Here is a 231,582-nt window from a genome sequence, read left to right on the forward strand (position 1 = left end):
TCACAGGGGCATGCAAAGAAAAAAAAGTGTGGGTAATGCGCAGGGGTTAAAATGATGAATGGTCTTGAGTTGTGCTTTAAAATTAACCAATTCTTAAAACGAGGTGAAATTTAATAAAACGAGAATCCCTGCGTCTGTGAAATGTTCGCCATCATGATGGAATCTTCAGAACGTTGATACTGATGTGAGAGAGCTGGCAGGGAGAGAATAAAAAGCATTAAGCATTTCGCTTGCCTGTAATATATATATTTATTGATTAGTATTCATGGTTCAAACCTAAGAATAGATAAGAAGTTCGTGGACATTTAGGTTACCACTTAAATTGGAAGAGGAGTGATTTTATCGAGTGGGTCCTACGGTCAGGACTAAGGCCGTTTTTAATTTTTATAAGTGACTTGGATTTAGAAACTGAGTACTAAAGTCAGATTTGCAGATGTACCAAATTAGGAAAGCATTAGAATCAAAATGTAAAGGATACAGACACGATGCACAGAAAATATAATTACAGGGGAAAAGATGCCACGTTGCCATAAAGCATTGACTTATAAATGAAACCAAAATAACTCGAAGACTTTCAGGATTAGCTGAGGGAAGAGGAGCTGAACCACAATGAATTACATTAGTAAATTCAGCTGTGGACTGGATTTCAAACTCTGATGATTTTTTTTGTGACAGCCCTATGTTATGCATATTAACAGTGCAAAAGAAATTTACTACTGTATAAGGAGTGTCATTTATTTATGGACTATTGTAACTTGAATTTAAGTAGAAGAGTCAAATAGAATAGATGGCCAAAATTTAAACTAAAATGGAAAATATCATAAATATTCAGAAATCAATCAGTAATTTGGACAAAGGTAGTTATTGGAAGGGTCTACCCTTTACTATTATGGAAATAGTAAAGGTGAAGAACAGAAGGTAAGATTAGAGATGAATTTTGTAGTGTTCTTAATATTGAAGAAGATCCCAAGGAAAGTCGCTCAAAAAGATGAGATACTACAAGAGTTGATCAAATACATATTTAAGCGTATAAGGAGTCTAAAGAAAGGCTTTGGGGGGTAATTCCAGGCAATGTACCTTGGCTATTCTCTCAGCTGAACAATCAATGAAGCAGGATTGCACAGAAAGCAGTTTTATACAACAACATACTGAGACATTTGTGAGGGTCCTCTGTTTAAATCCTCATCGAAATGCGATCACCTGTGAACATGGGTGTATTCTGCTGAATCTCTTTTAACAGAAGGATAGATCTGAAATATTGACTCAGTTTTTCAGTCTCTTTCTGCAGATGGTGTGAAACTTGTTGACTATTTTCAGCCCGTTCCGCTTTTAATTACATCAATTTGATACATCTACGTTTGTATTAATCAAGATGCAATGTCTAAATTCTTGATCGTTTATTCTGGGATCTAAGGATACTAACAGCTGAGCCTGAGATTTACCAGCCCAAACCGTCCACCAGGAAATAATTAAATTATAACTGGAAATACTGACTGCTTTGAAGTGCTGCTAATATTGAAACCGAGGGGAAAGAATGCGCCCGAATGTTTGTGGCGCTGCACTTGCCGTAGTTGTTGCTAACATCCGGCGGTTGCTGGGAGGCCAATGGCTGCAGTGTTTCTGGTGATGTTATACGAGTACTCGCCGCTTTTCTACATAACGCTCATCTTCGTCTGTTTTTTTGTAACGACAGCTGTGATATTTGGATGGTAAGTGTCGGAGTAAGAGACGTCGAATAAAAAAAAATACGTCGGTCCCAGAGCGCTCATTAATCATGGCAAATATGTGACATTATTCCTAAACCAGGTTTGTTTGGGATATTCCTGTGATAATCCGTAATTCAGAGGAGACAGAGTCCGGGCCTGGGGTGCAGAGGAAGCGCATGGTGCAAGTGAAAAACCCCTTCGCCTTGGAAATTATAAATTCCCTTACAGCGTCTGTTACAGGTAACATAACATTTCGAGATTATAAATGAAATGGTTCAAGTCGTAGTAACGCTACAATGAATGCAAGGTGCTCCTAATGTTAAAAAAATTAAAGTTAAAAAGGTAAGAAAACAGTCAACCATAAAGATGTGATAACAGAAAAGGTAATCCAAAACACTATCAAGCATTTAATAAAAAAGGGTCTGCATAGAAGAGCAGGGTTAGGGTTGTAGTCTAAACATTTAAGTATAAATCCGGATAAAGCTTGCAATTTTCTTCAACCAAGTGAACGTCGTTCATAATAGTTGGGTATTGAGGCAGTCAGTTGTAGTTTGTTCAAAACAAAATTGCGTTCGTGACTGCTTAATGTAGTTAGTTATTGAAAGGTTGCATTTGATTTTGTTATTACCTGATCTGTTTCTTAATTTTTCTTCCAAGATCAAATCTGTGGTGTGTGCTGTTTGTTTTCAGATCCCATGCCTTGGTCTACTTGGGGCATAATGTGTTTTAAATGAAATGTAATGCATATTACATAAGTGATCTGGTACATTAGGTTCAAAATAATGTTAAAGTTGAAATTATTGTCATATACACAAGTACGTGTATGCAATGTACAAGTACATGTAGTACAATGAAAAACTTATTTGCCACTGCATCACAGGGACATAGCTTCATTTAAGTTGTGTTCATAAGAAAAATATAAGTGTAAAATTTAAGTATAATTTATTTAAAAAATAACAATTGGAACATATAGATCAATTTTGGTGCCAAGAGTGCAAAGTCATCAATAATATACTTGTGCAATTACCAATCCTAAATCACACTGTAAACATGTAGATATTGCTTTTGCAAAAAGTCTTTTATTTGCCTTTTTTAAAAAGCTTTAAATTTTATTTTAAATAAGTGTGAAAGTTAAAACCAAACTTTAATCATCATTAATGATGTGTTACATCAATAAATTGATGTAACTTTTTTAAACAGACTTTTTAAAATCAGTTCCAAGGTAGGGCACAGACAGATCTGGTGATATTTATTGATGATTATAGCTGGATTATGTATTTTTATAATTGAATCCTATACTATGGTTGTGTTTTCAAGAAATTATTTACCATGATTGTTTTGGTATTTTCTGACTTCTGGTATGTTGGTTTTATGCTTGGAAAACTGTTTAATAGTTCCTGCCAATTCTGTAGCTCAGCTGGGAAACTTAATGTCAGACTTAAACTAAGTAGACTGGAGTGACAAAAAGGCAAGATTTTGCTTTCCTGCTTTTGATAAGTGTTGACTTCACGGAGTGAGTTTACCTACAAAACTGTCCTCTTGGCTAATTGTGGTGTGAGGTTGAAATGATGGACCCATTCATCCTGCAAGCTTAAATTCTGGAGAAGTATATAGTTTCGTTGTCACACGCCAGTTTCTCTGCAAGCCCTAATTTTTCTCAAACCATCATCATTCAAGTGGAAAAAGAGCGAAGGGTCTTAATTAACAACTGCGGGATATCACTTCTAGTTGAGTGTATGAACCAGCTCCCGTACTATGCCTTAGTGCAGTTGATGTTTTAGTGGTCATCATCCTTCTCTATTTGTGCATTTCTGTACTTGCATACATAGTATTCTCTCTTTTGTGTAAGCTTTGCCAGTGGCACTTCAGCATTCCTCAAGTGGTCCTAAAACATCTTCTGGAGTAATTATCCTCGAAACATATGGCGATTCTTGATCTAGCTAGTAGAACACACTTCTAGTGAGATGTTAGCTTTGATCAGTAACGTGTCGCCGACTATTTATTTAATCATTTTGAGTCGTCATAAATTTTGCTGGAAACCTCCTGTAGCTTATGTAGGTCCTCTCTCTAATCATTATTCAGCTTGTTGGTGTCCTAATTGCAGAGCAGTTATCTTCATACCTCTATCTTTCACCTTGTGCTTCACCTCTGATGACCAATAAAGGTGCGTCTGCTACTATCTTTCCTGGTTTGTATAGAGTGAAATCATTACACTGCGGATATGAGCAAGTTGCAGTCGTACTGTGCTCAGTATTTTGCTCAAGGTGACCTTGACCTCTTTCTGCTGGTGCTTTTGCTACTGTTGAAGTGGCTGTGATTTTATTTTCTGCATCTATAGGATTGTTAATGGCTCTAAGTTGGCAAATTTTGTTCTGCTGTGGTGATTTGCTTTGGGTATTGGCTTGCTGTCTAGTACTAGATGCATCTCTTTATCAAATTTGTTTCTTTTTCCTCCTTGTTTCAAGTTTAATTATCATTCAACCATACATGAATATAGCCAAACATAACAGTGTTATTCCAGAGCCAAGGTGCAAAACACATTACACACAGCTCATGTGGCTTGTTTTCAGGAAAAAAAGCATACAGTTACAAAGAGAAAATAATAATACAGCCCAAGTCTCTGTGTGGCATGACAAGATTGATAGCAAGTTGTCCTAGTCCAGCCTGTTCCACCGAGTGAATACCGGAGGGCAGCACCACCTTGGCATCTCTGTCCTTAGGCGACTGCCACAGGCGACCCTATGGCCCTGGCCTACACCACAACCATCACAACTGAGGCAACACAGCTCCCCCACCGTTGGTCTCTCCAATGAACCACTGAACCAGACCCGCAATGTCCAACAGGATGTTGCGATCACAATAAAAACGCTCAAGACAATCACTTGCACCATGCTGTTTCTTGGCACAACAACGGTATGCAACAAGTCCAAGCAACAACACAACAACAATACCCAATAAGTCCAGCTCCATCACTATCAAGCAACTTGCTGACGGGATAGCCCTGCGGTACCTGACGTTTTTAGTATTCAGTAGTGACATGCGATCGTAAAAAAAGACTTGCAAGATGAACAAAAGCACCTTTGATTGGTGCCAGAGTGGCCGCTGTGTCCAAGCATGCCGCCATCTTACCGTATCGGTTTCAGTGAGATTACGGCCACTGGTGTAACAATCTGCTTGAGGAACTCAGTGGGTTGAGCAGCATCTGTTGGTGGGAGTTCAGAGGGAAAAGGAAAGACCAATATTTGGGGTCAAAACCCTGCATTGTAGAAGAACTCTCATCAAGTTTCACGTACCAACATGTTGAAGCAGACTTGATGGACCTGATGGCCTAATTCTGCTCCTATGTCTAATGGTCTAACATCTAATTCTGGAATCAAAAATAAGCATATTTCTGATAATCCTGGCATGTTTTATTTTGTCCCTGTCACCTGGGAGGTTTGCTTTTAATAAAGGCGTAATCTTATTTGTTATTGAAGCTTTCCTGTCCCAACAATGGAGATCATTGAATTGCTATGGTTAATAAACAAAAGACAATCTGCAGATGCTGGAAATCCGAGCAACACACACAAGATGCTGGAGGAATTCAGCAGGCTGGGCAGCGTCTAGGAAAAGAGTACAGTCGATGTTTTGGGCCGAAAGGCGGGATCTCGCAGTGGCCACCCATTTTAATTCCACTTCCCATTCCCATTCCGATATGTCCATCCATGGTCGCCTTCACTGTTGTGACGAGGTCACACTTTCGTTGGAGGAACGACAGTTTGTATTCCGTTTGGGTAGTCTCTGACCTGATGGCATGAACATCAATTTCTGAAACTTCTGGTGATGCCACCCTGCCCCCCCCCCCCATTCCCTATCCCCTTTTTGCTTTCTTCCATGGCCTTCTGTGTCTTTCACCAATCAACTTCCCAGCTCTTTACTTCATTCTTTCCCCCTCCAGGTTTCTCCAATCACCTTGGGTTTCTCTCTCCCCTCCTCCACCTTTTAAAATCTACTCCTCAGCTTTTTTCTTCAGTCCTGCCGCACAGTTTCGGCCCAAAACTTTGACTGTACTCCTTTCATAAATGCTGCCTGGCCTGCTGAGTTCCTCCAACATTTTGTGTGTGTTGCTATGGTTAATATGTGGGTAGTACCCATTTCTGCTGTACCTCTTGGACTACTTTGCAAACTTTTTCTGCAACTGACTATGTATTTTAAAAGGAAGTGGATTGTTGGTTTTACTTAGGTGATTTAAGATATTCAAAATTACAATGCAAGATATGTGAAATGCATCGTTGTAGAATATGTCCAGCAGGTCATACTGTGCTAGTAGAGAGATTTTTGAAAAAACAGCCCGTATTGATGATGGATGACCTTCAGCTGATCTGCCCTGTTGCATTTTTTTAATGTTATGTGAAGTTGTTGAATTTGGTTATTGAAATCCGCCATCTGGGTGCATTTTAAGCCTTCCAGACACTTGAATTTCCTATTCTATGCCTGATTTATCTATGCATTTTGCCCTCTTCACGTGGTTTCATTGTTCAAACTCTGAGCATAATTGTAACAATTGCACTTTGTAACTTGAAATTTTTAGCTTTTAAATTGATCTTGTACGGTTGTCAAGCTTGGAAATTGGCTGCTAGTTAGTTTTTATTGTTGCCCAGATATCATCATTCTTGGTAGGGGAATCCCTGAATGTTTCAAATCCATCAGCAGGTGAACAGATCTAACAGGGCAATACAGTTATTTAATTCTGCAAATTTAATCCTGGTCTGACAGATAGATCAGTGAAGGACCATATTGGTGTCCCAGTCATATCAGTATCTGGGAGTACAATTTTCAGGAAGGAAGACTGTATTGCAGTTAGACAGTACTCCTACCTTGTAGCAGGGTTCTAAAATTTCTTCCACAGTGATAGTCAAATGAGTGATCAATTCCTTTGAAACTCAGACCCAATTATTACACTGGTAAAAACACAAATTATAGTTTCATTCACAAGGCTGAGCAGTTGTGAGCATCACCAACAAATTAGACCTGTATGTACCAGCATTATTTGTGGCAATACAATTATTTTGTCCTTAGTGTCCTACACAGCAGACACTGTATTGTCCAACAAGCACGTTCCTTCATATATAATGGTAGGAGAACCTATATCACAATATAAATTTGTTCAGAAGGGAGGGGAGATTTTTCTCTTGCTGACATGGGAAAAAAAAAGGCATATATTCTCTGCAGCCCATTCTCACCACCTGCTTTTATGTAATAGAAGCTATTGTACAAGTTTTTCAACTTCTCATTACAAACTTAGTTTGTAGCAAAATTGTTTGATCCTTTGCACACGAGGTGGCTTCTCTGTAGGGTGCTTAAACCACATGCAGAGAAGCTTACTGAAGTCTAATATTGGTTTAATTTTTTTCTCTTGCATGCACTTTTGCTTCTAGCACATCCTGACATGTTATTTGTACGATTTCACACTTTGCATAAACTTGTCCCAATTATCAGCTTATTCTTACAGCAACCATGGCCTGAAACAATTAGAGACATTCCCTCTGTCCTCTATACCCCTCCCCTATCTTTGCAACTTAATTTTTTTAATCTTTTATTTCTCCCTCCGCCTGACAAAGGGCTTCAACCTGGAAGATTATCCCTACTTCTCTGTCCATGTACCATTGCAAGAAAAAGTTTGTGAACCCTTTGCAGTTACCTACTTTTCTGCATTAATTACTCAAAATGTGGTCTGATCTTCATCTAAGTCACAATAATAGACAAACACAATCTGCCTAAACTAATAACACATAAACAATTGTACTTCTCGTCCATACTGAACCTACAGTTCAGAGGAATAAGGTGTGCTCTCATTGCAGCTAAATTATTTGGGGGATTTGATAAGGTAGATATTGTGTTGTTTTCTCTGCTAGTTGAGTGTTATAAGATTACACATAGTTTGTCTTTAGTTTTCAGTCACACTCTTTCTGCACTTATTGTTTTTTCTTGAAAAGAAACTTGTCAATGAGCTTACTTATCTTTAACCTAACTGTATACTTCTGGATTTAGATTTGTGTTTACTGGTAATTGTATTCTCTGAATCTTATTTTTTAACTTTTGTGTCTATGTTTGTTTGCTGTATGTATGTTTAACAAAACTATTTCATTTATTGATTTTCATCTTCCCTGGTATTTTTAGTTTAGGTATTTGCTAATATAAAATGTAAGTTTATTAAATCATATCTTTTCATTTTAAACTCATTCATATTTGAGCAGAAATGTACTTTAATGTAAGATCTTTTGAGATTGTTTTATTTGAACTTTTGGCTCAAAAGAGTTTGCTTGCTTTTTCACTGAATCTGGATTAAACCACTTTTGTTTTATCCCTTCTTCGGAGTTGTTTTTTTTGTGATCTCTGGATATTGGAATGGTTTCCCTACATCTATTTTGTACTTGTCTATTTGCTTAATTTTACTTGAAAACAACTTTTTTTTACATTGATGTTTTTGATTATTTTAAAACTTAGTGCATTTGATACCTGTCACAGGTGTTTCTTGTATTTCATGTTAATTTTGATCATTTCTTCCTCCCATTTCTGTCCTCTAACTTCAGTACTTGCCTTATTTAATCTTCTTGCTTCATTAAAACTATAGAAGCGTCATACTTGTGATTGTATTGTAACTTTGATATGTTGCATTTTCCTGTGATTTAACTTCTTTTAAAGAATCAGTATTTATGCAATGACTTTGTTTCCAGCTTTGAACTTTGGTTTTATTTTAAATACAGAAATATCTGCTTTGCCTTGCAGGTGGAATAACCTTCAAATCAAACTGCATAGAGAAATGTACTTTGACCATCTATTGGGGATGCAGTGTTCATAAACTCCATGAAGGATTACAAAAACACATTTACTGCTTTAGAATAAGGCTGCCACAGAAACTAGAGGAAGCAATAGACAAAGAATATCTCTATCGAGAGGAATTTCTGTATCTTTTTTCATTTCTGATGACCAGGTCAAATGTTTCATTGTATAGCTATTCGAAGTTTTGAATTATAGCAACTTATTTCAGATGACATAGAATAACCTGTTGAGTTAACAGTCTAATGATAGCAGAATAGATCAATTTGAAAAAGGTACATTGAATTAAGGTATTTTCTAACTTTGTTTGTTATTGGTTTGATTTGAGTAAAAATCAAAGCTGTTAAAAGGAATAATTTCTGGCACATTTATATATAGGGTTCATAGTCTCCTTCAGACTTTAACAGTAGCTTTCTGCTCTGGTACACTGAAAACTTGATATAATCCCAGATATTCATCATCAATGAAATCTAATAATTCCATGAACCATTAATGATAGTGACCAAAGGGCATTTTTTAAGAAGAAAAATAAGGATTTCATATATTGCATTAGAGATAATTTTCATGGGGGGGGCACGCGGGTGTGGAGAATGTATCTATCAGTCGTGCTTTGTTGCGTTTCTGTAGAAGAGTTAGTAAAATTAACAAATTACTATTAGTTTATGATAACTGAGCTGAGAATATTTTGTAACTTCCTTCAGGAAGTTCTAGGAACCAACAACTAATAACTTAGACTTTTAATTAGGGAGGTAGCATTTTCTTTGTAGATGCAAAACTATTATTTTAGGCTATTATTTTCTTTAACACATAGGCTTAGTATTGAGAAAGAAAGTGATGACGAAATATTCCCTCGGCTTCCTGAATATTTAGCAATTAAAGACTTCGGGGATCTTCCGCGAGCGCGATATCCAATAGTGGCATTGCTAACATTAACAGAAGAAGAAAATTGGGATATTTATGAAATTGTAAGTAGATCTCTTTAAAAGATTGTACATATAAAGCAGAAAAGTAACATTTTGAATTATGCTAGCTGAAAGGTAATTTTATTTTCCATTCATTTCCACTAACATGCCTAATCTGCTGATTAACAAAATATACAACGATTGGCAACAGCTGTGGAGGAAGGAATAGAGAGAATAATAACATTTTAGAACAATTTGAAACGTTAATTCTGTTTCTTTCTGTCTTTAAAGATCTCTTTCACCTACTTACTATTAATGCTTTCTGTTACTCCAAGAGATGGATGTGAAAAGCATGATCCCAGATATATTTCCAAACTATTCAGTTAAAGGAAAGAAAAGATCACAGTCTGAGGCAGCAGATTTCAAATTTGCATGTTTTTCAGTGAACAGTAGGTAACTTGTTTCGTGAGACGGAGACATGGATCCAGAAAAAAGCGAGAAGTGTCAGAAATGGACCAAGTGAACTTGAGAGTAGACTGGAATTGGCTATGTGGAACCGTCCTCGCTCCAAGCTTTTTCTGTTACTGCTCCTCAACTCTTTTACATCTGTGACACTTTTAGTGTTGCTACCTGCACCGATGCAGAGCTTGGAAATTGCTACTAATTTCCATCCTACTTTCAAATTCACTTTGACCATTTCTGAATCTCCCCTCTCTTAGTTAGGAACCATGTGATTGCCCATGACACCTTTCATTTGTCAGAAGTGAGGGGAAACAAAAGAAAACTTGTTCAGGGTGAGAATGAATTCAGCCTGGTGAATGAGATTGTTGGTGGAGGGGAACTAGTTAGATATTTGTTGCAGAAGGAAGAGGAGGGCTTTAAGACCTTCATGGGGAACGGAGGTATATAAAACTAGACATTGCAGTGGAGATGAGTAGTGGGGGCTTGGGAATCAGATGTTGTCAATATGGTGGTTCCACTAATTCACAATTCTAAAATATTTTGCTCTTCGGCTAAATTTTAAAGCATGGTCCCAAATATATTTTCAAGTGATTCAGCTAAAAGAAGCAAAATGTCACAGTCTGAGGTGGCAGTTTGCAGACTTGCATGATATTCAAAACGAGGTAGTAGGTAGCTTTTTATCCTCTATTCTCATCAGTCATAGACCAATCAGTTCTGCTCTCCTAAAATCAAGCTAAAAGAAGGAACATTAAGAATTTTTTTTTTTACTTTATTTACTTTTCAAAGTAAAGTTTAAAAAATGTTTCAAGTATTATGTACCAATATTACATTTTCCAGACTTGGGATCGATAAAATTTGGCGAGGGGAAAAATGTTATATTAATGCAAGACCATATTTAACAAGTAATTTTTTTTGCTATTTCTAAGCAGAATTATTGATTGTTTATGATTCATGTATCACTAGATTTCAATGGTAACCGTAATCCATGTTCCCGATGAGAAGTACAAACTTGCCTGTCGTATTTTGTACCAGTATCTACTGACTGCTCAGGGTCATGTATATGACCTTAAGGTAAGATTTACTTTCCATTGTTTTGACTATTGGAGAATGATGCCTGCTAATTCATCTGTTGTAATTAATGCAACTGTAAAGGCCTAATAAAAAAGAGTAAACATTTGGATTGCATTCTCTACACACCCTGATAGAAAGAGATAATTTTATGTACAGTAAGTCACAATCAGAAGTAGAATTCCTTTCTTCCAAGATGTTCCCACTGAAACATAAGTGGATAAATTTGGTGTTGAGCTACTTGAATGATAGTGCAAAACAGTGAAGGAACCTTTTGGTTTGTAAATAATCAAGCAGACATAGTTAGTAAAATGGTTTAAAAGAGCTGGGGTTCTAAAAAAACTATTTATTTTATTCTGTTGCCCCAGACAAAATAAAGTAAACGTGCACTGATTAGAAGGTATGCTGGAAATCTCACTCCTTGCATTTAGAGCTACATGTAAAGAATCCCAATGGATAGTTCTAAAGATATTTTGGAAAAATATAAAATGATCATTGTTTTAAATGTTACAGAAAGGATCTTTGTACGTTTCTGCAAGTTGCAGTGATTTTAAGTGGTGCTTATCATTGTTGTAAAAGTTTGAAACTTGTTTTTGATCAAATAAAAATATGCACGCTGCAAATTACTGGAGTGGTTTTTGCCAGGTTGGGCACCAAAAGGTGAGTGATTTGTCTAGTATCTGACAAATTTCAACAGCTAAATAAAGTGTTTTTTTATTGCTGATGGGAAAACATTTAGCCACTAGAGAATTTAACAAATGAGAATGAACTAATGTCTGTATTGTAAAGAAGTTGTAATGTAGTCCTATTTTTGCAAAATTCCACTTTCATTTATGCACTTTTAAGTTTCCCATCATATTTTCCCTTTCCCTTCCCCAAATGACATGTAGTTAATTTTCCAGTTTTGTCCTTTTTTTCCATCAGAAAAATACTTGGATTTTAGTGAAGGGCACGCAGATTGTTGTCTTTACTTTAGAATATCAGACGTGAATCAGATAGACACCACTTTATATGCCTTTCACTTTTTGTAGTGTAATGCAACTGCTAACTTCATACTCGTCTTCCATCTGGACTTTTTTTTCCAAAACTGCAGGAAGAACTCGGCAAGTCAGACAGCATCTATGGAGAGGAATAAGTCATTTTTATATGCTGTCCTACCAATTTTGGGGTCCACTCTTTTTCATTTCTGCTGCTGTTTTTACTTACTTATTTTAATACTGATCTGTAGGTTTCTTCAAGAAGCCTAACATTTATTATAAGTAATGAATCATCAGCAAAATTAAGAAATGGAGCATTAAGCACAATAAATATCAATGCACTAGCTTGCTAACTTGACTTTTTCCAGACTTAGAGGTCTGAACAAGCTGGACGTCTTAATTTGTGAAGCATTTGCGCACCAGTGTTGGCCTGAACAGTGATTTAGACATTATACTGTATATCCTTTGGCCTTTCCCCCAGAAAACCAAAGTAGCCACAGCGATTTTGGTATTTGTTAAAAGTTTTTGAACTGTTTTAATCTGCCTCTTAATAGTCGGACAGGAAAAGGTAGATTTGGAAAAGAATGTAGTTAAGTTTAAATGTTAAAATCAAATAACTTGAGCAGTTGGCTTTATCAAGGTGATTAATCGGACTCTAATCAACTGGATCACCACATTATGCATGTGTGGTGCAGCCTAACCATCCCCAGTCCCCATCCCACTGCAACACACTGATACTTTACTGCAGGGCCCAATGGGAAGTTCAGCATCAGTGCAGGTAATTAATAAAGAACTACAGATGCTACAAATATGGAAAAAAAGACAGAAGATGCTGCAAACACGCAGCAGGTAAGGCAACATCTGTAGAAAGAGAAATCGTTAACATTTCCAGTGTGGGAGACTTCGTGGCAACTGGAAAAGAGAGAAAATAAAGTTGGGTTTCAGTAGTCGAGAAGGTGTAGAAGGAATGAATATAACTTAGGGAACATCTCTGGGTGAGTCCAAATAGTTTGAAATAGAGTGACATTTAGAATTGGAGTATACTACTTTGTTAGGAGCAAAACTGGGACATTATCAGCAGGGTGGATTATATTAATAGGATAACAAAAGCTGAGCAAAATGATGATTAGCCGAAATGACCAGTTCAGATACAGTGAGAATTTGTTACCCAAAATGGGTGAGATTAGAATGGAGCATGATGGCTGCAATGTGCCCAGACAGAAGATAAGGTATTGTTCCTTGAGCTTACCATGGTCCTAGGAGGCAGCATAGTAGTGTAGCAGCTAGCACAACACTTTACAGCACTAACAATCAGTTCAATTCCTTCCGCTGCCTGTAAGGAGTTAGTATGTTCTCCCTGTGATTGCATTGGTTTCCTCTTGGTGCTCTGGTTTCTCGTCACATTCAAAAGGCATACAGGTTCGGGGCAGTAAGTTGTGAGACCACTGGTGCCAGAAACATGCCAATACTTGTGGGCTGCCCCTAGCACATCCTCAGACTGTGGTCGTTGACACAAATGACACGTTTCACTGTATGTTTCGATGTACATGTGAGAGATACAGCTAATCTTAAAATATTAACATTGCAGGAAGCCACAGACTCAAGTTGGAATGAAGTTGGGAATTAGTGTCAGGCAATTGGAAGCTCAGTTACTCCTGCAAACTGAATAGAGATGCTTCACTAAGCAATCACACAATCTGCATTTGGTTCCTCCGAAGTAGGGGAGACCAGATTAGGAGTACTGAAAGCAGTAAGCTAGACTGGAAGAAGTCCAAGTGAATTACTCAAGGGCTTTTTGGGTCTTTGAGTGATGGGAGGGGAACAGATAAAAGGCTAACTTGCTCTGGTTCTGTTTCGATTAAAATTAATTGCTGGTTTGATTAAATTATTGAAAAAAATATCATCTGAAGTTTTAATTTTGTGGTATTTATTACCCAGAGACTTTTTGTATCTGCTGGTGATAGCAGCATGCCTGAGGAGATGCCTTCAGAAGCTGATGGTGTGGACAAAAAACTTCTCGAAAAATTTGGCACTGCAGGAGAGGAATTTGACTTGTGGAAAGAAAACAGCAAAGATTGTGTTGTGTGCCAGAATGCTCCTGTGAACTGGGTTTTGCTCCCATGCAGACATGCTTGTTTGTGTGACTGTTGTGTGACCTACTTCAATCAATGCCCGATGTGTAGAGAATTTGTTTGTGAATCTTTTGCACTTAAAAGTTCTGGAGTACGAACTGAGGAGAATATTGATGTTGTTGAAAATGAAGCTGATGATCCAATACTGGGAAATCCATTTGAGTGAATCATTCATAATGGTATAAATGCAAGGTTTAATTTTTCAAGGAAAAAAAAACAGATTTTGCTTTTATTGTACTGAAAGTTTATGTGCAATCTACAGAAGAAGCGATGAATGATTTAAGGCACACTGTAATGAAGTAACACAAGGTACTAAAATATTGTCTACACTCTGATGAATTTACAACATGTCAGCTTGTTTTCTTGCTTGGAGTTGGAGAAGAAAACTAAATCGTCTGGTATCCCAACAGTTAAAACTAATGTTGTTCCAAAACATGCACATACTGATTAATTCAAATAAGCCTAGAACTCTTAAATGCTGTTTTGCTCCAACTATATCAAGCTTTAACTGTGTCTAGGGTGCTTGCAAATTTCAGGTTTAATAAGTTAACTGTATACTCTGGACAGTTTGGGGGAATCAAAAAAGGGTTAATTTATGTCAAGACTGATGTCCAAGGTGAAGATAAAGCATTACAAGAGTACTCCAGTTTCTGTATTTCCTGATTATTTTATTCAGAGGAAGGAATTTAGAAGGAAGCACTCAACCTAAACCTAATTATGTTGTACAGTGTACATATGACCTTTCTACAAAGAAAATTCCTGTATTTTATGAACAATTATTACCAGTTAGGTTAATATTGTTTCTAAGGATGAAGGTTATTTGAAAATTGTTTTACAGTGAACAGTATGCGAAATAAAATATTGTATATTTATTTCAAAATCATGGATTTCTTGAACTAACATTTTTTTTTAAAAAAGATTCAAAGTAAATGGAAAAACAAAGTTCAAAATTGAAACACAGCATCACCAATAAAACACTGGCTGGTGGTGTCGTGGCATCCACACCAGACTTTGAGGCGAGCGGTCCCGGGTTTGAGTCTGGCCGACTCCTCGCATGATTTCCATCCGTGCGGGGTTGAGCATTGAGCCAGCAACTTGGCCTCGTAAAAAAAAATAAGGACAAAAACTAAAGAAATGACAAGGTTGCCTCCCGATGTGCCAAGAGGTGAGGAAAGGAACACCAATCAAACAAACATCAACTATAAAATCTCAAAGACCATTAAATTTTCTTCTACTTGTTGGAGGCACATACTCACCTGATTTTAATTGAAAGTGGGGATCTGTTGCCTGATATGGCCACGGATATGAAATACGGTACTCTTTGTTGTTAGTGTAATGCTATTACTGCACCAGCAACCATTCCATCACTGTCTATGAGGAGTTTGAGTGTTCTTCCCATGACTCTGTGAGTTTCCTCCGGATGCTCCAGTTTCTTCTGCCATCCCAAAGAGGTATGGGTTAGTAGCTTAATTGATCACATGCATACAATTGGGCAGGTTAGACTCTTTGGACCAAATGGTCCTGTTACTCTGCTGTGTCACTAAATAAATACACTTTTAAAGTTTTGGAGAAAGTATTTTTATTTTCTTCAGAAGCTGTTCAGCAGTATCTCAACTCCTTCAACAAAGCTATAAAATTCTGGGCAAGCCTCGATACTGGTGTGAAATGAATCCTCGTATAGTTACCAAAGGTTCATTTATTATCAATGTACACAACTCTGAAATTCTTCAGATAGCCATGAAACCAAGAAAGAAAAGCAAAGCAGCACAATCATCAACCCCACCCCTCCATCACCCCTGGCAACACAAAGAACAAAAACGGAACGGGTATATCGACCCCCAATTCTCCTCCCACACAAAAAAAAATGAGAAAGATTAGGCAAAAAACACAGGAACATAATAAATAACTACAAGACTGGGGGGAGGGGGAAAGTCTATAGTCCAAGTTCATATCCAAAACGCAGGAAACCTGAGTAACCTTCTCCAGGCACAGTGGCAGGCTCTCCCCTCGCTGGTAGCAGAGAGAGAAAAAGATTGACAGCCAATCACCATAACACCATTTTCTAATTAAATTTTATTAAGAAAGAACTGATTTTCCATTATATGATAAATGTATGAGCTGAATGTTTGCTTTAATCTTTAAGATTTGACTTTACCAGTCTGATATAAACTTGATTGTATTTACAGTATATAAATCCTATAGGTTTTCATGCAGGTTGATTAGAGAAAATGAACCTTTTGCACATTAGTTGCTTGACCATCTTTGAAAATGAATCTCAGGGTAGCAGATGGTGACATATACTGTATATACTTTGATAATAAAATTACTTTGAACAAACAATTCTGACTTCACCAACTTAATTTCTATAATTACAAGATTCTGCAGATGCTGGAAATCCAGAGTAACATACACATTCCAACGTTGTGTTGGAGGAACTCAGCATATCAGGCAGAATCTACAGAGAGGAATAAAAGGTTGATGTTTCAGGCTAAGACCTTTCACCAGAACCTGATGAAGGGTATCATTCTGAAACGTTCGATCTTTATTCCTCTCCATAGATTCTGGCTAACCTGCTGAGTTCTTCCAGCATTTTGTGCGTTTCTCTGGATTTTTATAAATCTGTTTGCTGTGCTGGATATATTGTACCACTATTTGAAGAGTATTCTTTTTCTTTATTTAAGGACAATATTTGAACTTAATGAAATCTCTGTTTGGTAATTCTGAATTTGGTTGATCAATCAAACTGGATAATCTGTGTTGGTTGCACTGTTTCCGTGTGATTTTTGCCACTGATTCCAAAGCATAAATTTCTGTGAAATTTTATAAACATGCATGAATCTTCCTTATCAAAACCCTTCTTTTAGATTTGTGTACATAATCTAGGTTGCTCCAGTGCAGCACTGAGTCTATGGCATAATCAGATCAATCTGAAGCTCTTTCTGCGCTCTGCTAGGTATACAAAAACATTTTGTCACTAGTGTTATGGTACTCTGAGAAATACTTCTCCTCAACAAATTCTAGTTGTGGAACTTGCTGTGAACAAATTCCTTGGCAGGGTTTTTGTGAAAGATACTATTACATTTCAAATTTGTTACATTCTTTCCTATATTAGACATTTCATGTTTGATCTGTTCAAGGCAATTTGTGTCTTACTAATGTTTAAGTTTTCCAACGAGGTGGTAAAAGTAATTGATGAAGGCAGAGCTGTGCATGGATTTCAGCAAGGTGTTTGATAAGGTCCCTCATGGGAGTCTAACCCAGAAGATTAAATGATGGAACCCACAGTGATTCGGAATTGGCATGCCCAAAGGAGATAGTCTCATCATCACTACCTTTACTCTGGCTAGAGTCTGTGGCTACTGGTGTTCCACAGGGATCTGGACTAGAATCATATGGAAATGTCCTGGATGGGTTGGTTAATAAGTTTGTAACAATACAAGGATTGGTGGTGTGGATAGTAGTAGAAGATTACTGTAGGATTCAGATCATTTGCAGATATGGATGGGAAAATGGCAGATGGTGTTCAATCCAGTCAAATGTTAGGTTTTGCACTTTGTAGATCAAATAAAAAAGAACCATTTAGCAAGACCCTTAACAGTACTGATGTACAGAAGGATCTTGAGGCCCAAATCTATAGCTCCTGGAAAATGGTTGCATAGGTTGATTGGGTGGTAAAGAAGATGTGTGATATGCTTGTCTTTATTAGTCAGAGGATTGAGTTCAAGAATCAAAAAAATTTGTTGCAGCTTTTTAAAACTCTAGTTCAGCCACATTTGGAATATTTAATTCAATTCTCATTGCTCTACTTTCAGAAGGATATTGAGGCTTTGGAGAGAGTGCTGGAGAAGTTTACCAGGACATTACTTGGATTAGAAGCACGTGCTGTAAGAGTGGCTAGACAAACTTGGGTTGTTTTATCTGCAGAGGCTGAGGGAAGATTTGATTGAGAGGTATAAATAGAATAGACAGCTGGTATCTTTTTCTCGGTATTGTTATTGTCTGATACCAGTGTGCAAGCATTTCAATGGAGAAGTGGCAAGCTTAGAGATGTGTGGGGCAAGTTTTGGTGTGCACGAGAGTGGTGGGTGCCTGGAATGTCCTGCCAGGGGTGATGATGGAGTCAGATACAGAGAGGTGTTCGAGAGGCTCTTGGGCACATGATAGATTATATAGACATTGTAGGCAGCAGGGATTAGTCTAGTTAGACATTTAATTAATAGTTGAATCAGTTTGGCACAACTACTGCTCTGTGTTCTAATATATGGGAATTGTTGCCGATATAATTCTGCCTTTTACTCTGATACATAAACAAAGACACAGTTAGCTGCATACTTGAGTGTGAAGAAAGTACTCCATGATTCATACAATCAATAACAAATTTTGTTCTTCCAGATTTCTCTACATTTGTACCAAGATATGTCAAAGAAATGCATTCTATTTCTGTGTTGATCTACAATAAATTTCACGATATATGCCAGTGATATTAAACCTGATTCTGATTCAATTACAAATAATTATTGCTATTTTTGGCCTCTCTTAAGTCTACACAATTACATCTGTGGTAACAATGCAGGACCAGAACTCCTAATGTGGTTTGTTTTCTTTTTCTGATTTTTCTTTCTATCCAACCCCCGCACCCCACACACCACCTAATGATGGCAAAGTGATAAATGAAAGATTTCCACTATCTCTGATGGTGACTGATATTTATGCTCAATGAGCGATATCGTCTGTCTGCTTACCTTTATTTGAATGTTCATTTTGTGCTATTCAGAATGCTGTACTTGAGAGTTTCCATTCAGCATTGATGAACTGTTTTAAGAGGTTAGTTCCCTGCTGAAGTTGACGATTGTATTTCGCCGTGGAATAATCCAGCTTGTAAGCTTGAGACTTCATGCAGTTTCATAGAATACAAGCATATTTGTTTTTTTTGGTTCAGGTTTAGATATAAATCAAACTGTAATTGCATTCCTAATGTATTTACAGTTCTGATACAGCATTGCAACCTGAAGCGTTGATCATCCCATTGCTTCCACAGATGCTGCTTGACCTTTTGAGTTCCTCTAGCAGTTTGTTTCACTCCAGATTTCAGCATCTGCACTACTTTGTCATGAAGGTAAGATTTTTCTTTTAACCACTGATCAGAAACTCCTCATAGTTGTCTTCAATAAACTAGAACAGTGGACAATGGACTATTCATGGTTGGTGCAAGGTTTCCTTCCATCTCAATTAGACCATCAGACCAATAGATATTGGATCAGTATTAGGCCATTTGGCCGCCCTCGAGTCTGCTCTGCCATTTCATCATGGCTGATCCAATTTTCTACTCAGCCCCAATCTACTGCCTTCTCCCTGTATTCCTTCATATCCTGACCAATAAGTATCAACCTGTGCCTTAAATATAAAGATTTGCCAAAGAATTTCACTGATTCACCACTCCCTGGCTAAAGAAATTACTCCTCATTTCCATTCTAAAAGGATGTCCCTCTATTCTGAGTTTGTGTCCTCTGGCCTTAGACTCTCCTACCATAGGAAACAGCCTCTCCACATCCACTCTATCAAGGCCTTTCACCATTTTATATGTTTCAATGAGGACATCCCTCATTCTTCCAAATTCGAGTGAATACAGGCCCACTGCCATCAAACACTCTTCTTATGACAAGACATTCAATCCAGGAATCATTTCCATGAACCCTCTCCCGTTTCAGCACTTCCTTTCAAAGATAAGGGGTACAAACTGCTCACGATTTTCCAAGTGAGGCCTCACCAGTGCTTTATAAAGTTTCAACATTACATCCTTGATTTTATATTCTAATCCTCTGGAAATGAATGCTAACATCACATTTGCCTTCCTCACCACAGACTCAACCTGCCAATTTAGGGAATCCTGCAAAAGGAGTCTCAAGAGCCTTTGTGCCTCAGTTTTTGTATTTTCTCTCCATTTAGAAAATAGTCAACCCTTTCATTTATTCTACCAAAGTGTATGATCATACACTTGCTGACACTGTATTCCATCTGCCATTTCTTTGCCCATTCTCCTAATCTGTCCAAGGCCTACCTGCCCCTCCACCTATCTTCATATCATCCGCAAACTTTGCAACAAAGCCATCAATTCTGTCATCCAAGTCACTGACATATAATGTAAAAAGAAGTGGTCCCTATACGGAACCCTGTAGAACACCACCAGTCACCAGCAGGCAACCAGAAATGGCTCCCTTTATTCCCACTCTTTGCCTCCTGCCAATCAGCCACTGTTTTATCCATGCTAGTATCTTCCTGTAATACCATGAGCTCTTAAGCAGCCTCATGTGTGACACCTTGTCAAAGGCCTTCTGAAAATCCAAGTGCCCTTTGTCTAAGCTGTTTGTTACTTCAAATAATTCCAACAGATTTGTCAGGCAAGATTTTCTCCTCTGGAAACCATGCTGACCATAGCCTATTTTATCATGTGCCTCCAAGTACCCTGAGACCTCATCCTTAATCGATTCAAAGATTTTCCCAATCACTGAAGTCAGATTAACTGGCCTACAGTTTCCTTTCTTCTGCCTCTATCATTTCTTGAAGAGTGGAGTGACATTTGCAATTTTTCAGTCATCCAGAACCATTCCAGAATCTATTGATTATTGAAAGATCATTAATAATGCCTCCAAAATCTCTTCACTCACCTCTTTCAGAAACCTGGGGTGTACACCATCTGATCAAGGTGACTTATCTACCTTCAGACCTTTCAGTTTCTCAAGAGCCTTCTCCATAGTAATGGTAACTTCACACACTTCCTGACACCTGGAACTTCTACCATACTGCTAGTGTCCTCCACAGTGAAGACTGGTGCAAAATACCTATTCAGTTTGTCGGCCTTTTCCTTCCCCCCCCCCCCATTACTCCCTCCCCAGCATCATCTTCCAGTGGTCCTACATCCACTCTTGCCTCTCTTTCACACTTTATGTACTTAAAGAAACTTTTGCTATCCTCTTTAATATCTTGGCTAGCTTATTTTCATATTCCATCTTTACCTCCTTAATGACTTATTTTAGTTGCCTTCTGTTGGTTTTTAAAAGCTTCTCACTCCTCTAACCCCACTAATTTTTGGTCTGTGATATGCCTTCTCTTTTGGCTTTTATGCTGGCTTTGCCTTCTCTTGTTAGCCATGGTTGTGTCATTTTGCCTTTAGAATACTCCTTCCTCTTTGGGATATATATATCCCGTGCCTTCCGAATTGCTTCCAGAAATTCCAGCCATTGCTGCTCTGCCATCATTCCTGTCAGTGTTCTTTTCCAATCGATTCTGGCCAACTCCTCTCATACTTCTGTAATTTGCCTTACTAATGCATCTCAATTTAGCTTCTGCTGAAATTTCAGGGTGAATTTGATCATATTATGATCTCTTACCCCAAAGGGTACCTTCACCTTAAGCTCGTTCATCAATTCCGGTTCATTGCACTACACCCAATCCAAATAGCTGATCCCCTAGTGCGCTCACCCACGAGCTGCTGTAAAAATCCATCTGCTAATCCCCCTTCTTGGAATACAGCGCCATACTGATTTTCAGCCAATGGAGCTGAGTAAAATACCCTCCTCTCAAATTTCCAATGTTCGGATTGGTTGCTGGTCAAAGCTCAATTTACACTGCCGTGACCTGCTGCTTCCTTCTGCTACTCGGGCAGTGGATCTGAGTGAAATTCCTCCTCTCAGACTTCCGATGATTTTCTTTGGGGGTGGGGAAGATATGGGTGCTGTTGACAAGGCCACCTTTCATTGATTTGTCTTGAACTGCACTGAAAGTGCTTGGTTCTGTGTTAACTTGCTGTAGTTCTTTTGATGAAGGAGCTCCCACAATTCAGTTGGAGAAAGAGATCCAGGATTTGCTTCCAGCGACGATGTAGGAACAGGTTTATGTTTCTGAGTCTTATTGTGTGTGTGTGTGTTTAAAACAGATAATCAGGTGGTGGCAGTGTTCTTATGCACATGGAGTTTTTGTCTTTAATGAAAGTTTGAGTGATGCTTTCAGAGTTGTCTATGTGAGGAACAGTGGTGCATTTTGTAAATAGTATCCACTGTAGCTTAGGTGGTAGATCAAATGCATGTATAAGGCCCTGGTTAAGATTTCTACTGCTATGCTGTGAGGTATTTTCATTTTAGCAGTTTTCTGTAAAAACAGTGTGCCCTGTTTGTAAGAATGTTTTGGCTTCAGCTAAAGATAAGTTGCCATTTTGTCTAACTTAGAAAGTTGTGTCAGCCAGTTGGGGTTGTCTTGGTACGTGTTGTAAATTTCTTCCCAGTGGGATGTGAGGGAAGATTTGAGAGAGCTGGGCAGTATCTGATTTTTGAAGGATAGTAGTCTGGTTTGGGGACATTAGGCAGGAGGGAAGATCCTCTCAGAGTGCCACTCGAAGGAGAAATCCCGTTGTAAGAAGTTCTTTGTGCAGACGAGTGGTTCCAAGGAGGAAGTGCCAATGCCCCCAAGTTAATCAGTTTGTTCAAAATGATCTTCAAAGGAAATTCGAACTGTGGTTGGTGTCCTCCACACAGAATGTGGGGTCAGTGCGTGAGTAATCAAAGTGAAGCACCCGACTACTTCAGAAATGAGCTCCAACATTTATGTGCACGTTTAGACTGGTTTAACTGTACTGGGCTCTTTTCTTCCCCTATTAATTGTTGGTTAAAGTTAAAATATCTGTGAATATACTTCCACTTTAATTTTATTCCAGTGTAAGGAATGTTATTTTCTGGCGAATGATAACTTTGCATGGGGCAGCATTTACACAACATTCACCACAATATTCATTCCCTCATCAGAACATTCCAATTTCCCTGTTTGGTTGAACCTGAATCATATTAACCCCAGATATATGGAAAATAAGTTGCTTATTGAAGGTGGCCTTCTCACTGTTACCCATGGAATGCCGAGTCATGTGTCTGTTAGCCAGAGCTGGCTAACGAGCCAAGTTTGTTATGAGCCATGGTGAGAGGGTTACAGATGTTCGAGGTGATGGATACCAGTGTACTGTTATCTTATCCTTTGATGTCAAGCTTGAGTGTTTTTGGAATGCACTCAAAAATTAATAACTTTGTTCAGAGGTGGGTGGGGTGGGAGGGAATGAATCTGTTGTTTTTATCCATGATTTGAAAATTGTTTGTGTGTTATGTTTATTACTGTGGTTTACAGCTTAATTAAGTGGGCTGTCCACCTGTTTGAGAATCTATTTGATTTTTATATCATTAAAATCATCAGGTGGGTCAAGTTGAAAACTATTACATTGTTTCAATAAATTGTATTGAAAGTGGAATTAAGTTTTCTTCTTGCTGTTTAATTCCTTATGTTTCCTTGTGCTCTTCTTTGGACTTCTATTTGCAAAAATTAATTTTTGGTGAATGTTTTTATTTGTTTCCCTCTACTATTTCAGTTTTCTCACCAGACTATAATCAATGATTTCTCAAAGTAAGCTATCATTCCTTAAGTATTAATATTTTGAGTGCTATTCATACCTCCGCCGCACTGCTCAGGTGTGTGGTGATTGGCCTATCAGAGTTCCCTTTGGGAACTAGTTGACTTGATCAGCATTTCTGATCTGGCTATTGTTCACAATTGCGATTAATAAAAAAAATTCTAATTTCTTTAATTCATTTTTGAATATCTCAAAAAACTACGTCTTAATATCAGTTTTGTTCTTCAGACAGATAAATAAAGAGATGACCTTCAGAATACAATCTAGTACTAAATATGATGTTCAATGTTCCATCTTCTTTAAATCTGTGAATCAAAACTCTCCTTAAAAGGGTTTTATAATGATATGTTCAGGTTCTTTGCCCTAACACAGGATTATTCCTTGTCTGCCAATAAATACTTTCTAAAGTTCTGAGCTCTGTTTAATCTAGACATTTTTTTTGGATTGTAATTGCATTCTAAAGAATTTGGTTGGCTGTTCTCAAAGCAAGATATTAAAGGACTGAACAACCTTAAAGGAAAAATACATTGTTCCAATATTTAATTTCAGCCAGAGCAGGTTAATCTTATCGGTTGGACAATCTTCAAATAATTTAATGGGGCACTTATAGTTTGATATGTAAAAATATCAATCATGAAAAGGACCCTTTATATAAAATGTTTTTTCAACTACAGATTTAAAATCCTGCAGGGGGCACTAAAAGCTTGAAGTTCTTGGTGAAGGGGAGCGATGCAAATTCATAACCTACCGTTTCCTGCCCTGTGTGGTTTTGATTCTGGATTCTGGCGTCCACTCCCTATACATGTTCTATTCCGCTTGCCCAGCGTTTTTTAATGTTACCTATTCTTTTAGTGACATACTACTTGTTGTCTTTCACATTCCAATTATGCCTCTGCTTCACTTTTGGCTCAAACACACTAATAGCCTAACATATTTTCAAACATCAATGTATGACAACATGCATTTCAAAACAATTTTAAGTTACTAGTACTTAATATAAATAAAAAGGGACCTAAGCATTGAAACTTACTGTAAAATTCTCTATTCTGACTATAATTGTAAAGGTAAATGGTATACATTTGAATTTCATATATACAGTAATGGTCTAACTGTATTCAGGTGGATAGTGGTCAAAATTTATTTTTTTTTGTAAAAGATTCCATGCGGTTCACTTGACTATCTAATATAACCCATTAATCTTTAACAAGTAAAGTGCTACATTAACTGTAAAACCACAGGATTATTATGCTCATTCACTTTAGTCTATTCATGGCTGAGATAAGTAGAGGATTTAGGGACAGCAAAGTGAATGAAAAAAAACAATATTGGCCATGGTAATCTTCAGTGGCACAGCAGATGAGAGGGGCTGCAAAGATGCCTTGACCTTCTGTTTAAGCTTTGAAAATATGAAAGCACCGGTAAGAATTCAGGGGGAATTTGAAGATGTTGCCAGCAGGATCTAGAAATTTTGTCATGAGGAAGGGCAAGCTCAATGTCATTTGAACAGAGGAGGCAGAGTATTTAATTCAAGATAAATAATGAAGAACCGGTCTGTTTGCCTTAGCAGTGAAGTCAATAAGCAGGGCATAAATTTAAGCCAAAATGTACAAGGAATAAAGAGAAGTTGTAGAATTTCCTCTTCCCCTCTCTTTCACCCCAGCCCATCAATGAGGAGATAGGAATTCTAAGCTTGGTTAAGGCAGATACTCAGCCCATAACTGGATGAAGATTGGATGTGTCTTTGCTAGAAATTGGGGTAAGATTTGTAATTCTTGATGATATCATCATTGAAATAAGCTTGCTTTTGCATTAAAGATTTCTACAGTTCTAAGATTACCCTTACTTCACATCAAGTAATTCAATTGCTTAATTAAATACAAACATGTTAATTCTGATTCCCATTCCTGTTCAGAAATGTCAGTCTATGGCCTTCTCTTGTGCCGAGTTGAGGACACCCTCGGTGGAGGAGCAACATCTTGTATTCCATCTGGGTAGCTTCCTATCTGATGGCATGAATATTGATTTCTCCTTCTGGTTAAAAAGAAAAATACCCTCCCTCCTTCTTCTATTCCCTCTGATCTCTTACCTCTTCTCCTATCATCCCCCCCCCCCGCCGCCCCCTGGTCCCAGCCTCCTTCCCTTTCTCCTATGGTCCACTCTCTTCTCCTGACAGATTCCTTCCTCTCCAGCCCTTTATTTTTTCAACCCAGCTGGCTTCACCTATCACCCTCTAGCTGCCCTATTTCCCCTCCCCCACCTTTTTATTCTGGCATCTTCCCACTTGCCTTCCAGCCCCGAAGAAGGGTCTTGGCCTGAAACGTCAACTGTTTCTTCATTTCCACAGGTGCTGCCTGACTTGTTGAGTTTCTCCAGGATTTGTGTGTGTTGCACCTAATTAATACTTTTGTGCTTGTTGACAAAACAGGTTTATGCAGAAAATAATTGGTAAATAGGTTAATTCGAAAGGATGGGATGCTACACTGAAACCTATAACCAAATTCTGCCGTTATTATTTACAAAAATGGTATTGATTAATGAAAAATGATTGTAAAAATTTAAAACCATGAAAGAAGAATGGACGCGAGAAAATCTGCAGATGCTGGAGATTCAAAGCAACACCCACAAAACGTTGGAAGAACTCTGCAGGTCAGGCAGCATCTATGGAAAAGAGTAAACAGTAGATGTTTGGGGTGGAGACCCTTCATCAGGGCGGAATGAGAAACTCTTCCCAAGAAGAATGGACAATGTTGCAGCTTTAATGCACTACATTTGAAGACTGTAACAAAAAAAAAGGATGTGTTGGTGCTGTTTTCTCAGCCTAATAAGCATCTGCAAACAGAGATGCATAACACATCCAGGCTGAGTTGCTTAATTGCATTGTGCTTGCCTTATAGAATTGTTCACTTTATATTCACGTCAAAAATAATCTTCACTAATAGAGCAACACACATCAAAGTTGCTGGTGAACGCAGCAGGCCAGGCAGCATCTCTAGGAAGAGGTACAGTCGATGTTTCAGGCCGAGACCCTTCGTCAAGGCTAGTCGACTGCACCTCTTCCTAGGCCTGCTGCGTTCACCAGCAACTTTGATGTGTATTGCTTGAATTTCCAGCATCTGCAGAATTCCTGTTGTTTGCATCACTGATAGATAGATGTTTATGGAAGGTAACGCCATCTGGACTAATGATGGACCTAATCAGTACAGGCTGCATTAAGTATTTTAATTATTTGAATAAAACAAATGTATATGAAAAAAATTAGAACGTTAAAATGAAAATGAAGAGCTAGCCCATAGGGAAACCTGCACTATTTTTTAATTATCAGAGTGGGCCTTTAATTTCTATGTTTGATTTATGTTACTAGAGTGGACTGTAGAACTCCGGGAGAATTTTGCTGCCATGGAAAAGTGACGGTGGTCACGTGACGTGGCAGCTCGCCCCCTTGCCTGGGAATCGGCGCGGGCAACCGGCAGGCCGCGCTCTTGACCATTATGTCAACAGCACGGCTGCCGCTGACCAGAAGAAGCGGCAGAGGGTCACTGCCTCCCACTTTTTTATAAACATGGACGGGTCAGTACGCCGCTGGGAGAACTGGCTGGAGGTTTCTTAAAAAAATAAATACGTATCACTAAGACCTCCGCTTCCAGTGAGGGCCCGACATCTCACGCACGCGTGGTGTTTGGCGAGCGCTTAGCAACGGGCGAGGTGCGGGGATGGCGAGGATGGCGGCGCGCAACGCCGTGCGAATTACCCCGGGCCGCGGCCTCTCTGTGGCCGGCCCATGACGTAATGGTGTGTGCCAGGGCTGAGGAGCCAGCACCGGCGTCGGGGACGTGGCTAAAAATAAATTCAGCTGTGAAGTCGGCGACTGCCGTCATTGCTGCACGGAGCAGCGCCAATAGAATGAGGAGCCGGGCCTGAGCTCACTGTGCCGAGGTTCGTGGGCAGGCGACGGAGTGTGGCCGTTGCAGTTGTAGTCGGGAGGAGTTTTTGAGTCACATTGATTAATAATCTTAACACATGTTGCGTCTTTCATGTTGTTTTAGGAGGGGCTGGGAGGAGGGGAGTGGTGTTATCGTTTGGGATTAAAAGGCTTTTTTTAAAATGACCGAACCGTAGGTATTCTTTGAGTCCTAGTTTGGAATTAACTTTTCTAACGGTTTGAGGGCATCCATCGCCTTAAACTGAATTTTGAAACTCGCTTGTCTGTAAATTAAACTGTTACAGCTCTCTTGTGAAACCGCCTGTAGAGTTGCTGAGTTTCCGCAGTGTTAAATTAATATGTTTTAAGGACCAAGGCGACGGTTGCAGACGTTCGCGTATTTGAGCTTCGGGTGGATAGTTTATTTTGGTCTCAGTCAATCTGCATTGGGCCTAAACCTAGAGGAATTGCGTTGCTCTGCATTGGTTTGGGAGATATCTAAATAATGTACTGATTGGCAATTAGTTATTCCATTCTCAGAAAATAAGTCGCTTCAGACCTTTGATATCTTTTCGTTTCGAGTCCATTTTATGTCGTTTTAGTTCATTATAAACCGAAAGGAACTGCTTCATTATAATATTAATGATGTTGTTGCAGGAGCAGTGAAGTTTGAACAATTTATAATGTGATAATTAATTTAAATGGCTATCTTTAATTCCTTTCCAGTTTTGGCCATTCATGGAAATGTAGGCGTTGAGTAAAATTGACATTGCGAGGAAAGAAGATCTAGAGCCAAAGATTTGCTAATTCGGACAGGTGATGTACTTATAGTGTCTGGTAGATTTTTATCCCACAATTTCCTTGAAGGAAGAGGGAACGTGTCAACAGTGACGTATTCTACAGAAAAGGAAAAAAATCGTAACTGGATCCACACACAAAAATGTGACAACCCCTCCTCTACATGCTTCAGAGCTTGATTTTATTTTCGTGACGGGGTGACTCGTGTTGAAGAATCCCAACGAAATAAACCAGCAGAGTGCTGAGATTCTCAATTATGATGTTTCGAGATCAAGTCGGTGTTTTGGCAGGGTGGTTTAAAGGTTGGAATGAATGTGAACAAACTGTAGCTTTGTTGTCCTTATTGAAACGAGTGAGCCGGACCCAGGCTCGTTTCCTTCAGATTTGTCTAGAGCATTCTTTGTCCGATTGCACCGAGCTTCACGTTCTCGAGGGAGAGGCAAATGATGCTGGTAAGTTTAACGCAACCAATATTTTTTCTTATCTCGTATTGAGATATGTAAAATAGTAATCTAATATCCAAACGCAGTTTATGTCTGATAATTGGCAACTGGTAAAATTAATTGCGGTGTACAAGCAGCACCGTATTAACGTAAAAGAGTAAAACGCTTTGATGCGTCTTGTTCTGCAATTTCCTGTGCAATAATCCAGTCATGTCACGTAGAGTCTGGGTATCCTGTGCTTTCTGGACAACGTGGCTTGGTTTCTTTTCTGATTCTAGTGGTTAGATGCAGCTTTTTTTTTCTATATCGCAACAAATCCAGAAACTGATTACATAGATTAACAATTTTTCAATTTAAATGAATCACAATTTTATCTTAGCCGACATCTAAAAGGTTGGTGTTTAAATCACTATTGGGACTATGTCAAGGAAACGATACCTTTTCATGCAAGAATTGAAGCAATTTCTTAGTCGACTTCTGTTTAAAAATAAAATATCAAATGAAAGGCCCTTGTTATTCAGGAAACAAGTGAATATTTAATATGCAGACCATGTTTGGAGAGAGATGCATCATGATACTTGCAGAAGCTGCAAATGTAAATACTGTTTGGAGAATGAAAAATCCTTATTCTGTTTTACTCTGTGTGACAGGATTGAATTATATAACATTGCAACCTGGAAAAATTCCACCCCCATAATTGTTTAATTATGTGTATCTTACGGATTTTTTTTCTAGGAATACAAAGGGTGTATTGGGGAAAAGTTGTAGAAGTCCGTGTTCACCGATTGGTGGAAATCTTTAAGCTTGATTGCAGTCAAATACTGAACAGAGCCCTTAGTGTTTACTCAGAGAAAAGAATGCACAGTCCTCTTCCAGCTGTTCCATATTAGAACACGGAGCCTGCAAGACTTGGCAGCTGTCTGTACTGCCATTTGCTGACAGCCCCCAGTACTATGGTCTGCTGCTAGGATATTTATGTGTGCATTCAGCATGTACTCTAGTCTGTGGCTCTGAGATCATATTGGGGGATGGGAAAGTAGATTTTGAATATTTTAGTGGCTGTACTTTGATTTAGGATATACAAGGGTCAAGAACACAGCGAAAAACACTTGATATTCTGCTCTCAAAAATGCATCAGTAGTTGAATCAAGAAATTTAGGATACAGTAAGGATGGAACAATCTGAGGTACTCAGTTAAGTGCCTCAACTGGATTTTTATCCCATGACTAATGCATAGTTTCATGTAAAAGATAAAACATCATGAAAGTTTGTCGTTGAAACAGAGACTCAAATGGATGTTGTATTTGTTACCAGTGGTTCCTGTATTCATGAACTTTGATGTAAAGACTGCACTGAGTGGAACCCTGCAATGAAAGGTTACAAATTTTTTTTTAATACATTTTTCCTGTCCTATTCAGATTGGAATTGGATTATACCTAGTAAGCCAAAGTGGACACCTAATGCAGATATTTGTATTCAAATTTGCAAGAAAGTGAAATTCTGTATTCAGGTTTGAGTACAATATTCAGTTTTAAAAAGACTTAAAACCTTTACACGACTGAAAAAAATGTGGAAACTTGAAAAATAGGTATAACTCTGATTTTTGAGTAGTTAAGTATAACTATTATTTAAAAAATTCAATGCAGCTGGTGGAATAAGGGACTGCTGACAAATAACAAATAGATTTGGGGTATAATTAGGGCCTTAAACAGCTCTGAAAGGATGTAGGATAATGTAACTAATTTGGGGTGAAATGTTCACTTAGGGTTGAATTAATAGTTAAAGTTGTACAATGTCATCATTGGTCATTGGGATGCTGGGAGACCATTCAGCTTGTGCAGTTCATGCTGAGTCCTTTCAAAGTGATTTAGTAAGTCCTAGTATTTCTGTAAATCATTTTCTTGAAATGCCTTTTCAGTGTCCTGCAATTATTACACATTAAAACAGGCTCTTCGGCCCACCATATTCACGCCAACCATCAGGAACCAATCTCTGCAAATCTCATTTGAGCATTTTGTCAAGAGTTCAAGTGTTTGTGTAGGTACATAAACATTGTGGGAATACCTGCCTCCACCAGTCATTCAGTCAAATTCTTACAGATTCCAACAACCTTCTGTGGAGATGGCTCTTGCTCTGATTCGAACTAAACATCTTACCCCTTAGCCTAAACCTGACCTTTCTATTTCCATCACCATTGTAGGCAACCTGTTTCAGCTCATTGCATCAAGATGAGCAAAAAAGAATTCTTGACTCCTTTTATTTGGTATTGCTTTAAATACTTGAGCTTAATCTTTTGATACTCATTACTAGTGTAATTGTGTTGAGCTCCATTGTAAACATCAGTTAAATAAATGTCCATAGTCTTTGACAATGGAGTTCTGTGGATTTTAGATTTTTAATTTTTTGTGATGTTGGTATGACTCATTATGTAAGATTTATGCTTGTCCTGCACTAAAAAATACAGTATTATTCATTTCTGTATTTCCCTAAACCTCTCATGAGTTGAAACTTGCACAAATTAGCTTTCACCCTTCTATATTCAAGGCAACTCTATGCCACCTGTTGTCATGATAGTCTGATAATTGGAATAATAAAACTGACAATATTATCTGTTTGCCATTATACTGTATAATCAACAGCAACTTTAGGTTTCCCATGCTTTCTGCTTTTACAGCAATGTGAAGTTAAGCTATTTTGTTTGCAGACATTTTATTCCAAATGAAGGAAAATTGCTGACATTATTTTGAATTTAAGGTATTTGGAATATAATTTCCACATTAACACACTAAAAATTGTGAATTCTGTTGCCTGAGATTAAAATGGGTTTTTTCATTTGTATTAAATTTTAATTTAAACTCTTGGCAAATTTTATGTATGAGTATTGTTATTCCTATGCATAACTAAATTCAAAAGGTTTCTAAAAATATATTTCAGCATCTACATGTATGTGTAATAAATATTCCAATAATTACTGTGCTCTGTAAATTGTTTAGAAGTTGAATAAAATTGCCTTCCTGCTTTAGTGTCAGAGAATTTTTTCAATGGGATGGGCAATAATCCTATTAAATTGCCATTGTAAACTAAGGGTCTGCTGGAAATGGCCCCTTTTATATAAAAAAAAATTGCAGGTTTTTACTATGGCTAGATCTTTCTCAAAAGTTGTCCTTTGCAGGGTCAGTGATAATTTGCTATTGCTTCATAACTTTCCACAAACTTGAATTCAAATATTCTTTTTCTAAGACTACCCAAAGCTGAGGAAAGGTACATTCCAATCTTACTACAACTGGAGCATCATTTAATTACTTGTGAATTTCAGTCTCCTCAAGTTAAAGTCATTCTTTCAGTATTCCACTATTTCTTTATCCTATTTGACTTGTATTTGACTTCTGAGAATTAATTGCCTTTTAGATAACATAGCTCCTGTGTCTTCCATCAAACGTCTCAGATGTTCATTGAAAAAATATTGTTACAGAATTGGAGCGTTTTTTGTAGATGACAAACACTTTAGTTAAAGAGTTTAGTCTTCATATTTATCCGTTGTTGTTACAAGACTTGTCCTTATTAGCTGAAGCTATGACAGTTAAAATGGAGCAGTAAAATGGAAGAACACAGGGTTGAAAGCTGTGGAGCAAATGTTGGTAAATGGAGTGAGTACAGATGGGTACTTGATGGTCACATGGACTTCGGGCTGAAGAGTTTGCTTCTGTACTCTAATGACAAAGCTGTTATAGAACTGGAGAAGATTAGAGATGGAGTGCAAGGCCATGTACAGATTTTGAAAACAATGAAAATTTGAAAATTGATTTGTTTATTGGGAACTGGAATTATTTTGGTGAGCAAAAGTGCAATGGGTAATTTGGTAGAAGATGGGTTACAGATCTCCAAGACTTCATTTATGAAGCTTGCAGCGTGGGAAACTAGCTAGGAGTTCATTAATATTTTTAGGTATGGAGGAACCAAGGGATGGTTGAGTAACTGGTGGTCTTGGGTAAAGGCAATATCAAGATGTATTGGATATGGAAGTAAATAGTTATAGTGACCGCATGAGTTCTGAAGTTGGCCTCAGAATCAGGAATGACACCAAAGGGCAAGTATGCTAGTTTTGTTTCCGCTACATAAGGGGAAGGATGGGTATTATTGGCTAAGAATGGCATGATGGGGATCAAACATTCTCAAAAAGAGGAAAATTTGTGTTCCAGTATTGGGTGGCAGGCAAGAAATGTGTTGTTCAAGATAGTGAAGTAAGTTTAACTGGCACATGTGAAAATTAAAAGTGCACGATGTTGGTGAGAGCTTGTATTATGTGATAAGCTAATGAATTCCAGAGGTGCTGTAATTGTGCGAGAATTGATAGAAGAGCAATCACACTGTACAAGAATATACTGGTAAAATGTAGTTGCATTCACTGGTGGAAAGACATTCTTATCAAATAAGGCAGATGGGTCAAAAAGGATAAGGAGTGATTGTGACAAGCTATTAAATAAAGTTTTTTTAAAAAAAGGGCTGTGTACAGAAAATTACTTGGAGGGATTCAAGCATAGGTTAATGAGCAAAAAGCTGAAACATATTAAGACCCTGATGAAGGGTCTCGGCCTGAAACGTCGACTGTACCTCTTCCTTCAGATGCTGCCTGGCCTGCTACGTTCACCAGCAACTTTGTGTGTTGCTTAAAACATATTAAGTGTTCTTTTTTTTAAGAGCAAGGAGTTTGAATGGGATTGTTAGCTTTCGAGGATATAGTAATCAACTTTTTTTTTACAATGGGAGAGTTGATGCCAAATTTGAAAAGAGCAGTATCTTGGGAAAGAGAACCTTAACTTTGGCTAATTTGGAGATCAGGATGAAGATGATCAGTCAGCAATTCATGACTGAAAGTTATGTCAGCACTTTGGCCTTGTAGTTTGGTGCAATAAACATAGAAAAAGTTAAGAGTTTGCAGCTTAGACAGGGATTTGTCTAATAGGTGAGGATAGACAAAGGAACTAGTGGAGACAACTAACAACTTTTAAATGACTGAAATTAAGCTCTTTGGAGGAAGATTCATATTCTGGAATTTAAAGCTGTTTGAGAAATTCATTTAAAATAATTAAATTGTCTTCATTTAAACAAAGCTATTTTCATTTTTGTGTTTGGGCGATGAAGTTTTTTACATTAGAGGTGCTCTAATGTAGAGAAATACAGCAGTTTGTGTGCTCACCAAAACATGCTATAGACAATGAGACAAATGATCAGAAAATGGCTTGAATTTTAGACAGATAGATATACTTTATTAATCCCGAGGGAAATTTGATTTTGTTACAGCTGCACCAACCAAGAATAGAGCGTAAATATAGCAATACAAAAACCACAAACAATGAAACAACAAAATGCAAACTATGCCAGATGGAAAATAAGTCCAAGACCAGTCTATTGGCTCAGGGTGTCTGACCCTCCACAGGAGGAGCTGCAAAATTCGATGGCCACAGGCAGGAATGACCTCCCGTGCTGCCAAGTGTTGTATCACGGTGGAATGTGGCCGAAGTCCAACAGTAAAAAGTTCAATATCCGGTCTACAAACACGTTCCTCGATTGTAATATGACCCGGATTGCACCATCTGTTGTTAACCAGATCAGTAAGCACCCAACTCCTTTACGCTTACCACTCTCAGTGCACTTCCGGTCAGACGGAACGGTATTACCCACCGGAACTCCTCTTCTCCATAAGTCTCTGTTGTCTCGACCCGGTCCTCTTTCCTCGACTTTGTGATCCCCCTCTGCATCCTCTGTGTGTTTTCCTCTGGTTTTCAGCAGGGGTGTCCGCCGCTCTGCTCGCTAAACTGGCCGGCATTAGCTGGTCCCTGGAATACACAATGCGACCTTGCTTCTGTCCCACATGTCGAGATGTATCTATTTCCAGCGCTTAAAAAAAAACCCAAATAAAACAATCTCTACCGGCATGTTAGAGAGGGTGCAGCTTCAACATGTTACTGTGAGGAAAAAAAAAATACAAAAAATAAAGTAAGTTTAAAAAGTAGGAAGAAGAAAGTAAGAATAGATCGAACAGCTGTACCAGGCTGCATGCACGAGCGGCGTTTAATAAAATTAAGCATAAAATTTTGCATTGGCGGTGATGACAATCCAAAGCATTTGCAGGAGCTACATATTGAAAATGGCTTGTGTATAGGCATAGTTATACAAAGAACTGCATTTAATGATCTCCTGCTATACTGTTTGTCTCTTTCTCTATGTAATTAATGATGCTGCTATGTTAAATTTTAATAAAAAGTTACAAGCTATTTTCGTTAGAAAATGATACGGAAATTTTGCACATTGGGTGAGATACGACTTTAATGGCATAATTGTTTACAATTATAGTTCAGCGAACTTTCTGATCATAAATTAAGCAAAAAATTTTAATTCTTTAAAATTATTTTTTAATTCTAATATCGTATTAAAATGTTTGTAATATTTAATTTTTTTTCCTTTTTTGTTCAAGAAATCTTCAGTACATTTAGTTGATTAGCCAGCTTGATGTAAGTTGATACTTGGGAGCTTTGGAACATAGTGATTGCCTGTACCACAGAAGTCACTAGACCACTGGGGCTAGATTTGGATTTCTTCTAAACTCCATGGTGATCATTGTTGTTTTAGTACCAATGGTAAGATATATACCAACTTGCTTTGAAAAGTTGGTTGAGGGATACATGCTGCTAAATTGCCAGTAAAATGTGTCGAAAAATAGTTCCTTTTTAGTTTTGTGTTGTATTGCTCACAAATGCTGATAGTTCTGTCGGTATGAAAACTACAAATTCCAGGCTATTATCTAATCATTTTCCTCAGATCATCAAATGATTTGTTTTTTGTCTCTTTAGTGTACTTTGTACAGTAAAGTGCAAGCCTGAATTATTGGATCCACACTCTAACGGTTGTGGATCCCACAACCTAATGAAACTTGGGCAACTTGAGGCAGAAATTTCTTATTTCAGACAACTTTATTTTGTATTCAAAGATTGATATTTATACTTTATAATGAATATTGAGGAAATTGAGATTTCCTATTTCATTAATTATTATGATTTAAAGCACTTGTATTGAAATTCATTGGTTGCAATGAAAATACTTACACTGGTTAGTAGTTCAATTTACTTTTTTCCAATTTCTTTAGTTCATGCAAGCATTGCTCTGTTGAATTATGACTAATGTATTGGGAAGATTTTTTTTGTTACGTTGAAAATGCTACTTTGATTCACAGTAATTCAACTTTGGGTTTTATTGGTGCTGCATCAGTTTAGATGTACGTTTAAGATTTTGAGTTTTATGCACTTAACGATTTTTTGTGAAAAGCTCACTTCAGTGGGCAGAATATCAGCAGTGTCATTGCCTGGTCTCTACCTACATTATAGAAATACAATAACTGCTTAATGCAAGCTTATGATATGTTTAGCTTTTAATTTATTAAGTGTGATTGCGCTGGCGTAATTCCAGTCGACAAAGTCAAAGGCCAGTTTATTATCAAATGCATAAGTACATGTATGCAAAGGTGCAATGAAAAACTTGCTTGTAGCACCATTACTGGCACATAGCATCATATAGGCAGTATTCATAAGAATAACAAATTATGTACAAGTTTTGTAAGAGAAAAAGCTGAATTGGAACCAAAAAGTCAATTTTAGTGCAAAATAATTACTGTTTCTGAACTGCAGTGGCGACTTGGGTTTTGCCAGTTGTTTTAAGAATAACTTTTTTGAAGGGAAGTGGCTGTTATTGAACCTTGTGGTGCTAGACTTTAGGCTCCCTTACCTCCTGCCTGATTGTGTAAAGATGGCATGACCTGGATTGTGGGGATCTTTGGATGTGCTTTCTTGAGGGAATACATCCAGTGTTGTGCCCATGATGTAATGGGCAAAATCCACTACTCTCTGTAGCTCCTTATGCTCCTGAGCATTGGAATTGTCATACTAGACCATGATGCAACTGTGCAGGATGCTTTCAACAGTACACCTGTGCAAGTTTGTTGGAGTGTTTGAGAACAAGTCAAACCTCCCTCCTTTTTTATGCCATGGGCTAATGCCATTAAGCGAAGGGTCTGTGGACCCCAGATTGGGAGCCCCTGTTCTGTGGGAAGCACATCAATGTCTTTATTATGGTTGTATCTATGTCTAGGCTCAGAACAGATCACTTGACAGGAGATTAATGCCGTTGACTCTGTCCATCAGTGAACTTCCACTGTAAACTGTTAACCTTCCTTCCCCATTCTGGCATTGGTTTTGCTGACGTTGAGAGTGGTTGTTGCGGTACCACGCATCCAGCTGTCCTACCTCACTCTAGTTTGCAACTTATTGCTGTGGTGCTTTTGGCAAATATAAAAATAGGATTGGAGCTGTGGGTTCTTGTGGCTGTGTCACATAACTAATTAAGGACAGACATAATAGGCCAAAATTGCAGTTAGTGGGATGAGCTGAAATGTAACATGGGGGCAAAATCACAAAGGATGATGAATACAGGACTGAAGATGTTATAATTGAATGCTGCAGTATACAGAATAAGGCAGATGATCCTGTAGCACAGTTAAAGATTAGCAGTTATGACTTTGTGGGCATCACTGAGTCATGGCGGAATGAAGATCAGAGTTGGGAGCTTTACATCCAAGGATACACGTATTGAAAGGACAGGCAGGTAAACAGGCGTGGGTGACTGTTACTAAAAACTGAAATCAGATCTTTAGAAACTGCAAGGGTAAAAAGACCCTGATAGGAATTGTATACAGGCCTCCAAATAAAAGTCAGGATGTGGCTTACAAATTATAGCGGGAGATAGAAAGGGAATGTAAAAAGGGCAATGTTACGATAGTCATGGGGAATTTTAATATGCAGGTATATTGAGAAAATCAGGGTGGTGCTGGAGCCCAAGACAGGGAGTTAGAAGAATGCCTGTGAAGTGGCTTTTATGAGTAGCTTGTGGTTGAGCCCACTCAGGGAAAAGCAATTCTGGATTGGGTGTTGTGTAATGAGCCAGATTTGATTAGGGAGTTTAAGGTAAAGGAAGCCTTAAGGGGAAGTGATCATAATATGTTAGAATTTGCCCTGCAGCTAAAATCAGATGCATCAGTATTACAGTGGAGTAAAGGAAATTACAGTGGCATGAGAGAGGAGCTGAAAGTTGACTGAAAGCATAACAACAATGGCCAGAGTTTCTGGGAACAATTTGGAAGGTGCAAGATAGATAAATGCCAAAGATGAAGGAGTATTCTAAAGGGAGGAGGACACATGATGGCTGACTAGGGACATTGGCAGCATAAGAGCAACCGTACATGATACTCAGGCATATGTTAGAACAAAAGTTAGTGGGAAGCTAATTGGGAATCATTGGGATTGGGAATTTTTTCAAAAAAAAGGCAACAGACCGAGGGAAAAGATTAATATGAAGATAAGCAAGACAATAGTATAAGAAAGGATGCAAAAAGATTCTTTTCAGATACAGTATATAAAGAGTAAAAAGAGTTGAGTGTGGATATTGGACTGTTGGAAAATTATGCTGGACAAAGAAGTGGCAGACAAACATGATAAGTTTTTGTGTCAGTCTTCACTGTGGAAGACACCAGCAGTATGCCAGAAATTCAAGAAAGTTATGGGTCTGAAGTGAGTGTAGTTGCTATTATTAAGGACAAGGTGTTTGGGAAGCTGAAAGGTCTGAAGATAGATATGTCACCTGGGCCAGATGGACTACACCCCAGGGTCTGAAAGAGGAAGCTGAAAATATTGTGGAGTCTTTCAAGAATCACCAAATTCTGGAATGGCTGTGGAGGACTGGAAAATTGCAAATGTTGCTCCACATTTTAAGGGAGGGAGGCAGAAAAAAGGAAATTATAGGCCAGTTGTTCTGACTTCACTGGTGAAAGATGTTGGGATGTGTTGTTAAGGATGAGATTTCAGAGTACCTGGAGGCACATGAGCCAAAGTCAGCATGGTTTCCTTAAAGGGAAATCTGTTTGAATTCTTTGAGGAAATAAAAAGCAGGATAGGCAAGGGAGTTGTCTGTGGATGCTGTTTACTTGGATTTTTACAAGTCCTTTGACAAGGTGCCATATATGAGGCTGCTAAACAGGATTAGAGCCCACGGTATAACACAAAAGATACCAGCATGGATAGAAGATTGACTGACTGGCAGGAGGCCAGGAATGGGAATAAAGGGGGCCCTTTTTTTGGGTTAACTGCTGGTGACAAGTGGTGTTGTACAAAAGCAGCTTTTGATCAAGTTGTGTCACTGATTTGGATGATAGAATTGATGGCTTTGTGGCCAAGTTTGCAGATGATACAAAGATAGGTGATGGGGCAAGTAGAACTGTGGAAGCAGGGAATCTGCAGAAGGGCTTGTACAGATTGGGAGAGTGGGCAAATGTGACAAATGGAATATAGTGAAGGGAAGTTTATGTTCATGCACTCTGGTAGAAGGAATAAAGGTGTAGACTATTTTCTAAATGAGGAGAAAATTCCAAAATCTTGCATGCAAAGCCTCTTGGGAGTCCTCATGCAGGATTCCCTAAAGGTAACTTACATGTTTAGTCAGTGGTAAGGAAGGCAAATGCATTGTTAGCATTCATTTCAAGAGGACTAGAATATAAAAACAAGGATGTAATGCTGAGGCTTTATAAGGCACTGGTGAGACCACACTTGGAATATTGTGTAGCAGTTTTGGGCCCCTTATTTAAGAAAATATGTGCTTGCATTGAAGAGGGGCCAGAGGAGGTTCATGAGAAAGATTCTGGGAATGAAGGTGTTAACACGGAGCATTTGATGACCCTGGGTCTGTACTTGCTGGAGTTTAGAAAATGAAGAGGGACAGGAAGTTTCGCTGAAACATATCTATTATTGAAAGTGGATGTGGAGAGGATGTTTCCTACAGTGGATGAGTCTAGAACCAGAGGACACAGCCTCAGAAGAGAGGCTGTCCATTCTGAACAGAAATGAGGAATTTCTTTAACCAGAGGGTAGTGAATCTGTGGAATTCATTGCCAGAAACTGCTGTGAAGGCCAAGTTATTGGGTATATTTAAAACAGAGGTTGACAGGTTCTTGATTGGCGTGCCAGTAGTTATGGGGAGAAAGCAACAATGGGGTTGAAAGGGATCATCAATCACTCATGAGCCAATGGGCCAAATAGCCTAATTCTGCTCTTGTGTCTTAAGGTCTCGATGAGTAATAAAGGCAAGCATGCAATATATTGCCTTTATCACCCTGTTCAGCCTGTGCAGCCACCTGGATGAGGTTCAAAGTCCATGATATCCTGGCTGGACCTAAACTGAGCACAGTTGAGCAAGGTAGTGCTAAGTATTGCTTCATATCATTGTTGATGAAATCTTCTGTCAATGCGTAATGATAATATTGTTGTGATGTGGTGTACTGGCACATGAAGAGACTTGTGAATGTGGTCATGATTGGAACAAAGAGAAGATTTGGTAAGCTGGTGTTGTTTTAGTGGGAGCAGAGGCAGTAAAGAGCTTAAACTTAATTTTGTTACAGAAAATTCTATGGCCCCAGATAAATAGAAAGGATCACAACAAAAGGGTCAAAGTGGGGCATAGATTTAGAGTAAATAGTCAAAGGATTAAGGAATGTGAGGAAAAAATGTTTATATCTAGATGGTGATTAGGGACCTACAACCCTGTAAAAACCCAGATTACTTTTTACCATCAATTTGTGCACTTGAAAAGCTGTAACCTTAAAGGCAGTGGAGCAGGTACTGAAAAATGGAATTCGATTGGATTACTTTTTTTGTCTGGCACAGTCATGATGGGCCATGTGTCTTTCTGCTGTGCCATACATTTTCTAAGATTCTGTATGATTAGATTGTTATTAGCCACATTAGATGTGTCCTGCTTTTGGAAGAGTGACTAAACCGGCTCCCCCACCAGGCTTGCTTGGTGAGGAGGGTGGCTAGACACCCTGCAGGACGAGAAACAAGATCTGTCAAAGGGCGGATGAATCCTCTTGTAGGGTCAACGACCATCTAGCAAACACATGCCGTAAAGCACGGAAAGGGCTTGGTCTGGCCGTTCACTGCAACAGAACTTCCCCCAGCCATCTTGGACCCCACCTGATCCGGGAGGGGATGTCAAGAGGGTGGGTCTGGACCTGTGCAACCCCCTACTCACCTAAAATCCACTCATGCACGTGCCGTTCCTTTCTGAGGAGTGGGGTACCACCCCACTAAATGACTGAAAGGAACCATCATCATACTATGGGATGGATTGCCAGAGAGAGAGAGAGAGATTAACCAAGGTATATTCCACAGTTGGTGGATGCCACCATCAGGCTGCACTGGAGCAGCTTGGTTGGTGCTCCATCTTGTACTGCAGTTCCAGTTTTAAAAATCGGAGCCCAGATTTTCTTTCTGTTCTCATAATGTTTGCTGAATTCAGTGCTGTCAATAGTTTCTCCATGAGTTCAAGGGGCAAATTGAATTGTATGAAGATGAGGGATGGGTGAAATAATGATGTCCACATCCACCAAGATGAATGAATGAACCCATTAAGCACTGCTGACTGAAAGTTAGTGGGAAATACTCCCGACTTGTATTTGGTTCTCACATGCTGGTGATATATATCATTGAGTATAGATGTCTTCTTTGTGTTGCTTATATTTGCTTATTGTTTACTATCTTCATGGCATGATGTAACAGGACAGTATAGCTACATGTTTGTTAGCATGTCTGTAGAATTCCTTGTAGTTCTAATTCCTCGTAGTTCTAATTCCTCTGCAGTACGTGATTTTTCAGTTTAGCAGTCTTTGGGTGATGGAGATATTATCACATGAAATTTATGCTACTCCTGACATGTCCTTATGAGCTAGTGTAAATCCCCAAGCTCAGATTCAATCATAGAATACTGTGCAATGAAATAACCTCTGGTCTTCGAACCTGCAACAGATAGGTTGGTGAGGATGAGGTTGTGGGTTTACTTATACTAAGTGCAAAACTTGTATAGTCATTGATCTTCAGGGTTTGGGCAGCTTAGTCATTGATGGTGTTCACAAACCATACTCAGGTGACAAAAAGCCCAATAGTATTCTATACCCTTGCTACTTCATTTTTCTTGCATATATTGTTAGGTGTGGAGCAGTACTAATTTATCAACTGAAAGGGGTGGACAGTGGTAGTTTCTTTGGCTCTATTTGACCTGTTGTAGTAGAGGTTTCCAGGTCTGTGCTCAAGATTGTCTTCTTCCTTCCTCTCTGTCATTGCCTGTTAGTGGTTCTGCTTTGCTGATCGGCCATGATATGCCCACGGATAATGAAGTAATTTAGGATGTTGTGTTTAAAATATTCTGTGTAATACAGTCAGTGGTACCTCATTGATTTATAGGAAATTTCAGGTATTGATCCATAAATCATCTTCAGAAAATCTTGGCAAGGTCTCCTCTATGACTCAGTATTCGTTCTGAAACTATCGTAGTTCATTTCTGCGGTTTTATTTTCTTTTTAGTATGGCAGTTTTGAAACAACTGAATGGTTTTCCAGGCTACTTTAGAATGAAGTGGGAATCAACCACCTTGATATTCACGGAGGCAATTGCATTCTGGATGTTATTGAAGGATCTTATTGAACCAGATGAGTTATTATGACAAATTATTTAATTAGAGAGATTGTTACAAAAAAAATCAGGTTAGGTAATTAACTGCATTTAAATTCAATAGCAGCCCTGTTGCTTTGAATCAAAATCAGGTTTATTATCACCAGCATGTGTTGTGAAATTTAGCATCGGCAGCAGTTCAATGCAGTACATAATATAGAAGAAATAAATAAATTACAGTATATGTATATTGAATAGATTAAAAATTGTGCCAAAACAGAAATAAGATACAGGTCAACCTTCACTAATCCGGCACCATTGGGACCTGAGGAGTGCCGGATTAGTGAAAATGCTGAATTACAGGAAGATCACATTAAGCAACAGCTAACCACTGCATTATACCTTTAAAATATCATGTAAGTCAGTACAAGTTGGATAATAATGAAACAGAAATATTAAATGAGTAGCAAGTGAAATTTTAATAAAGTAATATACTGTACAGGTACAGATAAAATAAAAGGTACAGGTAAATGTACAGGAATTAACTTATACAGAAAAGTTGAACACTTCTGCTTCTAAAGTGAGACGTTTAATATACCTTCAGGCAAAGTTACATGTCTGCAGGCGTGGGGTTGTCAAGATCATCAACATCTTCATCTTGAAGAATGAGTGAAGCATTAGGAACTGGTGCTGAAACTGGCACAACAGTTTCTTCAAAAACTGTTGATGTTGGTGGCAGCACATCTGGGTGAGCAGAAGTTGATGGCACTGGATTTTGAGTGTTAGCTCCCCTGTTGCACTTTTTCTAGCAATTTTTTAAAACATATCTTCCAAGGTAAGCTGTTTCATATATTTTGGTCTCTCTCTGATTAGCTTATCCTGCAGCATATAAACACTCATTATTTCTTGCTCAGTTGTAAAACATCGTTGCTCTAATCCTTTCAGCATGGTAAATTACAGGAAATTGCGTCATACCTTTGAAGGCCCTGGGACGTAAACTTTTGCCAATGACCAGTAACTTACATCTGTGGGTTCCTGCAGCATTAGAGAAGCCTAGCAAAGTCACACTATCTCTCGATGCCTTATACCCTGTTGGCGATTCTGCATCTGCTGTTGTTAGTGTTCTTCTTGGTGTACATCTCCAATACAAAGCAGTCTCATCAGCATTGTAGACCTGCTCGGGGCTTAATTTTTCATCAGGGACTAACTTGGCGCACTCGTCAACAGACTCTGCTGCTGCTTCCTTGTCTGCTGAACGTTTTTCACCACACTCTGCATGAAACTGTAAACCATGACGCTGCTTGAACCGATGAAGCCAGCCTATAGTCACACTCATAATCTAGTCCTAGTTCTTCATGAAATACTTTTGCTTGTTCCTTCACCATATCTCCAGATAGTTCAACACCTTCACTAACACGAAGATTAAACCACGTTCTCAGCACTTTATCTAGTTCGGAACTAGATAAGTGAACTCTTTCATTGTTTTTCTTACGCACATCTGTTTCTTTGAGCCACTATCAGCAAAAAAAGTAGCAGTTTTTCTTTCTGTTTCTTTATATCGTACACTGTGGAAGAGCCAATGTTGTAATGCTCGCACAAGCTTTTCACTGATATGCCACTGTCCAGTTTTTTCAAGAGTTCAACCTTATCTTTAATGGATAATGTGCGGTGTTTTCGCTTCATAGCACGAGGTGCATTTCCTTTAATCACTGGGGCCATAATTTGGGCTAAAAAAGAGCCAATTATTTTAATAAATGCAGGAAAACAAGCAGGAATCGTGTGTCTGTGCTTACAAGGGCGCGCCAACACGTGAACAGATCTAGCGCAACCAAAACAATGCGCAGCAGATTGGTACGGTGGCCCAGGAAATTTGAAATCAGTGCTGGATTATCGAAGGAACCGATTACAGGTAGTCAGATTAGTGAAGGTCGACTGCATATTTAAATAAAAGTGAGGTGGTGTTCACAGGTTCAGTGTCCATTTAGGAAACGGATGGCAGAGGGGAAGAAGCTGTTCCTGAATCACTGAGTGTGTGCCTTCGGGCTCCTGTACCTCCTACCTGACGGTAACAGTGAGAAAAGGGCATGCACTGGATGCTGGAGGTCCTTGATAATGAATGCTGCCTTTCTGAGACACTGCTCCTTGAAGATGTCCTGGACACTTTGTAGGCCAGTAGGTTTCAACACAATGGCTCATATTTCCTGATCTGTTGCCTGTTGTCTGTGAACCAAATTAATGATGGCCGGGAGCGTGGTATTGCACAACAAGATCTTGGGATGCAAGTATATAGTTCCTTAAAAGTGGCGATATGGATAAACAGTAATGAAGAAAATATGCTATGCTTGCCTTTATTGGCTGAGGCATTGAGTCCTGGAGTTGGGATGTTGTGTTGCAGTTCCACAAGAGGTTATGCCACATTTGTTGAGTATTGTTTGCAATTATGGTTGCTACATCATAGGAAGAATGTGATTAAGTTGGAGATAGTGAAGAGAAGTTTCACAGGAACGTAGCCTGAACAGGAAGGCTTGAGTTACAAGGAGAGATTGGATAGGCTGCGACTGTTTTCTTTGGAGTGAAGGAAGCTAGGAGGTGCCATTATCAAAGTTTATAAAAATTGAGAGGCACAGACACAACAGGTCCTTCGCCCACAATGTTGTGCTAAACCAATTAAATTAGTAATCAAATGGCCAACTAAACCTAGCCCTTCTGCCTTCATAATGCCTATATCCTTCTATTTTCCTGACATTCATTTGTCCATCTAAATATCTCTGAAAAGTCCCTAATGTATCAGCCTCTACCACGATCCCAGGCAGCACATTCCAGGCACCTGCCATTCTGTGTTTAAACTTGCCCCTCACATCTCCTTTGAAATTATCCCTCTTACCTTAAATGCATACCCTCTGGTATTGGATATTTCAACCCTTGGAAAAAGATGTCTGTATACTCAACATCTATATGTCTCATAATCTTAACAACCTCTTATCAGATCACCCTTCAGCCTCCACTGTTCCAAAGAAAACAATCCAAGTTTGTCCAACCTCTGATTATAGCATTTGCCCTCAAATCCAGGCAGCATCCTGGCAAACTACTTCTGCAGCCTGTCTAAAGCCTCAGTATCCTTCCTGAAATGGGGTGACCAGAACTGTAATGCAATACACCAGATGTGACCTAAGAAGGGTTTTATAAAGCTGCAACACAACTTCCTGGCTTTTGATCTCAATGCCTTGCCTAATAAAGGCAAGCATGCGGTATGCCTTCTTAACCACCCTATCAATCTGTGCAGACATTTTCAGGGACCTATGAACTTGGACCCCACGATCCCTCTGCTCATCAAATGCTGTTAAGGGTCTTGCCCTTGACAATGTACTGTCTCTTTACAATTCACCTACCAAAGTGCAACACTTCACATTCAGCTGGGTTAAGCTGCACCTGCTCTTTTTCTGCCTGTATCTGCAACTGATCTATATCCGGCTGTACACTGCCAGTCTTCCACACTAACCACAACACCACCAATCTTTGTATCATCTACAAATTTACTAATCCACCCATCTACATTTTCATTCAGGTCATTTATATCCATCACAATCAGCATAGTTCCCAGTACAGATTCTTGCGGAACACCACTAAGGATAGCTAGTAACAATCTTTTTCTCAGATAGGGAAGTCTGAAAATGTAGGGCTTAAGTTTAAGATGGGAGGGGAAGGATTAAAAGCAGACCTGAGGGAAAATATTTTCATGCAGAGGATGATAGGTGCAGTGGTATCCAAAAGTTTGGGCACCCCTGGTCAAAATTTCTGTTACTGTGAATAGCTAAGCGAGTAAAAGATGAACTGATTTCCAAAAGGCATGAAGTTAAAGATGACACATTTCTTTAATATTTTAAGCAAGAAAACTTTTTTATTTCCAACTTTTACAGTTTAAAATAACAAAAAGAAAAGGGCCTGAAGCAAAAGTTTGGGCACCCTGCATGGCAGTACTTAGTAACGGCCCCTTTGGCAAGTATCACAACTTGTAAACACTTTTGGTAGCCAGCTAAGAGTCTTTCAGTTCTTGTTTGGGGGGATTTTCACCCATTCTTCCTTGCAAAAGGCTTCTAGTTCTGTGAGATTCTTGGGCCGTCTTGCATGCACTGCTTTTTTGAGGTCTATGCACAGATTCTCGATGATGTTTAGGTCAGAGTACTGTGAGGGCCATGGCAAAACTTTCAGCTTGCACCTCTTGAGGTAGTCTATTGTGGATTTTGAGATGTGTTTAGGGTCATTATCCTGTTGTCCAGCATCTGGCTGCGTGGTGTGCCGACAACAACCTGGCCCTTAACACCCAGAAGACCAAGGAGATCATTGTGGACTTCAGGCATGCTAGGAGCCACACTCACGTCCCCATCTACATCAACAGAGCTGTAGTGGAGCATGTATCAAGCTTCACATTTCTTGGTGTCCACATTTCTGAGGATCTCACCTGGTCCCTGAACTCCTCCATCCTGATCAAAAAGGTGCAGCAGTGTCTTTATTTCCTGTGGAGCAACGAGAAAGCTCACCTCTGTCCCAAGATACTGATGGACTTTTACCGCTGTACCATTGAGAGCATACTCACCAACTGCATCTCAGTGTGGTATGGCAATTGTCCCGTATCGGACCGCAAAGTACTCCAGTGTGTGGTGAAAACTGCCGAGCAGATTATCGGCAACCAATTGCCCACCATTGAGAATATCTACCGTAAACACTGCCTGGGCAGGGCGAAAAGCATTATCAAAGATGCATCTCACCCTAACCATGGACTTTTTACTCTCCTCCCATCCAGTAGGCGCTACAGGAGCCTCCGCTCCCACACCAGCAGGCGCAGGAAGAGCTTCTTCCCTGAGGCTGTGACCCTGCTGAACCTCACATCACAGCGCTAAGCAGTATTGCACCCATACTGTACTGTCTCAGTACTTTTATATTTGTGTGCTGTAGCACTTGCTTTTTATTCGCAGTGATTTTGTAAATAACACTGTTCTTTGCATTTCTGGTTAGATGCTAACTGCATTTCATTGGCTTTGTATCTGTACTCGGCACAATGACAATAAAGTTGAATCTAATCTAATCCTTTTTTCATCTTTGGCTTTTTTTTTTACTGACAGTGTGATGGTTGCTTCCAGAATTTGCTGGTATTTAATTGAATTCATTCTTCCCTCTACCAGTAAATGTTCCCCCAGCCACTGGCTGCAACACAAGCCCAAAGCATGATCGATTCACCCCCATGCTTAACAGTTGGAGAGGGGTTCTTTTCATGAAATTCTACACCCTTTTTTCTCCAAACATATCTTTGCTCATTGCAGCCAAAAAGTTCTATTCAAAGGGTTCAAAGGAACATCTAAGCAAGCCTGATGCATTTTGGAAATAAGTCCTGTGGGCTGATGAAGTTAAAATAGAACTTTTTGGCTGCAATGAACAAAGGTATCTTCGGAGAAAAAAGGGTGCAGAATTTCATGAAAAGAAAACCTCCAACTGTTAAGCACGGGGGCGGATCGATCATGCTTTGGGCTTGTGTTGCAACCAGTGGCACGGGGAACATTTACTGGTAGAGGGAAGAATGTATTCAATTAAATACCAACAAATTCTGGAAGCATACATCACACCGTCTTTAAAAAAAAAGCCTGAAGATGAAAAGAGGATGGCTTCTACAACAGGATAATGAACCTAAACACACCTCAAAATCCACAATGGACTACCTCAAGGGTGCAAGCTGAAGGTTTTGCCATGGCCCTCACAGTCCCCTGACCTAAACATCATCGAGAATCTGTGGATAGACCTCAAAAGAGCAGTGCATGCAAGATGGCCCAAGAATCTCACAGAACTAGAAGCCTTTTGCAAGGAAGAATGGGTGAAAATCCCCCAAACAAGAACTGAAAGATTCTTAGCTGGCTACAAAAAGTGTTTACAATCTGTGATAGTTGCCAAAGGAGGTGTTACTTAAGTACTGCCATGCAGAGTGCCCAAACATTTGCTTCGGGCTCTTTTCCTTTTTTGTTATTTTGAAACTGTAAAAGATGGAAATAAAAAAGTAATTTTAAAATATCAAGGAAATGTGTCACCTTTAAATTTATGCCTTTTGGAAATCAGTTCTTCTGTACTCGCTTAGCTATTCACAGTAACAGAAATTTTGACCGGGGTGCCCAAACTTTTGCATGCCACTGTATATGAATTAAGATACCAGGGAGCTGGTAAAAGCAGGTACAAATACATCATATAATGAACATTTGGGCACTATCTGGTTTAGAGGGATTTGGGCCAAACACAGGCAAATGACAATAGCATAGTTAGGTATTTTGGTCGGCATAGCTAAGGTGGGCTGAAAGAAGTCTTTCCATGCTACATGATTCTGTAAATGTGTGGAGTATTTTGCATTGCATCAATATTGAAGAAGAAATTGTTACTTGGGTAAAACACCACCAAATTGACTTGGTAATATGTAAATATATTTTAAAGAGCATGGTTCCCTGCACATCCCAACAAAAACAAGCATGCCAATTAACTCAAGATTCTATAGATGCTGGAAATGTCGATTAACATTTGCAAATTGTTACAACTAATATTTTTTCCAGCATTTTGTCTATTGTGTCTACAACTCAGCTATAGTTCTTTTAAAAATGTATCCTGCAAATTATACAAGCCCTCATAGTTGGTGGCCATTAAAGATTATGGATTTTAGTCAAAATAAACTTGAAGTTTTCTTCCATCCCTCCCTGATGTGAAATTTTGTAACCAAAATGAAAGAGGTTCTATTTTTAAAATAAGCCAGTAAATGAATAAACCAAGTGGAGGTGAGTTGTTATAATTTAAGACTTGTTCAATGCTTTGCCTTCCTTTGTAGCAATTACTATCATTGCAAAGCCTCCACACCATCCTTCTCCTTGTTTTCCTGTTTAGTCAATTTCTCAGTCTACTGAAGCTCTATGCCATTCTGTGCACCTATGCATGGATTATTAGGCCCTACCTCCTCACACTACATACAACATCTCCCTTTCTCTAAACTTATTAGTGTTGCTTGAAACACCACTGTGCAAAAGTCTGTTTAATGAAAGAAAAATATATATATATATTCCCACATTTTCACTGGGGCGTATCAGCGAATTCCTATCCGAAGTGATCTGAATGTGCATCAGACTAATAGTAATGTAATTTTTCAGTGCCCTTTTGAAATAGCTGAATGAGTTCTCAGTCCTGGTGTACAATGCCTATAAAAAGTATTCACCCCCCCCCCCCCGGAAGTTTTCATGTTTTATTGCTTTACAGCATTGAATCATAATGGATTTGATTTGGCCTTTTTTTACACTGATCAACAGAAAAAGGCTTTTGTGTTAAAGTGAAAACAGATCTCTACAAAGTGATCTAAGTTAACTACAAATATATAAAACAAAATTATTGGTTCAATGTTGTAAAACAAACCATGAAAACTTCCAAGGGAGATGAACACTTTTTATAGGCACTATATATATATGTGTGTGGTGTGTGTGTGTATGTATATATGTGTATTAATGACATACGTGAGTAATAATAAACCTAATTCTGATGAGGGTCCCGATTGTTGACTGAGTATATGAAGGGATGGGGGAAGGGTATGGAGGGGGAGTGGGAAGTATCAGAGAGACATTCTGTAATGATCAATAAATCAATTGTTTGGAGTCAAATGACCTTGCCTGGTATCTTTGGCTGGGTGTGTCTGCACCCATGGCAGCCCCTGCCCCGGCACTCCTTCTCTGCCACCTGTCCACCACTCCTCCTGTGGCACTCTACTCTCATCTTTCCCAACATCATTTGCTCCCGCCAGATTTATAAATTCACTCTTAGTTGCTTTGGAGTTTGCATATTGTACTAAATACCAACTGTACTTGTCTAATTGCATAAAGATTATGATGTTAGAAGGTACTATATTTTGTGATGTTAGCCCAAAGATGATGTATTTATGGATATTCATAATAATTTGGTTAATAGGCTTGATTTAAATAAAAAGGTCATGATAGTTTAAAATGAGAAATTATTGTGCGTTAGATTGGCCTTGGAGTAGGCTGCATGTTCGGCACAACTTTGTGGACTGAAGGGCCTGTATTGTGCTGTTATATTCTGTATTCTAATTATTTAAATCAGAAAAACCAATCTCTGCAATTTGTCAGAATTTAAGAAACAAAAGAATTTCAAATTATTAGGAATAATTTCATCTATGCTTGTATAAATATTTACTGTACAAAATATCACAATTACGACTTGAAAATTTTGCACATGAAAATTTCTCAGTTTTCTTTTATAAATTAATTGAACTCAGCGTTCTGTTGAAGTTGGATTTTTGAATCATTTTCTCTTAAATAACTTACCAGCAATACATGCAACCCACTCAGTGCAACTAGAGCGTGAGATAATTATCAAGACTGCAAAACTTGATCTCAATATTTTAGAACCCATACACTTGTAATTTGATCCCAACTACTCTAATGTCTAGTGAAACTGCAAGAACTACTGCTTCTCTTGCAGCTAATAAGTTTTTCAATCACATTGGTTTATTTGGCAATACCCATTTATCTTCTGGGGTGATGGCTGTAAATACAATTGCAGCACTTTGCATCTTCCACATTATCACTTAGTTATGATTCTGATATGTTATATTGTTGGATGTGTGGTCTCTGGAATGTTGTGGTATTGATACCGCATGTACCAGTTTGTGAGAGAAAGGGGGTGGGAAGAGATTCATGGGTTGGGGGGGGTGGGGATGGAAGGAATTGCAAGTCCTAATAGCATCAGTTATATTCCTTCCTTAACCAACACCATGTGCACAAATTAAGTTATCATTGTTCAGCTGGCAATTTTGCAGAATGTTTATGTGCATTCATTTATGATTGTCATAATGTGATACAGTGAAACACTTCTTTGCATGTCATTCATGCAGATCTCATTTCATTAAAACAGTGCATTGAGATAGCATAGAGGGGCCGACTGGTGCTGCAATGACATTGGCGCCAAACCCGGGAGAGGAGGTTCCCGGGTTCGAAACCAGTCGGGTCCGCTCCCAAGTACACTTTCCATCCGTGCTGTGTTGAGTATTGAGATTGCAACTCGACCTCATAAAATAAAAAGAGAAAAATACTGTGAAAATGTCTGTGTGAGGAGTGACGTGCCACACAGACTCCCTCTCGCTCAGCGCCTTGTAAAGGCCATGAAAAAGACATCATCACGGACGCACACGCACAGACGCACGCGCGCGCAGGCATGTGCAGATGCACACGCACGGATTCGCACACAAGCAGGCACATGCCAAAAAGAAAAGGAGATAGCATAGGGAAAAATAATAACAGAATTCAGAATGGTGTTACAGAGAAAATGCAGGTCGACAATAAGGTGCAAGGCAATAATGAGGTAGATTGTGAGGTCAAGTCTTATCTTGTTCTAGGGGACTGTTCAATAGTCTTGTAACATTGGGATTGAAGCTGTCCTTGAGCCTAGTAGTACGTGTTTTTAGGCTTTTGACTGTTTTACCCAAGTGAAAGGGTGGAGGGAGAAGGTGGGGTAGATGGGACCTTTGTTTATGTTGGCTGCTTTACTGGAGCAGCAAGAAGTATAGACAGTCCGTATTAGCTAGTAAATTCTTTATCCACACCATCCTATATCATGAGCATTATTTTCCACATGCCCTCTGGTAATGAAAGTACTGTGTATCCACTGGCTCTACTTTATCCACAGCCTATGTTCTTCATAGAGCTCTACTGCATTAGTCAAAAACAATTTCCTTTCACAAAGCCATGTTGACTCCAGTAAATTAATCTGAATCCCTCAATGCTATAGGGGTCAGAAGATGAGCTAGTTGCTGCAGGAGACCCAGCTTCTACCCTGCTTTCTTGTCATCATGGTGTTTCTGTACAGTAAGTTTCTGGTGACTTGCCCTTGAGAAGGTGGTGGTTGGCTGCTACTTTTAACTGCTGTCCTCCTCCAAGTAAAGGTTCTGATGGGTAGGGAATTCTGGGCTTCAAACCTAATTGACAAAGGACCAACGATGTGTTACCAAGTCTTGAACAGAAATATGCAGGTGGTGCTATTCCCTTGTCTCTGCTGATCTTTTGTTGGAGGTAGAGGTTGTGGGTTTGTAAGTAGCCTTGGTGAATATCTGCAATGCATTTTGCACTTCATTTTAATATGTTGTAGCTCCTTTTTGACTGTTTTGTGAAGCTAAGGTGTTTAATATTTTAGATTAGTTGGAAAATGTGAATAACTTGAAAAGTATTTCCCAGTAACCTGGAGCTAAATGAATTTTATTACATTTTTTTCCATTCTAAGCACGCTGCAAATAAAACTTAGAAGCTGAAACAAATAATAAAATCTACTAGAAAAAAGGACTTGATACTCTTGCCGAGCTCCTAATAGCAGAACAAGTAAAATAATAAATTATTAATCTTTCCTATTTCTAATATTAATGATAGATCATTTATTTTATTGGATTGTCCCAGCATTATTGACAAGCTTTAATTACTAATTGAGTGGTCACCATTGACCATGTTGCCAGCTATTGAGTTGGAAAAGTACATTTCACTCTCAGCAATCAGATGTACAACTTTGTGGGTAGTAGTAGGGAGTGGTAGGTAGTGGCATACAAGCTGTTTTTCAGTTTTGTCCCAAAATAAATATAGTCACTAGACTTGTTATTGCTCTGTTTCTCTGCCTTGGGATTGAATTATCACCATATTTATTTATTGGGATACAGTATGGAATAGGTGCTACTGGTCCTCTGAGCCATGTTGCCTAGCAAACCCCAGTTTAATCCTAGTCTAGTCATGGGACAGTTTACAATAACTAATTAACTTACACACTGATACGTTTTTGTACTGTGGTAAGCAGCCAGAGCACTCAGATGAAACCCTGTCACAGGGAGAACATGCAAACTCCTCACAGACAGAGGCAGGAATATGCAGCCAATGGGTCAGGAGGAACTTACAATTAATGTCATTCATGTTTCAATGTCAAATAGCTCAATTTTTAAAATTACTATTATCATTACTCCTCTGTAATCATCCTTGCCTGCTTACTGTATCTTGGTGGGTGTTAGAATTCCAATTTCTTATAACAAGTAAAACCTATGTTGCCCAAGCAGCAAAACATTTATCCCTCACTCTTCAGTACGAAAATAGATTACTGGTCATTATCTCATTGTTTTTAATGGAATTTCCATGCAATTAGCTGAATCATTGCTGTGCATTATAATGATGTGGTATAATGATGCAGATTGTCCAGAAAGTATCGCTAATTTTTAAGTGCCAAGAATTCCATGATTAATTTTCCCTTAAACTTTTGGGTTTTCAGCGATTTATAGAATTCCTAAAGGTACCCTAAAAATTCAGATGACACAACCTCACCACCAATTGAATCTGGTTAAATTACTGGACTAGTAATCCAGAGGCCTGGGTTTAAAAACTAGATATCTAACTTCAAATTCTACCTTGGCACCTGGGTAATTTAGTCAAAAGTTGAGTTTATTATATAATTAATTACAATATTTGCACTATTTATGTCATTTATAGATTTCATGTCATATGTTAGTGATAATGAATCTGCTTTCCATGTGCATAGATGTAATGAAAACCTGGCAGTAGCATCAGGGGCATATAGCATCATATAAACAGCATTCACAAGCAAAGAATAAGCATAAGTTTTTACTAGAAAGGGCAATTTTTTTTCAATAAAAACAGTGCAAAGTGGTCATAGGATCGCTCAAATCGATCCACTGATGATGCAATAGCTTCTGCCCTCCACTTTGTCATGTTCCACCTGGAAAATTGGGTCTCGTGCCAGACTGCTTTTATAGACTTCAGTTCAGCGTTCAAAACCATCATACCCCAGAAACTGGTGGGGAAACTGCCTTCACCTGTCCTCAACACCTCACTCTGCAATTGGATACTGGAGTTCTTAACTGTAAGGCCACAGACAGTCTATGTGGGTAGCAACGCCTGTAGTCCCATTACACTAAGCATTGGTGCTCCTCCCCCCCCCCCAGCTGTGTGCTCAGCATGCTGCCGTTCACACTGCTGACGTATAACTGTATCGCAAGATCCAGCTCCACCGTGTCATCAGGTTTGTGGATGACACAATAGTGGTTGAACTTATCAAAAAAGATGACAAGATGGGTATAGAGAGGAAGTGGAGCGGCTGGTAGATTGGTGTGAGAAGAATAGTCTAAGCCTGAACTTGGAGAAGACAAATGAAATCATTGTAATCTTCAGGAAGGTTCAGACAACCCATCCCCCTCAGCGAATATGTGGCTCCTCCATAGTGAGAGTTAAGTGCACCAAGTTCCCAGGGAGTTACATCATGGATGACCTCACCTGGTCCCTCAATATCACCTCCCTGATCAAGAAGGCATAGCAGTACCTCCACCTCTTTCTCCCCCCCACCCCTTCCATCTTAACTGCATTTTACAGGAGCACCATTAAGAGCATCCTGACAAGTTGCATCTCCATCTGGTATGGGAGCAGTGGAGTATTGGTCTAGAAGTCTTTACAAAGGACTGTGAGAACAGCTGAGAGGATCATAGAGGTCTCCCTACCATCCATACGGGACATTTATCAGGAGTGCTGTGTACGCAGGGCTATTAGTATTATAAAAGATCCCACCCATTCATCCAGCATCCTCTTTGACTTCCTACCATCAGGCAGGGAACTATGATGCATTAAACCAACAACTGTGTGATTCATCTGTAGATTTTATCCTTGCCTTCATAGGTTATCATGTGTTATGTGTACTACTGTGCTTTACACCCTGGTTCGAAGAAACACCTTCTTTCTATATACATTATATTGTTACGTACCCCGTAACTGGGTTGCCAAACCAGCAAAAATGGAACACTCGGAGTCTGGATTACTAGGAACTAATAAAGTTTTATTAAAGAAACAAATAATACAGTACTCTAATCGTAAGGATATAAATGTAACAGGTTAGCAATGATAATGCACACCTATACACAGAACTAGGGTAATAGGAATCAACCCAGCTCTATCGCAGTCTAGGGGTAAAACGATCAGTCTTACAGTGATGCAGAGTTCATTTCAGCTTAGTGCAGTTCGCAGTAATCGCTGTTGTACCGTTGGGGGGGGGGGATGCAATTTGGTTTAGGCAGACCTTTGATATCTTCGCAGTTGGTTTCAGGCAGACCCTTTTTGATGTCTTCTATCCCGCTGTGGTCACCGACTGTGACCCCTCCATTCCGGATACGATCATTCTTCCCGATGAACCCGGCACCCAGGCAAGGGCGGACACACACACCAAGTTCCCACCGATCGTACCTTTACACCCTGTGAGCCTATGGTCGGTTCCCGCGAACCGGACCTCCAAACTCTCACCACTTGTGGGGACACACTGCTCTTTCCAGGGTCTCATGGTCTCGTGGTGTCCCGTGCCTTAGCGAACCTGCTCTTTTTTATCCCCCTGCTGGGGTATCACCTGTCCATCAAACTTCAAACAGTTCAGGTTCAAAGCAGCCGGTCTGTCAATATTCTGAATTGTGTTTCTTTTCCGTTAATCCCTCTCTCCTCTCTTATTAGCATTTTGAATGTTTCTCCATTGTCTCTCTTATCTCTCTCATTAGCATCAATTGTCCGATAGCTTGGTTTGGCATCACAATATGATTATAGTTCAATGACAATAAACTTGACTTCAATTGATACTGAAGTAGTGATTAAGATTATACAGGTTTATTCAAGAACCCAATGGTTGAAGAGAGGCGGCTGTAATCGAACCAGGTGATATGTACCTTCTGCGTGATAATAGCTTTGAGAAGGTGGCATGGCCCTGAATAGTGGGAATCTTTGATTATAGATGCTGCCTTCTTGAGGCAGTGCCTCATGGAGAAACTACAATTGGTGGGGAAGGATGTCCTTGATGTATTGGGCTGAGTCCACTACTGTGCAGCTTCTGTATATTCTACTTCTGTACCACATGTGATGCAACTAATCAAGATGCTTTCAACAGTATATTAGTAGAAGTTTTATAGGGTGTTCAGTGATATGCTGAGCCTTAGCCTTTGAAGGAAGCAATGACACTAGTCCATCTTTCTTATGATTACATCTGTGGGCTGAGCCCAAGACATGCCATCCAGTAAATAAGTGTCAATGAATTCAAAGCTGCTGACCTCTTCCACTGCAAATTCCCCTATGTAAACGGGCAAATAATTACCCTCATTTCCCTTCCTGAAGTTAACAATCTGTTCTTTTGTTTTTACTGATGTTGAGTCAGAGGATGTTGTGTGATTCCACCAACATGTATCCTATCTTGCTTCTGTATTGGAACAGTGTGGAAGTTAGAAAAAAAAATGGCAGCTGATCTTCGTAATCAGGGCCACAAGAATTACCTATTGGAGTAATGTCCTGCAGAGTAGGAAATATGTAATCTTTACCTATACTCACCTTTATGTGACATGGGCCCCAGGCCAAATTCAAACACATCAGAACCGATCCCAGCATAATCACCTTTACAAAACCTTTCTCAAGAATTTGGGGCCTAGTGTTAAAATTGGGAGAGCTATCCCACAGACTTGTCATATCATGCTGTTGCTTGGCAAGTCCTATGTTGCAGGATAGAATCGCAAAAGGTGGAAGCGAATAGCCCTTGAAGTCTTCAGCATTGACTGCAAACCCTGTGAAGTATCAGGTGAAATGTAGGCAAGGTAACTACTTCTGCTCCTACCTCATCTGATCAATCAGTCATTTTGCAAAGCTGATTGCAAGGGCACAAAATGTATTTTGGGTGGAGAACTTCAGTTTTCATTATCATGAATGGTTTGATTGCATCCCTACTGACCACATTTGGCAGATTCCTAATGGATATTTGCTAAAATAGTAGGTGAACCAACAAGAAGGATGGAAGTATTTGATATTTTCATCATTCCACCTGATTCTGTTCATGATAGAATTTGTTTAAGTGATGACTACATTGTCATTTTGGTTCTTCACTTGAAGAACACCCTCAATTGTGTGTGGCATGACGCTTGGTTATTGGTGGGTTAACCTTTTTGGTATTTATCACTGGGTAGTATAGATGCACAGCAATAATTGCTATTGGTATATGGTTTCAGTTATTCAGATTATGACCGAAACCCCAATTTTGTAGAGAATTTGCATATTCTTCCCACTTCCTGCAGTGGGCTCCAACAATTGATTATTTATCTCCACATGTTCTTTGCTGAGCTCAAAGGTTACAGATGGGTGATGTGCATTTCTACTGCTGTTTACCAACTTCTCTGATATACCCATTTTTGCTTGTTCAATTGTCTTGCTTTTGTCATGAGGTCAGAAGTGAAGTTATTTGCTGCTTATTACACAATATTTAATTTTATTCGTAACTCTGGAAGTGAAGCAGTCTGCAAAAGACTGAGGCAACATTCATTGATCGGTAAGTAGAAGACAAGACTCTTGCCATGTGAATACCATCTCCAAAAAGAAAGGCTAACCACCTTATCATTCAATGACACTCCTATTGTTAAGTCTTCCTCCATTAACATTCAGAGTTTCCATTGAAAAGAGACTCATCTAGTCCAGCTAGTTAAATGCCTTGGTTTACAAGAGCAAGTGAGATCTGGGTACCTTGTAGCGAATGACTTGACTCCAATTACCAAAAACCCTTTTCACCATCTGTGTTACCCAAACAAGGAGTGGAATGAAATGTTTTGCATTTGCTTGTGCACAGCTGCAGAAACTTCAAGAACATACAGATGCAATTCAGGAAAAAGTATTCTACCTGATTCATACCACATCAACCACTCTGAACATTCATTCCTTCCTCCTCAGATGCCCATTGAATGCGAAGTGTACCATTTGCAAAATGCACTGCAGTGACTTATCCTTGCTACTCAGACAGCACCTCCTGTGTGGGTGCCATGGTACCGTAGCAGTTACTGCAAAGCTGTTACAGCTCTGGGAGTCCTGGAGTTCAATTCTGACACTATTCTGTAAGGAGTTTCTGTACGTCTGGGGTTGCTGTGAGAGTATGGCACAAAGGACCGGAAGGGCCTACTCTGTGCTGTATCATTAAGTAAGTTAAAAATACTGCAAATGGAAGTAGTTAACCAGAGGGAATAACTGCTCAACTTCACTTGCCCTATCATTGAAATGCTCCCACAATTCACTTTCACAGACTCTTCATCTCATGTTCTTGATATTTATTGCTTATTTATGTATTATTATTATTTCTTTTTGTATTTGCACAGTTTTTTGGCTTTTGCACACTGGATGGAAGCCTAAGATGCTGCGATCTTTCATTGATCCTACTATGGTTATTATATTATGGATTTCTTGAGTATGCCAGTAAGAAAATGAATCTCGGAGTTGTATATGGTAACATATATGTATTTTGATAATGAATTTACTTTGAACTTTAAGTTTGCATTCTCAACTGCCAAGAATGGCAAGGTCTCCACTCTAGCTGCACGTGGGAGAATACAAAGATTCATTGGGATGTCATCTGGATTGTAGGACTTTCATCATGAGGAAAGTTTGAATCAGCTAGGCGTATTTTCCCTGGAGTGAAGAAGACTGAGGGGTGATGGGTTGCATCTGAACCCGAGGGCACCAATATTCTCGAGGGCAGGTTTGTTAGAGCTTTGGGAGGGTTTAAACTAATTTGGCAGGGGGTTGGGAATTGGAGTGAAAGGACTCAGGATTGGACAGGTAGCAAAAAAGTAAAGATAGTGTCAGTCAGACTGTCAGGAAAGGCAGGCAGGTGATGGGACTTAGTTGTAGCCAACAGGCTGAGTATCAAAACATTAGGGATGCAGAATCAGAAAGGATAGCAAATATGGTACTCAAGGTGTTGTATCTAAATGCACGTGGTATAAAAGATAGGGTTGGATGATCTTGTTGCCCTATTGCAGATTGCCAGGTATGATATTGTGGCCATCACTAAATCGTGAATGAAGGATAGCTGTAGTTGGGAGCTGAATATCCAAGATCACACGTTATATCGGAGGGATAGGAACGTAGGCAGAGGGGGTGGTGTGGCCCTACTGGTAAAGAATGGCATCAAATCAGTAGAAAGATGTGACATAGGATCGGAAGATGTTGAACCTTTGTAGGTTGAGTGAAAAAATTGCAAGGGTAAAAGGACGTTGATGGCAGTTACATACAGTCCTACCAACAGTGGCTGGAAGGTGGACCTCAGATTACAACAGGAAATAGAAAAGACGAGTCAAAAGGACAATGTTATGATAGTCATGGGAGTTTTTAACATGCAAGTCGATTGGGGAAAATCAGGTTGGTAATCAAGAGAGTTAGTTTGTTGAATGCAGATGGCTTTTTAGAGCAGTTGTGTCGTTGAGCCTACTAGGGGATCAGAAATACTGGTTTGGATGTTGGGTAATGAACCAGAGGCGATAAGGGAGCTAAAGGTAAAAGAACCCTTAGGAACCAGTGATCACAATATGATTGAGTTCAATTTGAAATTTGATAGGGAGAAAGTAAAATTTGATGTAGCAGTATTTCAGTGGAGTAAGGGAAATTACAGTGGTATGAGAGAGGAGTTGGCCAAAGTAAATTGGAAGGAGCTGCTGGCAGGGATGGCAGCAGAGCAGCAAAGGTGTGCGTTTCTGGGAAAAATGAGGAAGGTGCAGGACATGTGTATTCCAAAGATTAAGAAATACTCAAATGGTAAAATAGTACAACATGACTGACAAGGGAAGTCAAAGTTATTGTAAAAGCAAAAGAAAAGGCATACAACAAAGCAAAAATTAGTGGGTAGATAGAGGATTGGGAAGTTTTTAAGTACCTACAGAGAGCAACTAAAAAAAATTAGAAGGGAAAAATGAAATATGAAAGCAAGCCAGCAAATAATATCAAAATGGATAGTAAAAGTTTTTTCAAGTATGTTAAAATTAAAGAGAAATGAGAATGGATATAGGACGCTAGAAAATGAGACAGCAGAAATAATAACAGAGACAAGGAGATGGCATTAGAAATTATCTTTCAAAAATCATTGGACTCTGGGATGGCGCCAGAGGATTGGAAAATTGCAAATGTCACTCCACTCTTTAAGAAAGAGGCATGCCCCTTTCTCGCTGTTACCATCAGGTAGGAGATGCAGAAGCCTGAAAGCACACACTCAGTGATTCAGGAACAGCTTCTTCCCCTCTGCCATCCGGTTCCTAAATGGATATTGAAGCTTTGGACACTACCTCACATTTTGAAAATATACAGTATTTCTGTTTTTGCACATTTTTAAAATCTATTCAATACATGTAATTTATCTATTATTATGTTTTATTATTATTTTCTCTCTGCTAGATTATGTGTTGCATTGAACTGCTGCTGCTAAGTTAACAAATTTCACGTCACGTGTCAATGATAATAAACCTGATTCTGATTCTGAAAAAAAAGAAAGGAGAAAAGCAGAAGAAAGGAAGTTATAGAACAGTTAGCCTGACCTCAGTGGCTGGGAAGATGTTAGTCAATTGTTAAGGATGAGGTGATGGAGTACTTGGTGACACAGGACAGGGTAGTACAAAGTCAGCATGGTTTCCTTCAGGGAGAATCCTGCCTGACAAACCTGTTGGAATTCTCTGAGGAGGTTACCAGTAGGATAGATAAAGGGAATGCAGTGGATGTTGTATATTTTGACAAGGTGCCACACATGAGTCCGCTTACCAAGTTAAGAGCCCATGGTATTACAGGAAAGTTACTAACACGGTTAGAGCATTGGCTGATTGGTAGGAGGCAGCAAGTGGAACGATCTTTTTCTTAATGGCTGTCAGTGACTAGTGGTGTTCTGCAGGGCTTGGTGTTGGGACCACTTCTTTTTATGCTGTATATAAATAATTTTTAGATGGAATAGGTGGTTTTGTTGCCAAGTTTGCAGATGATACGAAGATTGGTGGAGGGGCACGTAGTGTTGAGGAAACGGATAAGATGTAGAAGGACTTAGACAGATTAGAAGAATGGGTAAGAAAGTGGCAAATGAAATACAATGTTGGAAAATGCATGGTCATACAATTTGGTAGTAGAAATACATATGCAGACTATTTTCTAAACGGGAAGAAAATCCAGGAATCTGAGATGCAGAGGGACTTGGGAGTCCTTGTGCAGAACACCCTAAAGGTTAATTTGCAGGCTGAGTCAGTGGTGAGGAGAGCAAATGCCAGATTAGCTTTCATTTCAAGAGGTCTAGAATACAGGAGCAAGGGTATGATGCTGAGGCTTTATAAGGCACTCGTGAGGCCTCACCATTATTGTAAACAGTTTTGGGCCCCTCATCTTAGAAAAGATGTGCTGGCATTGGAGGGTCCAGAGGAGGTTCGCAAGGATGATTCCAGGAATGAAAGTGTTATCATGAGAAACATTTGATGGCTCTGAGTCTGTACTTGCTGGAATTCAGAAGGATGAGGGAGGATTTCATTGAAATCTTTGAATATTGAAAGGCCTAGACAGAATAGATGTGGAAAGGATGTTTGGCATGGTGGGAGAGTCTAGGATGAGGGCATTGCCTCAGGATAGAGGGGCGCCCTTTCAAAACAGATGCAGAGATTTTTTTTTAGCCAATGCGTGGTGAATTTTGTGGAATTTGTTGCCACATGCAGCTGTGGAGGCCAGGTTGTTGGGTGTATTTAAGGCAGAGATTGATAGTTTCTTGATTGGACATGGCATCAAAGGTTACAGAGAGAAGGCTGGGATCTGGGTTTGAGGAGGAGAAAAAAAAGAGCAGCCATGACTGAATGGCGGAGCAGACTCTATGGGCCGAATGGCCTAGTTCTGCCCCTCTGTCTTATGGTGACTTGATTGTGGTACATGAGGTGTACATTGTCAGAATTCCCCCCCCCCACCCCATGTTAGGTGTATCAAAAACAGGGCTTAAAGGAAAAGGAAGGGGAAATTGAGGGTAATTTTTAAAAAATATACAACGTGACTGATATCTCGAACCAGTGGACTGTCAGAATCAGATAAATTCACTACATTTAAGAGACATTCAGAGAGATAACAATAGGCAGGGTATATAGAACGATGCAGATCTAAACATAGGAAATCAGTTATGTGTCAGTGGACAAAAAGGTTGCTGTTAATATGGTGATCAATGGCAGTAGGTGCATAGGAACATCCATTCTGCTACTGCACCCCCTCCCACCTGTTGTCTAAGTTGCAGATCATCCTAAACTGGAAATGTATCACCATTGTTCCATTGTTGCTGGCTGTCATTTCTGGAATTTCCTCCCTAGCAATGGTTCAGGAATGCACCAAGGAATGGGCAATAAGTGCTGCATTTGTCTAGATCCAAATAGTAAATAAGAAAAAACAATATTTGAAATATTGTTTCATTTCCTGCAAAGTACTTTGAGATATCTTCAGGTCATAAGTTTATATGAATACATCGAATTAACTGAATTCAACAGTTAAACTAGTCTTCCTTTCTGATTTGTGTGAGAGCTGGTTGATTCTGATGTAAAAGCATGGCACACTGGGGATGCTCAGCAGGTTTTTGGGATTGGAACATCATTAGCATTTCATAATTGGTGTATTCATAGATCTGAAGGGACACACTCCCCACACGCCACACAGTTGGTTAATTGGGACACCTCGACCAGTTTATTTTGGCCCAGTTAAGCACCTATCCCAATTAGCTGCTGCTTCATGGGAATAGTTAAAAAGCTGAAAAAAAGATAAACTGCCTTTTAATTGTAACAATTTATGTATTTAAATTAAATGCAGAACAAATTAGAACACTGCTAATACTACTACATTACTATAAAAATGTTAGTTCCTAATAATTATCAACGGGAAAATTCATTCAGTGTACGCGAATACGAGGAAATCTGCAGATGCTGGAATTTCAAGCAACACACATAAAAATTGCTGGTGAACACAGCAGGCCAGGCAGCATCTCTAGGAAGAGGTACAGTCGACGTTTCGGACCCCTTTGTCCATTCGTCCCCCCCCATCCCTCCCCACTGATCTCCCTCCTGGCACTTATCCTTGTAAGTGGAACAAGTGCTACACATGCCCTTACACTTCCTCCCTCACTACCATTCAGGGCCCCAGACAGTCCTTCCAGGTGAGGTGACACTTCACCTGTGAGTCGGCTGGGGTGATATACTGTGTCCGGTGCTCCCGATGTGGCCTTCTATATATTGGCGAGACCCGACGCAGACTGGGAGATCGTTTCGCTGAACACCTACGCTCTGTCCGCCAGAGAAAGCAGGATCTTCCAGTGGCCACACATTTTAATTCCACGTCCCATTCCCATTCTGATATGCCTATCCACGGCCTCCTCCACTGTAAAGATGAAGCCACACTCAGGTTGGAGGAACAACACCTTATATTCCATCTGGGTAGCCTCCAACCTGATGGCATGAACATTGACTTCTCTAACTTCCGCTAATGCCCCACCTCCCCCTCATACCCCATCCGTTATTTATTTATATACACACATTCTTTTTCTCTCTCTCTCTCCTTTTTCTCCCTCTCTCCCCCTCACTATACCCCTTGCCCATCCTCTGGGCTTCCCCCCCACCCCCTTTTCTTTCTCCCTGGGCCTCCTGTCCTATGAGCCTCTCATATCCCTTTTGCCAATCAACTGTCCAGCTCTTGGCTCCATCCCTCCCCATCCTGTCTTCTCCTATCATTTTGGATCTCCCCCTCTCCCTCCCACTTCCAAATCTCTTACTAGCTCTTCTTTCAGTTAGTCCTGACGAAGGGTCTCGGCTCGAAACGCCGACTGTACCTCTTCCTAGAGATGCTGCCTGGCCTGCTGCGTTCACCAGCAACTTTTATGTGTGTTCCAGTGTACGCTGTTGTGTTCCTTTGTTTGTAAATGAACAAAGTCAGCGCAGACACAGAGCACAGAAAATGGACTGCCTTCATACAATGCTTTTGACTATTGTATCCTCCAAATCTTCACTTTCATTGTAACATTCAAGATGATTGTCGATCGTTGTTTGTATTTCATTACTTGTTGAAGTAGTGAGATCGTTTTGTTTTCACTCCTGGCTGTTTCTGGCATTTCCAAGCTTAAATGCTTGAAACTCCAGTGAGCAAAGCAGTTCCAGATTGTCTTGCTGCTTATTTCTCGCAAACTAACAGTTTAAAAAATCATTGCTTTTTGAGCACAAACATGGGCAACTGGTGCCATTTAAAAACTGTTCTCTCTAAGCACAGTGTAGTGTTTAATAGCCACACAAATGCATGTGACTGACACTAGTTGGAAACTGGCAACTGCCTCCATTCCCAATTCTGTGGCACAGTGTCCCAAATAATTTATTTTTTAAATTTATTCATCTTTCTTCTCTTCTAATATTATACATTTGTGAACTTGTCATGCTACTGTGACACTAATTTCCTTTGAGATCAATAAAGTATCTATCAATCTATAAATGAAGGAAACCTGGCTGTTTTCTTGATTAGTTTTTGTTCCTTAAGAGTTGTCCCAAATTAACAGCTGCTCCGATTAACCGATGGCTCAATTAACCGAAATTGACTCTGTGTGTGTGTGTGTGTGTGTGAGATGTTTGTTTGTATATAACACATAATATACTCAGTGGCCACTTTTTTAGGTAGACCTGTATACCTTCTTGTGAGTGCAAATATCTATTTATCCAATCAGGTAACAGCAACTCAATTGTTGTTCAAACCAAACTTTAGAAAGGAGAAGAAATGCAGAAATGTGATTTAAGTGACTTTGACCATGGAATGATTGGTGCCAAACAGGGTGGTTTGAGTATGTCAGAAACTGCTGATCTCATGGGATTTTCATGCACACCCGTCTCTATAGTTTGGTGCAGAAACCAAATATCATCCAGTGAGCAGTAGCTCTGTGGGCAAAAATATCTTATTAATTAGAAAGGTCAGAGGAGAATAGCCAGGCTGGTTCAAGCTGGCAACAATTCAGATAACCATGCATTACAATAGGATGCAGAAAAGCATCTCTAAATGTACAACACGTCAGACCTTGAAGTGGATGAGCTACTGCAGCAGAAGACCACAACGTGCACTCAGTGGCCTCCTTATGAGGTACAGGAGACTCCTGGTAAAGTGATCACTGAGTGTATATCCACCTCTTTTCCTCTCTTTCTCCCCCCCCCCCCCACTGTTCAGCAAGCTACATATTTTCAATGTTTTTTTATCTTTTTCAGCAATTCTGCAGATTTCCAGCATCATCAGTTTTTGTTTTGATTTTTCAATACTTGGTCTACTTGGATGTCACATAGTTTTTTTTTCTCTACAGATGCTCTCTGACTTTCAAACATACTACTTTACTGAAGCTTTCCAATAATTATGCTCATGGAATTTCACAGTTTCAGCCTTTGTATTTTTTCTCGCTTCTATCCTCATCCATTTCCTCCAGACAAGCTAGATGCCATTAATAAATCTTTGCACCTTGTCCAAGTTAAAACCAATATGTGATCTACCTTCTCTTGGTGCCCAACACATCACAGATGTTCTTTTTGTTCTACTTCTCCCCTTTCTCTACAATTTTATTTATTCCTTTTGCTAAGTCCTTCTTCACAAGGAGGATCATGGACTCAAAATGTTAATTATCTTTCATTCTCTATTTATTGATTGAGATGCAGTGTGGAATAGGCCTTTTGAGCCACACTGCCCAGCAATGCCTTGATTTAACCCTAGCCTAATCACGGGACAATTTACAATGACCAATTAACCTACTAACAGGTACATTTCTGGACTCTTGAGAAGAAGTCCACATGGTTACAGGGAGAACATACGAACTCCTTACAGACATTGGCAGGATTATGTCAATACTATATGATGTGCCAAGCATTTCCAGGCCTTTTCTGTTGGTTTTCAATTTCAGACTCTGGCATCTGCTTGCTGTTTAATTTGTGCGAACAGAATGATGAGGAAACATTCTTAGTCGTGAAAGGTAACTTCTTAATGTCTTTCCATAATTAATGCCTGGCATGGATATTTGCGTCTTCCTAGATATACGTTCGTACATTATTTCACTTTATTTTTTCTGGTTATTGTTTTTTCCACCAGTAAATGCTACTTGGTGGAAACATGTCATTATGTTTCAGAGAGAGTTGATAAGGTTGTTGGCAGTTGGAGAAGATGGCTGTCCTTCACTATCAGCTTGTTTGTCTATTTCTCTTGATTAAATTACTAAGCAATATTGAAAATATTAATGATTGCACTTAGCTATTCTTTTCATGCACTGATAATCAAGATTTTGGACACAAGCTGATACTATTTTGTCCTTGCTTCAATACAACTGCATTCAAGTTTGATTAAATATGCCTTCATGGTATGACAGAGCTGATAACTGTTACTTTTGAAAAGATGAATTAGTTGCATAGAAAGAAAAAAAAAGATTCAGCAGATGCTGAAATCTGGAGCAACAATCTACAGGAGGAACTCAATGGTTTGAACAGCATCAGTGGAAGGAAAGGAATTATTGACGTTTCGGGTCAATGTCCTGCAGAAGCAGGAAATGTGGGGTTCGGGAACTATCAGATTAGAGACTATGGAGGTGTGATCTCCTAATGCAGTGAGAATTGTGACAGTGAGGGTGGTGATGTGATGCCCCGTTTCAACCCAAAATATGGACAGTTTCTTTCCTCCTACAGGTACTTTTCGACCTGCTGAGTTCCTCCAGGATATAGTTGATTTTTTGACCATTGTATATTTTTTTCCCATTCTTATGCTAATATTTTTTGAAAAATGGTTCTGTTATAATCTGAAAATGCTGGGAAAGTATGAAAAAAGCATGAATATCCAGTGAGGTCATATCCAACCATTTGGTTAAATATAGAAGTACAGCAGTAAAAAATGCAGGGTGGCAACAAATCTAAGCTGAATAGTTAATATTGAAGTCCATCCAATATATTTACTTAATTTCCAAAACATAAGATATACATCTGTAAGGTTGAGTCATGTCTGTGATTTTATTGTTGAGTAATTCAGTTCAGAAGCCCAAAAACATTCACAATTTTATTTTTTCTGTTATGATCAGGAGAATTGGGGCTTTATTCATTGTGAATTAAAACTGGCTGGGTTTAGTACTTAAGTAACCTCTGCATTGAAGTGAATGATTGGGAAAGATCCAGTCTGGTAGCCAAAAAAGTGAATTGCAGATTTAAAAGCAAATGTACATTTGTAGCAGTATTGTATTTATCCGCTGGATGTAGCTGCTGCTGGCTTTTATTGTCCATCCTGAGCTACATTTTCTAGTTTGATACACTTGTGTAGCTTACTGCATCATTAGGTTCAATCCACATTATCTGTGCCCTTCGTGAGTAAATATACCTCTATAAGATTTATCCCTGGCTCCTCTGCTCCAGAGAAGGAGGGTCTCAGCCTCTCCTTATTTACTTTCTGTAACCTTCTGCTTTCCGACAAATCTTCATGTATTCTTGCCTCTGCCTCTCTCAGTAGTCCTGCTTTTTGCTTGAAAGTTATATCTCTTTTCTCCAGTTCAGATGAGTTGTCTGTTCAGAATGTTGAGCAAGTTCAAGCTAGCAGTGATTATCAGTTCTGAAGGAAATCTCTGACCTTCAATTGTAAGTACATCTTGAACTTGTGCAGTACTGCCTTAAGATGGTTTAAGATGGTGCTCCTGAAGGTGGGTGACAGCTGACTGGTGGGTTTTAAAACAAGAAATTTGACTAAACACTCTATTAATAACACTTTTTATATTGAAAATTGAAATGATCACCACAAACAATGAAGAGGCGAGCCATGTGGGTCAGAGTCGGAGCAAGGTCGAGGCAAGTACCAGGAGAAGTTGGAACTTCAGAGATGAAGGCGGAGTGGAGAAAAGTTGACGCAAAATTGTTTCAGATCCCATCCACCTAAACCGGGAGAGAAGTTTGATCCATCAAAGTTCTGCACCGATTTGGAAAGGTTGAGTATGGACTAGAAGCGGCCCAGAGCATATCGCTGTGGCAGGGCCCAGGTCCAAGTGTGGGGCACGACTTAGTGCTTGGACAATTTAAACACCAGGCCAGATGGACTGAAAAGTGGACCAGAGGCAACGGTCAAACTGGTTCTGCTCTACCAAGTTTTACTTTGCTCTCCTCAACACTGAGGCTGTAAGACTGCTCTGGTTACTACACACTTCTTGCCTGCGAGCTTTGTAGCGATTTGCCTAGCTATATGATGAACTGAGACCTAGGCTGTTGGCCTATTCTGGCTGCTCTGGGATTCGGGTCTATGGACTCAATTTCGTTCAGAATGCTGTTGCTTGCTTTGATTGTTTGCATGATCTGTGTCTTTTTTTCAGCCCTCCCCCCCCAACTTTCTTTGCATATTGACTGTTGGTCTTTTATTTGTGGATACCTGTAAGCAGACAAATCTCAAGGTTGTATAATTTATACATATATTAATCCACAAGAATAGATTTTATTTCAGTTTGTGACATCTCTGAGTTTTCCTTTTGTGTTTGAAATGAAATTATTAGTACTTAAGTTTTCTGTTTGGTTTAGCAACCTCCATGGCACTTTGCATTTAAACGTACATTTTTGAATATTTAGCTTGAACATCTCCAGAGAGGCCTTTGCATCTGATTAATTCAGTTGGAAAATCAAGTTTGTGAAAATTATCTAGTTTGTATTTTTCTGGAAGATAACCTTACAGAATTAATATTCTTTGAAAAATATGATTTCAATTTTCTTAAAATATTAGATATATACAAAATAGTTTGGTTGGATGGTACTTGTGCACTTAAAATTTTCTTCATCCTGGGTTGTCGGGATGATATAGCTTGTGCAGTATCACACACCAACATGAGCGATTATTGGTCTCGTATTTTCTCACAGAATTGAGTTCATTAGCCAACAGGAAAAGCATATGGCAAATTTAAGTAGGAAAGGCATCTCTTTTGCCTAGTCCCATTCTTGCTCAGTTTCATAATCCAACAGAAGTAGTTCCATTCCCTGATGTGTAGACTCTTAACATCTGTCCAAGTTATCAAGGCCATTTTTTATTTTTCCTGATAGACCTATCTGTAATTGTTAAAGGCATATTTTGAATTTAATAGTTCTAATATTAGATGCTCAGTAGTGGCACTCTGTTATAGCTCAATCTGTTTGATACTGAACTATTTGGGAAACTTATTCAGTTACTGCTTAACTGGAAAATGGTCTTTTGTAATTTTTAAATAGTAGTGACCCCAATTAGAATGCATGCCATCCTTTCAGAAGGTAGTTTTATTGAATTATTTCTATTATTAGAAAGGAATAGTCACAGATATCTTGGCATTAAAGTGGAGTGAACTGGAGTGTTCCAGGGGAAAATAATTTTGATTTGAGTTTTTAACAGTTTTTAGGGTTAGAAATGAAGACTATTCCACTAAATTCAATTGATTTGCACAGATGCATAAACTTTGGCAAGATCTGAGCAAGTGACTGGTGGTCATGGATACGTGTTATTTTCCAAGCGGAACTGGAACAGATTGCAGAAACTCCTCAAGGGGCTGAGTGTCCCATCTTCTGACTGGTGACTCACTGGAGGAGAGGGCCCTTTGCCAGAGCACTGGGAGTTGATCTCCTGCCGTGTGCTTTGGCTACTTGGGTTCCACGGAGATTTTTTTGAGTATGAGGATCCCATAATGGCAAGAGATCCAAGGAAGAGGAAAGATACCTGTCCCACTCTGACATGAGTGGGGGTTGTGGATTTCCAAATTGAGAGTTTAGAAATACCAGAATCTGGGAAGGTAGTTAGGAGTCAGCCAAATACTCTAATGCTGAGATTTGGACTTGTGGAGAGGAGAATATTGATGCATTTTTAAAGGATAAAGTAGGTTCCTTTTTCATGAAAAGATACCACAGGGAAATGTCTGAGGGTTTCCCTGTCGGTCATCTGGAAAGATTAAGCTTCGCATGTCATGAATGCTCATGTGGCCTCGCCATGCACTGAGAATCAATGAGTGATGTGGATTTTGCTAGAGGGTCTGCCTCCTGACTTAGTTTGGAATTCAGCAGGTCCTTTAGTAAATAGTGAACAGCACATGTTTTGCCACAAACTTGGGTAACTCGCGGGCATGTGCTCGCTTAGACACACTGACCTATCAGAGGGTGTTCTAATGGTAAATTTAAAATTGGCTGCTCTATGCACAACAGATGTTGCTATTAATAGTTAATCTGCATTTAGAAGGATGGGAATGTTGGGTGTCCAGTCTTTATCTTTTGCTCTGAAAGTGTTTATACAGCATATGGTTTTTGAATGAACTAAACTGAAAAGAATGTGGCTAACCAGTGTCATTTGGGATCTTCAGAAATACTACGGAAACTCCACATTCTTTAGGCAAACTTCAGGCATGCCAGTACATTCCAGAGTCATGAGGTGTAATGAATTTTGGTACTGGTTACACTGATCAGTGCCTCATGAGGTTTAGGAAATGTATTCATTACATTCAACTACACAACAGTTCATTGTGGTAATGTTTTCCACTTATAGATGAAACACTTAAGCCAAGTATTATATAAAAAAAAACACAATTCCAGTTTCATTGACTTTCAAAAATAGTTAAAAGTGAATCAGTTTATCTAGAAAAGTTTGAAACAACAGGGTACAATTTTCACAGTTTGTGAATTTAAATTCCAAAATTTGTATTTGAATACTTTTTAATACAATGGTGACTTTAGTTTATTAAGTAGGTTTTTGAAAAAATGTTACCAGTATACCTTTTTTCTGTGAAGACTTTATGGACATATAATTTTCACGTCTTAAGTAATGTGGAAAGTGGTAACTACTTGGCAAATTCATTTTGGTTTGTTAAGCCACTTAGGATTCCTGAGCAGTATTCTGAAAATAGCAGCAAAGTTAACATATCCAGATATAGCCTCAGTGTTACATACAGTATATATATGGTATGAAATCCACTTTAATACATAGTAATCTGTATGTCTTCAGAATTCAATGTGGCACAGGTAGGAAGTTGAACAATGCCTTTATTCACAAGTTATTTTCACATGTCAGTGTATAAACTATTCCATCCTGGTTTCTGCCTTCTCTGTGATGAGATGATTACATCCAAGTCAGAAGTATGTGAATTCAAGCTCCAGTCCAACATTTGAGCATGTAATTTAGTTTAATACTGTATATTTTAGTTTGAAACACTATTTTAGTTCCTGTCATATACGCTACCTTCAAGTAATATCATGAACTTCATCTACCTTCTCAGCAAACAATACAGATAGAAAAGGACCAGGTTTATCAAGCCTACTTCAGTGGATTAACTAAAGCATTCTGATCAGACTGTTCTTATCCTGAGTAATCATTCCAGTATTTGAATGAGTCGGAACATTATCGGTAGAGGAAAAACACCATCTTGTAGGTATTTTCAGTTGAAAAATCATTGACTCTGCACAAAACAATAATCAGTTTAGTCAGTGCTTAATAGGTATCTTGATTTTTAGAGTTGATAAGCACCATTATATTCAAACTAGACAATGTAAGTCAATTTGGAGATTACTCTCTCGAAGTTCAAAGTAAATTTATTATCAAAGTACATATGTCACATACACAACCCTGAAATTCATTTTCTTGCAGGCATACTCGATAAATCCAAGAAACATAATAGAATCAATGAAAGAGCACATATAACAGGACAACAAACTAATGCCAAAGACAACTGCAAATACAAAAGAAAAAAGAATAATAATTGATGATGGTTGCTGCTTTGCTGCGACAGTGCGCCGTGTAGATGTACACAGTGGTGGAGAGGATGTTACCTGTGATGGACCAAGCTGTATCCACTGCTCTTTACAGGATTTTCTGCTCAAGGACATTGGTGTTTCCATATCAATCCGTGATGCAACCAGTCAATATAGTCTCCACCATATATCTATATAGAAGTTTGTCAAAGCTTTAGATGTCATGCCAAATCTTCACAAACTTCTAAGAAAATTGAGGTGTTGCAGTACTTTCTTCATAATTGCACTTGCGTGCTCGGCCCTGGACAGATCTTCTGAACTGCTAACACAAAGGAATTTAAAGTTATGCCCCACCTCTGATATGCTTGATGACGACAGACCTTCAGTTTCTTCCTCCTGTAGTTGATAATCCTTGGTCTTACTGACATTGAGTGAGAAGTTGTTGTTGTGGCACCGCTCTGGCAGATTTTCAATCTCCCTCCTGTATGCTGATTGTCACCACCTTTGATTTGGCCAACAACAGTTAACTCACTTAAATACGGCATTGGAGCTATGCTTAGCCTCACAGTCATAAGTATAAAAGTGGGTAGAGCAGGGAGCTAATTACACAGTCTTGTGGTGCCCTTTTAGACTGGCTTGTAGATTGAAATTTGGGAGGTAAGCTACATGAGGTTCATTGTTACAGAAAATGAGAGGCAGTGGGTGGTTGTTCAAAAGTAATCTGGTTCTATTCTATACATTTGTATCTCAAATTAGTATTTTTACTTTTATTGAAGCATTGTGGCTGACATTTTAGTCTTCCATGAGTGAGGGATCAGCAGTGGAACATCTTAGAGGATTTATCCTGAGCCCAACATATAGATGCAATCACAAAGAAGGCACACCAGCAACTTTACTTCATTAGGAGTTTGAGAAGATTTGATACGTCACCAAAGGCTCTTGCTAATTTCTACAGATGTACTATGAAGAGCATTCTGACTGGTTGCATCATCATCTGTTATGGAGACTCCAATGCACTACAGAGGGTTACAGAGTCAGCTAGCTTCATCATGGACGCAACCCTTCTTACCACCGAGGACCTTTTGAAGCAGTGATGCCTCAAGATGACGGCATTCATCATAAATAACCCTCACCACTAGCACCATGCACTCTTCTCATTACCATCAGGGAGCAAAAACAGGAGCCTGAAGATGCCTATTCATTGTTTTAGGAACAACTTCTTCCCCTCTGCCATCAGATTTCTGAGCAGTCCACATACACTACCTCACTATTCCTCTTTTGCATGATTATTTTATTTTTGTTGTAGCAGTAATTTTTTATGCATTGTATTGTAGCCACAAAACAACAAATTTCGCAACATATACCTGTTGATAATAAACCTGATTCTGATTACTGGGGTGAAAAATTAGGCTAGATGCGAACATAAAATTTTTCCACCTCCAAAGGTAGAAATGAAGCAAAACTACATATAACTACACCCACAGAAACAATAACACAAAACAATGAAGAGGCCAAATGAGTGCCACAGCAACCTACATCAGTCATACTACCACATCAAATTGTTTCCTCATAAACTGTGTAAGGAAGATTCCAATGCATTTTTAAAAAAATTTTTAATGTTGTCCTGCTGACAACATAAAATCTTTGAAATGTAAGCAAGCTTTGGATGTTGAGAGAGATTCTATGCAATGACGATGAAGGTCTTTATACTTGTCCATTCTGAGGTACTCTGTACAGGGATTGGAGGCCTCTCTGTGTGTTTGTGGGGGGGGGGGTGATAAAAGGGTTTGTTTTGCTGTTGCTGCCTGTTGTATATTGCTTGTATGTTCTGCTGAATGTTGTGGGTATGCTATGATGGTGCCAAAATAAGTGGCAACGGTTGCCAGTTGACCTCAACACATCAGATTGTGTTAGTTGTTACACAAATGACACATTTCACTGTATGTTTTGATGTACATGTGATTAATAAATAAATCCTGATCAACATCCAAAAATCTAAAACAATCGAGTTTGTAATGAGTCCAGAATGGCAAGAAAATTCTAGTGCAACTTCTCCTAATCTCATATCCAAATTTAGAAAGTAATTGGAAACACTATCTATTATAGTTTGAAACTTCAAAATATTAAACTAATTCAAAGGAAGACGCAAGAGTCTGAAACTTGTGTCTAACTTTGTGTTTACATTGAGTGAGGTGTGCACATATCGTATGGTAGCCTCATAACGTATGCAATTCACTTATTTTTACATTTAGCTCGTAATTATTTAATCAAAGAATGCTTAATCAACAACATAGTTACAAGATTACTCAATATTACTGTAATGTTAAATGCACAACGCTCCTCCCTGCTTCACTATAGAGAATGCATCTCAACTATATAGACAATATATTGTACAGTACAACTGCTATACAGACATAGTAAATTTGAGTTTGAAATTGTCCCATTCAGACTGAAAGATTTAATCACTGTAGAGGCTTCTTTATTTTCCTGACAAGGGGAATCACTCTACAGGTGAGGCCTGTGGTTGTGAAAACCATCTCAGATCCTGGGGCCTTCTCTGTGGTAGTTCTAAGAGTTGATTCCTAGACTACAAGAAGAGCTTATGACACCTTTCTTCTCCTTCCTTTATCTTCTAGTTTGTGCATCTTGATTTTGGGTAGGTGCATTTTGTTGACTGGAGTATTCCTTTATTCATCTTTGTATTGCTGCCTTTACAATCTGATCTCTCCTCTTTGTTTTTAGAGCCACAACATCATCTGATGAATTCTCTTTTTTTTTGTATCTCAATTGACTTGTTTCTCTTAGGCCTTCCATTCATCCAGCTGGGCTTTGATCTCTGCATCTACTTTTACAAGCAACTTTTTATCTCTGACTTGAGGTTCATGCAATAACCTCAATGCATGCAGAGTAGATTCTGGTTCTTTATACTTATAAAAGCCAAATGCTTGCAACTTTCCTGAAGCTCTTTGAACTCTCTTCTGGCTTAAAACCAAGTCACATTTTGCAAGTAACTCTGATTAACTTATCAGAAGCTGTCTCAGATATGTTGCCTACAAAAACTCTTGTAGTTGTACCGTTCCTTTTGTCACTTTCACAATTGCCCTGAGCAACATGGTCCTTCCTTCTCCAATATGCTTTTGAATCAAAGGCAAAGATTGGCACCAGCACCTGTTTGCCCTCTGGGCAATGGTTCATGGTGTACAGCATTGGGACAGTTGTGGCATCATTCAGTATCTATCTTGGTTTACTTTCAGTTGAAGAGGATGTGGCATGCAAATAGTGGATTTGATCTGCAATCAAGTTGTAGTTGTCTCAGCCAATCACACCACCACAATGCTGGTTCTTGCTGTTTTTACCACCCACAGGCTCAAGGTGGCTTGTTGGATGTTTTATTTCACTGCCACAAATGTCATTCCCACAGGAGTTAACATTTTTCCAGTATAGGTTCTTAGTTGGATATCTGCAGGCTTCAGTTTAGGATCTTTGAAATGCCATTCAAATTAATTTTGATGAAATCAGCTAAACCAGTGTCCAATGCCATTTTAATTAATTTGTTGTTCACTTCTGGTGCAAGCCATGTTGTTGTCTAATGCAGACGTGCTGTTTTTGAAACAGCAACTTTATGACTTCATCTTTCCTGTGCAATCCATTTATTTTTGTCTGTTATGTCCTACTTTATTGCATTTTCTACAAGATTCACCTTTAAATCTGCATTGGTCTGGTGTATGTGAGCCCCTATCAGATAGTAAGAATTTTTGCTGAATTTCGAGCTCAAAGTTCAAAGAAAATTTATTGTCGAAGTATATCCATGTCATCATATACAGCCCTGAGATTCATTTTCTTGTTGGAATACTCAATAAATCTATAGAATAATAACCATAACAGAAACAACAAAAGGTTGCACCAACTTGGGTGTTCAAACAGTGTGCAAAAGACAACAAACTGTGCAAATACAAAAATAAATAATAATGAGTAAACAATAATTATCAATAATTATCAGGAACATGAGATGAAGACTCCTTGACCAATGAAATGAGTTCATTGGTTGTGGGAACGTTTCAATGATGGGGCAAATGAAGTTGAGTGAAGTTATCCCCTTTGGTTCAAGAGGGTAGTAACTGTTCCTGAACCTGGTGGTGAGAGTCCTGAGGCTGCTGTACCTTCTTCCTGATGGCAGCAGCAAAAAGGGAGCATGTCCAGGGTGGTGGGGTTCCATAATGATGGATACTGCTTTCCTGTGACAGCATTTCATGTAGATGTTCAAGGATTTGAGCCATTGATTACATTTCACACAAAATGCTGGAGGAACTCAGCAGGTCAGGCAATATCCATGGAAATGAACAAATAATCAGTATTGTGGACCAAGACCCCTCCTTTCTTCAGGACTAGGAAGTAAGTGGGAAAACGACAAAATAAAAAGGGGAAGGAGGATAGCTAGAAGGTGATGGGTGAAGCCAGTAGGATAGGAAAAGTAAAGGGCTAGAGAGGAAGGAATCTGATGGGAGAGGAGAATGGACCATAGGAGAAAGGAGAGGAGGAGACGACCCAGGGGAATGTGATAGGCGGATGAGAAGAGGTAGGATGCAAGACTGGGGGAAAGAAGAAGGGAGGGAAGAGGGAATTTTTTTTTGCCAAAAGAAATCTATGTTCATACCATCAGGTTGGCGGCTACCCAGACGGAGCATTTATTATGTATTTTAGAGTTCACAAATAACATTGGACAAGCTTGCCATTAAGTATTGCAGCAGTGTTTATACAGGAAGTGGGATTTGTGCTTTATTTTGCAGGTTAATGCTTGATGACAGGTATCTAACTTTGAAGATGCATGTGGTGTATCTGTTCTGCTAATTTCTCATTTTTTCCACAATAAAATTTCAGAGAAATTCTTAGTTTAGAAATGTTAGCTTTAGTTGTCAGTTGCTGTGAATTTTAATACGTTATTGTAACTGCCTTCAAATTATTTTTAGAATTAAATGTATTATTTTGTTCTGATAAAAGCTCAAGCTAGTGGCATGTTTTCACAAACAATATTGCATCATCATTTCAGGATGATCAACCAACCATGTATTGGAATAATTAAACCATGCAGTAAAAATGGGATGTAATAGTTTCAGCAATATGAATGGAGATGGGTGAGGTGTTCAGAATTAACCCAAGAGTAGACTTTAAGCTTTAGTGCAGCACCAGGTTATTTTATCAGTTTAACTTTGGATCCATTCTTTATTATTTAAGCACTGCCCCATCTGGATATCAGCAAATTAATTGCTAAATAATTAGATAAATACAGATGTAATAGTTTGAAAGTGAAATGAATGATTAGGTGTCATAGAGTAATTTTCCTGTAGCATGGAAGTAAGCCCTAAAGATCATTGAATGCATGCCAACATAATGTACCCATTTACACTAATCCTGCACTAATCCGAGTCTTTCAACTAATTGGGGGTTTATATGGGAGGCACGGTTTGAGGGTTGGCACAACATTGTGGGCTGAAGGGGCTGTACTGTGCTGTACTATTTTATATGTTCTATGTTTAATTCTTCTGACATTTCCATTTACTCACTTAACTCCAAAGGTAAACTGCAGTCTACCTCACAAAGTTTATTATGTGTTTTGAAATCCACAAGTAATAGATTAGATTAGATTATGAGGACACAGTCGTCTTTTATTGTCATTAGTAATGCATGCATTAAGAAATGATACAATGTTCCTCCAGTGTGATACCACAGAAACACAAGACAGACCAAGACTGAAAAACTGACAAAAACCACATAATTATAACATATAGTTACAACAGTGCAAGCAATACCGTAATTTGACAGAAGAATAGACCATGGGCGCAGTAAGAAAAAAGATTCAAAGTCTCTCGAAAGTCCCAACATCTCACGCAGACGGTAGAAGGAAGAAAACTCTCCCTGCCGTGAGCTTCCAGCGCTGCAAACTTGCCGATGCAGCATCCTGGAAGCACCCGACCACAGTCCGACTCTCAGTCCGTCCGAAAACTTCGAGCCTCCAACCAGCCTTCCGACACCAAGCACCATCTCTGCCGAGCACCCAGCCCCAGCTGCCAGCAACAGGCAAAGCCGAGGATTTGGGGCCTTCCCCTCTGGAGATTCTCGATCGCACAGTAGCAGCGGCAGTGAACTGGGCATTTCAGAAATTTCTTCGGATGTTCCTCTGTGCTTCTCACGTCCATCTCCATCAAATCAGGATTGTGCACGGCCCCTATTTAACTAAATCATTTTACAGGAGAAGCCGCGTGCTGCGTTGCGCCACCATCTTCTCCTCCCACTTTATTCAAGGTATATTTTCTTCCTTTTAAATTATCAAACCATTATCTTTGGTTCCTACAACAAACTATTCCCCATCACTGATTCCTTCCCAACTCTGGCTGCTGTCTCAGGCTAAACAATTTCAGAATTGGAATCAGGTTTATTATTACTGATCTATATCATGAAATTTGTTTTGAGGCAACAATACAGTGCAATACATAGAAATACCACAAGTTATAATAAGAAATATTTAAAGAAGTAGAAGAAGAGAAAATTTGAATCTCTTGGAAGCAGGGACAATATACTTTTCTGTCTTTGCCACAGTTTTGGTCTGTCTGCTACTACCACCCTCATCTGCATTTGCATTGTTCCCTTGGTCTTCGATCTTCCCTAAACGAGATCTCGCATTTTTTTGTTTAATTAGAGATACAGCATGCTAAACAGGCTGCTCAATAACACCCATGTAACCAATTAATCTATTTAGTGGGATGTAGGAGGAAATTGGAGCATCCGAAGGAAATCCGTGAGGTCACGGAAAGAACATACAAACTCCTGACAGACGACAATGGGGAATAAACCTGGGTCTCTGGTGCTGTGACAGTATTACGCTAACTGCTACACTACTGTGCTGTCTCTGCTTGTCTGTGCACTCACCAGCTACTGTCCATCCATTGTGTTTATATTCACAGATTTACATTTCCTCATTTCAGTTTTAAGTTTTTTAATGCCTGTCTCTCCCTATCACTGACCAGCTTGAAACTTCCAAAAAGAATACATCCTCCGGCACTTAAATGTAATTCTTTCCCCTTTTCCTTTAACCCATTCATCCGATCGTTGCTAAAATATCTTAGGATTTCTCTGCCCAAGGTCTGGAATTCCATCTCAGTACAATTTTGTTTCACTATCTCTTGATCACCAGGTTAAGGTTAAGACTTGCCTCTTTGACAAAGCTTTCAGTATCTAGTATTTTGGTGTAGATTTTATTTTTATGTTATTACACCTGTATAAGCAACCTTGATATTTTCCTGCATTAAACGCTATAAAACAATGTAATTACTACAGATAAATTTGAAGTTGCCTATAATGGATTGAAACCCCTTAGCTTTTGATTTTCAGCAGTGATATTTTGCTTTTAATATTAACAATAGGCTAATAAAGAATTAACTTGGCATTGTATGACTAATAACTACAGATGTGCCAGATGCTTTCTTGGACGATCATGCAGATCATGGCCTTTTAAGAAAAAAAGCTGGATGTCTGTCTTGGAAATGTACATGTTTTACCTTTTCTCTTGCTGAAATAGAATGGATAGAGATTGCCTTAGTCTTTTAGTGATAGAACTGGAATGGCCACATGGGGGTGGTCTTTTGCTTTGTTTAGCATTACACATTACGATAGTTTTTCAAGATTTTGCTGTCAAATTTGGTAGTCTTATAAACTAATCATATTACATAATGTTGCGGTTGGACCCATTATTGGCTGATACCATGTCAAATTGGCCACATTCTGGAGGAGGTGCCTGTATTGGGTGAAGGTTCAGTGAAAGGCAATTCAAAATAACATATTTAAAAGTAAATATAATGATATGAAGCTATTAACAGAGTGAAGTACTAAATAAGCAGAATTTCAGTGTTGATTTTTCTTGTAATCTGTGCCTCCCTCTCCATGATCCTAAAGACATATTTTAGCTATACATATTTAATCCTTCCAAGTTAAATTCTGGATATACAGAATTTTGCTTTTGCATGCAAAATTTAATTTTACTTTGAATTTGTTATGACTCAGCTTTCAGTTTTTTTTTGAACGACTGACTTCAAACATAAGCATAGCAATTTTACCAAGAAACAATTGAAAAATACCCAAGATTTTTTACTGATCTAGGCACCTTTGATTCTTGTAAGAACATGAAGAGCAGGTTACGCCATACCCATACGATTCCTTGACATTTCTTTTATTTATTAATTTACTGGTTGTGGTTGTTGCCAGCTAAGCCAGCATTTATTGCCCATCCCTAGTTGCCCTTGAGAAGGTGGTGATGAGGTACCTTCTTGAACCATTGCAGTCCCTGAGGTGTAGGTACACCCACAATGCTGTTAGGAAGGGAATTCCATGATTTTTGACCCAGTGACAATGATGGAACGGTATTACGTTTCCAAGTCAGGATGGTGAGCAACTTGGAGGGGGATTTCCAAGTGATGGTGTTCCCAGGTACCTGCTGTTCTCGTCCTTCTAGATGGTAGTGGTCGTAGGTCTGGAAGGTGCTGTCTTAGGAACTTTGTGTTATTGCAGTGCAACTTGTAGATAGTACACACTGCTGCAACTGTTCGTCGATGGTGAAGGGATTGGATGTTTGTGGAAGGGGTACCAGTCAAGTGGGCTGCCTTGTACTAGATGGTGTCAAGCTTCTTGAGTGTTGATGGAGCTGCACTAATCCAGGCGAGTGGCAAGTAATCTATCACACTCCTGACCTGAGCCTTGTAGATGTTGGACAGGCTTTGGAGAGTGAGAAGGTGAGTTACACGCTGCAGGATACCTAGCCTTTGATCTGCTCTGGTAGCTACAGTGTTTATATGGCTAGTCCAGTTCAGTTTCCTGTCAATAGTAACCTCCAAGATGTTGATAGTAGGGGATTCAATAGTGGTGATGCCATTGAATCTTAAGGGACAATGGTTAGAGCCTCTCTTGTTGGAGATGGTCATTGCCTGGCATTTGCGTGGCTTGAATGTTACTTGTCAGCCGAAGCCTGGATATTGTCCAGGTCCTACTGCATTTGGGTATTTACTGCTTCACTATCTGAGGAGTCACGAATGATGTAGAACATTGTGCAGTCATTTGTGAATATCCCCAGTTCTGACCTTATGACAGAAGGAAGGTAATTTTTGAAGCAGCTGAAGGTGGTTGGTCCAAGGACACTTCCCTGAGGAACTCCAGTGATTCACTGAGGATGAGATAATTGACCCTCAACCACCACAACCAACTTCCTTTGTGTTAGGTATGATTCCAACCAGAGGAGGATTTTTCCCTAATTCCTATTGACTCCATTTTACCTATAGCACCTTAATGCTGGGTTGATGCCAAGGGCTATCACTCTCACTTCACCTCTGGTATTTAGCTGCTTGGTCCATGTTTGGATGAAGGAGGAGATGAGGTCAGGAGCTGAGTGTCCTTGACAGAACCCAAACTAGGAACCCATAAGCAAGTTATTGCAGAGTAGGTGCTGCACAATAGCACTGTTGATGACCCCTTCCATTACTTTGATTGAGAGTAGGCTGAGGGGGTGGTAGTTGTTCTGCCATTCAAAGGGATTATGATTTTGTTGCCCAAATGTCACCTTCTCAGATCTCCTTTAGACCTGTAAGATGGTGCCAGTGTGCCATGGTGACGTTCTGCGGGCTGCATACAATACCTCTCAATACACCTCTTTTGACTTAATCTCAATGCAATCTGCAACATGTAACTCCCCTTTAAGCAATGTACTTTTAAATCAACTTAATGATCTACAGATTTCATTATCTTCTGAAGGACTCAGCTGTACAGCACCTTTAAGTGGGAAAAGGTCCTTTGGTATGACTGGAAGCAAAGTAGTGAGGCAGGGGGAAGAACGCCAAGCCAGGCTGAAATGCAGAAGGATAAGGCCCCCTCTATCCAGCATCTTTTTAGCAAATGTGGAGTTGCTGGAGAACAAAATAGAGAACCTGAGGGCAAGATTGCAGTGTTTTGTTGACAAATGAGAGAGATGACTTTCTCCCGGCATACCATATACAGTGAGCAGACCAGAAGGCTTCTCGATTTACAGAATGGACTGAACTGCTAGTTTGGAAAAGGCAAAAGGTGGAGGTGTGTGCTTCGTAAACTCTTGGTGGGTATCCGATATGGCAGTTTTGTTGAGCTCATGTTCCCCCAGTCTTGAACACCTAATGCTATCTGTTCCATTTACCTAGAGAATTCTCCTCCATAATTCTGACTGCAGTTTAAATACCGCCGACTATAATCAAGTGCTTGTGATATTGCATGATGCCATCTACGAACAAGAAACAGTCCATCCTGATGCGTTTCAAATCAATTGAAGAAAACCTTGCCCAATTACCATCAGCATATAATCTGTGGTACCAGAGGTCATAACACACTAGACTACTGTTACACTAAGGTGAGGAATGCCTAACTTTCCATGCCCAGACAATTTTTGGTAAATTAGATCACCTGCATACAGGCAGAGCCTAAAGACCAAAGCTCCGGGGAGCAGGACAACCATGAGGGTGGTCATCAAGGAGGTAGAGGACCAGCTACAGAATTGCTTCAAGTTGGTGGACTGGGCCGCATTCAAGGACTTACCTGTGGATCTGAATAAATACACCATGGTTGTCAAGGACTTTATAAAAACAGTTGTAGATGAGTGCGTCCCCACAAAATCATTCACTCCTCCCCAACCAGAAGCCCTGGATGAACCATGAGATCCACAATTTGCTGAGGGCCAGATCAGAGGCATTCAAGTCTTGTGAGCAAGAAAATTGGGAGACGTCCTGGTATGATCTCTGGAAAGCTATCTCTTGGACAAGGTGGCATTTCCAGATGAAACTTGAATCAACGAAGGATGCCCGACAGTTATAGCAAGGCTTGAATACTATTACCTCTTAGAAAGTTAAATCAAGTGGCATAGGCGATAACAGGGATTTGCTTTCAGATGAGCTCAATCCCTTCTATGCTCGCTTTCACTCTCAAAACATAGGGGAACCATCATAAACACCCACAGCCCCTGATGATCCTGTGATTTCGGTCTCTCAAGCCAATGTGTCAGCGGCCTTCAGGAGGGTGAACCCACAAAAAGCATCTAGCCCAGAAACGGGTACCTGGCTCAGTACCTGTGCTGAACAACTGGCTGGAGTGTTCACTGAGATCTTTAACCTCTTGCTTTGGCAGTCTGAGGTACCCACAAACGCAAAAAAATCTGCAGATACTAGAAATCCAAAGTAACACACACAAAAGGCTGGAGGAACTCAGCAGGCTAGGCAGCATCTGTAGAAAGGAGTAAACAGTCAACATTTTGGACCGAGACCCTTCATCAGGACTGAAGAAGTCTGAGGTACTCACCTGCTTCAACCAGGCTTCAATTATACCGATACATAAGAAGAACATGGTAACCTGTCTCCAGTAGCATTTCCATCCACAGTGATGTGTTTTGAGAGGTTGGTGATGAAACATCAACTCCTGCCTGAGAAGCGATTATGGATCTGTTCCAGTTTGCCTACCTGAACAATAGGTCCATAGCAGATGCCATCTCATTGGCTTTTCACTCAATCCTGGAACATCTGGACAGCAAAGGTGCATACATCATGATGCCCTTTATCGACTACAGCTCTGCATTAAATACCATCATCCCCTCAAAACTAACCAATGAGCTTCAAGACCTTACCTCCTTGTGCAATTACATCTTCTATTTCTTCACTTGAAGACCCCAGACATTCTTTTTTTTTTATTTCAAAATATACTTTATTCAAAAATAAATATATACAATAAACCATTCAATAACTTTTCATCCTTTACATACGTTTGCATTATATACAGTACATATCCGCATTTATACCACATCATTTCATTGTTGAGGGGTATACTCCCCGCCCTCCGACCCCTCCCACTCCCACGGGTGGAGAAACCTATACTGTGGTCCTTCCCCACCGGGCCCTTGCGGTGGCTGCACCAAGTTCCAGTGCGTCCCTCAGCACGTACTCCTGCAGTCGAGAATGTGCCAGTCGGCAGCATTCTCCCACGGACATCTCCATGTGCTGGTAGATCATCAAGTTACGGGCCGACCAAATAGCATCTTTCACCGAGTTGATGATCTGCCAGCAGCACCGGACGTTGGTCTCCGTGTGTGTCCCCGGGAACAGCCCGTAGATCAGAGAGTCCTCTGTTACGCAGCTGCTGGGGATAAACCGTGACACTAGCCCATCCATCCTCCTCCACACCCTCTTTGCGAACTGGCAGTGTGCAAAGAGGTGGGTCACAGACTCCTCCTCACTGCAGTCCTCCCGTGGGCAGTGGGGTGCGGAGACGACGTTCCGGGCGTACAGGAGGGCTCTGACTGGGAGGGCCCCTCTCACCGCCAGCCAGGCGAGGTCTTGGTGCCTGTTGGTTAGATCTGGCGATGAGGCATTTTGCCAGATGAACTGGACAGTCTGCTCCGGGAACCACCCCACTGTGTCCATCACGTCCTTCTCCTGCAGTGCCTGCAGGACACTACGTGCCGACCACTGCCTGATGACCCCAGACATTCTGATTGGCAACAGCATCTCCTCACAATCTTCATCAGCACAGGTGCACCACAAAGCTATGTGCTTAGTCCCCTGTTCTACTCACTTTACACTTGTGAGTATGTAGTTAAGCATAACACCAATGCTGTATTCAAATTTGCATGTAACACCACTGTCATAGGCCAAATCAAAGTTAGCGATGGATCAGCATGTAGGAGGAAGATTGAAAATCTGCTAAGTGGTGTCATGACAACAACCTCTTAATGTCTGCAGGACCAAGAAATTAATTATTAACTTTGGAAGAAAGAAACTGGAGGTCCTTGTGCCAGTCCTCATCAGAAGATCAAAGGTGGAGAGGGTCAGTAATTTTAAATTCCTTGGTGTTGTTATTTCGGAGGACATGTCCTGTGCCCAGCACTTAAGTGTAATTACAAAGAAAGCACGGCAGCGTTTCTACTTTCTTCAGAGTTGGTGAAGGTTCAACCAGACATCACAGGTAAAGCCCTTCCCACCATTTTGAACATCTATACTAAACATTGTCACAGGAAAGCAGCATCCATCATCAGGAACCCCACCATCCAGGACATGCTCTCTTCTTGCTACAAACATCAGGTAGAAGGTACAGGAGCCTCAGGACCCACTCTGCCACGTTCAGGAACAGTTATTACCTCTCAACTATCAGGCTCTTGAATCAAAGGGGATACCTTCACTCAACTTCGCTTGCCCATCATTGAAAAGTTCCCACAACCAATAGACTCACTTTCAAGGGCTCTTCATCTGATGTTCTCGATATTTATTGCCTATTTATTTATTATGGTTACTTTCTTTTTGTATTTGCACAATTTGTTGACTTTTGGACACTGGTTGAAGGTCCAAGTTGGTGTAGCCTTTCATTGATTCTATTATGGACTTATTGGGTATGCCCACAATAAAATGAATCTCAGGGTTGTATATGATGACATGTATGTACTTCGATAATAAGGTAATAATTGAGGATTTGCTTGCGAACAGAAAACAGTTGTGTCATATATGGATTGTGTCAAAATAAATGTGTCATGTACGGATTGGGAGGCATTGATTCATGGGATGCCATGCGTTGGTGCTGGAGCCCGAGGTATCTATATCCAGTATCAGTGATTTAGACCAAGAGATAATGTAATAAATACAGACCCGCTTAATGTACCTGTGTAGAAAATGGAGACAGTAACTAAACAGGTAGCTGATGGAATGTATTATTGAAAAATGGGAGGTCATCTACCTGAGCAGAAAAGAATATTTTTCAATATATTTTTAGTGGGAAGTTAAGAAACGATGGTAGTCAGAAGCATGCTCGTCCTTACATATAAAATGCTGAAAGTTGATGTGTAAGTATAATAAGCACAGAGGAAGAAAATTGATAAATAAGCCTTTATTTGAAGAGGGTTAGAGTGTGAGCACTTTGTAACTTCCTACTTGCTGTACTTGCATGTTAATTTGCAGCAAGAATAGGAATGTCTTTCTGAAAGCTCTTCTGAACTGCATATGAAATATTGTGGAGAGATCCATCTCCCTGTCTAATGTAAACAATGGATTGCAGACTTTTTATATCAGGGAAATTTAAGCACATTGGTCTTATAGCCGTTTTGAGTTTTGAAGATTAAGAAATATCTCATTGAAATGTGGAAAATACTCATTGAGCTTTATCGAATAGGTGAGATTATTTCTCCTGGCTGAGGTCTCTGAAATCGAAGTTCACAATATAAGGAAAAAGAGAAAAGTTACTTCACTCAGTAGGTAGCAAATATTTGAAATACTCAACCTAAGGAGCTATTTATGAGGTGTACAGTTAAGAACATTCTGACTGGTTGCATCACAGCCTGGTATGGAGCCATTAGTGCACAGGGTCGATGGTAAGAGACTGCAGAGTGTTTAGATTCGGCCAGCTTTATCACAGGCACAACCATCCTCTCTATTGAGTACATCTTCAAAAGGCAATGCCTCAAGAAGATGGCATCCATCATTATAATCCTAGCCACTTGTACATGCTCTTTTCATATTACCGCCATCAGGGCTGAGCAGAGGTACAAGAGCCTGAAGACCCACATTTCTTTTTATTTTGAGAACAGCTTCCCCTCCGCCATCAGATTTCTGAATGGCCCATGAACCTCATTATTCATCTTTTGCACTTTTCATTTATTTTGTTACTTACAGTAGTTATTACGTTTAGCATTAGGCTGCTGCTGCGAAGCAAGACACTTCATAAAATATCTCAATGCTGATAAACCTGATTCTGTTTCTGAAATCAATGTAAGTTAGATATTAAAGGAATCAGGGTTGGTACAAAAAATTGACAATAAGGTAAGCCATGATCTTGCTGACTCAGAAAGTAGGCGCAAGGTGCCAGATAGCCAGCTCCTACTTTAATTTCTTGGGTTAGTATTCCTCTTTGCAGAACAAACCATTCAGATTAAGAATCTATGATCCACTGAGTCCAGTCCCAGCATACTCTCTTCAAGATAGAGGTCAAAATTGAATAGAATACTTCAACTGAGGTCTCATCAATGTGTCATACCCATTATCCATATTTTTGCACTACAACTCTCTTGAATTAGGCCAATCAAACAGCTTTCTGAGTCTTATGAACAGCACACTAAAATTAATTTGTACATCATTTGATAGTTTCTTTGTATTTGGAAAGTACAATTTTTTACCAATCTTTCCACTATTTTGCATAACTTCGTATTTTCCCACATTTTATACTTGGTATACAGATCAGTGGCTACCAGCCTACAACAGAATCTGCACCAATAGATATAATTTGTAAATTGACGTGACCATAAGATATTCTCGTGTGTCAACCAAATGCAAGCTAATGGAACTGTATTAACTACCCTGCATCAAAACAGGCATCAGACATCTTCAGCTGTTAATTGGCATGATTCTGACAGCAGTCAAGGGAAGTTACAGAGTAGACATTTTAGCAGATTAAGCATGGTCATTGACATATTAACTCTGTCTGTCAATAATAGGGATATTTGTGTACTTAAATCATCAGTCCTCACAACAGGGGATTTATTAGTTAGGGGAACAGAAAGGAGGTTCTGTGGATAAGAACGAGATTCCTGGCTGGTATGTTGCCTCCTGGACGCCAGGTTCCACCACATCTTGGATTGAGTCCTCAGCATTTTTAAGTGGGAGGGTGAACAACCAGAGGTTGTGGTCTATGTAGGTGCCAATTACATAGGTAGGAAGAGTGTCAAGGTTCTGTACAGTGAGTTCAGGGTGGTAGGTGCTAAATTAAAGGGCAGGACCTCCATGATTGTTACCCATGTCAAGTGCTAGTGAGGCCAGAAATAGGAAGATTATACAGTCTAACATGTGGCTAAGGAATTAGTGTAGGAGAGAGGGCATCAGATCATTTGGCTCCCTTCCAGGGAAGGTGGGACCTATACGGAAGGGAAGGTTTGCACTGGAAGGGGATGAATATCCTTTCGGGAAGGTTTGTTAGTGATGCACAGTGGGTGGGGGGATTAAATTAGAGCTACGGGGGGGGGGGGCGGGGTTGGGTTGGTGAGAACCGGAGTGCCAGAACAGTTAGTGGAGAAGTTGTGGAGACAGATACTGTTAAGACATCAAAGTCAGGAATGAAATGGTTGAGCACGGTGTGACTAATGTCCTGATATGTTCATATTTCAATGCAAGAAGTATCGTAGAAAAGGCAGATGAGCTCAGGGCATGGATCGACACCTGGAGTTATGATATTGTACCTATTAGTGAGACTTGGTTGCAGGAGGGGTAGGACTGGCAGCTCAATATTTTGGGGTTTCGTTGTTTTAGACATAAGAAAGTGGGAGAGATTGAAGGATGAGGGGTGGCATTACTAGTCAGGGAAGATGTTCTGGCAGTGCTCAGTCAGGACAGACTGGAGAACTAATCTTGTGAGATGTTATGGATGGAACTGAGTAATAAGAAAGGTATCACCACATCAGTGAGGCTATATTACAGACCACCCAACAGTCTGAGGAATTTAGAGGAGCAAATTTGTAGAGAGATCAGACTGTTGCAAGAAACATAAGGTTGTTATAATTGGTGATTTTAACTTTATATTGACCAGGACTCCTTTACTGTAAAAAGACTAGATAGGATAGAGTCCATCAAATGTGTTCAGGAAAATTTCCTTAATCAATACATAGAAGTCCCAGTGAGAGAGTGTTCGATATTGGATCTGCTGTTAGGGAATCAGACAGCAGGTGACAGAAATTTATGGTGGGGGGAACACTGCATCTAGTGATTACAATGCCATTAGTTTCAAAGTATGTATGCCAAAAGATAGGTCTGGTTCACAGGTTGAAATTCTAAGTTGAAGAAAGGCCAATTTTGATGGTATCAGAAATGATCTGGCAAGTGTGGATTGGGACAGGCTTTTTTTCTGGCAAAGGTGTACTTGGTAAGTAGGAGGCCTTCAAAAGTGAAATTTTGAGAGTACAACGTTTGTATGTGCCTGTCAGAATCAAAGGTAAAGATACCAGATGTAGGGAACCTCGGTTTTCAAGAGATGTTGAGATTCTGGTTAAGAGGGGAAAAGAAGGAGATACATTGAAGATATAGGCAGGTTGGGAACAAGTGAGGTGCTAGTGGAGTGTAAGAAATGCAAGAGAACACTTACAAAAGAGATCGGGGGGCTAAAAGAAGGCATGAGGTTGCCTTAGCAGACAAGGTGAAGGAGAATCCCAAGGCATTCTACCGATATGTTAAGAGCAAAAGGATTGCAAGAGAGAAAACTAGTTTTCTGGAAGATCAAAATGATAATCCATGTGTGGAACTAAAAGAGATGGAGAGATCTTTAATGAATTTTTTGCATCTCTGTTTACTGAGGAGAAGGATACAGAATCTATTGAAGTGAGGCAAAACAGCATCAACTTCATAGACCCTGTATGGATTACAGAGGAGGTGGTGTTTGTTGTCTTGAGGTAAATTAGGGTGGATAAATGCCCAGCACTTGACAAGATGTTCCCTCAGACCCTGCGGGAGGCAAGTACAAAAATTGCTGGGGCTGTAGCAGAGATAATTAAATCATCCTTGGAGACCGATGAGCTATCAAGAGGATAGGAGGATGTTGTTTCACTGTTTAAGAAAGGCTCTAAAAATAAACTGGGAAATTATAGGCCAGTGAGCCTGACATCAGTTGTGGGAAAGTTATTGGAAGGTATTCTAAGGGACATGATATGAGTACTTGGATGGTCACGGATTGATTATGGATAGTCAGCATGGCTTCATGCATCATAGATTGTGTCTAACCAATATTATAGTGTTTTTTAGGAGTTTACTATGAAAGTTTATGAAGACAAGGCAGTGGGTGTTATCTACATGGACTTCAGCAAGGCGATTGACAAGGTCCCTCATGGGAGGTTGGTCAAGAAGGTTCAGTCACTCGGCATTCAAAATAAGGTAGTAAATTGGATTAGACATTGGTTTTGTGGGAGAAACTAGAGAGTAGTAGTAGATGGTTGACTCTCTGACTGGAGAGTTGTGAGTAGTGGAGTGCTGCTGGATATGTTGTTATTTGTAATTTATATCAATGATCTGGATAATAATACAGATAACTGGATCAGCAAATTTGCAGATAACCCCAAGTTTGGGGGTGTAGTGGACAGCGAGGAAGGCTGACTTGGCTTGCAGCTGGATCTGGACCAGCTGGAAAAGTGGGCTGAAAAATGGCAGGTGGAATTTTATGCGGACAAGTGTTAGCTCTTCAGTAGAACCGACCGGGGTAGGTCTTACACAGTGAACGGTAGGGCTGTGAGGCATGTGGTATAACAAAAGGATCTGGGAATGCAGCTCCATAATTCATTGAGAGTGGCATCACAGGTAGATAGGGTTGTAAAGAAATCTTTTGGCACATTGGCCTTCATAGATCAAAGAGATGGGATTTTATGTTGAAGTTGTATAAGATATTGGTGAGGCCTAATTTGGAATATTGTATACAGTTTTGGTCACCTACCTACAGGAAAGATGCAAATAAGATTCAAAGGGTACAAAGAAAATTTAAAGTATGTTGCAGGGTCTCGTGTACCTGAGTTATATGGAAGAATTGAATAGGTTAGGTCTTTGTTTCTTGGAATGTAGAAGGTTGAGGGGAGATTTGATAGAGATATCGTGTCAAGTCAAGTGAAATTTATTGTCATTTAACTACATACATGTACGTAATAGACCATAAGACTATAAGACAAAGGAGCAGAAGCAGGCCATTCGGCCCATCGAGTTTGCTCCGCCACCTTATAATGAGCTGATCCATTTTCTCCTATTTTGTCCCACTCCCCTGCTTTCTCACCATAACCTTTGATGCCCTGGCTACTCAGATACCTATCAGTCTCTGCCTTAAATACACCCAATGACTTGGCCTCCACTGCTGCCCGTGGCAACAAATTCCATAGATTCACCACCCTCTGACTAAAAAAATTTCTTCGCATTTCTGTTCTGAAAGGGCACCCTTCAATCCTTAAGTCATGCCCTCTCGTACTAGACTCCCCCATCATGGGAAACAACTTTGCCACATCCACGCTGTCCATGCCTTTTAACATTCGAAATGTTTCTATGAGGTCTCCCCTCATTCTTCTAAACTCCAAGGAATACAGTCCAAGAGCAGACAAACGTTTCTCATATGTCAACCCTCTCATTCCCTGAATCATTCTAGTGAATCTTCTCTGTACCCTCTCTAACGTCAGCACATCCTTTCTTAAATAAGGAGACCAAAACTGCCCACAGTACTCCAAGTGAGGTCTCACCAGCGCCTTATAGAGCCTCAACATCACATCCCTGCTGCTATACTCTATTCCTCTAGAAATGAATGCCAACATTGCATTCACCTTCTTCACTACTGACTCAACCTGGAGGTTAACTTTAAGGGTATCCTGTACGAGGACTCCCAAGTCCCGTTGCATCTCAGAACTTTGAATTCTTTCTCCATTTAAATAATAGTCTGCCTGTTTATTTTTTCTGCCAAAGTGCATAACCATACACTTTCCAACATTGTACTTCATTTGCCACTTCTCTACCCATTCTTCCAATCTATCCAAGTTTCTCTGCAGACTCTCTGTTTCCTCAGCACTACCGGCCCCTCCACCCATCTTCGTATCGTCGGCAAACTTAACCACAAAGCCATCTATTCCATAATCTAAATTGTTGATGTACAATGTAAAAAGAAGCAGCCCCAACACTGATCCCTGCGGAACACCACTGGTAACCGGCAGCCAACCAGAATAGGATCCCTTTATTCCCACTCTCTGTTTCCTGCCAATCAGCCAACGCTCTATCCACGTATGTAACTTTTCCGTAATTCCATGGGCTCTTATCTTGTTAAGTAGCCTCATGTGTGGCACCTTGTCAAAGGCCTTCTGAAAATCCAAATATACAACATCCACTACATCTCCCTTGTCTAGCCTACTGGTAATTTCCTCAAAAAATTGTAATAGGTTTGTCAGGCAGGATTTTCCTTTAAGGAATCCATTCTGAGTTCTGCCTATCTTGTCATATGCCTCCAGGTACTCTGTAACCTCATCCTTGACAATCGACTCCAACAACTTCCCAACCACGGATGTCAAGCTAACAGGTCTATAATTTCCTTTTTGCTTCCTTGCCCCCTTCTTAAATAGCGGAGTGACATTTGCAATCTTCCAGTCCTCCGGAACGATGCCAGAATCTATCGACTTTTGAAAGATCATCGCTAATGCCTCCCCAATCTCCACAGCTACTTCCTTCAGAACACGAGGGTGCATTCCATCTGGTCCAAGAGATTTATCTACCTTTAGCCTATTCAGCTTCCTGAGTACTTTCTCTGTCGTAATTGTGACTGTGCACACTTCTCTTCCCTGCCACCCTTTAGTGTCCGGTATACTGCTGTCTTCCTCAGTGAAGACTGATGCAAAGTACTTGTTCAGCTCCTCTGCCATCTCCTCATCTCCCATTACAATTTCTCCAGTATCATTTTCTATCGGTCCTATATCTACTCTCATCTGTCTTTTACTCTTTATATACTTGAAAAAGCTTTTAGTACCTCTTCGATATTATTTGCTAGCTTCCTTTCATAGTTAATCTTTTCTCTCTTAATGACCTTCTTGGTTTCCTTTTGTAAGGTTTTAAAAACTTCCCAATCCTCTCTCTTCCTACTAATTTTTGCTTCCTTTTATGCCCTCTCTTTTGCTTTAACTTTGGCTTTGACTTCTCTTGTCAACCACGGTTGCAGCCTTTTTCCACTCGAAAATTTCTTCTTTTTTGGAATATGCCTGTCTTGCACATTCCTCATTTCTCGCATAAACTCCAACCACTGCTGCTCTGCTGTCTTTCCTACCAGTGTCTCTTTCCAGTCAACTTTAACCAGTTCCTCTCTCATGCCACTGTAATTTCCTTTACTCCACTGAAATACCGACACATCAGATTTCGGCTTCTCTTTTTCTAATTTCACAGTGAACTCAATCATGTTATGATCACTGCCTCCTAAGGGTTCCTTCACCTCAATCTCTCCAATCACCTCCGGTTCATTACACAATACCCAATTCAGTTCAGCCGATCCCCTAGTGGGCTCAACAACAAGCTGTTCTAAAAAGCCATCTCGCAGACATTCTACAAATTCTCTCTCTTGAGATCCAGTGCTTTTCCCAATCTACCAATTTTCCCAATCAGTGATTTTCCCAATCTACTCGCATGGTAAAATCCCCCACAATTATCATAACACTGCCCTTCTGACAAGCCTTTTCTGTTTCCAGTTGTAATTTGTAGTCCACATCCCTGCAGCTGTTTGGAGGCCTATAAATAACTGCCATCAGGGTCCTTTTACCCCTGCTATTTCTTAGCTCAACCCATAAAGATTCTGCACCTTCCGATCCTATATCACCTCTTTCTAATGATTTAATATCATTTCTTACCAATAAAGCCACGCCTCCCCCTCTGCCTACCTTCCTATCCTTCTGATACACTGTGTATGCTTCGATGTTCAGCTCCCAGAGACATGCATCCTTTAGCCAGGTCTCAGTGATGGCCACAATATCATACCTGCCAATCTGTAGCTGTACAACAAGATCATCCACCTTATTCCATAATATATATAACCATATAATGTATATAGAAACAAAGCAATGTGGAGATAAAACATTGAGGGGTATAGATAGGGCAAATGCAAGCAGGCTTTTTCCACTGAGGTTGGGTAGGACTATAACTAGAGGTCATGGGCTAAGGATGAATGTTGAAAAGTTTTAACTGGAACACGTGGGGAGATTTCACTCAGAGGGTTGTGAGAGTGTGCAGCGAACTGCAAGCGTAAGTGGTGCGTGTGAGCTTGATTTTAATGTTTAAACAAAGTTGGGATAGGTACATGGATGGTAGGGGTATCGAGGGCTATGGTCCCGGTGCAGGTCTATGGGAGTAGGCAATTTAAATTTGTATGGAAGGGTACTAAAGGGTCAAAGAGCTTGTTTCTGTGCTGTAGTTTTCTATGACTCAATAACTTGTGTATCTGAGTTCTCTGTCGTCAGAAGCTTTAAGATCATCCATGTGAATTACTTTGTCCCAGCAAAAGCATTTAAACATTCCAAGGTGTCCTATTGCAAGTATATAATTCAATGGAAATATTAGTCAGATTCAATATATCAAAGCAAATGATGCCTTTTGTAGCTAGCAAAAATTGTTTTGAATCATCTGCTCTTTTTGTTCTTTTGAGTTCAGGGCGATTCTACTTAGTTTCTCACCGGAGACAGTCTTCTACCAGGTGGTCTCCAGAGTGTTTGATGTTGTGTTGAATAAAGATATTTTATACCTAGCAGCTTTATTCTGTGTGTGACTCATTCACTGTCACAGCAGCATTAACTTTAATAAAAAAGCAATTTGTTGTCATTTCCCTAATTGCATAATAATTTTCCAAATGTTGTCTTGCCAATTCCCCAATGATTGATTTCTGTTGGTTTATCCATAGGTAAGCCCAAATGGTCCAGTTCCTTTTATTTCATTCTTTTTCTTTCTTTTTAGTTGATGTGAAATATTTACTCTTTTAAGCTACTGGTGTGTTGCAGAATTTCAAGCATTTTGGAAAATCACTAATGCATCAAATACCTTTACAGCCACCTCTTTTACAACACTTGGATTCAGGCTGCAATATTTAGGAAATTTGTTTGATTTTTAGTTTCCTTTAATTTTGTCAGAATTTTGTCATTTGTGATGCATTTAACTTTGTGTTTTACCAACATTAGACTCTTCAGCTTAGAAATTCGATTGGAAGAAAAACCTTTGCACTTGTTTTTGATGCACGTTGCAGATGGCGGCATACAGGAGTGAGATAGATCAGCAGGTTGAATGGTGTTGCAATAACTGTCTTGCACGCAGTATCATTAAGACCAAGGAATTGATTGTGCATTTTAGGAAGGGGAAGTTGGTTAAACACATCCCAGTCTTCATTGAAGGGTTAGCAGTGGAAATGATGAGCAACTTCAAGTTACAAACTTCAATGATTGTCTTAGGAGATCTATTCTGGACCCAACACATTGATTCAATCATGAAGAAGGCACGCTAGAAACGATTTGGTATGTCACTAAAGATTCTTGAAAATTGCTGTAAATATGCAATGGAGAGCATTTTGACTGGTTTCATTACAGCCTGAAATGGAGTCTTCAATGTCCAGAATCACAAGAGACTACAGAGCATTGCAGACTTAGCTAGCTCCATCATGGGCACAATATTCTCCACTATTGAGGTCATCTGCAAGAGAGAAGATGGCATCCATCTGTAAGAAGCATCACTCTCTTGGATGTGCTCTATTGGTTACCATCATTAGTGAGGAAGTACAGTAGCTTGGAGACCCACTTGACAATTCAGAAATAACTTCTTCCCTTCTACCATCAGATTTCTGAATGGTCAATGAATGCTCTCTCATAATTCCTTTTTTTTTGCACATTTTGTTTTGTCATTCATTTGTCTTGCACTGTCCCAGTGCCATAGAACAATACATTTTCATATCATGTCAGTGATATTCTGATAGGAGTTCAGCATGTTGGAAAATATTTAAGGCTATTTAAACAAAAGAATTCCCACCTGTTGGGAAACTGGACCACATTGCTGATTGCATTACTTCTTAATATTTGCATGTGTAAAGTTACTAGCTACAGAAATTGGATCATTGGATTGTCATGTAGATCTTGTTTTTTTTGAATCACAGTAGAACAAAGTGTTAGGAATTGTATGTATCTGCACTTGTTCCTTTGTGACATTTTATTTTGATTGACTTCTCAATATTTCAGTGCTCCCCTTGAGAGACAGCACTGATACAGATGACAATATCTCTGCGCCAGTCATACACAGCTGCAAAAAAGCTATTTGCAGTAAATGATGGCTCTGCCTATAGTCCCCAAGTTAATCTACCATCTGATGACTTCTGTGAATGTGTCCAGATGTAGGGTCTTGGCCCAAAACATGGACTGTTTATTTGCATCTGTAGTTGCTGCCTGAGTAGCTAAGTTCCTCCTGCATTTTGGGTGTTGCTCAAGATATCCAACGTCTGCAGAATGACTTGTGTTTTTACTGTCTACTATCTTTGGGACCCCATATTGAGAAAAGAATTTTCTGGCATTGAAGAGGGTCCAGAGAAAAGGGGGACCCCACCTCCTTGCTCTGATTTCTCATCCTTTTTTTCCAGTCCTTATGAAGGGTCCCAGCCTGAAACAACGAATGTTTGCTGTTTTCCATGGACGCTGCCCGGCCCTTCGCCATTCCTCTCCATAGATGCTGCCTGACTGCAGCATTTTGTGTGTGTTCCTTTGGATCTCCAGCATCTGCATCATCTCTTGTGTTTGATTTCTCTGAAGTTGGGCAATTCCTGTGCTGGCAGCATTGTTGATTAAAAAGAATTTATAGTGAAAGTTACTATGTGAATATCAGAGCTTTGAATAATCTTAAATATATGGAGATAGGGCAAGAATGATGATCAAAAGTGTGTCAAATTTGGAGGGGACTAAGGTATGGATGACATTCTCAACAGCAGAAGAGCAAAGGCAAGGTCAGCTATTGGTCACATTAAGAGAATTTAACATTCGCTATTCGCATAGTTCAATAGCAAGTTGCGAGTTGTATAACCCACATTCTTGAAAACGTTACAGCTGAAATGGTCTTTGTGCACTCTAGGACCAATTGATCTACTTCAACACTGCGGAGTTAATCATTATACAATTGTCTGAGCTCATATTTGTGTGTATAATATTGGGACTAACTCACACCTTTGTGTTTGTTTCTTGATATTAGATTATTTTATAGTTTATACTCAGGATGTTGCCAGGACTTGAGGACCTGAGTTACAAGGAAAGACTGAATAAGTTAGAAATTTATTCCTTGAACCATAAGGGAATGAGGGGAGTTTTGATAGAAGTGTACAGAATTATGAAGGTGTTAGATAGGATAAATGCATTCAAGTTTGGTGAGACTAAAATAATTTCAGGGTGAAAGGTGAAATATTTAAAGGAGACGTGAGTGGAACTTCACTTAGGGTGGTGAATGTGCAGAAGCAGTGGATGCAAGTTAGATTTCAACATTTAAGAGAAATTTCAGGTTCAAAGTAATTTTATTATCAAGTTTGTATCTGTCACTGTAGACTACCCTGAGTTTAATATCTTGCAGACATTCACAGTAGAACAAAGAAATAAATAGAATCAGTATACAAAAGCTACATACAAAGACCAGTGTACTAAACAAGACAAACTGTGCAAATACAAAAAAATATTAGAATAATAAATAATACTGAGAACTTGAGTTGTAGAGTCTTTGGAAGTGAGTCTATTTGCAGTAAATGATGGTTCTGCCTATAGTCCCCAAGTTAATCTACCATCTGATGACTTCTGTGAATGTGTCCAGATTAGGTCTTGGCTATAACTATGGTTTGTGTTCATTGTTGAGGTGAAGTTTGGATAAGTACATGGAGAGGAGAGGAATGGAGGACTGTGGTTCAGGTGTGGGTTGATGAGTCCAGGCAGAATAACAAGCACAGTTTAGACAAGCCAATAAGCCTGCTTCTGTGCTGTGGTGCCTTAAAACCCTGCTTGGTACAGGGTGACATGTTGTTCAGTTTGATTTCTCTGATCTGTCTATATTGTATTTGCACTGGTAAATCATTTTTTCTGTATTATTTAAATATCCTTATAACAATGGATTTAAAGGAAATTTACTGTTTGAATTACAAAATTCCCTATATATAGCAGATACATATTTAAATGTTTAGCTCTGCTTGACTTTGAGCAGCATTCACTCAGATTTTTAAATTGTGGAACCATTTTACATCAAGATTTAGTTATGCACTTATTACCTTTCCCCCTTTTGAATTATTTTTCTTAGCTATTGTGAAATGTCAAGTTCAAATTAAATGTATTAAAGTACGTACATGTCACCATATACTATCCTGAGGTTCATTTCTTGCAGACATTCACAGTGGAACAAAGAAATATAATAGAAACAATTAAAATGCTCCACAATATCTGTTCGCTCTGTCTATCCTTCACTTACAAAGTTTGTTATCAAAGTGGAATAACTAATCTGGAGTGATTAATAGGAATGGAACATTTAATCCTAATGTCTACCAAGTTTTAGTTATCCTCATGTTTGACTCATTATCAGATGTACTAATTAAATCTTGGCAGTTAATGGTGGTCAATTTCAAGGTTTTAGCTTACTTAGAATGATTTTTTTAAAGCTCCAAATAAATTAAAATTGATGTTTTCATGCTTTTAACATTGTTTTTGCAGCATTCATTAATCAATGGCATCAAGAATCTAAGGACAAAGTAATGATGCTTTTGCTGACACATCTTCCATTACTGAAGCCAGGAAACATTGATGCAAAAAAAGAGTACATGAAGCTTTTGCCTAAAATTTTGGCTCATTCTATTGAGAACAATCAGCACATAGAAGAAAGTAGGCAGCTCTTATCTTATGCTTTGATCCATCCTGCGACCTCATTGGAGGACCGAAATGCACTAGCAATGTGGCTCAACCATTTAGAGGATCGCACCTCTGGTTATGGAAGCCAGAGTAGGGGACGCCATGATTCAGTGGATTTTGGGCAAACTCTTTATTATCACCAAAGACAGAACTCTGATGACAAGCTCAATGGTTGGCAGAGTTTACGTGATTCTGGAATTTGTGTGTCTACTTCTAACTGGCCAGACAAGAACCAGGCTTGTGAGAATGGGCATTTGCCTCTTTATTCTTCTACTTCTGTACCTGCAACTATCAACACTATTGGGACTAGCACAACCACAAGTAAGTACAATATACTTTGAAATGTAATGCTTTTTCACAGTTTAAAGAAACTGCAATACTGTCAGACAAGTCATAATTTTTGGGTTCATTTGTTTCTAACAGAAAAATGATACTAAGATCTGCAGAGTGATTATATCAAATGCTGACTTTCCTTTGTGACGAGAAAAGGGAATCACATTTTTGCAAGTGACAGGATGGGAAGAGGTATAGTCAAGATAGCTGTGAGAGTCAGATTTATAAACGATCAGACATAGGAACAGAATTAGGCAATTTGTCCCATCGAGTCTGCTCTGCCATTCAATCATGGCTGATCCTTTTTTTTTCTCCTCCTCAACCCCATTTCCCAGTCTTCTCCCCATAACCTTTGATGCCGTGTCCAATCAAGAACCTATAAATCTCTGCCTTGAATACACCCAACCAACTGGCCTCCACAGCTACACGTGGCAACAATTTCACCACCCTGTAGCTAAAGAAATTTCTCTGCATCTCTGTTTTGAATGGACACCTCTCTATCCTGAGGCTGTGCCCTCTCTTCCTAGACTCTCCCACCATGGGAAACATCCTTTCCATATATACTCTGCCTAGGCCTTTCAACAATTGAAAGGTTTCAATGAGATCCTCCCGTCATCCCTCTAAATTCCAGCAAGTACAGTCCCAGAGCCATCAAACATTCCTTGTATGATAACCATTTCATTCCTGGAATGATCCTTATGTGCCAGCACATCTCTTCTAAGACGAGCAGCTCAAAGCTGCACACAATACTGAGGGTGAGCCTCACCACTGCCTTATAAAGCCTCGGCATCACATCCCTGCACTTGTATTCTAGACCTCTTGAAATGAATTCTAACATTGCATTTGCCTTCCTCACCACCGACTCAACCTGCAAGTTGACCTTTAGTGTGTTCTGCACAAGGACTCTCAAGTCCCTTTTCATCTCAGATTTTTGGATTTTCTTTCCATTTAGAAAATAGTCCGTACATTTATTAGTACTACCAAAGTGCATGATCATGCATTTTCCAACATTGTATTTTATTTGCTACTTTCTGGCCCATTCTCCTAATCTGTCAAAGTCCTTCTGCATCCTACCTGCTTCCTCAACACTATCTGCCCCTCCACCAATCTTCATATCATCTGCGAACTTGGCAACAAAGCCATCTACTTCATCATCAAAATCATTTATATACAGCATAAAAAGAAGTGGTCCCAACATGGACCGCTGTAAAACACCACTAGTCACTGGTAGCCAACCAGACAAGGATCCTTTTATTCCCAGTTGCTGCCTGCTTCCAATCAGCCAATGCTCTAACCATGTTAGTAACCTTTCTGTAATACCATGGGCTCTTAACTTGGTAAGCAGCCTCAGGTGTGGCACCATGTCATAGGCCTTCTGAAAGTCCAAATATACAACATCCACTGCATCCCCTTTATCTATCCTACTTGTAATCTCCTCAAAGAATTCCAATCGGTTCGTCAGGCAGGATTTTCTCTGAAGGAAACCATGCTGACTTTGTACTATCTTGTCCTGTGTCACCAAGTACTTCATCACCTCATCCTTAAATATTGACTCCAACATCTTCCCAACCACTGAGGTCAGATTAACTGGTCTATAATTTCCTTTCTGCTTCCTTTCTCCTTTCTTAAAGAATAGAGTGACATTTATAATTTTCCAGTCCTCTGGCACAATGCCAGAATCCAATGATTTTTTTGAAAAATAATTTCTAATGCCGCCACAATCTCTAATGCTACCTCTTTCGGAACCCTAGGGTGCAATTCATCAGTAGATAGTCTGTCTCCGGTGATGGTGGAAGAGAGAGGGAGAAAAGCAGCAAGTAAATTTAGTTCCGGGTGGAAGGTGAGGGCAAAGTTGATGAAATTGACGAACTCAGTATGGGTGCAAGAAGCAGCACCAATGCAGTTGTCAGTGTAGTGTAGGAAGAGTTGGGGGTGTTACCAGTATAGGCTTGGAATGCAGACTGTTCTACATAGCCAACAAAAAGGTAGATGTAGCTGGGGCTCCTGCGGGTACCTATGGCTACACCTTTGATTTGGAGAAGGTGGAAGGAGTCAAAAGAGAAATGGTTGAGGTTGGGAACCAGTTCTGTCACAGAGAAGGGTGATAGTGGAAGGGAACTGATTCGGTTTGTCGTAGAGAAAGAAGCGGAGAGATTTAGGCCTTCCTGATGGGAGATAAAAGTATATAGGGATTGGACATTGACAGTGAAAATGAGGTGATTAGGAACAGTGAACTTAAAGTGATTAAAGTAATCAAGAGCATGTGAAGTGTCATGGATGTAGGTAAGAAGGGACTGAACCAAGAGGAACAACATGGAGTCATGTTGCTTGTTCTATCTGCATATTTACTATTTGTCATTCATTAACCGGCTGGTGGTAGAGTGGCATCAGCGCTGGACTTTGGGGCGAGAGGTGCTGAGTTCAAATCCAGCCGGCTCTCTTGCATGCTCTCCATCCGTGCCTGAGTTGAGTGTCAAGCTAACAACTCGACCTCGTTTAAAAAAAACCTGGAGAGGGATTGGCAAACTTCGATGACTTGCATTTTTAATCAAAATTATCAATATAAGTTGTAAATAGTTAAGGGGCCACGAAGCGGTTCTGTGGCATTCCATGAATATCAACCTGAAAAGACCTGCATGTTCCTAATTTTCTAACTTCCAACAAATTCTTTACCCATTTATTAAGGCCATATCTAAGTAGCATCCTTCTTGGAGAATACTAAGTGTCAAATGGCACAAGGATGCTACTTAGATATGGATAAGGAAGATTGTCAGTGTGGATAAACATTTGGCTAAAATACAGAAACCATTAATAATGTACAGGCACTTATCAATATTTAAATTATAAGAATTAGTCTATTTGTCCCTCATGAACTGATTTATTTTCCCTCTCAACCCCCATTCTCCTACCTCCTCCCTGAAACCTTTGACACCTATTCAAGAACCTATCAACCTCTGCTTTAAGTATACCCAAAGACTTTGCCTCCATGGTATCTGTTGCAATGTATTCCACAGATACGTCACACTCTGGCTAAAGAATTCCTCCTCATCTCTGTGATAAAGGGACATTCTTGTATTCTGTGGCTGTGCACACTGGTCCTCGATTCTCTCACTATTGGAAACATCCTCTTCACATCCACTCTATCTAGGCCTTTCAATATTTGATAGGTTTCAATGAGATCCTCCCTTTATCTTCTAAACTCCAGCAAGTAGTCCGAGAGTCATCAAACCCTTCTCATACGATAACCCTTTCATTTCCAGAATAATTCTTGTGGACCTCCTGTGGACACTCTCCAATGCTGGCACATACTTTCTTAGAAAAGAGGCCCAAAACTGCTCACAATATTCCAAGTGTGGTCTGACTCATGCCTTATAAAGCCTCAGCATTACATCCTTGCTTTTATATTCCTGTCCTCTAGAAATAAATGCGAACATTGCATTTGCCTTCCTTACGACTAACTCCACCTGCAAGTTAACCTGCAGGGAATCCTGTACTAGGACTCCCAAGTCCCATGCCTCATGGGTCTATCCTGAAGCTTCATTGTTTATCCTTGGGCAATTCAGATAAAATACATCCACGATCTCTTTTCTGTTGCAATAATTACAACCTCAAGACTAGTATATTTATCAAAGATTTTACATAACACACATTAAATGCTCACTCAGATGATTTTCAGAGCATCCTGTGAACATGTTAATGCATATCAAGATATTTCTATCAACTTAAGGGTTGATGTATGGTTTCCTGCTTTGTTTCCCCTCTTAATTTTTGATTATGATTTACACTGGTCTCCAAACTAATGCAATTCCTATTTTGCCAATTTAAATTAACAGCTTCTAAAATAACATTTAAAATTATGTATATTTTATAAAAGTTAGATTGTGGAAAATCAAAATTGGTGCCAAGTTCTAACATCAATACTTTGAAGTAGTTGAAAATGGTAATGTCTTTGCTGCCACTGTAAAAATAGAACAGATGAATAAATCTCTTTCTGAAGTGATTATTTAAAATACTATATGTAGTAGTTTGTTTGAAATAATGTCTGACACGTTTGGCGTTACTGAATCATGCAAGTGTGAAGTGAAAAAAAGTGTTCAAATAGAAATACCTGAAACAACACTTTATTTGACCAAAATTATTTTACCTTGGTAGATGGTTGCATCATTATGTTGACTTGTCAGAATTTCTCAGCAATTGCTCTAATATATTTTGGGTGAATTAATTTGGACATCTGGTAATTGTTGGAAGTTTTCACTTAAATGTTGCACTGTTTGGAAGAGATTTGTGCTCATAATATTAGTACTTAGAACATAACACGTACATTGGAAATTATCATACATGACATTAATACGCTAAGATGCTCTTGTAATGTCATGTAGAAGGACTTAAGATAATATTTGTGTTCCAAGAAGAGCATCGAAGAAATATAATGTATCTATCAAGGCAACTTCCCCCAGAACAAAGCAGACTGTGTGTTCAGGATGTTAAGGGTAATTATTAACAATATTTCTGGTAATAATAAAGCTGTTGTCTATCTAGTAACAAAATTGGGTAATCTCTAGGTATGTCACTTTCAAAATTTTGTTGGGTTTATTTTTGATCACTTTGATTTTTATATCTTTGGCATGATAATCTTGGTATTGTACAATTTTAATTATATTTTTTTGCTCTTAATTTAAGAAATTCTATATTCATATATAGTGAGGGATCACTAAACTTGCCACCAAACTGCCTGCAAATTACAGACAATCCTATAAATGTAAAACAATGGGATACCAATTGTTGGAAACAATCTGGGAAATGAGCAATTGTTCCAGCTGTTTTTGGAAATCATCTGTCCTGATAGTTTGCTCTATGATTATTGAGAAAATGGCTATTTGAAGAGGATTGCAACATAATGCTCAGAAATAATGTAGTATACACCAAAATATTTGGTTTGAATTAAGCTTATTTTATAAAATCATCTGCTGGCTTTTTCCATTTGACGTTTGAACTCTCTTCCTAATAAAGGCTCAGTCAGATCAAAGCTAACGGAACTTAGACCCTGAAAAACAGTCAGTAGGGAACGGTCACCCAGTTATGGCTTGAATTGCTAAGATTTTAACCCCACAAGCATCAGGAATTGGATATCCTTCCTGACCTGAGGTCCTTAAAATGATGGTCAGACTTTGCCAGAGATCTCCCAATTGTCCATTGGCAGTGGATTTCATATAAAATCAACAGGAGAGCACAATGTGGCTGCAAATCCTCAACAGCCCTGCTATGAACAGGAAGCCTATTAATTTGAATTGAGACAAATGGATGTGAGGGGGAAAAGAGTATATGTATATTTTTCATTACTTTTCATAAATGTTTAATTTTTGTTTATATATATATATATAGAGCTGCTTAAAACTTAAAGCTTTTAAATGTTTTTGAATACGATTCAAGTTGTCAACAGCTGGCAGAGGCAGTGGATATGACTCAGTGTGTCAATTTTTTTTCCAGTAGGTTTGTGAACAGCTCTTGTTCTGGTGTTGCCACTCAGCAACATTACATTAGGCTAAGCCCTGCAACTGTAAAGGGCCTTTCAATTTCGTGTCAGAATTATTCTGAGCAGCTAATTGGGTATTTGTAGATCTGGGAAAGGTGAGTCAGTAGTTAGTATGAATTAAGCAATGAACAGTAGCAGCTCTCCAGTTATGGCCCAGGTAGTTAATTGTAAATGTTAATTTGTTTTTTATCCTATTTTGAACCTGTTTAGCATGTATATTTTCCCAAACTCAAGTTAATTATGATGGGGGAAAATTGACATTGTTATTTCTAGCATATTGTTACTCTCCAATATTTTCATCTGCTGCACTCATGTAGACCTTTTAAACATTGAAATCAAGTTGAAAAGATGTTTATGGCAGAAATCATTTCTAGTGAGCAGAGGGAGGTTTATTTTTTTGATAGCAACACATTGCCTCAATTCCAAATCGTGTATTTTGTTTTTTTGGAAGGTTATTGCTTAATTGTATCCTAAGAGTGATTTGACTCGATTCTTATTTCTGAGAAGAAAATTGTAAATCGAGTCTTGGATTTTTTTAAAGATAAGCAGCCATAATATTGTAACATAGTTATTTTGACAATGTTCCAGGTAATTAGTCTCACATGATTATTTTCTGGTGTACCAAATAACTTAAAAACAAAAATGGAAATAAGAGTTTTTAGAAACAAGTATTCCAGAAGATTTCATTGCTATGTTGATTTCATGATTGCTATTTTTATTTCTGCTTGTTCTTTGTGTTAGAACCTGTACATTTGTGATGTGATATTTGGATAAAATATTTGTTAAATTAAAATGCAATCACATTTGTAATGGGCATCTCTTAAATTCAAAAGTTTAATCTTAGCATTATATCTGAGAATGTGTGTTGTGTGAGGTTTTTTATTGTGGACCTGTCAGTGCTAGGTAGGCTGGTGAGCTGTTGACTGGAGGGGATCAGTATCCTGGGCTGATAATTTGCTATTGCTACTTGGGAAGGTTTAAACTTGAAATTGTAGCACCTGGATACCTGAGCAGAGATGAAAAGTTGGGGGCAAATACTGTAGTCAGTGAGATTGTATTCAGAACAGCCAAGAGTATGGCAAAGAGAGAGCAGAGACTAGTTAAATACTGCATTCATTTCAATGCAGGAGGTTTAGCAGGTAAGGTAAGTAAAATCTCAGTGTGGATTGGCTTAGAGTAGAGCAGGATTGGCAGCTTAATGTTCTTGTGTCTAGACATTACTGATATGATAAAGGAACTGGTAAAGGGGATGGGGGGTGCTTGTGCATTTTTTTGATGAGAGGGCACAACAGCAGTGGTTGGAGTTATTCTTGGGGGATTGGCCAGTGAGGCTATTTGGATAAAAGTTAAAAACAAAGGAAGGGATAATCATGGAATTATTAAAAGTCCTCTGAAAACCAACGGGAATTAGAAGAGCAGATGTGTAGGGAGATTGTAGATAGCTGTAAGAGTAATAAGGTAGTATTAATGAGAGATTTTTAACTTCCCTAAAGTTGACAGCCATTTGGACAGATGGAATTGATTAAATGTGTCCAAGAAACCTTTCCTAATCAATATATAGAAAGCTCAACAAGAGAGGGCACAGCACTGGACCTCCTGTTGTGGAATGAGTTGGGGCAAATGAATGAAGTGTCAGTCAGCAAGAACTTTGGGTCCAGTGACCATAATTCTGTTCATTCTAAAAATAGCCATGGAGAAAGGTGGGACATAAGGTCTTAAATTAAGGTATTGCCAGCTTTGCAGATTTTTGGTAGGAACTTGCTGAGGTCAGTTGGGTGAGACTATTTGAAAGTCAAGGAACATCTGAAAAGTAGGAGGATTTTAAAGTGAGATATCAAGAGTTCAGGGACAGCAGGCTTCGTTTCAGGTGAAGAACAAGGCTGGCATATTTAGGGAATCTTGGCTGATGAGAGGCATTGAGTCTCTAAGAAGGAAGCATACCTTAGGTTTAGGAAGTGTTGATCATGCGATGAGTGAGTATAAGCAGCTTCAGAGTACATTTATAAGAGAAAATGGGGGGAGAGGAGGGTAAAAAGAAGGCATGAATTGGATTGTCTGGAAAAGTTAAGGAAAATCTCAATAAGTGTGTAGATTAAGAATAAAGTGGGTGGAGGGGTTGGTTCTAGGGAAAGATTGAGTCTCCTTAAATCAGGAGCAAAGTAAAGCATAAGAAATTGTAACTAAGAAACATGAAGCACTAAGTCAAGATAGTAAGCATTCTCTGCAGTTACTTAGTGGTTAAAAGTTGTAACCAATCAGTAGACTGTCACTGTAAAACAAAATAATCAAATCTTGAAGTTTCTAGTGGCCCTAGATGTAGCATTGTCAGAGCAAGGTGTCAGATTATAAAGATATAATTGTTAAATGAGCAAAACCTTGGTATTTGGATTTCAGTATGGTGAAATGTTTGACATTGGAAAACAAGGAAAAACTGGACCAGAAAAGGTCAAGCTATTTTGTGAATGGTGAAAGTCGAAAACAATAGTACTTGTAACAATTCATGGACGTGGATCACTTGATTGCTCTGAGCATTTGTGGAAATATATTTTTAAACATCTCCAGGCCATACCTTGAGAGCAGTTCCTGGCATTATCTCAAGGATATATTGACCTCAGAAGGTGTGAAGATTTTCGAGAATGATTTCAGGATTTCGTGTCCCAAGTTACAAGAGAAGGTTTAAAAGAAAAGTATGGAATTACAAGGGGAAGTGCCAATGATGGGATTATTCTGCTGGTAGTCAACATTGACCAAATGGGTCAGTTGACCCTCTTTTGTGGTGATTAAATATTAAATGTATTGTAGCTATTGTAAAATCCAGTGTCATTGTTGTTATTAAATGATTAAAAAAAGCCATTTAGTTCTTTATCAAGTTGTACTTTTGAAAGCAGGAGCTACTGCTGAAAAGCAAGTAAACAATGTCTTTGGCACCTTATCCTACTTCTGTAACTTGCTTATTTTTTAATTATGTAAAACAAAACATTGTAAAATTGCTGTATTTTAAAATGATAAAGATAACTTGTATTTATTTCACAGCTGGCCGGCTTTATTATTTGAAGTTGTGATTTTTCTTAAGTTTCAGAAAATCCAGGGATTCCTTTCTTTAACCATGTGAAATTTCAGTTTTAACTCTCTTTGGGGTACAGTCATACATTACATTTCTGCCTTTTTCTTGCAAATGAAGATCTACAACACTATAACCCAAATTTTTCATGATCTTCGGAATTTTACAAAATATATGTCATGAGTCCTTGGAAGCATCATCATTGCTGGTAGATACCCTGCAGAGTCAAATTTCAAATCCACTGTTGCATGATTCTCTATTGTTTTATTGAATATACTTTTTTAAAAAAGAGGGACAAAATAGAAGGAAAATTGTGGAATTAAATTAGCCAACAAAAATTGCTCATGTTTTTGAGGTAATAGTACGCAATCAAGAGCACTTGCAAGGAAGACCTTACATCTTGTTTTCTTCCATAATTTTACTGATACTTATAACAGCTATCTTAACATAAAATTTTGGGCAACATCAAACTCAAAATGTGCTCTCTTTACTAGCTGTTTGAGTGTAGAACAACTTTTTAAATATAGGTCATATTGATTTGCAAACATTTTGGAAATAAATAATTTTATAACGTTGGACTTGTTACGAATTTCTAGTGTTATGGAAATTTTTTTTGCAGAAACTGGAATCAATCTATATTTAATTCTAACCAATATGTGTATTAGATAAATGGCAAGGCAATTAATACATGCTTCCCAACCTGAATGGGTTTTTTGCTGAGAAATTACATCACTATTTGTCATGAAAAGATAATTGTGCAAGTCTACATTGAGATTCTGCAAAGGAATATTTAATTCAATTGACTTTTGCTGTTTGACATGTTAAGGTAGTTAGGCCATGATGAAATCTCATGTTAATGTTACTGAAGTTATTTTGCCTGTGGAAGAGTGCAACATTGTCTTAGATGTTGCACTCTTATGATAAGCCTAGTAATCTGTTAAATATGCAGTGTGTAATGTATGCACATTAGGAATATAGAAGAAAATTTGAATTCAGAATTTGGAAAGTTTGACTAAAATTCGTGGATGTAATTTCACTTTTACACAAATATTGTAACCTGATATCAGATCTTTTTGGAGATTATGGAGCTTTCTTTTCCAGAATGCTTTTCCAGGTTCTGTTACAACCATTAAAAATAGTTTGCCAAAACATCAAATAAAAATAAAATAAGATATCAAATAAAAAATCAAATGAAATCATTTTGATCTATTTCTCTACTCCCATCTCAGCATAAATTTCAGGCGTAATTATCCCCAGGAAATACGACAATTCAAAGCTTTGTCCTTAATTAGACTTATTCCTTTATTTATGGTTATGTTTAGTGCATGTGTATTAAGTTATCTTTGTAGCAGAATAGCCAAAATCAGACATTTTTAAAAGGCAGCAGAAAAGTATGGATTTCAGTTGTGAATAATCTTTTCTAGATTATCTTCTAGAAAAGTAATGAATGCTGTTTTGTTTAAACTGAAAGCTAATATAACGTTCTTGCTCAGCAGCTAGAAATAAAAGCTCTTTATTTTACTTCATGTTTATTGATTGCCTTTTTGGTTACTTGAAAGAAGGTAATTGAATTGCATATAACTGCCCCAAGGCATACATTATTTTGACTATTGACTCAATTGTGAGATTCTCATGTTAAATAACAATTTTAATAGTTCTCTGTTCCTGCTTTTTAAATTCTGGAAACTTGCATTAAATTACTAGTGTTTTAGGTTGGTATTAATTGTTACTTTATGTTAAATCTTTTCAAAGATTAAATGCTTGAAACAGAAGCACTAGGGTCTTTGCATTTTGCCTAGAATGTCAGATTTGTTGATCAATTTTGCCGTCTTCCACCTAGTAGCATTTCAAAATCTTTGAATATGCATGGACTGAAATATCACAACGAGAGTCGGGCTTTTACTATTTCCGTGTAAGGAGTTTGCTTACTGTTTAGTTATAGAAATTATTTTGAATAAATGAAATTTGAGCTTTTAATAAGATGGCATTAAACCTGCTTAGCCTCTAATGCATCTTTGAGTCCAGAGCCAGTATTAGCTTATTGAATTCTGTCACTCTGTCCATTAAGGTTATGATATCATGTGTATAATCAAACATCAACTTGTGAATGAGACAATAAAATCGAGATCTAAATGTAAGATTGTTACAGCAGCGGAACTTAATAAATCTATGATATTGGCAAGAATACGTGTTTAATAGTGCCATATCTGGTAGGCTATGGATATTAGACTTTGACAGTTGATTAATTTGAATAAATAATATTATATGTTATAATATGTTTTCTAGTTCTCTCAGGCCAGACACACCACAGTCCTCTGAAGCGTTCAGTATCTCTTACCCCACCAATCAATGTGCCAAATCAGCCTCTAGGTCATGGATGGATGTCCCATGAAGACCTGCGAGCAAGAGGACCTCAGTGTATCCCGTCAGACCATGCTCCTCTCTCCCCACAGAGCAGTGTTGCTTCTTCTGGTAGCGGCGGGAGTGAACATCTTGAAGATCAAGCAGTAACACGAAACACATTCCAAGAGGAGGGCAGTGGCATGAAAGGTAGGTAACTGCTTTTAGAGTGATTTTCCTGACAGCAGTAGACATTTTCAAATAGAATGCAAAATGAAAAGGGAATGATGTTGTTTTATTAATGTTGCTGATGTACTGTGTTCATTGAAGTAATAGTGAATTTTGTGGGCTGAGGTTTTTCCCTGTAACTTAATTTGGATATTTATTAAATATACATAATCTGTCACCACAGTTTATCTTTCTGTACATCTGTCCATGGCTCAAATCCAGATAGTCAACGGGGTATTACTGGAAAACATGTGGACTTAGAGTTTTTTATGTAACTAGAATGATCAACTTTTGATTCTTGAGGGTGTCTCTTCACAAATGTTATTCTTTTATTCATTTCCACATAATGAGAAAAGGGCAGGAGATTATTATATTGGCAACAGGTTTTATGGATCTTAAAACCAGATGGAACACGGCAAGAAAAGAACATAAAAACCCATGAAATAAATAGAAGTTCTATTGTAATGGTATTTATGGAAGTCAGTGTTTATTTTTCTGAGGGTAAGCTCTCCTGTTTAAGGTAAAATCGGGAATAAATCTAAGTGTACTGAGGGGAAAAAAAACACTTTAAAGAAAATTATACAGGAAAGATTAAAAAAAACATCTGAACGAAATAGCTGACAGCAACTAAGTATAACTGGCTTAATTGTATTCAATGTGCTATTCTATTAAAAACAGTTTACCTGAAGTCCAGATGGATGTCAAGTGAATTTAAATGGATTTTCTAATTGTGTGCTACAGCCACCAAATTACTCAATTGACAGAATGGCTGAATTTTAAGTTACTATAGACCTCTTGTCTTTGTCAGAAATAATCATTTGATAACAAAACCGCCCAAGCAGTTTAAAACTTCAATCTCAGGTCAAACTGGAATATGATTTTGAGAGAGAAAAATCTGCACTGCAGAGTAAGTGAAGTTAATACATAAGAGGTGCAAGACCAAGCCATTGACTTTGCAAGCCTCCTTCACCTTGCTTACCATCTAACTCACCTGCATTTTGCTGCATTATTCCTCTATTATCTAGTTTCTGTTTTGATTGAAATTATCTGCTCTGGAATCCTGTGGATGCTGAGTCACTGTTCAAAGAACTGATACCCTCTGAACAAAGGTAACCATAAATGGCCAACTTTTATCTTATTTTGATGTAGTGAACTTTCCTAGGCTTGTCTAGCAGGGCAAACATATTTTCCTTGCATTCACGCAGTCAACACCTGTAAGTATTTTTTAAGCTTCAGAGAGGTGGTCCTTCATTCTATTAAACTTCAGTGATTAAAAGCCTAGATTATTCAGTCTTCACAATAAAGCTGTCGTCCAGTGATTCTTTGTTATACTTCTATGGCAAGTACAGTGTAAGAAGATGCAAACGCAACACATTACTGCAGGTATGGTCTTGTTCTATGTAATTGTCGTAAGGTATCTTTATTACTTTACTCAAATCTTCTCACTATAATGGCATTTGTCTTGTTTATTCCTTGGTGTCTCTGCATCTCAGTTCTCATCAGTCAGGTACAAGGACGCCTGGGTCCTTTTAAACATACTGGTTTTCCAACTATTCACCTTCTTAAAAAAAAAGTTGTCCAATAAACTTGATTAAGTCTCAATTTTTTACACTTATTTCTTCCGTCATCTTCTCAGCATCTCATGAAGCTTGTATTATATCCCATGAAGTCTCTCTATAGCCTGTGCCTTATTTGCAATGGCATCTTGTTTTACATCATCAGCAAATTAGAAATATAATATTTGGTCCTTGCAGTCAAATCATACAGATTATAAATAACTGGGGCCCAAGCACTGAATTAAGTGGTACCCCATTCATAACGACCTGGCTATCTGAGGAAAAACTGCTTTATTCTCACTCTATCTTTGTCTTTTAAATGGTAATTATTTGTTTCACTATTGTCATCTGTACCATGATACAGTGAAAATCTTTTGTTTGCATACCATCGAGACAGATCATTCCATGCTTAAGTACATCGAGGTGAAGAATATAAAAACCAGAATGCAGAATATGGTGTTACAGTTATAGAGGAAGTGTAGTGCGGGTTACAAGTAAAGCGCAAGGGTCGTGACAAAGTAGAATGAGAGATGAAGAGTTCATCTTAATCAGTTTTCTCATGCCCTCAAGCTTTGTATTTTCTGCCCCAGTGGAATGGGGGAGAATAGAGAATGACAGCTTGGAGTGGTACTTGCTTATGTTCAGAATCAGGATCAGGCTTCTTATCACTGGCAGGTGTCATGAAATTTGTTAACTTAGCAGCAGTAGTTCAATGCAATACATGAAAATATAGAAAGAAAAAAAATAGGTAAATCAGTTACATTAAGCATGTACATCTATGTATATTAAATCGTGAGATTAAAAATAGTGCAAGTCGGAAATAATATATTTTTTTAAAAGTGAGGTAGTGTTCATGGGTTTAATGTCTATTTTGGAATCGGGTGACAGGGGGAAGAAGCTGATTCTGAACCACACTGTGTGTGCCTTCAGGCTTCTGTACCTCCTTCCTGATGGTAACAACGAGAAGAGGGCATGTCTTGAGTCATGGGGCCCTTATTAATGGATGCTGCCTTTCTGAGGCACCACTCCTTGAAGGTGTCTTGGATTATATGGAGCCTAGTACCCAAGATGGAGCTAACTAATTTTACAACTTTCTGTAATTTCTTTTGGTCTTGTGCAGTAGCCCCCTGCCCCCCAAATACCACACGGTGATGCAGCATGTCAGAATGGTTCTATACATGTATAGAAGTTTTTGGGTGTTTTAGTTGACAAACCAAATCTCTTCAAATTCTTTATGAAATATAGCCACTGTCTTGTGTTCTTTATAGCTGCATTGATATGTTGAGACCAGATTAGATCCTCTGAGATCTTGACACCCAGGAACTTGAAATTACTCTCTCTCCTCAATTCTGATCCTTCTGAGGACTGGTTCGTGTTCCCTCGTCTTACCCTCCCTGAAGTCCACAATCAGTTCCTTTGTCTTACTAACTTTGAGTGTAAGGTTGTTGCTGCAACACCACTCAACCAGCTGGTATATCTCACTCCTGTACGCCTTCTCATCTTTATCTGTGATTCTACCAACAATGGTTGTATCATCAGCAAGTTGATGGATGGCATTTGAGCTATGCCTAGTGACATAGTCATGGGTGTAGAGGGAGTAAAGCAGTGGGCTAAGCACACACCCATGAGATGCACCAGTGTTAATTGTCAGTGAGGAGGAGATATTATCAGCAATCCATGCAGATTGTATTCTTCCAGTTAGGAAGTCAAAGGATCTAATTGCAGAGGAAGGTACAGAGGCCCAGGTTCTGTAGCTTATTGATCAGGACTGTGAGAATGCTGATGTTAAATACTGAGCTATTGTCATCGAACAGCATCCTGACGTAGGTGTTTGTATTATCGAGGTGATCTAAGGCCGTGTGAAGAGCCATTGAGATTGTGTCTGCCGTAGACCTATTGTGGTGACAGGCAAATTGCAGTGCGTCCCGGTCCTCGCTGAGGCAGGAGTTCATTCTAGCCATGACCCTCTCAAACCATTTAATCACCGTAGATGTGAGTGCATTGGACAGTAGTCGTTAAAGCATCTCACATTACTCTTCTTAGGCACTGGTATAATCGGTGCTTTTGATTTGGGAATGTACAGCAAGTTTTCATAGGCACACATTCTTCCAAACAGGTTTTAATGAAGTTGGTAACAACTGCAGCATTCTCATCCAGATTGGAAGATGAATCCCTGAATACAATCTAGTCCACCAATTCAAAGCAGTCCTGTAAACACTCTTGTGCTTCCTTTGTCCATACCTCCTTGGTCCTCACTACTGGTGCTGCAAGTCTCCAATTTCTGCCTGTACTCAGGGATAGAAGTACAGCCAGGTGATCAGACTTTCTGAAGTGTGGGTGTGGAATAGCAAGGTAGGCACTCTTGATCTTAGAGTAACAGTGATACAGTGTGGTGTTTCCTCTGGTACTACTAGGTATGTTGAGTACAACATACTCTGGTATGTTGGCTGCTTTCCTGAGAGAACAGAAAGCATAGACAGTGAGTAGAGGGTAGCTGGTTTTCATGATGGACTGGACTACATACACAACTCTCAGCAATTTATTGCAGTTGTGGATAGAACAGTTTCCATAGCAAGCTGTGATGCATCCGGGCATGATGCTTTCTGTGGTGTTTTTCTCAAAATGGGTGAGAGTCATTGGGGGCAGATTGAATTGCTGAGGAAGTAGAAGCACAGGTGTGCTTTCTTGGGCCTAGTCTCCATGCTGCTGGACTAGGAAAAATTCTTGGTGATATTTATACCTAGAAACATGAAGCTTTCAACCATCTTCACCTGACTGATACAGATAAGGGCATGTACTCCACTATGCTTCATGAAAACAATGACCAGCTGTTTTGTTTTTGTGGCATTGAAGGAGAGGTTGTTGTTTTGACATTCCGTCTTACTGTACGCCAGTAAGATCTAGATCTGGTATTGGATCTCGATTAATCCATAGTTTCCAGTTAGAGAACACGAGGAATGACTTATTTGTACATAGTGACTGATTTTCTTTCCATGTGAACTTGTTATCCACAAATCCATGTGCTACACTCTTGTTGCCAGCATTCCGTGCTCATGACCAAGCCGAGATGAGGTGACCGTTTTGCATGGCATTTGTTCTCTCTCCAGTGGTATCCTGAGCTTCCAGTTACGTGCCTTTTGACACCCCACTGTGATTCTTTGATTAACCTGTCTGTCCTTGGCCTTCTGCTGTGGTGTAGCCAATTGCAAACAAGAAGATAGTACCTAGTTTTCTGCAAGTAGCAAAGATGTGATGATCAGGAGTACACAGTATTACATCTGTAGTCTAAAAGGTACAGTATTTTTATAAATTCAATTCTCGCATGATTTCCCTCCTCACATAACACAGAAAATGGCCAAGAAAAGCAACTGTCTCATATTGTTGTATGTGAATTTGTAATGTATATATAGAATGTAACCGGGCTTGCAAGGCCAATATTTATTACTTATCCGAAAATAAGGTGAAGGAGAAGATGGCAGCGCGCCTGCGTGTGCGCAGCTGTCCGGTGAAAAATGATGTCGTACCTGTTAAATAGGGGTCGTGGACAAGTCTGATTTGATGGAGAATGGACGTGCAAGCACAGAGGAACATCTGGAGAAATTTCTGAAACGCCTGTCCGCTGCTGTCGTTACTGTGTGGTCGGGAATCCTTCGGAGGGAAGGCCTCAAAATCCCCGGCCTTGCCTGCTTTTGGTGACCGAGAAGGAGGTCAAATCGTTCAGACAGAGATGGCGCTCAATACTCGGTGTCGGAGAGCTGATCAGAGCTCGAAGTTTTCGGATGACTCAGAGTCAGATTGTGGTCGGCATGGTAGGGAGCGTTTTTCTTCCTTCTCCTGTCTGCGTGAGATGTGGGACATTTGAGAAACTTTGAACTTTACTGTGCTCATGGACTTCTTCGTCAAGTTATGGTATTGTTACACTGTTTGTAACTATATGTTATAATTATGTGGTTTTGTCAGTTTTTTCAGACTTGGTTTGTCCTGTGTTTTGTGATATCACACCGGAGGAAATAATGTATAATTTCTTAATGCATGCATTACTAAATGACAATAAAAGAGGACTACGTGTCTTCATAATCATAAATATCCATGGAAAAATTTGTGAAATTTCCCTGAATCACTGCAATGCATCTGATGAAGATTCTGTCTGAGGGCTTTTGGATGGGAAGTTATAATAATTGGACTTGGCAATAATGTTATAATAGTAATATATTGTGCATGACTGGGAGAAGAATTTGAAGTGATGTTTAGCAGACTTGCAACATGTGTCATAACAGTAGAAGTCATGGGATTGAGAGTTACTATTGAAGAAGCCTTAGTGAAATATTGCAGTGTATTTTGCTAATGATTCACACAGCAGGCACTGAATCTCTTGGTAATAATAACATTACTATCTTTAGAGATCCTGTGGGCAAGCAGTGCAAGAAACCACCTCTTTCATAGTATCATCATCATACAATATTTGTACTCCTTTGTTTTCTTTGACCATCTAAATAGATTTATTTGTGTTTCTTCAGATTTAATTCACTTCAGATTGATTTTACTACTTCTATGTCTTTTAAGTTTGTTTTTCATCTTGAACGTGATTCTTGAACTGTTGGGAGTCTATGGTTTGCAATTTGGAGATCGTTTGGGTGTTTCAGCACTCTGCAGTCTCCAAGGGGATTCCTGGAAGCAGAGGCAGTGTGCGAGGACCTCATGACGAGAAGATTGAGAGCCGATGCTCAACTCCATTTCTCTATTTAAAGCCTCCATTGTTCACCGATCAAGGCAATGAGGGAGATTGAAATGCCAGCTGCCTGTCTTTTTATTGCTGGGGGATTGCCAGAGAGAGGAAGACTGCCTTTTTATCATTGGTGAGATCATTTTGCTATGGAGAGAGAGAATGTTGCTCAGGTTTTCTACGTTTTGGATGTACTTGGACTGTGGACTTTTTTTCAGTCTTATGGCTTTTTTGTATTCTGTGTTTTTCGCCCAATCTTTCTCAGTTTTTTGTGTGGAGGAGAGGGATTTGGAGGTCAATATGCCTGTTCCAGTATTGTTCGTTTATTTTGTGCGGGGAGCAAGGTTTTGGGAGGTGATGATCATGCTGCCTTTCGTTTCTTTCTCGGTTTCATAGCTATCTGAAGAAGAATAATTTCAGAGTTGTGTACTTTGATAATAAAAGAGCCTTTGAATTCCATTCGCTTGCCCATCGAACCTAAGCCATTGATATCTAATGTAGTCTGGAATTTGCTTTCTTGTTATCAGTCACTTTGCTAATTTTTATATCACTTGTGAATGTACTAATTATGACCTTTATATTTAATCTCAAATCATTAACCCATATGATTTTATCAAAGTTGCAGCTGAGTTGCAGAGAAATCAGAAAAAAATGGCAGATATTTTGTCTTTATAATATTCAGTATGTACCTTTACCTGATGGCGATGGCAGAAGTTGTGGAGAATGCTGTGTTGGCGCATGGAATAGTAGTTGAGGACAAAGGGAGGCCTATCCCTATGTCGGGGTGGGGGGGGTGATGGGGTGAGGGCAGAGACGTGACAAATGAAGGAGATGTGGCTGAGGACAGTATTGATGGGGTGAAAGGAAAAGCTTATTTTATGAAAAAGGGGTCCTGGAATGGAAAGCCTCATCCTGAGAACAGATGAGGCAGAACTGGAAGAACAAGAGAGGGAAGGGGAAGAGTCAGGTACTAGAGAGTACCCCTGTGGCTGTCCCCTTGAACGATAAGTACTTCTGTTTGAGTACTGTTGGGGGGGACAGCCTACCTGGGGGAAGCAACAGTGGCCGTGCCTCTGGCACAAAGTCCGACCCTGTGGCTCAGAAGGGTAGGGAAAGGAAGAGAAAAGCAGTAGTGTAAGGAGACTCTATAGTTAGGGGGTCAGACAGGCTATTCTGTGGAGTCAGGAAAGAAACTCAGATGGTAGTTTGCCTCCCAGGTGCCAGGGTCCGCAATGTTTCAGATCGAGTCCACGATATCCTGCAGTGGGAAGGAGAACAGCCAGAGGTCGTGGTACATATTGGTACCAATGACATAGGTAGGAAAAGGGAAGAGGTCCTGAAAACAGACTATAGGGAGTTAAGAAGGAAGTTGAGAAGCAGGACCGCAAAGGTACTAATCTCGGGATTACTGCCTATGCCACATGAGGGTGAGTACAGGAACAGAATGAGGTGGAGGATAAATGCATGGCTGAGGGATTGGAGCAGGGGGCAGGGATTTAGATTTCTGGATCATTGGGACCTCTTTTGGGGCAGATGTGACCTGTACAAAAAGGATGGGTTGCACTTGAATCCCAGGGGGGTCAATATCCTGGTGGAGAGGTTTGCTATGGCTACTGGGGAGAGTTTAAACTAGAAATGTTGTGGGGTGGGAACCAAACTGAAGAGGCTGGGGAAGAGGCTTGTAGACAGTGCGAGAGGGAGGATAGGCAGGTGATAGAGAAGGGATGCACTCAGACCAACGGTTTGAGATGTGTCTATTTTAACGCAAGGAGTATTGTGAACAAAGCGGATGAGCTTAGAGCATGGATCATTACTTGGAGCTATGATGTGGTGGCCATTACAGAGACTTGGATGGCTCAGGAACAGGAATGGTTATTTGAAATGACGGGTTTTAGATGTTTCAGAAAGGACAGGGAGGGAGGCAAAAGAGGTGGGGGCGTGGCACTGTTGATCGGAGATAGTGTCACAACTGCAGAAAAGGTAGATGTCATGGAGGGATTGTCTACAGAGTCTCTGTGGGTGGAGGTTAGGAACAGGAAGGGGTTAATAACTCAACTGGGTGTTTTTTATAGGCCGCCCAATAGTAACAGGGATATCAAGGAGCAGATAGGGAAACAGATCCTGGAAAGGTGTAATAATAACAGAATTGCTGTGGTGGGAGATTTTAATTTCCCAAATATCAATTGGCATCTCCCTAGAGCGAGGGGTTTAGATGGGGTGGAATTTGTTAGGTGTGTTCAGGAAGGTTTCTTGACACAATATGTAGATAAGCCTACAAGAGGAGAGATGTACTTGATTTGGTATTGGGAAATGAACCTGGTCAGGTGTCAGATCTCTCAGTGGGAGAGCACTTTGGAGATAGTAATCATAATTCTATCTCCTTTACAAGATAGGAATGGAAAGGTGTTTAATTGGAGTAGGGGGAATTATGAGGCTATCAGGCAGGAACTTGGAAGCTTAAATTGGGAATGGATGTTCTCGGGGAAAGGTATGGAACAAATGCCGCAAATGTTCAGGGGATATTTGTGTGGAGTTCTGCACAGGTACGTTCCAATGAGAAAGGGAAGTTATGGTAGGGTATAGGAACCATGGTGTACAAAGGCTGTAATAAATCTAGTCAAGAAAAGAAAAGCTTACAAAAGGTTCAGAGAGCTAGGTAATGTTAGAGATCTAGAAGATTATAAGGCTAACAGGAAGGAGCTTAAGAAGGAAATTAGGAGAGCCAGAAAGGGCCATGAGAAGGCCTTGGCAGGCAGGATTAAAGAAAACCCCAAGGCATTCTACAAGTATGTGAAGAGCAAGAAGATAAGACGTGAAAGAATAGGACCTATCAAGTGTGACAGTGGGGAAGTGTGTATGGAACCAGAGGAAATAGCAGAGGTACTTAATGAATACTTCAGTATTCACTATGGAAAAGGATCTTGGTGATTGTAGTGATGACTTGAGCATGTAGATATTAAGAAAGAGGATGTGCTGGAGCTTTTGGAAAGCATCAAGTTGGATAAGTCACAGGGATCGGACGAGATGTACCCCAGGCTACTGTGGGAAGCGAGGGAGGAAATTGCTGAGCTTCTGGCGATGATCTTTGCATCATCAATTGGGACAGGAGAGTTTCCGGAGGATTGGAGGGTTGCGGATGTTGTTCCCTTATTCGAGAAAGGGAGTAGAGATAGCCTAGGAAATTATAGACCAGTGAGTCTTACTTCAGTGGTTAGTAAGTTGATGGAGAAGATCCTGAGAGGCAGGATTTATGAACATTTGGAGAGGTATAATATGATTAGGAATAGTCAGCAAGGCTTTGTCAAGGGCAGGTCGTGCCTTACCAGCCTGATTGAATTTTTTGAGGATGTGACTAAACACATTGATGAAGGAAGAGCAGTAGATGTAGTGTATATGGATTTCAGCAATGCATTTGATAAGGTACCCCATACAAGGCTTATTGAGAAAGTAAGGAGACATGGGATCCAAATGGACATTGCTTTGTGGATCCAGAACTGGCTTGCCCACAGAAGGCAAAGAGTGGTCGTAGATGGGTCATATTCTGCATGGGGATCGGTGACCAGTGGTGTGCCTCAGGGATCTGTTCTGGGACCCTTACTCTACGTGATTTTTATAAATGACCTGGATGACGCAGTGGAGGGATGGGTTAGTAAGTTTGCTGATGACACAAAGGTGTTGGGAGTGTTGTGGGTAGTGTGGAGAGCTGTCAGAGGTTACAGCGGGACATCAATAGGATGTGAAACTGGGCTGAGAAGTGGCAGATGGAGTTCAACCTAGATAAGTGTGAAGTGGTTCATTTTGGTAGGTCAAATATGATGGCAGAATATAGTATTAATGGTAAGACTTGGCAGTGTGGAGGATCAGAGGAATCTTGGGGTCCGAGTCCCTAGAACGCTCAAAGCAACTGCGCAGGTTGACTCTGGTTAAGAAAGCATATGGTGTATTGGCCTTCATCAATCGTGGAATTGAATTTAGGAGCCATGAGGCAATGTTGCAGCTATATAGGACCCTGGTCAGGTCCCACTTGGAGTACTGTGCTCAGTTCTGGTTGCCTCACTACAGGAAGGATGTGGAAACCATAGAAAGGGTGCAGAGCAGATCTACAAGGATGTTTAAACGCAAACAACAGGAATTCTGCAGATGCTGGAAATTCAAGCAACATACATCAATGTTGCTGGTGAACGCAGCAGGCCAAGCAGCATCTGTAGCATCTGAAACATCGACTGCACCTCTTCCTACAGATGCTGCTTGGCCTGCTGCGTTCACCAGCAACTTTGATGTATGCTACAAGGATGTTGCCTGGATTGGGGAGCATGTCTTATGAAAACCGGTTGAGTGAACTTGGCCTTTTCTCCTTGGAGAGATGGAAGATGAGAGGTGACCTGATGGAGGTGTGTAAGATGATGAGAGGCATTGGTCGTGTGGATAGTCAGAGGCTTTTTCCCAGGGCTGAAATGGCTGCCACAAGAGGGCAGTTTTAAGGTTCTTGGAAGTAGGTACAGAGGAGATGTTGGGGTAAGTTTTTTACACAGAGATTGGTGAGCGCACGGAAAGGGCAACGGTGGTGGAGGCAGATACGATAGGTTCTTTTAAGAGACTTTTGGATAGGTACATAGAGCTTAGTAAAACAGAGGGCTATCGGTAACCCTCGTAATTTCTAAGGTAGGGACATCTTCGGCACAACTTTGTGGGCCGAAGGGCCTGTATTGTGCTGTAGGTTTTGTAGGTTTTCTATGTTTCTAACTGAGAGAATGGTAGGAAGATTATAATCAAAAATAACTGTGGGTATCGATGGATTTGTAAAAGATGTTGGAAGATAATCTGGAGATGGAGACAAAGATCAAAAAAGAGGAGGGAGGTGTCAGAAATAGGCCAAGTAAATTTGAGAGCGAGGTGGAGGGCAGTGTGTTCCAAGGGTTTGAAGTTGGAATAGGTCAGGGGAGTTGTGAAGTTGAGATGGTTGATGTTCTACCAGAGCAGACAGAAGACCAGAGCAGGGGGTCCAAAAGGAGGGTGAGGTTTGAAGATGGGAGAAGAGGGTCATCCGTGGTGGGTGGGGTTATCCTTGCCAAAGAAATAGAGACAGAGGTGACAGAAGAAGAGTTCAGTATTATGGCAGGCTTGGACCTCAGTGTGGTGTGGCTCAACAGACAAAGATTCCACTTCAGGGAGGAGAAGGTAAGAGAGGATGGTGAAGACACTGCAGGAGTTAGAGCTGGGTTAGTGGACGGCAGAGGTTGGAGGGGAGAGAGGAGTGTTGAAAAGTCTGGTGAAGAAGATCCTAGCTTCTCATGTTGTTCCCTTTATTCCTCCCCCCTGCGGACTTAGCAGCTTGTACTCCTACGTGTTTTTTTTTAATTCTTGCTTTCACTCCTTTCCTTTCCAATCCTGATGAAGGGTCTCATCCCGAAACATTAATTTCCCTCCATAAATACTTTTTGACCTACTGAGTTCCTCCAGCATTTTGTATGTGGTGTTTAGCATCTGCAGAATCTCTTGTGGAATCATATTTGACACTGGCTTAAGTTGCTGGTGGTTTGATGAAACTGCCCATCCAAATTATATTTTTTGCTTCTCCTTACTTTTTTCTCCATGTGCACCCAGCCCATGTTAGCCTTACTGGCCTGTCATCATTCGTGGTGTCAGGTTCAGTGTGCCTCTTTTTACAAGCTTACTTCCGTGTATTATTTAGCTGGTACTTGAACTAAGTTGGTCAAAGTTGGAAGAAATGTATCGGTATCTCAGATCAAGCATCCTGCATCATCTCCTGCATTAGGCTGTAAATTGTTATGGACCACTGTTAAATTATGTTTTTGTGTGCAAGTCCTTGGAAATGTTAAATGTTAATCAAGCATTCTAATACAAGTTGGTTCTGGTAATCAAGCAACACACACAAAATGCTGGAGGAACCCAGCAAGCCAGGCAGCATCTATGGGAAAGAGTACAGTCAACATTTCAGGTTGAGACCCTTCAGGACTGGAGGGAAAAAAAAATGAGAACAAGTAAGGTGGTGGGGAGAGGGGAGGAAGAAACGCAAGGTAATAGGTGAAACCGGGAAGGGGGAAGGGTGAAGTAAGAGAGCTGGGAAGTTGTTTAGTGAAAGAGATACAGGGCTGGAGAAGGGGGAATCTGATAGGAGAGGACAGAAAGCCATGGAAGAAAGAAAAGGGGGAAGGGTACCAGAGGGAGGTGATGGGCAAATAAGGAGATAAGGTCAGAGTGGGGAATGGTGAAGTGAGGGTGGAAATACCAGAAGTTCAAGAAATCTATGTTCATGCCATCAGATTGGAGACAACACAGACTGAATAGGGTCTCGGCCTGAAACGTCGACTGTACCTCTTTCTAGAGATGCTGCCTGGCCTGCTGCGTTCACCAGCAACTTTGATGTGTGTTGACAGACTGAATATAAGCTGCTGCTCCTCCAACCTGAGTGTGGCCTCATTGCAACAGTAGAGGAAGCCATGGACTGACATGTCAGGATGGGAATAGGGAGTGGAATTAAAATCAGTGGCCACTGGGTGATCCCGCTTTTTTTGGTGGATGGAGCGTAGGTACTCAGTGAAGCAATCTCCTTGTCTACGTCAGGTCTCACCGATATACAGGAGGCCACACCAGGTACCGTAGATGACCCCAACAGACTCTCAAGTGAAGTGCCACCTCCTCTGGAAAGACTGTTCAGGGCCCTGAATGGTAGTCAGGGGGAAGGTGTAGCACTTGTTCTGCTTGCAAGGATAAATGCCAGATCAGTGGGAAGGGACGAATGGACAAAAGAGTTACGTAGGGAGCGAACCCTGCGGAAAGCAGAAAGTGTGGGGTGGGGAGAGATGTACTTGAGGTGGGATCCTGTTGGAGCTGGTGGAAGTACGAAGAATTATGTGCTGGGGTGGTAGGTGAGGACAAGAGCCCTCTCCCTGGTGGACTAGCGGGAGGATGGGGGTGAGGGCAGACATGCAGCATGTCTTTTCCATAGATGCTGCCTGGCCTGCTGAATTCCTCCAGCATTTTGTGTGTACTGTATTGCTTTAATTTCTAGCATCTGCAGAATTTCTGTTTGTGGTTCTGGTAACCATGTTATTTAAATATGTCTCCAAACTTGTATCTGTACTTTGTTGATAACAAATCATCTTCCTCATATGGATGATAATGAATGATTAATGACAACTTTGCTGGTTATTGCATCTGTCAAACATTTAATTAGTTTTCCTCCACATTAATAATCATCTGTGAAAAGTATATTTTATCTTTATTTTGTTATTTTATTTGAAGGTACAGCAGAGTAACAGGCAATTCTGGCCCAATGAGTCTGAGCCACCAATTGGCAGCCACGTGACCAGTTAACCTGCTAACCCATATGTTTTTGGTATATGGGAGGAAACCACACGGTCACAGGGGAAAAAAAGAAACTCCTTTACAGACGGCGATGGGAATTGAACCCAGGTCACTGGCGCTCTAAAGTATTGCACTAACCGCTACATTACTTTGCCAGCCAATTCAAAGCTTTTTGTTCCTTAGAGGATCTATTATTGCTGCTCACTCTCACTTCATTCTTAACAATCTGATTCCCGAAATTTGAGACAAAGTAAACACCTCAGACAGCTGAATAGTTGCTGACTGGAATCCTGAGTAGTACTCAAGACTTGTCAGCAGTTTCACACAGTACATGATAGATGATTACTATGATGTGTACTATTGTTTGTTGAAGACTGCGATATTTGATGTTTGTTGTGAAAGTTCTAAAAGTTCAAAGTAAATTTATTATAAAAGTACATGTATATCACCATATACAACCCTGAGATTCATTTTATTTTGAGCATTCACAGTAAATTCAAAGAAACAAAACAAGATAATAATATATAAGCAATAAATATCCAGAACTTGAGATGAAGAGTCCTGAAAGTGAAGCCATCGGTTATGGGAACAGTTCAGTGTTGGAGTGAGTGAAGTTATCTCCTCTGGTTTAAGAGCCTGATGGTTGAGGGGTAACAACCATTCCTGAACCTGGTGGTGTGTGTCCCAAGGCTCCTGTACCTCCTTCCTGTTGAGAAGAGAGCATGGCTTGGATGGTGGAGGTCTTTGATAATGGATGCTGCTTTCCTGCAACAGTGCTCCATGTAGATGTGCTCAATAGTGGGGAGGGCTTTACCCATGATGGACTGGGCTGTATCCACTATTTTTTTTGTTGACTTTTTTGTTCAAGGGCATTGGTGTTTCAAACCAATCTGAGATATATATGGCCTTGCAGTCATAGGTAAAAGGTGAATAGGACAGGGGGCTAAGCACACAGCTTTGTGGTGCAATTCTGTTGATGATTGTGGAGGAGATTTTGTTGCCAATCTGAACTAACTGAGATATGCAAGTGAGGAAATCAAGAAAATACTGATAGCAGATGGTCAATAATTTAAAGAGCCTGTGTTTTATTGTCTGTTTAAAGGAATGGCATCAGCTTAGATTCCTGTTGTATGTAGTTGGTCACAGGGTTCCAATCACAAAACATAATTCTCTACTTCTTCCTCCTCTTAGTCACTTTTGGATCCAGTTTCTTAAGTTGCCCTGGATCTTATTTAACCTTTGCAGTAGCTCTTCAGAAAATTAAAACACGTTTTTCAGTCAGGATCTGTCTTTAACCATGCTGACTATCCTTGATTAATCCTTGCCTCTCCAAGTATATTTTAATCCTGTTCCTCAGAATTTTCCCTGTTATTTCCCTACCAGTGATATTACACTCACTGCCCTGTAATTATCTGATTCATCCTGTCAGATTTCAGATACTACCATTTATCTGACATCTTAGCTCAGAGAAGATGTGAAAATTTCTATCAAACTCTTACTTTGTTTTCAATTGTTCAGGGAGGCAAGGCAGGAGACAGTCTGTGCCTCTGCGCACAGATTGCTATTCTGGTTCCTAATTGGCTTTAGCATTTCCAGTGTTATCCTTGTGCTCTTAATATGCTTGAAATCCTTTCAGTATTTAATGTTCATTCACTGTTAAAAATTCAGGAGAGCAAAATTTTGCACAGTTAAATATTTTATCCTCACTGGAAAACAGGCATGTCACCAAATGCAGATTGTGCTCCATTCTGAGAGAACCTATTATGAGGACTTTGCTAGTGAATTAATACATTTATTGGTATTGCTTTATTATTGTTACATGTACCAAGATACAGTGAAAAGCTTGTTTTGCGTGCTATTTATACATATCAAATAAATGCACAATGTGTTTAGTTAGAATAAAGTAAAACAATAATGCAAAATAAAGTGTAAAAGCTATTTAAAAATGCAGTGCAAGATCATACTGAGGTGGACACTTGACCTCACAATCCATTTTATCGTATACAAGGCCCATTCAAGTTTAAGTGTAATTGAATCATACACATGTATACATACAGTTAAATGAAATAGTGTTCCTCCGGGGCCGAGGTGCAAAACACAGTATCAACTGCAACATATAGCACATAGCACGTGGCCTCTGAGACCATGGAGGAACATCTGGAAAACTTCTGAAATGCCCGCTTCACTGCTGCTGCTACTGTGTGGTAACTGGAATCTCCGGAGCAGAAGGCCCCGAATCCTCGGCTTTGCTTGTTTCAGCAGCCGGGGCTAGGTCGATGGCGCTCGGGAGGCTGTATCGGAGGGGCTGGTTGGAGGCTCAAAGTTCTCGGATGGATGGACTTGGTGTCGGCTGTGGTCGGCTGCTTCCAAGGCATCGGCAAGTTGACAGTGCCTGGAGGTTTATGGCAGGGAGTTTCTCCCTTTTGTCGCCTGCTATCGGAGACTCGGGAGTCGATCAACTCGGGGACTTTGAGACTTTTTTTTTTACCATGCCTGTGGTTGGTTCTTCATCAAATTATGGTATTGCTTTGCACTGCTGTAACTGTATGTTATAATTATGTGGTTCTGTCAGTGTTAGTCTTTGGTTTGTCCTGCTTTCTGTGATATCACTCTGGAGAAACATTGTATCATTTCTTAATGCATGTATGCATTTCTAAATGACAATAAAAGAGGACTGAGTGTTCTCATACTAATACATATATCATGTATAGTTATGATAGAATGCAGTCACAAAAAAAAATAGCTGAAGTCCCTGAGTGGCATGGCCAGAAGATTGATGGTGCATGGGATGTTGTCCTGGAGCCATGTTTCTACAAAAAACAAGCACGAGCAGTTCCTCATCATGGACTAGTGCAGCCACAAATGAATGCAATCCAGCTATTTTCCTGGGATTGAAAACTAGAGAGCAGCACCAATAGCACGGACCGAACCCTGACCCAGCAACGATTCTAGCGCGCGGCTCTCTTGGCATCTTTGACAGTTGTATAGCAATGGTCGGGGATGTTTTTCTTTTGCCTCTAGTGGGACAGAAGATGTACTGGTAGTATTATGGTAGCACACTCTTTACTTAACCACTTTACTCACTTTATACCTATGACTTTGTAGCTAAGTACAGCTCCAATACCATATTTATGTTTGCTGAGATACCACTTGTTGGCCAAATCTAAAGTGGTGGCAAATCAGTTTATGGGAGGGATATTGAAAGTCTGGTTGAATGGTGCCATACCACCCTCTCATTCGACGTCACCAAAACCAAAGAGTTAGTTATCAATTACAAGACGAAGAAACCAGAGGCCCATGAGCCCATACTCATGGAGTAGTAGAGGTGGAAAGAGTCAGCAGTTTAAAATTTCTTGACATTATCATATCAGAGGATATGTCCTGATGTTCAATACTTTTACTTTCTTAGAGGTTTCCATAGATTCAGGATGTCACCAAAAATTTTGACAGACTTCCAAAGATGCACAGTATTCTTACTGGTTGCATCACAGCCTGATGTGGAAACACCAATGTCCAAGAACGCAAAAGTGTACAGAAAGTGGATACAGCCCAGTCCATCACAGGGAAAGCCCTCTGCTCAGTTGAACACACCTACATGGATCGCTGCCATAAGAAAACAGTATCCATCATCAAAGACAGCCCACCAACCAGGCATTGCCCCCTTTTTGCTACTACTGTCGGGTAGGAAGTATGGAAGCCTTATGTCCCACGTTACCAGGCTCAAGAACAATTATTACCCTACAGTTAGGCTCCTGAAGTGAAATGGACAACTTCATTCACCACAACTCTGACCTGATTCTACAATCTACAGATTCACTTTCAACGATTCTACAACTCATGTTCTTGGTAAATATTTTTATTAATCATGCAATTTGTGTTTTGCACATTGGTTGTTTGTCAGTCTTTGTGCATATTTTCATTTTTTTCATCCTTCTTTAAATATTTGCAATAAAAATGGATTTCAAGGCAGTATATGGTAACGTATACATATCTTTGATGACAAATTTTACTTTGACTTTTGACAATTGGAGTTAGCCTAGTTGAAGTCACTGGCAATGATGAAAAGGGCATCTGGCTATCCCATTTCAAGGCTGTTAACCACAGAGTATAAGTTCATTAAGTGCGGGCTTTGTGTCTTTCTGAGGTGGGATGTAGACTGCTGTTAGGATAGCTAAAGTGAACTCTCATGGCAGATAGTATGGGTGACACTTCACCACCAGATACACCAACTTGGTTGAGGCAGAGGAGTTCACTGGGACTATCACGTCTGAGCACCATAAGAAATTGATTAAGAAGCAGACCCCTTTGAATCTAACTTTGGTCAAGGACACCATATTGTCCATCTGGTGAATTGAGAAACCCACAGGTTGAACGGTACAGCCAGGTGAGGTAGGTGCAAGCCTTGTTTCAGTGAGACAAAACACGCAACAGCCCCTCAGTTCTTTTTGATAGGTCAGTCTTCCCCTATTTTATCAACTTGTTCTCAATGGCCTGGACATTAGCTAGTAGTATGCTGGGAGAGGGGGGGAGGGTGGTTCTTGAACCTATACTATTGTCCTGCTGTCTTGCCACGCATCTGAGGTTGCAGCTAGTACTGAGGGTCAGGCCTTATGTAGTATCTGTTCATTTATTTTTTTACTTGTTGAGAGAGGGGTTAACCAATGTTACTCAAAGCAAGTTTTCAGTTTGTTTTTTTGTGAAAAGTAACAGATTTGGCATGAATTTGAGAATGTTTAACACAGGTCTAGTTATTCTTAGACATGTATATGAAGTACTATTTCAATATTTTGATAGCTTAATGGTTAGCACAATGCTTTACATTATCAGTGACCCGGGTTCAATTTGCATTGCTGCCTGTATGGAGTTTGTACATTCTCCCCTTGACCATGTGGGTTTCCTCCGGGTGCTCTGGTTTCCTCCCTCAGTCCATAGACGGTACCGGTTGATAGGTAGCTGGGTCCTGTGACGAGGCTAGGGCTAAATCAGATTCAGGTTTACTATCACCGGCATGTAACTTAGCCACAGCAGTTCAATGTAATACATAATCTAGCAGAGAGAGAAAAAAAATTGAATAGATTTTTTAAAATGTACAAAAACAGAAATACACTATATTAAAAAAAGTGTGGTAGTGTCCAAAGCTTCAATGTCCATTTAGGAATCGGATGGGAAGAAGCTGTTTCTGAATCGCTGAGTTAATAATGGAACTACCTTTCTGAGACACTGCTCCCTAAAGATTTCCTGGGTACTTTGTAGGCTAGTGCCCAAGATGGAGCTGACTAGATTTACAACCTTCTGCAGCTTCTTTCAGTCCTGTGCAGTAGCTCCTCCATATCAGACAGTGATGCAGCCTGCTAGAATGTTCTCCATGGTACAACTATAGAAGTTTATGAGTGTATTTGTTGACAATGCCACATCGCTTCAAACTCCTAACAAAGTATAGCCGCTGTCTTGCCTTCTTTATGACTAAATCAATATGTTGGGATCAGGTTAGATCCTCAGAGATCTTGACACCCAAGAATTTGAAACTGCTTACTCTCTCTACTTCTGATCCCTCTATGAGGATTGGTATGTGCTTCTTCGTCTTGCCCTTTCTGAAGTCCACAATCAGCTCTTTCGTCTTACTGTCGTTGAGTGCCAGGTTGTTGCTGTGGCACCATTCCATTAGTTGGCATATCTCACTCCTGTACGCCCTCTTGTCACCACCTGAGATTCTACCAACAATGGTTGTATCATCAGCAGATTTGTAGATGGTATTTGAGTTATGCCTAGCCACACAGTCATATGTATACAGAGAGTAGGGCAGTGGGCTAAGCACATACCCCTGAGGTGTGCCTGTGTGGTCTTCCGGTTAGGAAGGCAAGGATCCAATTGCAGAGGGAGGTACAGAGGCCCAGGTTCTGCAACTTCTCAATCAGGGTTGTGGGAATGTTGGTATTAAATGCTGAGCGATAGTCGATGAACAGCATCCTGATGTAGGTGTTTGTGTTGTCTAGGTGGTCTAAATCCGTGTAGAGAGCCATTGAGATTGCGTTGCAGTTGACCTATTGTGGCAATAGGCAAATTGCAATGGGTCCAGGTCCTTGCTGAGGCAGGAGTTCAGTCTAGTCATAACCAACCTCTCAAAGCATTTCATCACTGTCGATGTGAGTGCTACCTGGCGATAGTTATTAAGGCAGCCACGTTATTCTTGTTAGGCACTGGTATAATTGTTGCCTTTTTGAAGCAAGTGGGAAGTTCTGCCCGTAGCAGTGAGAGGTTGAAAATATCCTTGAATACTCCCGGTAGTTGGTTGGCCCAGGTTTTCAGAGCTTTACCAGGTACTCTATCAGGACCTTCTGCCTTGCGGGGGTTCACTGTCTTTAAAGACAGTCTAACATCAGCCTCTGAGACTGAGATCACAGGGTCATCAGGTGAGGCAGGGATCTTCACAGCTGTAGTTGTGTTCTCCCTTAAAGCGTGCACAGAAGATGTTGCGTTCATCTGGTAGTGGAGCATCACTGCCATTCATACTATTGGGTTTCACTTTGTAGGAAGTAATGTCTTGCAGACCTTGCCAGAGTTGCCGTGCATCTGATATCGCTTTCAATCTCGTTCGAAATTGTCTCTTTGCCCTTGAAATAGCCCTCCGCAAATCATTCCTGGTTTTCTGGTACAGGCCTGGGTTGCCGGACTTGAATGCCACAGATCTAGCCTTCAGCAGACGGCGTACCTCTTGGTTCATCCACGGCTTTTGGTTTGGGAATGTACAGTAAGTCTTTGTCGGCACACACTCATCCACACAGGTTTCAATAAGTCAGTAACAACTGCAGCATATTCAGCCAGATTCAAAGATGAATCCCTGAATACAGTCCAGTCCACTGATTCAAAGCAGTCCTGTAGGCACTTTTGTGCTTCCCTTGTCCAAACCTTCTTGGTCCTCACTGCTGGTGCTGCAGTCTTCAGTCTCTGCCTATATTCAGGGAGTAAAAGTACAGCTAGGTGATTACACTTCCCAAAGTGAGGGCGTGGAATAGCACGGTAGGCATTCTTGATGGTGATGTAGCAATGGTCCAGTGTGTTGTTTCCTCTGGTATTGCAAGTGATCTGTTGATGGTAATATGCTTAGTGATTTTTTTCAGACTTTCCTTGTTAAAATCTCCCAAAACAATGGTGAAGGCGTTAGGATGCGCTGTTTCGTGCATGCTGATCCCATTGCTCAGATTGTCTAGAGCCTGCTTGACATTGGCCTGAGATGGAATGTAAACTGCGACCAGAATGACCCCAGAGAACTCCTGTGGTAGGTAAAAAGGACGACATTTTACTGCTAGATATTCCAGGTCTGGTGAGCAGAACTGGGACAGCACTGATATATTTGTGCACCAAAAAGAGTTGATCATGAGGCATACTGCCCCACCTCTGCTTTTGAGAGACTCTGTAGATCTAGTCTGATGGTGTATAGTAATCCCGTCAATCTAAATCGCTGCATCCATTACAGAAGGGGTTAACCAGGATTCCATGAAACAAAGGACACACGCGGTCCTTACGTCCATCTGATTCAGCATCCTGGCTCTGAGATCATCGATTTTATTCACCAGAGACTGCACATTCACCAGCAAGATAGTTGGTATAGATAGTTTAAAACCCCGTTTCCTTAAGCGCACTTGTAAACCTGATGTATGCCTGCGCTTCCTCCGAGGTTTACTTCGTGGGCACTTCTGACCACAGACTGTTGTTTCCATCGGTTTTAAGCAAGTGATAATTTGTTTAAACTCATTAAGACATCTTTGTTGACTGTACTGACCTTGGAAGCAGTTGTGCTTTTTAGCTGTAACAGGCTGAAACCAGAATATTTAATTGTATTCATTGAGAGTACTGCTGCTGCTCGTGTCGCACATAGGGATTGCTGGGCAGCATGCCTCAAAGGGACGGAAGGCTCTATTCTGCACTGTATCTCAATAAATTTTAAAAAATTGAAGAGATCCAACTGTTGACTTACTGAATTTGTTTTGAGGTACACGGTTTACAAGCTCCAATATCATAACATTTTTATTGCCTTTCGAGTTGAACAAGCACTTAGGTATTTTTCATATACGTCTACATCATCATTTTGAGAATGGCTTGGTTAGAATCATCAGTTGCATCTTTCTGACTCATGAATTGGCTGATTACATATCCTCTGTATCTCTGTTTTACATTTGTATAGGATTATCCTCACCTGGATCAGTTTCCAATCATTTGTTCTTAATCAGAGCACCAAGAGTAACGATTTCCACTTTCCATTTTTGCAGCATTATCTCTGTTGATGTTCTCCAGGAATTTAAATTTGGTTGTTGTTCTTGTCTAAATACATCTGCAAGGTCACAGAGCAGAGAAGGGAGCAGAGGGAGTGAGAGTTATCTGAAGTTAGAAAATGTGATATTCATACCATTGGCTTGCTTGTAGATGACCTAGGCGTAATATAGCTGCTATTCTTCTACATTATGTTTAACTTCACTCTTACGGTGGAGAAGGTTGAGGATTGTCAAGTTGATGTGGAAATGGGAAGGCATTTGAAATAGTATCCAACCAAGAGGTCAGGATGGCCATTGAAAAACAATCATCACTTGGTCTCACCATTGGTCACATCAAGAACACCAAATGCAGTAGATAAAATTGGTGGAGTTGTATGTAAATCTTTGTCTGACCTGGAAGGGGTGTTTAGGTCCCTGGTTAGTGATGAGTGAGGAAATAGAGTTAAGTATTGCACCTCCTATGGTTGCAGGAGAATGTACCAATGGACAGGAAGGGATGGCTGGATAGAGATGAGCAAACCAGAGAGTCAAGAAGAGAGTTGAAAGCCAAAGCAGAAAAGGGTGGGGAAGGCAAAGATGTGATTGTGACAGGATCCCATTGCAGCTGGCAGAAATGATGAAGCACGATATGTTGAACATGAAGGCTGGTGGGTTGAAAAATGAGGACCCAGCAAATTTTCTCTGTACAGTCTTGGTGGAGGTTGTATAAGTGCAGATGGTGGGGAATTGGAGAAAATATGTGTGATGGCTCTAACAGCCTCAGAGACATGAGACATGTTTCATGAAGAAGGAAGTTCTTTAGATATCCTGGAACAGAAAGCCTCATCTTGAGAAAAGATGTGTTAGAGACCAAAACAAAATGAGATGGAGAAATGTAAAATGTAGACTGGTTGTACACACATAGCCTCACTTTGTGCAACATGTTTCCTTGGATTAAATTTCAAAATCACTTCATTCATTATGAGATTAGGACACCTTAAGGGAAAAAGAAACTACATAAAACAAATCTATCCATTACAAAAACAAAGTGCTGGGGTTGGGAGATGGGAGGAAAGCAGATCAGACAATATTAGTGGAAACTGAAACAATCAGCATTTCGTGTTTGTGAACCTTCAACTATCTGATATATTTCAAAAGCTCTGGCCAACCTCAATAGGTTGTGTACATTTCATCATAGGAAGGATATATTGGCATTGGAAGAATTGTTGCTAGGAATGATAACATGGAGAGAGTTAAATTATGAAGGCAAATTGCAAGGACTGGTTCAAGATTGACTGTAATTTATTGGATTGTGTCAACACAACTGATGGAACAAAATTATTTCTGTGGGCATAAAATTAGAGCTAAGATTGATTTCTGAAATCTTCATGCACATGTAAATTAATGAATTATTCCTCCCATTCACTTAAATTTCAGAGATTAACATTTTCATTTGGCAATTTCATCATAGTAGCCATGTACAAGTTGCTCTGGGATCATCTTTGTTAACAATCTGTCAAATGAATGCATGTTAAATTAATAAATGCCTAAGGAGTATCTCTGTAGGTAGTTATAAATCAAAAATCCCTATTGCATTTAATAGAGAAGAGTGAACGAGAAGAAGATGACAGATCCACCCCAGGTTCTAAATGCCCAGCTTATTTTCAGCCTCTGCAGTACATATGACTTGCGTGTTTGGGAGACCCAGTGGCTGCTGTAGAACAGTAGACAATTTCTTCTGGAAACTCAGTTTGTAGTCATGTTTCTGACATGAACTGTTCGTGTTGTGAACCCTGCCATAACCTATGAAGGACCTGTATTTGTAAATACACTTTGTCAGAAAAAGTTTTGTGTGAATGCAGTAAAGTTAATAATGACATTTTAAATGTGAAAATAGCAACATATGAAATAAAACGGAAAACCATCAGTTTGGTTATACAAGCAATAAAAGTACACTTGTGAATGTCACAATAATTTCATAAGCTTTAAGTTGGTTATACCATACCCTTAAACTTGATTGAAGCAAGGAAAAAAAAGATCTGATTTTTAAAATGCTTGCAAAATGAGGTTATTGACCATGTCTTAAAACCATGTTAGCAAACCAAGGACTTGAAGAATGATATTTACCACAGGATATACTGAAAGCAAAGAGAGAAAAATATAATAGGTGTAAAATAATCTGAAATAAAAAGTCAGTGGTTAGACAGCCTCAACAAAAGAGCAAAAATTATTCTTTTTTCATGTGACCAAACTATTTTAGTGTTTCATCATAAATGTACTTACATTTGTTTCTAAGTTATCTGCGAATTTGTGTTACACAATTTGGAGTAAATCAAACAGGGATTTCAAATTAAATAATTTTGAGTTTTAAAGTAGCTTAAATAACTCAGTTTTCAATACCAATTTGACATTCTCAAAATGCCAATAAATTTGACATTATTCTTTGATATTTCTTAACGTTATTATGTATGTTTATCATTTGAAACAAGTTCTGTTTGTCATGTAATTTTGCTTGTCATGTCATTTGTAATTGAAAAGAATGGATTTTTTCAACTAGTCATTGATATGTGTGCTGGTTTTGGTTGATTGTTATCATTGTTCCAGATCTACTGTTTCCACACCAACGCAAATATTTGGATTTAATCATGAAAGCCTTGAAGTCACTTGTTCGTCTGGGCCTATATCGGCACTGGACTATTCACTCATATATTTGTGCATAAGAACATGCAAATTAGGAGTTAGTAGTAGGCCACTAGAATCCTCACAGTATCTCCAATGTTCTGACTGTCTGACTGATTGATGGTAACCTCAACTGTATATTCCCATCCACTTGTGATAACTTGCTATTCAAGATTTTATATATAAGATATACTATATATGTCTATTAATTACCAGGCCATGCTACTAAGACTGCTTTTTGTACCTGTGCTCTTCATTGGGCCTCAGATGGAGCCCATTAGGGCATAAAGAGTTCCCTAAGGATTGTGCAGCACAGAAGTTCTACCTCCCATATCCATTCCAGCCTTTTAGTCCATCTGCACTAATCCCATTTTCTTGCATTATATTCGTGTTCTTCTATGACCTGCTGATTTAAGCCATGTCTAAATGCTTCTTAAATATAGGTGATTATATCTGACTCTGCTATTATCTCTGGCAGCGAGTTCCAGGTATTAGGTGCACTCTCTTCCCCTAAACTACCTTCTTCTCAGACTGTTGTTTCAGATAACTCTACCACTAGGAAAAGAAAGATCCTGACTATCTACCTTACTTTGTCTGGCAGGGTGGAGATGCATCTTTACCAAAGGAGATGTAAGACGCTCTTTCCCTCCACCAGCCTGCAGGTCACCCTTGGGCAAGGTGTAGCACTTGCTTAGCTCCCCTGATCAGGGTCACATGAAGTCATGGGAATGGGTGGTGAATGGTCATATGAACAGCTGGTGCATATAACAATTCCTGGTAATGTGACCACTGATGCCAAGTAGTCTCTGAAGAGTATTGATAATGACTGGGGTCACCCATCTTGTAAAGATACTGCCCAGAAGAAGGTAATGGCAAACCACTTCTGTAGAAAAATTTGCCAAGACCAGTCATGTCATGGGACCATGATTGCCTATGTCATATGACATGGCACATAATGATGATGATGACCCTATCTATACCTCCTTATAATTTCAGATATCTTTCAGGTTACCCCTCACTGCAGGGAAAACAAACACAGCTTATCTAATCTTTTATCAGTCTGGGCAACATCCTGGGAATCTCCTCTACAGTTTCTCCAGCACAACCTCATCCCTTCCTATAGTCTGGCAGACTGAACTGTACACAATATTCCCACATGCAATCTAAGCAACATTTTGTAAAGTTGCAACTTGTCACAACTTTTATGTTCTCTGTTCCTACCTATGAAGGCATCTTCATTTTTTCTACACTACCACATCTACCAGTGTTACCACTTTCAGCTATCTATGGATTTAAACCCCAAGGTCCTTCTTTTCATTTACATTCCTTCATCTATTCTGTGTCCAACCTCCATTTAACTTCCCACAATGCATCATGTAACACTTGTTGAGACGAAATTCCATTTGCTGATGATCTTACAAACTGAGAATTCTATCCATTGAAATTATACCAGCTTAAACAAGGCTCAAGCATAGCCGTCCCTATTCAAATAAATTGGAGAAATCAAAAAGTAACATGCTCGATTTTTTCATTTATTAAAGTAGATTTTAATGTTTGTGTTAACATGAACAATTATGTATTAATTGCATTGTGCATCAATTTTGCATGTAAAATGTGAGTAGAAACTTGTTAACTGTTTTTGTTTTTAAAAAGCTCTAAACTTTGCTAACTAGTGGTAAATGTCAAAGACATGCCTGTTAGTAATGCCAGTTTTGATAACGTGAGTCTAGGGACAGGGCTTACCAGCTGTCAAATCCCTTCTGAGAGTGAAGCCAAATACTTGTCTGAAGACAGACTCTATACTCTTGAGGTTTTGGGACAGAGGCTTTCAGCAGAAGGGTACATCAGAGGCTAAAGCAATGCAATTACTGCAGTTCAGGAGCAGCTAGCCAGCAATTTTATCTGTTCCAAATAGTTAATCTTTCAAAAACAGAACTTAAATCTATTTGGTGTTCTATTTCTCTGCAAGAACTACCTTTTATATGAGATGTTTCCAACAGCAACAAGATGTGATTGCTAGCCTTACACTGTTTTGTGTTTCATATTTCAAGTAGTGTACTTGTTCTTTTCCCTTCACCTACACACGTGATCACAGGTGTTCCATTTTACTTGGCCAAGAATTGATTCAAGTTCAGACCCGGTGTCATGTTATTAAAGGGTAGTAATTTCCTGGTTTATTCTCCAGAATTCATTGTCTGTTTAGTCCAAAATAATAAAAATGTCAATATATTGTAGAAATATTTTTTAAAGTTTATTATTACTCTTCATTAAAAATGAATTTTAAAATCATTTTAATATGGTAAAATAATCTGAATTTTACAAAGCTTAAATAACATCTATATGTATTAGTGTTTTGTCTGGAGAAACTCCAGTGGCATTAGTAACCTTGCCTTCACTTAAAGGTTGTGATCTATTCTTTTTCCTGAGAACAGATTGGAACATACTATGCAAAAGTACACCAAAACTCTTCTAAATTTAGAAAGTGTTTGACATAGCAGATGAGTTTGGTCAGCTCAGCTGATTGTGATTCTACATGTATGCGGCTGGTCAGTCTATTCTGCTGATGATTCAGAGTTATTTTATCCAGGGATAAAGTATGTATAGAGGTTTGGTGGTCCTAAAGCTTAATATTGACAACATTCTACTTTGTATTTAAACTTCGAAGGTATATGGTTTTGATGAGTGAAGAAGGTAGCATTAGAAAAGGTAAATTTTATCTGTTTACAGATGCATTCTAATGTATGTTAATATTTCTTTAATTGCAGATGTTCCAGCCTGGTTAAAAAGTCTGCGTCTGCATAAATATGCAGGTTTATTCTCCAAACTCACGTATGAAGAAATGATGGCACTCACGGAAGTTCAACTGGAAGCACGGGTATATTCTTCAACATTAATCATCACTTATCTGCAGATGATTTATCTGTAAATGCTTATGTTTGGTTAAATTTTCCCATCATTTGTTCCATTTGTTCATTCTTGGGATGACTATTCCCTTTTTTGCATTATTTATTTATTTGGTAATTTACAGTAATTTTATGTTTTTGCACTGTACCGCTGCCATGAAACAACAAAGTTCACTTCATATAAGACAATGACAATAAACCAGAACCTGATCTTCTAAAGCCAATATTATTAATCCCTCTCCAATTGATCTTGCATTGATATTGGAACAATGTTGTCTGAAATCATTCTAGTATAGGTAGTGAAGATACTTTGCCACTTTTATTAATTAGTAGTTCTTGATTTACAATTCAATAACGATTAAGGAAGAATGACTTATTTCTAAGTCAGGATTTAAGAGACTCGAGAAGGAAATGTGATGAGGTGGAATTGCCAGGTGGTTGCTGATCTTGTTTAATGTTCTCATCTGCAAAAGGTCCCTGATGTACTAAACATCAAACAAAATTATGTGCTTGAATTTCCGAAGTATGGCTTAAGCCAATAATATGGTTGCAGATGAGACTACCGCTTTTAATACTAAAGGAAAAACATGCACTACCATTTATTATGTGGAAGTTTTCAAATTGTTTTATCTTAGTATATTATGATCACTGCAATCCGCAGCCTGAAACTTCCCTTTGGGACGTGTGTGTTTGAACCGTCTTAAGTGTTCTGGCATTTGAACCGTTTAAGTGTTCTGTGGTCTCCTGAAGGATTTGGCAAACTGGACTCTCAAGAATGCATAGAATGCCACAGCAGCCATTACTGGAGTATATATTGGGCCGGAATGAATCAGCGGGGCCCAGGGCCAGAGAGCAAAAATGAACGGATGTTTAGTTGATTTAAGTGCCAAGTAAGATTAAAGTAATTAAAGCGTCAAGGGCAGAGGATAAACCGGTGTTCAGCTCACCTCTCCATGTCAGCCATTATCCCCCACCTGACACTGTCCCATTTGCCTGGATTTGACCGACCTACCATGAGGCATGCAGTGCAGGAGTCTTGGTCCGTGCCGCCAGTTTCAATAGCAGTTGTTGCCCTGTGGTCTGGGCCATCTTCACTCACCTCAGTGCTGAATGGACTCCGCAATTATGGTCTGCAGCCATTGGGCTCCTATACTGGCTTCACTCACCTCAGTACTATACAGAATCTGCAGCTGTGGCATTACTTACCTCTGTGACTGTGGCCTCACTCTCGGGGACTGTGTGGTTCATGTTTTGTGTATTACTTGTTTACTTTGTTATTATTTGCACAATTTGTTTTTGTTTCATGCATTGGATGTTTGTCACTCCTGGTTGTGTGGGTTTTTTGTGGATTCTGTTGTTTTCTTTGTTTTGTGGTTGCCTGCAAGAAGATGAATCTCAAGGTTGTATGTGGCATAACATGTTTTGATTAATTTACTTATGAACATTTTTGATTTTTTTTCAATAATTGAGGCCAAATTATGGTTCAGATCATTGCTTATTTTGCCTTTTGGTTCAATTGTGGATTCATCGTCATTTCAGATTTGACCTCAAAATCTGAGCTGATGTGAAGAATCCATTATCAGAAATGATATCTGTCTTGTGAAATTTTTAACTAGTTGTTTATCAGTTGAAATTCAGGGCAATTCTATGGCATCATTTAAAGGACAGCAAAATTCTGTTGGCATAATGTTCTTTGGTTCCTTATCTACCAGTTCCAATATGTCAGTGTTTCAAATTATTTCTAAGCATGCAAATTTCTATGCATTAATTTTTTTTAATATCAGTGTGATTCTCCTATTTATCTTGAACCTGAAACAGTTTGAATTCTATTTACCCAACAAGGAAAAAAGGGGTGTATAAAGGAAGTATTATGCTTCAGTTGAATTGTGGATTTACCTTTGCCAGTGTTTTCCAGTCATACCTGATAATACCAGCATGTTTTCATTACTTAGCATTCACTAAGATTTTCCCTTTGAGATAAGGTTGTAATTTAATTTCAGATTATAAAGAAACACTTCCTTGTGTGTTTTTGCTTTGCTTTGTCCTCAGGGGAATGATTTGTTGTGAAGGTCAAATACATTTAAATGCTAAAATCCTGAAATTACTAAAACAGACTACCATTCAGATTGTTGTTTTAAGTTGCAGAGAAGGGGAAGGGATAGGACAAAGAGATTGTGACAATATGAATGATGACTCAGCAGTCTTGCGAATAATACTGAATGTACAAACGTATCTGTTAAAGGTATAAAATGATAGAGAAAATAAATTGGTTAAGTAAGAAACAAAGTGCATGCTAGAAATGGGTGACATAGAGCACAATTTCAGGAAATCTGAAATAAATACTCAAATAGCCAGATGGTCCCTTCTCAAAGATGCCACCCAATCCACTGCAGCTACCTATCCAGCTATTGTGCTTTTGTATCAGAACTGGCTATTTCTGTTGCAAGCTTGAAAAATTGGTTACCTGAAATTGTGTTTGTTTACTATTGTCACGTGTACCAAGATAAAGCTTGTCTTGGATAATGTTTATACAGCTCAAAATATTCCATGGTTCATTGTGCTAGAAGAAGGTAAAAAAAAATGCAGAGTTTATTCTTGAATACTGAAGTTGCCCACAGAAGGATGAGATATTCTTTAAGCTCACAGTTACAACAACATGACATCTCCACCAAGGCATTAGTTATTTTTCCTTCTCAGTACATGCTGCTACTCTGAATGTTTCCAACAATTTTTGTTTCCAATTTCCATAACCTACAGTTGTTTTTTCACATTGCAATCACTGGCCTTTTCTAATGTAGTTTTTTTTTTCTCTATCTGTACAGATCCTATCTGATATTTTGGGCTTTTCCCCTGCACAATCCTTTATTTGGGACTTATAACACTGCTGTGCTTTGTCATTCCTTTTCCTTTCTCTCTGCTTTGTTATTTTTCACTCTTCATTTAAATTTCCTCTGGGCAAGTCAGTTGCTAGCAGCAAGACATCAACATGCCTCTCTTGCTCAGTCACAGTCTATACCATCCCTTTCTTCTTGATTTCCATCCATTGCAGATAATTGTTTTGTTCTCTCCCTTCTTGGCACCTTGCAAAAAAAAAAATGCCTGTATCTAAAGTTTTCAGTTCTAATGAAAGGTCATTAATGCAAATATTAACTCTCTTTATCTGAAAATTTCCAGCATCTTCTGCTTTAATTTGTCATCTAAAAGAAATTGAGATGTCAAAATGTTTGGAGGTTGCAGTGTCCCTGTTAGTACTGTACTAGAATAATTATAATTGATCTATATTGTGCATCTTTGTCTGTATAACCTTAAACTTATTGACAAAGCAAATATGTACATGGTAGGTACATGGAGCTCAGAAAAATAGAGGACTATGGGTAACCGTAGGTAATTTCTAAGGCAAGGACGTGTTCGGCACAGCATTGTGGGCTGAAGGGCCTGTATTGTGCTGTTGGTTTTGTATGTAATGTAGGCACCTCTGCAAGGTTTGTTCTGTCTGCGGTGAACAGTGTTTTGCATTGCAACAAAAGGATCTCCTCTTGAAGCATAATGAGTTTCATGTACTTTCTTTTTCTCCACAGCAAAATCTGCTAACAAAGCCATCCGGCAAAGATGGATTTATCCTTCTCTCCCTAACTGGATGCATGATCCATGTGGCTTCAGTGCCATCTTCCGATAAAGATGGCACTGAGCTGCGATGTCTGTTGATGTTGTGGCTCAGACTTCATTGTATTTTTACCTTCATAGGGATAGTTTTGGAAGCAGTGTGAGGAGTAAGGGGCCAAGTTAGAGTTTAGGCACAGAGATGAGGGGGTGTTAAAGACAATGAAGAGTCAGGAGCAAGAGTTGGTGTTTGTAATCCAAGTTGGAGCACTCCGCAGTCAAAGCTCTTTGTTATCCTGGAGGTCAGATCGGCAGGTGCTGAGAAGGCCTGCAATCTCCAGGGTTGGAGGTCCAAACAGGCAAGAGTAACAATGATCAGTGATTCCCAGGTCACTGGGGCAGGAGATCTATGTCAGTCTGGAAGTTGAGGCCCAGAGATCAGCCTGTGATTGGGAAGTGCTGTGATAGTTCCCCGAGGTCGTTGGTCCAGAGCTTGATGAGTGTGGAGGTCCTGGGGTGGAGACCTGCTCATGTGTGAGAGTGGATGTGTTGGTGGTGGGGTGGGTGGGGGAGCGGCTTGTTTCGCTGCTGTTGCCTGCTTTTGTTTTGTTGTTATATTGTTGCTTATGTTGTTCTGCTCAACGTTGTGGGCATGCTATGTTAAGGCCGGAATGTGTGGCAACACTTGCAGACTGACCACAGCACATCTTTGGGTGTGTTAGTTGTTGACACAAACAATGTAATTCACTGTGTTCTGATATACAGTTGCAAGAAAAAGTTTGTGAGCCCTTTGCAATTACCTGGTTTTCTGCATTAATTACTCATAAAATGCGGTCTGATCTTCATCTACTTCACAATAATGGACAAACACAATCTGCTTTTACTAATAACATACAAACAATTGTACTACTTCTCATCAATACTGAGTACACCATTTAATCAATCTCAGTCTAGGTTCAAAAAAAAATATGAACCTGTGGGGTAATGCTTTCTACAAAAGCTACGTGGAGCCAGGTGATCCAATCAATGGTATAAGATTGGAGGTGTGGGTTGTAGAGGAGCCCTGTTCTATAAAAAATACACGCAAAGTCAGGTTACTGACAGAGCTTGCTCTTCTCAAGAAAGATCTATTTATGCACATTATGCCTCAATCAAAGCAACTTTCAGGGGACTTTAGAAGAAGAATTCTAGAGATGCATGAAGCTGGAAAAGGCTACAAAAGCATTTCTAAAGACCTGAAAGTTCAACAGTCCAAAGTAAGAGAAATTGTCTCCAAATGGATGAAAATCAGTACTGTTGCCACTCTCCCTAGGAGTGGGCATCCTGTAAAGATCACACCAAGAGCACAATTTACAATGCTGAAGGAAGTGAAAAAGAACCCAAAGGTAACACCAAAAGATCTGCAGAAATGTCAAGAACTTGCTAAAGTCTCTGTTCATGTGTCCACTCTAAGAAAAACACTGAACAAGAATGGTGTTCATGGAAGGACACCAGGGTGGAAACCACTGCTGTCTGTTTTTAAAAAAACAACATTGCTGCATGTCTCAAATTTGCAAAAGATCACCTGGATGTTCCACAACACTTCTGGGACAATGTTCAGTGGACAGATAAGGCAGAAGTTCAACTTTTTGGCAGAAACACACACCACAATGTTTAGAGGCAAAAGACTACTGTACACTAACACCAAAACTTCATCCCAACTGTGAAGCATGTTGGAAGGAGCATTGTATTTGGGACTGCTTTGCTGCCCCTGGGCTTGGACAGCTTGAAATCGTTGAAAGAACAATGAATTCAAAATTGTGTCAAGACATTTTACATTTTACAGGAGAATGTCAGGGTAGTGGTCCGGCACCTGAAGCTTAATAGAAATTAGATAATGCAACAAGACAATGATCCAAAACACAAGAATAAATCAACAACAGAATAGTTTGAAAAGAAGTAAATTTGTGTTTTGGAATGGCTAAGTCAGAGTCTTGACCTTAACCAAATTGAGATGCTGCGGCAGGACCTGAAGAGCACTGTTCATGCAAGATATCCCAGAAATATTAATGAACTGAAACAATTTTATATGGAGGAATGGTCTAAATTTCCTCCTTGTTGATTGCAAGTGTGATCAGCAGCTATAGGACATGTTTGGTGGAGGTTATTGCTGCTAAAGGAGGTTCTACCAGTTATTAAGTACAAGGGTTCACATACTTTTTCCAGCCTGGACTGTGAATAATTGAACAATGTGTTTAATAAGACATAAAAAGTACAATTGTTTGTGTTATTAGATTAGGCAGATTTTGTTTGCCCATTATTTTGACTTAGATGAAGATCAGACCACATTTTATAAGTAATTAATGCAGAAAACCAGGTAATTGCAAAGGGTTCACAACTTTTTCTTGCAACTGTACATATGATAAATCTGAATATGGTGGCAGATCCTGGCTAGTTTCCCTTCAAATCCTTGCAAATGTATTATAATAACCAAAAACCCTGGATACATTTTCTATGTATGTGTCTAAGTCAAGATAAACAGGGTTCCTCCTAAAAGATAGCTTTATACAAAGATTTCATCAAAATGGGTAAAGACCAAATTACTGCTGATTGACTGCATAAATACAGATACCCTTGTAATCCATCCAAATAGATTTCACTTTCCATCCAATTAAGTTTAGTTTGTTCTTTCATTTATGCAAAGACAATTGTTAATACAATATTTACAAAGCTTATTTGAAATAAATGGCTTTAATGTTTTACAAATTATCGAAACTAGTGAGGATATATTTTGCTTTTACAGATTTTGTGTAGGGTTGTCATAAATATGAATGATCAGAATATATAACAGGAGACTACATGATAGGAGAAAATCTAATAATGGTTTCTGATTTTACTAAAGCGCAATGAAACATAGCCAAACTTGTTTGCTATGTCTTCTGTTTGTCGAATTTTGATCTCCAACTAATTTGATTTTAGTATTCTCATTTCAAAAACAGTTGCAAAAAATAAACTTGGTGCTTTCATTAATGTTTTAAGATTTTAGAACTGGCCTTTTGCAAATTACTTGAATTTTCTTTCCTTATTATAGTATTAATATATCTTTTAAAATTCTATAAAATCACTTTCTGGAGTATAATATCAGTGATATTGTGTGTGTTCTGTAGGTCTTGCTACTAAGTCTTGAAAACAAAGTAAAGTGAATACAATGAATTGTTCAGTGCAAATGCTCAAACTGCAGAATCTTTCTGATTTTGTATTGTCTCAATTACAAATGTGGTTAATGGGCTTCTATGCATTTCCTTAATGTATGCACGCAAGTCAACTACACAAAAGTATACTTAGATAAAGTTGGTTATACCTTTTCACTTTTCAATAACTTATCAAAATTAGAAATGAATTAAAAATTAGAATTTGAAATACAAACGTTTGTAGTTGGCAATAATGAAATTCTCTTCTTGACCCAGCACAATTTTGGCTTTTACAAAGTAGTGTTCTGACAATAGATTCTGCACTGGAACATAATCTTGCAACTCATCAGCTTTTTTTTGTGTGTTGGGCGGGGAATATATTGAACTTTGGAAAATAAACAGATGAATTTCTCATGGTAAGGTCCTTAATTTGGCAAAGTTTGTATGGGATGAAAACATATTCTTTTGCTTTTTAGAACATTCTATATCCATAGACCTCATCATGTGTAGAAAAGAATCAAATAAAACTTTACCAACTGTACTTCGATTTGTTTTACTCTTTACTCCTCATGATCCCAATAAGCCAACTCAAAAAGCAATAAGGAGAGAGAAGATGAAATATGAAGGTAAGCCAGCCAGTACTGTAAATGGGGAACAAGAAAATGGCAGATGAACTAAATAAGTATTTTGCATCAGTCTTCAGATGAGCAGCTTGCCAGAAATTCAATGTCAGGGGGCAGAAGTGAGTGTAATCACTATTACGAAAGAGAAAGTGCTTGAGAAGGTCTAAAGGTAGATAAATCACCTGGACCAGATTGACTTGTAGCCCAGGGTTCTGAAAGAGGTAGCTGAAAGGATTGTGGAGGCATTAGTACTGATCGTTCAAGAAACAATAGATCCTGGAATGGTTCCGGGGGTTTGGAAAATCACAATTGTCACTCCACTCTTTAAGAAGAGAGGGAGGCAAAATACAGGAAATTATAGGCCAATTAGCCTGACTTCAGTCATTGGTAAGATGTTGGAGTCCATTATTAAGGATGAGGTTTTGGGGTACTCGGAGGCACATGTTAAAATAGGCCAGTGTCTGCATGATTTCTTTAAGGGGAAATCTTGCCTGACAATTCTGTTGGAATTCTTTGGGAAAATAGCAGGCAGAATAGATAAAGGAAAGTCAATGGATATTGCTTACTTGTATTTTCAGTAGGCCTTTGCTGCTGCTAAACAAGATGAGAGTCCATGGTATTGCAGCAAAGATACTAGCAGAGTGGGAAACAAAGGGAGTCTTTTCTGGTTGTCTGCCAGTGATCAGTGGTATTCCATAGGTCCGCTGCTTTTCGCATTGTATGTTGATGATTTAGATGGTGGAATTGATAACTTTGCTTTCAAGTTTGCAGGTGATACAAATATAGATGGAGAGGCAAGTACTGTTGAGGAAGCAGGAAGTCTGTAGAAGGACTTTGACAGATTAGGAGAAAGGGCAAAGAAATGGCAAATGGAATTCAGTGTAGAGAATGGTCTTTCACTCTGTAGAAGGAATAGAAGTGTAGACTATTTACTAAACAGTGAGCAAATTCAGAGGTACAAAGGATTTTGGGATTCCAAGTACAGGATTTTCTTAAGGTTAATTTGCGGGTTGAGTCAGTTGTAAGAAAGGCAAATGCAATGTTAGTATTCATTTTGAGAGGAGTAGAATATAAAAGCAAGGTTGTAATGCTGAGAAATTGATCAGACCACACTTGGAGTATTATGAACTATTTTGGGCCCCACATCTAAGAACGTGATGGTATTGGAGAGAGCGTAGAGGAGGTTTAAGAGAAATATTCCAGGAATGAAAGTCCATGTATGAAGATCAGTTGATGGCTTTGGGTCTATACTCACTGGAGTTTAGAAGAATGAGTGGTGAAACCTATCAAATATTGAGAGGTTAGGATAGACTGGATGTGAAGAGGATGTTTCTAGTAGTGGGAGAGTCCAAGACTAGAGGGCACAGCCTCAGAATAGAAGGACATCCCTTTAGAAAATATAAGCAGGGATTTCTTTAGCCAGAGGGTGGCGAATCTGTGGAATTCATTGCTGCAAAAGGCTGTGGAGGCCAAGTCATTGTGTATATTTAGAGTGGAGATTGATAAGTTCTTCATCAATAAGGGTGCCAAAGGTTATGGGGACAAGGCAAAACAGTGTGTTCAAAGGGAAAATATATCAGCCATGATCTAATGGCAGAACGGACGTAATTGGCCGAAAGGCCTAATTCTGCTCCTATATCTTATGATTTTATATCAATTATATCAATCGGGATGTTTCTCCCTATAATTTAATTTCAAGATTTTGTCAAGACGTTCCATTAACTAGTAATCATGATTTGTACTGCATAAAGAGCTGAAAAATATCACTGAAATTAGAAGTGTCTTATCTTCAGAAGAAAGTTTCAGGCGCTTTGACCCTTTCATTCTCATGGCTACATTTTCTAAGCTACCTTGAAGATTTAGGATGAAATATTTGACTGATAGTAAATATTAGCTTACCCTAAAACATCGTTTTACATTGCCAGTCTTTAGTTTATCACATAAGTCCTGTCTGCAACCCTATTTAAATGTGGGGAGGGGAGGGCTTCAAGACAGGATTTTTAATAAATGAAGAGGAAATGAGAGAGCATTGACACAGGATAGCGGGGGGAAATTGACAGTGTGATAGACTGTTGCAGAAAATATGCAGCACAATAAAATCAGACCTACTAAAAACCATATAAGAAAAGTTTAATCGTGTCTATTTGGATGCATGTTGCATTTGCACCAAGATAGACGAATTAACGGCACAGACAGCAACACGTGAGTATGATTTCATAACAGTTACAGAAAAGTGGTTGCAGATTGAACTGGACTGGGTAGTAAATACAGTAGATTCCAGTTAATTGGCTTATCAGTTAATCGGGGCAGCCACTTATTTGAGGAAAAACAAAAACTAGTTGAGAAAATAGCCAGGATCCCCTTTGCTTATTTGGGACACTATGCCACGTAATTGAGAAGGGAAATTGTTGCCAAACAGTCCTGTGAACTTGTGGAGTTAGACACTGCACTGTGCTTAGAACAGACAGTTTTCAAATAGTGTCAGTTGTGCATGTTTGTGTTCAAAAAGCAGTGATTTTTGTTACTGATAGTTGGCAAAAAATAAATATTAATACACTTTAGAATTGTTATGCTCACTGCGGTTTTAGGCATTCAGGCCTGGAAGTTTCAAAAATGGCCAGGAGTGTAAATGAAACGATTTCACTACTTCAGCATGTCAGGCATTATACAGAATTTGAAGGTATTGACAATAGTCTTGAATGTTACAATGAAAATGAAGATTTGGAGGATGAACTCATTGAAAGCATTTTATGAAGGCACTCCCCTGCACTGATTTTGTTCATTAACAGTCAAAGGAACACAACGTGGGTGAATTCTCTGGGTGCTGGGGAGGATGAATGCTGCTTTCCTGCGACAACTGTATTGCAAGCACTATGTTGTTCCGAAAGAACAGATAAATAATTAAAGGAGGCCCAGTAATTCTGTTAATTGAGAAAAGTGTCAGAATTCAATATGAGGGAAATTTTGTAACAGTTACATAGTGCGTGGTGAGGCTACATCTGGAATACTAAATAGTTTTGGTGCCCTTAGCTCACAAAAGATGTAGAAATATTGAAGACAGTCCAAAAGAGATTCACCAGAATAATTCCTTAAATGGGAGGGTTATATCAAGAGAGGCTAAACAGTTTGGTTTCTATTTCTTGAAATTTAGAAGAATGAAGGATGACCTTAATCAAACATCTTAAGATCCTTAAAGGCCTTGATGGAGGATAGTTGTTGAGTTGTTTTCACGAGTGGGAGGGGCACAAACAAGGGAACATGGCTATAAAATAAGGATCCAAGTTCCTCCAGCGTGTTGTGCGTGTTGCATTTAAAACTGAGCACTTTAGATATTTTCTTCGAGGTTATTGAATCTCTGGAATTCTCTACCCGAGGATGCCGGAGGCCAGGTGATCCCCAATGCAAATGGCGCTATTAAAGGGCAACACTTAAAAGTTATGGAATATCTTTGGGTATTGGCAACACGTTTTGGACAAGAAAGTTTATTAGTTTTTTTTTCTCAAACTTATAAATATTAAAAGCTCTTCCCTCTGATGTATGTGACAGAATAATTTACAGGGAATTGGGACTGGTAGGATCGGTCTGTTGTGAGCTAACATAGGGCAGAAAATAATGAACAAAAGTATGCAGCACAGGGTATGTACGTCCACCTTAAATATAGCTGTCTATTTAAGGTGATATAATTAAATATGTGTAAATTCGAAGATTTGAAAGTAATGGAGAACTGGAACAATAAAGGTGTTGAGGCCAGTATAGATCAACCATGATCATATTAAATTCTGGGGCTGGATCAATGTGCCTGGTGGCCTAATCCTCTATTCAGGAATCTGGCGGTGGGGAAGAAGCTGTTCTTTGGGCTCCTATACCACCACCTTGATTGTAGCAAAAAGAAGAGGTCACGTCCTGGGTGATGGAGGTCTTTAATGATGCCACCTTTCTGAGGCATCGCCTTTTGAATATGTCCTCGATGCTGGGGAGACGAGTGTCCATGATGGAGATGGCTTAGCTTGCAACATTTTGAAGCTTCTTTTGATTCTGTGTGGTTGCTCCTCCATACCAGATGGTAATGCAATCAGTTAGGATACTCTTCACAGTACATTTGCACAGTTCCTTGGTGATATACCAAGTTTCCTCAAATGCCCAATGAAATATAGCCACTGTCATGCCTTCTTTGTAATTGCATCAATATGTTAAGTCCAGGATAGATCTTCAGAGATGTTGATACCCAAAAGAAAACAAATAAAAAATCAAAATATTGATACCACAGACACAATAACCTCTCAATATCAGGGTTTGCTTTCTTTTAAGTGCATCTCTGTGAATATTCAAGAAAGGATGAAATGGAGTGAAGCAAGGCTTGTGTGAAACATAAACACCGGCATAAACCAGTTAGGTTCAGTTGTGATTAAACTTACAAGATGAACCACAGATGAATATCATTTCATATAGGTAAGCTTGATTTATAATTGAAAATCCTTTTTGAAGCTCCTTTTCATTGACTACAGCTCTGCCTTTAATACCATCATTCCAAATAAACTGATTCCTAAGCTCCAGAACCTGGGCCTTAGCACTCAGATCTGCAGCTGGATCTTCAACTTCCTCACAGACAGGACCCAGGCTGTAAAATAAGGGACAAGCTCTCCTCTACAATCACTAAGCACCAGTGCCCCACAAGGCTATGTACTCAGCCCCCTGCTGTACTCACTATACACCCATAATTGTGTAGCCAAGTTTCCATTGAACTCAATATATAAGTTTGCTGATGACACCACAATTGTAGGCCGTATCTCAGGTAATGATGAGTTTGAGTATAGAGAGGAAATTAAGAACCTGGTGGCATAGTGCGAAGATAATAACCTATCTCTCACCGTCAGCAAGACGAAGGAATTGGTTGTTGACTTCAGAAGGAGTAGCGGACCGCACGACTCCATTTACATCAGTGGCGCGCAACTGGAACAGGTCAAAAGCTTTAAGTTCCTCGGAGTCAATATCACAAATGATCTGACTTGGTCCAACCAAGCAGAGTCCACTGCCAAGAAGGCCCATCAGCACCTGAGAAAGCTAAAGAAATTTGGCCTGTCCCCTAAAACCCTCACTAATTTTTATAGATGCACCATAGAAAGCATTCTTCCAGGGTGCACCACAACCTGGTATGGAAGTTGTCCTGTCCAAGACCGGAATAAGCTGCAGAAGATCGTGAACACAGCCTGGCACATCACATAAACCAATCTTCCGTCCTTAGACTCACTTTACACAGCACGCTGTTGGAGCAGTGCTGCCAGGATAATCAAGGGCACAAACCACCCAGCCAACACACTTTTCGTCCCTCTTCCCTCCGGGAGAAGGCTCAGGAGCTTGAAGACTCGTACGGCCAGATTTGGGAACAATTTCTTTCCAACTGTGATAAGACTGCTGAATGGATCCTGACCCGGATCTGGGCTGTACCCTCCAAATATCCGGACCTGCCTCTTGGTTTTTTGCACTACCTTACTTTACCTTTTCTATTTTCTATTTATGATTTATAATTTAAATTTTTACTATTTACTATTGATTTGTACTCCAGGGAGCACGAAGCACAGAATCAAAAATCGCTGTGATGATTGTACGCTCTAGTATCAATTGTTTGGCGACACTAAAGTAAGGTAAAGTAAAATCCAGAAAATCATGCCAGAAGTTATAATTGTGCCATTATTCCTTTTAAACCAGTTTCAGTTTGTGAAATTCCACTTACCAGTTTATTTGAGGTTATGTGTGCACAGGAGGTAGATTTTGTTTTTGCATTATCTGTTTACATTTACATGGCACTGTTTGTCAAACATCAAGATTTTACACATTTGCAAGCAAAAAGGTCTCTCCAAGCTTGGATGTACTCCAAAATATAGTTTTTTAAAGGAATGTTTCAAGAGGAATTTAGCAGGGTAATTTCTTTCCTGTGCACAAGGCTTAGATAGCTGAGAAGGTGCGAGTGTAGCCCAGGCACCCCTCTGTCTTTCTTTTTAAATCTTTTTATTGAATAAGTATACAAAAAGGTAAACCATATAAACATTAATACAATGTTAAAATATAATAGAATTCCAGAAGGTATCAATACCAAAAAAAATACTACAAACAATGTAATTTAAACATAAAAAAACCAAGATAACATAATAGTATACTAAATTTTATATATATATCAATGGAAAAAAAAGAAAAAAAAACCCCCAAAAAAAACCCACCGTGCAACTAACTAAAAGCAAAGCAAAACAATGGGCTAACTTGAAACCAAACAGAGTTAAACTTAAAATCACGTCCTCAATCCCGACCTCCTTTAAAAACAGTGAAAAAAAACAAGAAGGGTATGTATTACATTAAATGAAAGTATCGAATAAAAGGTCCCCAAATCTGTTCAAATTTAAATGAAGAATCATAAAGGTTGCTTCTAATTTTCTCCAGATTCAAACATAAAATCGTCTGAGAGAACCAAAAAAAGGTAGTTGGAGCATTAAGCTCTTTCCAATGTTGTAAAATACACCTTTTCGCCATTAAAGTAAGAAATGCGATCATTCTACGGGCTGAAGGGGAAAGATTACTAGAAATTTCAGGAAGTCCAAAGATAGCAGTAATAGGGTGAGGAGAGATATCTATATTTAGTACCTTAGAAATAATATTAAAAATATCTCTCCAAAAAGTTTCCAAAGTAGGCCAAGACCAAAACATATGAGTTAAAGAGGCTATCTGCCCCGAACATCTATCACAAAAAGGATTAATATGCGAGTAAAAACGCGCTAACTTATCTTTGGACATATGTGCTCTATGAACCACTTTAAATTGAATTAGGGAATGTTTAGCACAAATAGAGGAAGTATTAACTAATTGTAAAATCTGCCCCCAATCATCCACAGAAATGGTGAGCCCCAATTCCTGTTCCCAATCTACCCTAATCTTATCAAATGGAGCTTTCCTAAGTTTCATAATAATATTATAAATCATAGCCGATGCACCTTTCTGACATGGATTGAGGTTAATTATCGAATCTAAAATATATGTAGGAGGAAGCATTGGAAAGGAAGAAAGTATAGTACTTAGGAAATTTCTAACTTGTAAGTATCTAAAAAAATGTATTCTTGATAAATTATATTTATTAGATAATTGTTCAAAAGACATAAGGGAACCATCTAAAAATAAATCCAAAAACCGTAAAATACCCTTAGTCTTCCAGGTTTGAAAAGCGCGATCCGTAAAGGAGGGAGGAAAAAATATGTTACCTAAAATAGGAATCGCTAACCCGAATTGATTAAGATCAAAAAATTTTCTGAATTGAAACCAAATGCGCAAAGCATATTTAACTATCGGGTTAGAGACCTGCTTAAGGCGTTTCGAATCAAAAGGGAGAGAGGAGCCTAAAATAGAGCCAAGTGTATAACCCTGAACAGATTGTAGTTCCAATGCTACCCATTTAGGAATAGATAGTATATCCTGATCAAGTAACCAAAATTTCATAAGTCGAATATTAATAGCCCAATAATAGAATCTAAAGTTAGGTAATGCTAAACCTCCATCTCTCTTAGCTTTCTGTAAATGTATTTTACCCAGTCTCGGATTCTTATTCTGCCAAATAAATGAAGAAATTTTAGAGTCAACTTTATCAAAGAAAGATTTTGGAACAAAAATTGGTAATGCCTGAAACACATATAAAAATTTTGGCAAAAAAAACATCTTAACTGCATTAATACGACCAATCAAAGTTAAATATAAGGGAAACCATTTAGATGAAAGTTGAGTAATATGGTCTATTAATGGTAAAAAGTTAATCTTAAATAAATCTTTATATTTACAAGTAATTTTAATCCCAAGATAAGAAAAATAATTATCAATCAATTTAAATGGAAATTTATAATATAAGGGAAGATGTTTATTAATCGGAAAGAGTTCACTCTTACTAAGATTTAATTTATAACCTGAAAAAAAACCAAATTGTGCTAATAACTCTAAAACAGCAGGAATGGATTTCTCAGGATTAGAAATATATAACAGTAAATCATCAGCATAGAGTGATAATTTATGGGACTTTAATCCCCGAGTTATCCCAGTAATATTTGAAGATTCTCGAATAGCAATTGCAAGAGGTTCTAATGCAATATCAAATAATAGGGGACTAAGAGGACAGCCTTGTCGAGTACCTCGAAAGAGAGGAAAAAAAGGTGAGTTTAAAGAGTTAGTACGGACCGAGGCTACAGGGGAATGATATAACAGTTTAATCCAGGATATAAATTTCAAGCTAAAATTAAACATTTCAAGCACCTTAAATAAATAGGGCCATTCTACTCTATCAAAAGCTTTCTCGGCGTCTAAAGAAATAACACACTCAGGAACATTTTGTGAGGGAGTATAAACAATATTTAACAATATTGAATATTATAAAAAGAGTAACGACCTTTAATAAAACCCGTTTGGTCTTCCGAAATAATAGAAGGAAGTACTTTTTCTAGTCTATTTGCTAATAACTTAGAAAAAACTTTAGAATCAACATTTAATAAAGATATTGGTCTATAAGATGCACATTGAGCAGGGTCTTTATCCTTCTTTAGTATTAAAGAAATTGACACTCTATTAAAAGATTCAGGAAGTTTACCAAGTTTCAGAGAAGCCTCAAAGACCCTACAGAGCCAAGGGATCAATAAAGAAGCAAAACATTTATAAAATTCAACGGTAAACCCATCTGGGCCAGGAGCTTTCCCCAGATTCATAGAAGAAATAACATTCTTAATCTCATCCATAGTAATGGAAGTATCTAATATAGAAGACATATCCTGTGAAATCTTAGGGAAGTCTAACTTGTCTAAAAAATCATTCATATATTTAGAATCTCGAGGAGACTCTGATTGATATAAAGAAGAATAAAAATCACAAAAGGTTTGATTAATCCCCACATGATCCAGTATCAATCGATCATTTTGGTCATAAATCTGATTGATTTGAGATTTAACATAATTAGATTTCAATTGATTAGCCAGCAGCTTGCCAATTTTGTCACTGTGAACATAAAATTCACTTCTTGTTTTCTTTAATTGGTTTACAATCGAGGACGATATTAATAAACTGTGTTCCATTTGAAGTTCAGTTCTTTGTTTGTATAACTCCTCAGAAGGAGCCATAACATATTTCTTATCAATTTCTTTAATCTTGTCCACAATTGCCATCTCCTCCTGCTAGCACCCCTCTGAACAAGCTTCATTCAATAAGATCATAGCTGATCCAATCTTGTCCTCAACACCACTTTCTTGCTTTTCTGTTGCATCCCTTGGCTCCCCTGTGGTTTGGCTGTGCTTCAGTAGTATCCTGGGGAGAGGATTTTAAAGATTTAAGACCCACTCAGAGATATGAATTCTTCTCATCTTCTCAGAATCAGGTTTATTATCACCGGCATGTGCCATGAAATTTGTTAACTTAGCAGCAGCAGTTCAATACAATACATAATGTAGAAGAAGAAAAATTATAATAATTAAGTAAATCAAATGCAGAATATGTATATTGAATGGATTAAAAATTGTGCAAAAAACTAATGAAGTGAAGTAGTAACACACATCAAAGTTGCTGGTGAACGCAGCAGGCCAGGCAGCATCTCTAGGAAGCGGTACATTCGACATTTCAGGCCAAGACCCTTTGCTTTGTGTGTTGCTTGAATTTCCAGCATCTGCAGAATTCCTCATGTTTGCGTTTTTAAAAGTGAGGTAGTGTTCAAGAGTTCAATGTCCATTTAGGAATCGGATGGCAGAGGGGAAGAAGCTGTTCCTGAATCACTGAGTGTGTATCTTCAGGCTTCTGTACCTCCTACCTGATGATAACAGTGAGAAAAGGGCATGCCCTGGGTGCTGGAGGTCCTTAATAATGGACGCTGCCTTTCTGAGACACCGCTCCTTGAAGATGTCCTGGGTTCTCTGAAACTATGCCTACTTACAAGAGGAAACGTTCTGTCATTACCCACTGTCACTCACAATCTATGAAGTAACATTAAGATCACCCCTCATCCTTCTATACTCTAATGAGTATAGGTCCAAGCTGTTCCATTTTTTTGTTATTCCAAGAATCAGCTTAATGAGGTTATAATGCAAGCAATCATTCTTAAGCCTGGAGATGAAACTGAGTGCAGCATTTTGGGTATGGCCTTGCCTATATCCTATAATAATGAATCTTTACTTTTCTGCTTTTAAACTTCATACTCTTTACAGCAAAGGCCATCATTCCATTAGTGCATAATTACTTAGCGTCAGTGAATTTGACCACAGAATACTCAGTTTCTTCATCCAAGTAATCAAAGCAGATTTTAAATAATCCCTTTAGCACTTCACTAGTTACTGATTACTAATCAAAAAATGCCCCATTTATCACAGCTCTTTTAATTGTTAGTCCTCTATCCATGCTCATTTATTGCTGATACAAATATTGCTGTGATGATTGTACGTTCTAGTATCAATTGTTTGGTGACAAAGTATAGAGTATTGCGCATAACTCCATGAGTTCCTGTTGCAATAATCATTTATGCAGCACCTTATTAACTCTGAAAATCCAAATATATTGCACCCTTTTCACATTTTCGGGGAACTGTTGAAGGTTTCCTTCCATGAAACCATATTGACACTGCTTGATTGTGATTTTCTCTATGTTCAGCTTTTACCTCCTTAATAAAATGGTGCCATGGTAGTGTAATGGTTAGAGTGACATTATTACAGCTTGGTGTTGGAGTTCATAGTTTATTTCTGGCATCTTCTGTAAGGAGTTTGTACATCCTCACCGTGGAATACGTGGTTTTCCCCGGGTGCTCCCGTTTCTTTCCACAGTCCTGAGACGTACTGGGTAGATTAATTGGTCTTTATAAATTGTCCCATGATTGGGCTAGGGTTAAACTGGGGTTGTCAGGGGTTGCTGGGCAGCGTGGTTGGAAGGGCGTATTCTTTGCTGTATCTCTAAATAAACAAATAAATAAATGGAAATGGCTGCAACAAAATCACAAGACAAAGGAGCAGAAGTAGGCCATTCGGCCTGTCGAGTCTGCTCCGCCACTCCACCATGAGCTGAACTACTCTCCTATCTAGTTCCAATTTCCGGCTTTTTCCCCATATCCCTTGATACCCTGACTAATTAGATACCTATCAATCTCCTCCTTAAACATCCTCAATGATTGGGCCTCCACAGCTGTATGTGGCAACGAATTCCAGCCTCTGGCTAAAAAAATTTCTCCTCATCTTTGTTTTAAATGAGTACCCTCTAATTCTAAGACTGTGGCCTCTTGTCCTGGACTCACCCACCAAGGGAAACAGCCTTCCCACATCTACTCTGTCCAGCCCTTTCAACATTCAAAATGTTTCTATGAGATCCCCTCTCATTCTTCTATACTCTACTGAATACAGTCCAAGAACTGACAAATGCTCCTCATATGTTAGCCCCTGCATTCCAGGAATCAGACTCATAAATCTTCTCTGAACTCTCTCCAACATCAGTACATCCCTTCTAAGATAGGGGGCCCAAAACTGCACACAGTATTCCAAATGAGGTCTCACCAATGCCCCATAGAGCTTCATCAACACCTCCTTACTCTTATACACTATTCCTCTTGAAATAAATGCCAACTTAGCATTCGCTTTCCTTACTGCTGATTCAACCTGGTGGTTAACCTTTAGGGTATCCTGCACGAGGACCCCCAAGTCCCTTTGCACTTCCGATTTTTGAATTTTCTCCACATCTAAATAATAATCTGCCCAATTGTTTCTTCTTCCAAAATGTACAACTGTACATTTCTCAACATTATATCTCATCTGCCATTGTCTTTGCCCACTCTCCTAAACTGACCTAGTCTCTCTGCAACTTTTCCATTTCTTCAACACTTCCTGTTCCTCCACCTATCTTGGTGTCATCCGCAAACTTAGCCACAAAACCACTTCATCCATAATCCAAATCATCGATATACATTGTAAGAAGAAGCGGCCCCAACACCGACCCCTGCAGAACACCACTAGTAACCGGCAACTAATCAGAATAGGATCCCTTTATTCCCACCCTTTGTTTTCTGCCTATCAGCCAATGCTCCACCCATTCCAAGATCTTTCCTGTAATTCCACGGGCTCTCATCTTATTAAGCAACCTCTTATGCGGCACCTTATCCGAAGGCCTTTTGAAAATCCAAATACACAACATCCACAGCCTCTCCCTTGTCAATCTTATTTGAGATTACCTCAAAAAATTCCAATAGGTTGGTGAGGCAAGATCTTCCCTTCATGAAACCATGCTGGCTTGGGCCTATCTTGTCATGCACCTGAGGTATTTCATAACCTCGTCCTTGAGGATCGACTCCAATAACTTTCTAACTACCGATGTCACACTAATAGGTCTGTAATTTTCTTTTTGCTGCCTCCCTCCTTTCTTAAACAGCGGAACTACATTTGCGACCTTCCAGTCCTCCAGAACCATGCCAGAGTCTATTGATTCCTGGAAGATCACTTCCAAGGCCTCCACAAGCTCCAAAGCCACCTCCTTCAGAACCCGTGGGTGCACCTTATCCGGACCGGGAGAGTTATCTATTCTTAGTCCATTTAGCTTCCCAAGCACTTTCTCTCCAGTAATCTTGACTGTACCAAATTCTATTCCCTGAGACCTTTGGCTATCAGGTATGTTGCTAATGTCTTCCACGGTGAAGACTGATGCAAAATACTCATTTAGTTCCTCTGCCATCTCTTTGTTACCCATTATAATTTCTCCAGCATAATTTTCAATCGGTCCTATATCTACCTGTGTCACTCTTTTACTCTTCATATATTTTAAAAAACTCTTAGTATCCTTTTTTATGTTAATTACCAATTTCCTTTAATAATTCATCTTTTTTTTCCCTCATGACTTTCTTAGTTTTCTTCTGTAAGTTTTTAAAAGTTGTCCAGTCCTCAGTTTTCCCACTAATTTTTGCTTCCTTGTACGCTGTGTCTTTTGCTTTTATTTTAGCCTTAACCTCTCTCGTTAGCCATACTTGTGCCACTTTTCCATTCATGATTTTCTTTTTTCTTGGAATATATTTTTCCTGCACTTATTTCTTGTAGGAATTTCTACCATCCCTCCATCTAGCTTACTTTTCCAATTGACTTGGGCCAATAAATGAATGAAAATGGCTGCTGCTAATAGGGTGAAGAAAATTATTTGGGCACAAGACACCATTTTTACAGGAAAAGCAAGACTTGCAATTTATGATCTTTTCAGGTGCTTCAATCTTCTTGATAGCAGATGCTCTCTTGTTGCTGCTGTCATCAGAAAAGAAATACAGGAGCCTTAGCTCTCACACCACTAGTTTCAGGAACAGTTATTATCCTTCAACCATCAGCTCCTGGGATAACTTTACTCAAATCAGCACTGAACTGATCATTGAACACAACCAGTGGATTCACTTTCACGGAGTGCAACTCATGTTCTCAGTATTATTATTTATTATTTGTTATTTTAATGCAGTTTATTTTGTGCACTAGTTGCTATCAGTGTTTGTGTAATTTTTCATTGATTCTATTGTATGTTCTACTGTTAATGCCTGCAAAAAATAAATTCAGGGTAGTACATAGTGCTATATATGTACTTTGATAATAAGTTCACTTTAAATTTTGAGCTTTGAAAAGGAGTACTTTTGCCGTATGTCACACATAAATATTGCCAAAACCATTCTTTTGCTCTGTGAAATTGTATTGTGAGATTTATTTCTTCCAATTGAGAGAACAAATCAGGACCTCAGTTTATTTTTTTTATGACAATGTAACAGTTAATCAGCTCTGAAACACAGACTGGAATTTTTTAGTGTGCAAGTCTCTGGGACTCCAGAGCACAGAACTTTGGACAATTGATGGGTGGGGTTTGGGGAGGGGGAGGTGTGAAAGTCTGCATGGATGAGATTTTACTTTGAAGTGTGTTGTAATCAATATCATATTCCAAATGTGTAGTCTAATTGTTGTACTCTAATCTTAGCTCTTGAGTTTGTATTTCAGAAACAGTAAATTTTTTTACTAGAATTTTCTAAAATTCCCAGCAATGCAAAGGCAATAGTTAAGTTTCAGTGCTGTGTGATCGGTAAATTTTAACCACGATAGTTATTTCCGTACACTATTTAGATAGTAATAGAGAGGATTTAATTTTCTGTAACGTGTTCCATTCATAACATGTTTCAAAGCTGTGAAGCATTTAGCAAAATAGTCCTTGAAATTTGTTCAACTCTGATAACTGCTTTCCACTATTTGAAATGAACTGTTTATCTACCTCTCACCTAAAGATGATGTACATTTGCACACAAATATTCTCACCACCTTTTCTATCATCATTATTTGGCATATCATTTTGAAAAGGATCTTATTTTGTTATAGTGGATCATTGTTTTGAATTTTAAAAATTAGCATGTCAATTTTATTCAAGTCTTTACTGGTACATGAGTGAGTAACTGTCATGAGGCTATACAAGACTTTTTCAGGTGTCATTTGAAGGTTTACTTGGGTAACTCTTTTTAATTCAGTCTGCCTGATCCCAAATTCAATTCAAGTAATCAAACTATATTCACTGTTTACAGTTATTTACTGGGAACATTTGCTCAGAATCCTCTTACCATTAAAGTTGTTGAGGTTATTTTTGCTTTTTTAAAAAATATTCATTGCAGACCACCTAAGTAACTTATTTCTACCAAAAGCTAGTCTTCATTTGGGGAAAACTGAATAAAACAAGTAGATTTGGCAAGTAGATAGAATTCTAACATTGATGGGTTAAAATATAGAAGACATTGATCTGCAGCGCCAAATGAAAGATCATCCCTTTCTGGACACATTTTGCCTCATGAAACAAATTGCATGCAAACATATAAATATTAAAACAATTTTAGGACATAATGATAAAACTTTTTAATAGGTTGCATTATGACTGAATATGTGATAAATCTTTTTTATTATTCTTGCTGCAGAGTGTTACCAAAGGTGCAAGGCACAAAATTGTTCTCAGTATACAAAAACTAAAGGAGAGGCAGAATGTACTCAGATTGTTGGAAAAGGTAAGAAGTAAAAGCAAATATTTATTCTTGCTCCACGTTTCCACTTTCATAAACTATATTTTTATTTTCATATATTACTATGAAGCTATATTGCTGGAAATATGTGGTTAAAAACTGAGATGCTCATATTGTTTAACAGCTTTGGTTATTGTATTGTTACATGATGCACATTCAAAATTGTATTTTGTTATGCTCTAGATGATGATTGTTAATTTGGTCATAAATCATTTGGAGTACCAAAGTCTTATAATTTATCACTTTGTTCATAGCCTTTACTTGTATTCCTCAGTTTACTAAAGGGAAGCAACTATATCCTTTTCTTGTATTCCTCGATTTACTAAAGGGAAACAGTTCTGGAAAACACTGTTTGAAGAACTTTCATTAATTGTAAAGTCTTTTCCCATATGTTTGATGTCATCAAAAAGCTGGTTGATTTCCAGAGCTTAAGAATTTCAGACAAAAGACCTAACCATTTAAAAATATATCAACTTGTAGTACTGCTGCTTGTGGGTGAATCTGGAAGTAAGGTTCACACTATCAAAATAAGGACTCACCCATTTATGACAGATGAGGTGAGAAATTTAGAAACGAGAATACAGTTTGCTGGAATTTGGAGCAAAAAAGACAAACTGCTGGAGAAAGTAAGTGGGTCAAGAAGCATCTGGAAGAGGATACTTCATGAGAGCTCACTTCCTTAAAAGCCAATAGTAGCAGAACCATTTTTGAGACCGATCCTTAAGAAGCACATGGAGTAAAAGGACAGATACATGGAAAGCAACATTGTGATTGCAGACACATCTGCTGTGTTTTCATTGAATGGTGGAGCAAGCTCCAGAGCCCAAAAGATCTACTCTTAATTCATATCTCATATTTTCATAGGGCAGCATGAGTGATAGCTCTGTGTGATTTATTGATGATAGGTGAAAGGTTGTGTTATCACTATGGTTTAGATGGTGGTGTTGAATCTGAGCTTGAAAGATTTTGCATCATTCATGCCAAAGATACTACTAGTGGAATGTTACTGGTTAGCTGATGAAGGAAACTTAGAGAAGGTGTTGCTGAAAGTTTAAGCAGCTCTTTTTCATGTGATCAAGCTCTTTACTGCAAAGCATGTTCTTTTCTCATATTTAACCTTGTCCAGTGCCATCTTGCATATGTGCATCATTGTGTATGGGCTACTGTTTCTAGATGCAATAGGGAGCTTCTGAGAACGTTTTCTTAATGAGCCTTCTGGTCATGGTCGTGTTCTGGATTTTTTAGTTTTTCTGTTTTGATTTTTGCTGCACAGGCTCTCATTATCTTTTGTATAGTATATTCTCTTTCCTTAAGATTCCAGTAATACTTCCATATTATCCTAGCCTACTTCATCAAACCCAGTCTTGTACGCCAACATGAGAAAACCATCTGAGTAACTCTTTCACATTCTGGCTATAATTTTAGTCTGTACGTCAATCATTATTGCATGGAAATATCATCCCAAAAGACTCGGATACTGAGACAATCTTAATATTGTTCTACTTTTAAATGTCTTGTATGGCAGGCTTTTTTATTGCCACTTGACTCTGGAGTGATATGTCCCATTATGAATTGCAGGTGGTATGCCTTGAAAACAGTGATAGTATTGTCTGTAGATTGTAACAATGAAATATTTTTAGTGCAGAAAATACTTACTGCATTTTGTTAGCTGAGTTTTTTTTTGTTGCAAACAAAACCTAATTGGTGGAGGAACTTAGTGGCTTACACTGCATCCCTGGCGCCAGAGGAATTGAGGTTTTGGGTTGAGACCCTGCCTTAGGATATTTTTGTTCAAGGCATTATTGATGATAAGTAAGGGTCTGTTGTTCAGGTCATTTCTCATACAATATTGTTTGATGAAAGAGAAAGGAAACAAAATGAAGGAGCAGTACTGTTATCCAGGTATTCATGTCAGTTCATCTCAGCACTGGAAAATTGGCTTGTGGATATCTTCAGAGACCTCAGGTTTTCTGAGTGGGGAAATTAGGAGAAGCATAGGCTTTACAGTCGCCTTTTGCATTGTCTCCATGAAGAAGAACAAGGGAATTGTTGACTTCCCTGATACATGAAAGAGTTTTCTAATCTTTTGCCACGTACTCTCTTCAAGTAAAGTCCACATTAAATGCTCAGTTAATAAATTAGACATCTCCATTGTTTCAACTCCTTGGGAAAATGCTTTGACTCCATGGTATCTGCACACGCAGCCTTTCCCACAGAACGCCTGTGTTTCATAATGGCTTGCCTTGAACGTTTCAACACTTCCAGAAGGTCCATCACACATCTCATGATTTTTCATGATTCTTCCACAGTAGTTTTTGAATTTAGAACAGCCTCTTTTCCATTCTCTCCATTAAAATATCTCTGCCAAGAGTAATATTTTAAGTGTGAACTTTTATTTTGTCTGTGTTAAGGATTATATATGCTCTCAGTGCTTCAAGTGGATCAACAGCTAATGTTCACTAAGTACTGACTTTCTTTTTTCCTTCTGCTAATTACATCCAAGCAAGTATTAATGATCAAATATTATTTGCAAGCCTTTATAGTAAGCATTGTCCTCAAAACAGCTGGAGTATTTTGAAGCCATTTTGAAAGATGCACAGAATAAATTGTGATGGAGTCCAATGAAGAGAATGCAGCACTCTCAACAATTTTAACAGAGGAAAATTATGTGGAAAGAAGCATGAAATTCATTATGGGTCGAGACTGGTGCACTTCTCATAGTGAAGAAAGCCGTATGAATCAAGGAAATGTACCATTAAGAAACAATGGCATTATACCACAAATACGTACATGGAATGTTTGTAAATCAAGGGTTCCTGTACTTCAAAATAACATAAATATTCAAATTCAGGATTTTTTTTCCCCAGAGCAAAAGGGCAAATAAAATGCAGAAGAACTACAGAAGCTGGAAATCAGAAACAAATGTTAGAAAGACTCATAGGCCGGGCAGCATCCATGGAAAGAGAAAGATTTCATGTTTTGGGTCTGACAGATAACAGTTTAGACAGATTAAAGTGTATAGGTTGGACTACTTGCCCAGCAGACTGGTACCATGTTCTAAGATGATTATTAATTCCTGCCAAAGTAAACATGAAAGTGCATGTTAATAAAAGACTTTGTCCTTTCATTAAACTAGTATTTTCTTCTGAACACAAGTCAGGAATATTAAGAGAGCAAAAATCCATATAAAACTTACTCAGTGTATTTAACTACCAGGCTTTTTTGATCTATGAATATAGAAAAAGATATTGTGGAATTTTCCCTGTTAATGTGGTGTAAGTTCATAAAAATGTTGGTTTGATTAGAAATATCTAGCTACTCTCAGATGTCTGAAATTTGCGTAATTGTTTGAAAGTTTAAAATAAGTTACTGTAATGCAGGGGAAGATTTTTCAAATATACAGTTTAATATTTTTTTTAAATGCATCAGAAATTTCACATTTTCTGAAATATCTTAATTATTCTATAACCATACTTTTAAATGAAACTGCATTTTAAAGCATTTATTTTCTTAACCAATGTAAACAAGAATTCTATACACTTCAATATTCTGTTTATGATTTGCCTTCCATTGCACAGGACATTCTTGAAGGTGGCAATCTCCGCAATGCACTTCAGGAACTGCACCAAATGATTCTTACTCCAATCAAACCTTACAGTTTCTCTCATAGTCAGAACACAAGTGAACAAAACCAAACTTTTGACTCTCAATCCTCTATCATGAGTTCAGACAGCAGCTTAGGAAGTCGGCTTTCTGATGTGAAGGACTCTGCTGCAGGTGGAATTCAGCAACATAGCGTCACAGGGTGTGAGAGTGAGTCGGGCAGTGCTGTTGTTCCAGAAGGGGATCTACCTGGACAGTTTACAAGAGTCATGGGTAAAGGTAAGCCTTAATTTTTAAGATTTCTCAAATAGAAATAAAAGAATAATAATTTAAGCAATGAATAATAATTAATCAGTGGACTCAGAAATTAAAAGAATGATTTGGTGGCATTCAGACAGACATATAGTGAGACCTCTATATTTCCTTCTCACAGAGGAGGCCATTTGGCTAGTGAGTATATGCCAGCTACAAAGAATCTCATCAACCCCATTCCCCCGCTTATTTCACTATAACCTACACTCAGACGCATGCAAACCCATTTCTCTCACCTGCCACCTCCATTAGGAGTAGTTTCATCATCACCATCAGGTGCCATGCCCACTTTAAGCTTTGACCATCATGGCCCACACACTCCTGTTTCGGGTCAAGTGGATCAATTCATTGGTATTCATTTCCAGTTCTCTGGCTGCTCTCTCCATCATCATTTGTCCTTGCCTTCCTTTTGCTTTCTTCCCTTCAATCTTTCCCATAATTACCTTGCATTCTAACTTCTCTTTCCTAATCACATGTCCAATGAAGTTATGTTGCCTTTTCATGATCTCATACATTATTTCTCTTTTTGTGCTTGCTCCATTCATGTTATCCTTGTTAGATATTCGTTTCGTCCATGATAATCTTTGCATCCTCCTCGAAAACCTACTTCAATTCTTTTCCTCATGTTACTAGATATTGACCAACATTCTGATCTATATAACATAACTGGATAAACGTAACATTTCAGTACTCTGAGGCGGGTTGTCATGCCGAGTTTAGTGTTGGTCAGTATACTCTTCATTCTCGTAAAGGTGTCTTTTGCCATCCCTATTCTTCTTTTGATGTCCATGTCGCACCTGCCATCTGATGTCACCCAGTTTCCTAAGTAGCAAAAGTTCTGTACTTGTTTTATGTCTTCCCCATTTATTTTCTGCTTGCAGATAGGATTCTCTTTTTTGGATATCACCATACATTCTGTCTTTTTGCAATTGATAGACCCATTTTTGCACTTTCTTCAGCAACTATATCAATTAAGTTTTGTAATTCTTCCTCCGTACTTGCAATTAACACAGTGGCATATCTGAAATTATTGATGTTTTCACACCAACTTTGATTCACAAGATGTCTCTTATTTTTTGTAATATTGTTTCACTGTACACATTAAACAAATCAGGGGAGAAAACACACCCTTGTCTAACACCTCTTGATTTTCATAAACTGACTCACTTCTCCATCTACTCTTACAGCGGCAGTTTACTGTAGGCAATTAACCTAACAAGTAGCATAACTATGGAATCTTGAAGGCAACAATTAATATAGCCGTTAAGCCCCTTTTTCAGGAAACAGGAGCACCTGGGATAATCTTAACAGAGACAAGATCAGAGATCAGAATAGAACCTGAGTCTGTGGAGCTGTTACTTGCCATGGAAGAAAGAAAAAGGGGGAGGAGCGCCAGAGGGAGGTGATGGGCAGGCAAGGAGATACGATGAGAGAGGGAAAAGGGGATGGGGAATGGTGAAGGGGGGGGTTGGGGGCATTACTGGAAGGTTCAAGAAATCGTTGTTCATGCCATCAGGTTGGAGGCCACCCAGACGGAATATAAGGTGTTGGTGCTCCAACCTGAGCAGGGCCTCCCCCCTTTTCTTTCTTCCATGGCATTCTGTCCTCTCTTATTAGGTTCCCCCTTCTCCAGCCCTGTATCTCTTTCACCAATCAACTTCTTAGCTCTTTACTTCATCCCTCCCCTTCTCGATTCACCTATCACTTTGTGTTTCTTCCTCCCCTCCCTTCACCTTTTAAATCTACTTGTCTTTTTTTTTCTCCAGTCCTGTTGAAGGGTCTCAGCTGGAAATGTCGGCTGTACTCTTTTCCATAGATGCTGCTTGGTCTGCTGAGTTCCTCCAGCATTTTGTGTATTTCACTGGAATTCTCTGTTGCTTTGAGTGTAATTATGCCAGGGGTTAATTATCAAAACCCTTCAAATCAAATCAAATTTAAGTATCTTCAAACCATACATAGATACAATTGAATGAGACAATGTTCCTCATATAAATATGAGCCTAAATTTTAAATTTAGTCAAGATTAGGTTAGATTAGATTATGAGGACACACAATCCTCTTTTATTGTCATTTAGTAATGCATGCATTTAGAAATGATACAATATTCCTCTGGAGTGATATCACAGAAACACAAGACAGACCAAGACTGGAAAAACTGACAAAAACCACATAATTATAACATATATTTACAACAGTGCAAGCAATACAGTAACTTGATGAAGAACAGGCCATGGGCGGGGTAAAAAAAAGTTCAAAGTCTCTCGAAAGTCCTACATCTCACGCAGATGGGAGAAGGAAGAAAACTCTCCCTGCCATTCCCGACCACAGTCCGACTCTGAGTCGTCCGAAAATTTCGAGCCTCCGACCAGCCCTCACACAGAGCGCTTCGACTCCAGCCCTGACCGCCAGCAGCAGGCAAAGCTGAGGATTTGGGGCCTTCCCTCCAGAGATTCTCGATTGCACAGTAGCAGCGGCAGCGAACCGGGCATTTCGGAGGTTTCTCCAGATGTTCCTCCGTGCTTCTCACGGCTGTCTCCATCAAATCAGAATTGTGCACGGCCCCTATTTAACAAATACAATATCATTTCACCTGAGAGGCTACGCGCGTTGCGTCGCGCCGTCATCTTCTCCTCCTGCCATCATTATTGAATGAAATGAAAGAATTACATACTGTGCACAGAGTTGCAATATAGATTACTGTAGATAATAGAAATTTCGGAGTTTAGAAAAAAATTGCCTAAGGGAATGGAATCTTTACATAGCCCAATGACTGCTTGTATTTAGCTGTCAACTAATTTCACTGAAGCAGATTGGCTTGCTAGTTTATTCTCTTATTAAACTGTTCATGTTATTTCCCTGCATTATGAAAGTGAATAAAAAAATATTTAATCATCTATAGGGTGCTTTGTGGTATCCAATTAAATATGTTCTTTGAGTTATCAAAAGGTAGAATAAGAAAACAAAGCTACAGCACTGAAGTGCAGGCCGTGATGAGTGTGCAGGCCTTTTAAAATCTATGATAAACAGTCAAGCAATGTATTGGCTTACATGAGTATTTAATGTCACTGCTGTCAAGTTCTAATTACAGCTGACATTCAAGCTTTGAAATGTTTTCAATGTAAGCTAAAAATTGTCTGTCATATGTTTCAGTAGAATATCTTGCTAGGAGATATCAGTGAATGCATAATGAATGGTGCATGTCTAGCTGACTGATTATTAATTAATAATATTGTAAGGGATGAGAGATTTTCCAATATGTTGGCTGCTTTGCCAACTTAATAAAGATGGCCATGAATAGATAACAGCCTCAAATTAGGTGACTTGTATTTTTACACAAAGCATCAATGTTTAAACGTGCATCTCCTACATTTATCTTTGAAACTGATTATCCTGTTGGATTGCTAATTAAACCACATAAACTAATTATTTAATGTGAGTAACATCTTACAAGCTTTCCAGATGCTTTTCTTTATTGTCTGATTGGCCTTTTTTTTTACTCTCTTCTTGTGGGAAATATATATGATGCATAAAACATCTTAGTTTTATGGGGACAGTTTGGATAAGCATAAGAATCCTTCAGAATTTGAAATTTGAAGAACAGTGACCAAGTAATTCCAACTCTGTTCTCTGTGTACGTGGCTGAATCTTTGAATATTCTATCTGTTGGTTCCTTGCCTCTTGATCTATTGCAATTGACTTTTCCAGATCACAGCTCAGATTGTGACTGCCCCTTTATTCTGTGAACAGTTCGTAAAGTTCTTTAGCATATTTTTTAACAGTTCGTAAAATTCACATCATTCAAGAGAATTCAAGGCACAAATTTTGCACCTAACCAATACTTTTATCAGTTGTTTGATTCATTTATTCATCTTTATTATTCTGTATACTTAAAGAAACATTTCTATTCCCTTGTCAAGGTAACCGATATTAACCCCTCTATTTATTATGTCCGTACACCCAAGAGTTCTACATTGAATACGATATTTACATGTTCTATACATTATTTGATGGCCAAAATGACAAGATTACACCCAATGGACAAATTTATTTACTTGCTTTATTTGAGTTTTCATTCTAAGAAATTTTTCAAAGGTATGTTTATTTCAATTGCAATTTTGCTATTGATATATTTGATACATTATTGTTGATTTATCTTTTTCCTGTAACGGTTCATATCTGAGATCATTTCCAATTTCTTCCATGCATATTGACTGCCTCTTGGACTTTTGACATGTTGCCTCTGACGTGTTATTTCCTTGTTGCAAGCAGTTAGATACTAGATGGGAATCTGGGACGTAGTATGAAAAGATGATGGAGCCAAAATCCCTGAAGACATTTGTAAAGTATCTGAAGAAATTCTTGAAGTATGAACTGGGATGTGGGAATTCTTAACCTCCAGGCAAAAATTTTTAATGTCGAAATTGAGTTTAGTCTGCAATAATTTATTGAAATATATTGCACTTAATTAACCACTGAATAACTCAAAGTATTAAATGCTTGAGCCTTCACACATTTCTTGAAGTCCAGTGTATGCATCTGTTAAAAAGACTGCCTGTAATGTAAAATGATGGAGAAAGTAAGTTATTAGTTTCCACCAAACAGCTTTTGATGTAGCTTAGAACTTGTATATGGGACATTTCTACAAAATGATTTGTGTTCTATTCGTTCTTTTAATGTGGGTTTCGTTAACATTGCCACGGATAGAAGAAAGATCACTATGCTATGATACTTTTATAATGCTATAGTGACATAGAGGACAGCAGAGCTTTGCTTCTAGGTGAGCTCAATGCCTTCTATGCTCGCTTTGACCACCAGAATAGGGAGGAACCATTGTGCACCCTCACGTCTCCCAATGATACTTTGGTCTCAGTATCTGAAGATGATGTGCGGGCTGCCTTCAAGAGAGTGAATCCAAGGAAAGCATCCATTCTGGACGGAAGACCTGTGCCGACCAAATGGCTCCGGCAGTGTACGGTATCCACCTGTTGCAAGCAAGCTTCAATCGTACTGCTGCTCAAGAAGAGCATGGTAACCTGTCTAAATGACTATTGCCCAGTGGCACTTAACATTCACAGTGATGAAATGTTTTGAGAGGCTGGTGTTGAAGCATATCAGTTCCTGTCTGAATGGTGACTTGGATCCACTCCAATTCACCTGCCAAAGCAACAGGTCTACAGCAGATGCTATCTCATTGGCTCTTCACACAACTCTGGAACATCTGGACAATGAAGATGCATACATCAGGATGTTCTTTGTTGATTGCTCTCGGCACTTAACACCATCACCCGTCAAAACTAATCAGTAACTCCAAGACCTGGGCCTCAAGCCACCTTGTGCAATTCATTCCTGAATTTTCTGACTTGTAGACCACAGTAAGTTCACATTGGCAAAGTCATTTTCTCCACGATCTTCATCAGCATTGGAGTGCCACAGGGATATGTACTTAGCTCCCTGCTGTACTTGCTTTATGACTGTGTGGCTAAGTACACCTCCAACACCAGGTACAAGTTTTGCTGACGATACTACTGTTGGGGGCTGTACCAAAGGTGGTGATGAATCAGCATCCAGGAGGGAGATTGAAAACTTAGCTGAATGATGTAATAACAACAACCTTTCACTCGATGTCAGTAAGACCAAGGAACTGATGATAGACGTCAGGAAAGGGAAACCAGAACTCCATGAGTCTGTAATCATCAGAGGTGGAGAGGATCAATAATTTTAAATTCTTGGGTATCACTATCTCAGCACCTGTGCTGGGTCCATCATATAAATACTATTGCAAAGAAATCATGACAGCACCTCTACTTCCTCAGGAGTCTGCGGAGGTTCAGCATGTCATTGAAAATCTTGGCAAGCTTCTATAGATATATGGTGGAAAGTGTGCTGACTGCGTGAAGTATGGGCTGGTATGGGAACACCAATGACTTTGAGCGGAAAATCCTACAAAAGGTATTGGATTCAGCCCAGTACATCATGGGTAAAACCCTCCCAACCATTGAGCACATCTATGTGAAAGGTTGTCGTAGAAAAGCAGTATTCATCATCAAAGATCCTCACTACCCAGGCAATGCTCTTTTCTCACTGCTGCCATGAGGTAGAAGATACAGGTGCCTCAGGACTCACACCACCAGGGTCAAGAACAGTTACCACCCATCAACCATTAGGGTCTTGAACAAATGAGGTTAGCTGCATTCATTTAAGGTCTCTGTTATATTGTTGTTTCATGCTCATTATTTATTGCTATTTATTCATAGCAGTATTTGCAGAGTTTGTTTACGGTATAGTTGATGCTTACAGATTACAGTTACTGTTCTACAGATTTGCTAAGTCTGCCCATAGAAAAAGAAATTTAGGGTTGCGTGTGGTGACATGTATGTACTATGATAATATATTTTACTTTGAACGTAAATGGACAAATATGGAGTGAATATGATGAATATGGATAAATATGAGATTCACATTTTACGGGGGATTGGTGTTGGGGTCAGAATAGAATGGAAGATGGGAGATGAAAATATATAAATTATAACTTTTTAAATAGCAAATATGTCCAATGAAGTGGAAGAACTGAAATTTTGAGATACAGATACATACCTTTAAAAGTGGAATAGTGAGTGATAACTATCCAAATGTTGCAATGAATATTAAACAGCAAGTATAAATTTAAACTTAAGCTAAATCATTGTTCTGTGTACTCAATTATAAAAAATATTGGTGTATTATAAATTCTCTGAGAAATTACTCAGCATAATTTGTAATTGATTTGAGTGACTGGTCTGTGCTTAGTATGGACTTGATTAAGGGAGGGAGGAAGACTGTTCAAATGTTTGAGCTATTCAGGATGAAGAGGATATTAGTGAATCATTTAAAAAAACAAAGAAATGGTCAATGTATGAAGCAGATTTCATTTTTTGTACAGCAAGTGTGCTATATTGAAGAAATAATTAGAATATGTTTAATTTTTTTTGTTCAAAAAGAACGAGGAAATGCAATTAGAGTAGTCCTGAGCTCCTTTAAGGTTACAGTTTCTAAAAAAGATATTTCTCTTGCTTTTAACTTTATTTTTGGTCACTGTTGACTCTTGTGCTTCATATCCCCAGCCAATATTTGAAACAAGTTTTATATGATCTTAAAATTTATTTTAATTCCTTGTTATTTGTCTTTAATTTGTCCTGAGAGAGAATTTTCTCACCCAAATTCTTAGTATATTTCTATGCCAAAATTTAGTCTCACGACGTACAATATATCTATATGTTTACATGTCACTGTTTTTCTGCATTTCAGTCTGTTATCTACCCTGAGGTCTTTGACTGTTTCTTACTTGTATCTGGCTGCCACTCTTGCCTTTATTCTCTTCCCAGATGTCCCTATCTCTCTCTTTTCTGAATGTCTGAATACAATCCTCTGTTGCTCATTCTTGTTATGCAAGTCTTCCTCTTACAGTGCTCTCATTATGATTATCATTTGTATTAATCTCATTCTCACTCATTTTAATTATTCTCTGTCTCCTCTCTTCCTCTTGTATGGTCAGTCAATGATTGTTTAAAACCCTTGATGGGAATTTGTGCAAATATGTCTGCTGTAAAGTTCTGTGATCTGAGGTTTATAAGCAATGTGAATTCAGTCATGCTTTAGAACTAAGTTTTGCCTTAGTTTTCAAAGATGTTTATAGAACACTTGGAAGTCATTTCTTTTATCAGTGCCAGTGCCATTCCTTGTAATATTTGACTCTTCTATTTTACAGTTTGTACACAACTACTCGTATCCAGACCAGATGAAGAAAACATAAGTTCTTACCTGCAACTCATTGACAAATGTGTAGCTCATGAGGTGAGAATAATTGTTTTAAAAGAACAACTTAAACAATCTGTTCAATTTAATCTATTTGGAAAAACCTGTTTACAAATTTACTGTCAACTCATTCACTTCTCGTAATTGAAATAATTTTGGGGCTAGGTATTTTCTTGTACTTTACTGTCATATGCATCTAACATTAATACCAGGGAGGAAGAGTGAACTATATATTGAAGAAAACATCATTTTTTTAACATTTTTATTATTTTTTAATGTGTTGCTCCAAGATTACCCAGTTACTTTATTTAGTAGCTTTTAAGCATTTTAAGTTTATCCTTGTATCCAGGACCATCAACAATAGGAATCAACTGCTTGGCTCTTTTCTGAGGAGTTTCTATCATCATGCTTTCTAACTCTCTATTCTTGAAAGTTGAATGGGTGGCCTCAGTTATATTGACAATAAGGAATTAGTCAATTGACCATGAAAATCTGTCACAAACTTTATTGTCTTGGCTGAATAGTTAAATGATTTTTTTTTGGGGTGGGGGGGATAAAAACTTCTGGATAACAAAAAAAATTGACTTGATGAATTGAACCACTATACAGAGCCTGAGACTGAAATAGCTGTAAAAGGTAATTAATTTCAAATAAGGTTGCCAGTGAAATTTTTGTATGTCTTTATAGTATTTTTTAAACTTCCGATTTAGAGACAACTAAATTGCTAATTAGTTACACTTGAAGAACTTTGTATAATTATTTGTATTAAATAAATTTTAGAATGTCTTAAAGAATAGCTAGAGAATTCATTAAAGGAAAAAAAAACAATGTAAATGTAAGCTAGTTAAAAACCATTAAACTAATTATACTATGCATTAGATGAGGAGAATTGCAGATTTCAACATTAGTTACTCACGAATTGAGAGAATGGGGAATTAATAATAGGATGACAGAAAAAGCAAAGACATTAAATATATGCTATATGCATCTTCACAACAGAAGACAATAAAAGGTCACCAAAAATAGATAACCAGGAGCCAAAAGAGAGTTTAATATCACTGGGGGGGGGGGGAAGCTACAACAAAAATTAATAGGAATGAAAGCAGATTTTATGATTTGCAACCTTTGATTTTATAAGAGGTGGGTGCAAATACAGTTGGTCATCTAATAGTATTCCCTGCTCCATGGAATGCATTTTGGAAAACCACAAGTATAACACCACTATTCAGGAAAGGAGGAGGCGAGAAAATAAGGAACTGCAAGCTAGTTAGCCTAACATCAGATGTTGGTAACATTCTGGAACCATTATTGAGTAGATAACAAAGCATGTAGAAAAGCATTACATACATAGACTGAATGTGCTTAGCTTTTATGAAAAGGCAAACAAGCTTAACGTCTATTTGAATTTTCTGGTGATAAAAATTGGTAGGATAGGTAAAAGTGAGCCAATTAATGTTGTATATATGGATTTTCCAAATGACATTCAATAATAAGCTACATAAAAGGCAACCGCACTTTAGGGCTTAATTTTATAAAAGTAAACAGTTGACATTTTAGATTTCTGTCCTGAAGAAGGGTCTCAGCCTAAAACGTTGACTGTTTACTCTTTTCCATAGATGCTGCCTGACCTGGTGAATTACTCCAGCATTTTGTGCCTGTTGCTTTAGATTCTCAGCATCTGCAGATTTTCTTGTATTTGAGTTATAACTAGTGGCTTGGCTCAGAGATCATTGTTGAAGCATCAGCTACTTTCAATCCTATTAATGACTTAGCATGAGGGAATCAAGTACATGCTATCTGAGTTTGCTGATGATACAAACTTTAAAGTATGTTCTGTGCTTGCAAAGGGATATAGACAGGTTATGTCAGTGGAAAAAAAAGAGGATTGCAGATCAAATATTATGATGTGAAATATGAGATTATCCACTTTAGTAAGAAGAATGGAAAAACAGTCAAAAGTATCTGGATGTCCTAATGCAAGACTCACAAACTTAGCAAGTAAATAATTAAGACCAAAAGAATGCTGGCCTGCATTCCACAAAAGTTGGAGCATAAAAGTAAGGACATTTATTCCATTCTTCCACGGCTTTGGAGAGACAACAACTGCTAAGCAGCAAACACAAGGAAATCTGCAGATGCTGGAAGTTCAAGCAACACACATCAAAGTTGCTGGTGAACGCAGCAGGCCAGGCAGCATCTCTAGGAAGAGGTGCAGTCGACGTTTCGGGCGGAGACCCTTCATCAGGACTAACTGAAAGAAGACCTTTCAGTTAGTCCTGACAAAGGGTCTCCGCCCGAAACGCCGACTTTACCGCTTCCTAGAGATGCTGCCTGGCCTGCTGTGTTCACCAGCAACTTTGATGTGAACTGCTAAGCAGTTTTGGCTTCCTCATTTATGGATATGCATGCTATCAACATGATACAGCAAAAATTTACCTGCTTAATTACTGGGATGAGGGGTATCTGTAATATGTGAAGGTTGATCAGAACAAATTTTCAACAGGAGCCATGATCTCATTGAAATGGGTAAGAGACTAACGGGGTTTGGCTTGATAATTTGCTGTGATACTGCCTCTCAGAACAAGGGGGTCAATCAATAAGTAGTGAGTTAAGGAGGACTTTCCTCTTTGGTTTTTTTTTTACCATGGAGAGCTGTAAATGCCGTGTTGCTAAATGTGTTCCAGGCTGAAATATATTTTGGGCTGTAAAGGCATCAATGGTATGTAGTTTGGGAAGAAATATGGAACCAAGGCCACAGATCAAATAAGCCACAGTTCTATTTACTAGCAAAGCAGACTCAGGAAGCAGTATAACCTCTTCCTGCTGGACTTTGTTACCTTGTTATCAAAGTATTTAAGCATTGCTTATGCAACCTTTTCAATCATGATACTGCTCTGTTTGTACTGGAGTTGCTTCTGAAATAGTTTCCTCTTTGACGGAAGCAAACTGCTTAGTTTTAGTGTGAATACTTTGAAGTTTCAAAATTCTTGCATTTGCAAGTAAAAGCCTGATAATTTCTTCTGAATCCCACTGTAAAATATTTTTGATGGAGCTCCTAAGTTACCATTTAAATAGGAAATAAATAGCCTCATTTTGGAGCAGTTAAATCTGTGTTAATAGAGCAGTACTAACAAGTGTTGGCACGTGGCCAAGTGGTTAAGGCGTTCGTCTCGTGATTTGAAAGTCGCTAGTTCGAGCCTTGGCTGAGGCAACGTGTGTGTCCTTGAGCAAGGCACTTAACCACATATTGCTCTGCGACAACACCGGTGCCAAGCTGTATGGGTCCTAATGCCCTTCCCTTGGACAACATCAGTGTCGTGGCGAGGGGAGACTTACAACAAGGGCAACTGCTGGTCTTCCAAACAACCTTGCCCATGTTGCAAGTCTCCCCTCTCCATGCCACTGCCACCCTTGTTGTCCAAGGGAAGGGCATTCCATGGTCTCATGAGACTAACGGATGCCTATTATTATTAAACAAGTGATCATAACTCAGTTAGTGTGGGTGGAAGTCTAGTACTGGATGATGAACATGGTCAGGCACCTGGTCTCAGCGAGTGAGTATTTTTGACATAGTTATCACAACTCCCTAATCTTTAGCATCAGTATGTAAAAGGATAGGCACAGACGATATGAGCAAGTATTTAACTGAGAGGGCTAATGACGATGGTATTAGGCAGGAACTTGGGAGCATAAACTGGGAACAGATGTTCTCAGGGAAATGCACAGCTGAAATGTGAAGGTTGTTTAGGGACATCTTCATGGGGTTCTATTTAGATTTGTCCCATTGAGAACAGGGAGAGGATAGTAGAGTAAAGGGACCATGGTTGACAAGAGGTGGAACATTTAGTCAACAGGAGGAAAGTGTAATGAAAGTTTTGAAAACGAAGTCAGACAGTGCTGTTCAGAATTATAAGGTACCCAGGGAAGGGCTTAAAAAGGGACTTAAGAGAGCTAGAAGGGGACATGAGAAGGTTTTATCAAGTAGGACTAAGGAAAACCCCAAGGTTTTCTACACATATATGAAGAACAGGAGATGACGAGAGTAAGGTTAGGGCTTATGAGCAATAATGGGGATATGTGCCTGATGGTGAAGGAGGTAGGGGGAGGTCCTTAATGCATACCTTTCTTCAGTGTTTACCAATGAGAGGTACTTTGACAAATGTGAGTTAATACAGAATAGGGTACTGTCTTGGAGCATGTTGAGGTTAAGAAATTTTTGGAGGTCTTGAAAAAAATTAGAATAATTAAGTCCCTAGGGCTGAATGGAGTATACCTTAGGTTGCTACGTGAAGCGAGGGTCAAGATTGCTGGGATATTGGCAATAATACTTGAATCCTGTCTTCCCACTGGAATAGTGCAAGGATTGGAGGATTACAAATGTGTTCTGTTATTCAAGAAAGGCAATGGGGAAAATTCTGGGAATTATTGACCAACGAGTCTATTCAGTGGTGGGCAAGCTATTGGTGAGCATTCTTAAGGACAGGATTTACGAACATTTGGAGAAGTGTAATCTTATTAGGATAGTCAGTGTGACTTTATGATGGGCAGGTTGTGCCTTTCAAGCCTAACTGAGGAAGTGACAAAACAAATTGATAGAGATAGAGTGGTGGATGTGGTATGCATGTATTTTCGTAAGCATTTGACAAGTTCCCTTTGACAGCTGCATCCATAAAGACAGGAGGCATGGGATCAATGGGATGGAAACTTGGTTGTCTGGATTCCAAATTACTTTGTTCACAAAGCTGGAGGGTGGTGGTAGATGGTGGGTATTGTACCAGTAGGTCAGTGACTAGTGGTGTTCCACAGGGATCTGTTCTGGGACCCCTGTTCTTTGTGATTTTTTTAAATTGACTTGGATGAGGAAGTGGAAAAGTAGGTTAGTAAGTATTCTGATGACATGAAGGTTGGAGGTGTTGTGGATAGTATAGAAGATTGCCATAGGTTTCAATGGTTTATAGATAATATGCATAATTGAGCAGAGAAATGGCAGTTAGAGTTGAATCTAGAAAAGAAAACTTGACAGCAGAGTACAAAGTTGGTAGCAGGATTCTTAGCAGCATAGAGGAACAATGGCATCCTGGGGTCCAAGTCCATAGATCCCTCAAAGAGGTTGATAAATATTAAATTTAAGTTACCATTTAGATTTATTTAGTTGCTTGTTTAGTTGTATTAAAATATATTTTTCAAAAATATCTGTTAATTGATAATGGCCTTTATTCTGGAAAATCAATTGAAAGTCATTAAAATGTGCTAATACACAGTACACACCGAGTTATTCAGCATTGGTCTTCATAGTTAAATATTAAATTGTGCAAAGATGATGTACTTCAAGTAATGCGAGATGGATACAAGATACTTTGTAACTTATTTTTGAGAAAAGCATCTTGCCAATATTACTCCTTCAGCCAGTTCTGCCTCAACAGATTTACTAGTACTTCATACCTTTATGTTCTGTGGGTGTTCAGAGTATACACACTGGGCTGCTTTGATTGCTTGTCAAACGATGTGTTTCCAAATTCCATGTAAAAGAGACAAAATTCTTATTTAATATACCTTTTGATTATAACATTTATTTAACATTCATAAAACCCAATATCTAGAAATTTAATTGATTTTTATGTTGTTTCAGTAAATAATTTGCAGTCAAAGATACTATTGCATTGGTTCTTAAATTGAAGTAGGTATTTATTATATACCTGGCATCTTTATGTATCTATAAAAATATCTGACCAGATCAATGTGAAACCTAATGCATGATTCCTTAACTGATTTGAACAAGAGAAACCAGGAATTTTTCTATTGAGACCTGAAATAAATATTATTAAATAATGTTTAATTAGTACATGTTGACTAAATGAAAGCATTAATTTTAGATTGTACAAGTGTAATGTCATTTTGCAGTTTTAATTAGAATTGTTTGCTTTTCTCTTAGGCTTTTACAGAAACACAGAAGAAAAGATTATTGTCTTGGAAACAGCAGGTTCAGAAGCTCTTTAGATCTTTCCCCCGGAAATCTCTCTTGGATATGCCAGGCTATCGACAGCAAAGAAAGTATGCTTTAATATTTATCTTGTCAATTCTGAACTTTTCTGAATTATTTTAAATTTATTTTGATTTCTAAGAATGTATTTTATCTCATTAAATTGTGGAACAAGTGAAAAACTAAATGATAAGTTTCCATCTCCTTAGTTTTGCAAGAATTTATACGGATAATTTAAACTTGATTTTAAAAACGTCACTCAAGCAATATTCAGTTTCTTGCTGTTTCTAATTGCTTTTCCATATATAATGTTTGTGAACAGTCTTGGATAAATACTACTTAATCTACTATTGCCTATAACCTCATTACCTTGCATATCTCTTGCTCAACAAATACAAGCAAGCGATGAGACAAATCCCGATTGAGTAACACAGAAGAGCATACTGGAAAAAACACTGGGAGTGCTTGAAAATGAGGTGGCAACCGAACAGAGCAGCAGCACAGTACTACTTGTTTGCCAAGTACCATGTAGTAGTTAGAGCTCAGTGATCCCACAACCATTGGATTAGATTAAAGCTTCCCTCAACCACATCTCTTCTGTTTCATGCATGTCAGCTCTTACCCCATTCTTCCACCACCCTATCAGAGACAGGGTTCCTCTTGTCCTCACCTACTACCTCACCAATCTTCACATCCAGCACATAATTCTCCGAAACTTCTGCCACCTCCAACAGGATCCCACCACTGAGCACATCTCCCCCGGCTTTTTGCTTTCCGCAGGGATAGCTCCCTACGCAACTCCCTTGTCCATTCATCCCTCCCCACTGATCTCCCTCTGGGCACTTATCCTTGCAAGCAGAACGAGTGCTACACCTGCCCCTACACCACCTCCCTCACTACCATTCAGGGCCTAAACAGTCCTTCTAGGTGAGGCGACACTTCACCTGTGAGTCTGTTGGGGTCATTTACTGTATTCGGTGCTCCAGGTGTGGCCTCCTGTTTATTGTTGAGACCACTGGGAGATCCCGCTTGTTCTGGTAGATGCTCAGCGAAGTGGTCTCCCAAACTACGTCAGCTCTCGCCGATGTACAGGAGGATAATTATCTCCCAGTGGACATCCATTTTAATTCCACTTCCCATTTCCATTGTACCTCCACTGTCATGATGAAGCCACGTTAGGTTGGAGGAACAACACCTTGTATTCAGCCTGAGTAGCTTCCAATCTGATGGCGTGAACGCAGATTTCTTGAACTTCCAGTAATGCCCCCCACCCCCCTTCACCATTCCCGATCCCCTTTTCCCTCTCTCACCTTATCTCCTTGCCTGCCCAACACTTCCCTCTGGTGCTCCTCCCTTTTTTTTCTTTCTTCCATAGTCTTCTACCTCTTTCACTAATCAACTTCCCAGCTCTTTACTTCATCCCTTCCCCTCCAGGTTTCACCCATCACCTGATATTTCTCACTCCCCTCTTCTCCCCCCCCCCCCAAATTTTAAATCTACTCCTCAGCTTCTTTTTCTCCAGTCCTGTGGAAACGTCTACTGTGCTTTTTCCATAGATGCTGCCTAGCCTGCTGAGTTCCTCCAGCAATTTTTGTGTGTTGCAAGGTCCTCCATCTGTCTGTCCATACCGTAGCACACAGACATAGAAGGATTCTACATTGCTGTTTCTGTAGCAGTTTTTTTGACCAGTCAGGGTTGTTAGCCCTAAGCTTAACCCCCAAACCTGGAGGACCAGTGGATCACTCTTAGTCTGGCCTCGACCTTTTGACCTGTTGGCATGAATGACCTGACCAAAAGCCAAAGCACAAGGCCCTAGCTCAAGCCAACATAGCTTTCTGGGTTATTGAGGTATGCGAGCTTCTAAATCATGACAGGGTTGTGGTCCTCTTGGAGGCTTTCTTAGATAAGGGGCCCCAGACCTTCTCACAACATTCCAAATGCTATAGCATTACACCTTTGATTTTATATTTGAGTCCTCTCGAAATGAATGCTAACATTGCATTTGCCTTCCTTCCCACCAATTCAACCTGCGACATAACCTTTAGGGAATCAAGTAATGGAACTGAATTCTGATTTCTCTGATTTCTGAATTTGCTCCCCTTTTAGAAAATACCCAAAATATATTACCATACACTTCCCTACACTATATTCCACCTGCCACTTGTTTGCCCATTCACCTAATCTGTCTAAGTTCTTCTGCATGCTCCCCTCTTCCTCAACATTACCTGACCCTCTACCTATCTCCGTATCAACTGCAAACCTGGCTACAAAGAGAAAAAATTCCTTCATCTAAATCGCTGACATATGACATGAAAAGAAGCAATTCCAGTACTGATCCCTGCGTAACACCACAAATCATTGGTAGCCAACCAGAAAATGGCCCCTTTATTCTCACTCTTTGCATAGAAATATAGAAAACCTACAGCACAATACAGGCCCTTCGGCCCACAAAGTTGTGTCGAACATGTCCCTACCTTTGAAATTGCTAGGCTTACCTATAGCCCTCTATTTTTCTAAGCTCCATGTACCTATTGAAAAGTCTCTTAAAAGACCCTTTCGTATCCGCCTCCACCACCGTTGCTGGCAGCCCGTTCCACGCACTCACCACTCTCTGAGTAAAAAAACTTACCCCTGACATCTCCTCTGTAACTACTCCCTAGCACTTTAACCTGTGTCCTCTTGTGACAACCATTTCAGCCCTGGGAAAAAGCCTCTGACTATCCACACAATCAATGCCTCTCATCATCTTACACACCTCTATCAGGTCACCTCTCATCCTCCGTCGCTCCGAGGAGAAAAGGCCAGATAGCTAATCTTCTGTACACACTAGTATCTTTCCTGTAATACCATGGTCTCTTGTCTTATCAAGCAATCTCATATGTGGATATGTGGCATCTTGTCAAAGGCTTTCAGAAAATTCAAGTAAACAACATCCACAGACTCTCTTTTGTCTATCCTGCCTGTTTTTTCCTCAAAGAATTCCAACAGATTTGTCAGGCAAGATTTCACCTTAAAGAAACTATGCTGACTTTGGCCTATTTTATCATGTGCCTCCAAGTACCCCAAAATCTTATTCTTAGTAATGGACTCCCACATCTTACCAGCCACTGAAGTCAGGCTAACTGGCCTACAAGTTCCTGTCTTTTGCCTCCCCCTCTTAAAGAGTAGAGTGACATTTTCAATTTTCCAGTCTTCTAGAATCATTCTAGAATCTTGATTCTTGAAAGATCAGATTAGTGCATCCACAGTCTCTTCAAACACCTCTTTTAACCTGGGGTGTAGTCCATCTGGTCCAGGTGACTTACCTACCTTCAGACCTTTCAGCTTCCCAAATACCTTCTTAGTAATTGTGATTACACTCTCTTCCATTACCTGACACGCTCGTATTTCTGGCATATTGTTAGTATTTTCCACAGTGAAAACTGGTGCAAAATACTTACTGATTTTATCCGACATTTCTTTGTCACCCATTACTACCTCTTCAGTCCTGTAATGGAACTAGTGTAGCTATATATTTGATGGTTAGTATAGACATGGTGGGCTGAAAGGTCAGAAGTGGAGATGTGTTTCCCAGAATTGTGAGACAATGACCACCAACAACAAAAGTATGTCTAATACCTATCCTTGACATTCAATGGCAACGCCATGGCTGTGTCTCCCATTATCAACACCCAAGAGGAAATGCACAGTTAAACAAGTCACACTGACTGCGCTGGGTATCTTGCCATCCTGAAGCACTCATGTTGTTACGACAGAATCAGGTACATGTTGAATATTCTCCACTTGTCTGGATAAATGTAGTTCCAAAAGAGTTCAAGAAAGTCAGCAACATCTGAGATAAAACATCCCATCTATAGGCACACATCCAGAACCCTAAATGTTCTTCTCTTCACCAATGATGTTCTCTGACTGCAGTATGTATTTACAAAAAGCATGGTAATTACTGATCTTTGCTTCTCTGACAATAAACTCAGTTTCATTTTACCAAGGACAAAAACAATGATCACTTGAAAAAAAATCAAAACTCATATGCTTTCCTCTAAGTTGCACACCATCTTGATTTGGAATTATTTTATATTCCTTCATCACCACATCTAAGTTGAATAATACCCAACCCATTAAAATTATGAGAGTATCTTCTCAGAAGGTCTACTCTGTTTCAAGGGTTATGAATTACCAACAACTCTGAGGGCAACTGGGGACAGTCAAATGGATATCTTGTCAGATAGGTCATCCCAAAGTTATGACAGACATCCATTCTTGTGGAATTGTTCATAACACAAACTGTTTGCAAGTCATTAATGCAGCTGTTAGCTGCACTCCCAAATGGAGAAGATGCCTGCAGCCACACAGGGCGTTCCACATTCATAGAAACATAGAAAACCTAGAGCTTATCCCCCAGTCTTCCAGATGTTTACTTGCATGTATGGGTTACTTATAAGTTGGGCAGTTGTAAACTGGGATGTACCTGCATATAAAAAATAATTGGTGAATCAGACAAGAATTTAAAATCAATTATCATTGTTATGGCATTGCTATCTCTTAATTAGGGTACATTTCACTTTTTCCATTGTAGCATAATCAAGGATTACGAAAACCTTGTTTGATAAACTTAAGATCATTAATACTTACATTGAAGTATGTGCAAAATATAAATTCAATTAGTCTTTAAAGGCTGACTTTTTGGGAAATGTGCACATCTAGGAGTAGAACAAATTTTAAATACCACTGTATTGATTGATTTTCATAACTACAGCATTTCTGTGGGGCTATGTTGAGGGTAGGTCAAATGTAGTCAAATATCTACAGTAAATTGTTCTTTCTGAAAATGTAACATGACTTAAAATTCAATCTTTCTCAAATGTTCTGGACGTGTACTCTATATTTTCTCATGTTTTTGCCCTATAAACAAAAGGTAAATACTGTTCGTATTTATTATTAGAGAGCAATATGTAAAAATTGATCGTAGGTGTGTGTCCATTTCCAAGAATCCCTCTCCCCTTTTTATAATAGTCCATCAATTTCTGGAAGGAAATCTGTGCACCAAATTCATTGAATAATGTATTTGGTGCACAGATAAGGTTAGGACATGTTCAGCACAGCTTTGGGGGCTGAAGGGCCTGTATTGTGCTATAGGTTTTCTATGTTTCTATGAATGTGGAGCGCCCTGTTGTAAATCTATATCCTAACTTTGCAGCCACAGAGCCCAAAATGTTAAGCCCAAATTGGTGACTAGCAATGCAACCCCTTCCTTGAATACCTTCCCCTCTATCATGTCTAAATTATCAGAGCCCTGGAACATTGAGCTGCCAGTCCTGCCTCTCCCACAGCCAAGTCTGACTAAGGCTACAACATCGTAATTCCACGTGCTTGCCCATGCTCTTAAGTTCATCTGTCTTACCTATAATGCTCCCTGAATTGAAATATATGCAACTCAGAACATTTGTCCCACCACGCTCAGCCGAGGTTTAGACTATCCTTTTCTTTATATACAGTCTTGCCAAACTTCCATTCATAGTAGGATTGTTTCCCAGCTCAAAGTTCAAATGTATTTATGTACGTACATCATATACAACCTTGAGATTAATCTTCATGCAGGCACTCATAAAATAATTTAACACAGTGGTCCCCAACCTCCGGGACGCACCCAGCACATCTTTAAGAAAAAAAGCTGAAATAAACAAGCTAATTAATTAGGTGCCGCCCGGCACATAAATGCCAGCCCAGATCAGAGGCGATTGCCGATTGCGTTGCCTCTGATCTGGGCCGACATTTATGTGCCGGGTAGCACCTAATTAATTAGCTTGTTTATTTCAGCTTTTTTCTTAAAGATGTGCTGGGTGCATCCCAGCTACCGCTGCGCCCCTGCATGCTTTGTGGCCCGGAGGATGGGGACCACTGATTTAACACAAAAGAATTCACTGAAAACATACAAGAAGACTGGCACGTATCCAGTTTGCAAAAGAGGACAAATCACACAAATAGATTAAAAAAAAACAAAAACACATGGAACATGAACTCTGCAGAATCCCCAAAAGTGTGTCCACAGCTGAGGTGAGTGAAGCCCGTCCAGGAGCCCAGTGGCTACAGTTAAACAACTGCTCCTGAACTTGGTGATGTGGGACCCAAGATTCCTGTACCTCCTGCCTAACAGTAGTAGCAAGAAGACAGGGATTCTGGTCAAACACAGGCAGTTGTCTCTGAACTCCTGTTCGTTTTCTGCTCTCGTCCTTGATGATTTTAATCTTGCTCAATGCTTAATCAGTGTGGAGTGATGAAGCTGATCACAGGTTCGTATTCGGCTATCAGTCCTCGATGCAGCACCCACCCTGAAGGTGGCTGCACCTGCGTCCTTGAGAGTCTCGTTCACTGAATCCCCCAGGAGGTTGCAAAAGTGCCAGATGGTTTAGTCAGTTCAAAAGTACATCCTTAAAAGAAAAATTACTTACAGGCTGCAGACTGCAATGATCGCAGTTCGAATACATATATCCAATAAAGTATGCAGTAGTTTTGTGAGCTGTCTGAAAAATGTTGCCGTTGGTCACTGGCGCCATTACCTTTCCTTTCCTACATAGATGCTGTAGCTGGTAAATGTTGTCAATGAAATAGTTGAATGAAACACAATATTTCGTGAAAATGGCTATAGTCATTGATTATTCACCAATTGTTAGTTGTACAGTTTTAAACATCAAATAAAGATAAATGGCACACAACAATGTACATATCATGCATAAATGTATCCCTATCAGCTGTTTGTGGAATAGTTGATTGGGCTTTAATATAATTTTGTTTCATCAAAATCATTTCTTCCTTCCACAGCTGGGGCTTCAGTCAGTCTAACTCCCTACCAGCAGCTGGATCTGTGGGTGGAGGAATGGGTAGACGAACTCAACGTCAATTCCAGATGCCCCCTCGAAATCTACCCACTGCTCGTCTGGGTCTTGTGGGTCCAAGTGGACTCTTGGGTACTCCACAGCGCAGTGCAACAAGCAATCCAGCCATATTAAAACAAGGAAGGCAGGTTTGTTGAAGTCTTTGTTTTCACCAAGAAGGTACTATACATGCAATAGTGTTAAATTAATCAGGTTAAGTAGATTTGCAAATCATAGTCATAAAATAATACAGCACAGAAACAGGCCATTTGGCCCATCTAGTCCCTGCCAAACTATTGATTTGCTTACTTCCTTTCACCAGCACCTGGACCATAGCCCTCCCTACTCCTCCCATTCATGTACCTATCCAAATTTCTCTTAAATGTTGAAATCAAACTCGCATCCACTATTTCTCACTGGCAGCTCCAACCTGAGTGAAGAAGTTCCCCCTCATGTTGCCCTTAAACATTTCACCTTTCACCTTTAACCCATGACCTGTAGTTCTAGTCTCACCCAACCTCAATGGAAAAAGCCTGCTTGCATTTACCATATATATGCCCCCCAAAATTCTGTATATCTCTGTCAAATCTCCCCCATTCTCCTATGCTTCAGGGAATAAAGCCCTAGCCTCTTCAACCTTTGCCTGTCACTCAGGTCCCTAGGTCTTGGCAGCATTCTTGCAAATCTTCTCTGCACTCTTCCAATCTTACTCATATCTTTCCTGAAGGCAGGTAACCAGAACTAGACACAATACTCCAAACTGGGGCTCATCAATGTCTTGTACATCTTCAACAAAACATCTCAGCTCATGTACTCAGTAATTTTATTTATGAAGGCCAATGTGCCAAAAGCGCTCTTCTGGATTAAATCATTTTCTCATTTTTCTGTTATCAGTAATTTAGTTGATTTTTGTTTTAAAGACCCACTGAGGCTTTTCCCCACCTTGGTGCCGAGAAATGCTTAATGAAAATATAGAGAGAACTGAATCTGCTTCTGATAATGGGAAAACCATGAATGTTGTATACAATCAGTGTACAAAGGATTCATTCAGAAAGTCTGGATGTAATGAATGGAACTTATAAGAATAGTAATTTCTGTGGCAGTTTGTACTGCCAGCATAGTAAGAACTTAGTGATATGTAATTAATGAGGTTCTCCTATATTAGAAATGGCATGTTTAAAATTATTTTGGTACATGTATGGTTATGCTTTCACAGAACCTTTGGTTTGCTAACCCTGGAGGAAGTAATAGTATGCCAAGCCGAACCCATAGTTCTGTCCAACGTACACGCTCACTGCCTGTTCACACATCACCACAAACCATGTTGATGTTTCAGCAGCAAGGTGAGTCGAAGAGAAACATAAGTCAATGTCTTTATTTAGGTGGGTAAAATTTAGCATCAGCTCTTAAATACTCTTGGAAAATATTATTCCTCAATTGTGACTCTGCATTCCTTTGAAATTGTGAAGATAATTCTACCCTGCAAGGCCAGCATCTGCAGTGACTGGTTGGCTGAAGGCCAGAATATGCAGACGAGAATCAACTATGGCTGTACAAAGAAAAATGTATGATGTTATTCAGATTACTAAATTGATTAAGCAGCAGGCATCGCTTGTGGAATCTGTATCTATAAATAACAGGGTGACTGTATCAGATCTTTAGTTAGCATTGTAGCATTGGCTCTATGTACAACTGAAATGTTATTGTGTCCATCTAAAACAAAATACTCCTTTTAAAATATTGTAGTATACCACATGCATCATGGAAGGTATTATTGTCCTTAACTGAATAGTATGCTATGTAATAGATGATATTTTCCCTGAGCGGTAAATGCTTATAGATTGTCACCTTCTAAAATTTGTGTGTAGAATAAGTAGAAGATTATAGAAAGAACTGCTTAAATACATTTCCTTCAAAATAAACAATAATTGCAAATAAGATTTTAATAGATTTTACAGTAGTGTGCAGCTTCATAAGAGGTATGATTTTTACTAAGGCAAAACATTTCCAATTTATGTTGCCATTAGAATTTCATTATTTTCACTCAAAAAAGGAAGTTTTATCTGACAGCTAGCTGAGATGTGTGGACCTGAGGGGTTTTGATACATAGTTTCAGTTGTTGGAAAGTTAGTAATTAGAGGGTATGAGCTAAAAAAAATACAGTGCCTATAAAAAGTATTCACCCCCCCCTTAGAAGTTTTCACGTTTTCTTGTTTTACAACATCGAATCACAGTGGATTTTTTTGACGCTGATCAACAGAAGAAGACTTTCATGTCAAAGTGAAAACAGATCTCTGTAAAGTAATCAAATTAATCACAAATATAAAACACAAAATAATTGATTGCATAAGTATTCACCCCCCCGCTTAATATGACACACCAAATCATCACTGGTGTAGCCAGTTGGTTTTAGAAGACACATAATTAGTTAAATAGAGATGGAGACCTTTTTACAGTCAAGGTGTTAACATAGAATAGTACAGCACAGTACAGGCCCTTCGGCCCACAATGTTGTATCGACCCTCAAACCCTGCCTCCCATATAAGCCCCCACCTTAAATTCCTCCATATACCTGTCTAGTAGTCTCTTAAACTTCACTAGTGTATCTGGCTCCACCACTGACTCAGTGCATTACACGCACCAACCACTCTCTGAGTAAAAAGCCTTCCTGTAATATCCCCCTTGAACTTCCCACCCCTTACCTTAAAGCCATGTCCTCTTGTATTGAGCAGTGGTGCCCTGGGGAAGAGACAATGGCTATCCACTCTATCTATTCCTCTTATTATCTTGTACACCTCTATCATGTCTCCTCTCATCCTGCTTCTCTCCAAAGAGTAAAGCCCTAGCTCCCTTAATCTCTGATCATAATGCATACGCAGCATTCTGGTAAATTTCTTCTGTACCCTTTCCAATGCTTCCACATCTTTCCTATAGTGAGGCGACTAGAACCGGACACACTACTCCAAGTGTGGCCTAACCAGAGTTTTATAGAGCTGCATCATTACATAGTGACTCTTAAACTCTATCCCTCGACTTATGAAAGCTAACACCCCATAAGCTTTCTTAACTACCCTATCCACCTGTGAGGCAACTTTCAGGGATCTGTGGACATGTACCCCGAGATCCCTCTGCTCCTCCACACTACTAAGTATCCTGCCATTTACTTTGTACTCTGCCTCGGAGTTTGTCCTTCCAAAGTGTACCACCTCACACTTCTCCGGGTTGAACTCCATCTGCCACTTCTCAGCTCACTTCTGCATCCTATCAATGTCTCTCTGCAATCTTTGACAATCCTCTACACTACCTACAACACCACCAATCTTTGTGTCATCTGCAAACTTGCCAACCCACCCTTCTACCCCCACATTCAGGTTGTTAATAAAATGTTTCAATTGATTGTAGTATAAATACACCTGTATCCTGGCAAAAACTACACCATGAAGACAAATGAACACTCCAAGCAACTCTACAAAAAGGTTATTGAAAAACAGGAGATCGATACAAGAAAATTTCCAAGTCGCTGACTATCCCTTGAAGTACAGTTAAGTCAATCATCAAGAAATGGGAAGAATATGGCACAGCTGTAATTCTGCCTAGAGCAGGCTGTCCTCAAAAACTGAGTGACCGTGCAAAAATGACAACTCTGGAGGAGTTACAAGCTTCAGTGGCTGAGATGGGAGAGACTGCGTATACAGCAACTGTTGGCTGGGTACTTCACCAGTTGCAGGTTTATAGGAGAGTGGCAAAGAGAAAGCCACCGTTGGAGAAAAAACTTATATGAAATCTCAGCTAGAATTTGCCAGAAGGTATGTGGGAGACTCTGAAGTCAGATGGAAGAAGGTTCTAGGTCTGATGAAACTGAAATTGAGCTTTTTGGCCATCAGACTAAATGCTATTTGGCATAAACCAAACACCACACATCATGAAAAGCACACTGTCCCTACCATGGGGATGCTTCACTGCAGCAAGACAATGACCCCAAGCATAAAGACAAAGCTACGCAGGAATGGTTTAAAAAGAACAAAGTTAATGTCCTGGAGTGGTCAAGTCAGAATTCAGACCTCAATCCAATTGAGAATTTGTGGCTGGACTTGAAAAGGGCTGTTCACTCATGATCCCCATGTAATCTGACAGAGCTTGAGCAGTTTTATGAAGAAAAATGTGGATAAATTGCAGTGTTCAGATGTGCAAAGCTGATAGAGACCTATCCACACAGGCTCGAGGCTGTAATTGCCGCCAAATGTGTATCGACTAGATACTGACTTGAAGGGGGTGAACACTTGTGCAATTAATTATTTTGTGTTTTATATTTGTAATTAATTTAGATCACTTTGTGGAGATCTGTTTTCACTTTGACATGAAAGAGTCTATTTATGTTCGTCAGTGGCAAAAAAAGTCAAATTAAATCCACTGTGATTCAGTGTTGTAAAACAATAAAACATAAAAACTTCCAGGAGGGGGGATGAATAATTTTTATCGGCACAGTATATTTCAGGTTTCATGACAGAACACTTTTACATAATATTGCACTGACTTCTGTAATAACACAAAATCCCACTTCATGATGTCCTTTTTAGTTCCTATCCAAACTCCTCAAGTCATCTTACTTTCAAAAGGTTCATGTATTATCAAAGTACACAACTCCAAAATTCTTCACGTAGCCGTGAAACCTAGAAAGAAAAGAAAGGCAGCATGATCATCAACCCCCGAATCCCCCTCCCTGCAAAAAAAAACAAAAACGAATCAGGCCCATCAACCTATAAATCCCTTCTCCCACACAAAACCCAAGCAAAATGGATTAGACACATCAATCCCCAAAACCCTACTCCAGCACAAAAAAAAGAACAAAATGGATCAGGCACATCAACCTCCAAATCCCCCTCCCCACACACGAGAAAACGAGGAGATCAGGCAAAAAAAAAACAAAGCATATAAAAACTATAAGACTGAAAAAAGGTCTAAGTCCAAAGTCCAATCCAAAATGCAGAACGAACCTGGACCGCACTTTCCGCAGCGACAGACTCTCCTCTCTCTGGTACAGAGCAACCGATCAAAAGGCAAGCAGCCAACACTCACCATCTACCCTTGCTCTGATGCTTCAATTTTCTCATCACTTTAGCAGTGAGCAATTAGAGCTTTAATCGGTGAAATGGAGGTTGTGGTCTGTCTTGCAGCCTGCCTGCTACGAGGTTTGCATACGCTCCCTCTGCTTCCCGGAATCCTCTTGGAGACTGCAGAACACTGGAACCCCCAAAAGATCTCCAAACTTCTGTATTTGCCTTGATGTTTCAATTGATCTTGTCGCTTTAATTGGCTAAATGGGGTCAAACATCGGCTCACATGCATCCTGCAGTGATGAGGTTTGTTCACGCTGTCTACTGCGCCAATGATCTCCAAACAGCAAAACACAAGCTCCCACAATTCTAGAATCACATTCAAGACAAGAAACAAATGTAAAAGACATAAAATAAGTGATAAAGGTGGTTTCATGATCTATTCAGAAGATGTCAACCTAAAGAGTGTTGTTTGCAGGAGCCATCTTGAAGCTTGTCAAGTGAGACTTAAGATTGCAATCTTCTGCTTCAAAGACCAAAGGACTTTAATTTATGTGAATTTTCTTTTTGAATGGTTCAAAGTTCAAAGTAAATTTATTATTAAAGTACATATGTCACCATATGTAACCCTGAGATTCATTTTCTTGAGGGCATACTCAATAACTCCATAATTGAAACCATAATAGACTTAGTGAAAGACTGTACCAACTTGAGATTTCAACCGGAGTACACAAGACTACAAACTGTGCAAATACAAAAAGAAGGATATAATAATAATAAATAACTAAACAATAAATAAATATTGAGAACAGCAGATGAAGAGTCCTTGAAAATGAGTACATAGGTTGTAGGAGTATTTCAGTAATGGGGTGAGTGAAATTATCTCTTTTCGTTCAAGAGCCTGATGGTTGAGGGGTAATAACTGTTCCTGAATCTGCTGGTGTTAGGTCCTGAGGCTCCTGTACCACCACCTTGATGGCAACAGTGAGAAGAGAACATACTTGGGTGGTGGGGGTCCCTGAAGATGGATATTGGTTTCCTGTAATAACAATCTGTGTAAATGTACTGAGTTGTGGAGAGGGCTTTACCCATGATTCAGTGGGCCATATTAACTACTTTTTGTAGGATTTTCCATTCAAGGGCATTGGTGTTTCCATACTAGGCTGTTTCACAGCCAGTCAATATTCTTTCCACCACACATCCATAGAAAAGTTTCAGTTTTAGATGTCATGCCAAATCTTTGCAAACTCCTGAGGAACTAGAGGCACTGTCGTGTTTTCTTCATAATTGCACTTGCTTGCTAGGCCCAGGACAGGTTCTCTGAAATAACACCATCGAATTTAAAATTGCTGACCCTCTCCAGCTCTGATCCCCTGATGAGAACTGGCTCATGGAGCTCTGGTTTTCTCTTCCTGAAATCAGCAATCATCTCCTTGGTCTTACTGACATTGACTAAGAGGTTGTTATTGTGACACCACTCAGCCACATTTTCAGACTCTCTCCGTTATGCTGATTTGTCACCACCTTTGATTCAGCCAATGACAGTTGTATAATCAGCAAACTTGAATATGGCATTAGAGCTGTGCTTAGCCACACAGTCATAAGTGTAAAATGAATAAAGCAAGGGCTAATCTCATGGTTCATCCAGGGCTTCTGGTTGGAGAAGACGATGAATAATTTTGTGGGGACACATTTGTCTACAACTGTTTTTATAGAGTCTGTGACAAGCATGGTGTATTCATTCAGATCCAAAGATGAATGCTTGAACACAGCTCAGTCCATCAACTCAAAGCAATCCCATAGCTGCTCCTTTGCCTCCCATGACTCCCTCTTGTTATCTTAATCTCTGGAGCTTTGCTCTTTAGCTACTGCCTTTATACAGGTGGGGGAAGGACAGCCAAGTGATTAGATTTCCTGAAATTGTGGTCCATGCGTTCCTTATCTTAGTATAACAGTGGTCTAGTGTGTTGGGCCTTCTGATGCTACAGGTTATATGGTGATTATAATTGGGTAGGGATTACTTCAAACAAGCTTGATTGAAATCCCCAACTATGATAGCAACTTAAGGTTAAGAACGGTTATTCTGTAGGATAGAATCTTGTCAGTTACAGGAAGGCACTGTGCTATGGTGTGCAGTTAAGTTCAGAGATGACCTTGAGGCAATAATTGAAGTCCAAATATCTCAGTTTTATAGGATGAAATAAAGTTTGGAATGGACAAGCCTATGGAGCAATTTTGAATACTAAGAAGTTACTTAAAATGAACACGTTCCTTAACCAGTTGCCAATGTTGTTCTGCAAGCTAGATAACAAGTAAAATGGATGGGTGCAAATTAAGATACAGACATAAGAATTTTTATGAGAAATTTTATTTTTGTGGATTTAGTAAAGCATTTGGCAAACTCCATTAACTGGGCTGGTTCAGCGAATAAATCACACAGGATCCATGATGGGTTGGTATCTTGGATACAAAACTGACATGGTCAAAGAAAACAGAGTAATGATTGAGGTTGTTTCTCTGACTGGTAGCTTGTGATCAGTAGTATTCCGTAAGCGCTGGGACCTGTGTACATATAAAAATAACCTTGATGAAAATGTTGCTGTTGTGTTTGTGTTCACTGTTGACATGAAAGATTGGTGGAGTTGTGATAGTAAAGAAAGTTGTTGTAGGATCCAGGAGCATATAGATCAATTGGAAATAATGTAGGAAAAATGGTGGATGGAGTTTAATCTGGACAAATTAGAGGTGTTGCATTTTAGGAGGTGAAATATAAGAGGAAAATGTACAGGTAAATGGAAGCATCCTTAGGGCATTGATGTACAGAGGGATCTTGGGGTGCATGTTCATAGCTCTATTAAAGTGGTATTGCAAGAGGTGATAGGGCAATAAAAATAAAGGCATACAGCCAGCTTCCCATCATCAGTTGGGGCATTGTGTATTAATGTTAGACAGCCATGTTGCAACTGTAACCTTTGGTTAGGTCACATTTAGAGTATTGTGTATAATACAGGTCCCCGCACAGCAGGAAGGATGTGAAGGCTTTGGGTAGGATACAGAAGTGGTTCGCTGTAATGTTGCATGGATTGGGGTGTGTTAACTATAAGAAGAGTTTGGATTTCAAATATTTTCTGTGGAGTTGTGACCTGATAGAAATATATAAAATTATGAAAGACATAGATAGGGTAGGTAGATGGTCTTTTTCACAGAATGGAGGGCATAGGCTTAGGGTGAGAGGGAAAGTTTACAGATTTCCAAGGCAAGTGTTTTTTTTACACAGAGGGCATTATGTGCCAGGACTTTGCTGCCATGGGAGGTGGATAAAGCAAATGTGCTAACAAAATTTAAGTAGTATTTAGGCAGACCTCTAATGGGCAGAAAATAGGAAGATACAGACTTTATGTAGGTGGTTGGGTTTAATTCAGATTGTCACTGTCATCACAGACAAAGAAGGCAAAGTGGTGGTTGACGTTTCTCTCACTGCAGGTCTGTGACCGTGGTATCTCATAAGGATCGATACAAAATTGATTTTCTAAAAGAAATCCTTTTGAAAATGACCTGTGTAGTTTCTAACAGTTTAACCATTGTGAAATTATAATTACTATTTATTATTGAAATGGTAATTCTATTCTGCAATTATCTTTGAATGCTGATAGAAAGGCAATTTTCCTTTTAGAGTTCCAAGTGCCAGTGACAGAACCTGATATAAACAACAGACTGGAATCATTATGTCTCAGCATGACTGAACATGCCTTGGGTGGTAAGTGTAAAGGTTGCAGATAAAATGTAATACATGTATCCCCAAAACCTCTATGCAGTAGTTATAAAATTAGAATGCTTTAGATTAATGTGAAAAGGCAATATGCTTTTAATTGGTTTGACTTGGTAAACCAAATTTATTATAAATAAGACCTTGAGTGAAAACATCATTTTACAGCTCTTAGCTTTTCTGTTTCACAAGTGTAAAGAAGTGGTAAATGTCTCCAAAATTTGCTATTTATAATATTTGTATGATCATTCTACAATCTACATTGTCTTTCATTGCGATCAAATTTCAGTGAATGTCTCACTCTTTGTCATCTGTAAACTATAATTAATGCATTCACTTTGAATCTTCCAAAAAATCTTAATTGGCAGAAAACTGCCCTGATCTGAAAAATGATCACAACTCTATTTCAGTCTATCTCAATGCCTCTCACTTTGGTGCTGAGATACTTCAAAGTTAAATCAAACTGTTTCACCAACACTACCATATATCAAGCTTTTAATATTTGCAACATCAAAGACCATTTAGATCAGGCCTATACCAATTTTTATTTTACTAAAATGACCCATAATTTTGTGGGGTTTTTTGTCCTTAATTATATCCAATTTTACTTTCAAAATGCAATCATCTCTGATTTGACTACTTCATGATCAGCATCTCATGTTCCAGCAGCCGCAGAAAGGAATTCCAGTTAGTATCTTAAAATTAAAGCTTAAACCAGAAGAGATATCACCTCCCTAACTCTATGAAACCTTCATTCATTTTCAATAAAATATACTTAAGTTTTACATAGATTTGCATTAAATTTTGTGTTTTGCTGGAATTAATCCTAGTGATTCAAGTATCTCCCCACAACTACTGTAACTATTCCCAAGCGTGGTGAATATACATTAATAATTCTCAATGGGTTTAATATTGTTTCTGTTATGACAGTTATAATGCTTTACAATACTGTGACTGTAATTCTAAAATCCAAAATAGTAATGCTGTTTTTAATAGCTAGGTTTATTTGCATTTTTAGGCTGTTTCCAAACACTTTTTTTCCGTTGAGTGCCTTCTCATGACACTCAAGGTTTTCACCTCAAGGTATATTGTTGGTCAACATTCAACATGTAAAGATATACACCACTTGTCTCTCTATTCTGCTAACCATGTTACAAAATCGCTTTTGTCATCTCTCTAATTTCCTAAGACACCAGTTTGGTGGCATCATCAAATTTTAAGAAAGTTTTATTCTCAAACAGAAATATGAGGATAGACACTTAAGCTGTTCTCCATTCACCCACTCTCAGAACATTTGAAATGTGAACTGGAGTAGCCCGTGTAGCTCCTCAAGCCTGCTGTAAAATTCAAAAGAATCATGGCTATTTTTTTGTCAAAAGTTCAAAATAAATGTATTATCAAAGTACATAGATGTCATCATATAGCCTGAGATCTTTTTTCTTGCAGACATAAACAGAGAAAAGAAATATATGGTAGAACCAATGTAAAACTGCACACAAAGACTGACGACCAATATGCAAAAAAAGACCGTGCAAATACAGTACCAAAAAACTAATAATGATAAATACAGTCGGCCCTCCTTATCCGCGAGTTTCGTATGCACGAATTCAACCAACTGTGAATTGAGAAAACCCGGAAGTGCTCTTCCAGCACTTGTTGTTCGAGCATGCAGAGACTTTTTTTTTCTTGTCATTATTCCCTAAGCAATGCAGTATAACCACTATTTTACATAGTATTTACATTGTGTTAGGTATTGTAAGTAATCTAGAGATGATTTAAAGTATACAGGAGAATGTGCATAGGTTATCCTGGATCGGGATCGAGAAAAAAGGAAAGTTCCTTTACTAAGTAAGTCGGAACAAGTACATCCGGTATTATTTAGTGTCAGTTAGTCAAACGTTTGTCTTAGTATATATTTTACTTTTCTATACATATAAAACACTTAAGAAACCTATGTTTCAGCCCCAGGCTCGGAAACAGAAGTTCCCGAGTTCAATCCAGTGATAGACCGCTCCCGAGCGCGCTCTTCATCTGTGCCAGGTTGATGTGGAAGATCAAAAACCCAATAATTAAACCACTGCGTTGCTTAGTAATAATTTTAGCTTTCATCGGGGCAGGGCCTTTCTCACTTTATCCTTTAAAATTGTTCCGATCGTTGACCAACTGTAGCCTAACGCTTTTCCAATGACCAATTGCATTTTACCTCCTTCCGATTGCTTTATTATTTCCATTTTATTTTCAATCGTGATCATGGTTATTTTCATGAACAGAAACACTGCAGGTTCAGAGCTCCGCTGCCAGGTCCTAATGTCCACCGCACTGAGACAGGTTAAATAAGGTCCAGGGTTCCGCTGGGTCCTAAGGTCCACCACATTTAGACAGGTTGAATAAGGGACTTGACCATCTGCGTTTTTTTGTATCTGCGAGGGGTCCCGGAACAAATCCCTCGCAGATAAGGAGGGCCGACTGTACATAAATAATATTGAGAACGAGTTGTAGAGTCCTTAAAAGTGAGTCAATAGGTTGTGGAATCAGTTCAGTGTTGAGGGGAGTGAAGTTATCCACACTGGATCGGCAGCCTGATAGTTGAAATATAATAACTGTTCCTGACCCTCAACTTCAACTCATCCTTCCCATCCTGTTGCTTTATTTGCCTGGATTCCAAAGTCTCAGACTTGGAATACCCTCAATACATGGTCCTTGAGTAAAGAATTCCAGAGATTTAAACCCTGTGTTCTTCCTGATTTCAGTTAAAGTAATTTTTAGATCAATAGAAAACAAAGTTTTCTGTTATATTTATACCTCAGAATCAGGTTTAATATCACTGGCATATGTAGCACCAATAAATTGCAATATATAATATTAAAATAACTACAAATTACAATAAGAAATATATATATAAATTTAATTAAGTAGTCCAAAAAGTGAGAGAAAAAAATTGAAAATTGAGGTAGTGCACATGGGTACTTCGTCCATTCAGAAATCTGATGGAGGAGGGGAAGAAACTGTTCCTGAAGCATATGAGTATGTGTATGTCTTCAGGATCCTGTGCTTCCTCTTTGGTAGCAATGAGAAGAGAGCATGTTCTGGGTGATGGGGTATTTAATAATGGATGCTGCCTTTTTGACGCATCACATTTTCAAGGTGTCCTGGATGCTGGGGATGTTCATGCCCATGATGGAGCTGGCAGAGTTTCCGACTCTCTGTGCAGTGGCTGCTCCTTACTAGACAATGGTGCACCAGGTAGAATACTTAGTCTTTGTAAGTCCCTTTGAGCAGTGAATCCTTCCTAAAATCCAATTAAGTTGTGCAACGTTTCCCTAAGTGTCACTCTCCTAGTACACATTGTTAGCTTGACTAATAAACTGTTCTTTGCAGTGAACTACTTTTTATATAAACAGTTGAAAGTTTCAACTAAATTTTATTATATTCATTTGGAACACAAAATTTAATATCCTTTTCTATGAAATATTGAATCTGGTAAGGTTTCAACAAAAAATGAAATATTGTATCTATGCATCCAAGTTTAATCGTAAATAACTTGATACCCGAAATAATTTAAAAACTGTATGCAAATTACATAAACATCCAATATTTCTACTTCTGTGAGCATTGTCAGAAGAAGATTTAAACATATGTTTAATCAAATCTCCTTTGTCAAATATTGAAGCAACTATAGGATTGAACTACAAATATCCCATGTTTATTGAGATAATATCAGCTGGCCAATATACAGATTGTTTTATCTGAATACGATGATGAAAGCTCAACATTGTTTATGAATTTACATAATCTAGACAATTGTTTATATTTTATCCATAAAATGAAATGTTTGAGTACAAAAAAAGAATTTAAGTTGCATATAACTCTGAGTTTTATGCTGTTGCATGGCAAATTGAAAAAATAATGCTTTAATGTTACAAACTACTTTATGAAGTAAGTGGTAGAATGAATATTTCTGTCTCAAGGTGGTTTTTAAAAATACTTAAACTGTTAGAAAATCTGAATGTTTCTACCTATGAAGTAGTCAAATCAGATAATTGAATTATTATATAATTTTTATTGTTAATTTTCTTGGCATGTTTGCAGTCCAATTTCTGCTTACAAGCCATTTACACCCACTCCCCCACACTTTAAGGGTCAAGGAGTTGGGATTTAGTGTGGTTTCCCTTTATCAAATGAAACAGTGGCTTGGTGAATGGTAAATGAGTTTGCATGTTCCACATAACAAGAAGTTTAACATTATTTGTATTTAATAATCCTCTGTGATCTTTCTATATCAGTGGAATTATGTAAATTGGAAAACTGAGCAATTATCTTTTCCACTTTTCCACTTTTCCACTTTGAAAGGATAGAAATCATTTTATTGCAGGCTTTTAGCCTAATTATCCTCAATTGAATGAAGAAATGAGGAAGGAAATGTTTTTCAGAGGTATTGTGAACCCATCAGGCCGAAAATTAGAGTTTCCATGCGCCAGAAAGTATTTTCTCTTTCTATAGCATTATTTCCCCTTCAAGCACCTACATCTTTCTTGCAGATTGACTACAATCTTTGGCCACCTTGTATACTTTTTCACCTCAGCTTCAAAGGATTTAATTCTCTAAAAACAAAATCCTTAGTTTGGATGGTCTATGACTTTGACCACATGCGGGAGAACTTTATTTGGTTTGAGGAGAGATGAGTAACTTCTCTGCATGAAACTGCACAAAGAAATCGACTTCAGGGGAGTGATTTATTTGATAAGGGATAAATGCTCATAAAGATCATCTCGGCCCTTTGCTTACGAAGACTGCCTTAGATACAGTGATTCTGTATAATGTGATTTATGTTTTCCACTATGGACAATTCTGGTAAATACTCCTGGTATGTCATACTTTAAATGCAATATTTCTTTAATTTGGATTCCCATGTCACATAAGTGTCCATGATTGTCTTATTTGCAAACTTGCCACTGTTATTCTCTAGCTTTTAGAAGAGGTCATCACAGATTATTATTAGATGTCTTCGTGTCAGCAGTAAGAATCATAGTTTTGCCACATATTTAAAGTAGGCCACCACATATTCCAAATCAATATCATATGTTGAAACCAAAAAGCTGATGATAGACTGTTAAGGAAATCTTAATCAGTTCCTTTTTAAAGAAATGTAATAAAAGAACATTTAAAATAAATTTATTTGAGTTTGAAGTTTTTTGAAGTGATATCTTTTAGCGCACGCCTACATAATAATATATTTTTTGTAATCTGTTTTCAAGCCAAGTGAAGTTTTAGTCACTATTGTGTAGATTAAATAAAATACTACTTTAAATAATGTAACATGTAGATAGCAATGTGTGAGAATATTTCAATAAAACTTCAGAATACTAACTTTGATTTTAATTTTCAGATGGCGTTGATAGAACTTCTACTATCTAGAAAGGATAAACTACACCAGTTGATGTTGGCTCTGAATCTTATAAATAATCGTGGGTTCAGACCACGTTCATAAGTTCCAGTCACGTGCCCTGGTCAGGGTCAACTGATACCTTGTGTCATGTTTCTGCAAGCTGTAATGAACATTTTATTTTTACGCGTGTTTGGATTGTCACTGTGTCATCAAATCCTGAAGCATTGTCAAGCCAAATAAAAGTACTTCAGTCCGCGAAAAGGATTTTGCAGTGAAACAACCTCAGAGAAGTCAGCAGATGAGTTAGTGAGGTGGCAGATAAATGGGGTGGTCTTTTTTAGTGACAACAGGTGAATTTCAATAGTGGTTCGTTACATTTCTGTTCTTAAAAACATTTCTTTAAAAGAATTCTGCAAACTTGTACTAAAAATATGCTACCAGAAGAAGTCTGACATGAGATGTCATTCACCTTAAATGCATCTGATTTGGTTGTTGAGCTCTTTTCAAAATTGAAGTACTATTGTCATGAAGAGGACTCTGAGATGAATAATTTAAGTGCAACTAAAATTAACTTGTTGTTTACATAATTATAAAGGGTACATAAACATTTTCAGGTATGCTATTGTTATTTGTATTGTCATTGTTAAAGCATTTTCCCCCTCTGCAATAGCAGCAGGTTTGTTCGTTTGATTAGCAGCAAAGCCATGCTTCCATGGGGTAGTTGCTTTTTCTAAAAGAAAGTGTAAGTGCTTGTGACCTAAGTGGGTACATTTGTTGATGATGAGAGAGGGGTTCTGGAATGTTGTTGAATGCTGGAGAGTTATGTGATACCATAGGAGTTAAACTCAATCAGTCTTGCAGTCAGTTTAACTGTTGGCAAATATGCTGTTTGCTCTTGTTTTGCTTCCAATTCCCCCTCCCCGTCCCTTGCAAAAAGGCCCAGTGTTTACAGTTAAAATTAAGTTGGTACTGTATGCAAGTTACCAGGTCCTAAATATTTTCTGCATCCCTTCCCCAATCACTTACCCAAAGTGTTGAAAAACTAGAGAGTAAGCATCCAAGAGTGTGAAAGAGGGAGTTTGTACAACATACACAATATAAAAGGAAGGATAAGGACTGAGAAAAATTAGACAGATACTGGATGAGGTTGAATATATGGATATTTTGTCAGAAAGGGAGTTGGAAATGCAGTATTAAAGAAACTGGTGAAAGCAAAGTGTTTAACCATTTTCACAAAAAGTGCATTTATATACAATGAATGCAAGTTCAAACATTTAATGTGACTCTGTTCTTGCTAACACAAAAACTTGTTTGATGAGAGTCCTTAGAAGTATTTACAAATCAGAATTGATATTTATTCCTCCACTGATTTATAGATACAGAGGTTATCTATTAATTAGATGTATTATTTTAGATATGTATTAACTTGCTATGGCTGGTAACCATGAGTATGTCTCAAAATATTAACATCCATTTAGTTAATTTTAATATTATTGCTTATTTCTACTGATGAGTATAGTTTAAATATTTGCATAGATAAAAAATGTTTTGCTAAGAAGTGCTGTCTGGTGAATTAATTTTAACATGTGGCTTTGTCTTGAGAACACTGATGCCATTCTGTTTTTTTTTCTGTTGAGTCCTGTATTGACTGCAGGTGTAGAGCTTGGTTAATACTATCCTATGTAAATTGAATTATTTATGAAATGATGATTGCATGCATATAAGGCTGTGAAGTCAAATATTTAGGAAAAAAAGCGGCAGTGCCTTTCCTTTTGTATCTTCCACATACCCCAAACATTAACTGTTTTATACAGAACAAAATAGCACCATTAATTGAAAACAAAGGTGACAAGACATATTCTTGATATTTATAGTCTTTGTTTTTGTTTGGTTAAGTGTTGTGCACACTAAATATCCCTGCAAGTCCAGCAGAAAGCCTGGTAGAGTAACTCTTTTGAATATGTTTGAAGTGCTTAATTTTTTGTGGACATTGGAAAAATTCAGTAGTGAAACCATATAAAATAGCTTACTATTGTGAGCTGTTCCAGAAATGAAAGTTTTCTAGAATTTCTGCCAGGTTACTGTAATGCCTTTAAGAGATTATGGCTGGAAAACAAGACCTCTTAGTAATGATATTTTAAAGTTCAAAGCAGAGTCTTGCATGGATGTGTGTGCACTATATATAAGAGAAAACTAGATTACATTTTTAAAAAGAATTGTTTTGTACAAGCCATTAACATTTGCTATGATGGCTTTTATTTTTTGTATTTCTTTATCTTGATTCAGAAAATAGTGAATGTTTATTCCTCTGAGAGGAATAGGAAGCAATGCTAGTAGTAATTACCTGGATACTTCCGCCCTCTTTTTTTTAATATTATATTATTCCCTAAGTATTTATGGACAGTTTTGTTAAACAGTGTAGAACCTTTTTTCTTTTTTTTAAATACTCAATCCCATATTACTTCCTTTGTTGCATGTCAGGCAGAGACAGCCCCACATGGTAGGTGCATGCATGCTAATGTTCTCGTTTTCCTCTGTAAAGAAGGTAGTGTACAAGAAAAGTGTTTCTTGCATAGTTACTGCTGCACATAAATGCATATTTTTACAGCTTGTCACCTTATGGAAAAAGCACGTTTGTTACATGTTAAAGCTTTATGACAAACACTCGTTTTACTTGCTGTTCTTGCAAGTGTATAGTTTTCAAATGTTCTTGTTTAAAGTTACCAATGAATTACTCTTGTGACTTAAAACAGCAAATGCTACAATGTATTTATTTACTCCCAATTCTGTCACTTAACTAAAATGTTGGCTATTTCACATCAGCATTATATTGAAAGTGAAGGGAGATAATACAAGTTTTTGTAACATTGTGGTGTATGTGTTTGTTTTTTTCAAAAATAAAACTTACACACCCAGTTTGAATACTCATGCAATCCCAAAGACAGCTTCTGTATAAAAAGCTGCAGATGAGTGATCAGGCCATACTGTTAAAGAGAAAATAGCTAGTGAGCCAGTAGGTGATTTCCTCTCACTTTGAAGGTGTTCTCAAATTTTGTTATCCTCTGATTAAGAAGGTGGCAAGAAATTATGCCAAACCTCTTGGGCTGCTGCAATAGGTACAGTATACAGAACAATTTATGCTGATTTCTTCATTAAATGGTTCACTCTTGCTCTTTTTTTAAAAATTGCTTTCTCTTTGGGAAATTTATCATTTTCACCGAGCTGATCTGTTGAACCACTTAAATGAGATAGCTAATTTGCCCTCATAACCATATAACAGTTACAGCATGGAATCAGGCCATCTCAGCCCTTCTAGTCCATGCCTACTCTCACCTAGTCCCACCGACCTGCACTCAGCCCATAACCCTCCATTCCTTTCCTGCCCATATAGCTGTCCAATTTAACTTTAAACGACAACATCGAACCTGCCTCAACCACTTCTGCTGGAAGCTCGTTCCACACAGCTACCACTCTCTGAGTAAAGCTCCCCCTCATGTTACCCCTAAACTTTTGCCCTTTAACTCTCAACTCCTGTCCTCTTGTTTGAATCTCCCCCACTCTCAATGGAAAAAGCCTATCCACGTCAACTCTCTATCCCCCTCATAATTTTAAATACCCCTATCAAGTCCCCCCTCAACCTTCTACATTCCAAAGAATAAAGACCCAACTTGTTCAACCTTTCTCTGTAACGTAGATGATGAAAGCCAGGTAATATTCTAGTAAATCTCTGTACTCTCTCTATTTTGTTGACATCTTTCCAATAATTCGGTGACCAAAACTGTACACAATACTCCAAATTTGGCCTCACCAATGCCTTGTACAATTTCAACATTACATCTCAACTCCTATACTCAATGCTCTGATTTAAAAAGGCCAGCATACCAAAAGCTTTCTTCACCACCCTATCCACATGAGATTCCACTTTCAGGGAACAATGCACCATTATTCCTAGATCCCTCTGTTCTACTGTATTCTTCAATGCCCTACCATTTTCCATGTATGTCCTATTTTGATTAGTCCTACCAAAATGTAGCACCTCACATTTATCAGCGTTAAACTCCATCTGCCATCTTTCAGCCCACTCTTCTAACTGGCCTAAATCTCTCTGCAAGCTTTGAAAACCTACTTCATTTTCCACAACTCCACCTATCTTAGTATCATCTGCATACTTACTCATCCAATTTACCACCCCTTCATCCAGATCATTAATATATATGCCAAATAACATTGGACCCAGTACAGGATCCCTAAGGCACACTACTAGTCACCGGCCTCCAATCTGACAAACAGTTATCCACCACCACTCTCTGGCGTCTCCCATCCAGCCACTGCTGAATCCATTTTACTACTTCAATATTAATTCCCAACAATTGAACCTTCCTAACCAACCTTCCATGTGGGACCTTGTCAAAGGCATTACTGAAGTCCATATAGACAACATCCACCGCTTTACCCTCATCAACTTTCCTAGTAACCTCTTCAAAAAATTCAATAAGATTTGTCAAACATGACCTTCCACGCACAAATCCATGTTGACTGTTCCTAATCAGACCCTGTCTATTCAGATAATTATATATACCATCTCTAAGACTACTTTTCATCAATTTACCCACCACTGATGTCAAACTCACAGGCTGATAATTGCTAGGTTTACTGTTAGAACCCTTTTTAAACAATGGAACAACATGAGCAATATGCCAATTTTCCGGCACCATCCCCGTTTCTAATGACATTTGAAATATTTCTGTCAGAGCCCCTGCTATTTCCACACTAACTTCCCTCAAGTTCCTAGGGAATATCCTGTCAGGACCTGGAGACTTATCCACCTTTATATACCTTAAAAGCTCCAGTACTTCCTCTTCTTTAATCATCATAGTTTCCATAACTTCCCGACCTATTTCCCTTATCTTACACAATTCAATATACTTCTCCTTAGTGAATACCAAAGAAAAGAAATTGTTCAAAATCTCCCCCATCTCTTTTGGCTCCACAGATAGCTGTCCACTCTGATTGTCTAAGGGACCAATTTTATCCCTCACTATCCCTTTGCTATTAATATAACAGTAGAAACCCTTGGGATTTATTTTCACCTTACTTGCCAAAGCAACCTCATATCTTCTTTTAGCTTTTCTAATTTCTTTCTTAAGATTCTTTTTACATTCTTTACATTCCTTGAGCACCTCATTTACTCCATGCTGCCTATATTTATTGTAGATAACTCTTTTTTTGACCGAAGTTTCCAATATCCCTTGAAAACCATGGCTCTCTCAAACTTTTAACCTTTCCTTTCAACCTAACAGGAACATAAAGATTCTGTACTCTCAAAATTTCACCTTTAAATGACCTCCATTTCTCAATTACATTCTTCCCATAAAACAAATTGTCCCAATCCACTCCTTCTAAATCCTTTCGCATCTCCTCAAAGTTAGCCTTTCGCCAATCAGAAATCTCAACCCTGGGTCCAGACCTATCCTTCTCCATAATTATATTGAAACTAATAGCATTATGATCACTGGACCCGAAGTGCTCCCCAACACAAAGGGTATACTGACATTGGAGAGGGTTCAGAGAAGATTCACGAGAATAATTCCAGGAATGAAAGGGTTACCGTATGAGGAATGTCTGCCAGCTCTTGGGCTGTATTCCCTGGAGTTCAGGAAAATGAGGGGGGATCTCATAGAAATATTCCAAATATTAAAAGGCCTGAACAGATTAGATATGACAAAGTTATTTCCCATGGTAGGGGAATGTAGGACAAGAGGGCATGACTTCAGGATTGAAGGATCTCCATTTAGAATAGAGATGCGAAGAAATTACTTTAGTCAAGAGAGTAGGAAATCTGTGGAATTTGTTGCCACGAGCGGCTGTGGAGGCCAAGTCGTTGGGTGCATTTAAGGCAAAGATAGATAGGTTCTTGATTAGCCAGGGCATCAAAGGGTATGGGGAGAAGGCAGCGGAGTGGAGATGACTGGATGAATTGGATCAGCCCATGATTGAATGGCAGAGTAGACTCAATGGGCTGAATGGCCTACTTCTGCTCCTTCTATATCTTATGATCTTATATCTTCTCTTACATGAAACTCAGTGGGAAGGCAGTTGATGAGAATATTTGGATTTTGAAATCGGATATAGATTGAGTGAGGAATGCAGACTTGACAAGTTAAGTGTGGGAAAGCGTGAGGCAATTCAATAAGAGGAATTTAAAGGCAAGCTATTATCTGTAAAGGATTGCAGATGAGCAAAGTGCAGAAGGATCTTGCTGTCCTTGTATGTGCATCACAAGAAGTTAGTAGGCAGGTGTACCAAGTCCTTAAGAAGGCAAATGACATTAGAATCATAGAGTAATACAACACGGAACAGGCCCTTCTGTTCAACTAGTCCACATTAACCACAGCATCCTTCCTTCCATGTACTTGTTCAAATGCCTCTCAAATGTTGCCATTGTACCTACATCATCTAGCAGTTCATTCCAAGTATTCACTACTCTCAGTTTAAAGAAGTTAATTCTCGTGCCTCTTAGGTCTCTCCCCTCTTAACTAGTGTCTGTACCATCTAGTTTTGAACTCTCCAAACCTGCGGAAAAACACTATGACCATCCCCTTTAATCTTAACCCCTCATGATTTTATATTTCTTTGAAGTCACCCCTCATTCTCCTGTGGTCCAATGTAGCCAACCTCTCCCTGTAATTTAGGCCCTCTAGTCTAGGTAGCATCCTCATTAATCTCTTCTCCATCCTCTCCAGCATTACGATGGCTTTCCCATAACCGGATGACTACAACAGTACAAATACTCTGAATGCAGACAAGAACAAGTACAACGTAATGACTCTACTCCTAAACTCAGTGCCATAACTAATGAAGACCAACATGCTAAATGCTTTCTTCACCACCTCATCTTCCAGTGAACTGTGCACTTGTACTCTGAGGTCTCTGTTCTACAACACTCATTAGGGCGGTGCCATTCACTGATTTGATGCAACACCTCATGCTTGAAATCCATATGCTATTCCTCAGCTCATCTCCCTAACTGAACAAGATCTCTTCACTACTGACAAGATCCTCTAATTGAGCAACATTATCAAACTTGCTAATTTGTATATTTACATAAATTATGGATAATAGAGGGCCCAACACTAACCCTTGGGACACTGCACTAGCAACAGTAACATTTATTATCAGAGTACATACATGTCACCATTTACAACCCTGAGATTCTTTTTCTGTGGGCGTACTTAGGAAATCTACAGAACGGGATCTGTAAACTGTAAACAAACTGTGTGAATGCAGTTGATAAATAAATAGCAATAAATAATGAACATGCAATAACAAGATAAAAGAGTCCTTAAATGACTGTAGTTATCCCCTTTTGTTCAAGAACCTGGGTGAGGAGGATCTTTGATGATGATTGCTGCTTTTCTATGGTAATGTTTCCTGTAGATGCGCTCAATGGTTGGGAAGGTTTAGCCCATGATGTACTGGGCTGAATCCACTACCTTTTGTAGGATATTCTACTTAAAGGCATTGGTGTTCCCAGGCGGTAACACAGCCAGTTGGCACACCTTCTACCACACTTCCACAGAAATTTGCCAAGGTTTTTGATGACGTGCCAAATCTCTGCAGACTCCTGACTCCTGTCACACTTTCTTCACAATTGTATTTACATGATGGGTCCAAGACAGGCCCTCTGAGAAAGTGACACCCAGGAATTTAAAGTAACTGACCATCTTCACCTCTGATTGTCTGACGATTACTGGCTTATGGACCCCTGAATTTCCCTCTCCTGAAGTCTACAATCAGTCTTTTCGTCTTAGATTGACATTGAGTCAGAGAAACAACCATGATTCTCACCTTTCTATCATTGAGTCAGTTCCAAATCTACTTAAGTAGCTCACCCTGAATTTCACATGACCTAACCTTCCAGATCAGCCTGCCAACCTAGAACTTGCCAACGGCCTTACTGAAATCCATATAGACAACATCTACTTCCCTATCTTCAACTATCCCCTTAAGTCACCTCTTCAAAAAACTCAAGTTTCATCAGACATAACCTCCCATGTACAATCCTTGCTGACTATTCATGTTCAAGTCATGGCAACATCCTTACAGTTTGTGTCCCTTATGAGCCATTCCACCCATCTATTTATACTTCCTTTAAGTAGATTAATTTATTCAACATTGCTGTTTCATATAATCTGTTCATTTGGAAATTGTGCTGTAGATCTGTCTAAATTATTAAAGTATATTATGAAAAGGACTAACCCTAACAACCGTTTGTTCAAAGTTCCACTGTACACTCCCCTGTAGTCAGAAAAGTTTTGAGGATTGCTGTTTCCCATAACTTAATTCTTACTCCATGATCTTGATTACATTTATTATGTGGCTCCTATTAAATCTATCTTAGAAATCACATGCATCTATCTTTTCTGTTGCTTTATCAAAAACTTGTCCAGGTGATTGGATCTGACTTACATCTAACAAATTCATTCTGGCTTTCTCTAAATTAATCCAAACGAGTAAAGTTACTACTTGTTCTGCCCCTGGTTATTGTTTCTAAAACTTTCCCTACCACTGAGGTTAAATTTCTAGTCTGTAGTGGCTAGGTTATCTCTTTTTTGTTCCTTTTTTTTGAACAAAGATGTGGCATAAATGTTTTTTCCATTCCTCAGGCACTTACTTGAAATCTGGATGTATGGAACGTTACTGCTTGGACCTCTAATTTTCTCCTATGCTTGTCCCAAGAAGTTGGGGTATATCTCATCTTCTACCCTGTAACTTGCAGTATAGTTCATTTTTCTACTATTGTTTTTCTATCATTTGTACTGCATCTGAGAATTTCAATTATCTATTCCTTTGCTAGGTCTCCAGCAGCATCTTCTGAGGTGAAGATTGAAATAAAGAACTCATTCAACATCTCGATTATGCCCTCATGAATAGAATTCCTTTTTGGTTTCTGATCAATCTCATTTCTCCTCTAAAACCCTTTATCCCAAATGGGTTTCTTACAGTGTGTCCAGGTACAATGCTTCACATGAATTGGAATTATAAACATTTTTAACGCCAGATTAAATTTAGTCCAGTATTTTCTAAATGGCCAGCATTCATTGCCCAATGCCAGATGAGGCTCTTCAAATCAGTATGATGATGGTATTTTCATTATGATTGATTTAGAGTATTTTGATTAGTGACGAATTAGAGCCAATCTATGTCTATGTTAGATTGATGTGCTATTTTGAAGGAACTTCCAGGTTTCAATGTTCCCTTCTGTTTCCTGTGCTGGTCTTTTCAATTAATCGTGGTAAGGGGTTGGAGAGATCTTGCCAAAGGGTACCTCTAGAGCATTTTATAAATAATATACAATGTAACCATTGTACATCTACAGCATGATGAAGGGAGTGAACGTTTTAAAATGGTGAGTGGACATTGATAAAGTAGATTATTTTGTTCCTGATGATGTTGAGTTTCTCAACTACTGTTGGAGCTAATCATAATCAGGCATATGTTGGGAAATTTGTCATCTTTGTGGCAGACATACCATGCAATACATAATAATGCGCGCGTACACACACACACACACCCGTTAAATAAGTAGTGAGGTAATGTTTTTGGGTTCAATGTGCATTCAGAAATTGGATAGCAGAGGGGAAGAAGCTGTTCCTGTTCAATGTGTGCCTTCAGACTTTTCTACCTCTTTCTTGATGGTAGAAATGAGAACAAGGCATGGGGGCCCTTCATGATGGGTGCTGCCTTTTTGAGGCATCATTCCTTGAAGATGTCCTAGATACTGCAGAGGCTAATGCCCATGATGGAGCTAACCAAGTTCACAAATCTCTGCAGCTTATTTTGATGCTGTGTAATAGAACCATGTCTCTCCCAGCACCCCTCCCCATCCCCCACCATACCAGACAGTGATGCAGCCAGTTAGAATGCTCTACACGGTAAATCTGTAGAAATTTGTGAGTGTCTTTGATGACATACAGTGCTAATAAAAAGCATTCGCCCCTTCTTGGAAATTTTGATGTTTTATTGTTTTACAACATTGAATCGCAGTTGATTTAATTTGGCTTTTTTGACAAAGATCGACAGAAAAAGACTCTTTCATGCCAATGTGAAAACAGACCTCTACAAAGTAATCTAAATTAATTACAAATATAAAATACGAAATAATTGATTACATAAATATTCACCTCCTTCAAGCCAGTATTTAGTAGATGCACCCTTGACAGCAATTACAGCCTTGAGTCTGTGTGGTTAGATCTCTATCAGCTTTGCACATCTGGACACTGTAATTTTTAGGAAGAGGTACAGTCGATGTTTCGGGCCGAGACCCTTCGTCAGGACGAACTGAAGGAAGAGATAGTAAGAGGTTTGAAAGTGGGAGGGGGAGATCCAAAATGATAGGAGAAGACAGGAAGGGGAGGGATGGAGCCAAGAGCTGGACAGGTGATTGTCAAAAGGGATACGAGAGGATCATGGGACAGGAGGGCCAGGGAGAAGGAAAAGGGGGAGGGGGGGACACAGAGGATGGGCAAGGGGTATAGTCAGCGGGACAGAGGGAGAAAAAGGAGAGAGAGAGAAAGAATGTGTGTATATAAATAAATAATGGATGGGGTACAAGGGGGAGGTAGGGCATTAGTGGAAGTTAGAGAAGTCAATGTTCATGCCATCAGGTTGGAGGATACCCAGACAGAATATATGGTGTTGTTCCTCCAACCTGAGTGTGTCTTCATCTTTACAGTAGAGGAGGCCATGGATAGACATATCAGAATGGGAATGTGATGTGGAATTTAAAATGTGTGGCCACTGGGAGATCCTGCTTTCTCTGGCGGACAGAGCGTAGGCAGTCAGCAAAACGATCTCCCAGTCTGCGTCGAGTCTCTCCAATACATAGAAGACCACATTGGGAGCACTGGATGTAGTATATCACCCCAGCCGACTCACAGGTGAAGTGTCGCCTCACCTGGAAGGACTGTCTGGGGCCCTGAATGGTGGTAAGGGGGGAAGTGTAAGGGCATGTGTAGTACTTGTTCCACTTACAAGGATACGTGCCAGGAGGGAGATCAGTGGGGAGGGATGGGGGGGAACGAATGGACAAGGGAGTCGTGTAGGGAGTGGTCCCTGCGGAAAGCAGGGGGAGGGAAAGATGTGCTCAGAGGTGGTCTCGGCCCAAAACGTCGACTGTACCTCTTCCTAGAGATGCTGCCTGGCCTGCTGCGTTCACCAGCAACTTTGATGTGTGTTGGTTGAATTTCCAGCATCTGCAGAATTCCTCGTGTATGCGACCGTATTTTTTCCTTGTTTGCAAAACTGCTCAAGTTATGTCAGATTGCATGGGGATCATGAGTGAACAGCCCTTTTCAAGTCCAGCCACAAATTTGCAATTGCAGTGAGGTCTGGACTCTGACTTGGCCATTCTAGGACATTAACTTTGTTGTTATTAAGCTATTCTTGTGTAGCTTTGGCTTTATGCTTGAGGTCATTGACTTGCTGGAAGACATCTTCTCCCAGGTCACAGTTCTCTTGCAGACTGCATCAGGTTTTCCTCCAGAATTTCCTTGTATTTTGCAGCATTCATTTTACCCTCTACAAGCCTTCCAGGGCCTGCTGCAGTGAAGCATCCCCACAGCATGAAGCAGCCACCATGTACGGTGTTTGACTTACGCCAAGCATAGAGTTTAGTCTGATGGCCAAAAAGCTCAATTTTGGTTTCATCAGACCATAGAACCTTCTTCCAGCTGACCTCAGAGTATCCCACATGCCATCTGGCAAACTCTAGCCAAGATTTCATTTGAGTTTTTATCAACAGTGATTTTCGCTTTGCCACTCTCCCATGAAGCTGCAACTGGTGAAGCACCCAGGCAACAGTTGTTCTACGTGCAGTCTCTCCCATATCAGCCACTGAAGCTTGTAACTCCTTCAGAGTTGTCATGGGTCTCTTGGTGGCCTTCATCACTAGTCCCCTTCTTGCACGGTTGCTCAGTTTTTGAGGACAGCCTGCTCTAGGCAGATTTACAGCTGTGCCATATTCTTTCCATTTTAGATTATGAAGACACGTAGTCCTCTTTTATTGTCATTTAGTAATGCATGCATTAAGAAATGATACATTATTTCCTCCGGTGTGATATCACAAAACACAAGACAGACCAAGACTAAAAAAACTGACAAAACCACATAATTATAACATATAGTTACAAACAGTACAACAATACCATAACTTGATGATTGATTTAACTGTACTCCAAAGGATAGTTAGTAACTTGGAATTTTTCTTGAATCCATCTACTGACTTGTGTATTTCAATAACCCTTTCGTGGAGTTGCTTGGAGTGTTCTTTTGTCTTCATGGTGTAGTTTTTGTCAGGATGCTAACTCACCAGCAGTTGGACCTTCCAGATACAGGTGTATTTTTACTACAATCAATTGAAGCACCTTGATTGCACATGGTTATCTCAATTTAACTCATTATGTGACTTCTAAAACCAATTGGCTGTACCAGTGATGATTTGGTGTGACATAGCAAACGGGGTGAATACTTATGCAATCAATTATTTTGTGTTTTATATTTGTAATTAATTTAGATCACTTTGTAGAGATCTGTTCTCACTTTGACATGAAAGAATCTTTTATGTTGATCAATGTCAAAAAAAGTTAAATTAAATCCACTGTGATTCAAAGTTGTAAAACAATAAAACATGAAAGCTTTTAAGATGAGTGAATAGGTTTTATTGGCACTGTAGCAAATCTCCTCAAACTGCTAATGAAATATTGCCACTGTCATGCCTTCTTTGTAGCTGCAAAGATATGTTGGAAACAGGATAGATCTTCAGAGATATTGACAGCTAGGAACTTGAAATTGCACACTCTTTGCACTTCAGATTCCTGGATGAGAACTGATGTGTGTTCCCTTGTCTTACCCTTTCTGAAGTGTACAGTCAGTTCTTTGGTCTTACTGGCATTGAGTGCAAGGTTGTTGCTGCAGCACCACTCAACCAGCTGATCTATCTTGCTCCTGAACGCCTTCTCACCACCATCTGAAATTCAGACAACAATAGAATCATCAAATTTATAGATGGCATTTGAGCTGTGCCTAGCTGCACAGTAATGGGTGTAGAGAGAATAGAGCAGTGGGCTAAACGCACATTCCTGAGGTCCGACAGTGTTGATTGTCAGTGAGGTGGAGATGTTATTTCCAAACCACACAGATTGTGGTCTTCCTCTTAGGAAGTCAAGGATCGGGTTTCAGGGGGAAGTACAGAGGCCCAGATTCTGGAGCTCTTCAATCAGAGCTGTAGGAGTGATTGTGGTAAACACTGAGATATAGTCAATAAACAGCATCCTGACATGGGTATTTGAATTGTCCAGATGATCGAAGGCCATGTGAAGAGCCAATCAAGTTGCATTCTCCATAGACCTCTTGTGCTGATAGGCAAATTGCAGTGGGTCCAGGTCCTTGCTGAGACAGGAGTTAATTCTAGCCAAAACCAACCTCTTGCTGTTTATTGATTATGACTCAGTGCTACTGGATGATAGTTGTTAAGACAGCACACCCTGCCCCTGCCAAAGGACTTAGGCCCGAATTGTCGACTGTACTTTTTTCCATATTTGCTGCCTGGCCTGCTGAGTTTGTCACCCTGCCCCTCTTGGGCACTGGTATAATTGTTGCCCTTTTGAAGCAGGTGGGAACTTCTGACTGTAGCGGTGAGAGCTTGAAAATGACTTTGAACACCCCTGCCAGTTGCTTGGCACAGGTTTTCAGAGCCCTTCCACGTGCTCCATCTGGGCCCATCACCTTGTTTGAGGGTCCATGCTCCTGAAAGATGGCCTAACATTGGCCTCTGAGACAGAAATCATTGGGTCACCGGGCGCTGCAGGGATCCTCACAGCTGTAGTTTTATTCTCCCTTTTAAAGTGTGCACTAAAGGCATTGAGCTCACCTGAGAGTGAAGCATCACTGCCATTCGTCATGTTAGGCTCACTTTGTAATGGCCTGTAAACCTTGCTAGAGTTGAGGTGCATCTGATTCAGACTTGTTCCTTTGTGCTTCAGCAAGTCATACCTGGTTTTCTTGTACAGACCAGACCTGAATGCCGCAGATCTAGCCCTTGGCAGACTATGAACCAAGCTGATCCAAGCAAATGGAATGTATTACATTATTTTCCTAACTCAAGGTTTACAATTGGAGGTGGGATGAAGCTTTGGAGAATCAGGAAGTGAATAGCAATCCTCTTCATCATGCTGCTCTTCCAGTATGTTTCTGATAAATCAGAATCAGGTTTATTATCACTGGCATGTGTCATGAAATTTGTTAACTTAGCAGCTGCAGTTCAATGCAATACATAATCTAGAAGAAGAAAAATAATAAATAAATAAATTACAGTATACGTATATTGAATAGATTAAAGATCATGCAAAAAACAAATAATATATATTTAAAAAGTGAGGTAGTGTTCACGGGTTCAATGTCCATTTAGGAATCAGATGGCAGAGGGGAAGAAGCCGTTCCTGAATTGCTGAGTGTGTGCCTTCAGGCTTCTGTACCTCCTACCTGATGGTAACAGTGAGAAAAGGGCATGCCCTGGGTTCTGGAGGACCTTAATAATGGATGCTGCCTTTCTGAGACACTGCTCCTTGAAGATGTCCTGGGTACTTTGTAGGCTAGTACCCAAGATGGAGCCAACTAAATTTACAACCCTCGGCAGCTTCTTTCGGTCCTGTGCAGTAACCTCCCCCTGCCCCCCGCCCTCTCATTCCAGACAGTGATGCAGCCTGTCACAATGCTCTCCATGGTATATTTATAGATGTTTTTGAGTGTTTTTGTTGACAGACTCTTGAATGAAGCATAGTCACTGTCTTGCCTTCTTTATAACTGCATCGGTATGTTGGGACTAGGTTATGTCCTCAGAGATTTTGACACCCAGGAACTTGAAACTGATCATTCTCTCCACTTCTGATCCCTCTACGAGAATTGGTTTGTGTTCCTTCATCTTACTCTTCCTGAAGTCCACAATCAGCTCTTTCGTCTTACTGATGTTGAGTGCCAGGTTGTTGCTGCGACACCACTCCACTAGTTGGCATATCTCACTCCTGTACACTCTCTCGTCTCCATCTGAAATTCTACCAATAATGGTGGTATAATCTGTAAATTTATGGATGGTATTTGAGCTATGCCTAGCCACACAGTCATGTGTATATAGAGAATAGAGCAGTGGGCTAAGCACACACCCCTGAGGAGCGCCACTGTTGATCGCCAGGAGATGTTATCACCAATCCACACAGATTGTGGCATTCTAGTTAGGAAGTCAAGGATCCAATTGCAGAGGGAGGTACAGAGGCCCAGGTTCTGCAACTTCTCAATCAGGATTGTGGAAATGATGGGGTTAAATGCTGAGCTATAGCCAATGAATGGCATCCTGACATAGGTGTTTGTATTGTCTAGGTGGTCTAAGGCCATGTGAAGAGCCATTGAGATTGCATTTGCTGTTGACCTATTGTGGTGATAGGCAAATTGCAATGGGTCCAGGTCCTTGCTGAGGCAGGAGTTCATTCTAGTCATGACCAACCTCTCAAAGCATTTCATCAGTGTAGTTGAAATGGTGCACTTAGGTAAAATTTTGGAGATTTGGCAATGGTAAAGTTTTCAAGTATTAATAAAGAGGTGGCTAGACTGGAAATGGTGTTGCTTTGTACTTGCATGGTGGAAAATTATGTGTCATACATAACTGAGTTGTTTTGGAGCTTGCCAGAGGCAGTGCAATGACTTGAACACTATTCAGTCATCAGTAATATCCCAACATCTGACTTCCTGATATAGTGTAGTACATCAGTAAAATACTTAAGTATTACGCCTGGGATGCAACCATATTTTATTGGAGTTTTCCTGGGATTCCCATTAAGTTCAGTTTTGTTAGGAGTTAAGGCCTTATCCCAGGGGTCAGCAACCTTTTCGTCGCTGTGGGCCAGATTGCGTATTAATGAGCGGACGGTGGGCCAGATAGATGCCATAGAAAACTTGAAATGTGGGAATTATCCATTTAAATACATCTAGTTATGTTTTGCCTCAAATTAATGAATAACGCATGCTAGAAAATCATTTGTGCTTAACCAAGGATGCCAATTAGTAATCAAAGAACTCAGTTTAGTTGCAATTTATTTCAATCAAGGCATCTTTTGAATCTATTAAAAGGACACAGAGAATCTTTAAACATAAAACCTATGAACATGATGCATTGAATGGTGGTAAATTAAGTATAATAAAAAAGAAAATTTTAAAGCAGTCAATCAATGTGAAACTTGATGCTGTTTGTTGCTTGAAAGCGTCTCAATATTGGGTGCCCGACTTGTTGATGCCAAGAGCAAGACATTATCCAGATGGGCATCAGTCAATCTTGTTCTCAAATGCTTCTTGGTGTGCTTCATTTTTGAAAATAATTGCTCACACAGATAAGTGCTGCCAAACAATGATGCCATCACATGTAAATATCTGGATATTTAGTGTGGATTTTTCGTTAAAACACAGTGATGCTGTTTCTGTTTACAAATTTGAACGATCCCATCTGAAAACCTGTGCGTGCACGGACAGTATCTAATACATATTAATAAGGTAGTCTGCCTTCCCGTCATTCGTATATACCAGTGTTTGGTTTGGAACAAAACAGAACCTGGGGCCAGTGTAACAAGATGTCATGCATGTCCATCAGTTGGTCATGTGAAACACTCAGAATAAGGAAAAATTGCTCACGGGCCGGTCAAAATACCTTCACGGGCTGTAGGTGGCCCTGCCTTATCCAGTCAAATACAGCCTCACTGACATTCAACTGATTGTCTAAGTAATTTTTCCTTGTGATCATACACCCTGTTGGACATTGGTAATATGGAATACTGCAAGTCCTGTTCACTTGATACCAACAACGGGGCAGCTGCATGGCCTTGGTTGTAGCATGGACTCGTCCTCAAGCCGCAGTGTTTCCTGTTGCTGCTGCCCAGGAGAGGTGACACTGGAGGCAGTGTGCACGGCATCCAGCCTGGCATCAGTGTTTCCCTCCAGTGTTTATTTGGTGGAAAACAAGCTGGATTATGTTCGTCTGCAGATCGCTGCAGGCTTGTTCTTGCCGACAACATCCAAGGACTCGGACTTGGACTGTATGTATTTTTATTGTGTGACTATGTTTACTGCATTCTTATATGTGTTATACTTGCCTTGTGCTGTGTGTGACTGTGGCCCTGGAGTAACACTGTTTCGTTTGGCTGTGTTCACATATGGCTGAGTGACAATTAAACCTGAACTTGAGGTAGCTTTATGGCTTTGTACAAGTAGGCAAAGAAGATGTCTAGAGCATGGGAATTCTCATGAGGTCAAAACTAAACAAAATTTATTGGTGAATATTTGATATATGAAAAAGCCTTCATAATTTTATGAATAATTGAGATTGGGATTGGGTGGTGGTTATTTGCCAGATTGGGTTGGCTTTCGCGGACTCAGCAATTCTCTTCATTGTCAGTACTACGTTAAAATTCCTTGGGTGGAAGAACATGGTGAATGTGTGTTGACAGAACAGATGTGATGTTCTTGATTTTCTGAAAGTCTAGATGCAAAGTTTCTTCACTAGGTGAATTCATAGGACTGATTAGAGTCAACCAACTGACTGTGGAACTTGTATAAGTGCTTTGCTGTGTTAGGGAAGAATTGCACCTGTACTTTCATATTAAAAAATCATTAATAAACAAGATGGATTTCAACCTTTATTCATTCATAGCTTTTTAATTCTAGATTTAATTACTTAACCGTTTATACTTGATTAATTTCAGGTGGTTGAATTTGAGCATGTGTGGATCATTAGTCCAAACTTCTGAATTATTTGTCCTGTTAAATACACTTTATGTATAAGGTATATGAAGCTTTAATTTTGTGCCTAAAGGTATTGATCTCTAAATGTGTATTACTGGTGTACGGTAAATAATGCAACAAAGAAATACAGTTAGGACACTACCTCCCAGGTGCCAAGGTCAAGGATGTATCAGATCTGTCCACAGCATTCTAAAGGGGGGGGGGACAACAGCCAGAAGTCATGGTACATATTGGTACCAATGACATAGGTAGGGACAAAGATAAGGTCTTGAAAGAATGGAGAGAACCAGGTAGGAAACTGAAAGGCAGGACCTTACAGGTAGTACTCACTGGATTGCTGCTTGTAACATGCACCCGTGAGGGTCAGAATATCTGGATCTGGTGTAGCTGAGGAACTGGGGCAGGGGCAGGATTTTAGGTCTGTGGGTCATTGGATCCCTTCTTGGAAAGGAATGACCTGTACAAAAAGTATGGGTTACACATGAACTTGAGGGCTCCAATATCTTCACTGGCAGGTTTGCTCGAGCTGTTAGGGAGAGTTTAAACTAGTTTTGCAGGGGGATGGGAAGATGACTGACAGCTCAAAGGATGGGGCAGTTGGTGTACGGGTAGGGGCAGCCTATAGACAGACATTTTATAGGGCAAAATTACAGTTAGTTGGATAGGTTGAAATTTGTCTATTTTAGTGCAAGAAGTATCAGGAAAGAGGGTGATGATCTTAGAGCATGTGTCAGTACCTGCAACTATGATGTTGTAGCCATTACAGAAACTTGGCTGTCACAAGTGCAGGAATGGCTGCAGGCTCTTCCGGGTTTAGATATTTTAAAAGGGACAGATAGGGAGGTAAAAGAGGTGGGGGAGTAGCATTGCTTATCAGGGATGTCTGACAAGAAGCTCAGAAACCTCTGCCTTGACCCTGCCTTGTGCAGCTGGATCCTGGACTTCCTGTCAGATCGCCAACAGGTTGTAAGAGTGGGCTCCCTCACCTCCAACCCTCTGACTCTCAATACAGGAGCCCCTCAGGGCTGCGTACTGAGTCCCTTCCTTTACTCCCTGTATACCCATCCACAACTCCAATCTGCTCATTAAATTTGTCGACACTACATTGATTGGCCTTATCTCAAACTATAACAAGGTGGCCTACAGGGAAGGAGACATCTCTTTCCCTCAATGTCACAAAAACAAAGAAGCTGGTTATGGACTACAGGAGGAATGGAGATGGGCTAACCCCTATTGACATCAATGGATCTGGGGTTCAGAGGGTAAACAGCTTCAAGTTCCTCGGCATCCACATCACTGAGGACCTCATGTGGTCTGTACATACCGACTGTGTAGTGAAAAAGGCACAACGGTCTTCCACCTCAGACGTTGAGGAAGTTTGGTATGGGCCCCCAGATCCTAAGAACTTTCTACAGGGGCACAATTGAGAGCATCCTGACTAGCTGCATCACTGTCTGGTATGGGAACTGTACCTCCCTTAATTGCAGGGTTCTGCAGAGAGTGGTGTGGACAGCCCAGCACATCTGTAGTTGTGAACTTCCCATGATTCAGGACATTTACAAGGACAGGTGTGTAAAAAGGGCCCATAGGATCATTGGGGACCCAAGTCATCCCAACCACAATCTATTCCAGCTGCTACCATCCGGGAAACAGTACCGCAGCATAAAAACCAGGACCATCAGGCTCCAGGACAGCTTCTTCCACCAGGCTATCAGACTGATGAACTCATGCTGATTTGAGTGTACTCTATATTACATTGACTGTTCTATTTATTATAAATTATTATGATTGCACATTGCACATTTAGATAGGACGTAACGCAAAGATTTTTACTCATGTATGTGAAGTTGTAAGAGATGAAGTCAATTCAATTCAATTTGCAGCAGTTTATCACAGCTGCAGAAAGGCTTTGGAGACATTGTGGGTGGATGTCAGATACACGAAGGGAGTATTCGATAGATATTGCTCCCTCCCCCAATAGCAACTGAGAGAATGAAGAGGAGATTGATCGGCAGATTTTGTAAAAGTGCAAAAAAAACAATGTTATTGTTATGGATGACTTCAACTTCCTTAATATTGATTGACATCTCTTTAGTGCAAAAGGTTTAGATGGGGCAGAATTTATTAGGTGTGTTCTGGAAAGATACCTGACACAATATTTAGACAGGTTGACTAAAGCAGAGACCATACTGTATCTGGTGCTAGACATAGAAACATAGAAAACCTACAGCACAATACAGGTCCTTCGGCCCACAAAGTTTGCCAAACATGTCTCTACCTTAGAAATTACTAGGGTTACCCATAGCCCTCTATTTTTCTAGGCTCCATGTACCTATCCAAAAGTCTCTTAAAAGACCCTATCGTATCCACCTCCACCACTGTTGCCGGCAGCCCATTCCACGCACTCACCGCTCTCTGCCTAAAAAACTTACCCCGACATCTCCTCTGTATCTACTCCCCAGCACCTTAAACCTGTGTCCTCTTGTGGCAACCATTTCAGCCCCGGGAAAAAGCCTCTAACTACCCACACGATCAATGCCTCTCATCATCTTATACACCTCTATCAGGTCACCTCTCATCCTCCGACACTCCAAGAAGAAAAGGCTGAGTTCACTCAACCTGTTTTCATAAGGCATGCTCCCCAATCCAGGCAACATCCTTGTAAATCTCCTCTGCACTCTCTCTATAGTTTCCACATCCTTCCTGTAGTGAGGCGACCAGAACTGAGCACAGTCCTCCAAGTGGGGTCTGACCAGGGCTGCAACATTACCTCTCGGCTCCTAAATTCAATTCCATGATTGATGAAGGCCAATACACTGTATGCCTTCTTACCCACAAAGTCAACCTGCGCAGCTGCTTTGAGTGTCCTATGGACTCGGACCCCAAGATCCCTCCGATCCTCCACACTGCCAAGAGTCTTACCATTAATACTATATTCTGCCAGTGAAATCTAGACAGTGAAGATGTCAGATTACTCAGTAGGTGAACATTTAGAAGACAGTGACCACAGCTCCCTGAGTTTTACCTTGGCTTTGGAGAGCGATAGGAGTAGATGGTATGTGAAAGTATTTAACTGGGGGAGGGGAAATTAGAATGTTATTAGGTAGGAACTTAGGAGTGTAAATTGGGAATAGATGTATTCAAGGAAATGCACAATGGAAATGGGAGCACTTGCGTAATTCTCTGTATAGGTTTGTCCATGGGGCAGGGAAAGGATGGTAGGGTGAAGGATCATGGTTGACAAGACATGTGGACTATCTAGTCAAGAGGTAGAAAGAAGCTTAAACAATGTTCAGGCAGGTTCTAGAGAGTTGCAATGTAGCCAGGAAAGAATTTAAGGATGGACTTAGGAAAGTTTGAAGGAGGGCCTGACAAGGCCTTGGCTGGTAGGATTAAGGAAAACCCCAAGAGTGAGGAAATGACTGATCAGGGATAAAAGAGGAAACATGCCTAGAGTCAGAGGAAGGAGGAGAGGTCCTTAATGAATCCATGCTAGGCTCATTGAAAAAATCAGGCATGGGGTTCAGGGAAGCTTTGTTGTATGGCTTTAGAATTGGCTTGCACATGGAAGGCAGCAGTTGGTTGTAGACTGAAATACATTCTGCCTGGAGATTGGGGATCAGTGGTATTCTGTAGGGATCTATTGTGGGATCTGTGCTCTTTGTGATATTTTTAATGACTTGGATGAGGAAGTGGAAGCATGGGTTAGTAAGTTTGTCAGTGACATAAAGGCTAGTGATGTTGTGGATAGCGTAGCAGGTTGCCGAGGTTTACAACAGGACATTGATAAGATGCAGAGCTAGGCTGAGAAGTTGCAGACGGAATTCAACCTGGAAAAGCGTGAAGTACTTCACTTGGGAAGGTTGAATTTGAAGGCAGAGTACAGGGCTATTGGTGGGATTGTCAGCACTGTAAATGAACAGAGGAATTCAGCGCCCATGTCATTAGATCTCTCAAAGTTACAATGCAAGTCGATAGGGTTGTTAAGAAGGCGTAGAATGTGCTGGCCCTCATTAGTTGGGGGATTGAGTTCAAGAGTTGTGAGGTAATGTTGCAGCTCCATAAAACCCTGATTAGACTACACTTGGAATATTGCGTTCGGTTCTAATCATCACGTTATAAGGATGTGGAAGCTTTAGAGAGGGTACACAGAAGATTTACCAAGATGTTGCCTGCCTTGGATAGCATTGTCTTCTGAGGACAGGTTGAGCGAGCTTGGGGTTTTCTCTTTGGAGCGAAGGAAGATGAGAGGTGACTTGATAGATGTGTAAAGATAATAAGAGATATTCATCAAATGGACAGCAAGAGACTTTTTGCTAGGATGGAAATGGCTAATAATAGGGGCATAATTTTAAGGTAGGATTTTTATACAGCATGATGGATGCGTGGAACATGCTGCTGGAGATGTTGGTAGAGGCAGAGTGGAGGGCTATGTAGGAAGGAAGGGTTAGATTGATCTTAGAGCAGGTTGGCACAACATCATGGGCTGTAGGATGCATTGTTCTAGAAATCAAGTCAGCCAAATATGAGGGCGTGGATTGACACGTGGAATTACGACGTTGTAGCAATTAGTGAAACTTGGCTAAAGGAGGGGCAGGACTGGCAGCTTAATATTCCAGGGTTCCGATGTTTCAGATGTGATCGAGGCAGAGGAATGAAAGCTGGGGGAGTAGCATTGCTTGTTAGGGAAAATATTACAGCAGTGCTCAGGCAGGACAGATTAGAGGGCTTGTCTACTGAGTCCTTATGGGTGGAGCTGAGAAACAGGAAAGGTATGGCCACATTAGTGGGATTGTATTACAGACCACCCAATAGTCAACGAGACTTGGAAGAGCAAATCTGCAGAGAGACAGCAGGCAACTGCAGGAAACATAAAGTTGTGGTGGTAGGGGATTTTAATTTTCCATATATTCATTGGGACTCCCATACTGTTAGGGGTCTAGATGGTTTAGAGTTTGTAAATTGTGTTCAGGAAAGTTTTCTAAATCAATATATAGAGGGACCAACTAGAGGGGATGCAATATTGGATCTCCTGTTAGGAAACGAGTTAGGACAAGTGACAGAAGTTTGTGTAGGGGAGCACTTTGGTTCCAGTGATCATAACACCATTAGTTTCAGCTTAACCATGGACAAGGATAGACTGGTCCTAGGGTTGAGGTTCTTAACTGGAAGAAGGCCAAATTTGAAGAAATGAGAAAGGATCTAAAAATCGTGGATTGGGACAGGTTGTTCTCTGGCAAGGATGTGATCGGTAGGTGGAAACCCTTCAAAGGAGAAATTTTGAGAGCGCAGAATTTGTATGTTTCTGTCAGGATTAAAGGCAAAGTGAATAGGAATAAGGAACCTTGGCTCTCAAGGGATATTGCAACTCTGATAAAGAAGAAGAGGGAGTTGTATGACATGTATAGGAAGCAGGGAGTAAATAAGGTGCTTGAGGAGTATAAGAAGTGCAAGAAAATACTTAAGAAAGAAATCAGGAGGGCTAAAAGAAGACATGAGGTTGCCTTGGCAGTCAAAGTGAAGGATAATCCAAAGAGATTTTACAGGTATATTAAGAGCAAAAGGATTGTAAGGGATAAAACTGGTCCTCTTGAAGATCAGAGTGGTCGGCTATGTGTGGAACGAAAGGAAATGGGGGAGATCTGAAATAGGTTTTTTGTGTCTGTATTTACTAAGGAAACTGGCATGAAGTCTATGGAATTAAGGGAAACAAGTAGTGAGATCATGGAAACTGTACAGATCAAAAAGGAGGAGGTCCTTGCTGTCTTGAGGAAAATTAAAGTGGATAGATCCCCGGGACCTGACAGGGTGTTCCCTCGGACATTGAAGGAGACTAGTGTTGAAATTGCAGGGGCCCTGGCTGAAATATTTAAAATGTCGCTGTCTACAGGTGAGGTGCCGCAGGATTGGAGAGTGGCTCATGTTGTTCCATTGTTTAAAAAAGGATCGAAAAGTAATCCGGGAAATTATAGGCTGGTAAGTTTAACATCGGTAGTAGGTAAGTTATTGGAGGGAGTACTAAGAGACAGAATCTACAAGCATTTGGATAGACAGGGATTTATTAGGGAGAGTCAACATGGCTTTGTGCGTGATAGGTCATGTTTGACCAATCTATTGGAGTTTTTCGAAGAGGTTACCAGGAAAGTGGATGAAGGGAAGGCAGTGGATATTGTCTACATGGACTTCAGTAAGGCCTTTGACAAGGTCCCGCATGGGAGGTTAGTTAGGAAAATTCAGTCGCTAGGTATACATGGAGAGGTGGTAAATTGGATTAGACATTGGCTCAATGGAAGAAGCCAAAGAGTGGTAGTAGAGAATTGCTTCTCAGAGTGGAGGCCTGTGACTAGTGGTGTGCCACAGGGATCAGGGCTGGGTCCATTGTTATTTGTCATCTATATCAATGATCTGGATGATAATGTGGTAAACTGGATCAGCAAATTTGCTGATGATACAAAGATTGGAGGTGTAGTAGACAGTGAGGAAGGTTTTCAGAGCCTGCAGAGGGACTTGGACCAGCTGGAAAAATAGGCTGAAAAATGGCAGATGGAGTTTAATACAGACAAGTGTGAGGTATTGCACGTTGGAAGGACAAACCAAGGTAGAACATACAGGGTTAATGGTAAGGCACTGAGGAGTGCGGTGGAACAGAGGGATCTGGGAATACAGATACAACATTCCCTAAAAGTGGCGTCACAGGTAGATAGGGTCGTAAAGAGAGCTTTTGGTACATTGGCCTTTATTAATCAAAGTATTGAGTATAAGAGCTGGAATGTTATGATGAGGTTGTATAAGGCATTGGTGAGGCCGAATCTGGAGTATTGTGTTCAGTTTTGGTCACCAAATTACAGGAAGGATATAAGTAAGGTTGGAAGAGTGCAGAGAAGGTTTACAAGGATGTTGCCGGGACTTGAGAAACTCAGTTACAGAGAAAGGTTGAATAGGTTAGGACTTTATTCCCTGGAGCGTAGAAGAATGAGGGGAGATTTGTTAGAGGTATATAAAATTATGATGGGTATAGACAGAGTGAATGCAAGCAGGCTTTTTCCACTGAGGCAAGGGGAAAAAAAAACCAGAGGACATGGGTTAAGGGTGATGGGGGAAAAGTTTAAAGGGAACATAAGGGGGGGGCTTCTTCACACAGAGAGTGGTGGGAGTATGGAATGAGCTGCCAGACGAGGTGGTAAATGCGGGTTCTTTTTTAACATTTAAAAATAAATTGGACAGATACGTGGATGGGAGGTGTATGGAGGGATATGGTCCGTGTGCAGGTCAGTGGGACTAGGCAGAAAATGGTTCGGCACAGCCAAGAAGGGCCAGAAGGCCTGTTTCTGTGCTGTAGTTTCCATGGTTCTATGGTTCTATAAGCAAAAATTAGATATCAGAAACCTACACGATCCTTTTGCTTGTATCGTTTGATCTTTTCTTCCCTCCCCCACCTCAGCAGGGAATATTTTTCTTCTTTAGAACGCAACTTTTTTGCCACTGACAACTTAGCTAGAGGAGTCTTTTATTGAAAACTGGAAGTGTTGTACTTGTATTTAATTAGATTGATCTCATTACCTGAATTTATGATTACATTTTGCTGATCAAGCATTGTTTGTATAATCACTCAATTTCTCACTCAGTCTGTGGCTGCAACCTTAAAGCTGCAGACACCCCACCCTGCAAAAACTCATTTCAGGGAGGTAGCACCATCAATTTGCGGGAGACTCCTGGAACTTCCGGGAGAGATAGGATGTCTGCAATAGTGTAGCTCCTTAGCAGCTAGCCAGCTAGTTAAAATAATGTTAGCTATGCTAATGAATGAATGACACATGTTAAACTCACTTCAACATGTCTTTTACAGTCTTAACCCACCATGGGCAATAGAAAAGTCACTGTTGCAAACAGTGCAGCGAGCAACACTGTCATTATTTTTTACCCCTATTAGGCAGGGGTACACTTTAGTGTAGTCTGGGGTGACGTACATTTTATTATTTTTTTTGGAACACTCTGCTATGGCACGCACTCGCTCGCTCTCTCTCGCTTGCTCTCAAAAAAATGTAGTTCCGGGACATTGTATATAATTTGCGGGCATCAGCGAGCCACTATTAATATGCGGGAGACTCCCGGAACTTCCGGGAGAGGTGGGATGTCTGAAGCTGGAACTAACAAAACTTAAATATTAAATTAATATACCAGACTTCAAGATTTAGCTAAATAAACAAAAGTAATTACAATAGGATAAAGAAGCCCCATTAAGAAATCAAGTAAAGTAGACTAGCGTTTTCAAAATTGGGAAAAACTGAGGTAAAGTAATGGGATTTTCCCTTCTCTAAGAATCGCAGAAAATTTGGTTGTTCACAATACAACAATCAAAGGTTAGTGAGTCCATTTAAGATTGCCAAAGGAGATGGTAGAAAGTTAAGCAAAGCAGCACACATAAAAGTTGCTGCAGAACGCTGCAGGCCAGGCAGCATCTCTAGGAAGAGGTACAGTCGACGTTTCAGGCCGAGACCCTTCGTCAGGACTCACTGAAGGAAGAGTTAGTAAGAGATTTGAAAGTTGGAGGGGGAGGGGGAGATCCAAAATGATAGGAGAAGACAGGAGGGGGAGGGATGGAGCCAAGAGCTGGACAGGTGATTGGCAAAGGGGATATGAGAGGCTCATGGGACAGGAGGCCTCGGGAGAAAGAAAGGGGGAGGGGGGAAGCCCAGAGGATGGGCAAGGGGTATAGTGAGAGGGACAAAGGGAGAAAAAGGAGAGAGAGAGTATATAGAATAATAAAGAAGAAATAAATAATGGATGGGGTGGTGGGGCATTAAAGGAAGTTAGAGAAGTCAATGTTCATGCCATCAGGTTGGAGGCTACCCAGACAGAATATAAGGTGTTGTTCCTCCAATCTGAGTGTGGCCTTATCTTTACAGTAGAGGAGGCCGTGGATAGACATATCAGAATGGGAATGGGACATGCAATTAAATGTGTGGCCACTAGGAGATCCTGCTTTCTCTGGCGGACAGAGCGTAGGTGTTCAGCGAAATGGTCTCCCAGCCTGGTCGGGTCTCGCCAATATATGGAAGGCTGCTTCGGGAGCACCGGACGCAGTATATCACCCCAGCCGACTCACAGGTGAAGTGTCGCCTCACCTGGATGGACTGTCTGGGGCCCTGAATGGCTCCTGATGCGGCCTTCTATATATTGGTGAGACCTGATGCAGGCAGGGAGACCATTTCACTGAACACCTACGCTCTGTCCGCCAGAGAAAGCAGGAACTTCCAGTGGCCACACATTTAATTGCACGTCCCATTCCCAGTCTGATATGTCTATCCACAGCCTCCTCTTCTGTCAAGATGAAGCCACACTCAGAATGGAGGAACAACACCTTATATTCCATCTGGGTAACCTCCAACCTGCTGGCATGAACATTGACTTCTCTAACTTCTGTTAATGCCCCACCTCCCCTTCTGCTATTTATTTCTTCTTTATTATTATTTATATATATATATATATATTCTCTCTCCTTTTTCTCCCTCTGTCCCTGTCACTATACTCCTTGCCCATCCTCTGGGCTTTTTTCCCCCTCTTCTCCCTTTCTTTCTCCCTGGGCGTCCTGTCCTATGATCCTCTCATATCCCTTTTGCCAATCAACTGTCCAGCTCTTGGCTCCATCCCTCCCCCTCCTGTCTTCTCCTATCATTTTGGATCTCCCCCTCCCCCTCCCACTTTCAAATCTCTTACTCACTCTTCCTTCAGTTAGTCCTGACGAAGGGTCTCGGCCTGAAACGTCGACTGAACCTCTTCCTAGAGATGCTGTCTGGCCTGCTGTGTTCACCAGCAACTTTGATGTGCGTTGCTTGGAATTCCAGCATCTACAGATTTCCTCATGTTTGTGAGGTTAAGCAAAGTTTATTTTTATATGCAGGTGTTATTCAGGATGTGGATTCTGAGACACCCAATACAGTGTATGAGTCATCATCTATGGGCAGAGGGAATAATCTGATACAGTAGTTTAAAATGTTTTTTTTTACTTTTTGACCCAAATGACTGCTGACTTTCAATTAGTTTAATATTTTTATATATCTCTTGCTTGTTGAAGGTGCTGTGTTTTCTTTTGGAGTATACCATGATTTATTTGGCTAAAATACTTCCCATGACATTACTAAAAATGTGAAAACAGAAATCTAGGTTTTCATATGCCAGTACTTGGGATAGACCAATTCTTGGTGATTGATTGTAAATTGAAACAAACAAGGCAATACACAAGTAGGTGACGATGATCTTTTAGTAATGTGGCATTTTAAAATAATTTATTTAAAATTAATTGGCTAATATATTAGGAAAATTCAGTCACTATAGAAGAGAAACATAATTAAGAATAGCCCAAGCTGGTGAATCAGTGTTTCTGAACTGTAATCCTCCTACAAGTTCCTTTCAATTGGTTTCCCTGCTCATTGCAACCAACCACTGTAGTTTTACAAACTTAAGCATTCCCAATGGATTGAGATAAAGTTACTTTCACTTTGGGTGGAATCATTGCTAACAACACAATAATCCTGATTTTACTTGCACCACTGAGCAATTGGTTTTGTTACATCTCCCCTCTTGCTGTGAAACGGGGACAACTCTTTCCCTTATTAGGGGGAGAGAGAGGGACAGCCTGTGGTATGTCGAATTACCGGGTGAATGAGCAGTCTTTGGGGTACTGTAAGTCTGTGTCTTTATTGATGTTTTGCTGCACGCTGGAGTGCACAGTGGCGGGGGGGGGGCTCTGATGCTTTCTTGCTGGTGGGGGCCTTGGGGTTCTAACATTTAACTGTCATTCATTCTTTTGGGCACTGCTCTGTTCTCTTGGATGTTTGTGAAGAAGAATAATTTCAGGATGTATATTGTATACATTTCTCTGACATTAAATGTACCTAATGAAACCTACCTATTGAAATAACTAACTAGGTTGGTCCAATTTTAGGAATAAACAAACAAATCTTATACAACTTAAAGTTGTTGCAGAATACCTGCCTGTAAACTGCCTGTACTTTTTGCTAATTAGGATAAGCACACACTTACATTGAGTATATTATAAAGTAGCAACAACTTCAACCAGTTAAGGGTTTTGCACCTTTGAATTTCCCCCTTTCCCCCATTTAGGAAAGTGGGGGTAGAGTTACTGACCAAATTAAAGACCAAGATAAATGTTGGTCTGCAGGCATGTTGAGGACTATGGGGCAAAATCAGTAAAGTGAAACTGAGCTACGATTACATCAGCCATGATCTTATTAAACGGAGGAACTGCACCAAGGGGCTGCATAACCCACCTCTCCGTCACTATTTGATCTCTCAAACATATATGAAGGGGCATATTAAAGCCTTGCCCACTAACATAAGAAAGAAAACATTAACAGCTGGCTGTCACAAATAAAAATAATCAAATGTTCACAAATCTCTAATTTTACAGTAACATTAAGAATGAATTAAAACAATTCACATTGTAAGTAAATTAATGAAAGTTATATAAAACTCAAGTGAATCTCACTAACACGAGGAAATCTGCAGATGCTGAGAGAGGTCTGGAGTGGGATGAGGACCATCACTGGGTTCCGGGAAACTAGTAACAGAGGAGCTGAGGGCAGTGTGGACAGGGCCAACGAACTTAACCTGTTCTTTAACAGATTCGACATTGTGGCCCCTGCCCATCCCCTTCGTGAGTCATCTGTTGTTGGCCCCCAACCAACACATATTCCACTCTCCCCTCCTACCCCTCCTCACAGTCCCCCACCCTGCTCTCATGACTATACCTCTTCCCAACATGAAACCACCACAGTGGGCTTCACAGCTGAACAGGTGAGAAGACAGCTGAAACGTCTCAACCCAAGCAAGGCTGCAGGACCGGATGGTGTCAGTACCAGGGTGCTCAAAGCCTGCGCCCCTCAGCTATGTGGAGTACTTCGCCATGTATTCAACCTGAGCCTGAGGCTCCAGAGGGTTCCTGTGCTGTGGAAGACGTCCTGTCTCGTCCCTGTGCCGAAGACGCCGCGCCCCAGCGGCCTCAATGACTACAGACCGGTGGCATTGACCTCCCACATCATGAAGACCCTGGAGAGACTTGTTCTGGAGCTGCTCCAGCCTATGGTTAGGCCATACTTAGATCCCCTCCAGTTCGCCTACCAGCCCCGACTAGGAGTTGTGGATGCCATCGTCTACCTGCTGAACCGTGTCTACGCCCACCTGGACAAGCCAGCGAGCACTGTGAGGGTCATGCTTTTTGACTTCTCCAGTGCGTTCAACGCCATCCGTCCTGCTCTGCTGGGGGAGAAGCTGACAGCGATGCAGGTGGATGCTTTCCTGGTGTCATGGATTCTTGATTACCTGACTGGCAGACCCTTATACGTGTGCTTGCAACACTGTGTGTCTGACAGAGTGATCAGCAGCACTGGAGCTCCACAGGGGACTGTCTTGTCTCCCTTTCTCTTCACCATTTACACCTCAGACTTCAACTACTGCACAGAGTCTTGTCATCTTCAGAAGTTTTCTGGTGACTCTGCCATAGCTGGATGCATCAGTAAGGGAGATGAGGCTGAGTACAGGACTACGGTAGGAAACTTTGTCACATGGTGTGAGCAGAATTATCTGCAGCTTAATGTGAAAAAGACTAAGGAGCTGGTGGTAGACCTGAGGAGAGCTAAGGTACCGGTGACCCCTGTTTCCATCCAGGGGGTCAGTGTGGACATGGTGGAGGATTACAAATACCTGGGGATATGAATTGACAATAAACTGGACTAGTCAAAGAACACTGAGGCTGTCTACAAGAAGGGTCAGAGCCGTCTCTATTTCCTGAGGAGACTGAGGTCCTTTAACATCTGCCGGATGATGCTGAGGATGTTCTTCGAGTCTGTGGTGGCCAGTGCGATCATGTTTGCTGTTGTGTGCTGGGGCAGCAGGCTGGGGGTAGCAGACACCAACAGAATCAACAAACTCATTCGTAAGGCCAGTGATGTTGTGGGGATGGAACTGGACTCTCTGACAGTGGTGTCTGAAAAGAGGATGCTGTCCAAGTTGCTACCATCTTGGACAATGTCTCCCGTCCACTACATAATGTACTGGGTGGGCACAGGAGTACATTCAGCCAGAGACTCATTCCACCGAGATGTAACACAAAGCGTCATAGGAAGTCATTCCTGCCTGTGGCCATCAAACTTTACAACTCCTCCCTTGGAGGGTCAGACACCCTGAGCCAATAGGCTGGTCCTGGACTTATTTCCTGGAATAATTTACATATTACTATTTAACTATTTATGGTGCAACTGTAACGAAAACCAATTTCCCCCAGGATCAATAAAGTATGACTATGACTATTTCAAGCAACACACATAAAAATTGCTGGTGAATGCAGCAGGCTAGGCAGCATCTCTAGGAAGAGGTACAGTCGATGTTTCGGGCCAAGACCCTTCATCAGGACTAACTGAAAGAAGAGCTAGTAAGAGATTTGAAAGTGGGAGGGGGAGGGGGAGATCCGAAATGATAGGAGAAGACAGGAGGTGGAGGGATGGAGCCAAGAGCTGGACAGTTGATTGGCAAAAGGGATACGAGAGGATCATGGGACAGGAGGCCTCGGGAGAAAGACAAGGTGGGGGGGAACCCAGAGGATGGGCAAGGAGTGTAGTGAGAGGGACAGAGGGAGAAAAAGGAGAGAGAGAGAGAAAGAATGTGTGTATATAAATAAATAACGGATGGGGTACAAGGGGGAGGTGGGGCATTAGCAGAAGTTAGAGAAGTCAACGTTCATGCCATCAAGTTAGAGGCTACCCAGACGGAATATAAGGTGTTGTTCCTCCAACATGAGTGTGGCTTCATCTTTACAGTAGAGGAGGCCGTGGATAGACATGTCAGAATGGGAATGGGACGTGGAATTAAAATGTGTGGCCACTGGGAGATCCTGCTTTCTCTGGCAGACAGAGCGTAGGTGTTCAGTGAAACGGTCTCCCAGTCTGCGTTGGGTCTCGCCAATATATAGAAGGCCACATCGGGAGCACCGGACACAATATATCACCCCAGCTGACTCACAGGTGAAGTGTCGCCTCACCTGGAAGTTCTGTCTGGGTCCCTGAATGGTGGTAAGGGAGGAAGTGTAAGGGCACGTGTAGCACTTGTTCCGCTTCCAAAGATAAGTGCCGGGAGGGAGATCAGTGGGGAGGGATGGAAGGCATCACCGGAAGAGGCTTCGCAGTAGTGAATTTAAAAACGCAAACGCAAGGAAATCTCACTGTTCACTTAATCCCATCATTAGAAACCAGTGCTTTAACATGTTCAATTTATGTTCTTTACTTGCCTCTTCACTACTTCATCTAAGCCACACCTTGAATACGTCTATTGGCAACTCTGTTAATCACCAATCATAATGGCACAGAATTTGCAGTTGCAATACTGATGAACTATCAGCATTTACCACTGAAAATGGTTCTACAATTTTTTTTCTATGAGCGGTTATAATATGTACTATATTTTTCTCTGACACAGGAGACCACTTGGACCATTGAGTGCATACCTAGTCTCAGAACAATTACATTCACCCACCTGTTTCGCTGCACTGCACCTTACACAGAAATCCTGAAGCTATTTTCAGTGGTTGGACTTTTAATGCTGAGAAAAATAAATTGACCAAAATGTTAACTAGTTAAAATTTCAAGCTGTAGTAAAATAGAACATAGAACAATACAGGCGCTTCAGCCCACGATGTTGTGCTGACTTTTTAACTTCAAGGTCATTCCAACCATTCCCTCCCGCATACCCTCCTCTTTACTTTCATCCATATGTCTGTCTAAAAGACTCTTCAATCTCCCTATGTATCCACACTTCCCACCACCCCGGCAGTGTGTTCCACACAATTAGCACTCTCTGTTGTCATGTGTGAAGCCAAGCAGAGCTGCAGAACGGATGATGTTAATGAGAGAGCTAATGAGAGACAACGGAGAGCCATTCAAAATGCTAATAAGAGAGAAGAGAGAGAACGAGAGAGAGACACATAATTCAGTATGTGGCGTCTGCCACAGACAGTTTGCTTTGAACCTGAACTGTTCTTTAACAATCCTGCTGAGACAATAGGAAGTGTGAAGTTTGATGGACAGGTGATACCCCATCAGGGGGATAAAAATAGTGGGTTTGCTAAGGCACGACACACACGCCACGAGACCCTGGAAAGAGCATTGTGCCCCACAAGTTGGTGGGAGTTTGGAGGACTGATTCACGGGAATCGGTCAGAGGCTCACAGGGTGTAAAGGTACGACCGGTGGGGACCAGTTGTGTGTCCGCCCTTGCCTGGGTGCCAGGTTCACCACGGAAGAACGGTCGCATCCGGA

The 231,582-nt window shown here is 39.5% G+C and overlaps 2 protein-coding genes across 6 annotated transcripts; both read left to right on the forward strand.

The window, feature by feature from the left end:
• Window positions 1–1,593: 1,593 nt before the first annotated feature.
• Window positions 1,594–14,949, forward strand: cgrrf1 (cell growth regulator with ring finger domain 1). 2 transcript variants are annotated; one of them, XM_063066319.1, is made up of 6 exons: window positions 1,594–1,709; window positions 1,807–1,946; window positions 8,475–8,679; window positions 9,337–9,490; window positions 10,853–10,960; window positions 13,873–14,949. In XM_063066319.1, exons 1-6 carry the CDS (start codon window positions 1,606–1,608, stop codon window positions 14,230–14,232), a joined length of 1,071 nt encoding a protein of 356 aa, XP_062922389.1. In that variant the 5' UTR covers window positions 1,594–1,605; the 3' UTR covers window positions 14,233–14,949. The 2 variants fall into 2 exon arrangements, with proteins under 2 accessions (XP_062922389.1, XP_062922457.1); XM_063066387.1 differs by having other exon boundaries at window positions 8,475–8,652; window positions 9,343–9,490.
• A 12,017-nt stretch (window positions 14,950–26,966) lies between these two features.
• samd4a (sterile alpha motif domain containing 4A) lies at window positions 26,967–201,347 on the forward strand. 4 transcript variants are annotated; one of them, XM_063049146.1, is made up of 13 exons: window positions 26,967–27,078; window positions 28,157–28,680; window positions 98,078–98,593; window positions 109,486–109,749; window positions 137,069–137,178; window positions 159,547–159,633; window positions 163,227–163,530; window positions 171,308–171,393; window positions 177,287–177,405; window positions 184,154–184,355; window positions 185,423–185,549; window positions 192,934–193,017; window positions 198,413–201,347. In XM_063049146.1, the coding sequence occupies exons 2-13, from the start codon at window positions 28,485–28,487 to the stop codon at window positions 198,439–198,441; spliced, it is 2,124 nt and encodes a 707-aa protein (XP_062905216.1). In that variant the 5' UTR covers window positions 26,967–27,078; window positions 28,157–28,484; the 3' UTR covers window positions 198,442–201,347. The 4 variants fall into 4 exon arrangements, with proteins under 4 accessions (XP_062905216.1, XP_062905195.1, XP_062905218.1 ...); XM_063049125.1 differs by lacking the exon at window positions 26,967–27,078 and adding an exon at window positions 27,089–27,444; XM_063049135.1 differs by lacking the exon at window positions 26,967–27,078 and adding an exon at window positions 27,467–27,623.
• Window positions 201,348–231,582: the final 30,235 nt, after the last annotated feature.

This window comes from Mobula hypostoma, chromosome 1 (genome assembly GCF_963921235.1).
Source record: "Mobula hypostoma chromosome 1, sMobHyp1.1, whole genome shotgun sequence".
Lineage (NCBI taxonomy): Eukaryota > Metazoa > Chordata > Chondrichthyes > Myliobatiformes > Myliobatidae > Mobula > Mobula hypostoma.

Coding starts and splice junctions, on each gene's coding strand:
- samd4a (XM_063049146.1), top strand. CDS start 28,485: ATGATGTTTCGAGATCAAGTCGGTGTTTTGGCAGGGTGGTTTAAAGGT. Junction 98,594..109,485: donor TGGGACTAGCACAACCACAA/GTAAGTACAATA, acceptor TATGTTTTCTAG/TTCTCTCAGGCCAGACACAC. Junction 193,018..198,412: donor GACTGAACATGCCTTGGGTG/GTAAGTGTAAAG, acceptor TTTAATTTTCAG/ATGGCGTTGATAGAACTTCT.
- cgrrf1 (XM_063066319.1), top strand. CDS start 1,606: ATGGCTGCAGTGTTTCTGGTGATGTTATACGAGTACTCGCCGCTTTTC. Junction 1,947..8,474: donor CCTTACAGCGTCTGTTACAG/GTAACATAACAT, acceptor TTTGCCTTGCAG/GTGGAATAACCTTCAAATCA. Junction 8,680..9,336: donor TTTTCATTTCTGATGACCAG/GTCAAATGTTTC, acceptor TTTAACACATAG/GCTTAGTATTGAGAAAGAAA.